At 40.8% G+C, this 267,020-nt stretch overlaps 18 protein-coding genes across 37 annotated transcripts; 8 read left to right on the forward strand and 10 right to left on the reverse strand.

Moving 5' to 3' along the window:
* The first annotated feature begins 6,580 nt into the window (after window positions 1–6,580).
* Window positions 6,581–26,363, forward strand: slc38a10 (solute carrier family 38 member 10). Of its 4 annotated transcripts, none has more exons than XM_086303128.1 (18): window positions 6,581–6,780; window positions 6,968–7,217; window positions 8,368–8,485; window positions 8,909–8,954; window positions 9,144–9,237; window positions 9,383–9,526; window positions 11,582–11,706; window positions 16,280–16,382; window positions 17,252–17,434; window positions 17,780–17,891; window positions 19,066–19,172; window positions 19,266–19,419; window positions 21,154–21,327; window positions 21,404–21,865; window positions 21,957–22,064; window positions 23,450–23,470; window positions 23,879–24,019; window positions 24,164–26,363. In XM_086303128.1, exons 2-18 carry the CDS (start codon window positions 7,128–7,130, stop codon window positions 25,432–25,434), a joined length of 3,453 nt encoding a protein of 1,150 aa, XP_086159254.1. In that variant the 5' UTR covers window positions 6,581–6,780; window positions 6,968–7,127; the 3' UTR covers window positions 25,435–26,363. The 4 variants fall into 4 exon arrangements, with proteins under 4 accessions (XP_086159254.1, XP_086159252.1, XP_086159255.1 ...); XM_086303126.1 differs by lacking the exon at window positions 11,582–11,706 and adding an exon at window positions 12,445–12,569; XM_086303129.1 differs by lacking the exons at window positions 11,582–11,706; window positions 23,450–23,470 and adding an exon at window positions 12,445–12,569.
* ndufaf8 (NADH:ubiquinone oxidoreductase complex assembly factor 8) lies at window positions 26,334–27,581 on the reverse strand. Its single transcript, XM_086303148.1, has 3 exons — window positions 27,275–27,581; window positions 26,642–26,752; window positions 26,334–26,555 (listed from the first exon to the last, which is right to left on the reverse strand). The coding sequence occupies exons 1-3, from the start codon at window positions 27,353–27,355 to the stop codon at window positions 26,535–26,537; spliced, it is 213 nt and encodes a 70-aa protein (XP_086159274.1). The 5' UTR covers window positions 27,356–27,581; the 3' UTR covers window positions 26,334–26,534.
* A 95-nt stretch (window positions 27,582–27,676) lies between these two features.
* Window positions 27,677–33,807, forward strand: tepsin (TEPSIN adaptor related protein complex 4 accessory protein). 4 transcript variants are annotated; one of them, XM_086303132.1, is made up of 13 exons: window positions 27,677–27,825; window positions 28,122–28,194; window positions 28,483–28,574; window positions 28,683–28,776; window positions 28,870–28,937; window positions 29,045–29,126; window positions 29,477–29,548; window positions 29,629–29,817; window positions 29,948–30,131; window positions 30,574–30,687; window positions 31,031–31,109; window positions 31,192–31,326; window positions 31,446–33,807. In XM_086303132.1, exons 1-13 carry the CDS (start codon window positions 27,787–27,789, stop codon window positions 32,061–32,063), a joined length of 1,839 nt encoding a protein of 612 aa, XP_086159258.1. In that variant the 5' UTR covers window positions 27,677–27,786; the 3' UTR covers window positions 32,064–33,807. The 4 variants fall into 4 exon arrangements, with proteins under 4 accessions (XP_086159258.1, XP_086159257.1, XP_086159259.1 ...); XM_086303131.1 differs by having other exon boundaries at window positions 29,626–29,817; window positions 31,446–33,806; XM_086303133.1 differs by having other exon boundaries at window positions 27,738–27,825; window positions 28,067–28,194; window positions 29,626–29,817; window positions 31,446–33,806.
* LOC147323041 (protein VCF1) lies at window positions 33,608–36,682 on the reverse strand. 2 transcript variants are annotated; one of them, XM_086303147.1, is made up of 3 exons: window positions 36,048–36,682; window positions 35,562–35,667; window positions 33,614–35,336 (listed from the first exon to the last, which is right to left on the reverse strand). In XM_086303147.1, the coding sequence occupies exons 1-3, from the start codon at window positions 36,062–36,064 to the stop codon at window positions 35,079–35,081; spliced, it is 381 nt and encodes a 126-aa protein (XP_086159273.1). In that variant the 5' UTR covers window positions 36,065–36,682; the 3' UTR covers window positions 33,614–35,078. The 2 variants fall into 2 exon arrangements, with proteins under 2 accessions (XP_086159272.1, XP_086159273.1); XM_086303146.1 differs by lacking the exon at window positions 36,048–36,682 and having other exon boundaries at window positions 33,608–35,336; window positions 35,562–36,041.
* On the forward strand, window positions 36,523–40,869 carry LOC147323042 (archaemetzincin-2). 3 transcript variants are annotated; one of them, XM_086303143.1, is made up of 7 exons: window positions 36,524–36,727; window positions 37,462–37,750; window positions 38,048–38,221; window positions 38,363–38,491; window positions 38,702–38,865; window positions 39,047–39,223; window positions 39,961–40,869. In XM_086303143.1, the coding sequence occupies exons 2-7, from the start codon at window positions 37,462–37,464 to the stop codon at window positions 40,114–40,116; spliced, it is 1,089 nt and encodes a 362-aa protein (XP_086159269.1). In that variant the 5' UTR covers window positions 36,524–36,727; the 3' UTR covers window positions 40,117–40,869. The 3 variants fall into 3 exon arrangements, with proteins under 3 accessions (XP_086159270.1, XP_086159269.1, XP_086159271.1); XM_086303145.1 differs by having other exon boundaries at window positions 37,462–37,540; XM_086303144.1 differs by having other exon boundaries at window positions 36,523–37,540.
* LOC147323043 (monocarboxylate transporter 7-like) lies at window positions 40,860–46,369 on the reverse strand. Of its 5 annotated transcripts, none has more exons than XM_086303137.1 (6): window positions 46,156–46,369; window positions 43,830–44,055; window positions 43,583–43,726; window positions 43,351–43,479; window positions 42,128–43,129; window positions 40,860–41,772 (listed from the first exon to the last, which is right to left on the reverse strand). In XM_086303137.1, the coding sequence occupies exons 2-6, from the start codon at window positions 44,050–44,052 to the stop codon at window positions 41,582–41,584; spliced, it is 1,689 nt and encodes a 562-aa protein (XP_086159263.1). In that variant the 5' UTR covers window positions 44,053–44,055; window positions 46,156–46,369; the 3' UTR covers window positions 40,860–41,581. The 5 variants fall into 5 exon arrangements, with proteins under 5 accessions (XP_086159263.1, XP_086159265.1, XP_086159264.1 ...); XM_086303139.1 differs by lacking the exon at window positions 46,156–46,369 and adding an exon at window positions 45,068–45,202; XM_086303138.1 differs by lacking the exon at window positions 46,156–46,369 and adding an exon at window positions 44,507–44,809.
* arsg (arylsulfatase G) lies at window positions 44,271–59,793 on the forward strand. The gene is made up of 12 exons (XM_086303140.1): window positions 44,271–44,601; window positions 45,054–45,139; window positions 48,919–49,158; window positions 53,245–53,480; window positions 54,884–54,998; window positions 55,202–55,348; window positions 56,676–56,887; window positions 56,975–57,055; window positions 57,144–57,252; window positions 57,490–57,610; window positions 58,502–58,592; window positions 59,034–59,793. The coding sequence occupies exons 3-12, from the start codon at window positions 48,932–48,934 to the stop codon at window positions 59,312–59,314; spliced, it is 1,620 nt and encodes a 539-aa protein (XP_086159266.1). The 5' UTR covers window positions 44,271–44,601; window positions 45,054–45,139; window positions 48,919–48,931; the 3' UTR covers window positions 59,315–59,793.
* wipi1 (WD repeat domain, phosphoinositide interacting 1) lies at window positions 59,669–75,284 on the reverse strand. The gene is made up of 12 exons (XM_086303142.1): window positions 74,793–75,284; window positions 73,661–73,743; window positions 69,672–69,841; window positions 69,480–69,576; window positions 68,197–68,294; window positions 68,002–68,094; window positions 67,852–67,922; window positions 67,201–67,308; window positions 65,357–65,521; window positions 65,144–65,251; window positions 63,239–63,378; window positions 59,669–63,012 (listed from the first exon to the last, which is right to left on the reverse strand). The coding sequence occupies exons 1-12, from the start codon at window positions 74,867–74,869 to the stop codon at window positions 62,891–62,893; spliced, it is 1,332 nt and encodes a 443-aa protein (XP_086159268.1). The 5' UTR covers window positions 74,870–75,284; the 3' UTR covers window positions 59,669–62,890.
* A 1,946-nt stretch (window positions 75,285–77,230) lies between these two features.
* LOC147323046 (cAMP-dependent protein kinase type I-alpha regulatory subunit) lies at window positions 77,231–88,465 on the forward strand. Its single transcript, XM_086303149.1, has 11 exons — window positions 77,231–77,389; window positions 78,956–79,171; window positions 81,218–81,388; window positions 81,478–81,569; window positions 81,667–81,728; window positions 81,828–81,874; window positions 81,979–82,137; window positions 82,393–82,453; window positions 82,694–82,815; window positions 84,678–84,759; window positions 85,959–88,465. The coding sequence occupies exons 2-11, from the start codon at window positions 78,998–79,000 to the stop codon at window positions 86,129–86,131; spliced, it is 1,143 nt and encodes a 380-aa protein (XP_086159275.1). The 5' UTR covers window positions 77,231–77,389; window positions 78,956–78,997; the 3' UTR covers window positions 86,132–88,465.
* A 1,075-nt stretch (window positions 88,466–89,540) lies between these two features.
* fam20a (FAM20A golgi associated secretory pathway pseudokinase) lies at window positions 89,541–100,794 on the reverse strand. The gene is made up of 11 exons (XM_086303156.1): window positions 100,421–100,794; window positions 98,860–99,053; window positions 98,385–98,435; window positions 97,090–97,168; window positions 96,704–96,796; window positions 93,954–94,069; window positions 93,387–93,567; window positions 91,649–91,758; window positions 91,448–91,529; window positions 91,306–91,365; window positions 89,541–91,164 (listed from the first exon to the last, which is right to left on the reverse strand). Exons 1-11 carry the CDS (start codon window positions 100,792–100,794, stop codon window positions 90,894–90,896), a joined length of 1,611 nt encoding a protein of 536 aa, XP_086159282.1. The 3' UTR covers window positions 89,541–90,893.
* Window positions 100,795–101,239: 445 nt separating this feature from the next.
* Window positions 101,240–124,686, reverse strand: LOC147323048 (cilia- and flagella-associated protein 337). 5 transcript variants are annotated; one of them, XM_086303151.1, is made up of 19 exons: window positions 124,584–124,685; window positions 123,433–123,670; window positions 123,099–123,245; window positions 119,874–119,996; window positions 119,624–119,795; window positions 119,494–119,540; window positions 119,255–119,407; window positions 118,920–119,108; window positions 117,782–117,973; window positions 117,196–117,663; window positions 116,929–117,090; window positions 114,131–114,315; window positions 113,466–113,605; window positions 112,613–112,761; window positions 112,321–112,535; window positions 108,905–109,035; window positions 108,303–108,355; window positions 108,042–108,172; window positions 105,178–105,316 (listed from the first exon to the last, which is right to left on the reverse strand). In XM_086303151.1, the coding sequence occupies exons 1-18, from the start codon at window positions 124,652–124,654 to the stop codon at window positions 108,083–108,085; spliced, it is 2,925 nt and encodes a 974-aa protein (XP_086159277.1). In that variant the 5' UTR covers window positions 124,655–124,685; the 3' UTR covers window positions 105,178–105,316; window positions 108,042–108,082. The 5 variants fall into 5 exon arrangements, with proteins under 5 accessions (XP_086159279.1, XP_086159280.1, XP_086159277.1 ...); XM_086303150.1 differs by lacking the exon at window positions 105,178–105,316 and having other exon boundaries at window positions 107,667–108,172; window positions 124,584–124,686; XM_086303152.1 differs by lacking the exon at window positions 105,178–105,316 and having other exon boundaries at window positions 107,667–108,172; window positions 116,941–117,090; window positions 124,584–124,682.
* Window positions 124,687–126,546: 1,860 nt separating this feature from the next.
* Window positions 126,547–154,459, forward strand: LOC147323049 (myoferlin-like). The gene is made up of 54 exons (XM_086303157.1): window positions 126,547–126,921; window positions 127,495–127,550; window positions 127,828–127,919; window positions 132,662–132,770; window positions 132,867–132,960; window positions 133,083–133,246; window positions 133,583–133,711; window positions 133,911–133,973; window positions 134,051–134,101; window positions 134,191–134,221; window positions 134,674–134,789; window positions 134,926–135,052; window positions 136,727–136,830; window positions 136,945–137,013; window positions 137,158–137,201; window positions 137,834–137,916; window positions 138,134–138,172; window positions 138,466–138,590; window positions 138,699–138,812; window positions 139,313–139,490; window positions 139,578–139,702; window positions 139,859–139,968; window positions 141,061–141,253; window positions 141,505–141,660; window positions 141,769–141,900; window positions 142,018–142,181; window positions 142,811–142,925; window positions 143,102–143,204; window positions 143,282–143,424; window positions 143,671–143,841; window positions 144,061–144,154; window positions 144,253–144,330; window positions 144,471–144,652; window positions 145,003–145,161; window positions 145,515–145,613; window positions 145,711–145,872; window positions 146,562–146,727; window positions 147,495–147,571; window positions 149,434–149,445; window positions 149,549–149,647; window positions 149,780–149,908; window positions 150,035–150,190; window positions 150,277–150,368; window positions 150,460–150,630; window positions 150,723–150,871; window positions 151,568–151,707; window positions 151,795–151,883; window positions 151,964–152,059; window positions 152,210–152,351; window positions 152,493–152,592; window positions 152,671–152,861; window positions 153,157–153,266; window positions 153,359–153,506; window positions 153,639–154,459. Exons 1-54 carry the CDS (start codon window positions 126,834–126,836, stop codon window positions 153,675–153,677), a joined length of 6,168 nt encoding a protein of 2,055 aa, XP_086159283.1. The 5' UTR covers window positions 126,547–126,833; the 3' UTR covers window positions 153,678–154,459.
* Window positions 154,460–154,474: 15 nt separating this feature from the next.
* On the reverse strand, window positions 154,475–157,645 carry aarsd1 (alanyl-tRNA synthetase domain containing 1). Its single transcript, XM_086303158.1, has 12 exons — window positions 157,501–157,645; window positions 156,831–156,959; window positions 156,520–156,679; window positions 156,370–156,427; window positions 156,134–156,290; window positions 155,932–156,048; window positions 155,716–155,846; window positions 155,562–155,628; window positions 155,302–155,390; window positions 155,089–155,143; window positions 154,914–155,008; window positions 154,475–154,831 (listed from the first exon to the last, which is right to left on the reverse strand). The coding sequence occupies exons 1-12, from the start codon at window positions 157,537–157,539 to the stop codon at window positions 154,693–154,695; spliced, it is 1,236 nt and encodes a 411-aa protein (XP_086159284.1). The 5' UTR covers window positions 157,540–157,645; the 3' UTR covers window positions 154,475–154,692.
* Window positions 157,646–158,219: 574 nt separating this feature from the next.
* On the reverse strand, window positions 158,220–160,069 carry ptges3l (prostaglandin E synthase 3 like). Its single transcript, XM_086303159.1, has 7 exons — window positions 159,872–160,069; window positions 159,649–159,762; window positions 159,480–159,546; window positions 159,296–159,394; window positions 158,818–158,907; window positions 158,632–158,694; window positions 158,220–158,456 (listed from the first exon to the last, which is right to left on the reverse strand). The coding sequence occupies exons 1-7, from the start codon at window positions 159,904–159,906 to the stop codon at window positions 158,448–158,450; spliced, it is 477 nt and encodes a 158-aa protein (XP_086159285.1). The 5' UTR covers window positions 159,907–160,069; the 3' UTR covers window positions 158,220–158,447.
* A 1,692-nt stretch (window positions 160,070–161,761) lies between these two features.
* Window positions 161,762–168,094, forward strand: kat7b (K(lysine) acetyltransferase 7b). Of its 2 annotated transcripts, none has more exons than XM_086303160.1 (14): window positions 161,762–161,959; window positions 162,894–163,044; window positions 163,143–163,391; window positions 163,502–163,584; window positions 163,975–164,058; window positions 164,191–164,289; window positions 164,390–164,500; window positions 164,764–164,955; window positions 165,175–165,264; window positions 165,367–165,507; window positions 165,613–165,706; window positions 165,846–165,992; window positions 166,565–166,671; window positions 166,919–168,094. In XM_086303160.1, the coding sequence occupies exons 1-14, from the start codon at window positions 161,942–161,944 to the stop codon at window positions 167,018–167,020; spliced, it is 1,668 nt and encodes a 555-aa protein (XP_086159286.1). In that variant the 5' UTR covers window positions 161,762–161,941; the 3' UTR covers window positions 167,021–168,094. The 2 variants fall into 2 exon arrangements, with proteins under 2 accessions (XP_086159286.1, XP_086159287.1); XM_086303161.1 differs by lacking the exon at window positions 161,762–161,959 and adding an exon at window positions 162,366–162,457.
* On the reverse strand, window positions 167,113–169,091 carry LOC147323053 (uncharacterized). 2 transcript variants are annotated; one of them, XM_086303162.1, is made up of 5 exons: window positions 168,872–169,091; window positions 168,316–168,412; window positions 168,167–168,196; window positions 167,989–168,042; window positions 167,113–167,821 (listed from the first exon to the last, which is right to left on the reverse strand). In XM_086303162.1, exons 1-5 carry the CDS (start codon window positions 168,983–168,985, stop codon window positions 167,730–167,732), a joined length of 387 nt encoding a protein of 128 aa, XP_086159288.1. In that variant the 5' UTR covers window positions 168,986–169,091; the 3' UTR covers window positions 167,113–167,729. The 2 variants fall into 2 exon arrangements, with proteins under 2 accessions (XP_086159288.1, XP_086159289.1); XM_086303163.1 differs by lacking the exon at window positions 167,113–167,821 and having other exon boundaries at window positions 167,918–168,042.
* Window positions 169,092–238,411: 69,320 nt separating this feature from the next.
* On the forward strand, window positions 238,412–241,951 carry dlx4b (distal-less homeobox 4b). Its single transcript, XM_086303164.1, has 3 exons — window positions 238,412–238,990; window positions 239,895–240,088; window positions 241,488–241,951. Exons 1-3 carry the CDS (start codon window positions 238,669–238,671, stop codon window positions 241,743–241,745), a joined length of 774 nt encoding a protein of 257 aa, XP_086159290.1. The 5' UTR covers window positions 238,412–238,668; the 3' UTR covers window positions 241,746–241,951.
* A 5,309-nt stretch (window positions 241,952–247,260) lies between these two features.
* dlx3b (distal-less homeobox 3b) lies at window positions 247,261–250,074 on the reverse strand. Its single transcript, XM_086303165.1, has 3 exons — window positions 249,551–250,074; window positions 248,524–248,708; window positions 247,261–248,242 (listed from the first exon to the last, which is right to left on the reverse strand). The coding sequence occupies exons 1-3, from the start codon at window positions 249,891–249,893 to the stop codon at window positions 247,925–247,927; spliced, it is 846 nt and encodes a 281-aa protein (XP_086159291.1). The 5' UTR covers window positions 249,894–250,074; the 3' UTR covers window positions 247,261–247,924.
* Between the last annotated feature and the right edge of the window lie 16,946 nt (window positions 250,075–267,020).

Consider the following 267,020-nt stretch of genomic DNA (forward strand, 5'->3'; position numbering starts at 1 on the left):
CAGCTGTTAGTTAAGATTTGCATCATCAGTCACTCTTTTTCCATCCTGGCGTGATGTTATTGGGGATGTTAACACATATCTGGAGTTGTGAGTTTGACTGTGACCTACGATCTTTGCTCAGATTTTTCATATTAAGGCCTCAGCACCCTAGAAGGAGAACTGCAAAGGGGCTGGAAGCAATCCCAGCTGTCATAGAGTGAGAGGTGGGACAGATCCTGGACTGGTCCCATTAACAGGGCTAACACACGCGCACAGAGACGGACAACCAAACCGATCTGAACTAAACCAAACCAAAACAGACTAACAACCACACTTAACAACCATTTAGAACAGCTTGTTGTTATATAAGTTTTAGATATGAAGGTAAAAGTAAACGGCGTGCCTAATGAATTGCTCCTACAAGAAATATTACCTCCAGTTTAACTTTTAAAATCACCCAGAGACAGCAATTTTTTAATTCCCTTTTAAAAAACATTCCTTTTCATGCATTCCTAATGTGTATTTATTTAATTATTAGTTTAATCTTTATTTAATCTTTTTTCCCCCTTGTCATGTGCTAGTAAGAAGAAGGTGACTTTTTGGTGGAAGGGTTTGCTGTTGTGAATTTTAGTGCAGTAATCAGGGATCTGAGATTGTCTGCATTTATCGAAATAAAAGCAAAAAATGCAAAAATAAATAAATCAAATACAATAAATAAACAAAACCAGAAATAAAGCTTCTAAAGGAATCATCCCTGAATATTTTCCATGATTGCCACCCCCCAGTGAGCCTACTATATTCTGCAGTGAATAGTCCTTTGTACGATTTATAAATGGTCAACAGAGTTGAAAGCAGTGATGATAAACTCTTCAACCATTAAATTGATAGTGGTTTCACATACATATTTGTTAACAAGCAAAGTTTTTAGTCTGGATCCTATCATAAAAGCTGTTTACTAGATTTGTTGAGGCCATTCAGACTCCTGTCTATTCTATCGCTGTCCGTAATAAATCAGTAAAGCACTTAAAAAAAAAGAAAGAAAAAAAAAGCAGAAAATAATCCTCATATTCGTGGGTAAGGACCTGGCTGCTCATGTGATAAGTACCCTCCTAAAATCCTAATGATGCCGCTGGCACCAGAGAGCCACATAAAGGAGCGTTTCAAATGAAAAGCTTGTTTCTGCCGAGCAAGCCGCAAGCAGCCAGAGAGAAAGGAGGAGTGGAGGAACCTGAAGAGAACCTGGGGTAACACCATCTCTCCTGGCTCTGAACTCTGCACTCGGCTTAAATGCCGTCAATTACTGGGAGATATACGGGCCGGCCTGTTTCAACCACTTTGCTGAGTCCCCTTTAGTTGCAGCCCACTCGGACTGTAAATTATCACCCCCCTCTATCCGAGGTTTGGAGCAGTTTGGAGTCACCAGTGAGACCCTCCTCTGTTTCGGTCCGAATCTAAAGGAATTCCCTCCCTCTGTGTGCCAAACCCCAAACCATTGCAAACGGAGTCTGTGAAGCATGCAGCTGCACGCCCATGTGGACACGCTCACTCGCAAACATTGATTTAAACACACACAAATGCACACAAATGTTCGTATATGCTATATAAAATCCCCCGGAGCCATAGATCATTGGGAACAGGTAGAGAGTTTAGCATGCGCACACAGGCTGTAGATCACTGAGGTGGGCAGGGACGTCAGCACTCTCATACACAGTGAGCCTTATTGCAGAGTTTAATAGAGGAAACCCAGCATGAATCCCCACAGTCATTCTGTTCCAGTCAAACACACCATTCACAACACACTGGGCCAGTGTGTGCATGTTAATAGACACACATACAGGAGTGAACATACTGCACATTATGCGCTTCACTATGCACTGTGAGTGTGTGGGGGGCTGGTTGGATATATATACAGTGTTCGTATATGAATCTGACTGAAGGTGTTTTCATGCAAATGTGACTGTGTGGGTGTACTTAAGCTGTATGTGTGGACGTTAACCGTGCAAGTGACATCTTAGCGTGTGTGTGTGTGTGTGTGTGTGTGTGTGTGCAACGAGGTGGGGGGTAATATTGACCCATCAGTGCTGCTCTGTCACCCCTTCTCTTTATGAGTCTGGCCTTTTAAAAACACACTGGATTTATGGCAGGTTTGGGCACTATCTCAGAGACGGTGTGTGGGGCTCAAGTAGAGAATTTGTCTCGTTTGCTGTCAAGAGAAGTGAATTTAACAACATAAACATTTAAAGTGGCGAGATCATTAGCAGCGCCACGTGTTACTTCAACACCACAGCGTGTTTCACTGAGGGGGGAAAAAGGAGTAAAGAGATGTTTTGTGTTGGATTTTTTAAATATAAAAGTTGCAAAGCTATAATTATTTTGTGCAATATTTAATTTATTGTGTAGTTCTTTCAAAAACAGCTGAAGCTTTAATTTCGTTTTACTGTTTATTTCTTAATGTTGCTTTATAAATGCTCTGGTTTTTATTTCTATCTTGAAAGGGACTATATGAATACATTTACTTGCCATTTGTGCTTACATCCTTCTCTTATTAGAATATTATATTTTCTTGCAATATAGATCACAATTTGAAGTTTCTCTGGTTTAGTAAAATGATTATTAGACGATGCAACTGGATGCTTGTTTAACTGCTCTCTCATTTATGCAAAATCAGGAAAAATAGTAACTCGATCTTAAAAAAACAACATATTAAACAGCAAAAAGGGGATAAGAACAAAAGAGTACAAGAGAAGCACTAAAATGATTTAATGCCATACACCAACAAGTTTCCCCATGAAATTACAGTAAAGTAAAAGTAGCAGCATAAAACTGTTAATTTACAATGTGCCCATACCACAACAGTTTATTGCTGTAAAAAATTATAATAGGCCCCAGTAACACTGCCAGCTTTATCTTCATAGATGGTTTCATACTGTAAAATGTCTTAAATCCTGTAGATCTGAATCTTTAAAACCTTGCATCGGTTTTCAACATCTTTTACCCACCCTGAGGATGAATGCTGGCTCTGATTAAGAGGCTCCAGGAGTCTTGGTCATGGTGGCCAATTACTGTCTGAACCTATTGTTCTTGCCTGCACAAACACTGAAAACCACATCACACATCCCCAACAATCACATAACCATCACGGTACTACTAAATGAACTATCTGTATCTAACATTTACACTCTCATAAGTTTTTTGAATGTGCCAGCACAAAGCTGCCCATAATTAGAGGGAGACTCTCCTCAGGTTGCTGCAGTGTTGTACACCTGCATGGTAATGAGGTATAGTGCAACGTGATGCAACACGATTGTGCTCATATATGAGCAGATCCTGGCAACAGACCGAGACTCAAGTCAAGTACAGTGACTTGCTGTTTATCAGTATTAATGCGTAGATATTTAATTTGCATTGCTATCCAGACTTTCTCCATTAATTCTACAGTAGCCTCGCACAGTGGACAGTAACATGTTTAATGTAGGCTGCAAACTGTCTGAGTTGTGATGTTTACAGGCGCCGACCAAGAATTCTTACCGCATGTAAACACAGTGATTAAAGTCGATATTAACACGTAAACACGCATCACGCATGCAAACAGAGCTGAGCGGTGCAGATGGTGACTTGGCATCTTCCTCTCTGCAACACAAAATCCCCTATCATCTTAAAAAAAAAATTGTTCTGCTTTCAAATTGATTTCACAGTGCAGGACGCCCCCGCACCCCACCCCTCCCCTCCTCCTGGAGATTAACAAAGTAAATTCCACTTCTTGTGTCTGAAAGAAGCACCCACAGATTTTTGCTTAAACCTCAGATAAGCAGACATGGAGAATTTTCTTGAGACTATGTGTTCTTTATCTGCGATTTTAGGTGCTACGTAATTGTGGATGAAGTCTAATGTGTGGTCCATTTGCTTCATTAATGGGGCAGACGCTAGTCGTTCAGCCAAGAAAACGCCTATTGTTCCCTTTACCTTCCCGTTTTTTTAATGTGTAGCATTAGTCGTGCAGTTGTTAGTGCTAGAGCATGGTGCTTTGATGATGGTCAAATGACAAAGTCTTAATAGAATATAGTAGGACGGGCAGGACAAAGGTGGGCAATGTTCAGCTGGATGCAGCCAATTTCTGTGTGAGAGGCCTGCCTAAAAACCCTATTCATAGGCTGTCTAATGCTGGTGCGTAATTAAATGTGATTACTGGAGCAGAGGGCTTCTCTCTCCCTCTCTGAGGGCCACACACAGGACTGGAGGCTGCGTGCATGCGCTCAATAAGGAGGCGCTAACAGATGTACACGAGCAACAACCACAGGCGTACCTAAAAATTCTCAGCCATCTCTCACTCTGACACAAACTCAAATACAAGTAAAATATCACTTAACTCTAAAATTTCAACCATCCGGCTACTAAGAAAAGCACCATTGGATTTAACAGGGAATAAGCCCAAAGGATTAATTGGCTGAGAAACTGAAAATGTTTCTTTTAACCAAATGATCCTTCAGCTGAAACTTAAAACATGAAGTTTAGTTGAGTTGTGTTATTACAAATGCACAAAAACAAACACATACCACAGCATGCAAAGGTAAATAATTTTTACATTTTTTTCATAAGAAATCAGCATTAACTATGACCTTCACTGGTGATAATCGTAAGGCAAACAAGCAGAAATATAAACACAAATCAATTATGGTTTCCATGCACACACGCACACACCTTTTTCTGGCTCACTTTCTGGTCCAGTTTCCTGGGCAGACACAGTCCCCCTGGTGCTCATGGGAAATAGTGAGCATGCCAGGCCCCACAAAGGCGTCCTTTCAGCCGCCTGCATGCTTGACCTGTGCAGGGTCAGTGCTCTGCTTTGTGCCCCGTGACCCTTAAGTGACCTGGGGTCATGCTGAGGGCCTGAGGTCAAATTCAGAGGCCTGCGTCTAATTTTACCCCAACCGGGTTATCCGTCCAAATCTGCCCTAAAATTTGCCCCCCTTCTCCCTCTAAAACCCACTACTGCCTCCACACATAACTGCGCCCTACTGAAATACATAAGCACTCTGCAGCCTAATTGGGCTACTGTGAAGTAGTCCCCACACTCAAGCTCTCTATCTCCTACACGCTCGCACACACACACACACACACACACACACACACACACACACACACACAGGACCGACCTGCTGTAACTGCACTAATACTCCATCCCATGGCCTTTGGTCTATCTAGAGGGATTAGGTGCAGAAAGACACATATACGAGCAGAGATATTGCCACGCACACATGCACAGCACACACACACACAGCACACACAAGCGCAGGAGGCCTGGCTGAGGGTCTACCTTGAGGGATTATGTGCAGAGAGACAGGACCCTCCAGCCAATCAGCCGGTCTGTCACATTGATTTTGAGGGGTCACTGGCGCACAATGGCCAGGGTTTTCCTGTCTTAACCTCTCTGATCATACACATATGCACACACACACACACACATAAACACACAAGCACGCACTCATCCACATGTATACATAATAAACATTAGACCGTCTAAATTTTAAAAAATGAACGGCAAATATACAAAGTGCTGAAAAAATAGACAAATAAGTACAATTAAAGGAGAATGGAGAAATATAATCAAATAAAAGTGTGTTTTCAGATGAAGGTGATACTGAAAGGCTGGAAATTCCTCTCTCTCTCTCTCTTTCTCTCTCTCTCTCACACACACACACACACACACACACACACACACACACACACACACACACACACACACACACACACACACACATACCTCTCTACAATTCAAAATTCCCCTCCTGCGCCTCTTAAAGCTTCATCACATCCCTGCTGCTGAAAATCCCTTGTCCCCGGGGGGAAGCACACCCGAATTTGGTGAGTGGGGGGGAAGCGCTCTTAGGTCAAACCCCCACCTCTCCCCCCGTCCAACCTGGGGCTCCTTCTTCTCTTTCCTGGTCATACAACACAATAGTCATCTATCAGAGAGGGCACCAGGCAGGCACTAAAGCTAACGGAAATAAACCGCCCATACTGCCAGCAATGTTTCAGGTGCAAGGCTGAATATTTTCTCCAACGTCATTCAAGTTTGGTCTATTCTCTTTTAGGCTTTTGTTGCTTGCTTCCCTTTCCTGACGGGAATATCTGAGGGCTCTGGAAAAACAGGATTCAAGCGTGTCTGTTGTTGGCACTGTTGTGGTTACAGAGCTCATCAGTGACGGAAGAACTATTTAGGTTCTTTAGTTAAGTAAAAGTGCAAATACAACAATGCCAAAATACTCAGGGGAAAAGAAACAAAAATAGTATTGAAAGCACTCTGGAAAAATGTATCATAGGACTATATGATAGGATATATAAATATATATACATATATATATATATATATATAGATAGATAGATAGATAGATAGATAGATAGATAGATAGATAGATAGATAGATAGATAGATAGATAGATAGATAGATAGATAGATAGATAGATAGATAGATAGATAGATATCTATCTATCCATCCATTAAGGAAAAAATAAAGAAAAAATAAAATAACAAAGTGACCACTAGTGGGCGCCCAAGCATTTCCACAGTACTGAAACTAGCAGGCTGACTTGTCTTCACTCACCTCCTCGAGTCGGCTGCCATCTGTACTTCCTGGAAACGCGTTTAGAAAAACAGCCTTGGTGGACTTACTGCCTTTTTTAATCAACTCGCAGGTTATATACACAAAAAGACGACAGTTGACCTTTAATGTCACAAAATTACCAATGATAACATAAACAGGACAGCGAGGCGGAGGGCGAGGAACAGAAGTGGAAGAGAAAGGTGAGCTAATGAGACTACAGTGGTGCCACTACTAACGGGTCAACCTGTGACTTAAAATACTTTTATCCGGTCGCATTGTAAACATTGAGCTCGGCGGTGTGAATCGGTTTTACTGTAACATTTGAAAGGAAGACAGACTGGAAGTGTGTCGCGGGTTAAGCTCTGTTGTTTCCGTGTTTCCTCTCAGAGCGCCACGTCATTAATCGGCGGATGAGTTTGGTTCCAGCTGTGCGCTGCCGTTTCTGCCATCACTCCTATAACTCCGTTCGCCTGCAGCTTGCTGCTGTCCGGCTTTGCTTGACATTTTCTTACCGAAGGAGCAAGAAGCGTCGCTTAGGAGATTAAAGATGACTGCGTCCAACTCGGGTCTCATCATGAACGTGGTGAACAGCATCGTTGGAGTCAGTGTGCTCACCATGCCCTTCTGCTTCAAACAGGTGAGTCTGCTGCTGCGACGCTTACCTTGCGGGACTTGTCCTTAAGTCTCTCCGAAAATCCCCACTCTCTGTTAAAATATTTGCAGGATCAGAGGGAATGCTCAAATCCCTTTCTCCTCTTTTTGTCATATTAGGTCATAATCTTGTTTCACAAAGTTTTAGTAAGGTACAACAGGTAAACAGGTGTTACTAAGCACCTGAAGTGAACAATGCCTTTATTAATATCATTAGTAACATTAGTAACTTATACATCTTTCATAAGAAAGGGACTGCTGGGAAAAAGATCTGCTGTTACTGCATTCATCTTCTAATTTTTAAAAGGAAAACTCATTTTAACATATTAACAGTGTTATTCACTGTCAGGTAGCTTCATTTTTACCAGTACAAATATAATATATATCAATGTCAAAGGGTTATGTGATTGAATAAGAAGTACATTATTTGCCTCTTAAAGGTAGTAGAGTAGAAGAATAACAACAAAATGAGATATAAAAGTGAATAAGCATGACGGGATATTAATGAGTGACTGTGAGAATCACCAGCTTCCTCAGAATGTCAGTGAGCACTTGGTAAGCAGCATCTCCATCCATCAGCAGCACTTTTCATAGAGAGATGAATTTATATCATCACTATCACTATATGAAATTAGGAGGTGTTTTCATGTGAAGGATTTCACCCTCTGGGGAGCTCAGTGGTGCTCGGTTTCATCAGTGCTCTCCGGGTACTCTGGTTTCCTCGAATGTTAGGTTCTCAGCCTATGACAGCAGGGATGGAGCAGATTTAGCAGATTTATCTTGGAGGATATCTCCACTTTCTATGAACATGTAATGCCTTCACATCGCATTCAGTGCTTTATTACATGATTTTTCTTTTTAGTCAACGAAGCTATTCCCAAATTTTTAACTTTGTCATGCCTTTTTAGCACAACTACATGTTTGGAGCTTGTATTTGTTTTGGCTGTTCCTTTCTGTAGGCCTAGCATCAGAATCTTTTCCAGGGTATACTTGTTTTCCAGCTGGCTGAAGGTTTCCTCCCCCGTATTGTGCTTCTAAGTAGTTTGAAGGAAGAAATATTGTTTAAAGTTTAAGAACGATCTCATTTGAATTGGCTTGAGGACACGCCTGCTAACTTTCCATCTGTCTTCTCACAGTGTGGGATAGTGCTGGGAACTATCCTGCTGTTCTTCTGTTCATGGATGACCCACAAGTCTTGTATGTTTCTGGTCCACACGGCCAGCAGCACCAAACGAAGGACCTATGCTGGACTGGGTGAGCTAAAGTGGCAAACAAGAGAAATATTTACTTGTATTTATTTTGTTCTGTTATGTAATGTTTTCAGTCGCCAGTATGTTTGTGGAAAAGCCTGAATGGTGCCCATTTTAAGTAACAGCTGATTCCTGGTTAAAGTGGCGAAAGAAGTTGTTACTTGTCACTAGTTCTGCGAACAGTTAATAACTGTTTGCAGAACGTTATTTGCTTATAACAATGTTAGATGACATCAAGTGCAGAAGTGTCAATAACAGTAAAGTAAACAAATCTCTGCCCACAAGGACAATATTTAAGCTGCTTCCATATGTGTTACAAACGATGAATGAGGACATTTAATCTTGTTTGATTGTTAGTTTTATCAGGACGGAATATTTTTAGTGCACTGCATGTTGCTCACACTGATGGCACTTTTATTCTTCGCAGCCTTCCACGCTTACGGGAAACCAGGAAAAGCACTGGTGGAAACGAGGCAAGTTCATTGACAAATTTTAGTTTCTGCCTATCAGTAATACAGTTGTTGGATCACTGGAACATTTTAGATGTTCAGTGGAAACAATGGATCCATTACAATGGATATTTAGATTATGCATTGTAGGTCATGTTTAAAAACACATTTTCACAAGGTTTCTCTTGTCTCTCTCTTTTTGTGTCCCTGCAGCATGATCGGTTTGATGTTGGGGACCTGTATTGCCTTCTATGTTGTCATTGCTGATTTGGGCTCAAATTTCTTTGCTCAGCTGTTGGGTTTACAGGTTTGATATCATGATTTTGTTGCTACTCGCTTCTACTTTTTCATAATTTTAGGCTTTTGCGACCAACACTTGTAAAGATGTTGTGAAAACAGGAAAAATACTGAAACTAAGCAAGTGTGTTGTTTTGTCACTCTGTTGTGTATAGGTGACCGGCAGTTTTCGCGTGCTGTTGCTGATTATAGTGTCGCTGTTCATCGTACTCCCTCTGAGTCTGCAGAGGAACATGATGGCCACTCTGCAGTCCTTCTCAGCTATGGCGCTGATGTTCTACACCCTCTTCATGTTCACGGTTAGCCCACTGACACACACACACACATACATCTAAACTTTACACAGTGCATGTGAATAGGCTGTAGCAGAAATTCTTTTTAGTTGCAGATCTTGAGAAGCAAATAGTTGAAGCATAATTATCAGTAAAAAAGATTAAAAAAGATTGTTTTTGTTGCCTGTCTGTTAGTACAGCAAGTAAAGTACAAATAGATTTAAAGCATGTGTAAGTTGCAGCACAGCTTATTAGCCATGGTTGCTTATTTGATTTTCAAAATGTTATTTGGCCAAGTGGTCGTTTTGTTGTCTTCCCTGTTAATTCTTTCTTACGCGCACCATTGTACAGAGCTGTGACATCCTTGTGCAATGCCATATTGTCTTGCTCCTATTTTTAAAGAGAAAATCTGCATGAAATCATTTGAGACAGAGAACAGTTGCTGCGCTGCTCGTTATAGACTGAAAAAAGGCTCTGCCCTGGGAAGGCACTACTTGGAAATGGCCACAGGAGACATTAAAAGTTGTGTTAATGGAAAGTAAGTGGAGAATAAATGGTCAGTTGCAATAAACATCAAACTCAACTGTAGAACAGAAACTCCCACATATGTCCGATTTATTTTACATATATCAAACTTAAACTTTTGGCTGTTTATGCAGCATGTAAAATGCTTTTTTTTCTTTAAAGACAAAACAGTGTGTGTGCATATCTTTCTGGAGCAGCTAGTCAGCACTGATTGACAGCACCACCACATCAGCTGGCTGCGGTAGTAACTACTGGGACATAGTTTCCTTTAAGAAATCAAAATATAACCTTCAAGTTTGTGAAGTTACATAAATTACAACTTTTGCTCTGTGGCCAAGCCCAATGTTTAAATCAAACTTCACTTCTGGCCACAGTAACTGCATGTCATGCATGTGAAGTTCAGTCTAAATAGGCGTCAGTGCAGCACGGAGCACATTTCTTGCAACAGATTTCAGAATTTTGAACAGTTTCTAAAAGAAGTGCAGTTGTATGCCACGAAGGCGAAATTCAGCAGGAAGAGCGCGTTCACAGTCCGCTGGCAGGGCGGAGATGGCCTGTTGGCCTGCAGGGAGCTATGCACGTTTTCTCCTTTTAACAACAGAGAATGTGGTACAACCGGTCTGTGGGCCAGTCTTGCTTGTGTTGTTGTTGGTCTATCAGGCCAACTCAGAGAAAAGCAAAGTTCTTGCATACAACAAGCCAAACTGTTAAAAACAATGAAAAGTGTCCATTTGAGACACTATCTGTGCTTTGCATACTTTATTTTTTGATCTTTGAAGTTATTTCATGTTTCTCCCATTCGCGATAACCTCCGCTGTTGCTCGCGCCACTATTTTGGCCCACACAACAACACACGGAAGCACGTGTGGTCCGTAAAAACCTCTCTGCACCCCATCCAAGCAAAAACGTGTATGCAAACATGCACTCTGGTGGGACCAGAAATGATGCTTTATGCAGCACGTTCTGATAGAACCGCAGGAGCACGCTGCCATTTGCATTTGCACACAGCCCCCTGCACAAGATGCATTTAGTCTGAAGTGTGGTCAGAGGTGAAAAGTTTGAGTGTAGAAACCATCCAGCAGCAGTTTTCTGGCTCATGTGATTCAACTCATTTACTCTTTAAATATGCACACACAGTTGGTGCGTGCATGTGTGGGTAGCTCTGTTTTACTGACCTGCAGTACTGGTTCCACAGACTTCAAAATGCTGTTTGTACTATTTCTGTGTGATGTGAGTTCTAGCTCTGTGGCATGTCGATAAGGTGGAACAGTGGTGTGGTGTGTGTCCGGCTTTAGATCCAGGCCCGGCCTGGCCCAGACCCCTAACCATCTAACAGTGATGTACCTGCTTCCCTCCCTTTTTCATCCTACCATTAATTGTCCCCCTCTTTCATTTCTCTCCATTGTACTACTTTACTTCTTTCTTTCCCGTCTTGTCTCTCTCGTCCTTCTGCCCACCATCACTCTTTCACTCCACTCTCCTCATCTTTCCGCACCCTTTGTTTGCTCCCTCCCACCCCCTCCTTTTCCACTGCTGTTTCTGCTTCTGGTGCTGTAGATAGTGTTGTCGTCTCTGCGCTACGGCATAATCTCGGGCTCCTGGGTGGAGCGAGTTCACCTGTGGCGCTTCAAGGGGGTCATTCAGTGCCTGCCTATTATCGCCACAACCTTCTGCTGTCACCCGTAAGTAAACCATAGAATCCACCCCCCTCCCCCTCCCCAAAAATATAACATACCACTGTAAGGCGGTGGGGACGGAGAGGGGGTGAGTGAAGGAAGCGCGATGTTTCCCCCGCAGTGTGACACTCCTTACTCCCTCCTCCGACCTACCTGAGCCTTCTTCCTCCTTCTTTCAATCATCCACAATCTCACCTTTGATTGTGATCTGGTCTGAGCCATTTGAGCTCTGTGTGTTTGTGTGTGTGTTTTTGGTGGCAGTAGTAATAAGGCAGAGAACATAGGGAAGTGACAGGCTCATTTTTGCTGCCCTCCACCTTCAGTCCTGGTCTGTGTGGGTGTGGCAGGTTTTCCTTTGGGATCTTATCAGGTGCTGTGAGGAGCAAGACAGAGCACATGCTGATGAAAACCTATGAATTAGTGTTTGTCTACATATTCCTTTCATATGCCTCTTATTTCTTGCAAATTTATGATTTTTGCTTTTATTCATTTTGTATCATCTTCATTACTCCAGTTTTTCCACTACAGCAGGTTTTGTTCAGTGTGGGATTTCCTGTCACGTCTCTTTGTTATTTCCAGCTCTTCATTTTCTCTGGTTTTTCTCTCCCCATTTATTACTTTCATTATCTGTCTGTGAGCCATAAGCGAGGGTATTGTTCCCATTCTTCTTTTCACTCTTTCCCCAACTTTTCTCCATTTGGTTTGGGCTGTAACTCCCCCTTCCCCCCGCCTCCTTCCCCTCAGATGGTGCTGTCCTCGTTCAAACATGGGCTGCTCAGCGGCTGGTGGCTAGGGCACATCAATATGGTGCGCTGGGAGGGTGTGTTTCGCTGTCTCCCCATCTGTGGGATGGCCTTCGCCTGCCAGTCGTAAGTACTCCTCCACCTGTGCAGGATCACATGATGAAAGTAATGTCAACCACGACTAAATAGAATTCTGACGTTGGAAGCTCAGTGACCTATAGTGAACGTTCGATATTAGTCTTATAAATATGTGCAGTGTAACTCCCAAAACGTGGGCTTTTCCGCTCTTCCACACAGGGAACTAAATGTTTTATCGCTGCATGTAGAGAAAATTTCACAATTGGTGCATGAATACTCACAGCATTTTTTTTTAAAGCCACAGTGGAGGATTTGGGGTAAAAAGAAACAGATTTGTGGTGGAGGTGGTTGATAAGGCATCGCTATTTGTAAAAAGAAGCTGCTTTTGTTGCTTAGATGTGCTTTCTTTAGTTTTAACCATCTGCGCTTACTTTTCGCTTTGTGTTTTCTAATTCAGTCAGAAAATGACGGAATCTGACACAGAAGATGAGCGGACACTTATAAGAAAAAATAAAATCAAGTGGATGGTTTAGATTTGCAAAAGCTGCAAAGTACTGGATGCTTTTTGAGAGGGAAGGCATGTTGGATTTTTGAAGCTGACTATGCATTAGCTGCTGTCTATAAATATGCACCAGAGGTGTTGAAATATATGGCTATTGATGATAATCATGACATACAGAAGAAGCAATTGATAATATATGTGAGCAATCCATCACTAGCTTCTTCTTGCCTACACATATTATGCATTTTTAAAGTGAGGTGGTCACCTTACTTTAATAATCCATGAATTTTTCTGTAGCTGTGATAACGTCTCTCTTACACGCAGAGAGAGATTCACGTTCCACAACAATCCCACTAAATCAAACTGCGATGCTCACACAGGGAGAGTTAAGCTGTTGAGGAATTAATTCTTAATTTAGCTTCCGCGTTGTTGCCTTCTTGTGCCGCTGCTCCTCCTCTCTCCTCTGCATTCGTCAGCTAACACTAACGCCACACGAGACTCCGTTATTGTGCTTTAAGTCGCAGGTTTCTTCAGTTTGTTACTCACCTGATCGAGTCACAGCAGTCTGGTGCTCTAGTTAAAGTGCACTTTAAATAAAGTACCCCGCCTCTTAGCAAATGACAGCTGGAGTAGACTCGGGGAGCCCCAGTGATCCGGAATTGGATAAGTGGTTAAGGATAAAAGTGAATTCTTTTGGCCTTGATATTCATGTGGTGAACATCTGATATCAACCCTAATATTAGCGAAAGTGAAAAATGATGGGGGAAAATGAGGTGTTCTTTTCACTTCCCAGCAATGTTTTATTAAGAAACGTGTTAGTGTAAAGACCCTGTTTGACTCCAGACCGCTGTGTGCCCAGCTGTGATGCTATACCACTACATGTAATGGTAATAATGTATTTATTAGGTCAAAAGAGCTAGCAAAGTTTGAGCGTCCTATCGGTTGGGCTCTTATATATAATGAATGCTGTGCTGCAGTCTTTACTAACAGTAAATAATAGGAAGGTTTCCAACACAGCGTTTGCATGCTGTTCACAATGCTCACTGGTTTATTTTCACTGATCACAGCTTCTTCTTCTTTACTGCCTCCATTTTCACTCATTTGCATGCTTTGTCACTGCCTCTTTTTGTCCTGTCCTCTACGCTTCAGTGCCCACTCTGGGCGTGCAGTGAGCTGAGCGGGTGGTTCAGCTCACTGCACCAGTATCCTGTTAGACATGAATGTCTAACAGGAGCAAGTTAATCTTTGGTGCTGGAGAGGGCTGTAGGGTGTTACGGTGAGGTCATCAGGGGCCAGATGTTTGGGTGGTGGCAGTGTATGGTTTTGTTTTGTGCGAGAAAGAGTGAGGTAAGTGATAGAAGTGGGCGACTGTAGCCTTGGGAGTGAAACAGGACTTTTTAATTAATGTAATCACACAAAGCTAACATAACATTATGGTATGGCAGACAGGCGTGATCATTAGCAAGCGAGGTGTGCATGTGATCCAACAAGAAGAAAGTATGAGCTTGTATGTGTTTATGTGTGCTTCCTCCGTCGTCCCACTAGTAGTGCTGAGTGATATTTGGCATGGCGATTTCTTGGCCTGTGGTAAGGCTGAGCGAGGCAAGCGCTCCGTTAGGCGGCAGGCAGCTTAAGCCAAACCACTAATCAACACATTGGACTGCCGCCATCTCACAGACACACTGATGTATTCACAGGCTGATTAAACAGCTCTCAGCACATTGGATTTTTATTACATTCATGAAATGTGTTTACTTTCAGTTAAAACATTACTTAACATCACCATTATGATGGGATGGGAGCTGGCCCTGTTGTTTTTTGGCTGAGCGTCTGAACAGCGAGGAGCAGTTAGCTCATAATAGAGGGACATAAGAAAAACATGTATGGCAGAAACATCTTTCTATGATGCTACTGCTGGTGTGTTTTCCAGTCCCATTTAATGACACTGTCTTCCACACACTCACTTCTCCCACAGTCAGTCTGCATCATATTTGAGATTTCATTGTGTTTAAGGACTAGCCTCCGAGTCAGGTCTATTGAGCAACCATTAGATGCTTTTGCACTGCGCTTGCAGTATAACGTTTTATTTAACATTGGTTATAACATTAACTGGTTTCCACATTAAACAAGCACAAGGAATGGCATCATGCTAGCTAATAAAACCGAGTGTGTGAACAGAGAGTCAGGCAAAGGGAGAACAAAGGCCAGTGAAAGTTATGGTTTCTCTCTCTCTTCTGTCTTTCGCCTCTCACACGTATAAGAGAAAGGGAGGGAGAGAGAAAAAGGAGGCGAGTAAAAAGAGTCTGCCAGGAAAGTTTATAATGCTCTAAAACCTGTCCAGCCACTTGCAGTTATATATAAAGCCTGTAAATTCACTGGTTAATGTGCCGATGGTCCCCTCCACACTCCCACACTCGCCTTAAAGCACAGGACAGGAAATGATGAAAGGAGGTCGACACCTGTGTTAATAGACGAGCATTTCAGCCTCAGCCGGCCTTCACTACTGTCACCCATACTGTGTCTCTCACACACACAAACACATATGCAGTGGTATCTAGACAAACACTTGTGCATACCGTACATCACTACCACTCCCATTACATTACTTTCATCTACTGCCATCGTGAGAAATGACTGCAATAAAAAAATAAAACTTTAAGCATGAATTGATATTAATATGAATTAAGATTCATATTCTCAATATGAAGATTCCAATTGTTGAAAAACCTTCATTTATATGATGTTGTATGATTGATTGAGTCGAATGACTTTTTAAAGTAGTTTGATTATATCTAAGTAGAAGATTGAAGTATTAATTTCAAATGTTTATTGATAATTGCATTGCATTCATATTTTTTTAATGGGCTAAACAAAGAAGATGAAATCGTGTAGATTAAACCATCCAGTGTTAGTTGGATATTGACAAGGACATGAGGGAAGAGATGCATCATTTGATTACTGAGCATCGCAAATGGACCCCCATATGGCTGCTTAATAAAGGAACGCTACAGAGCGGTTTCTAAATTTGAAGTAAGTGGCCGTGAAGACTGTCATATTGCCAGCTGTTTGGGGGGACAAAAATCAAATGAAACATCTGTAGGACTACGTTCCTCGATCTCCCTGCTAGAACTGTTGCATTGTAGAATTTGTATGTCTGATAATTCAGACAGTATAAGATCACATTGCAACAATAGTGTTGTGCCATGCAGTATACAGGGTGTTTTTGTTTTGTTTTTTGGCTTACTATCTCTTACAGGCAAGTGCTACCAACCTACGACAGCCTCGATGAGCCGTCTGTTAAGCGCATGAGCACCATTTTCACTTCATCTCTCAACGTTGTTACCATCTTCTACATCACAGTGAGTGGAACCACTCTTTCTCAGTTGTGTTCACATCACTCCTATTTTGTAATATTAAAGAGTATCTGAGTTTACTTATCTTAAAATTTTAACAGGTCACTGCCAAAAAAGCTAATGACATGAGTTCACTTTTTTTAATGTCTTTTAATGGGATTAGATTACACAATATCAGACTAATCTGGATGGTGTAAGGCATTGATTTGAATCTGGAGCTTGCAAATCAGTCAGTTATTCATAGACTGTATATAAAAGATGCAAACAGCTACCTTAACTTCACTCACTAGTTACCAAAGACCCGCTGAGTTTTAGCCATTGCTCTCTTGCTGTTTTTAAAACCGGATGTGACAAAAAAAATTAGGTCTTGAGGCACTTCCACACCGGCTTCATGTTTCAGACACTGAGGCTACATCAGTCTTGTACATACTGCCTCTGGTCTTTATGGACAAAACTTGCACTGTATCTTGTCCTGAGAGAAAGACTAGCATGTTAGATTTTTGCAGTCTTTCATGATGGTTTTGTCACTTCTGTGAGGGAAACATGATGAAGAGAAAGAGCAGTGACATTGTCCTGCATGTAAGTTGGTAAGCGTGATTAATCAGAGAGCAACATTTAGTCTGTCATAGGTCTCACTCATGAAACAACAAGATTTTATGACCTCATTATAAACAACAACAATGTGTATTCTGAGCTTCGCATCCTACAGTACACACTCTTGATGGAGTTTCTGGTATTTTATATTATTTATGGCAGAAATGTGTCTTTATCCTGATATTAAAACAGTCTTGATGGCTGATATTGGCATCAGAAACTATAAAAATTCCTCCTTCTTTTTGCTTTTCCCCAAACACCATGTTTGGTTCTGTCTCCAGGTGGGTTTCTTTGGGTACGTCAGCTTTACAGAGAACATCGCAGGGAACGTGCTGATGAACTTTCCATCCAACCTGGTGACAGAGATGATACGCGTTGGTTTTATGATGTCTGTAGCTGTTGGATTTCCCATGATGATCCTGCCCTGCCGCCAGGCCATCAACACTATGCTTTTTGAGCAGCAAGTGAGTTCAGATATACTCAGACGCTCCCTTTGTCCTCTACATTTTAAAAAAGAAAGTCTTAATGCTTGTTTGCTTGATGGTTTTCTCACTTTACTGAATTGTTAATAGTAGAGGGATGAGAATTTGGATACAAATTAGATTGTGAAAGAGGACCTCCCATTCTTTCTTTCATGCAGTTTGAAGATGCATTTAGAAGTTTTTCGTGTAAACACAAACAGCAGGTGTTTCCCTGTAACACCCATAAATGTATTGAATCTGTAATCAGTTTGTAAATGTGAGATTTGTTACATCACTAAATCCCCTCTTTAGCTCTTTTTTTTCTATCTTACCATTTTTGTCTTACAGCAGAAGGATGGGACATTTGCCGCTGGGGGTTACATGCCTCCTCTGCGCTTCAAGATGATCACCCTGTGCATTGTGTTTGGCACTATGCTGGGGGGCATTCTCATCCCCAACGGTACGTCCTTTTTGTGTGTGTGTGTGTGTGTGTGTGTGTGTGTGTGTGTGTGTGTGTGTGTGTGTGTGTGTGTGAGTGAGAAAAATTGGTTGTGGATTGCATGGACTAAAATAAAATGGTGTGTGTATGTGTGCTGCTCGCTGGAGGTCTTAAGGTGCATGTGTTCCTTTATGTGGGCGTAGCTGGGGAGCTTTACGATGTGTGTGAATGTGACTTTACGAGTCAGTGACTGTCACACTCTAACACAGTCCTTAAATCAGGGCCCTTACTTTTATCTCCTTTTAGATGGGCAGACAGGAAGATAGGGCTATTATTCTCCCGGACTCTTTCTCACACACTCGCACACAAACAAACGTCCAGTACACACCAGTATTGGCTCTCCGTCAGCTTCCTTAAGTCCTTGTCTCTCTCACAAAACGCTCCAAAATTGCATAGATGTAAAGGTTAGCATTATTTTGTGTTTTGTCCACCCACTGTTTGTTAAAGTTTTGATTGGGTGAACACGGAGACACACACAGAGCCGGTCAGATTGGCTCTTTGTGTATTTAATCAGGCTAATAGACTGCGGAGAAAGGAGGTAAGGACCCTGGGGGGAATGGGCACTAAATCTGAGGGAAACAATATGGTGTCCGTCCTCTAGATGAACGATGGGTTTCCGGGCTTGACGCCCAGTAGGCCCATTCGTTGTGACTTGGGTGTGGCCACGGCTCGCTGCTGCCAGCAGCAGTGTGCCACGGATGGCGTCTGTGAGGGGCCGTTATGAATCCAGTTTGTAATGAGGAGCCCAGATCTGGGACTCTAGCAGTCTTTTTTCACCCAGTCTTTTTTTGGCACAAAGAAACAGAACCAGTGCACTGAAACAGACAGAAACGCTTCAGCTCTGGTAACGTTGGTGTCATGTTGATTTAACAGTGTTTAGGTTGGTTTAATTAAGTTTTCATTGTACTGCAACATCTGGGGAGGCACACCTTGGATCTCCAGATCATTTTCCTGTTAGTTTAGTTGTTGTACCACTTGTCGAGCTAACTTTTGTCCAGTTTGTTATAACCATTTCAGACATTTAAGCTAACTCTTTCAGCACTCTATCCATTAACATTTGGTGAGCACCTCTGTTTTGGAACTAGTGCACTACAGGCCCGCAGATTTTTTATTAAACCGGTTTTCCTGTCTTTAGTGGAAACTATTCTGGGTCTGACTGGAGCCACCATGGGCAGCCTCATCTGCTTCATTTGTCCTGCTCTCATCTACAGAAAGATCCAAAAGAACAGCATCATTGCTCAGGTTAGAAGCTTTGAATCTGCACTTTTCCAGTATATTTATTTGGAGAAAATATTTTGTCTGACAATTTGTTGTTCTCCACTTCCTGTCCTGTAGCTGGTGCTTTTTGTTGGTCTGGGCATCCTGCTGATCAGCACCTTTACCACTCTCTCAATTTCGGCCAGTAGCCCTGGTCCAAGGATCCAACCTCCTCCTCCTGCACCTGGCAAGAACAGCCAGCAAGAACTACCAGACATCCCTGAACTGCACGGTAAAGATCGCGAGTTTCTGTAATGGCTGGCAATCACTTAGGAACTAGATGGGCTGTAAATGAAAGTGGTTTACTAATGAGCCATGGAAACATTTACCTCAGTGGGCCAGAGCCGGAGCTGTCTGTAGCATCTGAGATTGGACAGCAGAGTTGCATGTAATTATTTCCTTTAAAATGCACCAGCAGTACAAGAGACATGTTTGTTTCTTGTCTTATTTTTAAAGTCACAGACTGCTCGCAGCACCTTGAAGGCGCATTGTAAAGAGAATGTGAACCAGTAGCAAAGGGCCAGTGAGACTAAAACAAAAGCACAAAGCCACGGCAGAAGAAAGGCTTTCTTTTATCTCTCGGAGAAGAAAAGATGGAGACAGACAGAGTGACTGGTAGACAGACAGGCAGGGTGAGGAGATAACCTCTTGATAATATCTGAAAGCAGTGTTGAGTGCTTGACACTGATGAAGCGAGATTGATGCCCTTCAAACTCCAGCAATTTCTCTCCACCCCTCTACCTCTGTTCATTTCTCCTGCCACCCCCCTCCAAACCTCTTCCCCCCCCAAAATACATTGTCTACACCCCCTTTCTCCCCGCATATCTCACATGGCAGCTATAAAATGCCTGCAAGCGCTGGCTGTATAAAAGGAAATGGGGTGTGGGGTGATGATGATATGGGTTTGGGGATAAATAAAAAAAAATGGAGACGAGACCCAGAGGAAACCTTCTGAGCTGATGTTTCCAGTTTTAGGGTGAAAGAAGAAGAGCATGGAGGGAGTCCTGACAGTTAATCATCCTCAGCTCTCGTGGTCTTTTCTTACTGTGCAGTTCCTTCTTGTTCACTCCCATCCAGAAACTCTCATTTGTGGATTTTTGTTTTTCCCTCCCAGCTTTGCTTCACACTAAACTCACAAGAGCCAGGATAAAAACTTGTTTTCTTTCTGCCACACTCTGATATCATTTCTCTCTCCCGTCACCCTCATTAATTCGACACATCACTGATGCCAGTCTTGCCATTTTCAGTATTTGCTGCCCCCTAGTGGCTGTACACGTCCAAAACCAAAAATGTCCATATTTTCAGATGGCATTTGGTATGAGAATTATAGCACCAAGAAATGAAGTCTAAGATTAACTGTTTTAATCTTAGACTTTTAATCAACTAAATGTCATAAGACTATAGTGGGCTAAAATCTAAAGTTGATTCGGTCGACTAAAAGATAAAGTGTAAAGTTTGTCATGTTTTTACCGGTGATGGTTGCTCCACACAGTTTACAAAGCAGCTTATTTTTCTTATTTTTGAAATCTGGCTATGTGTCGTGTTTTCTTTTCCTCCCAAGTGAATATAATCAGGGAAATAAACAAAAGAACCTGTACTGTTACCTGGGGGCAGATCAAATTTTTGTTTAGCCTTGTTCCAAAAAGAGAACTTCTAATTGGATCACTAAACTCATCCCAGCCTTATTCGCAACTTAATTAGTTCTGATTTGATCTCGTCTCTCCAGAAAATTTTCAACTCATTTTTAATCATTGACGAAAGTGTCAATACATTCGATCACAGATTTTGTCCTCATATATTTGTCTGCATAAATTTTTGTTTACCTATCGTCTTGTTTGTGTCAGAAAACTGTGATGAAAATATGGGGATATCTTGGGATGATATCTGGCATTAGATTAGCTGACCATAGTGAAACAGTAGAACAGTAGCATTAATGAGACGTTCCATTTTTTGCACCTACATGCAGACAACCCTGCAAACAAGAAGCCAGTGGAGATAGAAAAGCCTGACAATCATCTGCCTGTGGAGGTGGTGCAGCCTGTGGAGCGGGACCCAGGTGAGCCCCCCCAGATTAAAGGACCAGTTGATCTATCGAAGGAGAAGAAGGACGAGGAGGTGCAGTTGGATCGTCCTGATGCGGGTAAGGAAACTGAACCAAAATCGGAACATTAACTGGATGTCGAACTTGTAAGGATTACCATTTCTTATTTATCCAGGTGTGGCAGTGCCAGAGGGAGAGGCCCATCGTCATGAACCACCCATTCCTCATGACAAAGTAATGGTAGACAGAAGAAAGAACATTGCAGAGCTGAAAGATGAAAACAAACAACCTGTTGCTGCAGAAGGTGTTGAAGAAAACCCTCTAAGAGGCAACGAGCAAGATTTCGAGAATGCTTTGAAAGTGGAAAACAAAGATGACAAGGTTGATGAAAAACCTGCAAAAGAAGAGGATCTGGGTGGAGGTGAAGTCTTGTCGAACGAGCTGGTTGATAAGCCTGTTGCAGAAGCAGGCAAAAAGTTGGAAGTTGCCCCATTAAAGGAGGGTGAGAATCTCAACGCTGTTAAAGAGCCCCTTGCAGATAATGCAGGTGTAGTGGCCAATCAGGCTGCAGAAGCCAATCAGGATGCAGCAGCCCAAGTCCATAAAGTGGGGAAAGCTGCAGATGCTGCAGAGAAAGGTGAGCATTTCAAGCTGTTTAACTGTTGGTTAAGCAAAATGATGAAAAAGGCGTTCTAAGAGAGTGTTTGTGATATGTAATGACCTTTAAGCTCCACCTGCTGAAGGAGAGCATCGCCCTGCTGAAGGAGAGCATCGCCCTGCTGGAGAAGAGGCTCCAGCTGCTGAAGGCAAAGATGCAGCAGATGACAAGATGGAAGGTAAGTGGAGTAGACATGTTCAATAAAATTCAAAGTTAAATTCATTTATTTAGTAGCTGCCAATTTTTTCAGCATGTTGTGAAAAACCTTAATCACGTCCACATTTAAAAATCAGCCTAAATCAATTTGCACTCGCATTTATAGTGGCTGATAGTTTTTTTTGTAAACCATGACCTGCTCTCGGTCGGGGGAATGGCCCTCACATTTGTGCAGACACAGACTTGGGTTTTTATTTTATATTAATAGTTTGCTAAAATGTGGTCCAGGCTTTCCTTATCTGTGTCACTGTGTAACACTGACATACTAAGTTTGTAGCAGAGCTTGCTAAGCATGGAAAGAGCTGCTGCCTGAATGGAATCCAGATGCACCCTAATTGTCCCACTAGAGCCACTTCCGCCAACTCTGACTTTAAATTGCTTCCGCTATGAGAAACACATACGAGACGTTCTCTTGTTTCCAGCAAGACTCAATACAAGAGTCTCCATGCATTCACTGCATCTGACAAGCTGAAGACCTAGTGAATCACCTTTATGGCCACAACATTGTCCCAACATTAATGGGAAAATCCCAGTACATTTATCTTTATATTTATATTCTTCTAATTTTCAAATATCAAATATTTTCTTACAAAATCACTTTGCTGAAGTTAAGACGTGTTTAAGGCAGCAGGTGTGTTGGTGTTGGTTATATTTAGAAGACGATTTGTTGTTTTTAGCAGTTTCCAGCTCTTAGAGAGCTGTACTGGATGTATGTAGCCAATGTTGATTCGCTAATGTGGTATCAACTGACCAATCAGAGCAGACTGAGCTTTCCAGAGGCAGGATTTGAAGAGACTGGAGGTAAAACGTTGTTTCAGAGTTCCTGCTGCAGGAAAATCAGCATGTGAAAAAATGTGTTTTTGAACATTAAAAATGTCAAACTGGTAAAATTGTGAAACTTTAACTAAGTGATATATGAGGACTTTATTTAAAAATGAAATGCTGGACTTTAAAAAAAAATCCAAATATGAAGTCAGGTTACAGGAAAGGCTCAATAAATAAATAAATAAATAACAAACACTTAATTTAACCTCTTTGTTTTCTGGGTGGGAGAGTGCAGTATTCCTCTTATTGGCTAATTTAGACTGCTATGTAGCCCACTTCCTCTTTCTTTTCTCCTGCTTCGCTTGTTTTATCTTAATGATCCCTTCTTGCCTATTATTCCCTGTTTGATGGTGTTAAAAAAGAAAAAGAAGTACAGATGTTTCCTCTCACTTCTTGACTTAGCTCGATCCTCTTTTTTGGCTTTTGTTGACTTTCTCATTCTGTTATTCTGTTGTTTACTTTTGCCTTCTCTTCCTTTTTTCTCCATCTTTTCTTTCTGTCTCTGCTGGACTCCTGTCGCAGTGATAAAAAAGCTGGTTGCAGGTATGAACTCCCTCTTGCCTCTTCTTCAGGTTATCTCAATCTGTCTGTCACTCAAATTTTTAAACATTTACAAAATGGCTCATCTTTTTTTTTTTTAAATTATTGCTTATACAGTTGTGTGTGTTTTATGTTTGTGTGTGTTTATATTTAAACTTAATACTAGTAAACTAAAAGCACCCACTCACATTGCCTGTTAACATAATCTGTGTCCACACCTGCCTGTTTAAGGCTACAGTCTAGAAGAGCGTGTTAACTGGAAGTAGTAGATTATTAACTGTTTCCTGTCTGCCCCCCTCACCCCCAGAGTCTGGCCCTAGTTTTATTAAGCCTCCTAACTAATGCCCTGTTCTCTGAACAGGTCGTTACTTATTTTAATTAAATGTTTTTGAATGGTTTGTTTCCATGTAGAGGGTCAGCTGGACCACGCGGTGCTTCTGCAGGTCATTAAGGAGCAACAAGAACAACAGAAAAGGCTTCTGGACCAACAGGAAAAACTATTGGCTGTCATAGAAGAACAACACAAGGAAATCCACCAGAAACAACCTGCTGGTGTGTATATACCTTCTTTTTTTTTTTTTTTTTGTAGTCATGACAACTTGTAAAGAAAACACAACTTAAATGTGGCCCATTTAAGTTAAGGGCCACATTTAAGTGGTGGCCCTTAACTTAAATGTAATGTTTTTGCATTTAAAGGGGGCGCTGCTGAAGGCGATGGTGAGAAAGGCATCCAAGGACAACCAGAGATGATGGAAGGTGGAGCAGCAAAACCTAAGGAGTCTGGACTGGAGCAGCCCAAGGAGGGAGCTGGAGCTCCACAGGCTGGAGGAAATGAGGCTCATGCTCTGGCCCAGAATCAAGCTCAGGTTGAAGATAAAGGTGCTGAAGCTAACCCTGCAAAAGTAGCCGTACCAGCAGCTTACAAGGAGGATGCAAATGTTGCGCTCGCAGGAGAATCACATAAGGAAAGTGAGGTCGGGGCGAGGGGAGTGCCATTGGGGAAGCAAAAACTTGAACCTGTAGCTCAGAATGATCAGTTACCAGAAGAAGAGGCAATTGAAAAACTTAAGAAAGAAATGGTAGGCAAAGAAGATCAGGCAAAACAAGGAAAAGAACGGCTGGAGAGGGAAATGAAGGAGAAGCTAGCCAGGGAAGAGGAGTTAGAGAGGGAAAGATCAGAGAGAGAAAGGATAGAGAAAGAAGTTCAGGCACGATTAGAAAAAGAACGGCTAGAAATGGAGAGAAAAGAAAAGGAAAGGCTAGAGGAAGAAAGGATAGAAAAGGAAAGACAGGAAGTGGTGGCCAAACAAGAGTTGGAGAGGGAAAAGATAGAGAAAGAAGTTCGAGAAAGGCTGGAAAAAGAACGACTGGAAAGGGAAATAAAAGAGAATCTGATCAGAGAGCAAGAGCTTGAGAAAGAAAAAGCATTAAAAGAGAAACTTGCACGCGACAAAGCTGCAAAAGAGCGATATGAGCAGGAGCTGCAGAAAGCGGACAATGAAATACTTGATAAAGCAAAGAAAGAGGAGGCATTGCAGGAGGCTCAGGAGAGGCTGCTTCAGCTGCAGCAGGCCATAGAAGCTCAAAATGCTGGAAAAGCTGCACAGGGGGGCAAGATAGATGATGGTGAGGCTTTGAAGAAAGGAGGACGAGACCTCAAAGAGAAAGCTGCTGCTCAGCCAGAACCCGGAGAAGGGGAGGAAGATGGCGAGGTTCACCCCCAGGGCTCCCACGAGAAAGTTAGGAAGCAGGGAGAGATAGATCTGAAGCGGAGGCGTAGGTCACTTGGAGAGGCTAGAGGGCCCCTGGAGGACACTGAGGCGTCCAGGGGGGTTCCAGGGTTGGAGCCCCTGCTGGAGCTGGGGGGGCAAGATCTGCACGCAGCCCTGGAGGGGCAGCTACTGGCTGGGGCAAGGCTACACACACGGCAGATTAAACAGGCCTCAGAGGATGAAGAAGCTAAATAACACACACACATTCTTATTTAGCGGTCAAACACATACTGTAGACCTGCAGAACCTCTAATACTGTGGACCGTGATATTGCTGCCTTACATTCTCTTTTGCCTTTGGAGTTGTTAAGAAGTGGACTGTGTTGTTTTTCTTGATACTGTGTAATCTGCCAGGAAGCCAAAGTCTTTATCAAAGAGCAAAAGTGAATGTAAATATTAACTTATTTTTGTTTCCAGAGAAAATTTTGAAGAGGTCATTGTTTAAAGTGTACATACATCTATGCAATTACCTTTCTGTGGAGTGTTTTTGAAAAGGACGCTATTCGTATTTGAGTCACATGTACTCCTTTTGTTATTCAGTTGTTCCTTGGTCTTTGTAAATGTTGTAAATGCTTTTAAATGTGATCCATGTATTTTCTTATAGAACCCAGTTACCCCAAATTTAATGTACTGTGGCTTCAGGCCCTTTGATAGTGTTTTTGCTTCATGCTTTCAAAATGAGGTATTTAACTACACGCTGGAGTTTTGAGATATAGAGTAGCCTTACTATTTCCATAAACTGTGGACAGCAGAGCAGCTCGAACCAGACAACCTGGATCAATACCTGTAGTTTCTAATCATTCCATCTTTATTCCTAGTATTTCTTCCAGGTTGATTTATTAGTGCCTTTCACTTAACATACTACAGCGTATATTTTATTCAAACAAAATGTGTTTTTTTCCCCTCAATATCTGGTCTTTTTCTTCCACTAAATGATCTTATTTGAAGATATAATAATGGAAGGTATTTTGGACTTCTGTATTGTCTTTCATTGCCTAGCACTTCAACATATTGGACCTTTGCTTTATAAAAGAGGCTATTTTTGTGACTATTTTTCTACATGCATGTTATTTCTGTACATTTTGCTGATAAAAATTAATAAAGATCATATATCGAAACATCAAAGTCAGGGTTTTATTTATTTACACACAGACACGCACAGGTTTTCACGTTAAAGACTACGGCAGTTCTTAATGGCTTATCTCAACCACACCAACGTGAAAAACTTCTTAGCATCAAAAGTCAGTCAACTTGGTCTTCTTGAGATTGGTCCAGATAAGCCTGGATGATTTCCATTCATCTGGCTCTTTTTTTGGCCTGTAATAAAATCAAATATATAAATAGGTAAATGGATAACATTAAACAGAACTTTCAGTGTGACAGTTGCTGACACTGGCACTTACTGCATTGGTAAAGCAGATCTTCAGTGCTTCAAACTCTTTGACACACAGATCCTTCCTCAGCTCCTGTGTGCCTGTTGTGGTAGCAGCTACACACTTTCCATACACTGCTGCCTGAATAACACACAAATTAAAACGTCACATGAAGCACATTTGTTAATGTAATAAATAACTGCATTACTTGGACCAATGTTTTATTAACAAATGTACCCATTTTTATTAACTTAATTTCTACTGTTTGTTTATTAAGAATTGGCACATTAACTTTATTGCCAAAAATTCACCAGAAGCTAAACCATGCTCTAAAATGTTAACTAGGTAAATCTAGTAATAAAAAATAATAATACAATACAAACAAGTGCTTATGTGTGCTTTAAAGAATAATTAACTGGTAGGTCTTTTTGTAAACTACATCTTGAGATAATAAAGTACATGGCAGCACGTGTATATTGTTAAAAGCTTAAATGAGGAAATATTTTGGATGTCCCCTACTGGGAGCTGCTGTAGAGATGGCAGCTGGCTTTGATGGGAGAGGCAGCTAAGTTTATTCATATCTAATGAGAAGAAGAGAGGTTCCAGAGTTGAACCCGTTCAAAGGATAATCTACCAAGCAGTATTTTTCCACCATGTACTTACCTCGTTCGCACACTGTGCAAAAAGTTCCGGGAAAAGTCTCATTTTCTCCCTAGTGCGACTCCAGACATTTGACCCAGACATGCTGTTCAGGCGTAAATAGATTTGTTTTAATATCTGGTAAATTTTTTAAGTCAACGATTTAAAAAAAAACGAAGCAGCAATATTTTCGTGTCAAATAGTTTCTTAAAACCTCTGACAACTCAAAAGAACCGAAATTATTTTTATCATACAACTAACAGACGGAGCTCCGGTGAAAACCCTGGGCAGCGCCATGTTGACGACTGTTTACGCCCATAAAAAAATCTGAACTATGATTCGTTCATTTCCTTGTCAGAAAAAACATTTCTGAAGGTTGATTCGTCATGTTCCAACTCCTGGTTTAACCAGAACGCCAATAGAGTCGAGGATTGCTGCTTAGTGTTTTGTTATTGGCTAGCGGTCACCTCAAGCCCCGCCTTTCCATCGTACACCTCGAAGGAAGATGAGTAACCCGCAGCTGGGACTGCTAAATCATGGCAACATTTATGGAACGATTAGCCTTTCTTCAGAAAGTAAGTAATATCGACAGTCGTTATTTTAAAAAAAAGAACACAGAGAAGCCGAAACGAACATGTTAAATGTCACGTAACGTTGACGTACTTATTTAAATCTATTAGCTTTTGCGAAACCATAGCTTTCTTTTAGCCTGCTAGCTAACATCCTTAACCAACATCTTTTGGCTTTTTACTTTCTGTTTTTCACTGGACGTGTCAGGTTGTTTCGTTAAAACTTAATGCTGCACACTGGTTTAAGGGTCAGTTTGCGGTCAACCGAAGTGGTAAACCACAATTTCGTCTAACTATCCAAGGTGCCCACCCTGATGAAGGCTACAGCAGATGATGAAAACCCCTGTCCTGGCTACCTTTTCCAGGAGATTGGAAGTATCCTTTAGCTGCTTCTGCTGTTGACTGCAAAAAGTTCCTACTCCTGCTGGCCTCTTTTGCATCTTAGAGCTGTATAAGTAGGCTGTGGCCATGACTCTACATAATCACTGATGGGTACATACCTTGAGCATGGCTAGGATAGGATAGGTTAAAATTATATTTTTTGTGTGTGTGAAGAAAAGGTCTCACGTGGGTTATCAGTCAAATGTTTATACCAGCTAAACCATGGGAGTAGTAATATCTGTGTGATGAAGTGTTATATCCTTAATTCTAAGCACACTGTAGAAATCTCCCATGAGTCTTCAGGTTGTGGTCAGTGTTTGTTGGAATACCTCCTGGAGAGGCTACAAGTGGAGTCCTGTCATGTCAAACTGAAGGTGAGAGAATTGCTTTTGCTACTGTTTCTGTCTCTTTAAAGGACCTGTACATTGCTGATTGCAGTTTACGAGTAAGTGTGGGTTCTGTTCTTGCTTCTGGTGTATCAGGTGCTGAAGATTTTTGTCCACCTCTGTGGTCATGGGTCCAACCATTTCCTCACAGAACTCAGAAGGAACTCCACCTTCATCCAGCAAGCATCCGGTTAGATTTTTCTCATTTGTGCGTTCAACTTTCATTATTTTGCTGCTGCCATCGTTCATACATATTCACTTTGGGTAATTTTTATTTGATAAGTTTACAGCGGCCCTCCTGATCCCATCCATGGCACAGCATTATATGAGAAAGTGAGGAATACAGCACAGGTACGACATGGGTTGTTTTGTATTTTCATCTCAATATAGTTAGTTACACAGAAAGGGAAGGTGGCTTGAATAAGAACTTTTATTCTTTGCCGTTCATCCATTTACAGGAAGTGGCCCGCTTACTTTTCACAGATGTCATTCCCTCCAAAAACAGTATCACTTCAACTAACCTTGCCCCCCCTACAATGGGTAAGTGCTAACACACATTGATTATGACCATAAACGGCACTCATCTTTCAAAGATGGGCAGGCGGGCGGGTGACGTGGACACCAAAGTTTGTGAAAGTGATAACTCAAAAATGAATTAGAAAGTATAATTTTCCTGATGAAAGATATAAGCTTTAAAGACTTAAAGACCCAAATATATGTACTACGTCCTGTATGCCAAACTATTGTACATCACTTTGCTATCAGGTTTGACTTTAGCGCCATGTAATAAACAAGTAATAGAAGAGAATGGGTATCTGTAGATGGGATGAAAGAAGTAGTCATTAAATTGCATTGTGTGTACAATAGTTAATTTGTTTCATTCTCTTTAGGTATGGGATCGGCCACTTCCCACAGATCAGGAATGCAGGGTTTTGGATACAGTCCAAGAAAGCAGGGGACAGGTGAGGGAAGCCGAGCTGCACAGTACATACAAATCAAACTTACTGTGTGTGTAAATTTCTGGACCTGTGCCTTGCAGCAGGCAGCGACTCACTTCTGGATAAGATTCAGAAAGCAGCTGAGGTGGTGGCGAGCGCTGTCCTTCCCCCTACTGAGCATCAGGGGATCCGTCTCCATGACAACCATTACCGGGCCGTGGTGGCGCCTTCTGCACCCATAGAGGTGGCCGTGCCAGCGTGTGCCTATAATCTGCCTGCTTGTAGACCGAAAGGTCAGAAATGAAGCTGGCACAATTACGCATTTTATTGAGGCAAGATTGAGGAAAAAGTATCAACTGAAGCCTTAGTAGCGAACAGATGTTTATAAATTAAGGTTTTCCTCATGTGTCTTCACTTCACCAGTGACTAAGTGGTGTCCGGGGCAGGTAGGAGGTGGCTGGGAAGAGACGGACAGTGGCAACAGCTCCTCTCACAACTCCTCTCAGGACATCGCTGCCAATAGCAGGGCGTCGGTGGGCAGCAAGTCAGCTGGCACAGGAAGCCAATCAGGGGCCAGCAGAGAGAGCAGTGGGGACCTATCAGATCGGTCAGTGTCAAAAAAGTTTAACCTTTTTAACACATCATGCCCTCGAGCCTTTTTTTTTTTCTTTTTAATGCATTAGCTGAGAGCAAGTACTGGATTTTAAACAGACTTTACCCAATGCCTGTACAGTGACAGTGCATTTAATCTCCTGTTGTGTGACACACGAGAAAAGGAAACATCAGAAAATTGTTCATGTTTGAAGAGGGCTTGTAGTTTGTTAAACCAGCTGTTTTTATTCCAGTGCAGTCACATTTAGGAGCTTGTAGCATAATCTCCAAATGTTCTGTGTGCAGTTTGTACAATTTACTGTTTACTGGTCACCTAAGAATAAACCTTTTGCCAGGATTGTCAGTTTTTCTATGCAGTAAGCCATGTTCCTGAGCATTATAAGCCTGTGTTTTCTTTAAGTTTGTTACTTTCCTCTCATACTTTGTGTGGTTTCCAGGGTGGAGGCCTTGCAGCTAGGGGATTGTGGTCAGGAGATGGCACTCATCAATAAACTGACTGAAGGCTCCAAAGTTTTCCTTTCCAGAGAGGAGAGCCAACACTTCATCAAAGAGTCAGTGCACCAAAATCCCATTGAAAACACAACAGCCTGGGCTGGTTCTTTTCTACAAGCTGGTTTCTCATTTTTAATTAGTTTTTTAGTAAACTCCTGATTGTATTCAGTTGCCTTTTTTAATATTATTAATTGAGCTATTTTCATCTTATTATACATTTTTGTGCTCCTGCTTTTGTGTTATTTTTATTTAATTCAACTATTTTACTCTATTCTATTTTAAGCTTTTTTATTGGTTGTTTTGGTTTCTGTGATGCAGTAAATTGTTGGGACTTGTGGCACGATTTCAGTCTCTCTTTTTTTTTTTCTTTTTTTTTTCTTTTTTTTTTTTTAACTCTGTCAGGTGCTCCATTCTTAACTGTGAGGTTGTGGTGGAGTTGCTGTCTTGCAAGCTTCAAGATCCTTCCTACACCATTAAGATGGTAACAATGAGAAGACATCGAAAATCAGAATTCTTTGTTTCAACTTTACTCTGATTATAGTGTTGTTTGTCTACTCTTGCAGCGGGCGCTGTGTGCTGTCGCATCCCTGATGACCTCTGACCTCCTCTCTCTGGAACAAATGTTTGGAGCCACACAGCACAGACTTCGCCAGCTGAGCGAGGGCCCTCCAGGACCGGTGGCAAATAAAGCCACCAAGGTAAACGAAGCAGAGGGAGACTACTTTACTACTTAAGGACAAGTAGTAAACCCAATAATACTTATTTGTGCTTTTTTTTCTTTTTCTTTTTTTTTAATCTGCATATCTCCTCTGACTAGATCTTGCGACAGTTTGAGGCTTTGATGGGCGGATCTCTGCATGCTACCAGGCAGGATGCAGTGAACAGCCATCAGGCAACAGTGAATCAGCTTCACACCTCTAGCAGCAATTTACTGCCAACACACTTGTTTGACAGTTTCAAACTTCAACAGCCGGACACTTCATCTGCAGGTGTCATTCAACCACCAAAGCACCCATCTCCCCCTCCTAGTCAGGATCTGGCTCAGAGCCACGAATTAGCAGAAGATCAGGTCCAACCAGTAAGGACAGGCGAGGTGAGACTGCATGCTGAAGATTCCGAGACTGTTCAAGATAAAAGCACCCTTGCTTCATGTGAACCTCAGAGTAAGCCACACCCCCAGAGCAGACTGTCTCTGTTCAGTGGCATGGAGCTGGTGACCAAAGGAAAGCCGCTGTGTAACAGTGAAACATCACATGAAGAGGTGGAGGACAAAATAGGCGACAGGATAAAGGAGATGGACGCTGTGCATAAGTCCGATTGTTCAGTGAACTCATCTATCACCAGTAAAACCAGTGAGGATGTTCCCTCAGTTTGCAGTTCCTCTGCATCTAATTGCAGCCAGTCAGTATCAGCTTTCTCCTTTCTCAACTTTTGATTGCAGGCAACCGTTTAGAGCTGTTCTACTTTAAACCAATGATGTCATCATGCGTTGATCCTTTTGGAAACCTGTTTAATGTTCCAAACCAAGATCCAACCAGTTAAGTTGTAAGTGGATAGCAGATTCTAATTCAGTTTCTTTTCTTATCTGTGTGCCTCTTCAGAAACTGTTTTTAAACAGCAAATTGGGCCAAGAGTGAGATTTGGGACTCATAAATAGAGCCTGCAGATCATGTCCATCTATGGATGGTTTGTCTTCTTAAAGACAGGTCTTTGTCTGCTGCAGTGTATTTTAAAAGTATTTAATGACTGAAGTTGTCTTGGATAAGAGGTCTTTACTCTGCCTTACAAAGTTACAGGACAATAACTGCAGAAAACATGAAATGAGAGATCTTTGTAACATTTACTTTAGAAAACTTAAGCTGTTTTTCCACCTCCGTATCTTTAATCCAAGACTCTTGTGCAGCTGTGCATGACATTACAGTTCAAAATCACATTTATTTATGTCATACTGGGCCTCAGTGCAGCTCATCAGTTCATCCTCACCGTCAGAAACGAGCTGTCTTTTACTCTTCTGTGCTCATGGCCAGATCTGTGTACCTGAGGTGGTCTCATTAGGGGTATCTGCTCTCACTGATGTCATACAGAGACGGGTAGGAAAAAAATGTTTCGATCAATCTGAAGCCTGAGCTTTTAGTTTACAAGAATTACTTGAGCAAACACTGACCTCATTATTTGAAACTTCCATCTGTTTAAGCAAATAAAAAACATAATGGGTCCCCTTTCTACATAGTGCAAGGAAAGCACAGCTTTGACATGTGTTATGAGGGGGAAAAAGAACTAATGAATAAATACTTCTTTAAAAAAAAAAAATCATGGTTTATGAAAAGGCTTATTCAATATCTGGAAGGCTGATCAAATAAAAGTCCAAACCAAAGTCTAAGCGAGGCTAGTCTTCAGCAGCACCAGTTTTAGTTCCTGCATCATTTGCAAACAAAAATGCTCCAACCTGCTACTTTTCCATTTTCCCTAAAAATGACACTTCTGTGAAATCATAATGTTTAAATAGTAAAATGACAGATGTAGGCCTAAATTTAAATCTAATAAAGTACGCAGTTACTGTGTTTTGGCTTTGCGGGGCACACTGGTGGTTGCTTTTTCTCAGGATTTCTTTTATGTAACAACTTCCACCTCTGCAGCACGGCCTGAACCTCTGAGGGGGAGAACCTCTGTTTGAAATTTGCACTACAGTCGCTTTTCTTATGAACTCAAATCAAAAGAGAGTTGTCTTCCATTATTTTTGGTACTAAGCTATTAAGTCATTGTAAATGTTCCAAGTGTAAATTTAGAAATTTATTTATTATGTCTGCTCTGTTGACTAAAATGAGACTTGTAGAGTGCATGATTTAAAAAAAAAAAAACTTGGGGGAATTAATATTTTTGGGTTATTGTGTGTGCATAACTAATGTCTCGACTGTTTGATCATATGTAAGCAGTCATAAAGGATTTCTCATTTCAGCAAAGGTTTGCCTTCATTGTTTCAGTTACATATTTATTGCAGTGGAATGTAGTTCAAACTACACGCCTAAATCGTAATTCAGCGTAATTGTACTATAATGAACGCCACTGATGTGTTTCAGTTCAGTGAACACAAGCCAAGCTGTTCAACATGCAGGACAATAAAGCATGCTGTATTTTTGTCACAGCACTAACCACTACGCAGTCTTGATGTGATTTGTTTTGTTTTTTTTATCCGACATGTTTGCACACATCACTTTTGGCAACACTTTATTTCAAATGATTCAGGGAAATTACATATGAATCACTTTTACATTTCATTTTATTCCAAACACAGTGTACTGGTCATATTAAACCACCCATAAACAAGTATGGCTGACCGGCTTATGACACACAGATACACAATGTGGAAAATGTGGAACAAGTAAACACTGGGTTCTAAATTATTTTAAAGAGTCTGTTTTTGTTAGAAGCGCTGTGCCGAGCGGAGTGCTGCCTGACCTGCACTTTCCACAGTGCCTTCTTAAGGACCTATAATTAGCCAGGGTTTAATCTAAGGTTGGATTTCAGCCAAAAAGTCTATGAGGATCTCTGTTCCATCCTCTTAAACCCACTGACCAACCACACCTAGACATTTTAGATTCATTTAGCCAGTGACTGCAAAAAGTAGAATGCTCTAACTTTATAGCTTTGGTTAGAGAAAACAAAGCCTAAAATATTCTTTAATGGATTGTATTGATCGTGCTCCTTAGGAGTGAATCCATTGGCCTTCTCCATATGGGATCACAATAACTCCCACTTCTCTGATGGAAACAAGCGACCGACTGTCCCAGTCAAGAGTAAACAGAAAGACTTCCAGAGTAAAGTGCTTAGCTTTATTTAGTTCTGCAAGCACTTTGGATCATCATCATCATCACACTTTTCTTGTGATTAGCACCAATGAAAATGTCCACGCATCGACGCACGCATGTAAAGAGAAGGAGACCTCTTCATAAAGTGCACGGGGTGCATGCATACACACACACATACACACAAATCCACACGTACACATCGATACTGCACAGAAAACCACAGTGGCTGGGCCATGGAAAGGCGGATGTGCTTATGATCTTGACAAATGGTACATGTCGAGGTGGGGATGAGCCCAGGATCCATAAACCTCCCCAGTGGGGTTGCAGCTGTATGCTGTTTTCATAATATGTCGTGTGCGATGGTACGACAACTGAAAGTTATCATGCCACATACATTTCAATCAATAAAAAAGTTGTTATTAATAATAATAATGATAAGAACTTTGTAATACCATAATATTTTCAGAGACAGTGAAAATCTCATACTGTTGCAACCCTATTCCCTACACATCATCGCCTTACACCTGACCCCATGGTGTTATTGAGGCTTTCTGGGAGGCACCATCATGCCAGCAGTGTTGACACTGATGGGTGAGGGACAAAATGGTCAGGAGGCAAGGTCGGGCGAGGGCCGGAGGTCACGGTCATGTCGACCCTGGTCGTCCTCTGGTCTGCAGACTGCTGAAGTGCGCCTCCCTCAGGACTCTGTTGATGTAGTCATATGAGACACTTCTTCCGTCACCATGGAAACCGTGCTGCAAGGAGCTGGCAGAGACTTCGGGCTTTGGGCTGACGGGGTCCTGGGTCCTGCAGCTGTTTTGGCTGTGTATGCATGGTCTGGTGGTGGCCACTATTGCTCTCTCTGGACTGCTGATCCCATTGCTGCTGTCACTGCTGGAAGACTGCAAACACAGAACAGAGTTGGAGTCTGAACAGCAGCTTCACAGATGGATGCACAGCCTGTGAATAAAGACGGTCTAAGCTCTTTCTGACAGCGGCGCACTGTATGTGATCCCAAGACATGTGCTCTATCTGCAAAAATGCAGCAAGATTTACATTATAAGGTAAAAGACGTCAACTTTTATAGACAATCAGGAGCAAATCCACAATCTATGTATGTGTCTCACCTCTGAGTCCAAATCTGATACAAGCAACGAGGGACCCCCTCCTGACCTCTTGGCCTGAGGCCTCAGCTGTTGGTCTTCCTCGCTGTCGCAGCTATGGTGCCTTTTCCTGTACAAAACAGCAATGCAAGGAACAGAGAGATTGTGTGACAGAAATGATGCAGGGAGGGGGAGACAGATTGGGCGGAGGAAGCCAAGAGTATCAGAAAGAGAGTACATGACGAGGAACCAAAAATAGCAACACAGGCTGAAGCAGTTATATGAACAGGCATGTGGCACTGGTACTATGAGACCATACAGACTTACACAGCTTTACTGGGGTCTGTATGAAGCTATATTATATGACTAGAACTTGGATGCCTGAAAAATGTGACTTAGTCATAACATTGAATTACAATGACATAATAACTCAGTGTATTTTTCCATATGGTGATGATCCTATAATAAATAATTGTGAAATATTGTGAAAATGTATGTTCTCGTCTTTACCTGCTGTCAGTCAGCATTTCTCCACTCTTATCGGATGCTTATTTTTGGCAAACAGAAAGGTTGACACTCCTTGTCAGCCGGGTTAAGATGTCTTATTTAAATGCTTTGGCAATGCTGCTCTCTCTCATCTCACTGGGAAGTCCAGGGTGTGTAAAACGAGCTATCTTCAGCCGGCTGAAGAAGCACCGGTAGCCACAGGAAAGCAAAAAATCTCCGCTCTGCCAGCGTCTCGGCGGGGCCACAAATTTAGCCGAACGAATAAAAGCTAACAAGCAAGTTGCTAGGTATTCTCGTTTACGCTGTGAAATCTCGAGGAGCCCCGGTCATGACAGCAAAGAAGCAAGCTAGCCCGCTAGCTGCTACCTGCTACCGTTTGAGTAGCCACTTATCTAGCTAACTTTAGCTGCACTAACCGAAAGTTCTTCCGCTTTCGTATGACGTCTACTTGCCAATAAGCGTGTTGAATTGTTCTCTTTAGTTTGCAACAGTCCGCTACGAGAAACCAGACCGGCAAGTTTACGATAAATCTGATTTTAATGTCTGCACTACAATACGTGATACTCCGAAGTCTTTTGGAAGACAATCGCGACTGCGAGCTTTCTTTTTTCTTTAACCCCGCCCCTCTGTTTACATGACGTAAATATAGCTTCCGGTGTGAACAAATAGAAGTGTCGGTTAAGGTATTTTCTCATTATTGTATCCTTCCCTATTGACCCATTTGCCTTATTTGTACTTTTAAGTGTTTTAAGTGTTTTTTTATTGTGTGTCGAACAAAAGTGCAAAAACGCGTTTGCTAACTATTCTTTAGAAAATATCATATAGCATTAAGCTAGCTTGTGAGTTTATATTTACTGTAATGTAATGTAGCTGCTATTAATGTGTGATAATGGTTTTTCTCTTCTTCCAGTCTCCGCTATTTAGCTGCTGACAGAACTGGACTGACCTGATATAATTAGCCTACAATTAGTGCATACGTATTTAGCTTTTATATTGAAGGGGTTTGACAAAAGAGTTAGAATAACTGTTCAGGAAGTACAGCCATTTTACACACAGTACCTCCCTTCAGAGAATCCAAAGTAGTCGGACCGTAATTGTAATTGTTTTGGCCAGGTGCAGTCACTCCCTTTTAATTTTAGTTTAGCTTACTTTGATCTCTTGGTGGCTTAATGTTTATCACAAAACACTAGAGTGGATCAGTCCTCCTATCTAACTCTCGGCAAGAAAGCAAAAACATTTACAAATACATTTCTCAAAATGTCAAACTTTTCCTTGCCACATGCATCCAAAGAGAGCAAGACATCCATGTAAAAGGAGTAAAAAGAATCAATTTATGTGATGGGGGGATAAAAGATGGGAAAAAACATTGTCTTGTCTGCAGGGTAATTCAAGTTAATGCAATGCATTTCTCCTGCAGATGAAGGTGATCCAGTACACTCCAGAGAAACTCCATACAGCTTTGGTCTCCAATTCTCAGTATTTAACTAAGGTTTATAGTAAGTACACAAAAGAAGAAAAGCGCCTTCTGGAGGAAGGATTCCACGCTGGGCAGCCGGGTTCCCTTTTCCAACTCCTCACCGTGCACTCTGACTCTGACTGGATCCTCGCTCACCCCGAGGAGCCCGAAGACTTTGAGGCCTTTTACAGAAAGCCTTATCGCAAGACCCCAAATGAAAGCCAGAGTACTATTTATATTCAAACCATAGGTGTGCATATCTGCATATCATGTACTCAGAATCTCTATTTCTCTCAGTTCTAGCGGAGTATGTGTGGGGAGTTGTGAAATGTTTCTTACAGGATTCAGTAGCTTTCAGTTGATGCCCTTAGCAGTGGACATAGAGAGCATGAGAAGAAAAAATGAGAAAGAAAAAACTATAGTCAGTTAATTTTGGGCATTACAAATGGGTAAAGTATGTCTAGTGTGTGCAACAAAAGGGTGTGGTCTCCAAATTCAGCATGCCACTTGGTTGCTTAGGCTTAATTCTGCACTTTGTTTGTTGTAGGTTCTTTTGGAGAAGTTGCTGCCCAGACAGACCAGTATATGGAGTGGCTGCGAGATTACTGCCAAGCCTTCTTCTACGGGCTTTCTGTGAAGTTGCTTCCAGCAGTTGCAGTGTCTGAAACAAAGTGCTCTTTCAGGGTCAACAGTAACTCTTACAACCTTCAAATCCTTACTGGTAATGACTTAAAAATAAAAACAAAAAACGTACATTTAACATTTTTCCATATCAGTTAGTGACTTTGGACATTTTCCTTGCAGTGTCAATCTGGGTTGGTGCAATTTTCTTTGTCAGTACTGTTTTTCTCTTTAACTAAAGGCGATCTGCTACAATTTCTGAAGAAGAGGAAACCAAAAGATGCTTTTTGTATTGTTGGAATCACAATGATTGACCTCTACCCCAAAGATTCATGGAACTTTGTCTTTGGACAAGCTTCTCTGACAGAGGGTGAGGTTTCTAAAAGCAAAGCACTAGGTTATTCAAACACAAATCCGTCTTGATGCAATTTGTTCCATGAGCATTGGGGAGGAGATGCTTAGTTTTTTTGTGTGTGATGCAATGTGACTGAGTAGCCACTAGATAGTGCTAAAGTGAAATACATTAGAGGGGAGATAGCTTCCTGTTTCCTTTCCTCAAATTTTTCCTAAATGTGTACAGGAATGGGCGTTTTCAGTTTTGCCAGATATGATGACAACTTCTATAAGAGAAGTTATGCTGGAAGGCTGAAGAAGCATCTTCAGCCAAGGCAGAAGGATTATTCTGTGTTTGACGGCTATTACACTCCACCGATCACTAGCTCTCTGCTGCTTCGATCCTGCAAGGTTACTAAGAAACATCTCAGTTTATTTAATGTATTTAGTTATTGTTGGTTTGCCAGTGGTCATGATCTGCCCACTTGTATCAACATGTCTTATCAAAGCACTTATTTCCATAGACCCTTGTAAACCTTCACTCTTGTGTCTGTTTTTAGTCTTCATTGTAACTTTAGTGTTTCTGCTCCAGACAATGACTCACGAGATCGGCCACATGTTTGGAATCTCACATTGCCAGTGGTTGAGCTGTGTCATGCAAGGCTCCAACCACCTCGATGAGTCTGATCGAAGGCCCTTGGACTTTTGTCCCATCTGCCTTCGCAAACTGCAGTTCGCAATCGGCTTCAATATAGCTGAAAGATACAAGGTAATGACACATTGATTGCTGAAGACAAGGAGATAATTACAATATTAATCCCTTTACTCTCTTTACTATTTGGTTATTGAATAAATACAGCACCAGCAAGACATTAATTGGAGTTTATCAGACCATTGTTATTTTAACAAAGATATAGTCTTTGTATACTCTGTGCTGGAATAGTGAGAGTTCATCTGAGTACTTATTTGATGTGGGGTCATGGGTTAAAAATATTGATTATTTCAGATTTCTAGCTAAATCTATGCGCTGCACTGTGTCCTCAGCCTACCTGACATGCTTGAGTTCACAGTGGGCCTTTAAATCAGACTGAATTTTGACCCCAATGCGCTGAGCAAGTAGATAGTAAAAAACATATTTCACACAGGCTGCTTCACAGTGCCGGCTTGATTTTTAACTTGGCGTTTTTTTTCTCGTACTTTATTTTGTTTTCCACGTTTTGTGGAAATGTCATCACACTGCACTTATTTGTTGTTTATGAAGCATCTGGTAACAGTCACTGTCAAAGCAAGAATGCAAGAATCTCCCACACAGTATTGAAAATGCATATAAAAATAAAAAATGGAAAGATACACAGAAATACATCAAATAAAAATCAGAAAAAATAAATAATATTTATTTTTAATATTTATAATATTTTTATAATATTTATATTTTGAATAATATAAAATAATATAATAAACATCAGTTAACCTTTTTTTTTTTTTTTTTTTTTTACTGTTTATCAGGCCTTACTTCACTGGATGGACGAGGATCAGACTCAAACATCAGTGAAGGCATCAGCCAGTCATACCACACCTCACTTTACAAAACCCACCGAAGCCTTTAATGCATCCAAACTTTGGGTCTGCAGGTGTTTGGAAATACTGGAAAAGGATCAATAATAGTTCTTTTTTACTCTATTTGAGCACTTTATAAATTGCATTCATCCACTCAGTCATACAAGCACTTTTTACAATCCCAAAAATGTTTATTCTTCAGGTCTAACACTACTGGAGTAATAGAAAGCCGTACCTCCTCCGTCATTTGGTGTTTTGATGAAGGTACTTGAGAGTGCTTTCTTACACCCTCCATCCAATTTTTTTCTGTTCTTAACATTTGTGTTGCTGTTTGATTATCAAAGTAGATTTTATGTATCAAAAGTCCAAGTATTGGCTAGCCACTGTAAACAGTCTACTGAACTGTGCTGATTAAAGCCCAAAACCATATGTAATGGGCATCTTGCGTGGTTGAGTGGGTCATCTACTGATCAGAAGGTCAGTGGTTTATTTTTCAGCTCCTTCAATCTGAAAAATATTGCCCCCAGTGCAATGTGATGCTTAGAAAGCACTTAAAATCATAGACTAAAACACTAAACAACTCTATTTTACTTAATGACGTGATGGTAGCACTTTGGAAACCTGTGTTTGCACAATGTAAATTCAATTAAACATGTAGTATGTATATAAGATTTATCATATAATGTTAGCATTTATAGGTTTACAGGTTTTGGAAGACTAAGCCAGCAAATTTCTTTTCTGTCAGTGTATCTGTGCATTCTGGGATTCATTTGCATGTTTTCAAATAAATGTTGTGTTCAGTGAATGAACATGTTGTCAGTTTGTCTGCTGGGTTTTAGAGAATAAACCATGTTCACCTGTCTGTTTCACAGTGTTGCTTTATTACGAACAAACACGTTTTTGATACAAAAATTGTTTGCGGGTTGACATCCCGTATTAAATAGCAGTGCACCGTTAACTAAGTGACAGTTTGATTTGATTGCAAGTAAAACACATATAATCAAATTGTCCTGAGCTTCAGGTATTTCCCATAACAAGTGTAACAAAGATCTGTGCAACTGATTGTTCTTGCTGCAACATTAGCATCACATTTTGTCTGGCTATTGTTATTGAACTGATCACTGAGGTAATTATTGAGCGTCAGTGTTAAAGTCTCCTGTCAAACTAAGACACCTCCCTTAACGCTTAATCACTCTGAGTGTACCCTTTGTCACTGCCATCCATTAAGTGCAAGACTAAATGAAGCTTCTTCAAAGATAATTTAAAGGTACTGACACTGTTAAAAACACTGTTTGGTATATCAGGTAATTAAGGCACAATTATTACTTAGATACTGTGGTCTAAAAATTTTTGAGATTGCTCTCAGAAACCAGACCTACAAAGGCAGATTTTAAGCACTTAGTAAGCATCTTTCTCTTCAGTGTATTCATGCTGTTACAGTTTATCAGCATTAGCCTTTAACTACCGTTCTATGGCTTGAACCCTTTATTACTCTCATTTTACATCAGCTTAAAAGGTAAAACACCCTCTACATCACTTAGTGTCAAAGTCAGAGAAATCATTTGGATCTCTAGTTCTCCTCAGTTTGCTCTTCACTCTCCTCCTTGTGGGCTGCATTGCTTTCAGAGCGTCTTCTCCTCATACAGGAAAATCCTCTCTTAGCAGGCTTCACCAAACCCAGGAACAAAGCACTCAGAGCCATGCCAGCTGCACAAGAGTAGAAGGCTGATCCATAGTTATGGGTCATGTCCACCAGCATGCCTGAGGAGCAAAGGAGAATAGAGGTAGAAGTAAGAACTAAAAAGCCAGCTTGTCAAAAGGTCTATGTACTCATCTTAAACAAAGGCTGGAAGCAATTGCATTGTGTCTTGTCATGTTCTGCAGGGACTGAATCAAATATCCTGATCTAGATGATCCAGCCAAACTTTATACTTTTGGTTTGTGTGTATTTTGCAAGATTATGAGTTGTAACTACAAGTATAAGATTCCCATAAATCCCATAAATGAACATGTGTGTTTTTCACTACTAAAATATATATTGTTTTAAGATATAGTATCATTTGTAGTAAAGTTGATCCTGGAGGTTATGTCCAGTAAATATGTCATTCCTCAGTACCTCCAAGTGGTGGTCCTGCCAGCCCAGCAAAGCTCTGGATGAAAACATAGACGCCAGCAGCTGAAGTCATCCTCTCTATGCCCACCACATCATCCTCAGCCAGCAGAGGAATGTGGGTGCACACCACAGTTCCCAGGAAGAACCCGTAGAGAGCACAGCACACAGCTAGGCCGTAAAACTCTGTGACCAAAGTAAATCCCACCAGCACCACAGTCAGTGTAATCACACAGGCTAAAAGCACCAAAAGCTTCTTCTTCCTAAACTGCCTCCGTGTGAGGATCCATCCAATAGAGAATCGGCCTAAGATTTCAGCCACGGCTATGGTGGAGAGCATGTAAGTCGCGTGGTCCTTTTCGACTCCTCGACTCTCACTCAGCTGGATGATGTAGAGCTGTGGAGCGAAAAAGCCCAGAGTGGCAAACAGTCCAAAGAGAGAATAGAAAATGAAGCTGCACTCTTTGAGGATGGAGAAGTCCAAGAGTTTGGAATTGTTTTCAGATAACTTTTTGTCAGCTGCATTGTTTAGTTCCTCTTTCATCGCTTGTTTTTCTGCATCTCTGCTTGTTTTTTCCTCTTTTTCAGATGTTTTTATTTCTCCCTTGCTTTCTTCCAGTTGTTCCCGTTCAATCTCCACCTTTGCTTCTTTGTGAGGTAAAGATGTCTCCTGTTGCTTGCCGCTGTCAGTGTCACTTAGAGACTGAACACCAGAGTCTGCAGTGCTCACAGAGCCTGTAGTTAGCTCGTTAGTCAAACTGCAGAAGGTATTTTGATCAGAGAATGCCTTGTTTGTCACAGAGACCCCTGAAGTTGTGCCCTCTGTACAGTCATTATGTTTGCTCAGATCTTTAAAGGTTAAGGTGTCAGCCTCTGGTTTCAGCGTCTCATTGGGTTTAATAATTATCGGCCGAAGCAATGCGCCACAGATGATGATGACGCTTTGCAAAGCTCCTAATACTGCCATGGTATTTCTCCAGCCAATATGGTCCCTTAATGCTGCAAAGGCTAAGAGGGAAGAAGAGGCATTCCATGAGTGTCCACAAACAAATCTGCATGAGTATTAAGTATGTAATGTTCAAGATCTGGCTTATGAAATGAAAATGTGATGTTGAAACTGTTGCAAACTGTAATCTTTTCTTGATATTATTTGGGAATATTAATCACGTTTTTTCTAACCCCTGTCACTCACACTTGTCTTTAAAGCGTCTTTATAAAAAACATCCCACCTGGTGCCAAAGCAAACATTGACAGGGACTCTCCAGTAGAAGCGACAGCAGTGGCCAGAGATCGCCGATGGTTGAAATACTGAGAAAGGATGGTCACCGTGGGGAGGAAGGTCAGACAGTAACCCATGCCTGAACAGTTGAATAAATATGTACAAGAAATTCAAAGAATAACAGCATTGTGTGCAAAGTTTTTTGAAGTGGAAAAGTAGTGAAAAAGTGACTAAATGAATACCTGCAACTAATCCGTAGGTGATGTAGATTTGGTTTATGGAGCTGGTAAAGATGGTGGCGATGGTGCCAGAAGTAATAAGCAGTCCTCCAGTCATGACAACAAGTTGAAAGCCAAAGCGGTTGGTCATCATGGAAGCAAAAGGTGCTAAGTGGTACAGCGATTCTCATTATTTCAATGTTATTTTTGTACGCATGTAATGTTAAGTTTTTTAAAGCTGCAGCCACATAGCAACAACACATGTGCTTACCATTGAATGCCATGACAAACACACTAATGGAAACAATCCAGGAGACTCGACTGTTGGTCTCTCCAAACTCATCTATCAAGTTCTGGAGGAAGATGCCAAAGCTTTTGATGGTGCCATAGGTGAACACCTCCACCAAGAAAAATGCCACAGCCACCACCCATCCCCAGCCACCGTCGGGGACCTCCGAGTACACATTGGGCCCCAAGAAACCACTCAATCCCATGCCCTGGAAAGAAAAACAGCGGATTAGCATAACTGCAAAGTAATCAATTTAAAAAAAGTAATAATAATAATAAATCAAATGTGCGTACTTTGAATGGATGATCGAATTAAGACAAAAACACAAAGTAGGGTGGCAACAAATGCTGGACTGTTACTGTAGAGGCGCTCTGACGCGTCAACACGAGCGGAACGAGAATGCGCCCATAGCCGCAGGACACTGGCCGGGACTCGCTGTAAGTAATTACAGATCAAACCCACAATTCCGTTTCGCTCACACAAACCGGCAGGAATACTTTAATGACGCATTCGGGGAAAATTCATCTTAAACTGGAAATTGCTCTCGTTCGGCAGCCTGAGCGGTAAATGTAAGGAGAAGCGAGTTGCCTTTTTTTTTCTTCTAGCAATAAACGATCCAGCATCAGGGGGCGCACGCGCTGCTGTGGTGCTGTAGGTACCTGCCGCACAAAAGCCAGCTTCAGCTCTGTGAGGACTGAGTCACAGCTTTTTGAAGTGTTCCTCTTCTGATCACAGACAGTCTGAGTAAGAGGTGGTAAGCCTGATCCTTGTCAAATTACTCAAATCCGCTGACTTGATAACTGGCTGGTGTTTCCAGTAGAAGTTCATATAGTGTTACACCCTCTTTTATATCGGTCTTTCTTTAGCTGCTTGCCTCTTAAATAAAGTCTCTCTGTACATTCTTACGGACATCTGTTTAATGTACAAACACTGGCAGTGCTGCAACAAAAGATGGTCAGGAGGGGGAAAGGCAACAGCCGCTGAAGTTCAGTCTCTCCATTCTCCCTGATCAATTATTAATGAAGCTGAGCAAATATGTTTTTATTTTTGTAAGAACGGGAGAAAAAAGTGAAGCAATAATGACAGATTAAATCCTAAATCCTTAAATGTACCACCAGGTGATAAAGAAATACAGCTCCTTTGTGAAATTATGTGCAGGAATTATACATTTTCCATGCATCTGAGTATTTTTTATGGGATTCCCAGGTCTCCCAACCTACCTGTGTTTGGATTTATAATCTCCAGCGTGGTTTGTTTGACCTCATAACTCTCCAGAGCTGCAAACCTGTTGTGTAAGTATCCCCCTCCTACCAGATTTTGTAAAATTTCTGAACCTAGCCTTCATAAGCTGTGCTGGTATGTTAAGCATAGTGTAAATCCTGTTTTTGATATACAGGCTTCTCATATTACATGTCATATATTGTTGAAAAACAAACAAACAAACAACTATGGCATTCTGTACACCTGCTGTAAATTTTCAGTTAACCCTTGTATGGTGTTCGGGTCTGTGAGACCCGTGTTCAGTTTTTTTCAAAAGAAAAATTAAACAATTAATTTTTTTTTCACGTGTAAATGTGTTGTGTCTTTCCACTCACTCCACTTGATTATAACTGATTTATTTATAACATTTTATATAAAAGAAAAACGAGAAGCACATTAATTCATAAATGTGATCTAACAAAGGTAAAGGGAAAAAATTAACCATGTTTGCTGTTCATATGTCTTGTAATTGGGATGAAGTAAACATCTGTTGAGTAATTTAACATAAAATTGTTTGATAGTGTTAATTTGGAAAGCCAAAACTCTAGCGGGTCCACCAGACCCATGAACACTGGCTGAGTAACAAAAATACGAACACCACACAAGGGTTAAATGGTAAATGGCTAGTTACTATTACTAGTCCCTAAGGACCCCAAAGCGCTTTACACATCCAGTCATCCACCCATTCACACCCATAAAATTAAATAACATAAAATAGAACGGTTTAATTACAGCCGGAAATTGACCACTGAACAATATTTAGCTGTAAAGAAATAACTTTAAATTAAGAGCCAGAGACGCGGGTGGTAATGTTAACCTTTGGGTGCCCCACCCCAACGGTCCGTTCTCGTGCGACTGACGCAATCCGGTCCGTCTGCGGGGGCGCGTGATACCCTTGGGCAATAACGTCTAAATAAGTGCTCACAAATAGTTTGTAAGTATTTGTGCGTCGCGTGTTGGCCGGATAATTATTTGAAGTAGCTAATTAAAAGCGAACGTATTCGTTTGTAATGACATGGCTGTAATAAGTCGGAGTGAGCTGTCTCACCTGTAAGAAGCTACTTTCAGAGGGTCCTGTCTTCGCTCGTTGCTATAGTCCCGTAAGTGGCGCGCGAGCGACGTCAATAAACTTTCAAACTTAAGCTAACTTATGGTGCACATATTTCCACAGGCGTTTTTTTTCTCTCACAAGGACACACACGTGTACACAGACACCCACACTGACATATATTACATATATGTAAGCACGTGTACAAGCATGCTGTATCAGATAAAAGCTGACATTCATGAACGAGAACGGGCTGGGGGGTGGAAGAAGGGGTTAAAGAGATCTGGTTGCAGCCAGTTCTTCATAGTACCCCGGCAAACTAAACACACATACACACACAAAGTTCTTTAACTTGGGGTGTTGTTTGAGCGGTGCTCTGAGTTAATAGCTGGCCAGAGAGAGAGAGACAGACTGGGAGTTTGTGCCCAACCTCAGGCTTGAATATTTGAAAAACGTTTTGTCAAATCAGAAAAGTACAGATTTGTTGTTTGTTTGTTTTTTAAATCCCTAAACTTTGTTTGGTTAAAAAGTGATGACTGCCATTTACCTGAATTAAGGATTGCACTTTTTAGGGTATCCTTCTACAGTTACATTGTCCATTCATACATAATGTAATACTTGTTTTTTTCTTAAGGATTCTTTAAAAAACAAATACTGTCCAAGGAACTAACTCTGCTGCTCTATGCCAAAAGATTTTACTCACTGACATCTGACCCAGTGGGCTTACTGACGACTCTTTTGATGCACCTATAAAATTTCAGCTTTTTTGTTGATTAATTCTTAACCACAAATGCTGACACCATCTTAAAACTGTTAGGAACTAGACAAACATCACACGTGCTGGTGTGATGAAGCAGAAAGTTGAGCACGGGTCGTGATCAGAGGCTAACTGATTTGCCCTCAACAAACTAGGCTGCTTTGATAAAAAGTGGGTTGCAACAGGAACACTACCTGCATGATTAGAGAGATCGCGTCTCTTATTACAGGATATGTAACAGGTTTTGAAATGATTTAAGGTAATTTGGATCGACTGATCTCTTTATTCTGTGTAAGCTTACTCTGCAAAATCTTGAAATGTAGTTAGTAATTTTCCATAGAAGCTTAAACATAGCGGCATCTTGGTCCATGCTAGTTTATAATACTCTGATCCTAGACTGCACAACAGTCACAAACACTCAGATTTAAAACTAGTAGCACTGGTCAATGCCTGATAGTTAATAAAGCTGTATTATTGATGTGCTGTGTTGATACACAGGGATGTCTAGCATTTTCACCATTCTGTAGCATCAAGTCTTCTTTTAACAACAGCTCATAATCTGAGGAGACCAGCTGCTGGACATTTGAGAGAGAAATATGGTCACATTGTACTGGGTCGTTTTTGTCACATTTTTCCTGTCATGGTGTGCCAGATGTTTTCAGCTGGTGAAAGGTCTTCACTTCAGCACCTGATCTCTTCTCCTATGAAGTCATGCTGCTGTAATCGTTGCAGTGCGTGGTTTATCTTCATCGTGCTCAAATATACAAAGACTTCACTGAAAAAAATGTCATCTGGATGTTGCTCTAAAACTTGTATATACCCTTCAGCAGTGATGCTGCTTTTTAAAGTGTGTAAGCTGACAATTCCATAAGAACTGATGCATCCATGTACCATCAGAGTTGCAGGTTTTTGAACCAAGCACTGATAACAAGCCAGATAGTCCTTTGTTTGATGTCCATGTCTTCCAAAAAAAATTTCAAATTTTGATTTGTCTGACCAAAGAACAGTTTTTCACTTTGCCTGAGTCCATTTTAATTTCACTTTTGCCCAGAGCAGACAGCAGCGTTTCTGGATCATGTGCAAACACTGGTTCTACTTTGTACAGTAGAGCTTTAACCTGCATATGCAGATTTTAATGCACTTCCTCCTGAGGCTGTCACGATTTGGCAGTGTGGTGGGAAGTATGTGGACCAAAATGTAGGACTCTTGATAGAAAATAAGCTCCAGAGGCAGGTTTATTATGGAACTATTACATCAAAAGCTGAGCTAATAATCAACAACCGATAATCACTAGTGGACGTGGAACAAGGACAACACACTACCAAGTGGGAAAGAAATGACAAGAAACAAGGGGACATTCAGACGACGACAAAGAAGAGGAAACAGGTGGGAGCATAGTTGGGACCAATCACGGAAACAAGACTTGGGAAAGTAAAGCCGAAAGCTAAACACCTGGGACAAAGTTTACCAAAATAAAACAGGAAGTAACTAAAACGGGAGAACACTGAACGCAGAAAAGGAGACTTCTCTGTGTTAGGTGTCAGGAAATGCAGAGGGAGACATAACAAAAAGGAAGAGAACGTAAACAAACTAAAACCAAGAACTAAACTACAGCCTAAGGATAAAAACAAAGCAGCACACCATTGATATCTACAATCCATGGATAAAAAAATTAGAACTAATAACTCAGAATACTAAACAATATAAATCTTAGTCCATAACTGAAAATGCTGAGTGAAAAGATCCACGACCATGACGGAGGAGCTATCACGAGCATATTGATTTTCAGTCTTGTTCCTTCCTTTTCAGTCTCTGTGTTGCTGCCATACAATTCAAAGTGAACAAACAGTCTTTGTGAAATATTTCTATGTTTTCTTTGCTCTATTTTTTCTATTGTGATTAGAATATGGGCTTTTAGATTTGTAGATCATTGCTTTCTGTTTTTATTATTACAAAGCATCCCTTTTTGGGGAATTAAGGTTATAATTGCAAGTAATCTTTTGCAGGTTTTGATTCAAAATGGCGGAGGGCACACCCCAGCTTCCTCCTGCTGCAATGCTGCTATTCGGGCTGCTGCTCCACACAGTGTCCCAGCATGGACCCACAGCTGATAAACCCAAAGAAAAACCCAATTTCATCATCATACTGGCAGATGACATTGGCTGGGGTGATCTGGATGCTAATCAGCTCGAAGAGAGGGCAAACAACACACCTTACCTCAACCTGATGGCCCTGCAAGGACTACGGTACAGAATTTGATTCAGATCTATGAACCTTTTCTTATTTTATATTCATTATGTATCAGACGGATGTTTCTACCCTTGGGTGTTTTTGATGTCAGTATTTCAATACTATTATCTGAGGCACAGTACACCAGCATATACAGTGGGGCAAAAAAGTATTTAGTCAGCCACCGATTGTGCAAGTTCCCCCACCTAAAATGATGACAGAGGTCAGTAATTTGCACCAGAGGTACACTTCAACTGTGAGAGACAGAATGTGAAAAAAAAATCCATGAATTCACATGGTAGGATTTGTAAAGAATTTATTCGTAAATCAGGGTGGCAAATAAGTATTTGGTCAATAACAAAAATACAACTCAATACTTTGTAACATAACCTTTGTTGGCAATAACAGAGGTCAAACGTTTACTATAGGTCTTTACCAGGTTTGCACACACAGTAGCTGGTATTTTGGCCCATTCCTCCATGCAGATCTTCTCGAGAGCAGTGATGTTTTGGGGCTGTCGCCGAGCAACACGGACTTTCAACTCCCGCCACAGATTTTCTATGGGGTTGAGGTCTGGAGACTGGCTAGGCCACTCCAGGACTTTCAAATGCTTCTTACGGAGCCACTCCTTTGTTGCCCGGGCGGTGTGTCTTGGATCATTGTCATGTTGGAAGACCCAGCCTCGTTTCATCTTCAAAGTTCTCACTGATGGAAGGAGGTTTTGGCTCAAAATCTCACGATACATGGCCCCATTCATTCTGTCCTTAACACGGATCAGTCGTCCTGTCCCCTTGGCAGAAAAACAGCCCCATAGCATGATGTTTCCACCCCCATGCTTCACAGTAGGTATGGTGTTCTTGGGATGCAACTCAGTATTCTTCTTCCTCCAAACACGACGAGTTGAGTTTATACCAAAAAGTTCTACTTTGGTTTCATCTGACCACATGACATTCTCCCAATCCTCTGCTGTATCATCCATGTGCTCTCTGGCAAACTTCAGACGGGCCTGGACATGCACTGGCTTCAGCAGCGGAACACGTCTGGCACTGCGGGATTTGATTCCCTGCCGTTGTAGTGTGTTACTGATGGTGACCTTTGTTACTTTGGTCCCAGCTCTCTGCAGGTCATTCACCAGGTCCCCCTGTGTGGTTCTGGGATCTTTGCTCACCGTTCTCATGATCATTTTGACCCCACGGGATGAGATCTTGCGTGGAGCCCCAGATCGAGGGAGATTATCAGTGGTCTTGTATGTCTTCTATTTTCTGATGATTGCTCCCACAGTTGATTTTTTCACACCAAGCTGCTTGCCTATTGTAGATTCACTCTTCCTAGTCTGGTGCAGGTCTACAATACTTTTCCTGGTGTCCTTCGAAAGCTCTTTGGTCTTGGCCATGGCGGAGTTTGGAGTCTGACTGTTTGAGGCTGTGGACAGGTGTCTTTTATACAGATGATGAGTTCAAACAGGTGCCATTCATACAGGTAACGAGTGGGGACAGAAAAGCTTCTTACAGAAGACGTTACAGGTCTGTGAGAGCCAGAGATTTTCCATGTTTGAGGTGACCAAATACTTATTTTCCACCCCAATTTACGGATAAATTCTTTACAAATCCTACCATGTGAATTCATGGATTTTTTTTTCACATTCTGTCTCTCACAGTTGAAGTGTACCTCTGGTGCAAATTACTGACCTCTGTCATCATTTTAAGTGGGGGAACTTGCACAATCGGTGGCTGACTAAATACTTTTTTGCCCCACTGTATAGTTCAGTACTAGTAAACTCAGTGATGGAGAATACTGCTGCTTTGACAGTCATTAAGGCTAAAAAGGCTTGGTGTTCACAGGGTACTGTATCAAAGAATATTAATGGAAGGTGGACTGGAGGGGACAATTCAATTAAGTAAGCGCTTTGGCAACAGTGGGATGGAAAAATGCTCTTTTAACAGGAAGAAACTTCTAGCAGAGCTAGGCTCATGGAGGGGCAGCCATCTGTCACGGCCGGTTGGGTTTGAGGTGAGCAACACAGGATGAAGGCATGCTCTGGAACTGAGCTAGAGATTAATAATAAGTAATTATTATTAACCACACTACCACAATTAGTTAATAATTAGTGTCACAGGAAAAGATGTACAAGCAACAGGGATGGTTCCAACCTCCAGAGCATTACAAGGAGTGGAGTGAAGATTTTGTCAGTGCATCAAGAGGTAGCACACATTGCTGTCTTCTGAAAAAGAGCTGTGACCTTTGCATTTCTAATTAAGTCTAATCTTATCTGAGCTCAGGGGAAAAGTAAGCGGACTGTTGTTCAGTGGCCCAAAATTCTCTTTTTAGACAAAAGTCAATATTGTGTTTAGAAATCGAGGACCTGCACTCTAGAGGAACACCAGAGAGATTAAGAATACAAGTCCGGTGGGAGTCTGTGATTTTGAGTGCCATACTATCTTCTCATATTGGTGGCGGATGGTTCAGTGTGTTTGATGAAATCCACAATCAGCTTAGTCATTTTTGAGCCCTCCATCTATTGACATTCTTTATGGAGATGCTGATTTCCTTTTCCAACAAGGCATAGCACATGGCAACTGTGATGGACCAAGTTGAAAAAGCAGGAGGACTCAAAGGAATGAATAGAAAATAGGGTTTCCATTTATTTAACCCCAAAAATCATATTTACAAAAATACCAAATGTTGAGCTCATAAAAGAGATCAAAGAAACAAATCGAAGCTCAGGCAAAGACTGCAAATTTAACAAACCAAGCAACTGCCCAAACAAACATAACTGACCTAACAGGAAATGACACACAAGGGTATATATAATGGCTGATCAGACCACTATGACACACGAGGGGTAACTAGACAAAACACAATTATAAACCACGAAAATGATGCAGTACTGCGTGGTTTGTTTATAAACTAAACACCAAAGAAGAAAATCAAAACCACTGAACCCTAAACTCAAATATCTAATCAAATACAAAAGCTTTTTTTAAATTAAAGAAAATACACATTCTCCCCTTCAGCAGGAAGTGGTGGTGCGGTCCAATTATCGCTCTTTGTATTTAGTGGTTTCAAACCATGTCCACCCCCTTTTGTCCGGCAACTCCCAGGGATGATGGCAGGTAAGTAGTTAGTCAGAAGTCAAACAAAATAATGAACTGGTATGAATACATAACCTAAATGTGCGCGCTTGCAAATGGAACAAATGTATCCAAACCAATCAATAAACTTATTGGAAACTAAAATGTGTTATTGTGTTCAAATGAAGAAATGAAAATACACAAGCGTTACCGACTTTAGAGTGTGGCCATGGATTTGGCCGTCACAGCAGCAATGCCAAAACTACTACCAAATAAATTGTTGACCATGTTATTACTGTTTGATTAGCAAGCCAGTTTGCTTGACCTGAAGTCCATAGAGAAAATATATGGGATATTATGTTAGAGGAAGACTTTGAGGCAGGAAGTTAAGTTACAAGTGGAGCCTTTATTTGTGAGTCCTTTTAAAGACAAAGTTCTCACACAGACCATGGGAAAAGGAACAAAAGTGGAAGCACAACAACAAGAAAGCATGACAGAAGGCATCAGGCAACACCGGAACAAACAGAAATCCAGAAAACGTGAAACACAGGACATAAAAGCATCTTGATCATGTATTTACACAGATAACACAGAGCAGAACACACAAGGAAACGGTTCATAACAAGAGGAGTCAGTATGAGAGATGCATACAGTCACAAAGCCATGCAGGATAGCTAGAACTAGACACTAAAAAGAACTCTCCATTGTAAACCTGCCAACAACCAAAAGTCAGATAATATTGAGACAAGAAGACTCCTGCACATTAACCAAGATGAAAGAGACAATGAAAGTTATGAAGCACAGATACATAAACAAAACAGGGAACACAGTCTGGGAAATAGAATAATAAAATCAGAAGTCAGTGATTTTGCAAGAAAATTTCACTAAAATGACAGTGAAATAAAGAAAAAGTGAAGCTTGATGTGGTTAGAATAATAATGAAAACTAAACAGAAACTTAAAAAATTCAAGAATAACACAAAACCACAAGATGGTATGACGATAAAATATTTTTATGTTTTTAATTCTCTAGAATGACCGACTTCCACTCCCCAGCCTCGACATGCTCTCCGTCCCGTGCTGCTATCCTGACAGGTCGTTATGGCCTAAGAAACGGGGTGACTCACAACTTCGGGGTGAACTCTCTAGCTGGCCTGCCTCTGTCTGAAGTTACCTTACCCCAGCTACTACACAAGGCAGGATATCACACTGCCATGATTGGGAAATGGCATCTTGGACACAATGGACTATACAGTCCAACTAACAGAGGTATGTGGGACATTTAAGCAAAGTGTCTGTCAACTTCATGTAGTGGAAAAAATAGCAGTTAGTTTTAGATAAGAACTATTTAAGTGCAAAATATAAGCATAATAATATAATATAATAAAATAATATAATGATATATTACACTGTGTCATTATTCATTTAACAAAAACTGAGCCAAAATGTGGAAGCAGTGTTTAAAAAATAAGTGTAGTCCATGGTTTAATAGCTTATAGAATCACCTTTAGCAGCAATAATTTTAAATATTCATTTTCTGTGTGACTTTGTCCCCCATGTTGTCTTCCCTCGCTTTCAAAGGTTGCTGAGGTTTATGCACAGCTCTTTTAATGCCCCAACATAGTATTTTAGTCAGGTTGAGGTCTGGAATTTGACTGGGCCATTATAACATCTTGATTTTGTCTTTGTCAGTCATTCTGATGTGGATATGCTGCTACATGTGGGATCACTATAATGTGTTGGACAAGCTGTCAGACAGATGGCCTCACATTTCACTCTGCAATACTTTGGTACATCAATGCAGAAGTCTTTGTTCACATTTAACATCACAAAACTAAACCATTCTACCTTTAAAACCTTTGAAACGACACACACTGTGCTTTCTTTTACCATGACAGTATATTAGACTTTTGCTTTTGTCACTTCAATATGTAAACCTTTGATACACAATTTGATACGCAATTTTATTTAAATGTACTGATAAGGTTTCAAAAACTCTGTTCTAAATCACAGTAAATTGTATGTTTCAACTGGAAACCACAAGCTATTCTATACTTTGAGAATTTATAGAAGTATAAGAGTGTATAGTCAGCTGCTAAGAGCTGCTAAGAGTTAGCAAAACGGCAGCAGTACAGCCAGAAGAAATGCTGAAAAAATTAATGTGCAGGAATTTATCTAGCAGTTGAGCATTCGATACTTTTTGTGTGTTTCACATAAAACAGTGATCAGTGGGTTAATGTAGACAGTTTTCCTGTTGCACAATGCTGTATCTTTCCACTTAAGTTTTGTTGTTTGGTATCTGTGAAACATTTCCCAACCTCACTGCAGGGAGCAGACTGCACAGGGTCACTAATCACGTCCTCCAACCAGCTGTGTCTAGTGAGACAACATATTTGCACCTGACAACACACAGGACAGACTTACAACTGCCCCTGTCCCATCCCCTTCCCTGCACCACAACCACAAAAGTTTCACATCAGCATCTTTAAAGCACTGACTAGCCTTGTGCTCAGGCAGGTATAAACAGGTAGTGCAGGGAAAAATACCTGACTACTCTAGTTACCATAAGGACATGTGTAGAGAGTTGAGAGATAAGACCTTTTTTATGGTAAGGTGATAACATGCTGATACTTTGATCAATATTTGCAATATTTTCTATATCTCTTGTGCAGGTTTTGACTACTACTTAGGTATTCCCTTCAGTAATGACATGGGATGTACTGATATCCCAGGATATAACCTGCCCCAGTGCCTCCCCTGTGACTCACATGGACCACAAGTGATCAGGTGTAGTACTGTGACAGTGTCACACAATAATGAAAGTATAGGTTGCACAGTGACTAGCAATACTTTGCAAGTAGCTATTTATTTATTAGAAGTATTTTTTTTTTACTATACTATAACAACCATGAATGGATGCCAGTTCTTTCTTCCAAGGCCTCACCAAGCGAAATGTAGTTTTATTACAATCTATTGCTTTTGTGCTCTAGATTGAAGAGGAACATACATGGAGGTTGTTATTCCAGAATCGGCCTTCCTCTGATTGAAAATAGCACTATTGTGGAGCAGCCGCTTGACCTGTGGACACTAACAGAGCAATACAAGTCTGCTGCACTCCAGATTATACACAATGCAAGGTACAATGAGGTTGCACTAATTTACACAGACCTTACACCTTCCTAGTACTGGGTTGAACCCAGTACAGAACTGTATGAGCTAAAAACATATTTGCACCTCCTGAGTTACCTGTGTTAAGTTTAGAAAGGTTACTGTAGTGCAAATATGCTGTAAAAAAATGTACATTAAAGCAGCACAGCGTTTCCTGAGCCTTATTTTGCAACCATGTGTCAGAGCCAAAAATGCCCTAGTTCCCTACAGCCAGGTATGTTACATCTTTCTTTAGACAATATGCGTGTGTGTGAAAGTTAAGAAGTGAAATCTGATGTGATTTAGAGTTTCACGCATTACTTCCACAACAATAGAAACTGTTGTCTGTTACTATGTCTGTGCATATGATTCTCTTTGAATGATTCCACGTGAGGCTTTTATCATCGGCTTGATCTGAACAGTGTTTCAAAATGCTGCTTTATTGCCTGAGGATATGCATGTACTGTGGATCCTCTGTCGACACATGGTGGGGGGGTGAAACCAGGTAGCTCTTGCAGACATCTGTAGTTGATTGCCTTGGATGACAAAAGGAGAAACTGCTGCAGTCTACACAGTTGTCTATGTTTATCGTAATGAAAGAACATTACCACAATGTTTTAGTATGGCTCTGTGGTGTGCATTATGACTTCTGAACCATTCCTGATGGAAATTGTTAATAACAGAATATAGCCTGCTAACAGAGCAGTAGAGTATATATTTTTGAAATATGCTATATTAAATTTACAAACATAACAAAAAACATGCCTTTATGTTACATGACTGCATCATTTGAACGAGTGTAGCTGTGATTGTAAGTAATGAGCTGTAAAGACATAGAAGGGTTTTTTTGTTTGTTTGTTTTTTATCAGTGAAGCTCTTTTAAGTTGATAATGCTGTGTTTTGGATGGAAAAATTTAATTGCAAGCACAGAACTGCTTGTTTTTTGACAGACATGGTTTTGTTTCAGTTTAAGCATGAGTAAAAATGGGTAATTCTGATGTAGAAGCTGGTTTGGAGCTTTTGAATGAAGCACAATACAGCACAATAGCATGGCAGATATCCTGAGGCATCATCAGCAGGAAATACACCGCTGATGGCTGCTCTCCAAGTACCCCATAACTGTGTTTGTCCAGGATTACTGTTATGTTGCTGTGACAAGTGTCTGAAATAGTATTTGGCAGTCAGTGAATGAAGAGTTTGTCAGGTCATTTACCTTTAATACAAATCTGCTTGTAAGCCAATAGTTTATTTTTTCAATGCAGCATCCGCCAGCCTTATTTTTTTGACACAGTTTCCTTTTATTAATTGTATTTTCAGTGAGCGAGGACAACCTTATCTGCTCTACATAGCACTTGCTCATATGCACGTCCCCTTGGCCCCTCCACTATCTCCAGATGCCCCTACCACTGATAATCACCCAAATAGTGGAGTGTATGCTGCCAGTCTGCGAGAGCTGGATAGTCTGGTTGGGGCAATAAAGAATGCTTCTGAGGCCACAGACAGAGACAATACACTCATCTGGTTCACTGGTTGGTCACCTGGATTCATGTCTGATATTCTGACAAAGCCTGTAATACTGTCTTGAATGTCTTGCCTTGTGTGCACACTCTTTACAGGTGACAACGGTCCATGGGAACAGAAATGCCAGTATGCAGGAAGCGTAGGGCCCTTCAGAGGCAAATGGCAGACCAGCAAAGGTAAATAAAATAAGCTTCCTGAGCAGTATAACGTCCACTTTATTGCTTTGCATCATCATATTTACATTTTTTTCTGCCTGTGTACTAGGTGGCGGTTCAGCTAAGCAGACTACGTGGGAGGGTGGTCACAGAGTGCCTACAGTGGCTTATTGGCCTGGAAGGATTCCTGCAAATACCACCAGCTCGTCCCTGCTCAGGTGCACCACTTTAGTAGCGTGCACAGGCTAGTTTATATCATTTAAATAGGTATACAGTATGCATACAATATATTTGTGAATATAGATGAGCAATTTTATAGATCCTATAAAATATATGACTACCCTACACGGTCATAAAGCCAAAGAGTACAGAAGAACCTTGTTTACTGACTCACCCAACAGTCTTTTACCAGCCATTAAAAACAGTGCTTACTCACTCCTTATCTCTTTGTGCAGTGGTATGGACATCTTCCCAACTGTTCTGTCTCTGGCGGGGGTAACACTCCCTTCTGACAGACGTTATGATGGCATTGATGCCACAAATATCCTCCTACATGGTGAACAGTTGGGCCATGAGGTGAAAAAAAAATTCACTTTGAATTTATATTTAGCTGTATACACTTGCTGGCCACTTTGCTACGTACACCTGTTCAGCAGTTGTTAGTGCCAGTCAGGCTGGTCTGAGTATTTAAGAAACAGCTGATCTGCTGGGATTTTCCTGCACAACCATCTCTAGGGTTTGCAAAGAATGGTCCAGGAAAAGGAGATAATATCCAGTGAGCGACAGTTCTTTGGTCAACACTGCTTTGTCGATGACATAGGTCAAAGAAGAATGACCAGCTGATGGGAAGATAACAGTAACTCAAATAACCACTCATTACAACCGGGGTTATCAGAAGAGCATCTCTAAATGTGGGGTCAGAATTTGGCTTGAATAGAATAAAAGCATTGAACGATCCTGGCTTGTGTCCATGGTTCAGTCTGCTGCTGGTAGTGTAATAGTGTGAGGGATGCTTTCTTATATTCTCTGAGAACTAATTGAGTACCAGTCGTTTAAATGCCAAAACCTGAGTATTGTTGCTAACTATATCCATGCTTTTATGACCACATGTACCCATGTTCTGATAGCTCATTCAAGTAGGATAAAATGCCATGTCGCAAACCTCACAATCTCTTACACCTTTTGGATGTGGTGAAACAAGCAGTTTGCATCATGGGCATGCAGATGACAAATCTGGGCCACTATTTGACACTATCGTGTCGACGTGGACCAAAATCTCTGAGAGTTTTGACAACTTATTGAATGCTTTGATTATTTATACCGTGAAGATTTAGGGCAGTTCTGAATCCCAAAGAGGGTTTAGCCTGGTATTAGCAAGTTGTATTACCAAGTGGCCTGCGAGTGTACTTTTCACAGTGATGTTGTATTTTTGAGTTGCCTGCAGACATCAATCCTTCTTTTCTGTAGTTTCTCTTCCACCCTAACAGTGGTGCTGCAGGGAGGTTTGGTGACCTTCAGACAGTTCGCAGTGGGAGACACAAAGCTTTCTACATCACAGGTACTGGTCAAATGGAGGGCACGCGTGCCCACCATCCACAATCCATTACACTACAGTCGGGCATGATGTCATGTTATTAAAACAGCTTGAGAAACAAACTTCTCTAATGCTGATGACGTGTTTATTCACATATGTTTGCAGTGCTGCTTGTTATGCCCTACCACTGTGGTGGATGGTTTACATAATGTCATCATGGTGGTACCAGACTGGTGACCCTGCTCTGCAGACAGATGTTTAAAAGAGAAAAACAACCCTAAAGGCTACATTGTAGCAGATTCATTCTCATCCTGAAGCATCATCTTGCAAAAATCTTTGCATTTATTTAAATAATTCTAAACCCTGAACTAAAGTAGTAACTCAGCAGCGTTTCAGAACATTCTTCAATTTAATGTAGGCGAAAAGGGGCTTATGGGGAATGCATGTATTCCTGTTTCTTTATAGGTGCAGCAGAAGCATGCGGTGGAGAAACAGGAAAGCAGCAGGTCCACGATCCTCCACTAATATTTGATCTTGAGCGTGATGAGGCTGAGGAAACACCTTTGGATGTCAAGACAACTGAATACCAGGTGGTAGCGGAGAGGATCGCTCGGAGGAGGGAGAAGCTATTATGGGACATCGCCACTGACAAGTCAGTGTCCATCGCAGATTACAGGACAGACGAGTCAGCAGCACCGTGCTGTGACCTGACACAGACTGTTTGTCGTTGCCCCAGGCTGGGTTGAGGGTGGGATTCACATGTAAACACTCACACAAGAGGCTGATAAGACAGGCTCACAGCTGGAGAAACAAGTCTCACTCTTTAAAAAAATGTGATTAGCACTTTGTTTGTAGAAGAAGCCATTAGTGAAGGGGTTCAATGGCCAGAGGCTACAGGACATGTACAAACAAGATGAGAGGGCAAAGAGAAGTAGGTGGATGAACTTTGGCCTGTTAGTAAAACAGTGGCTGGAGTAATTCTCAGTAATTTTAGAAAAATAACACATCTTATATCAGATCATAAGACATACTAAATTTAGTGGATAGGATTGGGCTTAGGGCAGAGACTTTTGTTGCGACAATCAAATTTTGGAGACCAAACATCTGAAAATAGATCCTTATTGTTATCTTGTTGAATATTTGATGGCTTTTATTATAATATTCAAACATTTATAATATAATTACAAATAAAAAACAAACAAAACAAAACTTGTTGCAGAGGTCAAATCATTTCTAAGATTTAATGAGTCTCTGGTGTAAATGTCCAGTATTGAACAGCTCAATGCAGCTCACAGGTGCCCTAACAGCGCCACCTTCTGGCAAGTCATATTACTATGTTACTTATTACAACAGTACTATAAAGAAATGTTATATACACATTATACACTGTAAAAACCCATTAACATATATTTTACGAATGTTAAGTCTATGTGTTGATGTGTAACACATTACACAAAAAGGATACTTAATGCATTAATGTAAAAATAACTTGACGTATATGTTAACATATTCAGAATTATTAAGTAAATAACACGTTTTTTAGGCTTGCACTGAAAACAATGGACCTGTAGCTTTGTCGTGTACAGCTCGTCCCAGGATTTGCATTTAGCTGTCGACTGCTGCACCTACAGAGCAAAATATTTCATCAGGTTACATTTGTGACTCTGCAGGATTTTTCAGTCTCGTGTATTGCTACCATAATTAGTATCACAGCTGCATCGGCAAGTCATATGATACTTATGGCATGTATCGTGATTTAAATAGTGTATTGTATAATATCTATGTATAATTTCTTTCTGAGTGAACTACTGCTTGTCTCTCCTGAGGTATCATACATTTTTATGACCACTGATTGAAATGTTCTGGAGCCCCATACACAGGAATGGCCCTGATAAATGTCCTAAGACTTAACATTGCACTTGGCTTGTTAAGAAGTAAAATCTTAGGTGAGTTTTAAGCATACCTCCCAGGGACCAGTCACACTAGGGAAAACAGCGGTCGGAGACTGCTGTGCGGAAAAAAAAAATTATGCCTGTATGCAATTAACTTGCAGTGGTATTGCCTTTGAAATGGTCTCTTCAAAGACAGATCATTTTGAAGCAATGCTCAGCTGCTGTCTTTAAACCAACTTTGGTGCGTTAATTTGGCAATAAAACTGGGATAAAACGGTAATAAGACGAAGTCAGTCTGCTATAAATTTTTGATTAAACAGGGTTAAGTTGGCACTTAAGCGCTGTATGCAATAATACCCTAATTGAAATCTGTTGCCGTCTACCTCAGTCCTCAGTCAGTCCTACCAGAGCCAAGGGTGGACTCAGCACAAGTGGACTGGGAAAACTTTATAAATTTATAAACAAACAGCTGCAGCTAATTCATTCCATCAATGACCAACATTATATCAAGAGCAACGTAACTGTGTGGCTCAAAAATGAGGATACCAGAAATGTAATAACAACACGATACAGTTTGAATTCAGGTTTCAGGGACGTTCTGCTCTGAAAACAGTGGGACAGTTGAGAAAAGTGAGAGAAGGCGGAAGGAGAATCAACATGTTTATGCTACAACACATTAACTTCTAGTGTGTCAAACTTGATACATGAGTTTTAGAGAATCTTACATCATCAGTGTGATTTCTTTCCCCCCTGAAAAAATTGCAAAACACATTTTTTAAGAAATAAATTGCAAAGAAAAACACAGATGTGGTAAGCATGATACAAGTTAAAACTCATATATCAAAATTAATATTTAATTAATTTTAAAGCGTTAGAAGGGTCAATAAACACTCAATTTTCTGTCTTAATTTCATTGCTCAGACTTTAAAAGGATAACGGTGATCTCTTATTTTGTTATGAATAACTGGGGACTGTGTGGCCCTGAGAACTGAGGTTCAGGCGGAGCCCAGGTTTTATCCAGAGATTTACTTCACTGCAAACACTTCCTTCATATACCTGAAATCTATGTACACTTTGTGAACCTGAATTGGAGTTATGCACCAGGGCTGCTGTCTCACATCCCACAGTTAGAAAACCTTGAATTAAGGCATCTGTTAAGCATAAAATATTAATTTAACTAATCCTAACATACTATAACATTCAGACACTGCTATAATACACTAGCACAGTCCCACTGATAGCTCAATTTTGAAAGACACATGTAATGTATGTATTAGTGTCTGTCGAGGGAAAGAAAGAAAGAGAAAGAAAGAAAAATGAATCTTGCTCTGTGTGCACGCTGCTGAGAAAAGGCAACGCTGAAATGTGATTAAACACTGTAACTCACTGTAAAAAGGATGACAAGCTATATACTCATATGTGGTTCTCCTACAGCCTTCTGAAAGTCTGAACATAAGACATGCTTTGCAGCATTGAATTCAGTGCAGCTTGCAGTGAGTTGCCCACCACAAATCTTTGTAACTGACACTGACGCGATTCATTGTATCCTCACTTGGAGAAATAAACATGATGGTGCAGACGAGATCCTCATCCACGCAGACTGACTCCGGGTTGCAGCAACTTACTGCAACATTTTGGCGTTCTATTTGCATTTATAAATAAGCTGGCAATTATTTGGAAATCTGAAATAACTGAAATAATTTGGAGGCAGGTTGCTTCCCCCCAGATGACCTGTGCAAATGCCTTGCAATCAAAAGCAATCGCTCAGAGGTTGGGGGCACTGTACACTCAACCTCCGGGTGACCAGTTGGTCAACAATTTGTATTTGGTCCCAAAAAAAACTTGCCAATTGCCAATTTTTTCCTAGTGTGACTGAGGCCATAGGAGCACTTTTGTTATTTTAACCCCTGGATATTATTGAGCTTAAGTATTGTCGGTCAGCTCATACTACTTACCTGCTCTTTAGGTTGCTACCATAGTAATGATTTGTCGTTGGACAATACATATATTCAACAGTAGTATAAAAGTCAGAATTTCTAGCTGTGCACAGTGATTATTTCAACATGTTTAACACTGTTGTTAGTGGTAGTATATGGGAGTTAACATTAGGATGGTTCAGACAGCCTTTGACTTAAAGAACAAATGTTCTGTTGATGTTTTTTTCTTTAGAATGAGTGGACCTTCTGCTCTGTTTTAGTGTTTTTTTCTATATCCTTTACAAATAACAATGGGTGCACAAAATACAGAAATACAAGAAGGTAATATCCTTCCAAGATTTAACTTTAGGTGTGCAGGGTAACTTGTGAGAGGGTTGGGAAGCCACAATGTCGCAACACATTAGGAATATTTTGTCCAACCTTCCTACTAGAAACAGGTAAGTCTGGTTTGTGTGCAGGGGCAGGGGCAGGGAGGGTACCCTGGGGAATTTGGTCAGTTATTCTGGTTTCCAACCGGAGGGAACTCATTCTCATCATCCAGACAAACGGGGCCCTCAGCAAATTCGTGCTCAGGGATGACTTCACCCTTCTGGGCTCCACCGTCTTCGGAGTAGCCTGGAAAGAAGCAAAGAAAGAGCATTTTAAAATTTCAAATATTTCTGATCATATTTGGATGGCTAGGGTTTTAACTATAAAGAAACAAGCTTCATTTAAACAGGAGTCGCTTGACAACAATACTAAGAGTTGAACATACACACACTATTTACAGCTGTGTTTAATAGCCATTAAACATAAAGTATACTGACTATGCTCATTTTAAAGTGTCAGCCTTAAATCTTACCCATTAGAGTGGTGGAGGAGGGTGCGGTCGTGGGGAGAGCCACAGTGGCAGCATATGTTTGGCTAGGTGGTTGTGGAGGGACATTCTCGGGGTTCTCCTCTTCCTTCTGGTCCACCTGCTCCTCATTGGACTCAAAGAGCCTGAGGAAGCATGGAAGAAATGGGCTGAATAGGATTTAACACCTAAGATAATGCGACAACAGGAATGCACAACAATGTGAGATTTCTAAACAGCAACAAAAGATGGAAAAGTATGGAAGTAAGGAAATGGACAACTGTTTAAATGCATACAGATACAAAAAAATAGCATTCAAGCGTTTTCAGCTCCTACATGTGATTATAGTGCACATGATTACTAGAGATGGCACGATACGACTTTTTTATGTCCGATACCGATACCGATATCATAAATTTGGATATCTGCCGATACCGATATGAATCCGATATAGTGTTTTTTAATCAACAAAACTGTTTTTTTAAATATCTTGCTGCATTTTGTATAAGTTCATACTCAAGTTTAAAACAACAACTACACTAAAGCTATTCTGTTATACCTGTATGCAAAAAAAAAAAAAATTTCATAGTTCAGCAATACTGATCAATCTAATAAACTTAAACCTACACCATCCTCCCTATTCTGGTATTTTAAAGAGTACTTAGCGTAAATATTAAGCAACCTAACTAATAGGGTTCCAACTCCCAGCAACAACAAAAATAAATAAATAAAAAATAGGGAACCACCCCTCACGCTCCACCTCATGATGCTTAATCGACGTAATCAACCTTAATTTGATGCAGTGTGAAAAAAAAATGCACAGAAATCAATTATTTTTCAAGAAATATTAAATAGATTCAACATCTTTCTTCAACAAAATTGCAGACTGCACAGATGGTACCTTCCCAAAGGAAAAAGTACTATAGCTTACTAGGGTATATATATTAGACTTAATAGTTACTATATACAGTAATTGACTTCTATTCATTTTACATCAAATTAAAACTTTGCGTGTCAGATAATTATTTATTAAAAGCTAGACATTTTAAATGAGAATAAGAAAGAAAAGTATGTCTTTGTGCCCCCTTTTCCCTGTTAATGCCCTATCGGCCCCCCTGGCTAAACTTTGCTAGATCCGCCCCTGCTCAGTTACCAGCGTCAGCTACGTAAAAAAAGATCCTGGTGTAGAAAGTAATATTAAATACATTCTAACAACAGCTTATCAAGCTTAAACGTGCTGCTGTTGTTTATCCACTGGTTTCCTCTTTCTGGTGCAAAGTGGGCTAAAAACAAACCAGAGAGACGGAATTGCGACAGAAAAGCCGATCAGCTGATCATTAAGCAGTTTCATGATTGAAGTAGCAGCAAGAAGAGGCAGTTGCTCCATATATCGTTTGTTAAGCTTAACGCAGGAATGCTTTACAAACATTCAGAGATGGACTTACACACTTGCTTTACTGCTCTCGGGGATAACTTTGTCGGAGATGAAATGCCAGGTTGCTAGCGAAGCTCCAAATGCTATCCAGAGCACCGACAGGTCCCGCATGCCACAGCCGCTCTATCACGTGATGCATACTGCTCCGACGTGCTAACGTTCTGAGGCGAGTTACGGCGTGTTGCAAGTTTTGTGAGGTGCTTTCGTGATATTTAATGGATCGGATTACATTTTTTATTTTTCTCCGATATCCGATCCAGTAATTTAGGTCAGTATCGGACCGATACCGATACGTAATATCGGATCGGTCCATCTCTAATGATTACATCTTCATCTTCACCTTTCTATCTGCCTCAAGATGTCTAACTTTTCAGTTAGAGTAAGTCAAGGGGAACCAAAATAAGTATACATTTTAATTTAGAATGAGGATTTCCTGCCATATTTATAACCTGTACATCCCACTAAGATATACACACCTGTGCTTTTGAACAAGGACACACTCGCCTCCATCCTGTGGATCCACATTATAGATGTAAAGAAACCCATCTGAAGATGCCACAAGCAGGCGAGGAAGCTTCTGAATCCTGACAACAACATCAACAAAAACAACACACACACAATATAAATGAACCTGCACAGATACAGACTTGTGTTTTTTCAATATACCTGTATAGTTGTAGTTCTCTTACGTAGCGAGGGCACAAATGTTCTTCAGACCGAACATGTTGAGTCGCACTGTGGCAAAGGCTCTGTCCTGATTCATCATGTCAGATACCTGAGTGGGTAAGTAGGTACTGGCTGCTGTGAACATTTTCCCCACATATGCTGACCATGTAGGGGACTCTTCCTCTTGGCTGGAATCAAACAAGATGCTTTGTAGTTAAAGAGAAAGAAAACATTTAACATGAATAAAAGACTACTAAAGATAACAGTTTTATAATATAATGGAGCAATGAGAGTTAGAAAAAAGTGCTGTTTTTAATAATAACACAGCAGAGAGGCCGAGGCATTCATTTACTCTGGTTAGGAAGAGCAACGTTTGAGACAAAAGCATCTCAACTGTCAGTGAGTCCCCCGTGCAAAATAAAATAATAGTAATGGTGAAGCAGGATAATACTCATCTAAATAATGGTTTATTATCAGTTATCACCAGCCACTTTATTAGGTACACCAGTTCTACTAAAGTTCAAACCGAGCATCAGAGGAAAAAAGATGATTTAAGTGACTTTGAATGAGGCTTGGTTGTTGGTGCCAGATGGGCATCTCAGAAACTGCTGATCTGCTGTGATTTTCTCGCACTACCATCTCTAGAATTTCCAGAAAATCTGAAAAAGAGAAAATGTCCAGTAAGCAGCAGTTCTCTGGGTGAAAATGACTTGTTGATGTCAGAAGGTCAGGAGAAAATTACTAAACTGCTTCAAGCTGACAGGACGAAAAAAACCAACTCGAATAACCCCTTGTTACAACCAAGGTGGGCAGAAGAGCATCTCTGAACACAAAACACATCAAACCATGAAGCAGGAGGAGACCACGCTAGGTGCCACTTCCTTCAGCTAAGAACACGAAACTGAGGCTACATTTCAAAACTGGACAATAGAAGATTGTATAATCTGACGTGTCTCAATTTCTGCTGAAATATTTGGATGGTAAGGTCAGAATTTGGCATAAACAACATGAAAAAATTGATTCCTCCTACCTTTTATCAATGGTTTAGGCAAAGTTGGCCAAATACTCCTCCACACATGTAATGGTGTGGAGGAGTATTTTGTTGGCTAGCTTTGGGTCCCTTAGAAACAACAGAGCATCATCTAAATGCTACTCAGCCTACCAAAGTATTGTTACTGAGCATGCACATCCCTATACACGGTGCACCATTGTCTAATAACACCCTATATCTCAAAGCTCAAGCCATCCCTTTCTTGATCATGACAGGGAGTCTGCTATATTCAAATGGCCTCCAGCCTCACACGTTTTGGGATCTGATGAACAGGAGATTTACAGCTGACCAGCAGGCAGATCTGCAGCAGCTGTGTGATACTATTATGTCAATATGCTCCAAAAGACCTAAGGAATATTTTCAGCATCCATCCATTATCTTCTGGTTATCCAATACAAGGCTGCAGCTGTTAGGGCAAGAGACAGGGTCCCCAGTCTAACACTTAGAGACAGAAAACCATTTGCATTCACAATTTAGAATCACCAATTAACCACTAACTGCATGTCTTTGGACTGTGGGATTAAGACAGAGTGTCTGAAGAGAACCCACGCAAACACAGGGAGAACATGCAAACCCCACACAGAAACACCTTGTTGAAATTCTGCCATTAAGAATTAATGCTGAAGAGAAAAAGTGGGTCCAATCCAGTGCCAACTACTTTTATAGATGCACCTAATAAGTGACTGTGAATATTTACATTAATTAACATATGACTTTATATAATAGGATTAATATTATTCTCAACACAATTTTCTTTTCAAAATTAGATAGTGAGTAACTGAAAAAAGAAGCTTGAAAAAGGAAGAGAGAGTCAACCTTGGGCTGTGCTGCTCCAGTTTAAAGATATGGACCGTCTCAGTGTTGCTGGAGGCACACAGGAACTGTGCATCTGCACTGAAGGACAGCGAACTGATACTAACATATCTGGAACACACACAGGAAATAGAAAGAGAAACAAAACAGTGAGATTTAATTTCTTTTAAGTAATCCAAAACTAACATTACAGTGATGTATTATTAAAGCCCGTGCACGACTTTGCCTTTAAGGATTTTTGTCTGAGATAAGAAATGACTCTGCAAACCTTTGGACACAGTCCGGTCACAGCAGTGTGAGTGTTGAAACGCTGTGTATGACAGCCTCCATGCTATCTTACAGTGTAATGTTTCCATGACCCCACCACTCACATTACTGTTAGTCAGTCACTGACACTGGAACCTGCTCAGCACATTCACAGCCATGTATCATTGGCTGTTGAGCGGAAGAGCAGTAAAGTATCTTACTCACCAAAACATGTAAGTGGTGAATATTACCAGATTTATTTGCACTGCTCACCTTCATGTCACGAGAAATTTATTAAACCTCTTTCCTACATTATGAATCATGTTTGTTCAATGATTTTTTTTCTTTTCAATTCTGACTGCTGGTCAGTACTTAATGCCTAAACTACGTGAAAAGAATAATAATAACCTTTTCATGCCTCTGCGAAATTCAAACAGCTTCTGTCCTTCAGGGATGCTGAAAACTCTGATGACAGTACCCTGTGGAGGATAGCGTGGTCAGGAGGGACTGATGTGTAATAAAAGAGAAGGAAGGTGAAAAAGGAAATCAAACCCTCACCTTCTCCGAAGCACTAGCCAGCTTTGTGCCGGAGGCGTTGAATGTGAGAGCTGCCAGGGGACTGTCATGGGCCTGGATCAGCGTCACAGTGCTCTAAAGGGGCAACAATGCTCTTTAACACAAGGCTGCTCTTTTCCCCCATGGGGTTTCCAGGTGAAATGAAAACAGCTGCATTTCTTTCCTTTGTTGCCTCACCAGATTGTTGGCATCATAGACTGTGATCTCTCCCATGGTGGCGCTACCAGGATACGCCAGGAAGGAGTTGCCATGGTTGATGGAGAGTGCACAGAGACCTATAAAGGAGACAAGAGGATTATTTACTATTTTATCTTTTTTTTTTCTTTTCATAATCACTGATTTGGCTTTTTTGCCTATTGGAGTTAACATGCATTATCTAATCTGACTTATTACTTATAAAGAATAATGTGTTAGGCCTGTGAATACATTGGATCAAGCAACTGTTGCATGCTTTTTTAAACACAGTGCTTTGGAAAGCCTATGAAATGCAAAATTCTTATCACTGTTACAGGAACTGAAGCGCCTTGTCACATTTAATCAGTATTGATATAGCAGAGTCCATTTGCTGACTTTATGATTGCTGTCTGCTTGTTTTGTAAATTGAAAATGTATCCACAGTGGCTTCCAGTCAAAAAAGTAATGTAAATTCCACTTGCATGATTAAATACACAGCTAACACACATGTATATGATACTACTTTTCCTTACAGTCCCCCAAATATTCCCATATATTATTCAAGTGTCACAAAATGCATAAATTTCATTGCATTGGATAGCATAATGTCAAATCAAATTGTAGCTGCATTTATTTTCTCTGCACACAGTAACTTCTAACTCTCTCTTTAATCACTTAATCACCTTTAAAGCCAACTGGAATCTCCGGCAGGCTACGTAAAAGACATGCTGATCCCATCTGAACTGTATGCAGCCCTCATAAACAGTATGGCAACCTTAAAATCTCAGCTGAGCCCTTTCTGGCTGTTCTAAGGTGACCATGTGTCTGCCATCAGGGCCTCTCGGCTATTGTGGCTCGCAGCTTCATTGACTTCCCTTAGATCTTTTCTGAAAACATGTTTTTATAGACCAGGTTTTATGCGATGTGTCTGTTTGTCTTTTTGATATTACTTTGCTTTTTGTTCTTTTTCTACTGACATTTTGCATTCAGTTCTATGCCCCTTTTCCTTGTATCAATTATATCTTATTTTTTTTAATCTATTATTGTTTGCGATTGCAGACTGGCTTTACCTTCTAAGCATCCTTCTTTTGCCTTCATTAAAAAACTTTCTAAAGAGATTTTAAAGGTGCTGTACTATTATTAATGCTTCAGTGTCTTCTAGCCCACAGAACAACTTGGCAACATCTGGGCATCAGGCTGTCTCTCTAACAGTTGGGAGTTTTGGGGTTTTTTTTGTCATGTTTCAGCAGGCAAAGCTTTAATTTCTTCCAAAAGCTGTAGTCTACCTGAGGGGTTGGTGGGTGTGTTGAGCAGCGTCTTAAGGAGCTTCATGTCTTTGATATTGTGGATGTAGATCGACTCTTCGAGACACACCACGAGCCGCTGATGTTGAAAGAGACACGAGCACAAGAACATGTAATTATCAGCACAAACTGGGATGATAAAGGGGTATGCAAAGCTGTCACTCTTGTCTTTACCTGTCTGTTGAGCCTGACAGAGAGGATGTTGTTGGAGTAGCTGTAGTTACAAATTTCCGTGCCTTTCTTAAAGTGATAGACGTTCATTCGTCGTGGCATGGACAGACTGACCACAACCACTAGGCTGCTGGAAAACAGTCGCTCCACTATATAGACATCTGGACACTCCACTGGGGAAAGAAAAACAGATGAATCTCTTGAATACTTGCTTACAGGGAGTGCAGAATTATAAGGCAAGTTGTATTTTTGAGGAATAATTTTATTATTGAACCATGTTCTCAATGAACCCAAAAAACTCATTAATATCAAAGCTGAATGTTTTTGGAAGTAGTTTTTAGTTTGTTTTTAGTTTTAGCTATTTTAGGGGGATATCTGTGTGTGCAGGTGACTATTACTGTGCAGAATTATTAGGCAACTTAACAAAAAACAAATATATACCCATTTCAATTATTTATTTTTACCAGTGAAACCAATATAACATCTCCACATTCACAAATATACATTTCTGACATTTAAAAACAAAACAAAAACAAATCAGCGACCAATATAGCCACCTTTCTTTGCAAGGACACTCAAAAGCCTGCCATCCATGGATTCTGTCAGTGTTTTGATCTGTTCACCATCAACATGGCCTGTATTTATATAGTGCTTTACTAGTCCCTAAGGACCCCAAAGCGCTTTACATATCCAGTCATCCACCCATTCACACACACATTCACACACTGGTGATGGCAAGCTACATTGTAGCCACAGCCACCCTGGGGCGCACTGACAGAGGCGAGGCTGCCGAACACTGGCACCACCGGGCCCTCTGACCACCACCAGTAGGCAACGGGTGAAGTGTCTTGCCCAAGGACACAACGACTGAGACTGTCCAAGCCGGGGCTCGAACCGGCAACCTTCAGATTACAAGGCGAACTCCCAACTCTTGAGCCACGATCGCCCATTGCGTGCAGCAGCAACCACAGCCTCCCAGACACTGTTCAGAGAGGTGTACTGTTTTCCCTCCTTGTAAATCTCACATTTGATGATGGACCACAGGTTCTCAATGGGGTTCAGATCAGGTGAACAAGGAGGCCATGTCATTAGTTTTTCTTCTTTTATACCCTTTCTTGCCAGCCACGCTGTGGAGTACTTGGACGCGTGTGATGGAGCATTGTCCTGCATGAAAATCATGTTTTTCTTGAAGGATGCAGACTTCTTCCTGTACCACTGCTTGAAGAAGGTGTCTTCCAGAAACTGGCAGTAGGACTGGGAGTTGAGCTTGACTCCATCCTCAACCCGAAAAGGCCCCACAAGCTCATCTTTGATGATACCAGCCCAAACCAGTACTCCACCTCCACCTTGCTGGCGTCTGAGTCGGACTGGAGCTCTCCGCCCTTTACCAATCCAGCCACGGGCCCATCCATCTGGCCCATCAAGACTCACTCTCATTTCATCAGTCCATAAAACCTTAGAAAAACCAGTCTTGAGATATTTCAAATCGTCCAAATCGTTCCACAGACGATGCCATCTCTCATCTCCTCCACACATCACTCACTCACTTGGACACTAGAAGGGGGAATTATGTTAAAATGCTCTTCATAGACTACAGCTCTGCATTTAACACCATAATTCCCTCCACACTCACCACCAAGCTGGAGCATCTGGGACTCAGCTCATCTATGTGTCAGTGGATCTCCAACTTCCTAACTGGCAGACCACAGGCAGTAAGGATGGGCGGACATGTCTCAGCCTCCACCACTCTCAGCACTGGAGCCCCCCAGGGGTGTGTTCTGAGCCCCCTGCTGTACTCTTTGTACACATATGACTGTGTGGCCACTACCAGCTCCACCACCATCATCAAGTTTGCTGACGACACCGTCGTGGTGGGCCTGATCTCTGATAACAACGAGACGGCCTACCTGAAGGAGATTAGGAATCTGGAGAACTGGTGCCAGAGGAACAACCTCCTTCTAAACGTCAGTAAGACAAAGGAGCTGATAGTGGACTTCAGCACTAAGCAGGAGAGGAACTACCAGACCCCCGTCATCAACGAGTGCCCAGTGGAGAGAGTGGACAGCTTCAAATACCTCGGAGTTCACATCACGCAGGACCTGTCATGGTCCTGTCACATCAACACCGTGGTGAAAAAGGCCCGACAGCGTCTCTACCACCTCAGACGCTTGAGAGACTTCCAACTGCCCTCCAAGGTGCTCAGGAACTTTTACTCGTGCACCATAGAGAGCATCCTGGCGGGAAACATCTTAACCTGGTTCGGGAACAGCACCATGCAGGACAGACGAGCTCTACAGAGGGTTGTGCGGTCAGCTGAGCGCACCATCCGCTCCGAGCTCCCTGACCTGCACTCAATCTACAGCAGGCGGTGCTGGACCAAGGCCAGGAAGATCGTGAAGGACCTCAGCCATCCCAACAACAGACTGTTCTCTCTGCTGAGGTCAGGAAAGCGATTCCGCTCCCTGAAGACCAACACAGAGAGACTGAGGAGGAGCTTCTTCCCGCAGGCGATACGGTCTCTCAATCACACCACCACACAGTACTGACCCACACATACAGTTCTTACACACACACTGGACTTTCTGGACTTTGGTTTTGCACAACACTGGTCACTATATTCTTCATTTCCGGTTAATACTTGTACAGCTGCTGTTATTGTGTATATATTTATTTATATTTAGATTTCTTCATACATTCTTATATAGTTCTATATTGTGTATTTTGTTGTACAGTTATTTTATTTTCAACTTTAATTTATATATTTTATCTTATTCTTCCCAGTTAAATTTACCCTTCATTCTAATTTGTGTTGTACAGTTATTTCATTTTTAACCTTAATTTATATTTTATTCCTTCCTAGTTAAATTTACCCTTTTTAATTTTTCATATTTATTTCCTATCTTATTCATAGCCTTTTCCTTTTTTGTTTTCTTTAGGTCACGAGCAGTTGTCCAAGCATTTCACTACATATCGTACTGTGTATGACTGTGTACGTGACAAATAAAAATTTGAATTTGAATTTGAATTTCTTGGCCCAGTCTTGATGTTTCAGCTTGTGTGTCTTGTTCAGTGGTGGTCGTCTTTCAGCCTTTCTTACCTTGGCCATGTCTCTGAGTATTGCACACCTTGTGCTTTTGGGCATTCCAGTGATGTTGCAGCTCTGAAATATGGCCAAACTGGTGCCAAGTGGCATCTTGGCAGCTGCACGCTTGACTTTTCTCAGTTCATGGACAGTTATTTTGCTCCTTGGTTTTTCCACACGCTTCTTGCGACCCTGTTGGCTATCTTGAATGAAACGCTTGATTGTTTGATGATCACGCTTCAGAAGCTCTGCAATTTTGAGACTGCTGCATCCCTCTGCAAGATATCTCACTATTTTTGACTTTTCTGAGCCTGTCAAGTCTTTCTTTTGACCCGTTTTGCCAAAGGAAAGGAAGTTGCCTAATAATTATGCACACCTGATATAGGGTGTTGATGTCATTAGACCACACCCCTTCTCATTACAGAGATGCACATCACCTAATATGCTTAATTGGTAGTAGGCTTTCGAGCCTATACAGCTTGGAGTAAGACAACATGCATGAAGAGGATGATGTGGACAAAATACTCATTTGCCTAATAATTCTGCACTCCCTGTACTTCTACTCAGAGAAGTTATGGAAAGTACCTCATGTCAAAATTCATTCATAGTACATTCACAGTATCCCATCTATTTGTGAGCTGTGAGAATGGTTTGACCTGTAGCAGACTTGCTGCCAGTCTTCGCAGCAGCCTTTTGGTACAAAAAAAAAGAAGTGCCTCCGTCTGCGTTTACCTACCTTGCACATCAGACTAAACATGACTTGAACAGCCTAAATTAAGTTGAACATGACCACAGCTCAAACTATGCTGTGCAGACCTCTGTCACTGTGTACTCGTGTCATATTTAGGGGGCAGAATGCAGGTTGGTTTGTTTGCTGATTAAAGAGAGTGAAGAACAGTGTCACTCCTACCCCCTTCATGGATGCAGTCCAGTTTGTCCACAGCTGTGACTGAGAAGAGCCGGTAGCCGGTCTTAGTGCCCACTGATAGAGAGCTACAATGGAAGCACACCCAAATACTTTTTTTAGTAACACTGTAGTTACATAGTATACCATCGGCCTTTAATTTAAGTTGGATACATTGGAATACCTTAAAAAAATAATGTCTTTAGTATTATACACCAACACACACATATGGTCACTAGTATAATACTGTAAACCATTGCGAATGGTTATAATGGATCATAGATACCAATGCTGTAATAGCTACTTTCTAAGCAAGAAAATAATACACTGTGGCCTCAGTTGACTTCCTTACAGCTCTACTGATAACTAACCCATCATTGTCCATGATGCAATAGTAGCATGACCATAACTGACAACAGGGTTAGGACATGGTTATCAGATCACAGAACTACTTTGTTAGGCTTAGGGCAGCTTAAGCCTGCCACAAAGAATTTCAGGCAAACATCTGTTTATGTGCATAAGTCTTTGGCACCTGAGTCATTATCATGCTTAGGCAACAAAGCCTTAAAGCAATTACCATTAAAAGCGGTTAATTTCCATAAAGATGCCTGCCTTCCTAGCTCAGCTGGAGATGAGAGGAGCATTGTGGTCAGCAGGCTTATTTGGCTGTTTAGCCTGAAGCATACCCAAAGGAGTTGTTTGTTTAAGGAGACACACATTAAAATCAAGAGTTTGTGAATTCTTGGTTCAGTATGAGATACTGTAAAGCAGATTTTTCTTAAAGCTCCTTTATTTTCATTATTAACAAATAGCACTGCACGTTGACTGGGAGTGTAAACAAGAGACTGTCAAGAGACTGTTAAACTGTGTTACTACAAGTTTGGTTATAATACTAAAAGACTACTCAAAAGTGCAATAGGCCACACAGTGGCCTACTTCATATCCAGCTCTATGGGACTCTCGTCTAGAAGTTTAAATGGTGCACACAAAAAGGTTACTTCATTTTGCATGCGCTCACTTTGCAGGTCCCATCAGAAAATAAACCACATTATAGAAATGCAGCTGAAAATAATTATGCAACGGTCAGGTGTATCAAGGAGATTGAGTTCATGCAGGGCCCAGCTCGCAGGTCGCTTACGTGGTGTCCTGGTTAAACGAGGCACAGATGAAACCTCGATGCACTCCGGGGTCGTCGGATAAGTCCGGTGACTCCATCCCAGCAGCTGAATTCCCCCTCCTCTAGAGGTCGGAGGCCTTGGGCCCGGGTCGATCACCGCCGGAACCCGCTTCCCCTTTTGCTGCTCCCCGACTGTAAGCGCCACGCTCACACTCTTCGGGGACAGGAATGTCCGGGCAGGCTGGCTCAGATGGTGCACATCGTAAACAGGAGCGTGAGCTGCTATGGCTAACCGGAACGGGAGCAAAGATAAACAGGAACAGCTCACTGACGACCGTTTTACTTCGGAGAGGCTACACTCCCGTTGTTATTATTGTGTTATTAACTTCCAGTGTCCACACAGGAAAACAAAAACAGCTGATGGGAGGATGCGTCACCCTGAGGTACATCGTGATTGGCTTTCCAACCATACGTCTGCACGCCTCTCTGGCTTTTCTATTGGTCAAGTTGATAAAATCCAAGAATGGTTTTAGCAAACAGCTATCAATCAACCGAGCGGCTTGTTTAAGAGGAAAAACTGGTGATTGGCCAGTTTTGCTTTCAGTCTTGTCATGAGGAATTGTTTTGATGATTTGATTGGATGAAAACCCAGTGACACGCAAACAGCTTAAATTACAGTACGCAATTTTTGGTAATAGTTTACTTTTTTTTTTAAACAAAGTAATATGAAATTAAATATACTACTATAATATCTATGTAAAAATATTTTTATGTAAGAACATTTTTAATTTATTCGTATACGAAAATATTTCTATTTCAAAGTTTCGGTTTAAAGCACTGACGTGAATTCAGGTTTTTAAAACAACTAATTAACCATAAAAACAAACAAAAGATTAAGTAGTTTAAAGCTTTTACTATTAAGCTAAAACTGTGACCCAAAGAAAGTCTTTCCTCTTTCAGTTCGTACTTGCGGTGGCTGTTCATCTATGTCGTGTCTATGTTCGTTTGTCATGCTTACAAAAATAAAAATGTAAATTAAAAACTTGGATGTGCAATACATTACTGAGTCATTATTGTTGGCTCTGTGAGCCACGTCTAGATGAAGTTGAAGTGCAGACTTCCTGCTTTAATTTAATATATGATAATAAGGGATTTTTTTTCTTTTTGACAGCAATAGCTTTCAAATTCAGTGGCACACTTGGCATCAGTTTCAGACTTTTAAATACTTAACTGATGTTGAAATAGTGAATAAATAGCCCAGTCTTGCAAAAGAAACAGCAACAGAGTTTAGAAACAGGAAGCCTATTAATTAATACATTTCTTATTTTTAAAAAAAACCGCATTAAAGTGACACACGGTTCCATTGAAATAAGGGTTATATCCACAATGCATTGCGTGACCTCAACTCCAAAGCCCTATATACAAATGTGACCTGAAAGTGATGTCAGTACCCAAACATGTATGAACATTTCACTGATTTTATTTCAGGGCAATGTATTCATGCAGTAATCTTGTTAAATAAATAATAAATAAAATAAATTTCCCTCCATTGTACCTTATCCCTAGCGTCCTGTCACACCAACCCTGTGTATGCTCTCCTTCACTGCATCCATGAACCTCCTCTGAAGTCTTTTCCTTTTCTTCCTGCCCAGCAGCACCTCCATGTTCAGCATATAATAGCATTTAATTTAGGTTATCTTGGTCACTCCCACTGAAAATCTTCACCTTTGCCACATCAAGCTCAGTCTCATGTCTTTTTTGTCACTGTCACCATCTCAAAATCATGCATCATAGCAGGTTTCACTGAAATCTTGTAACCTTCCCTTTCACTCTTGCTCCTTCTGTCACAAATCATCCCTGACACTCATCTCCACCCACCCCACCCTGCCCTTCTTCTCTCTTGTGCACTGTCCTTTGCCTTGGATCGTTGACCCCAGCTATTTAAACTCACTCTACCTTCACTATCTCTGCTCCTTGCAGCTTCACTGTTACACCTGTCCTCTTATTCACTGACTTTCATTCCCCTTTCCTCCAGATTATATGGTCACCTCTCCGTGCTCTTTTCCACCTGCTCCCTAATCTCACCATAGATCACTATCACAATATCATCTGTGGATACATGCAGTATTACTGAATTACCCAATAAGGTATAACACTATATCTGTAAAAAATAACGAATAACATTCATATGAGACATTTTTCTCCCTAATGAGTAGCTGCTTCAGCTTCTGATACTACTTCTTTAAAGTTGTTTACCGTTACAAGTTAAATGAAAGACTTGTTCTTGTAGTTGGGGTTCGTAGTGTTGTTGCTTTTGCCACCACGACCACTTTTTGAAATCAAATATTAATCAATTTCTTTGCCTTTTCCTTGACGTCACGATTTCCGTGCGGTCTCCTTTAAGGTTGCCACGGGTTACCGGCTCACATGTCAGAACGAAGAGAATTGACGTCAGTGACGGCTGTTGATTGGTTCTCAGCCGTATCCGGTGGGGCAGCGGTCCAGGGCTCGGGGAAAAAAATCGAAAAGAGGAGGAAGATCTGGTAACGGTGCGCTTTGAGAAATATCTTACATTCCGAGTCACCGTTTAAAGGCTCGGCAGGATTTTACCGTTTCTTGTGAGTATTCGTGTTGTTTTGGTTCGCGGAACATATGACCTCTGTATAGGTGAAATTTGTTTCCTCCGTCTCTCGTTTGTTTATGCTAGAACTCAAGATGGCGTCATTGGAGGAGCGCTTTGCCTTTGCACGGAGCTAGCGAGCTAGGCATCAAACCTGACATACATAAACTAGGCCGAAGGTAGTTTAGCAATCCTCTGATACGCGTGTTGCTCATTTGAGGAGTTTTCTGCTGCTTCTTCATATGTCGGGTTGCTCGTTTTATTAGCATTAATCTGCTCGTGTAAGTTACTTGACTGCAGCCGTCAGCTTTCTCGCGAAGCCTTCCTGACCTAGACAGTGTTACAGACAGGGCATCTGCTTCATATTTACTCTAACGGTGGTAGTATTTCACCACTTTTTAAACCATTAAATGCGTTATTACAATCCATCATCAGCTATGCTCATTTGTCTGCTGTTTAGCAAGGTCATTGTGCCTCGCTGTTGTTTTGTTTAATTGCATAGTTAGTTTTAGGCGATGCTGCAGGATAGTAGCTGATTCAAAGAATCGACATTTAAATATAAATAACTATTTTACGACATTTCAAATAAAGTAAGACTTTCTTATTGCATAAGACAGGAGAGCTTTCCTAGTAGAGGTTGCCGTAGCTCTTAATTTATACCACCTGGTCCGAAAACAGTATCGTTTACCACATAGTTATTCCTGTGCTGGGTTTAGATTAAAGCAAGCCTGCCAAGTTTCCACTACAAGCGTAGTTAGTTGTGCATAACGGCTGTGCGAGCTTCATCTTTGATAACATGGCTAGTAATCTCCCCTGGGCCTTGTCAGATTAGAAATTATCCGAATCCTATTATACTGATGCACATGCACGATACACTTGCAGGCACAGAATAGATTGTACTCTCACTCCGCAGGACTTGTTTACTCATTTACCCTTCTAAATGGCTGAGATGGGTTACATCAGGACTTTAGAGGCCTTCCTGATTTAGACTACATAGCCAGATCAAGCTCAGAGCTGTCTGAAGAAACTTATATCACAGAGGCTGATCAGATGATCTAAGGAGCTGTCAGGCTGTCTTGCTCAGCACCAGTATTGTGGCGTGAAATGTTGAAACCTCAATCATGTGCGCTTGCTTTTGGCCTGTTTCACATTTCACCATTCGTCTAAATTTAGGCCTTGTCTATGATAATGTTTCAGCCCTAGCCAGCTGCTCTGTCATTGATAGAGGGCTTAATTCAGTCTGGGGGAAAAAAACTTGAACTGTTTTGTGTAAATAAAACCAAGAAAAACGGTGTGCTTGTTTTAGTTTTGTTGTGTCTGCCTGTGTGTGATCACATCATATGACCATTTTTCGCTCCAGACAATTAGGAGCACTCGGGTTCCATAGTGACAAAAACAACATGCTGTGCTTTCTCACTCCGGCTCCATTTTTCTCACATTCTCACATTTTTCTGTGTGTCCAGTTCACATTGAGACGCTCAGGCTCTTTTACCCCGTGTCACTCTCTGTCCTCAGTGTTGTGCGCTGATGATCTGACACTATGCTTCTTTTCCTTTCCTCTCAGCACAAAGGTTAGAGGTCACAGAGCAGGGTTGCGGCTGTCGTCATGGCATCTGGAAGTACGAGCAGCGAGGAGGAGCGGAGCCTGAGGGAGTGTGAGCAGTACGTGCAGAAACACAACATTCAACAGCTGCTGAAGGACTGCATTGTCCAGCTGTGCACCTCCAGGCCAGATAGGCCCATGGCTTTCCTCAGGGAGTACTTTGAGAGGCTGGAGAAGGTTTGTGTGCTAATGTATGTTTGTGTCTTGGACAAATGCAAGCCATTTGTCAGTGATGGGTGGGCATCTTATACCCTTGTATTGGACTGTACTACTGCCAGTTACTGTAACCTACCTTCTGATTTGTGTCACTTACAGTGACGCCAAAATTCATAGCACTTTAAAGCAGAATGATTAGCTATTGGTCCAGCAGGCTGACAGCACTTAACCTCCCACATTGACCTTTTTCTATTTACAGTTGGTTCTTGATTTTTAATTTTTTCAGCATGCAATGGGGGAAAACAGACAAGCCCTATATTATACATTTTTCCCCTTTCTTTTCTTTCTTTCTTTTTTTCAAAGCACATCTTGTGGAAAAATATTTAGACCCATCAAATGTGCGTGCACACTTGGAGAACAGACTTCCAGAAAACTCTTTGAGAAGTGGATGCTATAGTTTACTCTAAATATTAGTAAAATATTGCCAGCCAGAGTCAGCAATAGCTCATATGAAGGAACAGAGAATAAGTAAAACAATTAATTAGTAGTCTGGTTACTGTCAGATCTTTTGCAGATTTTTATCTTCCAGAGACAGGAAAATGAAATAATACCTTAGCTACTATTTTGTTTATCTTATATTATTATTTTCTTCAACTGTAGTCATGATCATACATAGATGGACAGTTTCAGAGTTTTTTCTTCTTCAGGTTTGCAGTTATTTACGTTCAACATTCAGAACATTTGAGGCTTTCGTCCATCTTTTTATCTATTTTCTTTCGCTTATCCAAATCACCATGGCAGTGTGGCTGTGGACTATTTCAGCTGCCACAGGGTGGGAGGCAGCGTGCACCCTGGACAGGTCGCCAGTCTGTCACATGAGGCTTTTGTCAATATTGAATTATAAAAGGTTAAAAAGTAATCGGACGCTTGGCTCCAAAGTGTTTCTTGAGCCGTGTCATTTCATTGTTTTCATTGCTGAAAAGAGCTCAGGAGTAGCCCAGAGGTGATTTAGAGATGATTTATTCGACCTAGAATGAGTTTAATTGTCTTGGCAATATGAAGAGTAACAAAATAATGATAGCCAAATGCAAATAAACTATTAGATCTAAAAGAGAAACTGTTGATGTAATTTGCATGGGAAAGACGACTCTTTTTAGTTTATTTTTTCAAATAACTCCATGGCTAGTCTAGATTTCTGTCCAGCACATGATTAAAATAAGACCAGACAACACAATTTCATAAAATAGTTACAATATTAATTACTTTTGTTGGTTTTCTAAACTCAATTTGTTTGTCTGGTTTTTTTTGTGTGTTTCTATACACTAGGGGCCTCAGCTTTGGGCAATACAAATACTTAGTGTTTGTTATAAAAAGAATGTGGTTTCATGAATTCCTTCTGAAGAGTCTCAGCAGCATGCATGGTGCAAACAGGAAACATACTTCCTATTGAAATGCATATGTTTCAAAGTTGTACTGCCTGTAACAAAAAACGTTAAAAATCTTGTTACGTACACAGGAACAACTGGATAATGGGCTGCACCAAAACCTCTCAGGATTTATTAAAATTTTCAGACCCAGTGAAATCATCACAACATAAAGGCTACAGTCCAGATTACAAAAACAAAAGGGCGAGAGTGGAACTCATAGATTTCACAGTGTTATATGGAGTGATGAAGCAAAAATCGACCTCAGAACGATGGAAAGGGGAAAGTGTGGCTTGTGCACATGTGACTGCCAGTGGAACTGGGACAATAAAACGTATTGATCATTTCACTGCTCATAGAAACAACAGGATGAGTGTAGGGGTACACAGTGGCTTTTTGTGTGCTCAGATTCAACCAAATGCAACAAACTGATTTCACCTCATGTGAACTGCTGTCCAAATAAATTGCATATAAATCAAAAGTGTAGTGTCTGCAATAGAGGAACACACCCATCTGATGCATGCTGGAGGAAAACATTACCATGAGTCCTGAGTGTAGGATGCGTTGCTTTCTATCATACAATTAGTTGTGACTGTATAAATCTTGTTTCCCTGACTGACTCAGTCCTGTCCCTCCTATTTAGGAGGAGGCCAAGCAGATTCAGAACCAGCAGAAGGCCAGCAGTTCCCGTTCAGACTCTCGTGATGAAGAGGTGTCTCCGCCCATGAACCCCGTGGTAAAGGGCCGCCGGCGGAGAGGCGCCTTCAGCGCAGAGGTTTACACAGAGGAGGATGCCGCCTCATATGTCAGAAAGGTAAATGCATACAGCAGATACGACGCTATGGCACATATGATTTCTATTTGTGCCAGCATCCTGACATTGCTTTCTTTTTGATTCCTAAGGTCATTCCAAAAGACTACAAAACAATGGCTGCCTTGGCCAAAGCTATTGAAAAGAATGTTCTCTTCTCACACCTGGATGACAATGAGCGGAGGTACCAGACTTAATATTTTTTTATAATTTTCAAAAAGTATATTCGTGGGGATGATTTGGATGACTGGCTCACCTCTCTGTTTCTTTTCTTTATTTAGTGACATATTTGATGCAATGTTTCCAGTCACCTACATTGCTGGGGAAACAGTTATTCTGCAGGGTATGATTACAGCTTGTCAGCATTGATCACAAAAAAGCATTAACCAAAATCATAGCACTGCTTTCTGTCATGCTAACTGACTCGGCTTTATGCCCTCAGGTGACGAAGGTGACAATTTCTACGTCATCGACCAAGGAGAGATGGATGTGAGTGTTTGGATTGTCAAGTAGCTCTGTTAAATGACTCATTTAAAATCACATTTAACATTTGCAAGTATTTATTTTGGTTTGTCCCTTTTCCAATCCGGTAGGTGTATGTGAACAATGAATGGGTGACCAGCATAGGGGAAGGTGGCAGCTTTGGAGAGCTGGCACTGATCTACGGCACCCCAAGAGCGGCTACTGTCAGAGCCAAGACCAACGTTAAACTGTGGGGCATCGACAGAGACAGCTACAGGAGAATACTTATGGTGAGGAGATGTGCGGCTGCAGACCAGCGTTTCTAAAGCTTGAAGTTGAAATGTTTTTGATCTATTCTTGTACTGTAGATTCACTGTTTGCTCTTTTTTTCTGTTGCTGTTGTATTGAGCTAATTTCTTCTTATAGGTGTGCCATCGTTCTCATGTTCACACTTCTAAGCCACCAGCATATTCTTGACACTATGTTTGTTTGTTTTTTTTTCTTTTTAAGCATTTACACTTTTAAAAAATGTCCTTCTCTTTTAGGGAAGCACTTTGAGAAAGAGGAAGATGTATGAGGAATTCCTCAGAAAAGTCTCCATTTTAGGTGGGTTACTTGTTTTTAAATTAACCATATCAGAAATTAAAGCAGAGGAAGGGAAGCACATTACCTGTGTCTGTTGCTGAGATTAAAATAACCTGAAAAGAACTTTAAAAATATCTCACTTTTAAAAGAAAAACAGTAACAGGTTCAGGCCTTCAGAAGATTTTTTTCTTTTTTGGTTTGTTTTTTATTCTGTCATCATTATGTCTCATTATTAAACTTTGCTCTGCTCTCCTTCCTCAGAGTCGCTTGACAAATGGGAGCGTCTGACAGTCGCCGATGCCTTGGAGCCTGTCCAGTTTGAGGATGGACAAAAGATTGTTGTGCAAGGAGAGCCCGGAGATGAGTTCTTCATCATCTTAGAGGTATCCACTTGATTCATTCGTCTCCTTTTACACACATTAAAGGTCTCGTGTTGTACTGCTTTATGACATATTAGTATTAGTCTCACTTGTCTCCAGAATATTTCAAGTTTCAAAGTGTCATTTTGTTTTTTGAGCCACACGTTTGTATATCTGTGGTTTGGCGCTCATTCAGTTCAGTGAGGTCAGAGTGCACGGCTGCTGACACTCATGCACGAGACACTCTGTGGCTTCTTTCTTTGTGTGTGGATATTTCACTTTTGAATAGAGCTAAATTCTCAGCACAGTGTTTGTGAATGCAGAGTTTGTTCGACTACCTCGCAGCTATAAAAATCTAAATTTCAGCAGTGCAGTGCATTACTATGTTAGCAGTTTCCCCTTGTAGTTAGTGTCTTTAAACTCAATATTTTCTGATCACAATGTTTTCTGGAAACGGAAACAGATAAATATGTACATGAGTGTGAAGTGCAGGACAGGAGAAGACACACTCAGCTGGATTTCTGTTCAGCATTTGAATGTAACGGAAACACGTAAAATGACATGAACACGCACTTCTCTACTTCTCTGTTGGTTATGAATCAGCCCTTTTTCTACACTCTGTGGTTGTCTCTCATCGTTATGTTGCCCCCAGACCTCTGACCTGTGCGTGTACTAATTAGGTCACATGAGCCCTCCCTAGGAAACAACAGGATTTCCTTTTCCTATGGTGACATGATTGGCTAATGTAATTCACTGAGCTTTCAGTTGTTAAGGTGACAGGAATACATGAAAGTGTTAGTTTGGTTAGTTGTGGGCTGTATTTTCAACGCTTTGCTTGGTGTCACGCAGACTTTTTTCATATTTTCTTTATTTTAAGCAACCAGATTCCAGAAATGACCCAAACTAACTTTGGCAAACACTGGCTTCCTGTGCAGCTCTGATGTTTAACAGCTTTTAGTGCGATACTCAATAATTGTGCTCATATCTTAAAGTCACACAAACAAACTTCAGCAGCTTTGTGTTCAGCAGTGTTAAATTACTGCTTTCTTTTTCATCAAAGTCTGACGACTTTAAGAGAGATGGAGGCTTCAGTTCCTCTTCAGAAAGAGCTGTGTGACAGCAGCGTACGCCCAGACAACACTTTAAATATATCCAGCAGTTGAAATCTTTTTTTCTTTTCTTTTTTTTTTTTTTTTGGCCAAAGTATGTCTTGCTGCTGGTAGTGCACACCAGTATGTTTAGCATTAGTGTTAGCAGCATGCCAGCAGCGAGAGGGTAGGATCATAGGTGAATTTTTGCTCAGCTTCCTTTGGTTACCTGGTTTCTATATCTTGTAATGCTGGCAGCAAGCAATATTTTACATGGCTACTTTATCAAACATTTGTCAATGAGTTGAATGACCTTGTCTGCTCCTGCTTTTCCTGGTTTTCTGCCATATTTACATAAACTAATGAGCCGCACAAAGCTACAAAATAACATAAATATGACTAATTTTAAACTGAATCATGCAAAGCTGCTCTACAGTTGTTGACCTCTGTTTTCCACACACTCCCTCTTGTGGTCATGCATGTGATTGACAGATGATCGGTTAGTGTCAGAAAGTTAATTCACAGGAAAAAATGGAATAATCCCACACTGTGGAATATTTCAGTTCCAGCTTAGTTTTTCTTTATCTGCATTATTCCAACATGAACATATTTAGCTTTAAGGTTGTTATGAAGTTGTTACAACGTTTTTGTTTTTTCTTTACTGTAGTTTTTATAAAAATGTACCACTGAACAAAATAAGCATTGGTTTAAACAACTGAAACCCTCATTAGTCGCAGTCTTGATTCATCAATGTATTAAAAGCACTTTTATGATAAGCTGATGTTTGTGTGTTTTCAGGGCTCTGCAGCTGTGTTGCAGCGTCGCTCAGAGAATGAGGAGTTTGTGGAAGTTGGGAGATTAGGACCATCAGACTACTTTGGTAAGAACTAAAGTGTTACATAGGAGTCTTTTACATATATATGCATGTAGGGCTGCTCAATTAATCGAATTTTAATCTCGATTACGATCTGGGCTTTCAACGATCATTAAAAATGACTGAGCCGATTATTAGCCCCTCCCTCGTGCTTTACTCTCGCGCTGCTCCGTGTGGCAAATCGAGCGCACCTCTCTGCATTTCGAACACGTGTCACAACAATTAAGAGCAGCGGCCCCCAACCTGTTTTGCGCCACGGACCGGTTTATGCCCGACAATATTTTCATGGACCAGCCTTTAAGATGTCGCGGATAAATACAACAAAATAAAATTAGTACAGGTACCGAAAAAAAGAAAATTTATGCATAACACAAGTGAAAAGACCAAGGAAAACCGAGTAAACGATAAAAACAATAACAAAATAACGCTGAAAACCGATAAAAACCCTGAAAACTATACATTTCACACCTGAGCCTCAACTCTCGCGTCCCAGTACCAAACGACTCACGGACCGGTACTAGTCCGAGGCCCGGGGGTTGGGGACAGCTGATTAAGAGGACCCGAGGGAAGCTCGGAAAGCTAAGCAGAAGTTATTTGGAGAGGAAAGTGACTGCTGCTGGTTAAAAAGAGAGGTAAAAAAAAACTTCAGTGGTGTGGAAACATTATGGGTTCGCGGAGTCAGTCGTGGATCAAGTAGACATAGTGTGTAAACTTTGCTACAGTGTCGTAGCTGCACCACAGAGCAACACTGCAAAGTTCACTAAACATAGATCTTTACATTTTTCATTTATTTTTTATACTGCAAACATTTGCACTGTTATCAGTATTTGCACACTATTTTATATTATTTTTTGACAATTTTTAAAGTCATTATTCAATACATTGTTATTGTTAAATAAATATCGTCAAATAATCGAGATCTCAATTTCAGTGAAAATAATCGTGATTATCATTTTTGCCATAATCGAGCAGCCCCATATGCATGTATGTAAGTATGTGTCATGCCATTAACTCAGTAGTTTTTTATTTTAAGTAACAAAAAAAAGATAGGGAGCATTAAAAATGGTGGAAAAACAGATCTTTGTGACTATGACCAACACTATTTCTGTATACATGTCTCTGTGTGTGACACTGAAGGATGTTTTCATGAATTTTGAATTTTAAGTCTGTGACACTTGTTTTTTTTTTTTTTTTTTTCTCCCCAGGTGAGATTGCTCTGCTGATGAACCGCCCCCGCGCCGCCACCGTGGTTGCCCGCGGCCCCCTGAAGTGCGTCAAGCTCGATCGGCCTCGCTTTGAGCGTGTCCTGGGTCCCTGCTCAGACATCCTCAAACGCAACATCCAACAGTACAACAGCTTTGTGTCGCTGTCTGTCTGAGGGAGCATTTCTCCTCACACTCACTTCTCCGCCCCCCGCCGCACCCTCTCCACCTCTTCTTCTCTCCTTTCAGACCCAGGGGTCCACCAGTGCTTTTCTTTTTTTGTTAGTTTTTTTTTTTTTTTTTTTTGCTTTCTGTCACCTTCTTCTGATTTCAGTTCCCCCATTCCCACTCTTAATTTCACACACAAATCATTTTATTGTTCCCACCGGTCACGCTGCTGTGACTGTTTTTGTTTTTTTGTTGTTTTTTTTTAAGCCATTCACCAGCGCTTGTACCAGCTGCTGTACGCTACCTTGTAGGCACAGTTACACCACATGTAACTTATGTTATATATATATATTTGCTGATTAAGCTTCTTTTTTTTTTTCGATACGAAGCGGGAGATCTGAAAGGTTCTCAGACTGATGAGACAGACAATCAGACTTTACATTGCGCTTTCAGTAAAATTATTATTTTTTTGTTGCAGACTGAAGTGAAGAAAAGTTTCCTTTGTTGTCGGGCTTTTTTTTTTTTTTTTTTTTTTGGACATCAATTAGCTTGACTACACAGAGAGAGAGCAGAACTGAGAAACTGTAGAGGGCGTGAAGATCTAATGCTCGACTTTGGTTACCGTTTGATTGGTACGACGAGAAAACAATGTCTCTTTTAGTTCGAGAGAGCTTGTACAACAAATATTTTTTATTGTGCAGCTACCAGGCTAGTGCCAAATGTTGATTACTGTCATTCAATGCAAAGATGCATAGCCGTGGGAATGCAATGCGTGCTCTGTTCCAAACAGGAAGTAGTTATCACCCTGTAGTCATCTTAATCAATAGGACGACCATACAAGAACTGCCTTGACTACTCTGAGGAAAATAAATAAATAAATAAAAAGAAAGGAAGACAAAAAAAAGAGTATTAAGTGTATTTCAGTATTCAGTTTCTTTAGTATATACCAAATAACTTGGTCACTCTTCTGCTATGGTTTGTAATCAAAATGTTATAGTATAGTTAAAATGATCCTAGTTATATTATTATCATTGACTAAATGATAAACTTATGGTTTGGAGTGATGGTGATTGTTTAAAAAAAAATATGTTGAACTTTGTCTTTTTGTAAACACTTATTTTTCCATAAATTCTATTTTAGGTGTCCAGTGCCACAAAGTAAAAATAAATGCTTCTTCTTGTCAACTGATGAAACAGTATGTAATTGTATTGTGTAAAATGTCATGGGTAAAAACTTTTTTAAATAGATCAAAGGGATAATTAAAGGTTTATCGAAGCGGGGAGTACAAAGCGGTTTTAAAGGACTTTTCAGGACATCTGAAGTATTTCTGTTTCACAGCTCGGCACAGGCGAGTTGACAGGCAGAGCGAGCGGATATTTATTTAAAACTAGTGTCATTGCTTATTGCCTATTTGAAAAGGTGGCTGTCTTTTCATCAGAGTAGCTTGTGACCTGTTCTCTATGCTTACCTGGCATGATGTTTTAGGCATCCAGTGATCTGGTATGAATGGAAGTGTGTATTTAAAAAAAAAAAAAGAAAGGAAAAAAAGTCCTGCAGACGCAGGAACCCTGTCGAATATTTGGTTTGTTACTCCTTAGCTGAACTGCTTCACAACTATTTAGATGCCATAATAAAATGAAATATTTCTTTTTAAAAAAAACAAACAAACGGACAAAAAAAAAAAACCTTTACCAAATCACATGATGTTGACTTCTGGACTCTACATTCCTGCATCACTGTCTGTTAGCAGAGATGACCTGTAATCATGTTTCTTTTGGTTCTCATTCAGAGCGTTTGTACTCGCTTACAGCTGAGATGTGTGTTTGGTTTTATGTGCCGATTGCAGGGTAGTCAGGTTGGTGAGAAGACCTCATGGATGTGAGTGTATGTTTCTTCACGCTTAAATCTGATCATCATGCCCCTAACCCTCAGGTTAAACCTTGCGGATGTGGCTTACCTGTGGATTTGTGTCCACTGACAACACATCTGGGAAATGGCTCCGTTAGGGGTGAGGGTTTCACCTTTCTGTCAGAATATTGTTTTCGTGTAAATAGCTGCATCATTGGTTTGAGTCCAAAACGTTTTTAGCCACACTGCAGTCGTCCCAGTTTGCCTTAGCTTACCTAACCTGGGCTTACAGTAGAAGTCAGTCACTCCTGCTAGCCCGACCTTCAGTGAGTTTGTTAGGCCTGCAGCACAGAGAGCTGCAGATTATAAGAGGACCATTCTTTTTCTATTCTGTCCTGTATTTAGTTTGACCTCCTGTATGTGCAAAGATGTTTATCCTTTTGGTATAGATTGTTCCAGATGGCAGTTTAAGCAATAAAATAGTAAAAAAGAAACTCTGCTTTGTCTCAGACTTCTTCCTTTGCAGACTTTCAATACTGTGCAGGGTTCTTCTTGGCTGCTTGATCACTCATTTCCAGTCCAGTCCTCATACCTGACCATTTTCAGAAGAGTGGTTTTGTTTAAGCCACTTAACATGGACCTATGAAACTAAAAGGATTGGCCAGTGTCGTGTCTACACAACATAACATAACTTTCAAAATCTTGTAGATTCTGGGCATTTTGTTACGAGCAGCCTGTTTTTGTTTGTTTTTAATCTGTTCTCATTTCTTTAGTTCACTGAATGAAAAATGTCCAAGATAAAACACAGTTTGACGGGTGTACAATAGTATTTTTGCACCAACAAGCTGAGCTTTTACCCAGAAACTTGCTATATCTCAGCATGGTGTCAAATGTGTTTAAAACATTGAGGAAACTCGACAAATAGAGGACAGAAGAAGGCATTGCTGACTCAAAAGCTACCTACGGCAGATGAACAGTATCTGAACGTCACGTGTCCTAATAAGAAATAGGAAGAAAAATATGTATCTCATACTGTTCACTGAAGCCTCATCAGAAATGGTCTCAGTGGAAGTGTGGCTGTCAAGAAGGTGTTCTTAAGAAAGAGAGAAAAAGCCGAGGCATCCCAAACTACACAAGTGCTGCACTAAAATCAGTGACAATAGCTCTGATGTGAGTGATGAATCCAACTTTAAAATTTTTGGTTCAAATTATCTCAAAGGTGTTGGAAGTAGTCAGGAGAGAGGTACTACAGTGAGTGTCTACAGCCATCGCAGTGGAGGCTGTCATGGTTTGTGGCTGCATTATCAGCCAGTGGTGTGGGAGATCCTATCCAAACTGATGGAATTATGACCTTAGAAAAGTACTGTCAGATTTTGATCCACCATTCAATATCAGAATCTGATAGCCAGTGGTTTAATTTTTAAACATACGATGCTGGGAAAACGTACCAAACACACAGTGCAGCACTATCAGTCATGGACCGGCCTCCTTCAAGCATGGGTTGCAACATTTTTGAAGCAGTGTGGGATCATGTTGACACAGAGAACAGAACAAAAGCCAGTCAAAGAAGAGCTTTGAATGTCCTTTATTTCATAAAATACCCAACCAGCAGTTCAACACCTCGAAATATCTAATAGTAAAGTTTAAGAAAAGCACCTGCCCGCCATGTCCCTGTATTTTCAAAAAGATGTAATATCAAATTTGCACACTAGGTGGAGGTATTGCACAGAAAAATAAACAACATTGATTTGCTCAACAAGAAAAAGCCTAAATTAAACAATTTAAACAACAGATACAATTCTTCATTCCTCATTTGAGAATTTTGTCCAGTTTATAATAAATTTGTTTTTTTCTCAAGCTTTTTAAAATTCCGTCTTTAGCAGATATTATTCAACTGAGCACATTTAAAGTTAGATTGTTGTATTTGGCACTATGACCCAACATTTATATTTCTCTAAACTTTAGCTACTGGTTATTTGCAAATCCTCTCTGTGCTTTCCTTTGGTAAATCTTTTATTTTAGACATTCATTCACTGAAAGCTTTTAGAGAAGGCGTATTGTAAAAATGCTTCGGTATGAAGGGATTTACCTGTGCTCGAGGGCCTGTTTTAAGTAAAGGATCCTTATCAGCCACTCTTTCTGCTTTGTCAAGCTCAAGTCTGACTCCACTTGGCTCTAAAGTCTCTTAAAAATAGTTGTGGTTATTTATCTTACTCTACATCACAGAGCAACGCAGACTATCAGGTTAGTTGGAGGAGAACAAAGGGAATGAACGGGTCAAAGCTCTGACATGTTCAGACGAAAACCTCACACAAGTCCGCTTGGGTGAGAGTTATTACTGTGGTGCAACGAAATGCATATTTGCTAATTGTTTTGGGTTTGCTGTTTCTGTATCCTTGCCTGGCGGAGCTGACGGTGACGTTGTGAAGCTGTTTAAACACTCTGATGAGACGGAGGATTACAAGTCTGGAAAACAGGGTGGAGTAAACTAAGTGGCTGTTTAATAGGTAGCACTTTTCTCACAAACATATGGCTGAGCGCGCACACACACAGTCTGCCGCTCTAAGGTGATAACTTCTCCTCAGAACTTGCAGAATCATCACATAAAGACTTTATTTTCTGATTATATGTCACGGACACGCAGAGCTCTCTTTCCACATCCACAGTGTAAACCAACAATCATTAAAAAAAAAAAGCTGATCCAGTGGTGGCTCTACATATCAGATGCTGTAAGTTTCCACTCACAAAGCTTCATTTTATTTCATTAAAAAAAAAACAAAACAGGGTCTTTATTTAAAAATGTGAAGGTGTCAGAGATTCCTTCCTTCTGTGATGAAGACTCACGGCTTTTTCCTAAAAATTTATCGAGTCTTATTTATACGAGTCTCTTCCCGAGCAGCCAGAAGCCGAGCGCATCCTCTGTTACCTTTGCATCGTCCCGTCTGTGGCAGCCTCGGGAGTCACTGTGGATTTAAAAAAGTCCTCAGTGATCACTTCGTCTTTGCCCAGCCTCCGGACGCACCGGTGGACCACTCGGAGGACCTTGTGCAACCTGCGGTCCAGGGCCAACAGGTGGGGCTCTGTCAGGATGGGCCTTAAAGAGTCTTCCTGCAGGGACTCCCTCATCACATCACTGAGCCTGAACTCTGATTGGGCCAGGAGCTGCAGCCTTAGTAGTGTGGATTGCTTTATCCTGGGGGTAAGAGGACAGGGCAGAACACACGATCAACAGGAGAAGAGAAATTAGTTTCCTTAATTCCTTCACAGATTTTATTAATTTTTTTTTTACTTATGCCCTTATGTACACAACTTCCATAGACTGAGTCATACTCACATGCAGCACTGGGACAGTGGAGACAGGATGGACATCTCATCTTTAGCGTGCTTCCCAAACCTGGTGCATAAACAACACACGTTAAACCCCGACAGCGAACAAAAGCAGCATCATTTAGTGCTCAGCAGCGGTTCTGTCTCACCCTCTGGCATTGTCCAAGTGAAGAAGGAAGCCTTCATCCCCAAACTTGGTAAAAATCTCATAGTGGTGTCTGTCCATGTTCCCTGTAACGAAGGCGTGACTTTAACGAGGGGAACAAATCTCTACACGTGTAGCTAGATTTCCGCAATATAAAATATCTGACGCTACATGAACAGTTTATAATGCAGAGGTAATGAAATACCTATGAGAAAGTCGAAGATGGACATGTCTATGATGTTTAGGAGCCTGTTTCCTGAGTTATAGGGGTACTGCTGCTTTATTGTGTCGCAGTAGAAAGGATTCACTTCCCACCTTTTGAAAGAAGCATAAACGAGAGGAAATTAAAAGGAGCCGATGGAGAATATTCTTTGGAAAATGAAGCAATTAAAATAAATTAGCCACAACTTTTTATTGCTCACTTTCAATGTGATGCTCCAGCAAAACAAAGGGGTTGATGTGTAACACTGTGTTACCTCCCTCATTTCTTAACACTCTGCAAGCATTCAGAACTGAGTAGACAGATGCTGTATTTTATTTTATTTACATCTTAACAGTTTAGTGCTTGCTTTGCCACATTTTTTAATTTCACAAGGCCCCAAATGTAATTAACTGGTAATAACTCTACAGACCTGTGGTAATTGCAGAATCTGGTTAGTCTTGCAAAAATAAGCAAAATCTTCCCTTTAAAAGGCATCAACTGGATGTAGGATGCTCTAAAATGCATTATACAGTACAATGTTAATATGTTATTACAATGATGTAACCAGATAACAGAGTCAGGAGGCCTCTCATTTATTTTGTGTGACAAAGTCACTGAGGTGTTTTAATGATATAAAACAGGAAGTGGTTTTCATTTGACTTGTGCAATCTGACTTTGGAGGCCTTAAAAATAATGGATGCTATAGTAAATAAAAGAGTCTTTGAAATCTTGCACTCTGATTTATGGAAAATGACACTCATGTTTTAGTAGCAAGAAATATCCATTAAATTAACTGCATATACACAGCAGAAATATTGTTGTCTTATTATTATTATATTTTCCTGAATTCCACCGCCACTACTTATTTCTGTTTAAAGTGAACAAAACTATAATATTCTATATCAGAATTAAAAACTTAAATGGTTAGTTTTATAAAGAATTGTGATCGGAGTCACAGAACAGTAACCACAGCAGCAATTAGTAGCAAAATACAGAAAATTATTATTGTTCCAGTTTTCAAAAACCGGCAGGATGTGATGGACACCACTTTCTTGGAATGACTTGAGGACATCTGATCCTGCAGGATGGAGCCTTAATTTTGTCCTCAGTGAGCTTCCACAGATTCTCGACTGCATTAAGATAAAGACTCTGAGACAAGCGTCTCATTATTTTAACGTTATCAGGTTGAAGGGAGCGGTTTTAGCTGCTTTGCAGTGTGACAGAGTACATCATCGTCCATAAAAATTGCTGACTGATTGGAATCTAGGCAGGACAGGAAGAGTGTGTTGGTTAAGGAGCTTCTGATAAATGTGGAATTTATTGCTTCCTGTCTGGATAAACTAAATGAAACTGACTCTCATAACTAAAGTGATGTTTGGACCGGTTCTCTGTTGGCAAGATTTGGCCTAACCTAAGTTGATGACAGGCTTGGTCACTGGAAAACAGACTTTAAGTCTAAAATCTTGCAGGCAACAGTGGACTGTGTGCCAAGAATGAACTTGAATGCACTGTTTACCAGTGAATTTACAAGCATTCTGCATAATAACTGGTGTCAGTAAAGCTGAAATCATTTAAGAATTTGGCTCGTGCATCAACCAGCTTGTCTTGAAACTGCTGAAAAATTCATCCCTTCAGCCTCAAGCTGAACAACTGCCATCAACAACCGCCAGCTCACCATTTTGCAGAATGCTTGCTGGCAGTTAAACAGTTTTGTGCTGCATTAAAAAAAACGAGGTCTTACTCCTCCCGTCCAGTGAAGGTGTAGGAACGGATCCACGGGCTGGGGATGGAGATGCGGGGAGCAATGCTGAGTCCCGGCAGGTAGGCGGACAGGGAGCCCTCCAGCAGGTCGGGGCTCCCGCACGCTGCATATTCTGTCTTGCACACATACAGGCACTTGGCAAAGAAACAAGTGTTGTTTGCTGTTTGGGAAGCAGAACAAAAACGGAAGAATGCAAAATGAGTTTTTCTGTTCACTTCCGATTACATGCTTTCCAATCAGCTCTGCCTTTCCCTCTAGCTGGATGCCATATCAACAGCAAGGAAAAACACAAACAAACATCAAACTGAGTAAAAAATAACTCGCGGATCATCTTAGCTTCACGCAGACATGCTTGTTTGCAAAGATATGCAAAGGGCAGAGATAAACAAGCTCCCAATCAGATGCACAGCTACTGAGAAACACTATTCATGTGTCAATCAAGTATTTGAACTATTGTAAAGGAGTTTATATTTAACATACAGGCATAACCGTTGAGTCTAATCTAAAGGTATTACTTTGAGGAACTGATGTGGGTTTTTTTTTTACCCGGGGAGGTGAAGAACACAGCTCGTAGGTCTTCATTCTGGGTTACTTTTAGGACTTCACTAGTGATGTTCACCAGCCTGCCAACCACTGGAGGAACTCTCCGGAAGTCTAGGATCCTAGAAAATATATTGATGTGATTCAGAGGAAAACCTTTTACTCGTGTAGGGAGACAGCTCGTGCTGGCATAAATATTAATGCAGTGTAAACCTTCCAAAGGTGATGGTAGTCTTATCTAACTTTAAATCCTCATCTCACAGGAGCCCACGCTCCACTTTCACTGATTTTACTGATTCTTATCAGTGAATGAGTCCGCTTGACAGCCGCCGTGCTGTGTAATCCAGCTGGCTGCGTTCATATAAACTATCGAGAGCTTGTACTCCCCAGAGGCAGAGTTTTAGTCATGTCTCGCAAATAGTAATCAAACAACAATCAGCGTGTCATGCCGAATTGCTGTTTCTAAAATGGTTGGCATTCCCCAGCCCCTGATTGCGAGTGATAATGATGAGGGCTTCTGGCAAGTGAGACACAACGAAGAGAGAGAGGCAACACACTGCCACAGATTACACACATAGCAAATTAAAATTTAAAAAAAGAAAACAGGAACAGGAGTTGTACAACATTCTCACTTTTTAAAGAATAACTGATAAAGTATGAGCAGATAAGGAGAAAAGGCACTGTTTGAGAGTAATTACAATAATTGTTCGAGCTGTTGACGTGGTGCTGGAGTTGTTTTCTGTCTGTGACTTAACACTGTGTGTGTGTGGGTCTGTTAATGATACCGTCTAGTTCAGATGAGTGAATCACCTCGCCTCAGCTAATGTGTAATTGCATAAAGATAAGTGGGTCCTCATCTGTGTCCAAACACTGTGGTTCGAACTGATCAGCAAGTTGGGAAATCTGAGGGTGTGCCAAAATGTTGCAATCTTTTTCGAGGCTCCATGATACATTCGTTCGCACAGGGGGACCTGTTTTTTTAGACTTAATTGTTGGAGACGGTTTGGGATTTTAAGGATGTTTTTGAATCTCGCTATTACAAGAATGCTGCCACATCGTCTCTGAGGATTCTTTAATTTCATCACTTTCTCTCTAAGACATAATGGATGGATCCATAAATCTAAAAATGGATTATTATTATAGGGTCTTGACCTTACAAAATCATAAGGGCCTTTAGATGACTGTTGTAGTGATTTGGCGCTATAGAAAAAAACTGAATTAAATTGGATTCATTTTTGGTCAATTTTAGGATTTTTGTTTTATACATTTTAGAAAGAGTTTCACAAAGTTTAGACCCGATCCTAACATCAGGATGTAAACTTCAGCATGGAAATGGAAAAATCTAAAATAAGAATTTTGTGAAAGGTCACTTGGGGCAAATTCTTTAATTTTCATCTGCATGTCTGCAATTTGGGTCCGCAAAACTGCCAGCCACAAATTGATACATGACACTTTGATGTTAACACCGGCAGTTGTAGTTGCTAGACACATCTGCCAAGTGCTTCTTAGCTTATTCAAGTAACTAAAATGTATCTCTCGACCATGTTTGCAGTACCTTTTGGAGCATTTTTAATGCAAGTAGGCTATTTATTAATTAGCACTAATTAGCAAACATTTGTGTATGTGGATGCAGCTTGCTAGCCTAGCTAGCTAGCATTTGGGATAACTAAGAATTTTGTCACCTCCCTCAAATGCAATTTTTTTCTGGCTTCATAATAACAAAATTGAGCCTTTAGAATAGAAGTTAAAAAATGTGATGTCATGCATCCATCTTTTATATACAGTCTATCGTTGAGTGTCCAAATACTGTCATCTAACCATGCGGATTTTAAGCTTGTTTGTTTACTATATTCACATTCTTAGTGTAACCAATCACAAACCAAGGTGGAGCTTACCCCAGCTGTCTTAAGGTAAGAGGTGGGGTACATCCTGGCCAACACAGACACTCACATTTACACCTATGGGCAATTTAGAACCACAAATTAACCTAACCCCACTAATAGCATGTTCTTTGGACTGTGGAAGGAAGCTGAAGTACCCACACAGACATGGTGAGAATGTGGAAAGTCCACACAAAAAAGGCCATGGCCAGATGGTGGATTAAAACCCAGGAACTTCTTGGTGTGGGGCAACAGTGCAAATCATCGCACCACCATGCTGCCTGCTGTGATGACATCAGTCACTGAAGTTATTTAGAGGCACAGAGGTGGCAGAGCCTAGCTGGCATACAGCTAGAGGCAGGGTACACCACAGACAGATAGCCAGTCTATTGCAGTGTATTGGCACTGCAATAGACTGGCTATCTGTCCACAGCTGTCACTCACATTCATACCTTCTGGCTATTTAGACTCACTAATTAACCTAACATGCAAGTCTTCTGACTGTGGGAGGAAGCTGGGGCTGGCTTTTCGTCATTTTTATGGATTATAATGAAATCTGGATCAGATGTTATCGTTCCCCTCAAGAAATGAATTGGATAATTGACTAAGAAAAAAAGAAAATGAATCAAAGTGATAAATAAGCTTTTTTTCCTCCCATTTGGTCGCATTCGTCCTCCCTCCAAAAACAGTCATAGTACCTTTATATATACAAGGACGTAACTGAGATCAATAAAATAACATGTGTGCAATCAACACTAAAATTACCCCCAGCAAGCCAAGCAGTCATATAACCACAGTGAGAGGACACTAAAATTACCCAGTCTAACAGCAATGACCGAGAAGACGTGAAAACAGTGAGGGATAATGAGGCTGCACCTGTCCAGATGAAAAGCAGCAATCTCTGCATTGTGTCTCTGGAGGTCAACGAAATAGAAGACGTCTTCTGGAGTCTCCTCGTCCCTCTGCTGCCTGACACACACACACACACACACACACACACACACACACACACACACACACACACACACACACACAAACACACACACACAGAGCGATCAAACTGTCAGTTCCAACACTCTGCAATATATAATCAAGACATTACAGGTGGCCAACTCGAGGCTTTTGACTGACATAAATTCACACAGAACATGACATAGCATGCTATTACAGTACACAGTCTATGTTACCTAACTCAGCATTTCATGTTTTTGTGTGATTTCATTGATTTCACCAACTGAAAATAACCAACTAGATTTCCTCACCTCATTGGTTTAAACATGGCTTTAGCTAGGTTGCGCATTTTCAGGGCCAGTTTCAGGTGATGTCCGCTGGGCTTCACCACTGTGGGAAGACACACAGAAACATGATGTGTGGTGCGAGATCGAGACGTTTTTGTGTACCACAACATTTGCCCTACATGACTTCCACTCCACACTTATCTCAATGTTTTTGGCCAGGGAAAAGCAAACAGTGAGCAGCATGCAAACTGACTCATTATTTTAAGATTTTAGATTTGCAAAATGTGAATCATTGTCTGGCCTCGCCCGAGTAATAAGGTAATTGGATGCACCCTGCGCTTTTTCTGACTGGCTCCATATTGTGTCACAGCAGTAGTCCAGATCAGCACATACAAGCACCCCCCTCCCCACAGTGCTCAGTGAAACTCCAGGTTCTTAATAGTTAACAATCAAGCAAGGTTTATAATATAAAACCATTTCTGGAAATGACTCAACGCGAATCCAACTGGCACAAACAGCTTCTGTGGCCGATGAATTACGTCGCTCTTTGGTGACTGAAATAATGAGAAGGTAAAATTTAAACTGTGGGGGGTAGCGATTGTTTTGTTGCTTGTTTCTTCTTGGCAGTGAGTGATGTTTGTGTGGCCATGCACTTCACTGCGCAGGGATGCTGACAAAGCACAGACGAGACAGGTCAGACAAGTCAGCGTGGAAGAAGAAGAAACGTAGCTGGGAGAAAAATTTAACATATAAAACCAATAATGAGCTATTTGTCCTCCTTAATGTTTACATTTCTACCTGCGACACTTTTACAGCACTTACTTAGTGAACAGCTCAGTAGCATCTATTGTTTGGCACGTCACTAACTTTCAATTATCCATCCGTAGCTTTGGTTTGCGTGCTGCTCAGAAGTAAAGTAGGAGATGGCAGCGTAGGTGGTAAGAAACGCTGGCTTCCCTCGGCGCGTGCAGACATCAAACGCTTAATTAGGAGCTCTGCCTTTGAACGCAGACTAATTCCTGGGTTTTATTTGCCCCCAGAGCAAAGTATACAGAAAGACAAATCTGGATTTTGGTGCCAATAGAAAAACCAAAAATCCTCACTATCACAAAGGCAACAGTGTGTTTGTCTCTCATGGTACTGCCAAGCAGAAAAGGCAGAGTGAGAGAGAGGCAGACAAACAAAAAGAGAAACAAAGAGGCTAGTGAGAAATCAGACTCATGCGGTTGCACAACATGAGATATGAGGTAAAGAAAATAAAAGCCCAAATCCCCGAATGGATAAAAGGCTCATTACAGGTGGCGATGACGTTGTCATACCTTGGGTGCAATCACACGCTCCTTTTAGGGCTTTCTCATCTTGAGTGTAATCTGTAAGACAATGAACTTGTTAGGTAATAAATTAGCACACTTAGTGCAGGGAATGTACCTGTCTAATTCCAGAAAAGTAATGGGTGCTAGATTTGCCATCTGCATAAAACGCTAGCTGAACAGTCCTTACTGTAAAAAACATTAGAGTCCTGTGCTGTAAAGGAGCTTTACAATACAATACAATCAGCTGTTTGGTTGCTCTTGTACTGATATTATATTATATCTTTCCTACATCTGTCCTATATTAACAGAAGCGTTTTTCATTGCATATTTATTCAATTATACTGCACTACATGTAAAATTCCACCCAGTTCACAAAATTAGACCCCATGAGGGATATGACAGTACAGCATAAACACAGGAAGCCGATAATCTTTCCCTGACATCATCGAGCTAGACGCTCCAAATCCCATCTGACCTTCACCTGCACTGATGACTGTCATGCTCTGCATGTCCTTGATAAGTTGAAGGACAGTAGGGTCATCACGGGAGTACAGAGCATAGCGGTTTATTCCCAGGTGGAACTTCAGCCAGCTGGTATCAGGGTCGTAGGTCACCTCATGATTAGTCACAGTGATGTTAGCCAGAGCCGCTGCCAGACTGTAGAGCTTCATATGTCTGAGGAAGACGAATAACACATAGGACAGATGTTAGCTGTGGGATACAGGATGCTGTCAACTCCCTATTATCAGAGCCCTAAATAAATGGTTAACATATGTAAACACATCAATTTTCTGTAAAGCCATTGTTAATCCTATGTTATTTAAAACAACAGAGTAGCTGATTTAAAGAGATGCTTACACTGAACCTAAGATGACATGCTTAAAGCAAAGGAAAGAAAAACATGTTGTGTTATAAAGTACTTGTTCTATTTACCACTTTACTCCTGCCTCCATTAGTCATTTATAGTCAGCCAAGTTTTATTAGTCTCTTATATACAGGCTTTTTACTGTTTCTAAATTGAGTTTTAACAAATCTAAACTGCCCAGCCCCCTTTCCCCTCCAAGTAGGAATAAGAATAAACTGATACCAAAAGAAATACTGTCTGTGGTAAGAGGGGCACCACATGACAAGGGCTGACCACAGTGAGTGGGATTGCCATTTCTCCACCCAAACAAACTCCATCACAGACCGGATAACAAAATGAGATAATGGAGCAAAGCGCTAAGAATAGAAGTTTGTTTTTCTGTCATTCCTACCACCTCATTCATTTAATTTGACGTGACACAGAGTAATCAGGCCGCTGGACAAGTGCAGAGCGTGTATCCAAACACACACTGTGGGAAACAGATAAGTCACGAATGCACACAACGAATGCAGTAGATGTGATGTTTAGACGCTGTTGCAATATTTTGCAATAACAAGCCTGTGAGCTGCCTTTTTTTTAGTGCACATTTGTAAGGCAGCACAGCGGGGAGATCCATTGCTCATAATTCTTCTTATTTTCCACTGTGAGAGCCCAATATCTATATCTCTCTGAGGGAGACAGACAGACAGCCTCACAAGCCAAGACGGCTACAACTCCCAAAGATTGAGATGGGCCCCGGCAGTTTTAAAAATCCTTGTTTACCTTAAAGAAACCGTTCCAGATGCTGGCTCTCAGAAGTGACGTGTTTGTCAGGGTTTTCTGACCCAGCCCACATGACACTGGAGTTTTTATGACGCACAGAATTGTCTACAGATCCGGATGTCTGTCTGTGGGTGTATGCCTGTCACCACGAACAAAGTGCATCCAAGTTCATGGATATGTGTTTGTGTGTGTGCCTCGGGTGGGTTTGGCCCCAGTGTCACTGACCCTGCCTCCTGACCACAGTCAAGCCTCAACACGTGCTACCACAGTGGGAACTCTGAGCCAAAACGAACACGCAATTTAACAATAAAGTGAAGTAACTCCGTCAAGTCACGCATTGCAAAATCAGTGGCATTATTGTCACAACAAACATTATCTTAATTTAGAATGATGAAACATGACACCAGAAACTGACCTTTCCCAGTGCGACACTTTCCTCCTATAGTAGTCAATCAGCTGTTCCACCTGCAGCAGTCTCTCTTCTGGCCCCAGAGCCGGAGTCTGGATGTTGTATAGAGGGTGAGAGAAAAGCCTCACCAGTTTTGAGCCTCCGTACGCAGGCTCAGACGTGGTGCCGTCCAGGAGTGGTGCAGAAGTCCAGTTGGAGAGCTGCGGCGTGGCCAGACCCCCCTGGCTGGGGGGGAGGGTGAGTTTGTTGGGGCCACATGAGCAGGAGTGTCCCGATGTCAGGCCCTTGCTCCGCATCTTTGGCAAGAGGATGAAGTAGAGGTCGGCGGAGAAGACGGCCGTGAGGGTCACAGCTAATAAGATGCGATCTCTTCTCATCATTGAAACAGAAGGAGGGGGGTATAGGGGGGGCAAAGAAAGCTGAGCAAAGTCCTGGCTATGTGCTGCTCGGGACTGTGTGAGGCATCACTTGTAGTCTCCCTCCAGTCTCGCACACACACACACACACACACACACACACACACACACACACACACACACACACACACACACACACACACACACAGTCAGCCGGGCAGAGGCAAGCAGTCACAGGTTGGTCCAAGTCTCTCTCTCTCTCTCTTTCTGTTCTCTATCTGTGTTTCAGTCTGCTTCTTCCAGCCTCACTTTTCCTCCTCCTCCTCCTCCTCTCTTGGCAGCTACTGAAGAAAGTGCCGAGCTGAGAGCGAGCATGTGCTAGCAGCAGTCAGTGACAGTCTGGCTGCTTCCAGGGACCTGCTGCTCAGAGGAAGAGCGAGAGAGAGCGTGTGCAAGTGTACATATAAGCAAGAGCGAGAGAGAGAGAGAGAGAGAGAGAGAGAGAGTAGAGCGTGTGGGTGTGCATGTGCAGGTATGTACACAAACATCAAATTACAGGTTAGCAGAGGGAGAGAGTGGCGAGTGCAGATGGGGGTGCAGAAAGCACAACTCTCACACACTGTTGGAGAGCAAAGTCCTCGGAAGCAACACAACGCACTTCTGCTTATTACAACAGATTTGAATAAAACCCCGTCCAGCTGGCGTGGCGGGTCTAAGGCAGTGCCAGCGCTTGTGTGCAGGTCCAGGTCCGGTTTTCATTATCGTGTGTTTAAGCTGGCCGCCTTCCTGCGTGATTTCTGACAGGAAGATTTAAATCTACATGTTTAAAATGCACAGGTGTAGAAATGAGTTAAGGTGGCGTGACTGTGCTATTTGCCTTGCCATCCTTTCTTTTTCTTTTTTTCCCCCAAGAGGGGTGTGGAGGAAAGTTTCCCTTCCCTATCTTATCTTCTTGTCTCCACCCTACTCCTCCTCATGAAGTCCACTTTCACTTCTTGTCAAAGCTCATTACGTCCTCTCATCTTCTCTTCATCGTCTGCGCTCCTTGCTCGTTTCTTTCTCTCTCCTTTTCTTCTTTATGTTGCCTCTATTTTTGCCTCCTTTTATGCTACAGACCTCCAGTCTGTCTCGCTCCAGGCAAAAACTCCCAGCTGCGCTTTCCTTCCTGCTGTAGTTCCCACACACGACTCCTTCACCTCTCTTGCCCTGAACCACACTGATACAAACGTTCATAAAAGGCAGCGCAGGAGGGAAAAAAGAAGTTGTTGCACAACTTGAAATGAGGAAATGAAAAGAAATCAAATACCTCACTGTGTTAGGACACTTTTCCTTATTCTTTGTCTTCCTGATTCCTGACTCACAAAGTCTGCTTGTCGCTCACGTCAACCGTAAAAGCCCTAGGCAGCTTTATAGTGAAGCAATGTAAACCTCACAGGGCTTTTCCCAGCCTGCATCGGCACTGTTGTGGTATTTTGGAACATCTGTCGTCTGCTTGGCTGTATGTGTTTGTGTGTGTGTGGAATTCTGGCAAAGTGATGTGTTGATGTCTGGGAGCAGCTCTCCAGGGTGTTTTACCCTCTCAGAAGAGAAAGCAGGGCGAGAGAAGCTGTTGCTGATGTTGGAAATCAGTGACAGGAAGCTTTAACCTGCCAATTAGCCAGACTGTAGATGAGCTTTGCCACTACAACCACAGTTTCCTTTTTTTTTTGGTCTTTTTTACGAGTCAAAGAAAAGGGGATGCTGTTGTCTAAAAGCAGACACAATACTATGCAAAAGTTTTGTGCCACCATTTCTAGAACCACTCATTCCTTTATGTTTTGCAAGGAAAATGAGAAATAGGTGCAACACAAACTTGCATGGGAATACAATATCTAAGGGAAAAATATAGTTTGTACAATTCTAACATTGAAAGCCAAGATTTGGCATGACTACATTTATTCTTCAACACAGCCTAAAGTCTCTCAGGCAAGCGTTCTTGTATTTTATGTCATGTTTCTTTTCTTTTCTTCACTGGTGATGTGCTTGGCATCATTGTCATGCTGAAAAACGAAGCCATTGCCAGTCAAATGGTATTGCATGGTGGATCAAAATCTGATGGTACTTTTCCGATTCTATAATTCCATCAATTTTAACATCTCCACCACTGCCTGAGATAGAGCCCCAAACCACAACAGAGCCTCCGTCGTGTCTTAGAGATGGCTGCAGACACTCTGTTCTTGTGTAATTTGGCATCCCTCAGCCTTTTCTCCCCGTTTTCCTTCCTTAAAAATGGCTTCTTGACAGCCACCCTTCCACTGAGACCATTTCTGCTGAGTCTTCAATGAACAGTAGATGGATCAGCTGAAGGACCAGATGCATCTCTCAGGGCCTGTGTCAGGCATTTGCTGGATTTGTTTTTCTATTTTTTAAGAACATGACTTTCAGATACTGTTAATCTGTAGTAGATGTATGCAGTATGTAGTATGCAGAATTACAAGAAACATGAACTTGTGCTGCCAGAACAGCCCTGACCCAGGAAAGCATGGACTCCATAAGACAAATGATTCTGGGTTTATTTGTATTCATACCACAGAAACTGCCCTGAAAACTCAACATTTGTGTTTTCTGCCACTACTTCTTTTGCCCTCCATTTCTCCAGTCTCCTCAAATTTTTTAAGAACACACTTCACACCATGCTTTAAATCATCTTGTTGGTGTAATAATATTATTTTATACTGATCAAACTCTTTTTATCTTTGACAATTTTTACAGAGTCAGGAAAAAAAAAGTTTTTTTTATGTTACTCTGAAGATGGTCAGGTACTAGGACTCAACTGAAAATGAGTGAAAAAGCAGTCAATGTCCAAATAAAACCTTCAAAAGACTTTCAGAACATTTGGAGAACTATTGCTAAAAGCAACACCTCCTAAACAAATGAGAGTGGCTCAAGACTTTTGCACAGTATTGTATTTTTACATTACGTATTTGCGTAAAGAGTACAAGGAGAGGTCACATTTTTCATAACTGAATAAATCATCTATTTAAGTTTCTCCTGGTTGTACTTAACTTTTAAGGCAACAGTCTTATTGGAAGCTTTCAAGGCAACAAAACGAAATTCAAGCCATATTTATGCTTTTATGCCAACGCATAAAAAAGACAGGAACGTTAAGTTGTAATGACTTAAAATCAAACCATCCGTGTTCATGAGCAGGCTGGAGATATTTCTGACAACACATTTGGTGGAGTTCACTCATGCACTGTTGACTTGAAGATGCTGGAGGGGGCAAAATGCTCTGCGGATGACTTGCCCTGTTTGTCCAAGCTGTGTCTGTTCGCATTTATCCCCGGGAAGCACACTAGGGAAGAAGCTCTGAGCATGCCTCCACCCCCGCTTGAACATCCATACCGGTACTTAAACTAACCCAGTTCTTCAATAACAGGAAAAGTGCGTGCAAAGATGTTTCAAAATCGAATGTATGAAGAAAACACATGAAAATAGGACATTGAGTCTTGTGTCACCAATTTCTGCAATTTAGCCAAACTGTGATGATAAGTACAGGGTGGCTTTTGTTGAGATAAAGCGATGCGATGGCTCTGATGTTTTCCTGTCTAGATGACTGTTTGGATGACCTAGAAGTATCATATCAGGAAGCTTCAAATTATCTGCAAAGAGCTGCAACAAGTCAGACAGCTAGACTTCATTTAAAACTACTTCAGCTCTCTGTCCTTCCATAGTTATATATCATTCTTTTTGCTATAGCTTAGCATAAAGTGGGGAATTACAGCGAAACAGCTCAGCTTTTTCCAAAGGTAACAAAATGCTAAGCATCCCACTATACTGTACAAAAGCGCATAATTTCTTTATATTTTGCTAGGAAAATGGGAAATAGATACAAACACAAATGGAAATAGAGTATAGTCATTTCCTGGGAGGACGACTCTAAGTTGCACCCACTCAAAAAACAAAAACAAGAATAGCACAGAGAACAATCCCACCCCAACCTCCATAAAGTTATTTCTCATTGTTACACATTGTGAGCTTTTAGAGGTGCTGATTAGGCAAATTTCAATACTGTTGCACAGAGCCAGGCAATCCATTTACATAATTTACACTCTACAATGCTAGGCTAGCACACCACCATCACAGTGTTGATATTTCCCAATGTGTATTTTTTTCTTTTTGCATATAAAAGAAGTATATTATGAATAAATGGGCCAAACAACAGACATTAGTTTGCAAACATTAAAGTGGAATAAGACGAAAGCTGAAAGCGAGGGACAAAGGGCAAAAAAAATAATACAGCATATGAAATGCAGAAGAGACAGTGCAGTGACACTGAAAATCCTTCCAGCACAGTGAGTTCATCGCATATTCAAAAGGACATATTCAATTTGCTGTTTCAAAATAACTTCATAAAAGGAACACAAAGGAACAATGTTCACGTTTGAATCTCTTTCTACATCTGACTCACTTTTTTCTTTCAGACGCTGCACGCTGAGCTTTGAGCTGCCAGTCAAATTTTGATAAAACACACAGCCGATTGTGGGCAAATCTTCAATAAAGCCTCCTGGAGAAGGAATGAGTGAAAGAAAAGAAGAAAAAATCAAAACCAGACTTTTCAATATCAGAAAACACAAATATAAGACTTCACAGATCGATATCGGGAAGACATTTTTCAGCATTCTTAATTCAGATCACAAATAGATTAATCAGTGCAGGGCTCCTTCTTCTTGACCTCTCAGTGGTCAGTCCACATGAACTGAACTGGCAGCTACAGGAAAAAACATCCTCCATGTCTAGGCCACAAATGCACAATGTGGTAGTTTTATGAAAGGGACAGGGCTGGCAGAAGAAGAAGAGGGCGAGAGAGGATGAAGAAGATCAACAGAGGGAGAAAAGCAAGAAAATCAGAAAAGACAAATTTCTCACCAGATGCATCCTAAACAGAGTAGCAGAACTCATTTCTTGCTTCTGTTTCCGTCCCATTTTACTTTCCCATCAATCAAGCTCTTTTGGAAAACTTTAGACTGACTTCGGTTAAAAAGGAGGTGAAACCGAGCTGTCGCATTCCTGCAAAATTGATCGAGTCTTTTATAGCTGCATGTGCTGACCAATGCTGACCAGTATATCTGTGTTGTCCAGAAACCTAGACTACAAAGCTACAGTAGCTGTGATCTATAATATACCCCATTTTATTGTCTGTTTTGCTCTACATGGAACCATAATTTACACATCGTGTTCAATGCAACTTGAAACTAGCAAATGAAAGCACAACATAATTAGAGAAACATGAACAGTGGGTGCATTTTTTCATAAACTTCAAGACAATTAGAAAGAAGAGGAGTCGCCCCCTGCTGGACAACAAATGCACGTTTATGCCACTTCCACTTTGGCCTTACTTTTCAGATCTGGAAGCCTTGTCTGTTCACCTGCTGTAATATAAATTAATACAAATATCTAGTCATCACATGACAGCAACTTTTTGCATTTACGCATGTAGACATGGTCAAGACAACATACTGAAATTCAAACCGAGCATCAGACTGGAGAGGAAAGGTGATTTAAGTGAATATAAACGTGGCATGGTTGTGTGTGCCAGACAGGCTGCTCTGAGTGTTTCAGAAACTACTGATCTACTGGGAGTTTCCAACACAACCATCTCTCAGGTTTACAGAGGATGCTTCAAGAAAGAGAAAATATCCATTTAGCGACACTTGATGTCCTGTTGATGCAGGATCAGAGGACAATAGCCAGACTTCTTCAAGCTGATAGGACAGCAACAGTAACTCAAAAAAACACTTGTTACAACCAAGGTAAGAAGAGCGTCCCTGAATACACGACATAATGAGCTACAGCAGCAGAAGACTACACCAAATATCACTGATGTTACCACAGAAGAGGAAGCTGAGACTCTGATGAGTCTTGATTTCTGCTGTGACATTCAGATGGTGGGGTCAGAACTTCATCCTGCCTCGTATCAATATTTTCCTGGCAAATTTTTGGCCCCTCTTGGTCCAATATCCTCCATATTGTTGCTGAACACGGTCATCTCTTTATGATCACAGAGTAGCCATCTTCTCCAGGCTGTTTCCAGCAGGATAACATGTCATGTCAGTTCACATCATCTCAAACTGGTTTCTTGAATGTGACAGTCAGTTCCCTGTACTTAAATGGCTTCCACACTTACCAGATCCAGTCCAACAGAGCACCTTTAGGATGTGGTGGAACAGGAGTTTTACATCAAAGATATTTAGCTAAGAAATCTGCAGCACCTTCATGATGCTGTCATGTTGATATGGACAAAAATCTCAGAGGAATGTTTCCAGCACCCTGTTGAATTACAGCAGTTCTGAAGGCAAAACGGGTCCAACCCAGTACTAGCAAGGTGTATTTAATAAAATGCCCTATGAGTGTATATTCTCATTTTCCAAAAAGCAAGCCACACGTGACATGGGCGAGGGTGGTGGTCATATTGCCATGACAACAAGAAGCAACAGCCAGGCGTGATTAGTGATTAGTGAATGGTCAAATAATTGTAAAATATAGGAACCCAGGGTTTGAACATATTTTATATCTGTATTTTGAACATCGTCCCATTTAAAAACAAAAACAAATGCAGTACTATGAATGTTTTCCAGGTGAGAGTGTTTAAAAATTTCCAGCATTTAAACTATATCACGTATTCTTTCTTGTTTATGACTGCTGCCTTTCACCACACCATGAGGTTTGGCTGCTTTGAAGAACTACAGACTTTGACATGGTTGGACAGGGCATCATTTGTCCTCATTCTAGTCTAGTATACCAAACTATTTTTACCATAAAGACTGGAAAAAAACAAACAAACCCTCAAACAAAACACCAGCAGTTTTCTAGTAATTCCCCAACCAAGGTACAGATCACCAAGCTGATGTGTTAAGTAGTGAGCATTATTGGTTCATTGAGCACATTTTGTTACCTTTGGAGAGAGCTTCCAAATTCACACAGCTTTTATGAAAAGTTCAGCTATTTGGTTGCTGTAGCTTAATATTTTTAGAATAGCAATGGACAATATTAATCTTCTCATGGAACATTTGGCAACAATGAATTTCCAAAAATGTGGAACTATTCTTGTAAGTTCGATTTGCAGAATTTTTGGCATTTGTCTGGGACAGAGTGGATAGAAAAAGGATGAAAAAGATGAGTTATTTCTTACTGCAGACACAAGACACCAACAGAACATAAAATAAGGTATTCATGAAGCTAGCAGGAGCAGAAGAGAGGGGATAAGATCAAGTAATCAGCACAAATCTCACCAGCAGGACCACCTGAGTCTGAAGAGACAAGAAACAGCCAATCAGCAGCGATTGCTGTGGTCGATGTCCTCAAAGAGTCCTCTCCTCTCGTAACACAAAGCTGCTGTCTGGCAGAGGTCCTCACATGAATACTGAGACACGCATAGACAGGTACAGATGGAGGATGAAAAACTGTGTTTGCATGAGGGAGGGGTAGCTAAACAATAGAGCTAAATATGACAAATGCACTCAGCAGCAGCTGATGTTGTCCTCCCAGGTTACCATAGGTTGCTGAGGTTGCTCGTGGTCATTCACTCCTGCTTGGGTGGATGAAGCTGAAAGAGGATGGATGACAAAAGACAAAGAAAAGTGGGTAAAAGCATACATGTGTATGTCTGCCTGGGTGTGTGTGCAGAAAAAGCACAGCTAATCGCTTATTTTGGCAAGTCCTGAGCAATGGCAGACTGTGAGAGGAAAGTGTAGGAAACGTCTCGCAGATACACACCCTCACACACCAACCTTGAGTATTTGTGGTTTTTTTTTAAAGAAAAAACATTCTGGCCTGTGTGTCTAAAGGAGAACATTGCCCAAATGTTCCAGAGCCGAGCTCCAAACTTTGCAGGAGGAGAATGTGAAGAATGCTCTGACTCTTCTCTTCATAATGTGCAGAAATTGGACATGATAGAATCTGAGTATCAGGTTAGATTAGCTTAGAAGGTCATCCTGACCTGCACTGTTTAACCCCTTTTTATGAACATTGTCAGCAGCAGCTGTGCAAACTCACATATGTGTGCAGAAGGTTATCTGATGAAATGGCTAATTACTGGAAGGGGTAGCCAAATGTTACTGGAAACGGCCTTGATTGTATGTGTGTGTGTGTTTACCTTCAGAACACCATTCTTCCTGTGAAGTCTGATCACGGCTAGTAGGGTCAGGTACTTGATTTTGGACGTCACTGCCTTCCATATTTTCATCTTCAGTCCTCCTCTCTTCTCTCAGATTGTTCCGTGTATTCCTGAGAGTGTCAGAGCAAAACAATACCAGTGTTTACTTGAGATATGGGTTTGCCAATTTCATGCACGTCAAGCTCCTGATAGACAAGACATGGGTCAGTGATCCTATTGGATGAAGATTTGTCACAGAGGCCGATATCTGTGAGGATGTTTGTTGTTAGATTTGATTCAAACCAGAGCTGTTACTGCTCTCGATCTCTGTGGTGAAGCATTTGAGTACTCTGTGTGCTCCTTCTGTGTGTGTGTGTGTCTGTGTGTGCGTTTGTGCGTGCGCTGCTTTAGTGGATGAGTTAAAACTGACATAATGACTTCAACATATGCAAGATTTCAACTTCACAACTTTACAAGCTAATAAGTGCCGGCAGAGCATTTTTATTGTGATAAGCAGTTGACATTAGTGGTAAAATGAGGCTAAAGATACTTTAAAAGTTAATTGGTACCATCTGTGACGCAGTTACATACATGAAAAACTGCTATATTGTGAAGTTACGATGTTTACACTTGCTGTGTCAGATATAAAAGATGAATTCTCAAAGTTACAATAACTGAGTGACAATTTAGGGAGCCAGTGTTTGATTTATGGCTGCACAGTAAAAATGCCCTAAAGAGTTGTTTTGAATTCGGTTGTTCAAAGGATGGTGCCTTATGTCAGTAGTTGTCACTTCTGTACATGTTTATAATCATTGCTGAGGTGGGAACTACATTTTAAAAATCCAACTCTATTAATTAGGGCTATAAAGGTTTAGTCAGCTAGGATGACTCGAATGGAAGAAAACTGTTTCCTAGGTCTCAGTCTGTGCAGCTATATGCATAGTATGACCTGCACTGTGGTTGAATGAGGTATGGTGTGTTACATTACTTCCTCGTTGAGCTTGCTGGGCTGGAATAATGGAAAAATCCTGGTCATACTGCTGGGTTAAAACCTGGTAAGCAAACATGTAAGCTGCTTTGTGAACCTGCCCTTACAACCAGAGTATGCTAAAGGACACTTGCGTGTTGTCTAGTGCTCTGTGGGTTGCTGATTAAACCACCCACAGAATTTGAAGCCAAAGTGGCAGCAGCAGAGAGTGGTGAAGTGCCATCCATATAAAGAGTATAACTGACAAGAAGCTGCTTGAATGAGTGCTAAAACTCAGAACTGAGTTATTATTTTCCACTTCAAGTTCTGTTGTATCAAAGTTAATGGGGTTTTATTATTATTATTATTATTAATTTCTCTGTCTGAAATAAGGTCTGTCTTTAATAAAAATGTAGGAGATTTTCCAATTTTGTTCTATAATATAAAATCTATAAAAACAAAACAAACACAATTTTAAATCTTTTACACTTCCCAAACCTGTAGTTTGCTAAAAAAGAAAAAAAAGAAAAAAAAAGAAGTGGCTAAATGAGGTTATGGATGTTATTAGGCCTATTAAACATCATCACAGTCATTGACTATATATAAAAGATGGCCTCATGGTAAGTTATTACTTAATGTTATAGTAGCAAGCTGCTACAAAAATTTCACAATGCACATACGCAAATAATTATTAGTAATTACTGCTATAATGAGCATTTCCTCTGTCACCGTGTTGGTTTTCTACATGTGATTAGAAAGGGCGGGTGTAACTGTGGAACTCCACGCTCATTGGCCCTGGTATATGTGTCTGTGCATGCTTTGTAAACACAGTACCATTTTCTCGCTTGTCAATCACAACGATTGACAGGCAAGAAGCTAGTACTGTGTTTACAAAGCAAGTTTTTTTGGTTTTGTTTTGTTTTTTTATTCAATGTGACCCAAAATTAGTGACTGAACCTTTCTAGAAAATTGTCCAAAATAGTCCATTTTCCCATTGATTCTGTTTTTTGCAACCACATCTAATAGTTGGTCTTCAGACAGACCTGGAAGTTACATCCAGGTTTTATATTGTCGGTGGTCACTACTTATCACTAAAAGTGGCCTCACTCCTAACCCCCCCACCCCCACCCCTTGGATCTTATGAAGGTGGGAAAAAAGGCTGTGAGCTTGTTTGTTTCTACTATTGGAGCAACTGCAAGTTTTACTGCATCCAAGATTTTTTATCTCCAGATGTGCTTATTTATAGCCTAATATTGGTGATAATTCATAAAGATGATCTTGTTGTAAATGTCACAAACTTCACATAAAGCTTATTCTAAATTTAAAAACCTACAAAAAAGTCTCCTTTTTTATATGAAACAATGACTAATGAAAAAAACATCATCCCTGCAGCACTCTATTTACACTTTGGCTCTGTCACTCTCTTCCTCACACAGACATTAAATGTACACTCTCCATAAGTTAAACAATACTGTTGTCATGATTTTGCTCCTCGTGAGGTTTATGCAGACATTTATTTATATTTCTAAGCATGTGCTGACTCTGTCTTTAACTTTAACTGTGCTTTTTCCATCCCCTGAAATTAAATTATTCCTGACAGCTCTCTCCTTCATGGTCCATGTTACCCAGCATGTGACAGAAATACAGAGAGCAAAGATGTGAGCCAAGCCAGAGTTTACGACCTTTAACCAAAATGAAGTTTTTATTAAAGACTCAAATGTTTGTGGAACAGTGAGGGAAGTTTATTTTGGAGAACATGTTCAATCATGACGTACATTTCTTACATTTCATACTTATATTAGATTTGGTACAAACCCTGCACTGTTGATATTATCACTTATTGGACTTGTCTTCTGTTTGATACTGGCAGCTTTAATTTGCCACTCTTCTAGTTGTTGATACTCTTGAATGATCTAATCTCAAAAGACTGCCATGTTTGCAAGCCTCATCTTGAAACTTGGCATGTATAATAAAAATTGTGCTTCAAATTATTATGTGTGCAATCACTTTTAGCATTTATTGCCTCTAATGAACAAGGAGTGACGTTTTGGCTCAATTTTATTTTCTCTCTACTGACCTCTTACCCTGTGTGTATTAAACACATTTCTGTCAAGACCACTAGTCACAATAAAAATGTTATTTCCATCTACAGCTGTTTATATCTGGATGTACGGCCCTCTGCTGGGACCTTCCACCATACCATGCACAAGCATGGAAAGATGCAGAAATGAGCAGGGGCATGGGAATGCACGGTAGACCTGACATTGATTAAGTTGGATACAGCATGAACAGCATGAAATGGAGGAGGTGGGTTGCAAGGTAGATTGCAGAGGATGCAAGCCAAAATAACTCAAATAGCAGATCCAGAACCATCATCCAAAAATGCTCTCTGTAATTCTTTATGTGTTTTTTTTTAATAATTAATGAAGACACAAGCCAGTTTACCTACCTATGATAAGTTCCTGGGTCAGCGATATTCCACGTCACCTCTTGCCCAAAAAACCCCACATGATTGCCGTCCTCTGTCCATAGTCCAGCAGAACCATCAACTGATGCTGTCAGGACAAACAGTCTGTCAAACACTTCAAGGACTTCCACACATATCAAAGCCCTTTTGTGAGCCCTCCAAGATTGCAGCAGCAGTGGAGGTTGTTCACAAGTTGCCTGTATGAAGAAAAATATGTCAAGTATATGGGGATATGAGGTGCAGTGCACCAGGTGCAATCTTATTCCCAGCACACCTCAGGTTGGATGTCCACTGCAAAGGAAGAAATGTCCCAAATCTGAAGTGAGCCTGTTGTGTCACCTGAGACCAGAAAGGTGTTTTTAGACTGATCTGAGTTCAGGCTAAGCACACGCTCACCTGGCTGCTCTGGAGCGTAGAAATGACCTGGAGGGAAAAAACACAGAAAAAATAGACTTGTGCTCATAAACTCATCCAAGCATAAAGTACTAAGTACAATCTAAAAGAAATTTTCTTGTAACAATAGGCTTGGATATATCTTTATAGGCAGTTAAAAAGTCTGCTGGTTCACTCAAAAGTGCATGCAAGCAAATCTATTTATATTCTGCTTTTGTACCATTTTCAAGAATTCTTTCTTCACTTCAATAACAAAAGTACTTCTGAGACAAACTGCAAACTCTTCAACAGATTTTAGTTGTCACCTGCATTCCTCTTATGTCATGATTTCAAATCCCCCTCTCTGCTGGAAGCATGCACAGACACATAGATACATATATAAATCTATACAGACATACAGTTCACTCAAATGCACTCATGCAAGCCTGTACCCATATGCAGTGGTTACAGTGCATGAATCCCACACCACTAAACACAGATGGGATCTGGAAAGAGACATAGTTGTGGGCTGCCAGGAATGGTACCGGCTGGCAGCCAAGTCGACAGTTCAGCCTAACTGTCACTGCTTGCAAGGGCTGTTTGTAAATCCTTCTTATGGGAGGAGGAGAATTAGAAGTGACGGATGATTAAGAGTTTTTATCTTAGATTAATGTTTTCTACTGCAGCATCTTTTTTTTTTTAAAGGACCTCACATCAATCTCTTCTTTAAGCTTTTTCTTGTGCATCCCACTCACCATAACTGTGATTGTCATCAGTGATGCTCCAAAAGCACAGCCAACCACCCTGGGATGACACTAGGACACCCTTGTTTCTTAATTGTTTCCTGCCAGCTCGATGCTGAAGGAACAAGATGCTATCCACGGGGAGAGCTGACCTGGACGCACACAAGCAGAAAGAAAACCACAATCATGAATATGTCACTATCAGCTAAGGATGCAAGATACTTGACTTCATTTATTCATCATTTAATTAACTGTCAGGAAAATTTATGAGAAATTAGTTTGATTATGTCTTCGTTACTTTAATTACTTATTCTTTTATACCTTTATCATTCATGCATGATGATAAAAGGAATACCTTTTTTGAGTTCTGACATTTTACATCTATTTGATATTTCAATAATAATCTGCATGTTATTTAAACATTTGTTAATCTAAGCTTTTATTGTGTGTTATCGTCAATAAAGACTGCAGAGAGCCAAAGATAAATAATTTTTTACCACGCCAGCAACAAAATTTGATCTGGGATACAAGAAACACGATGTAAATTAGTAGATAAATCATTAGTAAACTGATCCATGCTGATTTGTTTTGTGTCAAAACCTGCAAGTCATACACATCAAGTTTAATAGTAAACCCTCACTGACTGCAAGACAGCACTCGGAGCTGCATCTCCTTACCGTGCCTGCGTCCCTCTCTGCAGGTGGAGCATCGGTCCTTGTGTCTCCATGCTCCAGATCACTACCTCTCCATCATAACTGGCTGTAGCAACAACGCTCAGAGCGGAGCACTGACACACAGCCAAGATGTCTGATTTGTGGACACCGCTGGACTTCCAGGACATGTCTGCTCTCACCTTCAAGTCCTTCAGTGCACGAGTAAAAGAAAAATAAAGCACAGCTTAGTGCACAAGCATTTTGGTTGAAATGATGATAACTATATACCTATATACCTCATTTATAAACACAGTTTATAAATGAGGTGAAATAACCTGTCTCTTCTGTAGAAGCTCTACTTACTTCCCCAGGTTGCTCATAAAAAAGTGTACCATGTTGCAGTAGACTTTTTTAAACAAATTATGGCTGTGTGAAGAATTTGAACTTACCAGGGGCGTATATAACGTATGCATATATATAAGTGCAATTTACTGATTTGTGATTGCCCCTCTAGGTTTTGGAAATGAAAAAAATATATAACGAAACAGACAAGCTAAGTTCTGCTTAAGCGAGGGACTTTACAGTGAGAAACATTATGTAACTGGGCAGAGGAAAGGAAAAAAGCAGCATTAAGAATCTGCTGCAGAAGCATAAATACTCAGTGCTACTACTGTTCGCTTTAACAGATGACTCCAGCCACAGAGCAGATGGCAGCTGAAGGTTGAAAGGTAAAATGTAACACAAGAATTTGAAGCTTGAGAATAATGTGCAAATGCAGACTGTTATATATTTATACACTGAGACCTGTGCAGCAGCATGCATAGCTGTAGGTGGATGTGGGTTTGTATTTATGCGCTGAAAAGACTTTAGAGACTTTCTTCACTACTGACAGGAAAACACAAGACTTCTGAATTATTATACTGAATATGATGGGACAAGTTAGTGTTACTATTGGAGGAAATATTTTCTGAGCCTAATTTGGACCACAGTCTTCTTAAGGCCAAGTTGTTGTTGGCATTCTTAAAAAAAACACTTAAATGTTTTCTGAGTCTGTACTAGATTAGTCACTATGGTGACAGCTGTTTGTGTAGGACTCATCACGCTGCTTTAAACATCTGGGAAAGAACTTGTAGCAAGAAAAAAAAATATGTCAAGGCTAAAACTCTGTGAGACTAATTTTATAGCATCTTAATATATCTGAGCTTCTTGGGTGGACTGCATTACCCAGAATCCCCTGTCAATCAAAAGTTTATGTAATGCATTTAATACTTTGTTATGTTGTTCTTTCTTGACCCACAGCTAATGAATTTTTTTCACTGCCTTTCCAATCTGAGAACCAGCAGCTACTGTCAGATGACTAAGAGTGTGGAGATGAAGGTCAGTGTTACAAATGCAGGTAAATTTAAAAAGCAAATATAAAAGTTAATCATTATCAAGTTACAGCAAAATAGTTCTGAGAACACATTTTAGCGTGTCTTTTGCTGCCTATGGAGGTTCTCAGTCATCCAGATCACAGTAGTTTTGAGAGCTTGAAAAGCCCTCACGTGCTTCAACTATTTTTCTTTTGTCCCTAGCTGGCGGTCGGCAGGGAAGGTCGTCCACCAAGCCAATACGTCGCTGTGGGTGCCGCAGGGTTCTCATCTTTGTCAGCGATGCACTTCCAAGACTTGCGATCTGGCCTTGACCTTTTCTTGCTTGAGGATTAGACGTCATTGTTGAAGATCGTCTTCAGTTTGCTTGATCCAAGTCTTCTTGGGAGCGTCATGCTTGATTCCCTAGTGTGTGGCCAAACCATTGCAGTCGTCGCTTCTGGATCAGCTCTTCCATCTAGGGCTGATGGTGACATTGACTACGCATTGTGCTGTTGCTGAGACGGTCACGGGGGGACACCCGGATAATCTGATGCAAACAGCGCACGTGGAAGACCTCAAGCTTGTTGAGGTCATGCTTGAGGATGACCCAGGTCTCGGATCCATAGAGAAGAATGGGCAATACTAGTGCGCGGTACAGTTGAATTTTGGTGATGAGGGTGACGTTTGTCTTACGTGCTTCATCTACCACACCTTACCTATGTTTCTATATATTCATACAAGCAGCATAAGATATAGGACATTCTGCCTTCTTCTTTCAAACTCTCAGTGCTTGTTGTTCTTTACAGGACTGTTTATCTGCACCTAACCAATGCCTGATCAAACCTGATTGGTCAATACTGCAAGCCACAACAGAAAAGTTCCAGTAGCTCACATTCTGCTGTTTGCCTACAAATTCAGCGTGTTCCTGTGACGATTAGACATTACTGCTTTTGGAAAACTTACAGTTATCCCTGTCAAAACCACAGGCCAGCTGGTTTCTTGCTGTGTTGAATATACACGTTACATATAAGTTACGTTGAATATAATAATTTTAGGTGCATTTGTGAATGCTTGTCTCTCTTTGCCGTTTGCCTTGTGATTGATTGGTGACCTGTCCAAGGTGTACCTGGCCTCTCTCATCCTATGACACCTGAGATAGGCTCTTTGACCCTGAAACAGTAAAGAAAATGGATGGATGGATGGATGGATGGGTGTTGACTGTATAAATGGCATCCATGGAGCTTTTTTTTAGATAAAAGACAGAGCCGAAAAGGATAGTAAAACCCAGAGTACCAAGTCAATCTTAATTTTAGGATATTTTAGGATGGAAAGATAAACTATAATCCTCCCTGAAAATACGTTTTCTTTCTTCTCTGCAAAACTAGAGCGGGAAGAAAAACATTGTTTTCCAGCCTGGTGTTCAGTAACCCTTAAAACTGTATTTATGTGTGGATTATAACTTTAACGCACCCTTGATTTTACCTTGTCTCCTGCAATGCTGTACTGAGTGATGCACTGGTTCCACCCCACAGCCAGTAAATGGTTGTCATGGAGGCAGGTCAACCCAGTGACTTCAGAGTTGGTGACGGGCTCCAGCTTGTGTAAGTTTAGGCCATTTAGTAGATTCCACACCTGCTTGGGGAGTGGCCAACACTCTGATTTAAGTATTTTACACATTGATGCATTACAGCCAAATTTCTTTCTCTATATAATAATAAGTAATAAGATGTATTGAACCTTAATAGTGCCATTACGAGCTCCCGTGATTAGTCTTCTGTGAGAGGAGTCCAGTGCCATAGAGGAGAGCACCTCTTCTCCATGAGCATTTAAAATGTAAAGCCGCCTCCTTCCTGTCTCTACATCCCACAGAAAGACTGATGAGTCAGCATGTCCAGTCACCACCTGCCTCAGGGTGGGGTTGTACAAGGCGCAGGAGAGGTATGGACCCTGTTTAAATTCTGTCCTGAATTCCTCATCAGTCAACCAACCACCTCCTCCTCTTCTCTTTTCTGACAGATTGAGCACTGCCAGGTAATCTTTGCAGGCCACCACTAAATGAGGTTGCATCTCATCAGGAAGAGGAGGGCTAAGCAACAGGAAGGGGAAATTTCCATGTTCTGGGATGCGACCTGGTTGCAGACAGGGAAACTGCAGACGGAGAACTTTCAAACACTGATGGGTAGAAATGTCCCAAACTCTCAGTTCCTGGCAAAAGAAGACAAATGCATCATCATTAATTCGAACATAAACAAGCTCTACTAGCATATATTCACATAAAATATACAATTATGTATGCATTTATGGTAAATCCTAATTCACTCACAGCATCTCTAGAGTAGCTGAAGATCTGCCCGACATGTTGGTAAATTGCAACATCTAGTACCGTGGTGTGGTGACCCGGCAGTGTAGCCACAGGACTTGAAGTCACATATTGTGACCACAGTCTGACTTTTCGGTCAGAGCCTCCTGTAACCATCAACTGTAGGGACGCGTTGTAGTCGAAACACTTGGCTCCCTGACATGAGGCAAAAGCATTAATATCGTATAGTATACAGAAGATGGTGTTTTATGCAGGGGAAAATATAAATGAAGTGGTGGTAAATGCTTCTTTCCTTTCAAAGATACATGACTGAGATTTTTGTTTTACAATGTTCAGACAGTTATTTGGAGAGTAAACCTTGGGTTTCAAAAAAACAAACAAAAAACAAACAAACCCATTGTGAGTGACAGGAAGCATCACCACCCAGTTTTACTCCTTTCACAGCAGCCGGTGACACTGTCTGTTTCTGCATACTGCTGTGTTTGCTCTTCTAGATAAAACTGGCCAGTTATAACAGCATTTACTACACTGTAACACTGTCACACTAGGACATTTAATACTATATAAAACTCTTTCTCTCTTAAACAGAGTTTATTTTCACATGTCAACCTGCCCTCGTAGGTCTGTGTCACCCAGTCCCCAGTGCTGTGACACACAGGTCTGACTGACATTGATCCAGATCAGAAGTGGATAACTATGAAAATCACAACAAAGTCTAAAAGCCACAACATGAGAAGTTGATTTGAAGTCAGTGATGTTACCAGATCTTATAAATAAAACAATTCAACTAAAATGTAGAAGGCAAAGGGGAGGATAAGAACACATTTGATTTAATTTCTTCAGGTAAAATAAATGTATTCAAAATAAAACAGGTAATGTTAATGAGCTTATCTCCTGACATCAACGGAGTTGACCCTGGCTTGGCTCACTCTAGCATGTAGAGGCCACATTAAAATGAAAGCTATAGCAACTGTTTTCACTGCAGATGACATATTACATGTTCAGTACTACAATAATTATGAAATATTATAAATAAATAATGCTCACAAAAGTGGTCCAACCTGGTGCTGGAAAAATGTATTTTTGAAGTGGCCAATGAGTGTATTATCAATCAAACTGACCTTGTTACCTTGTTAATTACCTGGTTAAATTTCCAAATGTAAGGCTCCTGCTTCAATGACACATTCATAAAGACCACAGATGTGGTGTTACTTTCTGACGATGTCATGATGACATTGGCACTGGGTTCAAACATTACTCTGGTAATTGGTTCCTGGTGGATGCTGGGGATGTGTTGATAGGACACCATGTCGCTGTGTTCACCAAGATCCTGTGAGGAACGAGGGTGAAACAAGAAAAAACAGTGAGTCCAAATGATGTTTAAGGAAAAGTTGTAGTGTAAGCAGCAACACTTCAAAGCTTCTTGCTTCCATGCTTCTGTAACAGAATTCAGTAAATAGAGGAGGGAAAACCTACTTGGAAAAAGATCCTTTGTGGACCTTTGTCTCTCTTTGATGGTTTCTTAAAAAGTCCCTTGGATGAGTTTAGGAACCACATCAGGTGGACTCCTCCTTTTTCATCCCCCAGTAGCAGCAGAGGAGGCTGTTCTAGACTCTTGGAGTGAAAACCCTTTAGATTGAAGTGATGCATTTAGTGCTTTCCAAATGGAGACATCCAGCTAAAACAGTAACATCTCACACAAACAGTTGTCCTACCTGCACATCATACCAGTAACACAGACAAGTCGGCACACTGCGAAACCCTGGGAGCAATTATAGGACAAAGAGTTAACAATATTTCCGGGCTTCACGTGGTTTAGTTGGTTTTTGTTAGGAATAAAAGTACCATATAAGTGAATTTCCTCCAACAAACAGTTTGAAGAAATAGTAACAAAGCGCAAGTCCCTGCAGTCAGTTGCTATGGCAATCTTGTGGACGTTGCCCATGTACACCGCATCGGTGGTCCAACCCCTGAATCTCCTTGTGTTTGCCACTTCCTCTGTTGGGTCTCCAGCAAGCTGGTTTAAATAGAAAAACGTGAGTGAGTGTGCTGTAATTCCACGTGGATATTAAAGTAGCAACATGATGTCACTCACCCCTAAAGTTTTGAGGGTGTGTAGGCTGCTGTTCCAGGCGGTGATCTGACCCCCCTTACTGACGCTAATATAGCGGAGGGGAGGAGGATGGGAAAGAGCAACCACACGAACTGTTGGCTCCCGCTGCAGAGCAATAAGTATGAGACAAGTGTAATCAATTAGAGAAAGGTTACAGGAGGAAAAAAGTAATGGTTGTCGAAAATAACATATAACTCAGGGCAGAAAAATTAAGATGCTTCATCTTTCATCTATTATAGTAATGGAACACTTTATTCATTATAATTTATAGGAGCAGCTGAGTGCACTCTTTTATACTTACATTGGTTAGATTTAACAGACCCTGATGAACCCTAGAGTTATTAAAAAGGTTTGGCAAACTGCCCTGCTTAACTCCTGCAGGGTGAAATCCAAAAGTAGCGAATGATACTATAATAATATATGAGAATATCTTCACAGGCCAGGTGAAAATAATTAAAATAATGAGTTCCAAGGTCTGTTTAGCTTCTTTAGCCATTTAGTGCAGCACGGTTAGCCTGTAACCATTATGGCTGAGGCAAGAAAGTCATCACAAATCATGTGTTTCACTACTGTAACCAGTCAAAATGTCTCAAAGGCTACATTCACACTGCAGGTCTTAAAGCTCAATTCCCATTTTTTGATCAAATCCGATTTTTTTGTCTGCTTGTTCACACTACAAATAAAATGTGACAGCAAACGCGCTCTAGTGTGAACCCACTGTTAGGGTCCCTGGGTCGTTGACCCAGTGTTTTGTGTTTTTGGTTCTTTGATTTTGTTATTTCATTATATTCTAGCTTTGCTTTATGGGTTTTAGGATCATTCTTAGTTTAGGTTCTCTGGGTGGGGTTGGTTAGAGTTTTAGTGTTCTGGTTTTCTGTCTGTGTTCCATAGTTGCTGTCTTCCCTGTCTGCTGTATCCCCACATCCAGTCAGTGTTTGTGTCTGCCCTGGTCCCACGTCTCTGTTCCCTCTGTAGTGCCTGCATGTGAGTCTGTGTTATGTGTTTCCTGTTTTACTTTGAAGGTCTCTGTTTCCCTCCTGTTACTCATTCCCTGATTGCTCCCGCTGTGTATTTAAGCCCTGTGTTTCTCTGTGTCGCGATCTACCGTTTATTTTGCTGTGTGTTTTGCCAGTCCACCGGTGTTAGTTTATTTTCAGTTTTTCCCAGTTATGTTATGTTTGCGTTCAGCATTAAAGCTGTTTTGGTTTAAGTTTGTCTCCGGAGTCTGCATCTTGGGTCCTATTCCTGTTTGCACACAGCCGTCACCTAACACCCACAAAGCGGCCCGCATGCGCAAAAGAAGGCGTCACACACAACGTGCTCTGTTTAGACCCAGACCAAACAATATTGTTTGACTGATGGCCCTTAATATAAAGACTTGTTTCAGACTTTACTTTTCCCAATTTTGCTTTAAGTTATAAAGTTATTTTGTTATTTACAAATGGCCTAATAATTATCCTTATTGCGGTTTTAGAGAGGAGCGGTGCTTCACAGGATAGCTGCAGATTTCTGTCAGAATCTGCAGATTATACAGTACAAATAAAATGTTCACGTTTCTCCAACGTTGTCTTCCCAACAGTTTCACTAACATCTACGTTTGCAATGTCTTCTCCGGCGCTGATAATAACAAGACATCTGTCTTGTGTCGGTGACGTAAAAGACGGATTTAATGCGACATGACCGTTCAAACAGCAGTGGCTTTCTAAAACATCAGATATGTATCAGATTCAGTACCACATACGAAAGTGACCCAGATCACTTTTAAAAATATCGGATTTGTGCTTTTCACACTGTCATACCATGATCGGATATGGGTCGCATAGGGTCAAAAAAGTCAGATTTGATGTACTTTCGCCTGCAGTGTGAACGTAGCCAAAGAGAGCCCTAAGACACAATTTTTGGCCACAGAAGAACTCTTTAAGCTAGGCTAACAAGCTAAATAACCTATAAAAAATATGACCACCTAATACTTTTCTCTGAAGTCAGGTAATAAATTAATACAGTCCAACATTATTATATTCTCTTACCTTTGTTGGTCATCTTCCATGAACAATGGCTCTGTCTTTTTTCGTTGCTAACTCTACAGTTGCTAACTCTATAGTTGCTAACTTTATCTTTGTGCCATTGTTATTTTTACTAGAGACTGTTAGCTTAGCTGAAATGAAGAAAAAGTTTACACAGTTGTCAAGGGACATAAAACCTTTTTTAAAAAAACAAAACAAAAAACCCCAACAAGCTTTAAATAGACAAAGGCTTTGTAGTGCTGCAGTGTTGATTTTTTTTATTTATATGCGTGATAATCTTTATATTGAAAGTAGTAATTTAATTCATCAAATAAATTTTGCCTAAACTAGTTAAACTAGCTTAAAGTAAGTAAAAGTGACTTGCTGTATTGGATTTTCTTGTAAAGAAGCTTGTATATTCATCTCCTACAAATACACAGCATGCCAAAATATTTTGATACATTTTCTACTTTATTTACATGAAAGTATAAACAACCTATTAGAAAGCATCAAACGTTTAGGAAATAAATATAGCATTAACATTAGAAAAAGTAGCCTATATTAATAATAGTAGTATATTTGGTATCATATCTATTAATGTATATGTGTATGCCGCTTTTAAATTACATTTTCAAAAATAAATCTTTTAAAAAAATCTTACTTCTAATTAATTGAAAAATGTTTTCAAAAGAGACTTTTATTGAGTGCTTGTAAGTTGTCATTGATTTTAATATATTTATACTGTACAAATCATTTATTAATGGTTAATTCCATTTCCTCTGTATTTCTTTTTACTGGGTAGTAAAATATAAATGTTCCATTTTGTAATATACCATTAAACTCTTAAAAAGTGATTACATATTGTTTTAAGTTTTATGTCCTTTTCCAAATACTAACTTGGAGTCACTGACCATTTACTCTCTATAACTGTTTCTCCTTTAGAGATACAAAATACTCTAATCCATTTGAGTTTCTTTTCCCCAAGTTTGTTTAAGTCATATTATAATGTTGTTCATTTTAGTATTTGGATAGCAATTTTGCTTTGAGACAGTTTTTTTTTCTGCTGCACTCAGCTTTTGGGAGGTTTTTGAAACTTGAATTCTCTAAATGTTAATTTTGACTAGGTAGTTGCCTAATTCTGGTAAGTAATTAAAAAAAAACTGTCTAAAAATCAGACCATCTGACCACGATGCACCAGAGTTACCTTGTTATGAGAGCAGTGTCTAATCTGAGGCTGGGCCTCCAGCAGAGCAGCTGTGGGATTGGAGGCCCGCTGTCGCTCAGTGTACTCCAAAAGCAAGTAGGAACACAGCTGCTGCCATTTTATTTGTCCAGTGCAGCTGATATCTACCTAGACATGAAGAATGTAAGAGTCAAGTCAGCAATACACCACTGTTGTCTTTTAATAGGACAGTCACTTCAAACCAGTAATAGACTGACAGGATGCTGTTTTATAAACTTTTTTTTAAATCGTGGATTACAATATAACCCGCATCCAGTTTTGTCAAGACTTATAAAAAAACTTTATTACTTTTTACCTCATAAAAGAATCTCTTGCACCACGTGTCCTCAATATTTGGGCCGATGACAGACTTCAGAACATCCCAAAACTCCTCAAACGTCAATCCACGTTCTTCACTTGTACCTCTATTGCTTCCCTTCAGCTTGTGTTCCTGTGTCTCAAGTCCAGCCTTTGAACAGGTAAAAGCATTTCTCAGAAGCTGTAGGTGCTCTGGGCTCAGTTTCTCTGCAGGACTGACACCGTAGGCCGGATCACTGCAGAAAGCAGCACATCAATGATCAGTGAAACGAAAGAGCAGAAGTAGAATAAAATGTGGAGGACATTGCCAATAAGGCAGCACCCCAGCTTAACTGAGCATAAAAACATGATCATTTCTTAAGCATTAAAGAACTGTTAAGTTCAGTGTCTAACCCCTATTTTATTTTTTATTTCTGATTCTTTATTGAAGCCATTACATCACTGACAGCTAGTAAAAAGCTCACTGCAGAATGAGTGCAGCACTCCCATGTGGTAGTTTTGATATAACACACTTTTTTTTTTCAAATAAAGGGAATAAGTAATGAAAGAATATGTAAAGTTAGGGGGATGTGTTTTTAAGAAAAGCGCTCCCTGCCACCAGCACCTCCGGTGTGGGCCTGTTGCTAAGGGAAACTAACAATAAGTCACATGTCTTACCATTGTGAGGTATTTTCCTGGTCCATTGGGGCATGCATGAGTGGTCCTTTACATCATACACATTACTTACAATCAGCAAATGGAACAATAAAATAATTAAGTAATAAAGAAGCTGTTGTCTCTGAGTTTAAACTGTGTGGAGTGGATGGAAGAGAAATGAATGGAGAAATGTGTGAATTTAAGAAGTTATTTGAACGTTTGATACCAGTGTTCAGCTTCTATTGACTTTTCATGAATTGTTTAAGGTGGAAAAATGGAATGAAGTACAAATAATGAAAGTTAAAATGGTTTTTTTTTTTTTTTTTTTAGCTTATTAGAAAATATAGGACAGAATCAGATATAAGAATGTGTTAGCAGGCACTACTATCCAGAGGTGACAAAAATCTATATCAATGTGCAAAGTTTATAAAACAGATTTTCTACATAAAGCAATCCCTAATTAAAAATAATATTTTATGTTTGCCAAGACCAAACAAGGGGAAAAAAACTTACCAAAACCTGCTGTGTGGCACCTCTTTCTCATAAAGTGTCCACAAATTTTTTTTGTTTCTAAAAGTATCCATAGTGATAGCCCGATTCTACCTTTATCACAGTCTGAACTCCTCCTTAAACTCTTCTTTTATGGTGAGCATGAAAAAAGAAATGAAGAGAGAAGCCAAGACTTCTGTATAAATGAGTTGAGTCGACTCCGCGATCCTGGCTGTGCCTTGAGCCTAACCATGCACAGCCGTTGTTTCTGTCCACTCCTCTCGCTTTTCATGCAGTCCTCAAACAAAGCCTGTTGTCTTCAGACAGGGAAGGAATGTCCACATCCACAGAAGCTATCGGTCGCAAATGTTTGACCACACCGACAAAAGATAGTCAACACATCTCTGAAGAGACTGCCAAGGAGACCTGAGAATTTCCAAAGTCTATTTGGGGCAACAGAGCCACAAACCCCACAGACCTCTGTGGGTTAATCATTTAAAGAAGCAAAGTTATTCACCACCAAGAAAAGGCTGAGCTTTCTGAGCTTTATCAAGAATCTATGTATATGGGATATAGTTTCTACCATAAGTAGGACTGTCCAGAAATCCTAGATATTAAATCAGGAACATCTATATTCAAAATTAAGAGAGGGTAAAAGCGAAAAGTCATGATATGGTGGCATATTTTCAGCTATTCTTACCGTTCTTCAACTGATGTAGTTTAATCATTGCCAGGCAACCAGCAGCAGTTTTCTTCCTTATAATGAGCTATCAAAAGTGCTGTCTTACTATGTTTAATGAATATACTCAAGTCCCAGTGTTTCACAGTCTGCTGAGCAAGTCCTTGAACTTGATCTCCTTTTAGGCTTGCAATGTCATTTAAAGCAACCTTCTTTTATCCATCTGATAAAAGAGTCAATAACAGTCAAGAAGTCAATAATAATGAATAAGCTCAAACTGACCCACTGAGTGTTTTATAATGCACGTAAAAAGTAAAAATAAAAAGGGACAAGTGGAAATGATAACACATATGTTAATAATTATATTATTAAGTACCCCCATAGCAATTTAGACCTCAAAAACACAAATATTGTCAGGTTTCAGTTAACGGACTCAGGCGCAGACCGGGACTCCTTACAGGATTTACAGATTTTATTCACACAACGACACCAGGTGATGCTATTTACAAAGTGCTGGAGGGAGGGGAGGGGGGTCCAGGGTTCCGGGGTATGTGAGGGAAAAGACGGGGATCTGACGTCCTCCAAAGGCTCTCTCTCTTCACTCCCCACACTGGGGAAACACCATCCACTCACTCGTCCACGGGATGACAGGCAGGCAGGGAAAGGTCCGGGATAGATCTGTACACAGAGATAATAGTTAGAGGCGAACAGACGGAACGAACTCACAGATCCTTATTTGCAATCTACTGAGCGACTGACGCTGATAACTCAACGATCCAGCGACGAGTGACACAGTGCTGCTGTCTTAAATCGGCCTTGTGATTATCCCGATCGGCAGCAGGTGCGTGGGCCAGGGGCGGGAGCCCGTAATGAGCATCGCCCCGGCAGGAGAGAGAGAGAGAGAAAACATGTTGCCTAATACAGAATCAGCTGGTGAGGCACAGGGACCATGACAAATATGGTAGTTAAAGCCATAATTTGAAAAAAAAAAAAAACGATGGACTGACCTATGAAAACTACTCACGTATTCACACGTTTGATCCCGATTTTTTTTCAGTTAGGTTAAAATCCATAAATGCATGAAAATTCGTGTCCAATAGACATTTCGTGACTATTTCAGGGACTGCTGAGAGACCAGGTCGTGCATCCGGGTACTGCCACCAGATGGAGCCAACCACGGTTGCAATGATGATCTTGGCTATAAGAGCTGGATTTTTTTATTTTATTTTATTTTTTAAAAGACACTTGCGAAACGTTTTTAAAGATTTATTTTTTAAGTTATTATCCGTTTCTTTTTCAGGAATGTGAATACACTTTTGTAGCCTATGAAACAACTATTTCCCAGTGAACCGTTTTCCAGCTGAAGTTTTCTCTTTTCCACTCACACCAACAGAAGGCAGCAATAGTTAAGGCTGTTGCTCAGCATAATTATAGACCCGTGATCCGCCCTTGTTCCTGAATCCTGGAGCTAGACTTTGTCAGCCCTGCCCTGACAGCTTCTGTGATGGGGCCGTGAGGATGTCGGTCTTGCGTGGACATTTCTTCTTTTAAACTGATTAGTTTAGTTTTCTTTTCATTTAAACTCATTTGGTGTCATGTTGCGGGTTGTAGTAGAGTCGGCTAAGGGTCTACCTAAAAAGACCCTTGGAGTTCCTGATCCAATTACCACTGTGATTTTTAGAGGTAGGTCTCTTTTCTCTACACGTAAAACAGTTTGGGTGTGTTCTTGTCTTCAGTAAAAAGTAAATGTTGCCTAATAATTTGTAATAGTGATTGTTGCAGGGCTTGAAGTTTTTTAGGCATCTAATTTAATATTCTTTCATCTGGTTTGTGGTAGCTGAGGTACAGAGGTGCTGCTGAGCTCATCAGATGAACTGGCCAGATTACAAATGTTAAAAAACAAAAGTGCTTTTTTTTTTTTTTTAATCCAAGAATAATTTAATTTCCTGACGCATAGCTGGGGAGTGACTTGTTTGCATGTGTGTGATACAGTGAAATGAACTCGGGCAAAGAAGTGAACAGACAAGTTTGAGTCTGTACTCAAAGTTGGCTTCAGCCACAGAATTAAAATCATATATGACAGTTCTGCACAAGACAGAGCAGACACAGTACTGACTTACAGTACTGATCCTAGCATTGCTGTTGCTATAAAGGTACCGTGTCATTTGATTTAAAACAATAAGATGTGAATGTTACTTTTCTTAACTTTTCAATAAAAAGGGAGCATTAAGGAAAAAAAATGTGTTCCCCTTTCAGATGACAAGAAGAAAACAAAATCGATTGACAAAGAGTTGAATCCAGTGTGGAATGAGGTAAATCACACAGACAAAGAAACACTCTGCAATACTTCACTCCCTTTTACCTGTTTTTATTATTTTTTAAGATGAATTGCCAGGAATGTAGCAATACTTAATGCAAACTTTCCATACTGCAATTGCAGTCCCACACACCACATGGCTAACATACACACATATATGATTATCTGTAATATATATGTTGTTCCTTGATAAAATGTGCTTATTTAAGACATGACAGCAGTTTAGGTTCTGTATCTGATGGCATGCTTTTCTCACATTTGTTCGCTTGTAGTTGGTTGAATTTGATCTAAAAGGCAAGGCACTGGACTCCAGCTCCTTCATCGATGTGATTGTGAAAGACTATGAAACTATTGGGAAAGATAAGTAAGTACACTGCATGCCTGGAAACTGAGATCCCCTCTCAGCTTTGTGCAACAAGTCATGAAAAGCTTTGCCTCACCTTACTGAATTACAATACAAGCTTAGTATTGTCTGAAACAGGAGCTTGTAAGAATTGAGCCTGTTTAGTCAGGTAGCAGATTAGTCAACACAGGTAGAGGTGTGTGTCCCGTTTTCTTTTATGTTGCTTTTAAGAAACTGATTATTCGCTTACTGCAGAGCCATCATAGCTTGAGCTGTGCATGGGCTACCTGCTATTTGCACATGTCACAGGCTGCTACTACCAGTTGCTTAGAAGCAGGATCAGAACAACATAACAGCATCAACATATTGTGTGTGCGTGTGTGTGTGTGTCAGAACAAGGACACACCAATATAAACAAAAAGAAGTTTGATGTGTTCATAATAACTCAATATTGCAGCTATGTAGTTCGTTTTTTCCAACCCCCTCGGCCTGCTACACCCTTCTTGCCATGCTGAGACTTGCAGAGCTGTGTGGGATGCCTTCTTGTGCAACAATGGATGTCTTTTTTCCCCCGTCTTTGAGATTTGTGTAGCACAGTGTGATAGAGAACAAAGCAAATTCTCAAAGCTAATGTGGAGTTGTTGTAGTAGATGTAGTGGTATGAGCTATTGTAATACTGTCTGAGTGAGATGTGCTGTAATGCCAAAAAAAGCCTGAACCTGCTCCAAAAATACGCTAAAAGGTTTTCACTTCCAGCTAAAGCCAGAATCCCATATGGGACTGATTCAGGCCAACCACAAGGAATGTTTCCCCAACATCACTAATTATCACGATCAAGGTCTTTTTTATGCTAAGAAAACCGATGATGCTAAAAGTTCTTGTTTTGTATGAAACATGTCAGTCCTGAGATGGATTTCCTGTGGATTTATGCACACATATGTGCTAAACTGAGTAAAAGTTTCCCTTGTGCATGGGACAGTCATAACTGAAGGAGGGGCTTTGCAAATGTGTCTCCATACAGAGTAAAGTTTTCCACTGAGCTGGCCGTCTGACACACTCTCTAAAGAGCTACAGAGTGGAAGCAGAGGAGGATTTGTCCTTCTCAGATAGCTTTGCAGATACTGTTATGGGTATTCCCTGTCGCTGTAGCAACAGGAGGGAGGAAAATACGCATTCTTCCTGACTAATTTGATTTTGTGAGGAATCAGAAGATTGTGGGATAAAGTCTCCCAGTGCAAACAGTGATGCAGTCTTTAACATGAAACTGAAGAAAAAAAGAGTCCAAGTATCAACAGCCATCATAGTTCATACCCTGCAGACAATGAATATCTACAGCATATTTCGTTGTAACTGCGACACTGTTTTCCACAGCTTCTGGTTAATAACTTACCTTTGAAGTCCATTTGAAAGCTTGTGGTCTTAACTATCCTCCCTTTACCTGCTTTGCATCCATCCCTGATAGAACTTTTCATTTCCCCTGTTATGCAGTTGAGGCTCAAATAGAGCTGTAGGCTTTTAGAAATCACTGAATGGTTCATGACTCGACAATAAAAAAATTAAAATGTAAGCATATAAAATTTGACTGTATATTTGAAATGCAGAGATTTCCAGTTTGTCACAGTTTTTGGCTGAGGGAATTCTTTCATATCAAACGCTTAAGTAGTCTCATTTCCTGTTGGTCTGTGCAAATATTTCAAACCACTTTTCACTTGCCGATGAAAGATATTTCTGGGCTTTTAAGCTTTTTAAGTGCAACATGGGTGATTTTCACACTCTTGTCACAAATGTATCTCAGATGAGCCGCAATATTTCAAAGCCGAGCAGTCGTGCAAAGGGAAATGAATGTTGACAGAGGGTGGGTGGCAGACATTCAAGGTTATTTGTACTGTAAGTCACTCATTCCCGTTAACACATAGTTAATTATAGTGATTGAACTGATATAAGTGAGAACGTCATTGTGTCAGAGGCACCCTTGTATATTTGTATTCTTAGAAAAATTTAACATCCTGACAAAGTGGAAAAAAACCCTGAGTTATTACAATAATAACTCAGTATGAGTTCAGATTTTATCTTGCATGTAGGCGAGAGCAATATTTTGAACATGACATCACCAAGCCTCGACAATGGTCACAAAGTCTGCTGGTTGTTATTTGTTTAAATGGGAAGTTGGCACGCCAGGTATAATTTCCCTACTCTGCACTTACACCAGGGCTCTAATGATTTTCCCACTGCTCAGTGAGGACGCTAACACAGTTAGTACGGCACTACTTAGTATTTGAATGTTCTAAAAACAGCAGATATGCAAAGTCATGTGCTGAACCATGTCAAACTCTCCGCTGAATGGCCTTCATTTGTCGAGAGATTTTGGTCAGGCTATGCAAGGAAAAGCTCTAACACAGGCTCTTCCTGCTTGGAAACACTATTTGATAGAGCTTTAAATTCTGTTGTGTAATAAAATACACAAAAAGGGCTGGTTTAATATGAGGTTAAATGCCAGTTTCATGAGTCACTGAATGTCTAGGGAGTACCAGTGTTGGTCTCCTTCCTCATGTGGAATAATGACTGGATCTCCTCCCCACAATAAATTCTGTCCAAGTATTTGTACAGTGTCCTAAAGTCATCTCGACAAGTTAAGTTACTGCTCATCGTATCACCATGTCACACTCACTGCTGAGGTTTTTTGAGTACACTATTATAGTGCATGGATAGTAGTATATTTAAATCTCTTTCACACGAGATGTTTAAATGCTGTAGCCTTTGGTGTCAGATGTAGGTCAGCAGCAAGTTTATGTTGCAGGAATTCCTCCGCCAGGAATGCTGCCAAAATAAAATGAGTGTCCACCCAAAGAGAGACAACTTACACGGTGTTCATAACACTCCATTGGGTTAGCTGTATTCCTTTTGGACACAGTAATGTTTTCTCTGTCTATATCAGGAGGAGAAAACATGGGTTTGAAATTCTGGCCTTTTATACGTTTAGTTGCAAGTTTTGCAGTTTTAGTAGTTGCTGTCAAATTTCTTGTAATTGTGGGGGAAAAGGAGGAAAGGATGGGGGATATAAGTAATAAAAAAATAAGAATTAGACTAGTGGTTATTATGGTGGAGGTGAGGTGCATAGCTGCTACTTGGATTTGCACCAAGAGTTTTTGGTTCCTAAGACCAACGGATGAGCTGTTATCCTTTAGAAGCGGGGCGAGTGAGCTTAGGAGTCTAACCTAAGAGGCAAAAATTAGCAGTCTTTGTTGTTGTCAACCTCTCTCGGTGAATAAGGGGGTTTTAACCTCTGTTTTTAGAATCACAATCTAATGTTTTTGTTAAACTATATCTACAGGCGGTTCACCCTCAAATTAATTCGGGTTTGGTGATTAGAAGAATTAGGGGTAGGAGATGAAGGGCTAGGAGAAGATGTTCTCGGGAATGTGTTGGGTCGAGGGATATAATATGTGCTGGTAGGGGCCCCCGTTGTGTCATAAGAAATATATACAGGGAGTAGCCTGCAGTAATTAGGGTTCCAGCTCCCGTGAGTGCAATTGTTCATCAGGATCAGTGGAGCAGGGAGGTAATGATTATGAGTTCTCCTATTAGATTTGGTAGAGGGGGGAGGGCAAGGTTTGCAAGGCTGGCGATGAATCATCATGCGGTTATTAGAGGTAAAACCATTTGGAGTCCTCGGGCTAATACTATGGTTCGGCTGTGGGTTCGTTCGTAGTTTGTGTTAGCTAGGCAAAAGAGGGCGGAGGAAGTTAGACCGTGTGCGATTATTAGAATAAGGGCGCCTGTGAAACCTCAGGGAGTTTGGATTAGAATACCTGCTGCTACGAGCCCCATATGACTTACTGAGGAATAGGCAATTAGGGACTTTAAGTCTGTTTGGCGGAGGCAGATTGAGCCAGTTAAACAGGAAACAGTGTAGTTTTTGACTGCGCGCCAAGGCAGACACAGACACAATAAGCAATGAAAGGACAATGCTGGAAATGCTGAGATACACTGTGTGACACTGGTGTTTTGGGCATAGCTCACATAGCTCACAGCTCACATAGTTTCATTTGATTTGTTTTCTTTAAAACATTAAAGGACACGTTAACTGAGGAAAACAATTCTGTTTTTCCCAAGGAACATTAATCGGGTTAATAATTACTTGACTTTGGAGATGAAATAATTGGGTAATGCTGTAAGTAATATTACTTTTAGTAGATGTTTGATGCCTTCAAAGACGCATGAGATTTATCAGAAAACCTGTTTTATTCGATCATTGCATGATACATATGGCAGTGGTGTTTTGCACATTTTAATACTGTAGAGTTGTATTGTGTTATTCATTTATTATTATTTGGAAGTTTAAACTTTATCACTCCCACTTTTTAAAGGTCTCCCAAATAGGAAGCGTTAATTCATTTCCGTCTTCGGTGCAGAAAGTTGTTGCTGTTTAAAACAGAGGCTGGTAGTATTGAGTGTGTGGTAGCTCATAGTGTTGTGTTTGTGCATCTGAACAAGTATGGTTTGTTAGCTCTGGGTGGTGACCTTCTCCATGGCTTTTTGTGTGAATGTAGACTTCACTGTGCACACATGCAGCTTTTAATTTTTGTGTAATCTGTGTAATCTGATTACTGGTAAATTTGCCGACTAAAATGGTAGCACATGTTTTGCCCGATTCAATCAGGACATTGAAACAGAATGGTCACCCGGCAAAGTCCTCCAAGTTGTGTGTGTGTTGTATGTATTGAAAAGTATGCTGTCTGACACTGTTTGTTTTTTTCCAATAGATTCCTCGGGTCTGCTAAAATCTATTTGAAAGACCTCGCTTCAGGTCAAGCGAGATCACTGCCGTGTAAAAATGTTCCCCTGGTCAGTGAAAGTGGACAGAATATTGGAGTAAGTTTTCATCCTTTGATATGAACTCAAATATTCTCATAATTTCATAAAAAATATATATTTAAAATAGAAGACTAGCCAATAATTTCCTTTCAGGCAACAATCAATCTTTTGGTCGGCTATGATGCTCCAGCAAACGCTGTACCAAACCCCAATGATCCTCAGTCAGGAGAAACTACAGTGGATGCTGGTATGTTTATGTAATTTCCAGTAATACTGCACAATAGAGCATGTGTCTACTGAGAGTATTACATTTTTTTAGAGGTTTGTCAGGTATTTGACCTGTGATCGCCCTGTCTTTGTGCTTTTTAGGAGGTGGTGGTGGCGGCGAGGAGGGCAATGGAACTCTTCCAGATGGGAGCCAAAGCGGCCCTGCAGGGACGTCCCCATCCGGTGGTCAGTCGGTTAATCTTCGTCGGGGTGTGGCCAGGGCACAGAGTCGATATCGACTTGCAAATAAACCTCAGGACTTTCAGGTCAGTTTGATTATCAATAAAGATCAATAACTGCAGAAAAAAACTTTGGATGTGCTGGTGAGGATCAGAACACGAGGATCGTGAACTTTAAATTAAGCCCTTCATGAGTGAGATGTTACTAAAATATTTATGTAGTTGGTGGTGTACAAATTTGTACAGTGCATTGATTCTATGTTCATGGGAGAAGATTGTTTATAGACAAGATATATATTCCTCAGACAAAAATCTGTGAGGAATATTTTCAGCACCTTGTTAAATCTGTACCACGAAGAATTAAGGCAGGTCTGAAGTCAAAAGGCTTCTTGTAAATTTATCCTCCCTCATTCTGTCTCTCAGATTCGAGTCCGGATCATCGAGGCCCGTCAGTTGCCTGGCAACAACATCAAACCAGTAGTCAAGGTTTACGTTTGTGGGCACACCCACAGGACCAGGATTAAGAGGGGAAACAACCCCTTCTTCGATGAGGTACTGCCATTTATTTGCACAGAGTGACTACACAAAACTCAGATATGGATAAAAATATTTTTCTTATTCTATCAATCTCATTATAACTAATTAAAGTCGAGTCTATCCAAACATGCCACACCAGATTCTACAGAGATGTGAAATGTTTTGCTTTGTTTGAACCTTGTATGATGTTTTTTTCCTTTTTCCTTTTTTGCAGATATTCTTCTACAATGTCCACATGTTACCGTCCGATCTGTTTGATGAGAACATTAGTTTTCGGGTTAGTATTAATAGGAAATGTTGAAGTCCTCTGTTAGCATTTATACCACCTGCTGATGGTTGCACTCTTCTCTGCAGGTGTATAACTCCTGTTCACTGAGGGCTGACAGTCTTATGGGAGAATTCAAGGTACCCGGTCTACTCTCCTCCATACAAAATGCTGAAACATCTAAAATGACAAACAAGTCTGGCTAATCTCATCTTATTCTCTCAAACAGGTGGACGTTGGTTATGTTTATGATGAGCCAGGTAAGCTGGTTCAACCACAGATTTGAGTGTCATTTGCATCCACACAGACGGTACTTTAGTTTATTTTGTGGAGATCATAATGCAGTGGGCTGCTGTCAGTGTCGCATGGTGCATGGTGGAGGAGAAAATCTTAGACAAAGTGACCAGTTTAAAGGTCAAAATCAAGACAAAAAACTAAGACCAATTACAACTTTGTAGGCAAAATGTCAGTATTGTGTTACTGGTGCCAACAAGGGGCCAAAAAGCTTGTGCCAGATTTAGTAACCACTATGTTATTTAATGTCTCCACATCTAAAATGCTGAAAACTAATTTTCTTTTACTTTTTCTGAGATTTTTTCAAAGTTACAAAGTCTGAAGTGCTTTTTAACTTCTCCACACACTCTCCCTGATGGTGCCCTAGTAAAGTCTGTTTATCCTATGTGGTATTTTTATGTGTGTGGTCCTTTTACAGCCCATTGTGTCATGAGGAAGTGGATCCTTTTGAATGACCTAGATGACTCCAGCTCTGGGGCTAAAGGCTACCTGAAAGTCAGCCTCTTTGTTGTCGGGACTGGCGATGATCCTCCGGTATGACCGATGAGCTGCAGCTCTCAGAGGACTTTGACTGCAGCTCTTTGCTTCCTCCTCCACAATGTAAATAGGCTGCTTACACGATTCGCTTTCTCTCATGCATTCTTTCTTTGTTCTGCCTCAAACGCTGCAGGTGGAAAAGAGAGAGTCCAATGATGACCATGATGACATAGAGAGTAATCTGCTGCTTCCAGCGGGCGTGACTCTTAGATGGGCCACGCTGTCACTGAAGGTGTTCAGAGCTGAGGACATTCCCCAGAGTAAGAGCAGATCTAGATCAGCATTCACTCTGCATTTATACCAAACCGACTGGTCATTTAAATCATAATAAAATGAAGTTTAGTTCTCCTTGTTAACCCTATTAAACTGATGTTTTTATTGTCTTAAATAAATTAAGACTGATTCTTTCTTGCACTGTGTTAAAAACGGTTCTTTTGATTCTTAGGGCCAAAAAGACACAGCTCAAAAGTGGTCTTTTACTTTAAAAAATGATCTTTATTTACATATCCCGGGATATGGAGACTGAGCACACACAGAAACGCCTGCTCACATCAGCCAGTCTCAAACAGAAAACAGGAAGCCAGGTTATTTATGTACCTCTCGACGTCACATACGTCACACACAGTTTCATTACCAGTGTTGGTCAAGTTACTTGAAAAAAGTAATCAGTAACTAATTACTGATTACTTCCCCAAAAAAGTAATCCCGTTACTTTACTGATTCCTTATTTTCAAAAGTAATTAATCACTTAGTTACTTAGTTACTTTTTAAAAACACGATTTACAACCTGAATAGGTGATAAAGCGATAGATCTCTCAGCCCAATTCTACTTTTTCTACATAATCCATCATACAAAATGTAATCAAATGGAAAAGTCCCTTTTTAAAACTTGTTTTATTAGTTTTAATCTTTTAACTTTATGCATCAAGTAAAAATTTAATTATATGCAACATTCTCTGACTGGAAGAAATTTGTTTAATATTTAAACCTATTTTCTGCACATTCCAGCACATAAAAAGTGTTTACACTCAGTCTTTCAAATAGATGCAAGTAAAACACAGCAGAGAATAAATAAAATCAAAGACTAGCGGTCCTTTTGCTCTATTTTCACCTGTAAAGCAGGAGTGAGGTAGGCGGAGATTTACCCTGGTGCAGGTGTGCCGCAGCGGTCAGTGGAAGAATCCGCGAGTTTCTCTGTGAATTTCCCATTACGTCGTAGCGCACTCGGTGCTTGCTTGGAAGTTTAGGGGTTTTTTTTCGCTGTAAAAATAAGTTTTCTTCCCACGCACAATGGACACTAATGTTTTTGTCACTTTTTATGGAATCAAACTTAAAGTAAGGTCAGTACTTCCACGCTTTAAACGCTGCACGCTCATACTCTCTCCCGCACTTGATATATGATCCATTGTTGATCTGCAGACAGCTGTTGTCACGAACATCGCACTTGCTTACGTCACTGTCATGAGACATTCTCGCAAAAAAAATCACGGTTTTAGTAACGCAGTAATGCAGCGTTCCTAATTACCGTTTTTGCAATAGTAATCCCTTACTTTACTCGTTACCTGAAAAAAGTAATCAGATTACAGTAACGCGTTACTGCCCATCTCTGTTCATTACACACAACACTTCTTCTATTCAGTTCCTCTTTTCTGTGTCTGATTTTATTGATATGCCTGTGCACTAAAACTTCCTGTGCAGCTTGCAATAACCTCCTCTTTCTAAAGTCTGTTGAGAGGGCAACCTGTCACCCTTCTGTCTGAACTTAGTTTCACTCTGTCTGGAGCTCATATTCTACAAAAACATGCAGTTTCTGGTCAGCCTGTAACCTAGTTTTACACTGAAGTCTGGGTCTCTCTCATATAAACCAATAATAATCAGCATATAAGCATTTAAGATTATATATTTATTACCTAACAACTGTTTTCTTGCTACAGTGGATGATGCATTTGTCCAGAATTTGAAAGAACTTTTTGGAGGAGAAGCAAACAAGAAAAACCTGGTGGATCCCTTTTTGGAGGCTAGCTTTGCTGGCAGAAAGGTTCTCGATTTTCCTCCTTTTTTTGGGGCTATAATGTTAGATTAAGAAAATTAGATTTTTTATTCTTATCCTATAGAGAAAAAAATGCTGATGTGTGTTATTCTGCCTCTCCAGTTGTGCACACAAATCATTGAGACGAATGCCAACCCAGAGTGGAACGAAGTACTGAACCTTCAAGTCAAGGTAGTGCTCCTTAAGATAAAAGCTAAATAGCAGAAAGTAACAGAGAAATTACTGTGTTTAAGCTTTTTGTGTGTGTGTGTGTGTGTGTGTGTGTGTGTGTGTGTGTGTGTGTGTGTGTGTGTGTGTGTGTGCGTGTGTCTCTAGTTCCCCTCCATGTGTGAGCGTGTCAAACTAACGGTGTTTGATTGGTAAGTTAAATGCAATTACGGTTTAACTGTAATGTTCTGTTCTTCTTCTTTTTTTATATTATTACTAAAGAAAATATGAGGCACTTGCTTTTGGCTGAAACAGTATTGCACAAAGTTTGTGTAGTGTGGTCAGTGTGTGTGTGCACGCAGGTGTGTGCATATCCTTGTCCTAATACTAGCTTTAAGAGAATAATGCTGTGCTAGCCACACCCTTCCCTGAATAACATGCTCGGCTGGCACTGACTCTCGGGTCATCATTGTGTGTTTCTGAGAAAAGCAACTGTCAGATAACTCGGCTCCAGGAAGGCTGGATAGAAAAAAAGTGCCAGAGGAAAAGGTTAGAAAAAAGTCTGTTAGGTGTTGAAAATATACTGAGAGGGCCATAAAGTCCACTGTGAAAAAAAGAAAGAAAAAACAGAAAACATCCCAAAACTTCCAACAAAAAGCAATAAAACGTGAGCCATTGTTCAATGTCCTACTTCATAGTGGTAGTGGACAAAGCAGAGCGTAGCACCGCAGATACACTGTGACATTTGCATGTCATTTTACAGTTAATCGCACGAGTGCGGGCTATGTGTCTATGTGTGCATGTTTGTGTGGACTGGGCCTGAAGTTATTATGTGTGACTGCAGGGATCGTTTGACAGGAAATGATGCCATCGGCACCACGTACCTGAATCTGGCCAACATAGCCTCCTCTGGTGGAGAGATAGAAGGTAATCATTTATTTATGTCTACTTTATCCCAGAAAACAGAACCAAGACGTAACATTTTAGCTTTAAATTAAAACGTCAGCAGAGAAGTTGATTTTTTCTTCATCTCACATATCTAGATGTTGTTGTATGAGTGTATGAAAAATGCATTATACCAATGTGCCTCATTGTGTTCCCTTCTAAATGGTACTCGACTTGTCCTTTTCTTCTCCTGGAATAGAGGAACATCCAGAATATGGGGCAACGGCGTCTTATGAAGGTTTCTCTTTTTGCTCTGTGTTGCATGGGTCATAGCGCATGACGCTCGTGCTACAATGTTGATTATGTCTAACTTTCTTTGTTCCCTGTTGCCAATATAACTGTGCGTTGCTCTGTTTTCATATTGAATGTTTTGCTGTCACAGTCTCTGCACCTGCTTGCCCCACCATTCACTGCCTCCAGCCGCCACCTCCAATAGTCACCTAGTAACACCTAGTGGCATCAAACCTTTCGCTTTAGCTTGACTTTGCTTCACTATATCAGCTTGACTGTTTTGCCATTTTCTCTCTCCAGGTAACTCAGGGGAGTCTGAGGTGGGCTTCCTGCCTGCGTTTGGGCCCTGTTATATCAACTTGTATGGCAGCCCCAGAGAGTTCACTGGCTTCCCAGACCCCTATGAGGATCTCAATTTTGGCAAGGTAGTGGAGAAGACACGATAACTGCTATCTTATGAATTTCTCTTTCATGCTTTTTCTTCAATCGCCTTTGTTGGGTTTTTAAGATTTCATTATGTTGTCCTTGTAAAGGGAGAAGGCGTGGCGTACAGAGGCAGGATTCTGGTCGAGCTGTCCACTAAGCTAGAGGGGAAAGCAGACAAAGCAGTAGACAAAATCCACAGTGATGACGTCCTGGTGGTACAGGTATTGGCTGTCGTGTGGCTGGTTTCAATTTTCACTTTTCCTGTTACTTTTTTCATAGGTCAAAACCATAGACTGTATATAAAAGATGGATGCATATTTGGATATCACCCTTATATGAGTGACTTGTCAATCTTGGCTTAAGGCGTACCCTGCTTTATCTTCCATGTTATTCTGAATGAGCCCATAAGTTAGAAAATAAACAACAAGATTATAAGCTAGTTATTGAAATCATAAGATCTTTAGAAAAAAGTTTAATGAGCCAATGAATCGTGTGGAAGGCTGACTAATTTGGTCAGAGACTTCTCATGGACATAGAATTGGGTTTCTTTTTGGAACCAATAGTCACCCCCTGCTTTCCATTAGGAAGAATGCATTTTTAAGGCACCTTTAGCGCTGGGTTCAGTTTTTAAGACCAGAAGCTATGGCCATCTTTTATATACAGCCTATAGTCAACAACTTTCTACCTCTCTTTCTCTGTTCTGCGTCTCCTCCTTAATCAGAAATACCAGAGGAGGAGAAAATACTGCCTCTGTGCAGTCTTCCACAGCGCCTCAATGATTCAGGAACCTGGAGAACCAATCCAGTTTGAGGTCAGCATCGGTAATTATGGCAACAAACTGGACACCACCTGCAAACCGCTGGCCTCCACCACACAATATAGTTGTGCTATATTTGATGGTGAGTGGTGAAATCTGCACTGAATACATGATGTTCTCAAGCACTGAATGACCACATGATTTTTAATGGCATGTAATGTTTCTCCAGGTAATCATTATTACTACCTGCCCTGGGCAAACACTAAGCCAGTGGTTGTGGTTACCTCATACTGGGAGGACATCAGCCACCGTCTGGACTCCGTCAACATCATCCTGTACATTAATCACCACTTGGTAATACTGCAATGAATGCTTTCAGTTGAGTTTAGGATTCATGGCCTGTACAGAGCCTGCTTTGAAACGGCTCTGCTAATGTTTGACATGTGTTTGTAACTCCGTGAGGTGGGAGCATAATCCAACATAATCCTCACCACTGTTTTGTTGTTGCAGCAATCAAACTTGGAGGAATTTAAAACGGCAATCTTGGCAAAAGTCTCAGACAACCAGCTAGCTGAGGTGTGGCTGAAGTTACTCAATCAGCTGATTGAAGACCTAGAAAGGTAAATGGAGCACGTTGTGAGAAATACAAATAAATGAAGCACAAGTACATCCTGGTGATTCACGGGATGGATCCCTTGAATAGAAATAAATAAATAAATAAATAAATAAATATATATATATATATATATATATATATATATATATATATATATATATATATAAAAACACCCAGCACGCCCATGCGGGCGGTTTATCCTTCAAGCTCGGGTCCTCTACCAGAGGCCTGGGAGCTTGAGGGTCCTGCGCAATATCTTAGCTGTTCCCAGGACTGTGCTCTTCTGGACAGAGATCTCCGATGTTGTTCCCGGGATCTGCTGGAGCCACTGGCCTAGCTTGGGAGTCACCGCACCTAGTGCTCCGATTACCACGGGGACCACCGTTACCTTCACCCTCCCTATATATATATATATATACATATATATATATATATATATATATATATATATATATATATATATATATGTGTGTGTGTATAAAATCCATTTATCAAAGGACCTGTGACTTATCTCACCTGTTTTGAATTGCATTTTTTAGTTCAAGTCTTATTTATCCTCTACTATAGCCACTCTTAGATATGTGGTAGTACTGGTCATAAGACATAAGCATGGAGGGTTGTTCAAAAAAATTGTAACATTTTATGGATACATACACTTGAAAAGTTTCCCTTTAGACTCACTAGCTTAGATTAATTTGTGAATGAATTCTCTGTGTCATATCTCTAATGTGTAGCAACTGTTTAGAGATCATGGTCCTTTTTTAACTCTAGAGTGACCTACTGCCTAAGAAACATGCAGTGTATAATGACTACTCGGCCTGATTCCTACATGAAGTACACAAACTATTGAGAGTACATGATTTATATATTAGGTAAAAATGGGGGGGAAAAAGGATTTTACATAAAACACTGTCTTAATTTGACAGCAATTCATAACAGTTGAGATATGCCACATATTTGCTTGAGAGGATTTTGAGTATATAAGATCATAGTAGGCTGAGAAAGAACCGGCTTCAGTTATGAAGAGTTAACTGCTTAATTATTTAACTTTTTTGGCCGCGCTGAAATGAGTAAGATTGTGTCTGCTTTCCTTGAGTTTCCCAACACCTGAGCTCGAGGGCCACTCCAACCTGACAACTCTGGACATCCAAATCAAGAAGCTGCGAGACAGGGCTTTGACCAGCATCAAAGATGGAGCCAGACGCATGAGAGAGGAGGCCGGAGAGATCCGTGACACTTTGTCCGATTTGGAGTCCTGGGTAGAAAAGCTCAAAACGCTGGCTGAAGAGGTATAAACACAGCAAAAATGCTTCTTTGATTTAAAAAAAAATTGCATTAGTAGGAAAAATAGTATTTGTAGGAATCTGTACAGCATTGATTATATACACTGTGTCATGCAAAAGCCTCGTGATGCAGTAACATGTCAAAAGAATGCAAGACATTCATCCTAATTATTGGACAAATCTGTGTGCTAAGGCATGATACACAGTCTTTCCATAAGCACTGCATAAGTTCACATGGTTTTTCTAACTGTGTCCAGCCCCAGATCAGCATGCCTGATGTGATCATCTGGATGCTACGGGGTGAGAAAAGAGTGGCCTGCAGTCGCATCCCAGCTCATCAGATCCTCTACTCTACATTCAGTGAGCAGGCCTGTGGGCAGCATTGCGGCAAGACACAGACTGTGTATTTACAGGTACACATGAACTGTCAAAAACAGACAAAATAAATAAATAAAAGAAATGTTTGAATGTTATGTAGTAATCAGCTGCTTTTCTATGCTTTTTATTCTCCATCTCCACAGTACCCCATGGACAAGAACAAGGGCTTAAAGGTGCCAGTTCAGATTAGAGTTAACATGTGGCTGGGTCTGTCTGCACATGAGAAAAAGTTCAGCTCATACTCCGAGGGAAGCTTCAGTGTGTTTGCCGAACTGGTATGTTTCTCCCACACATACCTGGGATTCACACACAAGTATTACATTGTAATACATGTGTCTTATTACAAGTGTTCTCAGCTCCTAAAACCAAGCCCGTCTTCCTGTGTATTACAGTACGAAAATCAGGCTCAGGTGTTCGGGAAGTGGGGGACTACGGGACTGGTGGGGCGCCATAAGTTTTCTGATGTAACCGGCAAACTAAAGCTAAAAAAGGAGTACTTCATTCCACCCAAAGGATGGGAGTGGGAGTCTGAGTGGTTCATTGATCCAGAGAAAGCGTGAGTGTAATTGGAATTGGTCATCTAAGCAGGATTTGTTTGATGTTTTCACCACTACCTTACCTTGGTAAACACTGAGTGGTGCAGTGTGAAGGAAATAAGCCACATGGACTCTCTCATGTTTACATTCTCCTCATGCCACAGAGCAGTCAATTAATGGAAATGTATCAAACTGACGGAAGTCATTCACGTAATCTTTTTAACCTATCTGTAAACTCAGAGGCGAACTCATTCTGCACTCCAAGTGTTACCAGCCGATTTTTGCCTCTCACTGTATACCCAAACTTCTAGCTGTCAAAAAAAGCAGAGTAAAGTGGAAAAACAGAACTCCCAAACATTGTTTGATGGAGGGTGTCAGACGTGAGTCTAACAGTAATAATATGGAGCACATACTTTCAGTAAGATGAGCACAGGGTTTGTTAGGCTAACTTATCGGTTAGGAAACTCCCAACATGTAAACACTGCTTGACAAACTATGTAAACGCTTCCTTGTGTTTCACACCGCACGCACACACGCTACAGTGCACTGATGTTGCCGCATGTTTTGTGTTTTTGATACTGACGTTTGCAACGGTAGATATTCTCATTGTTGAATTCTCTTTTCATATTTAGTCTTATTTCATATTCAGTCTGCTAACAGAAGCTGATGCAGGACACACTGAATTCATGGATGAGGTTTTCCAGAATGAGACCCGCTTCCCAGGTGGAGACTGGAAGGCTGCTTCTGAACCCTTCACTGATGTGGTGAGAACACAGTTTTCTTTTCTTCTTGATAAACAAATATCGAGGCATTAATGTAACCATACACGTTAACTGCTGACTCACCCAAATGCCTGGAATAGATAATAATCCCACACTCTTAATATAGATACATTTATAAGCATATATATACCACTAAGTGACTCTTTTTGGTTGTGCAGAATGGAGAGAAAAGTCGCAACCCTACAGAGTTTGATTGTCCCCCAGGTTGGAACTGGGAGGATGAGTGGACTGTGGATATCAACAGAGCTGTGGATGATCAAGGTGCAGACACTCACCTCACAGCATAATTAAAAAAATTTTTTAAACCATATAACTAAGGACATTTTTGGTGTTTAAAGGCTGGGAATATGGAGTCACCATTCCTCCAGATGACAAGCCTCGGTCCTGGGTTCCTGCAGAGAAGATGTACCACGTTCACCGCAGAAGAAGGCTGATTCGACCCCGCAAGAGGAGTAAAGTCCCCGGAGGAGCAGCTGTGGAGGTCAGCACTGCACAGTAGGGCAGGACTATGTACTGCTTTGCCATTTCTTTTATAATTGATTCTAATTTTGTAAAATACAGTTGCAACTTCCATGCGTATTGACACATACATGAGATAATTTGCCAGGGCTGTGGCTGTGTTTGACTTGGTGGCCTGCCTGAACTAATGCTATGCTCAATTTAGTTCTTAGATCCAGGTAGAACAAATGTTTCTACCTGTTAACTACAAGTCCCTTTTTGCACGCAGAGACGGGATCAAGGCAACCCTGAGGGCTGGGAATTCTCTTCTCTGATTGGCTGGAAATTCCACAGAAATGAGAGGTCATCAGATACGTTTCGGCGAAGGCGCTGGAGGAGAAAAATGGCACCGGAAAGTCGCCTCGGAGCAGCTGCCATCTTCCAGCTGGAGGGAGCATTGGTGAGAATGAGAAAATGGCATAGTAGTAATAGTGCGAGAATAAGCCAGAGAGGATGGGATGTTATACAAAGCTGGAAGTCAACCTGATCTTGCTGAGTCACCAAATATTTGCTTATGAATTAACCCCATCTACAGAGCTGTCATGTGTGTGTGTGTTTTCTTTGTTCCTGGGAGCGTGTGAAATATGAATGTGTAATAACTCTCTGGTTTTCTTGGCAGGGTATTGACACAGAGGAGAACGAGAAAGATTCCAAGGGTGACGCTACCAAGCTATTTGGTGCCAACACGCCTACTGTGTCCTGCTCCTTTGACAGTGAGTGATGCACATACAAGTGAACATATGAATGCATTTCGCATTTGCATAGAAGGATTTTTGACTGTCCGCTTCATTCATGTTGTGTTCCTCTTTAGGGTCATATATGTACCATCTCCGTGTCTACGTCCATCAGGCACGCAACATGACCTCCATGGACAAAGATAGTTTCTCTGGTAAGATTAAATCAAGAATGAAATTTAATGCATATAAAACCTAAGACTTCGAGTGGATTTAGATTTGAACTTAAATAAGTATCACTGCAAAAGCCCTTTGTTAAATAAAATGGTAAAACTACTTTTTTTTTCCACCACAGATCCATATGCACATGTCTCCTTCCTGCATGTCAGTAAGACAACAGAGAAGCTAAGAGCAACTCTGAACCCAACCTGGGACCAGACTCTGATTTTTAATGATGTAGAGATTTACGGAGACCCCCAGAAGATTGCTTACCGCCCTCCCAATGTTGTCCTGGAGTTCTACGATAGTGACCAAGTGGTACGCTGAGGGATATAGAGCGTATATAGAGAAGTCTTCTGCACAATTAATCTGTTTGTTCAGTGCTTACAGTGTTGTAAGATCCCTGATTGATGATTTTGTGCAGATACTTACAGTAAAACTGTATTTTGAAATCACACTGAAGTTGACTTCAGTGAAACTTTTTACTTTTCCAGCTTAAATTATAAGAAAAAACATTTGACATCTTCCTTTACACAGTTTTAATTGTCTTTAAAGCAATATACATCATTCATCTGTTACTCTTACAACATCCTCTGTAAAACTCATGTTTATTTAATTATGCACACATATCAGAATATGCATGGTAATCTTGGAAGTTTCTGTTTCAGGGGAAGGACGAAATGCTGGGCCGCAGTATTTGCACCCCAATAGTAAAACTGAATTCTGCTATGGATCAGACACCAAAACTGTTGTGGCATCCCATCATCCAGAAGGGGAAGGTGGCCGGGGAGGCTCTTGTGGCTGCTGAACTCATTCTTAAAAACAAGGTTTGAAAAGAAAGTAGTGGACAATAGTCTGTTTTATAGCATTGTTTAAAAATTGTTCTCTGGGCCTTCAGGTCTGTGAGACGTCCTCAAAACTGTGTTACCTCCGTCGCACGCAGTCTGTCATACATACATACTGAGTAATAAATCCTTAACTTAAACAATGTTTTCATCTTTTCGTCTCCTTTTATCATGTCCATGTAGTTTTGGTGATTACTGTTGACATTTCTTATATGAAATGTAAGGTGTAATGTTGTTTTCGTCATTCCTTTATAACTCCCATGGAACCAAGTGTAATCTTGTAGGAAAAATAACAAGAAAAAAATAAAGCCTAATGAATGCCTCTGTCTCTGTAGTCAGGAGACTCAGATCTTCCACTAGTTCCCCCAAAGAGAGAGAACATCTACATGGTACCTCAGGGCATTCGGCCTGTGGTGCAGCTGACTGCTGTGGAGGTAAAATACAGCTTTATATATAACTTTCCCTTCTAAAGTGATGGACACGCATGGAATTTGACCTCATTAAAACTCCCCAATCTATAATTGATTTCAGATTCTTGCATGGGGCCTGAGGAAAATGAAGCCATACCAACTGGCAGCAATATCGTCACCCAGCCTCGTGGTGGAATGTGGGGGGCAGAGGGTAGAGTCGGCCGTCATCAAGAACATGAAGAAGAATCCAAACTTCCCGAGCTCTGTCCTCTTCATCAAAGTGGTAATGGCAGTACTACACAAGCTCTATGTTATGCATAAGAATTAGGAAAATAAGTGTCTGAAAGAAAGAATAATTTAACTAAATTAACTTTTAATTTTGAAACTTTTTTCGATTCATTTCAGTTTAGTTTTGTTTATATAGCCCAAAAGCACAACAGTTTCTTCAAAACACTTTATATTTTAATGTAAAGACCCTACAATAAAATAGAAAAAACAGAGAAAACCCCAACGATAAGAAGACCCGCTATTAGTAAGCACTTTTCCAACCGTGAGAGGGAAAACTCCCTTTTAACAGGAAGAAACCTGGGGCAGAACCAGGCACATCTGCTATTATGTGTCGTGGGTGAGGTGAGGAAGACAAAACAAAGACATACTATGGCAGAGAGCCAGAGATTAAAAGTAAATAATGATTAAATGCAGAGTTGTGTATAAACACTCAGTGAGTGAAGAAGAAAACCAGTGCATCATGGGTAGCCCGTAGCAGCCTAGACCTCTTGCAGTGTAACTAAGGGAGGTCACCCGATCAAGCACCAACTATACGCTTTGTCAAAAAAAGGAAACTTTACTTTTGCTCTGAAAAAGTCTAAAAAAACACCAACACCCGAATCATTCAACTTAATATTCAATTATTATTTATTATTGATTTAAACCCTGATTATTTATTCCATTTCCTCATTACTCTCCATCCAGCTTCTTCCGAAGGAAGAGATGTACACGCCTCCAATTGTGCTGAAGGTAATAGACCACCGTCCATTTGGCAGGAAGCCCGTGGTAGGCCAGTGCACTATCAGTTCTTTGGAGCAGTTCAGATGTGATCCATATGTCATCACCGCCGAAGGAGCAATGTCATCTAAAAGTAAGAGCAGATCATAGACTGCAGCAACCTGCAATGAACGTCATGTTGAAAAACTAGCAGTTAACTTTTGCTTTGCGACCAGAGGAATTGGTCCCTACGGCCATTAGAAGGAATTTAAGTTTAAGGCACTTAAGCTGGGACACTGTGCAACCATGTAATAGAAAAATAATGTGATGATTTCAAAATCTCATCACAACAGAAAATAGAAAACTTATCAAGTGTTTATCAGAAAAAAATTACTTTTGATGGCAGCAACTTTCTGCAGCTATAACAACAGCATGGATTCCTAGGAGAAGAATCTGGGGTCTGGATGTGGCCTGCCTGCAGTCCAGACGTTAAAAACATTTGACACATCATGAAATGAAAAATTCCACACAGAAGATTGAGAACTGTTGATCAACTAGAATCTAACATCAGACAAGAGTGGGACCACATTCCCCTCCCAAAAGTTCAGCAACTGGTCTCCTTAGTTCCCAGATGTTTACAATCTGTTTGTTAAAAGAAGATGGGATGCTATACAGTGGTGAACAGTGCTGCCACCAAATTCAAAAGGAACTAATTTTCTTTCTTAAATTATACCATTTGATATGTTTTATTGGGCTTATGAGATTTCTGAATCTTTATTTATCCTTTTTTATTCCCGGCATCCCATCTTTTTTGAATTAGGGTTGTTTATACAGCCTGTAGTATGTTAATAGAGAAACGCTAGGTACAAACTCTGATACAGTTTATGCACAGAGATAAAAGTAACTGCTCAATGTTAACAGTGGCTCTGATGATGGCGTCGCCTCACAAACATGTCTCTATCACCATGGAGGAGACAAGGCCACTGCTAGAAGCTCAGGTACGCCCCACCACCTTTCCTAACACTCAGACGTTTCCTCTGTTCACCTAAGAGCAGAATTTGACTATCAAGTCAAATCTGACAAACTTACTCTGATTACTCTGGCTTACAGTTTATGTACAGCATGTCAGCTGCTGTCGACAAAATGGCATCCCCTACCTCCCATTTTGTATGTATGGTTACTTATTATGGCTTTCTAATTCATAAGGCGGGGCTCCAATGATGCTGAATGGCTGACAATCACAGAGCTAAAGAAAGCTGAACAAAAATCCTATCACAAAGCCATGAATCTACAGGGGAGTTGCCACAGTAACTGCAGTCTTATCTGGCATATTTTATTGAGCACATTGTTATTGTAGCATCGATTGTAGCATAGATGTTCAGGCATCTAAACTTAGAAGCTAGTGCTGCTACTGAAACCTCAAAAAGAACATGCCTACAAGTTTCCTACTTAAAGAAAGTTTGATACTTTGGGAAATACCCTTATTTTTCCTATATTTTCCTGCATGGAGTTTAAAAATGAAACTGCTCTAAATGCTAAATGTGATGCTACTGCTAGTACTCAAGTTCAGACTCAAATTAGGTAGAAAAAGCTAGTCTGGGATTGTCCGTGGGTACAGTCTAAGTGCTATTATTAATTCATTCAACAGTTCAAACAGTAGCCAGTATTAAATCTGTAAAAAAATACTACTAACAACAGCAGTCTTTATGCAGAGATAACTGGGTGGTGGCAGTAGACTCAAATTTAGCACATAGACGTGTGTGGAATCATAATGATTGTTTGCATCTAAATCGTGTGACTCAAGAAAATAAAGGTACAGTATTGTGCAAAAGCCACCTCTCATTCATATATGAGGCTGTTGCTGATTCAGTGCTTTCCACATGCTATTTTATATGGGAGCAAAATCAGAAGCTATATTTCTGCATTTATAATTCCATCAGTTTTGACAGGATGCTCAACCTGACTGGCTTAAATGCAGCTCCAAACCATGTTTTACAGATGGCTGTAGACAGCCACTGTTGTACCTCTCTCTTGTTTGTGGTGACAAAGATTTGAACCAAATGTTTTCTCCCTGTTTCCCTTCCTTAAGAATGGCTTCTTGACAGCCATCCTTACATCGAGACCATTTCTAATGAGGCTTCGGATACTAGAAGAGGCATTGCACCTAGTTTTGTTTTGTATTCCACTCGTCCAGTGTCCTTAAATTTCTTTAAGGACACAGCGCAGACAATTATCCTTGGAAGTAAAATATGCAGAAATGAGGGGTGGCTCAAGACATTTAGACAATACTGTATTTCCCAAAATGTCTTTTTTTTAGTTGACCAATAAATAAATAGTTGTTCTGACCACAAAAGAAACTTAGTGAAAAATGAAATCTATGAATGACGTGAAAATTTAGTCCTTTGATTTATTTAAAAACAGATGTCAGTCACCACCAGAGCCACGCTACCTGCTATTAACACCCTTTTCACAGCAGACATTTTAAACTGGCATAGCATGAAGGGCATATATGAAAAATAAAATCAATATTGATTCAGTAAGTTAACACAAGATATTAAAACAGCAATGTCGAATATTAAGGTATACACTAAATGAAATGAATCATTTAGATCTCAGTTTGATATGTCAAAATGTCTGCTGTGTTAAAAGCTCATTGTTGTTGCTACACCCTTTCACAGAATCACTGTCAGTCATCAAACTGTGGCTGAAAGCACTTTATCAACTTCTTTGCATTTCGATTTTCTGATATCTTTTCAGTTTTGTTCCATTTAATGTTTGTCTTCTTACTTTTTTTGTTACTGTTATAAATATTTTTGACTTGTTTTTATTTTTGTTTTTGGTGCATCTTCAATCGCCAAAGGTTGCTGAGAAGGTAAGACTTATTAGTAGTTGATGAAATAAGATTTAATAGCAGACAAATCAACTTCTTTTCCCAAATGCAGTGAGATTAAAATGCAGGACAATTCCATCTTTAGGAAAAAGAGACAGTTGATTGGTGGAGTAAATTCTACGTCTCGCTAGGAGACCAGGAGAAATGTGGTCCTTACCTCAAGAAAGGATACGATACCCTCAAAGTAAGCCAGCTCCATTTCCTCACACAACACTCATAAACTAATCATTCATCTTGGTCTATGTATTTCAAATAGTACGTACGCTCCTCTTTGGTTGTTACAGACAACTTGAATGTGAGTGTTGTTCATTTTCAGATCTATGACTGCGAACTGGAAGATGTCCCAGAATTCAAAGGGCTTACTGATTTCTGCGACACCTTCAAACTCCAGCAAGGCAAGAACGACAATGGCGATGATGATCCCACTGTGGTTGGAGAGTTTAAGGTTGTCTAACATCATTTAGAACAATAATATTTGGAGATAGAGAAAAACGTTAATTAACTACAACGGGGGGACTACAGTGAACTTGATTTCTTTGTTTGAGTGTGGGGTTTACTCTTGTACCTGCAGGGTTCGTTCAAAGTGTACCCCTTGCCAGATGACCCAGGTGTAGCTCCTCCACCGCGTCAGTTCAGAGAACTCCCAGATAGCGGACCTCAGGAGTGTCTGGTTAGGATTTATGTGGTTCGGGGCATGGACCTCCAGCCCAAAGACAATAATGGCAGTGTGAGTGTTAATCTGCATTACCTACAGTAATACAAATCTTGTCAAACATAGTACGGTCAGTACCGTTTCTTGTCTTTTCTGCTCAGTGCGATCCATACATAAAGATATCACTGGGAAAAAACACGATCGATGACAGAGACCACTACCTACCCAACACCCTCAACCCTGTGTTTGGAAGGTAAACCTTATGTGTCAATGGATTCAAACAGGTATAAATAGAAAATTTATTACATCTTAAGATTTCTATAACTGTCCTTTTTGTTGTTTAGGATGTTTGAGATGACGTGTTTCCTGCCCCAGGACAAGGACCTGAAGATCTCTGTTTATGACTATGATCTGCTTACTCGTGACGAGAAGGTCGGCGAGACAGTGATCGACCTGGAGAACCGCTTCCTGTCTCGATATAATTCATACTGCGGCTTGCCTCAAAGCTACTGCATGTAAGGAAGCAGATGGGAAACCTTTTAATATTTTTTGGAAAACATGGAGTCAGAGCTGAGGAAATATTAATTCCAACTGTCCTGTCATCTAGTTCTGGCATCAACCAGTGGCGGGACCAGCTGAAGCCATCTCAGATTCTTGAGAATCTGGCTCGTCTTAAAGGACTTTCCAAGCCCAGGACGGAAGATAATGGAAATTCACTCACCTTCAATGGAAAAGAATACACACTGGCTCAGTTTGGTAAGGGGTTAGAAGTATAATAGTATAAATGAGTGATTTAGATGTTTTGTGTTGAAAAATGAGCAACAATTAAGCCCTATTATGCCCGTCTACATGCCCTCATTGTTTGGCAAAGATTAACAGTACGTTTTGTCTTTAGCACATTTCACATTGCTACATATTGTTATAGTTTAATTCCCTAAAACATCTAATACTACCGTATATGTTTTATTAATTGAACAAAATTTATTTGAATGCAGCTAAAACAGCAGAATTGTTTTGAAATTCAGATGTGTCTCCAACTTTCAGATTTCAAGAAGATGAATCAGTTCATTTGAATCTCTTACTGTTTAAATGATAAATGACTGATCATCATACAGCACATTAGTATCCTACTTCAGCTACCAAAGTGCTTTGTACAGCATGTCTCATTCATCCAATCACATACACATTCACACAAGCACTTTATTCTACATTTAAGGGCTTTATATCGAACTTTCACACTCCGATGAATGTACTGGGAGGAAATTGGGGTTCATCATCTTGCCCAAGAATAATTTGCCATGCAACTGCAGGCATCGAACCACCAACCTTCTGATTAGTAGATGCGTAGGTCGCAACAACAATACAATATTGTTGTGACTGAACTGTTTTGCCCCTATAACACCAGATTGTTTTAATACCAATCTAGTGATCGATTTCTTTTTCTACATTAAGAGAGCAACAAGGAAATTCATCAGCACTTGGGTCCACCTTATGAACGCCTCTGTCTGCACGTGCTCAGAACACAGGGTCTCGTCCCTGAACATGTGGAAACTAGGACGCTTTACAGCACCTTTCAGCCCAACCTCTCTCAGGTTAGACATCTCATACTGTACCTGTTTCTGGCTGCAATGACTCAGGCTCAGTTATTTTTGTAAAATGTATATATTGCATTGGTTTAGGGACAACTTCAGATGTGGGTGGATGTTTTTCCCAAAAGCTTAGGCCTCCCCGAGCCTCCCTTTGACATCACACCACGCAAACCAAAGAAGTAAGTGCTGTGTTTCTCTTCAGTACTTCATCGCTGCGGATGTCACTGAGAGCTAACAATGACTGTGTTCAAATATTCAGGTATTTCCTGCGTGCTGTCATCTGGAACACCACAGATGTGACTCTGGATGAGACCAGTATCACTGGAGAGCGCATGAGCGACATCTATGTGAAAGGGTGTGTTAATTCTGCATCAAAGCCCTTGTTTGTCCAAATCTATTGTTGTTTACTTTCTCCAAAATCTTCCTTTAGGAGGTAGCAGCACTTTGTGTTAGAGGGTTACTGTTAAAGGCCAATGATTATTCATGCTTGTTGTTTATGTGCTAGCTGGATGCCAGGAATGGAGGAGGACAAGCAGAAGACCGATGTCCACTACAGGTCTCTGGATGGCGATGGTAACTTTAACTGGCGATTCGTCTTTGGGCTTGACTACCTGCCAGCTGAACAACTCTGCCTTGTATCCAAGAAGGTGAGGCTTGTTGCCAGTTGGTTTATCATACTGTAGATCAAAGATTATTTTAATACCATTTTTAAAAAAAATAACACAGGTATTGTTGGAATTAAGTTAAAGCATGTTTGAATGTCTTCTTCTTCTTCTTTTTTATAACAGGAACACTTTTGGAGTCTTGATAAAACAGAGTTCCGGATTCCTCCCAAACTGATTGTTCAGATTTGGGATAATGACAAATTCTCACTGGATGATTACCTAGGTAAGAAACTTTCAAGTCCAACCTGTGTGTCTATGCCTAACCTTTATAAAACCTGAGTACAATGTGCTGTGATCCCAGGTACTGTGGAGCTGGATTTGCGTAACCTGGTTGCTCCTGCGAAGACCCCAGAGAAATGCTCTCTGGATATGATGGATAATGTGGAAATAGGTCCACACAAGGCAGAGCAGAACAAGTCTCTGTTTGCTCAGCAGTCAGTCAGAGGCTGGTGGCCTTGCTCTATTGAACAAGACGGGAAGAAGGTCCTGGGTGTAAGTATGAATAGAAACTTCAGTTTTCATTTGATAAGATGGAACCACAAGACATTTGGAAATGTAGAGTTAAAATACAATATTCCCAAAGTACCATGAAGAGAAAAGATTAAGAGCTTTGGACAACAACATTATACTTCTACTTTATTTTCTATTGACTAGTCCTAAATTCCTAAATTGGAAATGTGTTACCTGCAGAAGATTGTCAGATAAATTGGTCTTAATTTAGTTGAAGTATTCCAAAAATATCACAGGTCCTTGTCGTCTTGTCACTCTGTTTGTGTTGGGTTTTCAGGGCAAAGTGGAGATGACACTGGAGATTGTGAGTGAAGTGGATGCAGACGAGCGACCTGCAGGAAAAGGTCGGGATGAACCCAACATGAATCCAAAACTGGACCTTCCAAAGTAAGAGCCTGCTTTACAAAATTAGCTGGGCTGAATTTTGAAAGGTATACAGGCTATGATGTCTACTAAATACATTTTCTGTCAACTACTAGTCGCCCAGAAACATCCTTCTTCTGGTTCACCAACCCATGTAAGACCATGAAGTTCATTGTGTGGAGAAGGTTCAAGTGGGTCTTTATTGGACTTATCATCCTCATCATAGTGGTCCTCTTCATTGCCATCCTGTTGTATTCTTTACCGGTAAGGACAGACAAAAGCGAACCACTGGACACCAAAGTTTTCTCATATTATAAAATTGTTCAGTCTTATCATCTTTGTACTTATAGGAAACTTGTGAATGTGTGATTGATTGTTCTTTCTTGCATTTTACAGAACTACATCTCAATGAAGATCGTGAAACCCTTAAGTTAGCAATAAGGACCACCAGGAGCAACGAACTCCACACAGATACTGCCAGATTATCTCAACTTGTACCTTTTTTTAACTTTAGTTTTTTTCAACAAATGGGAAGGGGAGCTTGCACATTTGCACTATTTCAACATATGAACACATTTTCTACACCACCGAACTGTGACAATACAGTCCATTACAGTCTAGTTTTGAAAGGGTTTTGTTTAAGACACTATATGGAAAAGGTGTTTCCCATTAGCCCAGTTTGGGTGATATTTAGGGATTACTTTTATTAAACAGAATATTCCTTTTTATTAAAATGTTTCCATATTTGTGGATATTATATATAAATGGGATCACAATTAATAGCTCAAAGTTTCTTAAAGTGTATTTGTATTACTTGACTGCTCAAAAATTGCAAAATTGCAATGTGGAAAATTCCATCTTTCTCATCTCGCAATGGAGACCTGATCCTTAGGGCGTAGTGTGTTTTGGGTTTTAAAAGCCACAGAGATGCTGTGTTTTGAGAAAATGTGTCTTAGATGTTCTGATACTCCTCACACTTGAGGACTCACTACAGATTTTACTAAGGCAGCAGTTGTTCTTTTTTCCCCTCCTGGATCGCCTGGAGCATTCTTTAGGTACCTTCCAAGCTTTGACAATTGTCCAGCTGGAAGTCACTTGAACAAGTGATGAAACGTTTCTCCCACTGAAAATGCTACAACCACAAAGACAGAAACAACTTTCTGAGATTTCCTTCCTGGATAAAAGATGGGATTAAAAAAATAAATTGTTCAAAAATTTGGATTTTGACTGAATAAAGCCAGCACTTTACATTTAATATTGAAATATGTACAGCACATGTTGTACAGAAGTTGAATTATATACATTTTCACAAAATGGTCACTTTCTCATGATGTGTAACCCAACACATCATTTAGTGATTACCACAGATTATGGGTGTATAAAACAGCCATGTAAGCCAACCTTAATGTTCCCCTTTTGGAAGTATAAAACGTTTCTTTCTAATGAAAATTTATTCTTCCTGTGAGCTGCGTTGATTGCAGCGCTGCTTCAGTAAAGCCTCCACCTCTCCTCTCCGTGCCAGGCTGTTGGCTTTGCCTTGGAATCGCCCGTTCTTCCCTGCTCCCTTCCCTTGGAGCAATTCTAACACTCTGGAAAGTAAACACACAGATACAGTGCCAACCTACATTAAGATTTTAACAGTAGAAGCTACATAAATATGAAAACTCTTACTGTGGTCCCATCTCAGTGACTAGTTCACTGGGTCCAGCCAGCAGAAACAAACCAGGTCCCTTTTCCTCTCCAACAGTCAGGAAAACCAGTGTTTCCTATAACCAGAGTAGGGATTGAAAATAAATATAATGACGTGGTAATGCCTAGCAGTAAAGCAGTGAAATTGTGATCTTACCTCAGTGTTTATTTCATTGGCAATGATATTCATAAACTCATTGTCTCCCTCTTTTCTACAAGAAGAACAAGAACACCGTTTTGTTATTGACATACTCACCTTGATGCCAAAACGTCACCAGGTTGTAAAGAATGGATCATTTCTGAGGGTTTTTTTTAAATGGTTAACTGGTTAGTGCAGTGTGCCATGATATCTCTAAGCAGAACCTCTTACTTGTGGAAGGTGAAGAAGTCTTTGTGAGGATCATTCTTAAAGCTCTGAGCAATGAGAACCGCCATATCACGAAGCAGGCCCAGGTTAGTCTGCCAAAGACAGTTTTGTAGTAGTTGAGGAGCCTTATATGCAATATCTTAAGCTGAAGCATATTTACCCTGTAAAAAAAATCTAATTCTACTATTATTAATTTATTATTACCATACCATTTTTTTTTACCAAATCTGTCAAACAGTAATCTAGAAAGAAACTGTTCTTACTTTCTGTAGCAGCTTAACAGACTTCTGCAACTTGTCGACTGCCTCAACGTGCTCATCTGGTCCCGTTCTGATGATAAATGACCAAAAGGAGTTTTCACTTCAAATTTCTGAATGATTCAAAGTTAAATTTTGACTATTCAGATTTAGAACTTACTTTAGAAGTGACACCAGTGAACGCTCTGTGTTGTAGCTTTTCTCTGCATACTTTAGTACCCTTTTTCCTGCCAGGAAAATTAGGTTGGTTTTGTTTTTCTTTCCTTTCTCAGTTCCCAGCAGCTTTATTACCTTAAATTTGAATACAAAGAAATTAGATACACAACGGTTAATGGCACAAACACTAAATATAATTGTGAAAGTGTCAATGTTGTACCTGTAAGTGACCGAGGTTGGAGACGTGGGTTCCACAGCACATGTTGGCATCTATGCCCTCTATATCAATGATCCGAATGGGTCCTGCGTGGTCCTCTGGCAGCCCTCGACTTCTCACCTGATTTGTACAAATACATATTGTGTAATACACTTAACACAGGGCAACAGGTCTCTTTTACAACCAGTAAGTGCAATATCTGTACCTTCTCCACAGCTGGGTCATCTATAGAGAGAAGCTGAACCATGACAGGAATGTGAGCTCTGATCTTCTCATTTACACATTCTTCCAGTTCCTGAAGCTGGCCAGGTTTCACACAGGGAGTGTCCAGCTCAATGGTGCTTCTTTGACGACCCAGTTCCCTGATAAAAACCCAGAAAATCTGTAATCCTACAAGGCTTAGTGGCTACATGGAAAAGAACATATGCAGTGGTAAAGTACCAGGATGTGGTCTTGTATCCAAACATTGTGTCTGCCAAAGCTGTAATCAAATGCTGACCTAAGAGTCAAGAAGAAAACAATTACTGCTTAGGCAACAGGTAAAACAAAATGCGCGATGGCGTTTTTTCCTGTCTCTGTGGTGATTATTACCCGAGTGCTGCTGCATATGATCAAATCTCCTTTCCCAGTCTACCTTCACTTGAACCTCCTGACCCACCTCCAGAGGTGAGGCCACAAAATGCAGGGCGTCCGGTCCCTGCCTTGTCACTCTCAAAACTGGGACATCTCCAAGGAATCCATGGTCATCTGGCTGCAGGAGGACAACGTAAAGCATGCAAATTTTGCAAGTGACATTGTACAGTCTCGCATTTGCATAAACATTTGCAATGAAGGAACATGTGACGTACACATTTAAATAATGGAGTAAGAACTTGAAAGAAAAAGAAAATGAACATGCTTACCTGGCCACCTCCCTCAGGAAACAAGATGGTATCTTGTAGCTTGATGTGGAATCCTTTAATAGTTTCTTTCTTTCCATTTACTTCTTGTTTTAGTTCCGCCGGGCAGCAGGAGACTACAGAGGCAACAAACTGGAAGGGGACCAGAGAAATAACGATAATAATCGTGTCATATAAAATTTACAACCAGAAACATTACATGCTTCTTAAAGGACTGCAGTTGTTTAAGTGTGTGCAAGATTTCAGTCTCATACAAGACTTTATAAAGGTCTGGCTTTGTAAAGGACAATTTATGTGACAGCAAGTACAAAGACTGAAGACTTAAAAAAGGAGACAGTATCCTAAATTCTCTAAATGCATAGCATTTAAGGTGATTTATTACTTTTAAGCGGCGTTTTAAAGGAGAAAAATGATACGATCTGAAATATAGAGTGTGGAAATTACACAATTACAACCTCTAACAAAGTAAAACTGAATAAATCTAAGGTTATGTAAGATAAAAGTGCGACTCGTAGACTATATATAAACGACCTATAAATCAGTTGCCAGCCCTTGCTCTGGTTACAAAGGTAGCTAGCAGGTGCATCAGTTAGCAGGCATGCTAATCACTTCTGCACCGAACTGCTGATAAATTTCCGGGAGGTCTTTTCGGATGCTTTTAAAAGCTTCGCACCTCTTTCATATAGCAGTCTCGCTGACACTGAAAAGCCATTTTGTCCTGTTTTTGAAAGGAAAACTGCGCCAGCCGGTAGCACGAGCACGGGGAGGTGAAGCCTACAGCTGTCAGCTGACGCCTACGGGTACCATAATAGCCCAAACTTAATGACTTCGACTTTCGCTTCATAACTTTTTTAACTTAAGCGAAAAAGATTAATTAAGCCACTATTATTTAATCATCTTTTAAGTGCACTTTTTTTTAACAGGAGGAAGAGAAAACCTTAGGATGTGCTCTATAAAATCGAATAAATTGCAACCCGAATTGTAAAATGTAAATAAAACCAGAATGCAATGATTTTTTAAATCTGATACAGCTATAAATGATTCTCAGTAGAACGCAGACAACATACCAAACGTTGAAAGTGATGAAATGAACCGATTTAAGAGGAAATGGGGTAATTTCAAATTAGACAGCATTTCAACAAAAGGCTGGAAACGTTTTTTTTTTTACAACTAGTTATGTTAACCGGCAACAGGTCACTAATATGACTACGTATAAAAAGCGAGGCTGTGTTTTTAGTGCATTACTACGAGTGTAAACTAAATTTGGGCTACTGATTGAGACTTTTAAATTTACTGCAACGTTACTGCCATCTTCTGGAGTTACCGACACAATCATGTTCTATATCCCCCAGTTCATTCAGCTAGTGTTATTACCTCAAGCAACATAATGCAATTTTGTGTTTAATAAAACTTTTATTATCAATCACATGCCGGTGTACAGTAAATAATTACAGAGCAATAAATAATCTCACATAAAATATCATCATACATTTAAAAACAGCATTTTGGACAATAGCACATCCATTTTTAGCATATAATACAGCTTTCAGTAAACAAACTGTTGTCCTCAGTATCCTGAGTTATACATTTACAGCAGGCTTCACCAGAGAGGATAAAGTATCAGTCAGACTGTTGAAAGGGAAAAAAATGGATGAATGGTCAGTCTCCGCAATAAAATGATCAATATAAGTTACAGATTTTCAGTCGGCATTGATTGTAGAATACTTAAATATAGACTATTGCAGAAGCAATTCCCAATTTTACATTGTACACTCCTCACTTATATGGAGAACACTTCACTTACATCACTAAGATCCCCCATATCTGGAGCTTCTCCTTTGTCACTGTTAGCCATCTCTCGGATCATCTGTAAAAGGAAAGCCATTTAAACAAAAAAATAATGGAAGGTATTGCATATTACATGCACTGGGATCAGAAGCAATATTGGAATTTGATTGATCTTATTACTAAGAAGACTGAATTCACTCACATCCACATAACGGTCATATTCCTCCTTTCCCTCATCGTCTTCGTGCTCCCAGTCCCTCCAGTTATCAAAGTCAACTGATATCCAACTGGCCTGTGGAATGAAGACATAACAGCACCATTTTAGGTATTATTTACTAAAAGTAAAGTTGCAAGAATTACAGAACATCCTACTTAGTTAGTTGTAATATCCTCAGGCACTCTATTAATACTTATATAAAGCTTCTCTTTGCTTATATAATGCATTTTTATGAGACGGAAACAGTGAGCTAAGACTTTTTCAACTTAGGGTTTGTGATTGAAACTGGTAAATGAATAGTGAGAAAGTATCATTGGTAAAAAAAAAAATTCTTCAGCCTCATAAAAACAGTCTTAACATGAGCCATGCTATTTTTATGAACCTGAGTAAATACCAGATGAGAAGAATAGAATACCTTGATACTGATCGGTTTAAGGACACAGACACAAACACGTGTGCTTACCTTAGCTGGATCTTTCTGAAGACGAGGCCAAGCACAATCAGGTTTCATCTTCCTTAGCAAGACATTGATGGTGCGGTCATAGACCCTTTCTCTGGAGTCCTTTCAAGTGATGACAAGTTAAAGGAGCGTTTAACAGCCTGCTTTCTGTACATTGAAGAATACAGAATATAATGCGGATGCTTACGTGGATCTGGACTTTGTCATAGAAGTGCAGCTCGTTGTAGTACACATCATCTGTTTCGTTTTTGCAGCTGTTGCAGAGAGGCAATGGGGTTGTCAAAGAAACCATTTTAGACATTTTCTAAACTGAATCACATGTGACTTCAAGAGAGGGAACGTCTTTAAAAACTCACCACAGAATCAGTTTGTCTGGCTGGATATCAACTTGGACATCTTTAGGTTTCTGAACCATGAAGTTGATGGTGACGTATTTCTTCCTGTCAAACCACAGCGCATGTGCTGGCTTGCTGTTAAAACACCAAGAAACTGCTTAGGAATCAAACCTGAAACCTTTTCATAATGAAAGATTTAGGAAAAAAACATGCTTTATTGCTCAGTGAGTTTGGCAGCACTTACCTTTCCTCTGGTCTGACAATTTTAGGTTTGTTCATTCTTGTTGTTGTTTTTAAATAAAAGAGAAGTTGCTATACAATTCCTTTTTACCAAGAGAAAGCTAACTCACACGTGTCCAGCTGAGTTAGTAGTGTGCCCTGATGCAGCGGCCAGGCCCTAAAAGCTATATATAGACCATCTGGTATCAGCTGCTAGGAGACTTGCCTGCCACAGCCCCTTCCGTGCCCTTTATAGCCTGACTGTGGAACACTCGGGAAAACAGATGCATTTTCTGGGTTCTCAAAGTGGTTCAGCCACCTTTAATTGATTGTTTAAGAGGATGGAGGTGGGGGCAGGAAGAATCCAACAAGAAAATTACCTAATGGGACCCACTTCAACACTTGGGAGGTTGTTGACCAACATTGCCTGAGGGATGCAATGGAACTTTAAGAATTTTGGACAAAATCTTGACACATTGATAATTTTAAAATTGATTTTGCTGAATTTATGAATCATTTACCAACATACACATACATGAATAATCAAGTGAATTTCATTTGACAGCGTTTCATTAAGTTTAAATCTTAGTTATGCAACAAAATTAAATTACTTAAAATCAGTATTTTGGCCATCAATATTGTTTAAAGAGTAGAATTGTAAATGTAAACTTTATATATAGGAAGGTAGATATAATAAAGATAAAATACTTTATTTATTTTCCAAAAGTTAAAAAAAATCCTGTGGTAGACCAGCCAGAACATCCACTACACACACACACACACACACACACATATATATATATATATATATATATATATATATATATATATATATATATATAAGTTTAAATAAAGTAGAATATTTCAATAAAGTATGTGTCAAATACACAATAACTTAATAAAGTAAGAAAAAAAAAAAAAAGGAAAAATACAGTCAAATGAAATAACAGGGCTCAATAAGTAAACATGTTGATAAAATACAATATATGATAATAACGATATGACCAAATTGAAGTTAACCAAACAAAATATGAATATACAAGAACGTGGCTCTTCTGAGTGAAACAGCTCAGTAAAATCAGTAAATTCGACAAAGCAAAATTTAATAGATACAATTTAAAAGTCTTGAGTCAGCCTTTTTTTTATATTTTGGTAAGGAAATTGGAACTATGTGCAGGAACTGACTGGAGCATGTGTAAACATAGATAGGCCAAAAACAGAGTTGGTAAAAATCCAACAAGTTTAAAAGGCAGCTTGGATAATTTTTACGAGTTTGAAAGTCAATATTTGGTATGGCCATCTTTATTCTCCAACACAGCCTGAACTCTCCTAGTCAAGCTACTGTATCTTGTAACTTCTTAAAGTAACCTTCAGGATGAGTTCTCCGGGGTTTTTAAAGGCTTCTTCTTTGGATAAAGGCTGTTATCCAATACTATTCCTTAAGAATAACTTCTTGACAGCCACCACAGCACTAAAGCAATTTCTGAGGCCAACAGTAAATGGATCCGCTGAAGTAACAGATATATCAGGTCTTGTGTCAGGTCCTTGATGGATCCCCCCCCCCCCCCCCTTTTTCTTAAGCACATGATTTTTCAGATACTGTTCATCTGCTGTAAATCTCAATTTTCAGTGATTTAACAAACAAAAAAGCATTCCTCTGAAAATGGTCAGGTACAAGGACTGAACTGAAAATGTCCCAGAGAAAGCCTTGGGATCTATTGAACAAGAGCACTTTTTTCAAAATGGCAAGAAAGATTGGCTCCTTGGGAGTCATATTTTTATTAAAGAAAAAAAAGACACGATACTACGACAGTGCATTTCAAATTAACCCCCACCCAGCCCACTTCAGATTTTAGACAGGCATTAGTAATACATTTATTTTATCCGGAAGTCGCCCCCTGCTGGTCTACTGGTTACCGGAAATTCATTTCTTCGCTCTGTCTGAGCGAGGAATGCAGCTCGAGCTACTAAACGCTGTGTACATATAAACTAATAAAGTAAAAAATCTATAAATCATTAAACAGTTTATTTTTTAAACGTAACGTTTACATTTGCTGCTTTAGACCATCGTGAAGTAGTAGCCATCAAGAAGAACATGCCTCGTAGAAGACAGGTAAGAGTGCATGTAGGTCGCACAAGAGGGTAACGTTAGCTAAGTTAGCGCTAATGGTTAACCAGGAGGTTCCACCATATTCCATTCAATATTCTGACAGTGTAACGCGCTAAAACACGGTGTTAGCATCAGCTGATAAATCTGCACAGAATAATTTAAACATACTGACTTTAACTGCATTGCCACATTCAGCTTGTGTCGGTATTGTTCGAGCTCATTAAACACCCAGTGTACAGTTAAAAGCAGCTAAAAGAAGCTAAAACTTTTACTTCACGTTTGGTGAAATGTAACGGCGCTTTGCGGTTCATGTATATGTAGGCTTTGCCCTAAGACTAAAACAAGACCAGTCCTGCTTAAATTGCTGTTTGTGAATACAGTGTTGTGCCACATTGGCTGGGAAAAAAACAAATACTAAAAACCAAGAGCAGAGCTAACCGTTAACGCTAAGCTAACAACAATAACAGTTGACGTGCTAAGCAGACTGGTTACTTTGTCGTGGTAATTACTACACGTGTGACAGTATTTGGCCAGTTTTTAACACTAGTTTGGCGGAATATATTGCTTTGGTATTAGTAAGGGGTAGATGGTGTTAAGACCTGTTTATGCTGATAATAATAATTAAACAGCTAATGGAGAGCTATCATTTGATTGTAGCCAGTCAGAAATCGAAAAGAAAAATGTCCACAAACAGCACTTTTACAGTGTTACCTCAGCTACGCTTTTAATTTGGTGGATTTATGACTCAACAATGAATAGATATACTGTGAATGCTGAATTAACTGCTCTGTAAAACTGTAGTTGCTATCGCCAGAACAACTCTGTCTTTTTGGCTTGTGGACACCATCAGTGTTATCCATGCTTGTTTTTTTCCGCACCTCTATTTGACATTATTTAGTAAAAGGTGCCTTTCATTTACCGTTTGTTCCCCTGACAGAGACACATGGCTGGGAGTGGTTCAGATGGAACTGAAGACTCTGACTCCTCTGCTGAAAGAGAACAGACCAATAGCTCAGAAAGTGAAGGGACTGTGCCCAAGAGACAGCGCCTCACCAGAGCCTCTACTCGCCTTAGCCAAAGCTCTCAGGGTTGGCAACATAGCCTATACATATGCACACACACACACATATGTATATATATACTTTTACAGTGATTTGAAGATTACTTTTATTTTATTTTCCCTTAGATACTCAGGAATTAAAGCGAGCTGTGGATCACGATGAATCTCCACCACTGACGCCCACTGGAAATGCACCCTCCTCTGAATCAGAGTTGGACATCTCCAGTCCCAATGCCTCACATGATGAGAGCCAGGCCAAGGACCAAGCCAACAGAGATTCGGATAAAGATCTCTCCCACCGACCTAAACGCCGCCGCTGTCACGAAACCTATAATTTCAACATGAAATGTCCAACCCCGGGGTGCAATTCCCTTGGTAAAATATATTACTTTTTTTGCCAAACGTCAAAAGTGTTATTAAAAATTTGAACATTGGAAATATGGCATATCAGCAAACATTGTCCTTATTTTTCTCTTTTTTCTTAGGTCACCTCACAGGAAAGCATGAACGTCATTTTGCTGTGTCAGGCTGTCCTCTTTACCACAATCTTTCTGCTGATGAATGCAAGGTGATTATTATAAATCATGTTCAGAATACTTTACAATATTATGTGAATTTACTTTATCTATACAGTTATTAACCTGAAACACTGGCAGTGGCTGGACTGTACAACTTTCTTTGGGACATAACTGATACTCCAAAGGTTGAGTGTAGTAAATGACAATTTCAGCTGTAGTACAAGTACACAATGTCTTTTGCTATCAGTAAAAACAGCCACAAGTAACACTTCATCACTTAAACAGGGATGTTCCCAGCAAATGTTATTAATGTTGTAGGTTGAAGTGGCTGGTATGAGTATTTGGCTGCCTGAGCCGTATCAGAGAGAAATGAGAGACCAAGAAGAGATATAATCCATGCTTTATTTATTTATCTATTTATTTATTTATTTATTTGTCAGGTAAAAGCCATTAGCCGTGAGAAACAAGAGGAGGAGGTAAAGGCACAGGAGGACAGCAACTCGCGCCATGCAACTCGTCACCAGGTAGGTCTGCTTTAGAAATGAGAGCATGACATTGAATTTTACACTTTGCTTAATTATCTGTTTATTATTTTAACTACTGTCAGTAATTTCTCATACCAGGAAAGTGAATTGGTTATTTATCCTTATTTGTAGACACCAACACCGAAACAGATTCGATACAAGGAGCAAGTGGCTGAGATAAGGAAGGGTCGAAACTCTGGCCTGCAGAAGGAGCAGAAAGAAAAGCATGTGGTACATCACCAGTACTTTTGTTTTGCTATTTCTAAGCTTATTCCACCTCATAGCTGGCGTGTTACTTCATTTCCTGCTTGCCTTTTCTCGTGGCCCACAGGAGCATCGGCAAACACACGGCAACACCAGAGAGCCTCTGCTGGAGAACATCACCAGTGAATATGACCTGGAGCTGTTCAGGAAAGCACAGGCCCGAGCATCTGAAGACCTGGTAATGATGGGGTTTCACATCTCCATAAGTACTTTCTTTTTAGCATTTTAGAATAAGATAAAAGGAAATGAAGCTAGAACTGGTGCCTTTCATTGTTCCAGGTACATTATTTTTCTTTAAAAACTGAGTTGTCACTATTTTGTTTTATTTATTTATTTATTTATTTATTTTTTAAACTGTCAGTATGTTAGCATTCTAGTTTTTTGATTGATAACCTCATCACACACATTGGACATTAATGTTTCCCATCTTCATGCCTGCAGGAGAAGCTGCGCATCCAGGGTCAGATCACCGAGGGCAGTAACATGATCAAGACTATCTTGTTTGGTCGCTACGAGCTGGACACCTGGTACCACTCGCCCTATCCTGAGGAGTATGCGCGTCTGGGTCGTCTGTACGTCTGTGAATTCTGCCTCAAATACATGAAGAGCCAGACCATCCTCAGGCGACACATGGTGAGAGAGACTAATCCCAAGTCATTGGAGTCGTGCTACACTTAGAAATGATTTTTATAAAAACATTCTAAACATTCATTTTTTAAAGTTCAGTTTTGGCAAACAGCCGTTGCTCTTATTACATTATATATTTTTACTGCACGGTGGCCTTTAAATAAGAATAATTTATCTTTATGAACTCACTGGTTTGGAAGTACTGTAGATTATTTGTCTTTTCAGGCCAAATGTGTGTGGAAGCATCCTCCAGGAGATGAGGTGTACAGAAAGGGGTCTATATCTGTGTTTGAAGTCGATGGCAAAAAGAATAAGGTAAGAGTCTTACTTAGTGAACACTGGCATTTCTTTTCTTTTTAAATTGTAATCAAATATATAAGCCACTTTTAAAGTAATCAAGGGCCATATCATCCCCAGATCTACTGTCAGAACTTGTGTTTACTTGCCAAGCTTTTCCTGGACCACAAAACACTTTACTATGACGTGGAGCCTTTTCTCTTCTATGTCATGACTGAAGCTGACAACACTGGCTGCCATTTAGTAGGCTATTTTTCAAAGGTAAAGAAGAACAAGGTTATTGTTTTTACCCACACAATGATTGAATTTATGTTCCAGAACAGAAATGTCTAAAAAGTGTTTTTTCCTTCTATTTATTTCTTTAAGGAGAAAAATTCCTTCCTGAACTACAATGTATCCTGTATCCTGACAATGCCACAGTACATGAGACAAGGCTTTGGAAAGATGCTCATTGACTTTAGTATGTATATATGTTAATTTATTCTATTCTCAATGTAATCATTAAATTGCATTTTAGTCTTTTTGCATAATGAAATACAGATAATTCTCTCTTCCTTCTTCTGAAAGCGTTCATTCTGACTGTCCTGTGCTTTATTTAGGTTATCTGTTGTCAAAAGTTGAGGAGAAGGTGGGCTCGCCAGAGAGACCTCTCTCTGATCTGGGCCTCATCAGTTACAGGAGTTACTGGAAGGAGGTATTACTCAGATACATGTACAACTTTCAAGGCAAGGAGATCTCCATCAAAGGTAAGTGAAAGCACAAACCCTATAATTTGGCAGCTTAAATTATATGTTTACAAAAAAAGCTGAAAGTGGCTCTGTACTTTGTTACCAGTTACCAATTACCAGTTTAAAATAATCTTAATTTTAGCTTATATTGGCCTTGGTGAAGTCCCAAAGTCCATCTTCTGACTAGTAACAAGACAGTTTAGCTTCTTTCCCTCTTAGCTCACCTCTTAAGCTATGTTTTTTTCTGTTTGGCTGTCCCTTGCAAGTAAAAGATTTGCGCAGCAGCAGCTGGGTGGGAGTGCTGCGCTCAAAGTCTGAGCTGTGTGCCTCAGATAACCATATTAAAGAAAATCCCTCTCATTGACAGTCAAGAGCAGGAAAAAATGCCTAAACCAGAGTGTTTAGAGAAGTCTGAAGCTTGAGCTTTAGGCCCTTAAAGATTACTTGTACATACACTGATCTCAGAATATGTATATCGATGATAGATAAAAGGAAGAGCATAATGAATCCGCACAAGAAGATTCATGCATTTAATAAACAAGACAAATGCATACAATTAATATTTGTTTTAATATTTGCGTGCTGCACAGAGATCAGTCAGGAAACTGCTGTCAACCCGGTGGACATTGTGAGCACCCTGCAGTCTCTTCAGATGCTGAAGTATTGGAAGGGAAAGCACTTAGTACTGAAGCGTCAGGTAAGCTGGCTCCTCTCCATTTTATTTATGCTTGTATTTATTTATTGAAATAATTGCTTTTGTATCAAATTATTTGGGTTACTGAGATCATTTACTTGTCTATTTCTAATATTTTGATTAATTTTGGAAGTAAAATTTTACGTTAATGCTGTAAAACACGTTTTATACCAGGCCCTTCTTTCTATTTCTATCTTACTGGAAAAATTAGATGTGATAACCTAGCTCGTTACCCTGTTTCTCATCCCAGGACCTGATTGATGAGTGGAAAGCAAAGGAGATCAAGCGAGGCAATAGCAACAAAACCATCGACCCAAGCTCGCTAAAATGGACCCCTCCCAAAGGGACATAAACACTGAGAAGCTCAGGCTACTGAAAACACTCGCCTCTAGCCTCACCAGCCACAAGTAGCCTAGACCTATGAACTGTCAATAAAGATCAGTGTTTTTTTTTCTTTCATCCCTTTGACCCTGTTTATTTCTTCTTGTCTGTAATGTGAATTTTTTAAACACCTTTTTATATTTTACTGTCATTTCTAGCCAAACCAGCATACGTTCCAAGTCAAATGCTTTTTGTCAGCATTGTGAAAAATGAGTGTCGAGGATTTGCTTTAAAACTGCCTTTGTGTGCTGAATGTTAAATGATGAACGGTCCAATGTGATGGATAACATTAATGTTAGAATAGCTACATTTGAGTGCATTTAGAGGTTATTTTTATTTACTATGAGAAATGTGCTTTTTGACAATGGTGGTTATTCTTTTTGAGCGTTAATACAGTAACTGTTAGCATGAATCGAAACATGAAATTGAGCAGGGTGTACTTTTAATGAGTATGATTTATGGCAACACGCCTTTGGTTGGTATAAAATTGTATAGATCTTCGTCATAATGTCTTTTTTTTTTTTTTTTTCTAATTCCATCAATACAGGATTCTGATCCATTCCTTTGCTGAACCTGCCAATGATGAGGGGAAAGAGGAGATTTTTAATTTGCTGAGGATATAAAATACAAATGTAACACCACTATATGAATGCACATAGAAACAAAACAGCCTCAGGTTTTTATACTGGTACAATCGTACCTTGCTTGTATGGGTTCTCTGAATCATGGATCGCAGTGGTCTTTGCAGAACGATTTACTTTGGGTAGAGATTCTGTAATAAACAGGAAACGTTTGACTAGGATGGTTTTCGGCTTGTACTTTGAATCATAGCTGTGTAATGTGTATTAGCACTTTGATATTTTTAATATCAATAAAGCTGCCTTGATATTTTGAAATATCTACAATTTACATGCGGTCTATTGATGATTTTATGCTTACCACCACTGGAGATGCTTCTTCCCATCAGGCCCACAAACATTTCTCCTTTATTTCCTATAAGAATAAGAAATATGCAATGATGCTGTGATTAAATATTAGATTCCAATTTCTGGAACTACTAGTTTTCAAAACCGTTAGTATGATAAGAGTTCTGCTTCAATAAGGTCAAGCCACTCACGTCTTTTTACTTGGTAGGGTTTTTTTGCATCTGTGAAGAGATAAATTTATTGTCATGCAACAGGCTTTAATACTTATTATGAGACATAAAAATGGTGATAAGCACAAAAATGAGACATTATGTTATGCATGGATATGTTTCAAGGTTACCTGAGCGTTTCCCCATGAGTCCGTAGAATCGAAGGGCTTTGGATCTTTTTATTACACTGGACATTGGACTGGTCAGGCTTGTCTGCAGTGATTCATCCTGCAAGAAACATTTCACTATTTTATTTAAAGTAAACCAGTTTTTATATTTAAAAAGTATATCTACAAGAGTCTACAAGCAAACGCATTGTTAATGCAATGGTCGTCTAACATTTTGAGTTTTCTTTCTGTATCTTCTTTCAAATTAGTAAAAAAAAAAAGAAATACAGATTTATTTGCAAAAATGTTAAAAATACTTATGCACCATTATAATATGTGTTACTTACAGAACTTTGCCTCTTGTAAAAAACAAAAACAAATGCAGAATTTTAAAACACACAGCTTTCAGACTTCTTTGAAAGTATATTTTTTTCTTGTATATAAGCAAGAAATCTCAACAATCATCTAAGATTTTCTCCTCTTCACCTAAGCTTGAACAGAATAAGTGAATGAACTCAATGCTTTGATATTTAAATTTGTCCATTGCTCAACCCATTATAAAAACAATAGTGCTTCTCACCTTCCACTCTTTCAGAAGTCCTCTCTGCTCTTCTGCACTGCACGAGAATCTCTGATAGGTTTGCACCAAAGCACAAAAAGTCACAATAACCAGCTGGATCTTCCAGTTATCCATTGCTATCTCAAAGAGAAAAGCTCTGCTTCTACTTCTTTTTAATCAAATATATTTTTTATCCCAGCAAAAGCTAATAATACATTACAGATGATGTTGGCAGGATGGGTTTTCGTATTATTCAGTCTGTGCGAACTGCATCCATGGCGCCTTTATACCTCTAAACCCCTGCTACTAGACCCCTCCCCTCTAAACAGGACTATTCACTTGCCACAATTCAATTTATTACAACTCCCTAATTTATTGTATTGGAGTATTTGTAAAAGATCAAGCTTTTAAATTCTTTCCCTCATACTTTGTAGTCATTAAATGGGAGAAAATGTGATTGAATTAACAATTAAACTTTTTTTTTTTTTTAAATAGTTGGACCTATAAGACGTCATCTAAAAACTTACAGGCAGGGGTCAATTCTAAGAAAAAAAACCCCCACCTCTTCAATATCAAATATTTACATTTGAGAAGGTCGCCTTTCATTTCCATCTTTATTAGACGTCTAGATTGTGGTTGGTCTAAAAATATTCTCCTCTTGCTCATTTGTGACCTTGTGATGTTCACATGCTTCTTTGATATTACAGAGGAAGAGGGCAGGTGTGTCGGGTCTTTGAGTGATGCTTTGTAAATATACCCGTCTACTTTGAAGGTTTTATTGGGTTGCCAGTTGACTTGGTGAATGTTTAGCTGGGAATTTATTAAGCAGGAGAGCACAGCGGTGACCTCAAAGGTCAAGTAGACTGAAGTAAAAGTGCGTTGACTTATTACGATTTAACACATGTGGAAGCGCTGAAGGTTGTGTAGTGCACCTGATGGTCAGAAGTCATACACGACAAGGTGATGGATGAAATCTCAAAAACGCAGATGAAATTCAAGCGCAATGAAGACTGTATGAATTGTGTTACATGACATTTGTGACCTCAGATGTGTGGAAAATGCTGACAATGTCAATATTTGTAACTTTTCCATTAAGCGATATGTCAGCAGGGTGATTTATTTTCCATCTCCTGAGATAATTACACTGTTATTAAACCTTTTGATACTCTTTACTTACTTAGCCATTTAAATGCTCTGTTTTAATGAAAGCTGACCCCCCCCCCCCCCCCCCGCACACACACACACTCTGGTCATAGAAATTTCTGGAGGGGCAATTACTTGACAATCTGTGTGCTCCAAAGACACCCACTCGAAACAAAGCTGACACACACATCAAATGCTTTGATCCACACACAGGTGCTTCTGTAGGAAGACGAGCCCAGGACAATTATCCCTGAAAGGCAATTACACCTGAAAAGCCCTCGTGTGCACGTAGTCTAAGCCACGGCTAACGTGGAGAGGCGAATCAAAAGAAATCAGAGGCACGGCATTTGCATATGAAATGGTTGAGTCACAAAGAGCTCCCGTAATGACAGAACGCTGCATGTGACGCAGTGGTAGAGGCCTTTTCAGGATCTGCGCTGCTCTGACAGTGATTCACTGCGGGGCGCTGAGTTTGAACTTCACCTGTGATCCATTTCACCTTTAAATAAGTGAAATATGGGTTAGGACTGTTCTCATTGTTCTTATCTTTTCATTATATTAAAAGAGACATACAACTACAACTTACACACACACTGTTGTTAGTACTACACAGCCTCTGAAAACCATTTTTAATGTCTTCTGTGTCTCTGGTGGGAGCTTTCTACAGCAAGTAACCATGCTGATGTCATGTTTACCCAGGCCTCTAACTGTGCATTCAGCATTTCCCAGTAAATCCTCTTCATCTACTTCTTTATCCGCATTACAAAGACTGCTAGAACTTTCCTCACATGTGTAAACATTGTTCAATAATCAAAAAAGTTCAAGCAGTAATCAGAGGGGGCTATTCCTTATATTAGCACTGAAACACATCCACTGTATTACACTAATCAACATCAGGCAGGGAAATTATGCATGACAGAAACCAATATGCTGTGTCTGTGGATAATTTATCAGTGGTCTGAACTAATGCAAACCATACTCTTTTGTATTGTTGAGTCCATTACATAACTGGTTTCATATGGTGTTCACATGTCACCACGCTCTTCTTTTAATAGGGATGGTACTTTCTGAGACAGCTCAGATAGACTTTAAAGTGGCTTTAAAAGGCTATAGGCACATACCTAAATGCCAATACATGAAACAAGGTGGTGCAACCTGACAACACCAGTTACGGATCTCTCATTAGAGCTGGGGGTCATAATATCCTGCTGACAGACACTGTATTGTAAGATGTCTCGCTGTGGTAACTTTAGTCATCAGGACTGATACTATCTCTTCCTGCCTTGGGGTGGTTTTATGGTTGTCACAGTTCTTATCTTCATATCTTAATCTGTCTTAATACTAACAAGTTGGTCCATTCATTTGGAACTAAGTGGGTTTTGTTGAACTGAATGAACCAGTGAATGCATTTTTAAAAAATGTGGCAAAGCATGGTCACTGTGCTGGAATAAAATAGTGTATAATATGTGTAGGAGCTACAATAGTGTGCAAAAGTCTTTGGCTGCCCCTCATTTCAGACTTCTCCAAAGGTACTCTCTCTCTTTCTTTGGACTTTGGCTGCTTTTTCACTTATTTTCAGTCCAGTTCTTGCATTGATCATTTCCAAAGGAATGATTTGTGCTTGTTTGTTAAGCCATTTAACACTGATCTATGATTCATTCAAGTATAAAAAGGCACTTAACTCAAGGGGCAGTTATTGTTTTAAATGTGCTATATAAATAAATTGGACTTTCATGAATGTTTGCATATTTCAATAAATCATTTCACCTATTTCTAATTTTTTGCACAGTACTGCACATCACAATGTATTTTTTTTCATGAAGCATGTAGCTCCATAAAAAAGTGATGTAATTAAACTGAATTCATTGAATTAAGATGGTTAGTTTATTACAAACTACCTCCTACAAAATGATCATGATCATACATTAGGACTCGGAACAATTTGACTAGAAAGCAGAAGTATGAATTTGAAGAAGTCATGTTATGTCTATATAAACGTATGTGTACCTGTATACAGTGAACATCTTATCCAGCAGGTGTCAGTGTTGTCTAACACATAAATTCAAAGCACCAGAACCTCACTGGAGAGACCAGGCTTGATGAGTATATTTTCCTCCCCATGGGCTTGTTTTTGTCTATTTATATGACATAGTCAAAAATGAAAGAATGTGATTGTATTGTTTTGGTCAGGGGCATCATCACACATGTTATGATTTGTCTTTAATTTTTGTGGTTCTTTTTTGTCTTTTTTTGTGTCTTTTTTCCTTTTTCCTTTTTTAATGAAAACAATATTTTACCACTACAAAGACATCTGCTTGTGCGTTGTTGTACACTGTGAAGTGGCATTAAACCACATCCATTAAAACATGAAACTTTTGCTGCTGCGAAAGTACCCATTTTGCATAAATAAATGCTTGAGACTTTGTGTGATGGCATCTGCTCAGGCCGCAGTGTCGATAAATGTGAAACACATTTCAACACTTTCCGAGTCAGAAAGTTTCAAAACTGGCACCGGTAGGAAATTATGTAATAATGCTAATTATTCTATATATTTCGCTCAGATTCTGAGCACACTAAGGCACAACTAAAAGCAAAAACACAAGTGCATATAAAAATATTGTTAAGATATAAGAGAGATCAGGTTTTGTCAGTAACTCCCACACAGACCTGATGCCCATCATTTTCATGAATCACACAGGAACAACCTTTGTGTGAAAGAGTCCACTCATACGTTAGGCATTACAAAGCAGTATACACGTAACTATAAATAATATTAAACATTTCACTATTTCACTTAGTCTGAACGCCTCTCTTAACTCTCTTGTTCCCCAAGTTGTTTTTCTCGTTTGGTGCCCTGTGGCACTTTACTGTGGTTTCTCTAGAGAGGCATAAATTTGGCTCTTCAAGGCTCTCTGAGAATGAAATACCACTGTCTGCCTTTGCATGTTCAGACTGGGGGCTTCAGGCTGATCGTGGTGGCTCTAGCTTTCTCCAGTAGTGTGAGACAGCCTGGTGTCATGGGATTGAACCAAAAGAAGCATAAGATGTGTTTGATTCTACCACACCAGCTGCTCCAGCACTGTCATCTCAACTTTCTTTTGAAAAAATTGGAAAAAAATAAAAGTACAGATACCTTTGCCATGATTGATGGCAGCATTTCACACAACTTAAAAAGTAAGCAGTCTTCAATGTAAACAGATTATAAAGAGCCGTTTCCTGTTTGATAGATGATAAAGGCATTCCACTGCCTCACACATACATCTTATCGCAGTGGTCACGCTTTTTTGGAAGTGATGTCAGGTGGAGAAATTTTGTCAAAGACAGAAACATGTTCTCTCTGAGAGGCGTGTGCTGGAAGCAGCTGATTGTTTACTTTGGAGCTCCTCAAAATCACAACTAGAGGTGTTTCAGTGTTACCGCATAAAATCATCAAAAAAGAAATCATCATTCCCTTAGTATTATGAAAATCCTCACATTTTAAAAAAATTATTTTCCTTTGCATAGCTTGAACATAGCCGTTGTCTTACCGGTTTAGACCAGTTCCACCCCTAACTTCTGTGGGCCATGTTAGCTGATTTTGACATTCCACAACTGGGTTATTCTGATCATTATAATGATTAACCTTTGTTGGAAACAAAGTGTTCTTAATACTAGTTTTCAGATGTGTCCCATATGGAAAAGATATATATAAATCTTATAAAGTTTGTATCTGTCTTTTGTGAAACTTGTATGAAAAGCATACAAGAGTGAAAACAGATATAAGATCCCTTGAAAAATTATATAAATCAAACTTGTATGTTTTGGATACTTTACTAAAACAATATATGAAAGCAATGAGAAAGTGGCCACTTTCATGAGTAAATCATATAAGCCTTATATGATTCACTATATGAAGTAGGCCACATCTTATGCAAGTCTCTTACAAGTTTTTACTATTTCTTTTCCATATGAGGTAGGTCAAATCATTTAGATTCCATTCAAAATCGGTTTGTTTTACTCTGTTCACTGGATTTAACTACACATCCTTTGCCTTAAGGGATAAGCTAACATTTTGTCAATTGTGCCCTGTGAAGAGAGGATAAATGTCACACTCATCTGTATGCTTATTGTGAAAGTACAGATACTTCATTGATTTTAATTGATAATACATTTTATGTCACTTGGACTCAAGCTGACCTTATTGGAATTGCAGATGTGGAAAGTATAATTTAGCTCTTAGTTAAACACAAGGGAACCAGTTTACTTGGTTCTGTTTATCTACAACAGAGGGATGTTGCTAACATAAACACACTTCATTAGGAAGATAAACCCAGGTATGCAGATACCTTCTAATTCACACTGAAAAGCTATCTAAACAGCTCTTTAGAAAAACATTAACCTCTGAAGAGTTTTTATGAAGTTTTCTTGTGAGCCATAGATTTGGTGACAGCTTTGCACCAGGCTATGTATATAGCATTTTAACTTTTTAATACTGTAAAACTTGAACATGAGAGTCTATGAGATTTGTCTTCTCTTGACACCAGCCCCAAGTGGCCACACAATGAACTGCAGTTTTAGCATTTGGGTTGGTATCTATTAGCCTAATTTTTGAGCCTCAGCTCTGCTCGGTCCGAGACAACTAAATCTACATGTTAGAACCTCTAAAATTGATGTTTTTCATGTTTTACTCATATAAACAAAGAGGTGTGCTCATGATATAGCTCTGGCTTGAAGCATGCTAGCTGTTTCCCCATTCACCAGTGGGGAGAACTGGAAATTATGCTAACTCTGACATGAACTGGATGCAGAATAGCTTCATTTTTAGTATTAAGGCTTTAGACTTGTACTGAACTTGTCTGTGTCATTTATATGTTGGATTCCTCTGTCTCAGTGTGATTATTTGTTGTCTTTTCCCAGCCTCTCTTTAGCATTCTCCAACATCAGTTGGTCGATCAGTGCCCACTGGTCTCCAGAGGCCCATAATAAACAACGTTACTGGTCTTCTTGTTTGCTGGGCTCTTGTGGCTTCTTTGACACTCTCAGCCTATGGCAAGGCCTCTTTTGGTCAGATCTGCTTACTTTGTCGGGGAGCCAATCACCAATTCATTCCCAAAGCCTCAGAGGTTCAAAAGCCAAGTGCATAATTGCTCCTTAAATCAATCTGCAAATTTCGTGGTATCCGAGCGGCAAGTTGGCCTGGAATCGTTTATTCACAAGGAACAGCTGTTCATAGTATGCATTTAGAGTCGCAGAAAATATTACAGCGTCCTGGAGGAAATTACATGTGAATTGGGGATGATACATTCAATTATAAGCCTGTGGTTTCCATGCATTTCATATTAGCCTTAGTACAATTCATCCTTTTTGTTAACCTTTAAGGGCATCATTGTGTTTTTGCGGTTCTGATAGTGGGAGAGACCACACAGCTAGAAAAGTGTCCCAGCTCTGTGTCTGACAGGTTTCCCACCACATAGTTTGAGATGTGTCCCTAAATCCCTCTTCATAAACTTCACTCTGTTTGTGTGCGAGACAGAAGATGCAGCCAGCACGGTTGTCACAGTGTCACTTTAAAAAACAAAGAACAGACAGGACTCATGTCAGTCTTTCCACCTTAATAACAGCTCCTCTTCACACACACACTTTGATGCCCACGGCTTTATGAGTCCTGCTTAATTCACACTGTCCTGCTTGCTGCCTCAGTCTCTCTCTCTCTCTTTAGCTTTCTGTCTCCATCTCCTTCTTCCTCTTTCCCTCCCTCCTTCTGTCTTTCTCTGTCTCTTCACTCCTCCCACTCCTCCTCCTCTCCCTGCTGTATTTGCAGTCAGCTTTAGTGCCAGACACCCTGAGGCAGCGGTAGCGCCAGCGAGTCTTCCCACCTCTGTTTTTGTGGTGGGAGATGACATGTCGAAGCTTTGAAGGGCAGAGGAAGGGAGGGAGAGGGGGAGGGAACGGGAAGGGAAGGAGCACATCACTCGGCGCGGAGGAAAAGCAAGGGACCCAGAGAGAATGTCATGTGGCCTGCAGTCCGCCCAGATATTCTCTTTCTCTCCCTCTCTCTCTCCTTCTCGGGCTGTCTATGTGGGCAGGCAGGAATGGCGACAGGAAGCAACCCCTCCTCCTTCCTCCCTTCATCCTCTCCTACCCTCCTTTAGCTCTCCGCTCACTCCTCATGTCTTCCCCGCTTCGCCACCCCTTTTTCCTCTTTCCTATTCCACCTCCCTCTCTGCACCTCTTCTCTCCCTTCTCAGGGCCAAGTTTCTGTTCGTAAACTGTCTTTTTTTTCCTTTTCATCCCCTTCTTTCGCTTTGTCTGTCTTCCTCACCCACAGGCGTGCCTGTGCATCATAACTCACTTGGTGTTGAAGTGTGCTGAGGTGTGTTGAGGTGTGTTGAGGTGTAAACTGTCAGTGACTAGCAGACAAAACATGTTTGATTTTGGTATTACTCATCTTTCCTTTAAAAAAATCTAGGTGTATTTTTTTCCATGAATACATAGCTACCATACATGCCTTACACTGCATTTTAATACGCTATGTTTCACAAAGCCGGTGCCATTAAAATAACTGTAAAATTCCCACAGAGCAAGGCTAATAAAACAAAATCCTAATAAAATACCAGCAAATGTGATCTGGGCTTTCAGGTATTTAACTGTTTATATTCCCACTGGAGGAATGTGGGGTTTGTGTACTAATATGTGTATCGGAGCAATGGGATTAGCACTGAGGTAGACAGGATGGGGCCGCACACAAATGATCAAACATCCTGTCAGATATGCTCTGGTGAATGAAAGAGGTAGTCTTGCCTTTGTTTGTTTCACAGAGAAAACAGAAGACGCTCACAGTGACTCTCCAAATCAAGCTAATAAAATGATGAAAGGAAGACAGAAGTCTTCACCGTGGCATTAAAAAAATCCCACTAACTTTGATATGTGCTTCTAACAACCACACCACCACTCTTGTGGCTGCCTTCTCACCTGTGCTCTTTCAAAGCAGTGACATATCAGTTACACATGTAAAGCACACATGAAAACACAGACAGAGTTTTAAAATGTCTGAGCTGTGATCAAAGATTTACTGGTTAGTGCCCAAAGAGACACTGACATGCTTTTAAATTTATCCAAAATTACTGAGTGTTTTGGTTGAGCCTCAGTGTACTCACTAGTATGTTTGTATTTTTAAGTGTAGCTCTTACTACATTTAGCCCTAGCTGACTCTATTATGCTTTGATAAATTATAATGCAGACAGCTACAGTGGCTTCATTTTTGGCTCTCATCATTCATAAAATTAAGCATCATCTTTATCTATTTTGTCAGGTCTAAAATCATGCTGCATTTCCTTTGTGGTGACTCACAGTCTGTTTTTCTGCAGACCATATGCAACACCATATATTATGCCAAGCAGCAAAACTGTATTTCCGCCAGTGGCCACTTGAGGCTTACAAAATCCATATTGACTATTGTGTTAAAATATCTAACGTCAGCATTGAACTAAACCACCTAGCACAAAAAATGTATAAATAAATTGTTTTCTCCCTAGTTAGAGCTGATAAGTGTACCTGGCAACTCTTTTGGTGAGTGAATTTTTAGTTTTTTTAGCATTAGCCCACAGTTCTATGGATGTAGCTTGCTAACCAAGCTAGCTAATGCAGCCTGATAACAATTCATCTGATCTAAATGAGCTCCAAAGAAAGAAAATGGCTTCAAAATGCTGGCATGTGCACACAAATTTGGCAACCTTGTTAACAGAACGTATTATTAGTATTATCTCAAAAAACAAATACAAATACATTGTTTCCCTACATTTTCCATTTGCATATCTTAAAAGTGAGTTGAGATAACCAACTGAGATATACTGGATCTAAGATTGAAATTTGGTTTTATTCTTTTGAAGTGAAGTGCTTTTAATGCAGATTCTTTAGTCAACATGCAAATCTGAGTACATGCTTTTATACATACTGAAATAAAATAAAAAACAGATAACTACTGAGAGTTAGATTACGACAATAACACTCCCGAGGATACAAAACAAAATAGGCGTCACTTGTTGACCAAAATATGTGGCCTTCTCTCATCAGATGAGCTCACTTGCTGCTAAAACACTCACATGTATGTGTGTGTGTGCGTGTGTGTTTATATCATTGAATGACATACTATTTGTGTTTACATGCATTTGTATGGATTGTTTCACTGCAGGCCAGTTTGATATTTCAAGCCATTGCGAGCGTCAGAAAGGGAAGAGATTACAGGGTAGAGCAGCAATAACACACACTATTAGCAAGACAAGGTGTTATTATGCCTCTGGTGTCAGGTGAGATGTCAGAGCAGCGGCTGTGTGTCATGCTTACAATTGCTAGATCAGCAGACTTACGAGTAACGAGTCAACCTGCTCTCTGAAATACATTAACAAAGAGGCAAATATATAAATCTTTTCTAAATGAAAAGTAATGTTTTGTTTTCATAGCTTGATTAGTTGATATTTTCTGGAGAAAATATGGTTGGTTTTGGAATAAAACATTCAAAGATAAATCAAAATTCATACAAAATGACATTTTGAAATGCCTAGTTATGAAACCTGTCATCGCATTGCAGCATATACAGAGTCTCTTGATTGTTTGGATAAAGTCACAAACCAGCCTGCTGTTACAGTGCACTTTTATTCTTTCACTTTCAGATTTGAAATTTCCTCTGTGAGCTTTTCTCTTTACAGTAAGTGTGTTAAAAGCATTAAGAAAATGCCCGTGGCCGCAAATGTGAATGAGCACATAAATTTTGCCGGCCTCTTTTTTTCTCTCCTTCTTTCTTGTTGCGTCTAAATTTTCCATGCCTGGCCTCCCTACTGCTGAGAGTGCTGTTCCTCGAAGCCGCAGTGTATTTTGAAGCAAGGTCGGGAGAGAGCCAGAGGCTCCAAAATCAGTCACAAGACTCCCAGTGTTCCACTGTTCGGCTTGGTCTTGGCATCGACTCCTGACCAGAGAGGTCTAGCTAGCCGCAGCCACTGTGTGTGTATGTGTGTGTGTTTGTGTGTGAACATATATACCCTTTCCCCCTTCCAGCTTCTAAGACTATATAGAAATAGCTACGGTTGCCTCGTTTATGGGCTCTCCCACATAGACACAGTACCCAGGTGTGAGTCAGAGAGGCTCGAGTAAAGTTTCTTTTGGAAGAATTTTCAGTTTTTGTTATAACCCCCAATCCATACACACAGTCTCCGCAATAGTAAAGTATGCATGTAACTTAAGTGGAAGTGAGCCCAGATGTACTGGAGTTTGACAAATATGAACACAGGCAATTCAGGGGAGCTCCTCTAAATTGCTTCCATACAGGCTGACAGTGATGAGGTCATCCCTCACAGAAAAAAAAGAGCCAGTGATTCTGACAATGCTCAAATTTCATACTTTTTGCAGTGCTGTTATTATAGACCATCATACAGCAAGAGGATAGTCTGTCGTCAGCCATAAGCTTGTCTTAAAGATAGACCTACAGCATTCTGTTTAGAAAAAAAAAGGATGGCATTGGTGGATGAGGGTGGACCACACATCAAATGCTCACACTCGATTAACACATATGGATCTGACATTAATCCTCAAGGTTCCTTTAAGTATGTCAATGGAAAGCTATCCATCTGTCTTCGTCTTCAGACGGAATATCCACCCGGGGTCTGGAAGTCTAGGACGCAGCACGCAAAACCACAGTGAATATAAATAAATGGCTGTATTTCTCTCTCTGCTTTTGTCTGGTCAGGACACTCCATGGAGAGCCTGCCAAGTTGAGCATCTACATTTGGGTTTGGCTGTTCCCCTCTACCGACAGCTCAGCCCAGGCCAAACCACAGGAAAAGGAAGCAAAAAGGTTCTCTCTGAAGGGCTTATAAAATATTGTCCCGGGTAAAAATGGCCGAGGTGAATGGCAACATTCAGTTTCTCCACTACAAACAAAGGGGTTTTTGAAGTACAGACACTGGGTAGTCATTGTTATTTTTTCTTCCTTTGCTGCTCAGGCGCTTATGTTTTGCTTTTCTCATAGTTCATTTTATGTTGTTAGTAAGTGCTCTGTGCTTTCTTGCAGAGATATTGTGCATGATATGGTTTAATAACCCCAAAGAATAGTACTTCTAACTGTTTAGTATCACCTCCGTATAGTAATGATTTCAAATTATTGGAAATATCATCACTTATAAAATTTGGTCTGTGAAATCCACGTAATTGCTTTTTTTAAACAGTTTTATATCAGTTGGAAATATAGTAAAAGTATATGATAAAACCCAGACTATTTGCATAACAGCCAAATGTGTTTGGGAAAAATTAATGATGTAGCTTCGTGGTGCTCCTTTAGCCAAGCTTTTCAGGTGTTAAATGCTAATGATCAAACTCAAAAAAGTATTACATATTATTTACCAGTATCATTGTGTCAGGGCAAGCAAAGTCAGCTGTGCTTGTCCAGTGAAATCTAAAAGGCATCAAATTAAAACCTATTAAAACCTAAGTAAAAATGATCTCCTTTCTTAGAGCTCAAACATGATCTGGTCATAAAAGTTCTAGTTTCATTATTTGAACTACTGCCATTTTTTGTATCACTGTAGTTGGCTAATGTTTGTGGAACTGAGCTTGACTCTGACACACTAAAATCTATCATATTTGTCATTTGATGGGTTACCAAAGAGACACAAGTTTTTGTGGATAAGCCTCTGGTCTTTCACGTGAAATTCATGGGAGACTAGCGTGCTAGACAAGCTGCTGCTGGCACAGCTTTCACCACTCTGAGATCAGTTACAATACAATCTGCACATTGTGTGGAAACTGGCCCAGCATTAGGCGGTAAATGAGTACTCTGTGACAAAGATTTTTCTATTTTGTTTTTTACAGAAAGGCAGACATTGTCTCTATTTGCCTTTCTGTAAAGTTACCACTAATATTTTCCATAAAAACAGGACACAAGTATTTGTCTTCTCTTATAGAGAGATATTGCAATTTAGTAGCATCCATAATGGAGGGTAAAACAATTCATGACTATCTTTCATCCCTCAGAAACACCACTGGAACCTGTGCCTAATCAAAACTGTTTGTGTTAAGCAGTGTTTATGGTTTGATTTTACGTTACAGTGATTTATTATAGGATTACTTACCTGTAGGAGGAAATCAAGGCTTCCTTCTGCTGCCTTTCTTTTCAAATGGGTGAATAGTTGTTCAATAAGATACATTTATAAGCCAAACCGTTTATTTACAAGTATTACATTATATGCAGGAATGCTGTTATACTAGCATAAATCTCTCCTTCTCCAGAGAATCCCAGTTTGTTAATGGTGAGTCATACTTACATAAGAAATAAGTATTATCATATCCTATTATTATAGGAGTAGGTCATATTGGCATCTTGTCACTACTACCCCAAGCACTCTGAATGACAAATGGATGAACATTTGATAACTAGCTATGCTTAACTAATTAGCTTTTACATTATTGACACATCCTGACAGAAAATATGCATGACTGTTTGTACTTTGCTTTTATCTTAGTGACAGTGTAAGAAGTGGGATTCTTCACTCCTCTGGCAGTAAATTTGTTTTTAGCTATGGAAATGCTTTGGAAGAGCCAGTATGTGGATTATAAATACTTAAATGTTGCTCTTCTTTCAAGACGTGGTCTAAATATGCTTGTTTGAAACTGCTGGAAAAATTACTATCCAGCATTGGCCAGTTAGCTGTAATGGTGTTTTTGCTTTTCAGGGTCATGTAAATGCAAACTATGAAGTCCCTCCAGTGGGCGTAAACAAATCAAAGCTTAGTGCTCAAAGTAGCAGTGTAAATGAAACATATGAAACCAGAAAAAATTGAAAACATTGTCAGACTTTAAAAAGTTAAAGTGCCAGTAATGAGTTGAGTTACCAGTTTTACCAGTGTTCAGCATACCTGCAATGTGAACATATAACTGTAAAGTTGAAGCAATCTGTGGTGGTGGTGGAAAGAACCTCTTCCATTCCAATGTTTTTCCATCTCTCCTCTGTGGAGATTTACCCTCACAACAAACACACATATATAATACAAACCAATGTCAAAAATAGTTAGAGTCAAAAAGTAAAGCAAACTAATCACCTCCTACACTCACAGATACAAACCAAACACACAAACATGCACCACATGCATCCTCCCATCTTCCCACCCACTGTTTCCTTGACAGTGTCTTAGACAGAATGTAGTTGCATATCTTTTGTGCATGGATCTCTGTTGCATGTCCCACATATTTCCCAGTAAGCTTAACAACAGATCAGAATTAATGAGTGTTTAAAGACTTGAAGACATGAAGGTGCATGAGTGCATGGCTAAAAGCACCGGAGCATGGAGCGTATGCACGCATGAGGTGTGTTTGAGGGCTCAGGCCGCCTTTGTCATGTGATGTGCATGGAGGGCCATCTGGTCACCCATGCCATGCCGTGGTCCCTGTGAAGTGCTGTCAGCGTGGCTGTTGTGGTCTCCCGTGGCGACTGGAGGCTTGCTGCACAGCACTTCCAGCCCAGGCAGCCGACCTCAGAAAAGGAAATTTGGGTCGCTGAAATGGAGGGGTTGCTCCCGAGCTATTTACAGAGCCCTCTACCGGTCCAGCACCACCCACGATATTCCATATGAGAATCAGTGTGTGTGTGGTGACTTGTGGTACATGTGAGTGTTGGGGGTTGAGGAATAGAAGGGGGTGGTGGGGCAAGTTTGTATGTGCCTGTGTGTGTGAATACTTTTATGAGGAAATGCTAGCTTTACACTTATATGTGCCGGCATGTGTGGCGTGGCTTAGCATTCAAAAGCATTTATATTTAAAGCGTTGTTAAAAAACAATGCTATTCTATAATCAGAAACTTTACACCTTGTCTACGTTGCACTTTAATTATACCCTGAAACAAACAAAACAGTAACCTTCACTTATTCATGTGGCACATGCTACGCAATATATAGGAGCTACAAGTTGGTATTTTGTGAATGACAAATCATCAGTCCCTCTCAAATTTATGGATACTGTATATAAAGAGACAATACTGGAGCTGCAATCGAGCCAATCCTTTTCTAACCTTTCCTGCATAAACATCTGGGGGCGTCATGGTTGCTGAGCATGGAAATACGATGAGGATATGGAGAAGAGCGGAGCCTCAGATTAATGAGAAACCTGCCTGTAGGAAACTTTGGTTCAAGTGAGATCATGGGCATTCTCTTTTGATGCCCATCACTTTGGTTTAGTGGTTTTCTGGTTGAGACTCGGGAAATAATGCTGAAACGGAGCCTTGGAGCCATTCACCGAGATGCAGAGAATGCGATATACTGTATTCGCAGTAAATCACATCACGCCTACTTCTTTCAAACATGACTTGTACTGAGAAGTGGGAAAGTCATTTGATTTTTGTAATAAATCAGTAGTTCAAATGAGTACCTTGCCTTTGTGCTTTTGATGTATCTGAGATAGGTAAGCAAGTAAACAATCTCTTGACGCCCACAGGACGAGGACAGTGCACTGCCACCCAAGGGGAGACCTCCAGCATCACTCAAAGTCTTCTTATGTTGTGAATATTAGGTTAAGGTTATTTTAGGCCGACCCGCTCCAGCAGCAAATTACAGTGCAAGAAAGGGGGTGAAAAACCAAGTGGGCTGTCTAGTGTGTAATTTTCCTGTTTCTTTTTCAAAGGATGAGGTATTCCTCGAGGAAGCCCTGTTAAATTTACAAGCCATGACCCCACATCAGCGGGAAGGAGACTCCTCTGACAGGGAAGAGGAGGCATGGATGGAGGTTTATGACTTGATGTCTAGCGCTTGATGGAGCTAGCTTGTTGCTTTTCAAAAATCTTTACTGTCTATTAATCAGATTCAGAGCAAGTAATCAAAGTACTGAGTTTGGCTCTGAGTTCAAAAGAAAAAAAAAGCGATAAATCAGACACGTCAAGCACCTCTGTCACGGTTTAGCGCAAATGTTCGTACATACCAAACTTGGCTGGTATGAGATTCGTGAATAAAACCCTGATTTAAAGAAACCTCACCCTGAATAAAGGTCTTTCCTGCCTGAACAAGAGATCAGCCTTTAGAAGAATGAAGATGATCACTGCTTACTCTTTAAGTGCAACTCCAGACGTCTCAGTCATAATTATGCCAGTCTAGGAGAATTACAGGCACCCTGGCATTACCTCTAATACACGCTAAGATACACACACACTTGCTTCTTCTGTATCAAAAGGTTCTACACTCTTGTTTTCTCATGATTCCAGTTGGTAAACTCTTCAGAAAACCATTTAGCTTTGCGACTTTGATCTCTGCCAAGATTGCTGGCTATAATTATGAGTTAAGCAGCAGAGGCTAAATTACAACCAGGGAATTTGTGACACCCGAAGGCAAATGACTGAGACTGTTGCCGTGTAAGGATGTTAATACACATATATATGCATTATGGATACCTCCACTTCTTCTCCCCTTCTTGCAGTATGAGTCCATATAGTCTTCCTCTGATTTTCCAAGGGGCCCTTGGCTTACTAGTGTGGGGAGGGGGCGGGGATATGCTCTGCAGTGCGGCTTGCTGGTTAATTATGGGTCGCGAGCTGCTGCTCGGCTGGCCTGGGCGGGTGTTGGAGCCAGTGGGTCTGGCACAGGGAGGTCTGGCCACAGACCCCGGCGGTGACGGCATGAAGTCTGGGACGAGTCAGAACACCAGCCCGGGGTTTGGAGCATTCCTCACATTCCCTCCTCCCATGGCTGCCTGCCTGCCTGTATGTGTATGTGTGGATATGAATAAGACAGAGAGCAAGGGAAGGAGATGTGTGAAAGATCCAATATGTTTGCATGTTCATAAACATATGTACACAGGATGTGTGCATGTTTTACATCTTTTGCTGAGTGGATAGTGCAGCAAAGGCAAAAACAGGGCCAGATCAGTGACAACAAGCAGTAACTGTGGTGATATCTGAGGCTGAGAAGGAGAAGACCAACTTGATTAAATAGCCACTGTACAGACAAACATCTTTAGAAAACTTACATGAGTTGCTCTTGAATGTTTTTGACTAGACCAAGCAGTCTATTATTGTGCAACTTATTTAAAGCAAAGCAGTTTAGTTTCACTCTTAGTGGATGAAAAACTGTGCTAAAGACAGAAGTCAGAAAACATGAATTTGTAGCATCACGAATCCTCTGAAACATGGGCTTTAATTTAGCAGATTTAACATTTAACAGACTAAGACACATTGTTAAATCTGGAAAGCCCCTTTCACATAATGCTGCTGCCACCATGCCTATATGTTTGTTTTAAATTGCAGTTTTAATATAAAATCTTAGATAAGTAAATGAACAGGAAAGGCTGTTGTTTGAAATACTTTTCAGAATTGTCCTCATCTTTCCCCCTACTTTTTAAAATCGTTTGTAAATAACATATAATTTATATTTTAACTGTCCTTGGTGATAGCATTTTGGCTTTATTTTATGATATAGCTTAAGATTAAGGCACTGAATGGAAATATAAATATAATATGAGTATCAGCAAATCATTTAAATCACTGGAAATAATATTAAGGGCCAAATGAATATACATTTGTAGTTTTTGGCATAGCTGCCATACAGATGTTGCCTTTCCAGGTGAAGCCTTGCTTGTTTGGAAAAAAAAGAAAAGAAAAAAGCCAAAACCACATTCTGTATGTCTTCCAACAGCATGGCTCATAGTAGTACTCAACTGGGTACTAAACTTGCCTTCCTGCAGTCCAGACCTTGCTTTCAATCAAAATGGAATAAAAAATATGAGAATAGAGGCTTTAAGAGTAGAAGTCCTAGATTGTGCAAGAACGCCCAACATTTGATGTCCTCAGTTGTTGAATGCTTACAGAGTGCTGTTAAAAGAGAAGGTGATGCAACAGATGTTAAATATGGCACAGTTGCAGCTTTTCCGAGATGTGTTGCTGGCATAAAATTCTAAATTCTTTTTTATTGGCACAATTTTATATCATTTATACAACGATACATTTTTTTTGTTTGCTGTTTTATTTACTACTTAGCATCCCACTTTTTTCCAGAAGTGTAACGAGTGCAGCTGAAATATAAAGTACGTTGATATTTGACATATTATAAACTGTAATTGTGATTAGCATCAATTTTACAGCTTTTTTTTTTAAACATTTTCAGTTTCTATCATTTTAATCAAAGTGTGTGAGTTTGTATTACAGAAGGAAGAAAGTGCTTAAAATCTATCAAGGCCTACTTTAACCATTTAACATCAACCTGTCTGCATTTAAGTGCTAAGTTAACAGGTTTCCATACTGAGCTGGCAGGTCATGCAGTGTAGACAATGCCTTGTTAGTGTAACATGCAATTTTCTGATCTTAATCTGAACCCTGCTGCTTGTGACAGACAGTGACTGCAAGTTTGCGCCCCACTTGCTTTACAGCAGAAGTTAAACAATGTGGTTTTAGTTCTGAGACACCTGGTCTGAGACTACATTGGACAGGTTTCTTGGAGAAGTTTTGGTTTTGAGAGAGTGTTTGGAAGAGACGAGACCTGCTGTAGACACAGACAGGTGAGTGGGCTGGAAAGACAATGAGGAAGTCTCGGCACACTGAAAACGTAGATCAAAGCTGGCTGCACATCAACAGGCTGCACTGTGTACATAGTTCAGGCCTTGGCTTACAAATCACTGTATTTCTTTCTTTGTCACTGTGTCAAAGGATTTATACCTTTTTTTCATAAACCTGTCACATCAGCTCACCTGTGTGTTGTCCCACAAGCACCATGACACGTACTCTGAACTGCCTGTGTCAACATATTTACATGCAGTCACCTTTCTCGTGCAGCTGTTAAAATTTCTCGACTGCAAGAGAGGGACGCAATTTTATTTTTAGCTCTTTTGATGCTGAGCTATGCTTTAAAAATACTCACACACGGAAGGAACCTCCTCACTTTTGTCTTCAAGCATCATATTCAATCTGTGCAGCTTCACCCAAAGGTAAAGAGTTAGTTTACTCAAAATAGCTCCAAAGTGGGGGAGAGGGCCACCAAAAAAGCCCTATTTCTTTCTCCCCACATAACCTTTATTTTGACAAGGCTGGGAGAATAGAGTATTTATATATGGGGCTGTGTGCTGTGGTTTCCCCACAATTACAGAGTGGCAGTGCTTAGACTGAGAGGCGTGCTGGAGGTTTATAGAGGGGGACATGGAGGAGCGGGGACGTGAGGTAACCAGCCCTCCTGAGGCTCTTACAACCTGATGTATATAGTCTTAAATGTCACGCTTTGGTGCAGAAATATGACATATACCCAAAGACTTTTTTAATATTTTCCAACAAATTTCTCAAAAACTTTAAACTTAAAAATGTGTGTCTTAATATTTTTACGCATTTAAAAGTATGAACAGAATTTGTGCAAGGGTGAGCCAAACCTCCATAGCCCCAAACCTTTGCATTGCAATGAGGCTCAATTTCAGTGTTTAAAAGGTGGTCAGTAATGTTTTGAGTGGTTCTGGCGTGGGCCGGAGTTTCTCTTTGTAGATCTACTGTTTTATGGTTGAGATATAAACAAGGATTTTCTACCAAACGTCTTGCACAACCGCTGCAAGCCACGTAGAGGAGAACAGTGGGAGTTTGTGTTTGTTTCGTGGATGCTGTGTTGAATCTGGCAGCGGCCTCTGCAGGGGTGAGCAGAGAGGGGGGAAGCGGGCTTTGCGGTTCTGCCGGGAGCCTGGAAGTCAGTTAGGGCGGTGGCTGAACCACCTTCCCTCCGCAATCCAGCCCACTCCCCAAACACACGTACGAGTGAGCGCATTTCACAGAAAAGCACATGAGTACACACACACTTGCACAAATTCACCAACTTCATCTCCTCCTCTCTTCTTACAAGTTCCTCAGCACAGTGGATGCAGAAAGATGGCGTGCCAGCCAGGCAGCAGCAAATACAAGCCAGCCTTATTTACAAGGATAGCACGTGATGGCAGCAGCTACACGCACCAGAGAGGCCGATGCCACAAGAGAGTAAATTTAATTAAACACTTCACATTCAAAGAAGAATAAGTTGTTTGATGATATCCACTTTTAATCAAATTTTCCCCCCTTGCTCACCACTGAATTTCATTTTGCTTCAGACTTGCTCTTGCCTGCCTATATGTCAAGCCTGGCTTTGAAATGCAATACTTCGCCAGGGGTGTGAACAAGCTTGTTGTGTCTCTAGTGCTAGAATGACAGATACCTGCAAGGGGCTAACCAACAAGTAGAGCTGGTGCTGATAGGAACACATACAGGACAGTGTGTGCTGTGAAATAGGCATTTCTCTCTTTGGCATAATGTGCCAGGCATATTCTGCAGTGTGTGATGATAACAGTCTGATCCTGTGTTTTTTATATAATGCCAAACTGATCACCTGAGTCTCCCTGTTCCTGTTTCCATGCTTGTTCATGTTCCCTCCTACGCCTAGATTCTGTCACTATGGCGGCAAAACAAATACTCGCATTAGAGGTAGCATTTCAGTCACAAAAGCGGCGTCTTTTACCCACATTAAAGGATGTTATGGTTTGCGAGCGGAGACAATAGTGCATTAAGGTGTACAGAATGCATTGTGGCACTGCTTGCATTTGTGGTTGTTGGACTTAGAGTGCATTGTGCTGTACACAGTGCGGTTTCAAGCACAACTGACGATAAATGGGAGAATTTTGTGATGTCACGGCCACGGTGAAATGTTAAGATGCTGCTGGCAGAGTTGGTTAAATGACTTTCTGAAACGTGAGCTGACTAGAAGTACCCACACGTCTGGCTACGAGGAAATATAATTGTTAGATCAGTTTTCAACCTTGTAAGTGTTTATGTCCAGTCAGTCATTGTACTGGTGTATTCAAAATGCAACTGGAGATAAACAGCAAAATGAATAAATGCACTCATGTTGAAAGACCAAGTTCTGGGTTATATTTTAGGTATGTTATTATATATTACAACTGTTCCATTGTTCCATGTAAGCAGACTTTTTTGTTGTACGGGATCAGAGCGGTCATAATGGAACATTCATAGGGTAATGTAATCTGTAGGAAGATTTTAGAATAACAAAGATAGCACATAAATTGTCACATTTTTATCTGTAGGTCATTTATATATCTATATATTTACATATTTAAAAGTATAATATGTAAATGAATGTACTTGGGTTTTTTTGTTTTGTTTTTTTTCCTCCACTAATGACTTAATGCCAGGATACAGACGTGTGGTGGTGAGTAATGCTTAGAGCAAGAAGGTTCTGGGTTTTAGGTTCAGCTGGTTCAGGCCTTTCTGTGGACGTTTTGCATGTTCTCCCTGCGCCTGCATGGTTCTTTCCAGCCACTCTGGTGTTCTTCCACAGGCCGAAGACATGCTCGTTAGGTTAATTGGTGATTCTAAAATTGGCCATGAGTTTGAATGATTGTCTTCCTCACTGTTTTCACCCTGAAAAACTGGCTTCTGGTGCAGGGTGTACTCTGCCTCTTGCTTTATGACAGCTCGGGTAGACTCGAAGCCTCGACCCTGAATTGGATAAGCAGAAGACAATGGATGCACGGATATAATTTTTAATATAAAATAGCAGAGAAAAAAACAAAACAAAATTGAAACATCTCACACTTAGCATGAATTGGATATAATTGGAGATTATGTATCAAAATTTCAGTAGCGGGGCCACGCCTCCAAACCAGGCCCGGGAACCGTCGCCAGTCCCTTTTGAGGCCTTCCCCAAACCGCAGCTCAATGCATGTCCAAGCATTCACCTTTCCCTACTAAGACGCTGTCAAAACTAAAATGAGGACGTGAGGCCAGCTAGTGAAAAACAACTTTGGGGAGAGGCTGGGTCTTTTAAAACTGAAGACAAAAATGGGAAAATATCTTGTTTAACTCATTCCGGGCCATCTACATTGCATAATACGATGAAAAGATTCATGGAATCCAGAGAATTAGACAGCATATGTCACATCACACGTCGAAGACATCTGAAAAATAAATGCTTGTTCTGAATCTGATGCCAGAGTGGCACAGCATGGGCGGGCACATTAATGGTGCAACTCTTTGAAGGCCCCGCTAAAGTTGACTGATATATATACGCGTCCCAACAGGTTCTAATAAACATGCTCCTCTTTCAACTATTTTGTTTTTTTCGAGTATGCAACTGGAATCAGTTTCAAAAGGACGTGACATTTTCCGAGAACAAGTGCTACGTATTTTCAAACACACAGAGGCTTTTTAAATGATCTGCAAATCACTGCGCTGTGTTTTTCTTAATATTTTATACAGCAGCCCAATTTTTGGGGGGGGGAAAAACTGGGTTCTATTTCACATGTCATATCAGCTTTCATCGACAACTACTGAAGATCAACATGCTACCACCCAACAGGTTTGTCATTAGATTTGCATGCAGGCCAGCTTTATTTTCTCTGCCTCTTCCTCTTCTCTCTGCACTCGGTGGCAGATCAAATAGGAGTCGGTCCCGTCACCTGTCAGAGGAATGTGCCAGCACTCCCATCCATCAGCAGCTCAACTAGATCAGGCAGAGCCGTGGCTCGCTGTAGGCCCCAGAGAGCCTTCGGGGCAGCAGCACCTTACCTGGTTAATCAGCTAGAATGCTCATGCGCAAGTGTGTGTGTGTGTGTGTTTGTCGTGCAGGTAAAGATCAGCACACAAGTCTACACTCATGCATGTTTACAAGGCATCGACGCAGGCAGCGGTTCCATCACGTGACCCGACATGTCCTGCCCTGCTTTAGCGGCCTATGTGATGTCTGCGGTTTAGACAGGGCGTTCCAGCGCGTTCACCACCAAGCTGGGAGAAAGAGGGGGATTTGGCATGTGTCAACAGGCATACCTGTAACCAGGGAGATGTGCCCTGCAGGCACCTAGTGATTTTCTCATGATTGTGATGGCCAGACGCAGACGACAGGGCTTGCAAAAGTAGACTCCTCAGCAGGACTGAGGTGGCTTAGCGTGGCGTCAGACGCACACACCACTACATTCCACTGGGATGCTTTTTTTGCCCAAAGGGAGGGGTGGTACACCGAGTGTGTTTGTGTACATGCGCGCTACTGTGCCTGTTTGTGTGACTTTATCACAATTACTGTTTGTGTTTGTGGGCATTGAGGGCCAGTGTCATGATAGCACTCAGGGAACAGAACACAGGTCCAACCCTGAGAACCTGAGGAACCTGAGTAGACGTCAGGGGACTATTGGAGTCTAAGGGGCTTAGCCTTGCCCGACACAAACACTTACTTACTGTGTCTGCTGTCTCCATCACTGTGTATTGTAAAACAAGAGCTTTAGTGGAGACAGTGGATCTGACAGGTAGCCCTGGTCTCCTACCTGGGCCTGAGCTTTTCGTTACATATCTCGTGTTTATTTTTGGTTTTGCTCATGTTGAAACGACAACTCCATCACTCACAATATTCCTCTTGTATTTTCTCTCTCCCATATCATCCCCCAGACTTTTCTGTGAAGCGTTCCCAAAGCCAAGCCACAACAACAACAAGGCCTCAAATGTGTGGAAAAAGGTGGGTGAAGAATATTAATCTAACTTGGCAGTTGAGAGGAAAGGCCCGTCCTGCGTGAGAATTTGCGGGGTCTTTAAGTAATAGCTGGCAAATAAAAGTGAATGATTGCCATCAGCTGTCACGAGGTACAAGAAGAAACACTTGCTCAAGAGAGAGATGCCAGAGCAACTCCTACAGTTGCACTTCTAGGACAGCCACACCTAAACGCTGCCTTCTTTGTGATCTCAGTTGTCACTTTTTGGCTTCATGAACAGCAGCGAAAGTGTTCTTTACTTTCAGTGTTACACACTTTTATTCAAGAGTTTCTCTGGCAGTGAGAAGGTGATTAAACAGTGAAAATAACATAAAAAACAAAAATATATAGTCCATTAAACAAGTTACGTACACTGATTACGCCTAGACTAACTTAATGTAATGTATCCCCATATCCAGTCTCTTGCCAGTTAAAATTAGATAAGTGTTTCACACATTTGCAACCTCATTTACCTCGTAATAGCACTCATTATGCTGTAATGGCCCCACATCCTTTTGTCAATAATTTACATTTGGCTAACAGGAAAGCTGATATGATAATTAGCACGAACTAGTAACAGACCCTGAGGTAAGTCTTTCCTAGCTGACTTGTGTAATAATAATAATAACAGGGTTCCTCCATGACCAGTGATAGTTGAAGCAGGGGGAATCTCTAATTGCTCCAATTATCAAGGGAAACCTGCATTCCAGCAGGTGCAGCGTGAGCCTGGATCTGCCGACTGTTATGACTGCACTTATTAGATTACCCTGAAAAACAATTTAAATAAGTGCCTCTCGCTTTTTCTAGAGCAAAAAAAAGAGTTTCTAATAGTCGATTTTACATGAGAAAGTTATTTAATATTTAAGATGTTTGTTTAGGGTGTGTTGAGGGTGTTAGTAGAAGAACAGGGTGGCACTCTGGATTAAAACGAATGCACCGATGAATGTAATCAGCTATTCACCTCAGACGAACTCGTGAGTTTACAGAGCGCTCAGGGCACAATTCCAGTGACAGTCTTCTCCTTTGTTGTGCTGCCAGCTTGTTACTACAGATGGACTCAGTCCATGTTGAAAATGAGATTTGTGATTTCATCTATTATGCTTTCTTTTTCTTTCTGCTTATTCTGGAACAAGGTGCACATACGCATGCACTTCCAAGGCCAAGTGGCGCCAGAGCGCAGGACATTGTCAGCGGCTGTCACGGCTAAGCCTGGGCCATCTCGTGTCAAGAGCTTTGGATTAGTCACACTCTTAGGTATGCTGTGTGAATTATTTATTAGCGAGCATCACCACATGCGCACTGTCAGTGACAGCTAGGATTTATATCTCCGGTGTCCATGGCAGGAGCAAGAAGCGCACATTAATTAGGGAAATGGAGACAAAGTGTAGCTGGACAGCATGGCACTTGATTTATACTTGCCATCACCAGTGTGTGAATGTGTGTGTGAATGGGTGGATGACTGGATATGTAAAGCGCTTTGGGGTCCTTAGGGACTAGTAAAGCGCTATATAAATACAGGCCATTTACCATTTACCATATACTGCCGTTCTACCCCCCATTGTGCATGTTTAATTGGAAATATCATTGAAAATGTGCATTGCAAGATCACACAGCTGATGAGTGGGACCCAGAGTTGCAAGCAACAGCTGATATTAGTCACTCTAAATGTAAAGCCGTGGGAAGACACACTCAAAAGTTACAAAGTAGTGTTAGGCCAGAGGTCTTAGAGGAACTAATGGATGGAGGTGAAGGGGTTTCAGAGTTGTCATGAATTATTAAATAGGATCAGGTTTCCGGTGCTCTTGTATACATACAAATCCTCCAGTGCATGGGGAGTAGGACCTTGGTTCTTCTTGCACAGTGGAAAGAAAACCAACACCTGTAATCCCTACAAGGTGTCGAGCAGGAGGAGGATGACGCCGCTCTGAATTTCATGTGTTTTTAAATGTTCAAAACATGCAAACATTCAGTATCTGTGCATGCAGGCCTGTAGATTTGGTGTATATTGCATATGGAAATTGCGGAAAAAGGTTGATAGTTAAAAAAAAAAAGTAAAAATAACAAAGAAAAACTCAACAAAATAATTGCAAAGTTATATATTCACAATTTCTTCTATTTCGCCAAGTCATTTGTGTGAATTATTATGGATTTATTTTCTAATCCAAAAAGGCTCTTTACAGGATAGTGTAGGTCAGGGGTGCTCACACTTTTTCCTCATGTGAGCTACTTATAAAATGACCAAGTCAAAATGATCTACCCACTACAAAAATCCAAAACATATACTTATTTATAAATATATTGAGGATTCTTTATATCTACAATGTATATACATGCATAACCGCAATATCCAATATTTCACAACACAATTAACTATGTAAATTTTTTGTCATTACCTGAGTTTACTCTGATGACTTGCACTGAATTGAATCAGCCAGGGATGCATAGTCCGGACAGTAGCTGCTGACGGCCAGGTTTAAGAGAAAAAACCGAGAGCTAAAAATTGGAGTTAACTCGCTGACTAGCTTGTCAGTTTTACTACACTTCGCGCCGCTGTTTGCGCATGCGCAGCGACCTAAGCGTCAGAAAAAATCTGCTGTCATCTGACTGGCTTCCCTGTATCAATCAAGTGACGGGATGGATGATAGGCTGGCATCTATTTTTTTAATGCCATGCGATCTACCAATACTACCTTTGCGATCGACTGGTCGATCGCGATCGACGTATTGAGCACCCCTGGTGTAGGTGTATGAAAATAAAACTCACAGCGAGAAAGCGACAGGTAGGTTTTTGAATTCAACCTTCCCACTACCGATAACAACAATGACAGCTGTCCCAATGGTATTCAGAATAGTTTATGACTTTGTATGTCGCCATTGTTAATAAAGTGTATAACTTACTGTTCAGTCAAGTTCTTTAACGTGTGAATGTTAGAACACCCATCTATTTGTGCATGCACGTTTCTGACCTGCATGCTTGAGTCCCCATTCATCGACTAACAAGTTAGGCAGGGGTATGGGGAGCAGCAGCTTTATTGCTGTACTTTGAATTATTTAAACATCTTTACAGACACTGCCGCTGATCTCCGGGAAGTACGATGCCCCCCGTCAGCTCCTGTTTCCACAGCACTAATTACATCTACATTTTCATGGTATACCTTGTCTTCTCAGAGGAACCACTATTGAAAGGCTCCCTGTTAGGATAATAGCAGAAGATGATAATCTAAAGCACTTTGGGTATGGGGACAGTTTGTTAATGCCTCGCAAATTACTTTACTGGCCTGTTTAAAAGTGAAGATTGCCTGTTATTACCTTTCAGTGTGGAGTAACATCTTAGCATGTTATATATTTAATTTTAATGACAACCTTTCATCCACATCATCGTGATTTAGTTGTATGTCTACTTCGGAGGGAACAGTCACTTGCACAGTCATCCCTGAGATATGACCTATTTTCCTGGAGTGGTTTGTTTGTATACATGACAGATGTAAATATATGTTTCGTGCCATTCAACCTTCTGGTGCTGGCGCCACTGATGCACTTTTTTGTTGCATATCACACTTGGCACAGACACACAAACCTTCCACTGCGCCTTGGAATAAATCTGAAAGCAGCGTAAGGAGATGTCTACCTTGATTTTGGCTTTTGTGATGAAAGGTTTTTTTTGTTTTTTAAAGACTGATAGAAGGACGGGAAAGAAAATCAGAGCAGCTTCAAGACAAAAAGCAGCTCTGTGGTGTAAATCACATTTTCAGACCTTCATAGGTGTCTGCTGCAGACTTTTCTGGCTGTGTCAACCACTTCTCTGCGTTAGCTCATCATTTGAGGATTGAGAGGGGTCTGAGCATACTCCCTTCAGGGTGAAATGGAAAATCCCAATCTGTCCTGTCCTCTGTATTTCCCTGACAGTGAGGTCATGTTGTCTGCCTAACCACAGACCTTGGAACTGAAGCCCGCTGGTTTGGATCACTGGGTGGCAGTGTTGAGCCAAAATGGAGGGAAAGATGGAGGAGGGAAAAGATGAGAGGAGGACTGTGGCTCCATGCACATACAGCACATACAGTACAGTATGTTCTCAAAAGGCGAGATGTGAATGTTGACAAGCAACAATAAGTTCATTAAAACAACTCTACGGGGAGAAATTGTTTTAGATTTCCTATTTTTCTTTTTTCTGTTTTCATTAAATGATTTCTCAGCCGTAGTTCACCTGTTCATTTTCAGGTGTAAGGACAGGCCACCCTACTCACAAAACTTTTTTATTCCTAAGTGACCCAGTTGTTTCCTCGGGGGCTGCAAGAGACTGAAGGCATTGTGAGTGCTGGGTCTGAGGGACTTGCCTGTCACCAGCTATAGCCCTAAGAAGAGGGCCTCTGTCTCTAATTTGTTATAACAGTGACACGAGGACAAGGAGATACTTCCAAGGGAACCTTGTTTTAGAGATCGGTTGATGATGAAGTGTCCTGCTCTGGATTCACAAGTGTTGATGGCAGCTGTCAGCACTTCTTTGATGGGTGTCCCTCAAAAATGCCAGTAAACTGATAAATATTACAAACAAGACAGGAGGCTTTTCTGCATGGCATTTCCTTTTCTCTGCATGACTGTTTTGTAATCTTAAAAAAGTAAATTCCAAAATGTCTTTAACCTGCCTTTCTGAAGCCTTGACCCTTTGAATGCTCTCCACAAACCTCTCTGTTTCAGTCATTTTGGAGTGGAGACATACCCAGCGCTCCTTAATGGCCCTTTGTTCAACCTACAGGCTTACAGGTCAGGGGTCAACTGCACCTGAGGCCGATTCCCACAAACAAAAGCTCTGTGTTTACTGGCACCAAGTGACCACTTCCCTGTCTACCCCAGGGGGAACACACAGAAATATAACAGACAGAATAACAGAGAAGCACGTAGCTGTGGTTATTTGTCATAATGCCATTTGGATGTTTGCTTATAATTGCTGTATCTACTAAGAGCAATTAAAGTAAAACAGTCATTGTATCATGGTACTGCTAAAACAACTAAAGGGAAAAGCAACCTTCGAAAGGCATGAGAACCTAGAAGTCAGGATGTTTTCTTATCATCAAGGACTATCCCAGAGTTTCTTTGTGAGAAGATGAAAGTTTTTCATAGGATGACATATAAAAAGCAGCTCCACCAGGGTGGCATTTAAGAGCAAACGTGAAACTGTGTCCAAAACCTCTCCACAACCACCCAAAACCAAACCATATCAAGTTTAATCTAACTTCAACCCCAGGGACATTAATCCAAACTGAAGGGTTGGGTCCGCATTTTCAGACCTTCACTCTCTTAAAAAAATAAAATAAAAAATGATGTGGAGACAGAATAGACAAAACATTAAAACCATCTGTCTAATATGTCCCCGTTGTGCTGCTGAAACAGCTCAGACCCATTGTGGCATGGACACAGGACCTCTGGGGCACATCCTTTTTTAGATGTCTGGCACCAGGAAGATCCTTTGGGTGCTGTGGTGGATGAGGCTTATTCCTGTGCATCTCATGGACCTGGGCAGTTTGGATGCTGGGTCATGGGTTTGGGCTCTTTTTTAAGTTTCAAGTTCCTCAAAGCCATTTCTGTGTAGTTTTGGTAATGCGGCTATGTGTGCTTGCAACATTGTTTAAAGGCTTCTTATTGTAACAAAAATGATAAGTGTTATTGACTTTGTCAGGTTTTAATGTCTCAATACATTCATCACAGACACATCAGATATTCCAAGCATCTTGATTTTTTGTTTTTCATCATCCTGCTGTATTAATGTCCTGAAATCCTTGCTGACCCTGTGTAAGAAAACAATTCCCTGTACCTCCTGCAACAGAGACAGCCAATTCCCAGCTCCTCTGGCACAGCGTCAAGGACAGCAGATGGGAATCCTTAAGCTGCCATCTACATGCCTCAGAACATCTGCCCACGAACCAGAACATAAGGGGGGGCTTTGCTGACCAAACTGAACCCTGAGAAGAAATAAAAGAAACTGTGGGGTCTGGCAGTAGTTGAGCTGGGGGTGGGGTCTTTGGCAGAAAGGGGATCTTACCTGTCAGGACACGAGCAGAACAGGTAAGAGCCCCCCCTCCTCGTCCCTAAGGCCCTGCCTGCTCTTGTTTTGTTGCATTCAAACACACACAGCTCCACCTGTCACTCTGTCACTTGGACTAAGAACCAGCAGGGTGCTTCCCTCCACCCTTTCCACCCTCTATTACATACTCCATCTCTGTTACACCCACCCATTCTCATATAAGGCCAACTGCTTCGCTGCGCTGCAATTTTTATTTTTATTTTTTACCATAAATTGTTATTTGTTCTTCTGCAGGCTTTTAATTTAATAGTAAATTTTATAGTTTACTGCTGCCTTCCAGACATCCAGCTTTAGAGCTTTCTGAAGGTGCCCAGAGTTTTCTTTCTGCTGTTGAAAACTGTCCACGGTCTGCTCAGCAAGTATACCATTTTCCTTCCTTTTTCCAGAAGCAGCAGCAGTGTTTTGATCTGTGCAGTTAGCGTGAGCAGCAACATCTGCCACTTTTGGACAGACAAATAAAAGAAACACAAACAACATTAACAGCAAATCCCAAAAAGACACCGCAGTCCTGCCCACAGCCTTTGATTAGCAAGTGATCTCTGAGTAACTGCAGTACACAAACACTACAGCTACTTAGTGCAACAGGGGCTAAAATGTGGTAGTATTAATTGCAGGGAGGTGCGGGTTTGTGTATGTGTCGAGGTGCTGGTGGTGGTGTGTGGGGGGTTGTTTGGCAAGGCTTGGGTCCATTATTTCTCTGCAAACTTTAGGGCTGGTGTATGGAGCTACTGCAGTTTAGATGTGGATGACCAGGGGATCAGGAGAATAAGTGGAATGAATAAATAAACAAAGAAGGTGGTTGCTGGTCATCTTGGACCTTTTTTTCTCGTTATATTATTTACTTTTTAAAAAGTAAATTGTGGGGCATGAATTCTTTTGCTTTCTGAAGTGGGGCCAGAAAGAAACCACTGGCTTGGTGGGAACGGCTACTGCAAATGAAAATAACCTTTCCCAATGGTGAAATATTCCTAACCTGATGGGAGTAGTCCTTTCTAGGATGCCAGTGACATCATCTGAAGGGCATTAGGTGTCATCAAATAGTACAATATGAAAATTGTATGAATCATAATGCATGGTCTTCGCAGTCTACACCCAGTTTTGGAAACTTCAAGATTCAAGATTCTTTATTCTTTATAACACGCAGTGAAATGTATCCTGACACGCTCCTCGAATGTGCAAAAGGGGAGAGAAGAACATTATGTACATTAAGTGAATATACATGGGGGACACTATGTGCAGTAAGTGGCATTGTGTGCAGCAAGTGGATGAATTATGGATGAATTATGCTTTTGGGTTGAACTGCATTCGCTACCATACACACCAAATGCAAAACTGTCATTTGGACGAAGGGTGTTAGATCTCACCAATAGAGTTCCAGAAACTTGGAGACTCATTACCAAGAAGTACTGAAGCTGTTCCTTAGCACAGAGTGACCAAACATGCTACTGAAACGCTCTATATCGTTTTTTCCTCATCTTTAAAACTCATTTCTACATTATTTCTATAACAAAACCAACTCTTTCCTATATTGTTGGGTATAGATTATCCAGCCAGCTCTGGTAGATGGATGCTACCTTTCAGCATCAGCTAAAGGTCACATAGCGAGCGGCCTGAGGGTATGAATATTACATAATTTGAATAAGGAAAAGTGAACATGCTTGGTTAATTTTCATTAAGTAACTACTATTTTTAAAAGGAAATAAATGTTTTGGTGGAGAAATGACAAGCAGTGAGTCACCGTGAACAGCATGACTCTGACTCACGGCCGCGGTGCCAAGCAGCTGAGAGCTGCTGAAACCTGTTATTGAAAAGTACGGAGCTGCACGCAACGCTTTAAATCTGTAAAAGTTTACTTGCAGAATTGCAGGATTTTAACAGAGTTTTTAAGACTATAAACTGAAGAACAATACTGCCGTTACACTTACGTGACATGGTGGCTCAAAGGCTTTGTGGGTAGTGTTCTGTAGTGTTCACGCATGTTAACATTATGGTAATGCATGTGTGTGCAGCTACCTGAGGGGCTCGCTGTTTTACATGGCCTTTTAAAAGTTCCTGTGGGATTAAATGAGGTTAGATGCACACAACACACTGCTATTTCCCTTAGGCAGAAGAGGAACCTTTCCACTCTCTGCTCACACTCCCTCACTAGTCACGCAAGCCCTGTCAGAGATAGGTGCATGCACGCACACTTGCACAGTCACAGGAAAGCTCGCAGACGAAAACCTCACACTTAAATGAAATGAGTCAAAGGAGTACCTCAGAATGGTAGTTTTACATGCTGTGTAAGGCCATATTTGTGGCTTGTGTGGTTATGCGGAATTCTTGGAAATTCTCGTATTCTCTGTGGCCGTGATTTTTGTATTTCTGAACTTCTTGGCTGTCTCAGCCTCAGAGAAGAAGTGAGAACTGTGTGGGGATAATTAGGATTTGTGTATTTGCATGAGCAGTTGAGTTCACACATCTACTGGAAGTACTGTAACAACGACACACTGCTACTGTGATTTCCCTTGTGGAGCGTCGCTGAGCGTGCTGCATAGTTTCAGTAAATGTGTGAGAAGCACAAAGTGTGAGAGAGGAGGGACTGTTCTAGCAGGATACATGCTTCAGAACAGGCTGCAGGGCATTGCTGAATGACTGATAGGAGACACATTTAAAACAAAGCTCCAAACACACACTCACTCTCTAACACAGACACAGTTTACACGGACACACCCGCTCATCTGCACAAACATAAATACATACACTGCCACATGCTATCCAAAATAAATAAGAGCAAAATCCTTACAAATCTTCACCTCAGTTCAACCTTGTTTGGTGTCGGCTCGTCTTGCGATGACAATTATTTGTTCACAGCATTTCATGACACATGCAGTCTGCCATGGCAACACACAATACACAGCGGTCACGACTTGACAAAGGCTTTCGTGCCTTGTCTCTCAGCGGTGCATCCACCCACTGGCAATTGCCAACCAACTGGCAACTGCCATAGCAGGCAATGGGTGCTGTTCAACCTGTCACAAACTAATGTTTTCTTTTTCTGCCCTACCCAGCTTAAGTCAGACATGAAGCTGTGGCTTTTGAAGAGGTCAGGAAGGTGTTATTTAAGTCTGAATGTCCTTGGTTGCAGATCCTAATTTTAGTTGCCAGGTGTGGGGTTTAGACCCTCTGAATTCCTAAGCTGTATAAATGCTCTCAGATGCTTGGGGGTTAAAATGGGCAGGGGGTTGGATGTGCTGCACAGGGTCCTGTGAGACAGCAAGAGACAGAGATGGAAAGCAAAATCCAGGCCACTAGTCTGTACATGAGAGAACGTCTGAGTTGTTCCTCATGCGATTGGTGGCATTGGCTTGGAGACTTTCATAACACAGGCAGAGATTTTGGATTATAATTGCCACAGACTGTCACCACCAGTCAAACCACACGGTTTGGTAGATGCAAATAAGGGCCTCGTAAGTCTCAAGCACGGCAGAATTACTGTAACTCTTCATGGTTGCTCTTCCTGGAACTCCCACAGAGTGCTGTTACATGTTAAAAGACAATTGTGCAGCTCTGGACTTTGATATATTTTGTTCTTAGTGGTCTATAAAGCAACACAGAGAAATATTTCACTCTTTTAACTATTTTGCTGTCAGACATTTTTCTTTGTTTGCTATTTTCACTGCATGCTAACATGTACAACTACACGAGGTATTCTACAAGAGGAACACTATACACTTCTTGCCCTCTAAACAGAGCTATCTTTGCGACATGGGCGAAAAAGAGGATGATTCATCCTCAGCACCGATGATGATGCCAATGCTTCACTATATAGAAAATTGGGCCACACCTCTTCATCTTTGAATTCAGGTGTTTGCACTCCCAAACACCTGAATTCCAATAATAAAATTGGACACTGTGCAACAAAGTCTACCAATAGAAACATTTGTGAACAGATGAGTTGAAAGAGCTCATGGAATTTGAATTCAACAAGTGTCTTCTAAAATTTCCTGATCAACTGTAACTGTTATTACTGCAAAATGAAAGTATTTAGCCCAGTAACTCAGCCACAAAGTTAAAGAGCCACTGAGTTCTGAGGCGCCTAGCTAGCTAGTAAAAGCCACCAACACTTTGCTTAGTCAATAAATGTAGAATTACAAACCTCCTCTGGCATTAACATCAGCGCAAACACTGTGCTAGAAGCTTCATGCCATGGCCAAGCAGCTCGTCTAGGTGTACTTTTATCAAGCTAGCAAACATCCGGAGATTTATTTTCAGGCTTTGCAGATAAAACTATAGACTATATTAGTTGTGGGATTTCTTTTAGTATTTACAAGGGTTTAAATCTTATCTTTGCCACAGAATAGTTGAGTGTTATGTGTGGTCCAACCTCACATAATACTCAATTTCCAAATGTTCACAAAGCTGCTGCACAAAATTAGCAACTAGGGACAGGCCCAGTCAAAAATTGTGCAAAACTGAAGTCTAATTTGAGACAACACTGCCGTTACACTTACGTGACTGTTGAAATTCATTCACTATGTAAGGAAGTACATTGTGTACATAGTGTGCTGCATGAAAATTAACATATTAAACAAAGTATACAAGTGAGTGTGGAGAATATCCAAAAATCCTCCACTTCCTGTCACTGGTGGCTGTTTAGTTCATATACAGTGTGCAGGAAGTGATTAACAGTAAAAGATCAAAGGAGGTGGACAGGATAAACATTCTTCCCTAGGACCCTACTCCTCCAGGGTATACAGCACCACTTCCTCTTTTTGCAGACTGGCTGCTGCCTCCACCACCACAGCATAGTGCACACATTGTCACCACATGAGGTACTGCCCCGCAATTCAGATAGTGTGTGTTTGTGTGTGTGTGTGTGTGTGTGTGTGTGTGTGTGTGTGTGTGTGTGTGTGTGTGTGTGTGTGTGTGAGAGAGAGAGAGATGGAGAGATAGAGAGAAAGGAGGGGTGTTGTGTTTATATGTTGTGTGGGTGCATGCATGACGACAGCTGAGGCAACATTCAGGCTGCGCTTGGAGTTTGAAAATTATTATGTTGTGCAGATGCACAGATGATCTTAGACGCTCAACTTATGCTAATTTCCCACAGTGGTGCACAGCTGTTCTGCTACAGGACTGCCATTGGGAGTTGATTATGTGACCCGAGCAGCTGCAGGTGTAAGAGAAAAGGCAGGAAGAGCAGGAAACCCTCTCTGATGTCAGCAGTCCTGGACATGGAATGTAAATTTTAACTGACTGCTATGCAGAGCATGTTCAGCTTGGGGAAGGAGTAGAAAGGAAGTAGTTTGTATGTGTGTGCAAGCATATGGCTGTGTCTGAGCAACAATAAAACAAACAGAATATAAAAAGGAAGAAAACTAAAACCTCAATAAAACGTGCATTTTACTAAGTACCGGTGACTTTCAACCTGAATAATTCCATGAATCACCCTCTTCTGAAGATCGTGTGCAATGTTTGGATCATCAGTCCCAGATGTTAACTTTTCTCTTAACATTCCAGGTTTGCCATATTGGTGTTGACTCTGCTTTCTTAATAATATCAAGGCATTCCTGTTTGAATTTGAAATCACTGCCTTCCAATAGCACCCTGTCCAACCTGAGGTGAAACATAACCCCCTTTTGGGCTGAATGGATGGCTGATCACAGGCGCTCAAGATCTAAAGGACACAATTATCCTCAATTGAAGGCTGACAAGGAAGAACAAACTCCTCATAAAGGGGGAGGGGCAGCTAATCTACTGACAGAGGACCATGAGAGTGACTGGGTCACCACATCTTCAGGTAAAGAACCCCAAATCCTACTCCCTCATAATAGCGCAATGAGTGAGAGACGAGAGGTCTGCGTCTGTGTACATGGAAAATCAATGTGAGGTCCAGTTGGCCCTACAGCGCGGCCCAGAACCAACAATTAAAACTACAGTGTTTGACCTTGCTGATCCTTTGAAGCTCCAGCCTCAGGGACAATGTTTTCGTCTTGGGTTCAATGATGGCTCCAGCAGCCTTTGCTGTGGTAGGAACTGAGCGCCAAGTCCAAATGTGGGTTTAAAAATAGAGAGGCCTGTGATGTGTGGCTTGCTCTCACTGTTTCTCTTAGCAGATTGAGGTCAGAGCATATTACCCATAATCCGCTTCATATGCAAAGCTGCATAATATGATTCCGTGTCACTACAGCCTGCCAGTTATTCTCACAGTCAATCAAATCTGAGAACATGCAGATGAGGCAGCAATATTGACCAAAGGAAATAAATTGTTACATTGCTGTTTTTGTGTGCTGTCCCCTTCTGAGTTAACAAACAAGAAATTTTCCTCTGCATGTCTGCCAGAACTTAGCCTTTCATTCACATATTGGTTACAAATGAGCCTCATTTTGAATGATAACCCGAGAAATGCACATATGGCTTCAAGTGAAAGACCCACGTTTGGCCTCTCTGTCTGCCATTAAAAAACATTTAATCTGATAGAATCATTTGTCTTTGTGTCTGGAGCCGGCAAATCCAAGGGCAGGTTCCAGCATCTAATTGGTCGAGAGGATCATTGACATCACAAGAGGTGAAAGGTCAATCTGGGACAACCTTGTATGTTCTCTGGTGCCAAGTTTTGCCTGAGAGTTGCCATGTGTGAGAAGCTTTTCTTGTTGTTCTTGGGCCTTTATGAACATCTGCGTCGGACTACTAGCCAGTGCAGAGAATAAGAGTCACGCTGAAGCTCGAGACTTTGAAATCCCCTTAAACACACAGTAATTTTGAGAAAATACACTTATGGGTGGAGAAATGGCTAGGGAATTAAACCTCTTTGCATTTCTTCGCTAAAGTACTTTTTGACACTTTCACATAATGCAGTCTTCACAGGCATCGAATAAACTACATAGAGATGCCCTTTGGTGAGCTACAGGAGTTTGTGTCCTCCAGTGGCATTAGATAAATGACTGGTTAATTGTGATGGGTACAGTGTGACGATCTGCTGTCAGCTTTATACTGTCCACGCCTATCCTGAAAGGATATAACCATAATGATACAATTTCAATTCAATTCAATTTTATTTATATAACGCCAAATCACAACAAAAGTCGCCTCAAGGCGCTTCATAGATACAGAGAAAAACCCAACAATCATATGACCCCCTATGAGCAAGCACTTTGGCAACAGTGGGATGGAAAAACTCCCTTTTAACAGGAAGAAACCTCCGGCAGAACCAGGCTCAGGGAGGGGCGGCCATCTGCTGCGACCGGTTGGGGTGAGAGAAGGAAGACAGGATAAAGACATGCTGTGGAAGAGAGACAGAGGTTAATAACAGATATGATTCAATGCAGAGAGGTCTATTAATACATAGTGAGTGAGAAAGGTGACTGGAAAGGAAAAACTCAATGCATCATGGGAATCCCCCGGCAGCCTACGTCTATTGCAGCATAACTAAGGGAGGATTCAGGGTCACCTGGTCCAGCCCTAACTATATGCTTTAGCAAAAAGGAAAGTTTGAAGCCTAATCTTAAAAGTAGAGATAGTGTCTGTCTCCCGAATCCAAACTGGAAGCTGGTTCCACAGAAGAGGGGCCTGAAAACTGAAGGCTCTCCCTCCCATTCTACTTTTAAATACTCTAGGAACAACAAGTAGGCCTGCAGAGTGAGAGCGAAGTGCTATAATAGGGTGATATGGTACTACAAGGTCATTAAGATAAGATGGGGCCTGATTATTTAAGACCTTGTATGTGAGGAGCAGGATTTTGAATTCAATTCTGGATTTAACAGGAAGCCAATGAAAGGAAGCCAAAACAGGAGAAATATGCTCTCTCTTTCTAGTCCCTGTCAGGACTCTTGCTGCAGCATTTTGGATTAGCTGAAGGCTTTTCAGCGAGTTTTTTGGACATCCTGATAATAATGAATTACAGTAGTCCAGCCTGGAAGTAATAAATGCATGAACTAGTTTTTCAGCGTCACTCTGAGACAGGATATTTCTCATTTTAGAGATGTTGCGCAAATGGAAGAAAGCAGTCTTACATATTTGCTTAATATGTGCGTTGAAGGACATGTCCTGGTCAAAAATGACTCCAAGGTTCCTCACAGCGTTACTGGAGGCCAAGGTAATGCCATCCAGAGTAAGAATCTGGTTAGATACCATATTTCTAAGATTTTCAGGGCCGAGTACAATAACCTCAGTTTTATCTGAATTAAGAAGCAGAAAGTTAGCGGCCATCCAGGTCTTTATGTCTTTAAGACATTCCTGCAGTTTAACTAATTGGTGTGTGTTATCTGGCTTCATGGACAGATAGAGCTGGGTGTCATCAGCATAGCAGTGAAAATGTATGCTATGTCTTCTAATGATGCTGCCTATGGGAAGCATGTATAATGTAAACAGAATTGGTCCTAGCATTGAACCCCGTGGAACTCCATAATTAACCTCAGTGTGTGAAGAGGACTCTCCATTTACATGCACGAATTGGAGTCTATTAGATAGATATGATACAAACCACTGCAGTGCAGTACCTGTAACACCTACAGCATGTTCTAATCGCTCTAATAGAATATTATGGTCAACAGTATCGAATGCTGCGCTAAGGTCTAGCAGGACAAGCACAGAGATGAGTCCACTGTCAGAGGCCATACACACTAAAGCAAATACTAAGGCCCAAATGAGAAAAGTGTTTCACTCGTTAGATCTTTAATCTGACAAGTAAAAATATCAAATATGAAAATCTAATATTTGATTTAATGTTTAAAAACATTTACCTACTGCAGTAATACTTGCACAGCAACCAACTTCATGGTTTTTAACAGCCGATACTAGGAGCTGTGGATGTTGGCTGATATTTTCCTAATTTTCTGTCTCATTGTTCTAACCGAGGATATCTGTTTTAAAGTTCTTTTGCCGGACTGCCAAGCTGTTTTCACACATGCTCTGCAGCCCTGACCTTTCCCAGAAGTTTCCCTCCTTTCATGTGAAAATGCAAATGTCTGATGCAGGAGGTCTGGACACAAGACGCTCATTACCTTGCCAGCTCCAGAGTACAAATGTAATATCTGATTGAGTCCACATGAGAACGGGGCACATATGTGTCTTCTGAATTCAAAGTGTGCAAGCAGGCGTCGTGCTTGCTGCCTCCTGTACGTCCCATCCAGGAAGCACCGCTGCTCAAACCAAGCTGAGTAGTTCCAGAAGTGTGAATGCACCTGACTCACATTTGCCATTGCCTGTTGTGTGCTGCATTTAAGAAAAGGCAACTTCTGGCAATGTCATGACCTGATTCTCTGAACAGTTTCTGGAATTCATATGTGAAACTAGTTCAAATGTCTGGACATGTCCTGAGCTGGAAAGGAAGAAGGAGATATAGTTGGTTGTTAAAGAATTGTATTCTGTTGATTATTGGACCCAAGCCCAACACCCTCTTCATGCATATTCTCTTACTTGCAGGGATGTTTCATAGCCTATGAACTGAGCCTGGATTCATTCACATTCTGTGTCACTTTATAAGAGAAACCAAGTCTAGGACACATGACAGTCAAACGTGTGGCCTCAAACAGGCAAAGAGCACACAGGGTGAATAAAAGCATCACATAAAAGGATACAATATGTGCAGTTACATTACAAAACTTCTAACTAAACTCCAAACTAATAACTTACTTAACTGTAACTTTAAACCTATTTTGCAAAACAAGGTACAGGTTTATGTATGCAAAATTCTGCAAAGGCTGGTGTTCATTGAGTTAGTACTACTTGCATTGACGAGAACACATTGAATTTTTATAACAGATCTTTATGTAATGGCTAGTGGTAATGTTTTTGTTGTTTTTTATTTTAATACAGTGAAATATCCTCTAGCAATAGGGTCCACAGTCCGGTCAGAAGTGTTGACCACGCCCTCTTACTGTTGGGTCACAAGCAATCTAACATTAACTGTGTTATGTGGTTCAGATGGCTGTGCAGCAGTTACACCTGTGTGCATGTGACAAATAATTAATGCATGGCATAGTTTAATTTAATAATTCATATATCTTCACTTAGTAAACAACTTGGACAAGTTCGAACTTGCAGACAGCTGGTGCAACTGTTGCATCTTGGATCCTAAGCACAACAAGGCTTTATAGATTCCTCATATGATATAAATAGACAGTATTTACTCACACGTCTAGTTTACCCAACAAAGGCCTACCTCTGTGTCTGACCCTTAACATAAACACTACAGGGCTCCTTTCCCCAGTGACCCAAGGGGATGCAGGTGGTCCACATGGACACCTCTATATGGGTTCTGACCCAGGTTCAAAGGTCAGACCCTCAAATGACGGCCTTCCTTGCCGCCTCTAATTGCCCTGTTTATTTTTAGTCCACAGTGGGCCATGTTGAGCTATTAAAAGAAACATGAACATGAGGCCGTGTGCTAATTACTGTTGGGCCGGCAGACCCTCACTTTCTCTGATTGCTACCATATGTTAACCCACTCAGAGAGGAGAATCTCATCTGTCACCTTCACTGTCTCTCTGTTTTTTTCTGTTTATGCAGCACTGCATGGTGTAACTATGTGCAAGCGTGTTCTAAAATATCTTCAGTGAGGATTTAAATAGAAAGTTTTGTGGAAAATGGAATCTTATAAACATTATAAAGAATGTAGAACCTCTGAGTTACTGTGTGAGAGATTAATACATCCGGCATCTCAAAGATGTGCACAAGTGTCCGTCTATGTTGGTGGCCTAACACAATATCCCCATGCTTAAATGCAGTTAAAGTCCATTTGCAGAGAGGACAGTAGAGTAAGTCTAGAGTACGTTTTTTTCAACTAAGCTACCTTGGTTCAGTTTCCAGTTTGAGAGTTTATTTGGTTGGTGTTTAGTTATATTTGGGGTGTAGGTAACAAAAACAAATTGGTTAAGTTTAAAAAAAGGTTGTGGTCTGGAATTTGACAAACCCATTCACAATAGTATGTTCAAAAATTAGGCTTGTTCAACACATTTTAATGTGACCCTTGACAAGTGAGGTGTAGGATAGATGCCAAAGGAGACATGGCTGGTTTTGTGACAAAGGCATATAGATTAAACATGTAAGATTACGGCAAGTAAGTGCATACATTTAAGCATTTAAGGAAGCAGTAAGTAATTGGGTTGATTTAGACCTATTTGTGGTCACAGAGAGGTTGAGATAAAACAGCAGAGGACACCAACTTGCTTAAGTTGTAAAGTTTACAAAGGATTGATTGCAGTAGGATCCTGTGGATTAGCAGCGCCTGGATAAAGAGGCAGTGAGAGCTGTTGCAAACATTTTAAATTACAATTAGTAATCATAATAGTAAGTCATTAAATTAGCATTTTAATAAACTGCTCTCAACCAGTTTTATTAAATAGCTTTATGATAAAACACATTATGAGAGGCTGGGATAGTTATATATACCCTCTTTGTTTCAATTTCTAAATTAACAATTTAGCTATTAATTTGTTTTAGCTATAATAAAGCAGAGTAAGATAATGGTCAGTCCTGATTTATGATGGTTTCTTGGTGCCCTTGTTTCCCTCAGTGTCTGCTGTTAGTAACACATGTGTCAGCTGTGAATCCAGATTTGTCAGGAAGGAGTCTGGACTATGTCACACAGCACAGGCCCACCGGCCTCACCCTGCCCTGATGGATTGGGTTTCCGTTTCACCTAGATGCAAACAAACTTGCTATGTCCTGCTGAGATTAATCATTTACTGGGAGAAAATAGATATCCACTCGAGAGCAATGCATTACACTACTTAAACTTTTTAAGGTAGCTATTATGATGTTAAGTTTCCTAAGCCAAAACCCGTCTTGTGTTCATGGTCAATATCTGAAAAGAGACGTCTAAATGGATAAGATCTGGCAACTTTAGGAGTTATTGATTTTGACTGGCAATTCATTTGCATGATGAGCTTTACACTGTGGAATCACTAATCTGTTTACGCAGCAAGTATGGTATAATCATTTGTGGCGAAAACAATTAAAAACCTTTATTGATTGTTTGGGTTTTCTAACTAATTGGTCTTAAAATTGTATCCCTTGGATATGATTTATTGGCACACAGGTTATGAATGCATCACTTTAATAGACTTAAAGTCTATTACAGTCTATTACCGTACAGTGAAGCTTTGAGTCTAAGTACTTTTTCATGCTTGTAAATCTAGCTGCACCTTACTGGAATTTAGCATGGACATTTATGACACATTTTATTAATGATCAGACAAGTTGAAACACAATTAATCTTGAAAGAGGCAATAAAATTGATGCTTTTATTGTAAAATAAGTATATGATGTTCCAGCTATTTACCTCATTTTTAAATGTATAATTATGCACATACAGCCTTCAAATGAGTGAAATTGAATCTCACTGCTTTATGTTCTATATTATAATGTATGCTGTTCAGTGGCTCACTTGTAGGAGTGCAAGATTATATCTCAGCTTAAAAAAGATTCCTTAAATCTTCCTACAGTTCACAGAAAGATTGAGAAAAGTGCAGACTATTGCACAATTACTAGTCAGAGCTTCTCCCTTGATCACTGAAATGTACTTAGTGTTATTATTATATAGCTGAAATGTATTCATGTGAAGCTATGCTTAGGAAACACCAGAACCCAGTTTCATATTCAGATCAAACTGCTACCAACTGAATAACACTCAGTTGCTGAGGAAAGTGTGAGATGAAAAAACTTAAAGTGCAAAGATGTGAGAACAGATGATCACATTGTCTGGTCTGGTAACACTTTTGCTATCGGGAGCGAAGGATGTGGATTACTTTTTTATCTCAGCGCTGGAATTTCAGACATTGCAGTTTAATTGTGGAAAACTCTGAAGTTTGGCTCCTTGGTTTGGTTTGCTGAGGTAACACCCAGCTGTAGCAGCGATCTTAAAATCTGGAGTTCGCTCAGTTCGCTTTTCTTGCCACTATTGCTGTTGTTTGTCTTTTCGCCAGTGTGTAACATGGTGAGACTTTATATGGTTGAGGTAATCCTTAAATGTGCCATGCAGATGTAAGCAGATTTCCTTACAGCACTTTTCCCCCCTTTGCTCTTTTAACATTAAGGCATTTTGTTTTTAACATTTTTTCGACAAACTAGAATTTTTACTTTACTAGTCAATGACATCCAGTAGAGCATTTTGAAATTTATAGTCACAAGGAAGGAAATATAAGTAGGTTTTAAAGTTAATAAGAATTAAACACCCACGCACTCTCACACACTGACTTTCCTGTACATGCTGTCCATACACGCTGTGTGTGTGTGTGTTCTCATTTCATGCTCAGCACACAGTCTGCGGGGGCTGAGGATATGCTGTCATGCTCCCTGTGTAACCAGCAGTGCTCATGTAATGTCAGCAGTTGGTGGCCCTGTGTTGCCACCCACACAGCTGTTGTGGAGCCTCAGGCCACCTGATGAGTGCCTCAGCACGGTGAACACACCTGATGGTGCTCCCTGTGGTTCTTTTCTCCTGGGAGTCTGGCAGACGGCTGGAACGTTGGTTTTGAGCAACGCTCCAACGCCAACACGGAAGTCAAGGGAAACCAAATTTGAAAGCAAAGCCCATAAAATCAGCAATCACACTTTTATGTTTGCTAACAGTCTGCTACCACTGAGGACAAGCCCCTTTAATGAGGCTGTGTTCAGTTATTCATAATGGAAAGCTCAGTAATAGAAAACTGCTGTGTTGCAGTTGCGTTGGTTTCGCATTTTTGAATGGTCGCCAAACCAGTGAAGCGGAAAAAAGCCTACAAGGTTGTTGCAATACAGCATGAAATTCAAGACCTGAGAATTCCAGACTTGGTCCTTCTCCAAAAGGTTCTCTAAGTGGGAACAACAGCAAGCTTCACTGGGACACTCCCAGTTCCTCTACCACCTCCTAATCTTCCTGAGAAACCCAGGTGGGACTCCTGGGGGAAAGGGCTGCTGTCCCTCAACATTCCTGACCTGGCAGGGGGGCAAGGATTGGGTTGAAATGGCGGGGCAGGGTGAAGCATTGAGGCAAGTATGGGCATTGTATATGTAGGGGCGGTGACTAAGTCGCATCTGGCCCTTTGGCTTTTGTGATTGTTGTTTTTTTGGTCATTGTTGGCCAGTCTTACTCCAACATTCCTCCTGGCTCTGGAGTCAGTGTGCACTAGAGAACAGTAGCAGGAAAGGACAAAGATGACAAAACAACAGGATTTTAAATCTAATGGGAAACAATTGAAGGTGACCTCCCTTGGGGACTTTGTGGCCTTCAGGACTTCAAACACAAAAAATAGATTTAAAAAAGTAAACAGGGAAAAAGGCTGCCTAAAAATGATTTACTAAATATGATATTTCTCTCTGAAATCAACAGTTAATTATTTCACTGTTTAGCTGCAGTGTCATTATTTATATTAACAGTTTAACATCACACTTTTCATATTTGCTCATCTTAAACACACACTCCCCTTTGAAAATGTCCATCTGTGCATCAAAAAAGGTTGATTTGCCTTTAGCAAATGAAAATGGCACCCTGCCAAAGACACTCAATAAATGGGACGCACACTGTAAACAAAAAAAATCAAAGCAACTGGCTTAAAGTGACAAACTTAAGAATTTAAACATTTTGCGTACATGTCATATGTCCTATTTGAGTACAGCCGAATCACGTAAGCACATAGTTTCAGTTCGTAAAGCGAAGCCTTTGAGCTAATTCAGGAAGTCAAATCAAGCGTCATACAACAGGAACATACCTCCCTCTCCCCACGTCATTTAAGCTGACATGTCAGTGCTGCTGCTCGCGTGCATACCTGCCGGCTCTTTCAACCCTTCACTAGCCCAGCATCCCAGTGGGGAGTGATCTCAGAATGCAGACGTCAAACTCCAGTTATATTCTGCTGCTGCTGTAAATATTCTGCGTAAACCAAGCTGTTGTTGTTGTGTTTAATTACCTTACATTACGTAGCTATAAGTAACATAATTGCTACTCAAATCAATTAATTATTAAATTTTTACAATATTTACAATATTTCCATAAAAGAATTTTTCATATTTTACTTACTGAGCAATAACCGAGTTTGTATCAACTTCCATAAGACATCTTACCTCAAATACACAGCAAATTCAAAAGTGTTAAATGTTTTGGTGTTAGTAGTCTTCTTGCAAAAGTAGAGTTCATTTTACTCTAAGTAGAGTCACATTCTTTTAATGTAACTCTGAGGTGTAAAATGATAGTAGTTAAAATCGAGTGTTAAAAATGAGTGTTTCTATGTCAAATCTGGAGGTGTTACAATGGAAACATTAACTCTTGACCTCTTAACTCTGAACTCCTACAGAGTAAATTCACAGACTCCGCCCCCAGCACCATAGGCTCCAATCGAAGCTGTAGTGAAGCCGTTTCAGAACATTTTGCACTACATATTTGAGTTGTTTGCCATGCTTGGTAAGTCATTTTTTCAAAGATTGTTTCAATTATTATTATTAGCTTTTACTTCTGTGGCTCTTTCGAGTCGAGACAAAGCTGTGTGAAAGGCATTAGCCATGTTGCTCGGTGATAGCATAATATTCTGTTTTAGCTAGCTGAAAAGTATTGTTTGCGGGCAAATACCACAGCCTTGAAAAAAAGCTTGCATGTGAATTTTCAGTCAAACTTTTGGTCAAATACACCTAAAACAATGTCTAGAATGTGAAATGTTGGTATAATGGTGCTGCTTGAAGCCTGAAGACGATCTCCCATAAAAAAAAAACGAGCAAACAGCAGTAGCAGGCGTCCTGACTGGATTCTACGTTAGCATAGATCCCTCCAGAGTTTTGTGCACACGGTTTAGGTAAAAATTAAAAAGGTTGAGGTTTGCATTTAGTTCAGTATTACCTGTTGCCTGTGTCCTTGTCTTTTGGAAAAATACTTTACACAAGTAATGGCTCAAAGAGGATTCCTTTTTTTTTTTACTGTGCTGCAATTGTTTACTGGATTATTTGTGCCATTAATTAGTGTCAACTAATTTTTATTCAATCTCCGCACAGGATATGCTTGTGAAGATGGAATATGGGGGAGAGCAGAAGTGCGTTGAAGTTCCACAAAGGGATGAATGAAGGACATGCATATTGTATTGAAGAAATAAGTGATGAGAATGCTGTTATTTGCATTTACCAGCTCAGCTATGTCAGACTATTTGATAAACAAAATTCTAATGAAAGTGAGAACATGTATACTGTTACATCTTTCAGAAAATGTTTTGAAATTGTGGTGCACAGTTCAGAATAAATGTTTTTCAAAAACCATTGCGTCTTTTTAGTAAATGTTTATTTCCAAAAGAAATTTCTAGAAGTTCAGAACAGTAAAATTCCCGCTTTTTAGACTGAATTAGAAGATAACTCTTACGTAGTTAAACTAAAATACTCTTTGAGAGTTAATATATAAACTCTTAACACCAAGTGTTAAATTATCAACTCCAGACAGATTTGGTGTTTAACACTAAATCAGAGTTAACGTACCAACCCTCCAAAAAGAGTTAAATTAACACTCTGGTGTGGACCCATATAGACACTTTAATAGTGTTGAAATCAAATCTGACAGTGTTAATTTGGACATGCTGGATTTGCTGTGTATCTTACCTTTTTTTGGCACACTTTATGAATCTTTTCAAACACACTAATAGTAATCTACCTAGCAACTCATTTCACACATGGCGTCAAAACCTATTCCAATATGATGGCAGATAAAACACAAGCTGAGCAGCTGAACTCTAACTGTAAATGAAAAAAATATAATAATTATGTGTAGCAAAGCTAAGATTTGTTAATGCTAATCCCACTCTCTATGTGTTACAGTACAGCGGTCCCCAACCTTTTTTGCGCCACGGACCGGTTTATGCCCGACAATATTTTCACGGACCGGCCTTTAAGGTGTCGCGGATAAATACAACAAAATAAAACTAGTACCGGTACCGAAAAAAAGAAGATTTATTCATAACACACTTGAAAAGACCCAGGAAAACCGAGTTAACGATAAAAACGATAACAAAATAACGCTGAAAACCGATAGAAACCTTGAAAACCATACATTTCACACCTGAGCCTCAACTCTCGCGGCCCGGTACCAAACGACTCACGGACCGGTACCAGTCCGAGGCCCGGGGGTTGGGGACCGCTGTTACAGTATTAATGAACTATGTGCAGACTATAGTGCATAGATGGGCGAGATACTGTACAGGCAAAGAAAACAGACCAAAAAAATTAATAGGGCGCTGCAATATGCCAAGAATCTCCAGGCAAAACACTGCAATGAATCAATACTGCTATTTAATGCAATTCCAAAGGAATGTGTTTCATCAGTGACCTACACTGTAAAAATAGAAGAAAGAAAACTCAAAATATCAAGGCAACTAATTCAACAACTTTTGAGTTTTCTCAGCTTTTGACTGTTGTTGCTGACTTTATTAAGATTTAGTTCTGACAATTTGAACTTTAATTAATTATTCAGGTTTGGTACCAGCAGTGGTATCAAGTAATCTCAAATGATCAGTGATCTCGGGACCTCTCATGTGTTATGTAAACTTTTTAACCCCTACAATATTCCACCCATCCATCTTCATCCGCTTTATCCGAGGCCGGGTCGCGGGGGCAGCAGCCTAAGACCTCCCTCTCCCCAGCCACCTCCTCCAGCTTATCCGGGGGAATACCAAGGCGTTCCCAGGCCAGCCGAGAGATATAATCTCTCCAGCGTGTCCTGGGTCTGCCCCGGGGCCTCCTCCCGGTGGGACATGCCTGGAACACCTCACCCAGCAGGCGCCCAGGGGGCATCCTTGTCAGATGCCCGAACCACCTCAGCTGGCTCCTTTCGATGTGGAGCAGCAGCTGCTCTACTCTGAGCCCCTCCCGGATGGCCGAACTTCTCACCCTATCTCTAAGGGAGAGGCCAGCCACCCTTCGGAGGAAGCTCATTTCTGCCGCTTGTATCCGCGATCTCGTTCTTTCGGTCACTACCCACAGCTCGTGGCCATAGGTGAGGGTAGGGACGTAGATCGACCGGTAAATTGAGAGCTTCGCTTTTACACTCAGCTCCCTCTTCAACACGACGGACCGGTGCAGCGTCCGCATTACTGCAGCTGCAGCCCCAATCCGTCTGTCGATCTCCGGCTCCCTTCTCCCATCACTCGCGAACAAGACCCCGAGATACTTGAACTCCTCCACTTGGGGCAGGAACTCATCCCCGACCCGGAGTGGGCACTCCACCCTTTTCCGGCTGAGAACCATGGCCTCAGATTTGGAGGTGCTGATCCTCATTCCCGCTGCTTCACACTCGGCTGCGAACCGTTCCAGTGCGAGCTGGAGGCCCTCACCCGATGAAGCCAACAGAACCACATCATCCACAAAAATCAGAGATGAGATTCTGAGGCCACCAAAGCGAAAGCCCTCCGCCACTTGGCTGCACCTAGAAATCCTGTCCATAAAAATTATGAACAGAACCGGAGACAAAGGGCAGCCCTGGCGGAGCCCATCACCCACCGGGAACGAGTCCGACTTATTGCCGGCAATGCGAGCCAAGCTCTTGCAACGGTTGTATAGGGATCGAATGGCCCGTAGCAATGGGCCAGACACCCCATACTCACGCAACACCTCCCACAGGACACCCCGAGGGACATGGTCGAATGCCTTCTCCAAGTCCACAAAACACATGTAGACTGGTTGGGCAAACTCCCATGAACCCTCAAGTATCCTGGAGAGGATAAAGAGCTGGTCCAGTGTTCCGCGACCAGGACGAAAACCGCATTGTTCCTCCTGTATCCGAGGTTCGACTAGCGGACGAACTCTCCTTTCCAGCACCCTGGCATAGACTTTCCCAGGGAGGCTGAGGAGTGTGATCCCCCTGTAGTTGGAACACACCCTCCGGTCCCCCTTCTTAAAGATGGGGACCACCACCCCGGTCTGCCAGTCCACAGGTACTGCCCCTGATCTCCACGCAACATTGCAGAGGCGTGTCAACCAGGACATCCCTACAACGTCCAGAGCCTTCAGGAACTCGGGGCGGACCTCATCAACACCAGGGGCTCTGCCACCAAGGAGTTGTTTAACTGCCTCAGTGACCTCGCCCCCGGAAATTGGCGGGTCATTCCCCTCATCCCCAGACTCTGCTTCCTCCTCGGAAGACGTGTCAGTGGGATTAAGGAGGTCCTCGAAGTATTCCTTCCACCACCTGACAATTTTCTCAGTCGACGTCAGCAGCGCTCCACCAGCACTATACACAGTGCAGGTAGAGCACCGCTTTCCCCTCCTGAGATGCCTGACGGTTTGCCAGAATCTCTTCGAGGCAGTCCGAAAGTCTTTTTCCATGGCCTCTCCGAACTCCTCCCACACCCGAGTTTTTGCTTCAGCCACTGCCCGAGCCGCATTCCGCTTGGCCTGTCGATACCTGTCGGCTGCCTCCGGAGTCCCACAGGCTAACCAAGCCCGATAGGACTCCTTCTTCAGCCTGGTGGCTCCCTTCACCTCTGGTGTCCACCATTTGGTTCGGGGATTACCACCACGGCAGGCACCAACCACCTTGCGGCCGCAGCTCAATGCAGCAGCTTCGGCAATGGAGATGCTGAACATGGTCCATTCGGACTCAATGTCCCCAGTCTCCCTCAGAATGCTGTTGAAGCGCTGCCGGAGGTGTGCGTTGAAGATCTCGCAGACTGGTGCCTCTGCTAGACGTTCCCAGCACACCCTCACTACGCGTTTAGGTGCACCAGGTCTGTCCAGCGTCCTCCCCCGCCACCTGATCCAACTCACCACCAGGTGGTGATCAGTTGACAGCTCAGCCCCTCTCTTTACCCGAGTGTCCAGAACATATGGTCGCAGGTCTGGTGATACGATTACAAAATCGATCATCGACCTACGGCCTAGAGCGTCCTGGTGCCACGTGCACTTATGGACAATCTTATGTTCGAACAGGGTGTTCGTTATGGCCAAACTGTGATTAGCACAGAAGTCCAATAACAAAGCACCACTCTGGTTCAGATCAGGGAGGCCGTTCCTCCCAATCACGCCCCTCCAGGTCTCGCTGTCGTTACCCACGTGAGCATTGAAGTCTCCCAGCAGGACAACAGAGTCTCCAGGTGCTCAGAAGGTGCTCCCCAACCTTCTGACCACAAGGCGAACTGCTAACTCTTGAGCCATGATCGCCTTAAATAGCGATGATAATAATACTTATGTGATGTAACGCAAGCTTATAGGACTCATGTTATATACTTTTCCATAGCATTACATTTGAATTCAACAGTTCAATCTTTCAAATAACTTACAGATATTTGTGAAATCATGATACATTTGTGAATGTATTTTAACAATCTAAATATGCATACGTACAGACAAATACATTTAATAATCATGAAAATTGTGTTTTATTACATTGCAGTGATTTAACGTTAATTTACATTTGAAATGTGAAGTCAAAGTCTATTTACGTAACTTTAATGATATTCTAGAAGAACAGAACAAAACTGTGAAATGCACAGTAAAATACTTTTATATTAGGATTTTCCTACAGTGCAGCCATACCCGCGACCTTGTGGTTGTTAGTTCACATTCATTGGCCGATGCTTAGCATCATGTTATTATGTGTCCCAACATCTAATGGCATGTCACATTGTTTTCATGGCCACACCCTCACCCCAGGTGCAGAGGCCTATTTCTGTTCAGGAATGTTGTGAATACTTTTGTTGTGTATTTTGGGTTATAACAGGATCCGTAGTGGGCTTGCCCCGATGCATTATGGGAAATGATGCTTTTCGGCTGTTGCTCGGGCTAGCTCCATGTTAAGTTGCTCCGTTATAATAAATACCGCAAGTTACGTCGTGGTCCGAGTATCATTGTTATACTAGTAACCCGGAGTGAAGATATAACAAAAGTGGCGACGAGGACGTCTGGACCGACGCTGCAGTCCGCTTTGGAGTTTTACATTTTTTTTCCTGCTGATGCCTTGCGCTAACCTGGTGTTAGACGGCGCCGGAGGTAGGACGACGCTACCGGTGTGCGAAGGTGGATGCCGTTTTTTTTTTTTTCTCAGCGAAACGGGGAGGAATGTACAGCGGACAGGACGACGAAGGCAGACTCCGTAAGTGACGTTAACCAAAACATAAACGGATAAAAGAGACGTTACGAAAAGGAACAGTTGTGAGGGGAAGAGTGCCATTCAACCAGGAGCCGAGTAATGGCTGGAGTTACTGGCCCTATTGGTCCCTTCGACGAAAGCACGGAGCAATGGAGCTCATATACGGAGCGTTTTGGATATTTCGTTGCGGCTAACGACATACAGGATGCTAAACTGGTGCCCATTTTTTTGAGTGTGATAGGCCCAAAGACTTTTACCCTGCTAAGGAGCCTGCTACAGCCAGCAAAGCCAGGCAGTAAAAGTTTCACAGAGATCGTGGACACACTGACCAAACACTTCTCGCCCAAGCCCCTCGTGATCGCTGAACGGTTCAAGTTTCACAAGCGAAACCAAGAAGAGGGTGAGTCTGTCACAATGTTCGTTGCATCGTTACGCAAATTAGCTGAACACTGTGAGTTTAAAGATGTTTTAAATGACACATTAAGAGACAGACTCGTGTGTGGTTTAAGAAATGAAGCTGCACAGAAGAAATTGCTCACGGAAAGTGATTTGACTCTTGAGAAGGCAATTAATATCAGTGTGACCATGGAAATGGCATCAAAAGAAGCCCATGCGCTACATGCTACAGACAGAGTACACAAACTAGACAATGGTAAAGCAAATGCACAGGGACCATGCTTCCGCTGTGGCAAGTTAGGACACCTTGCTAGTGATTGCTGGTGCAAAGAAATGGATTGCAACAACTGTGGAAAAAAAGGTCATGTAGCACGGGCATGCAGGAACAAAAGGTGCAAGGATAAGGGCTCAAAGCCTGGGAATAAAAGAGGCACTGCAAGATTCAAAAAAGAAAGACATGTTCACACAGTTAAGCTTCATGAGGATAGAGCAAATGACTCCTCAGATGAAGAAGTGTTGTCTGCAATAAATACTGTGCGAATACTGAAGGTGGACGAAACCTCAGACGGCTTTTGGGTCACGCCCAAACTGGAGGGACATGTTGTAAAAATGCAGATTGACACTGGGTCAAAAGCATCACTAGTGTCATATAATGTCTATAGGACATGTCTGAAGCACCTTCCACTCAAACCCTCCGACACAGTATTTAAAGGATATACTGGACATCGAGTGCCTATGAAAGGAATGGCAGAGGTGACTGTTCAATACAATGGCCAAACTGCTAAGCTGCCTGTGTATGTTACGCAGAAGAACTGCCCTGCTATAATGGGACGTGTGTGGCTCAAAACAATCAGACTCAACTGGCAAAAGGTGAGAAAGCTGTCGCATGGTTCCTCTCAGCTACAGGCCATACTGGGAAAACACCAGGAGGTTTTTCGTGAGGAGCTGGGCAGCATGAAAAAAATTACAGTGAAGCTGCATCTCAAGCCTGACTCCAAGCCAGTCTTTATGAAGGCTAGACCTGTGCCGTACGCCATTCGGCCCAAGGTGGAGTCTAATTTAGACGCATTGGTCAAGAATGGTGTTCTGGAGCCGGTTACGACCAGCGAGTGGGCCACGCCCATCGTTCCAGTTCCCAAAAGGGACGGCAGAATCCGGATCTGCGGAGACTTCAAGGTATCCGTGAATCCTGTATTAACAGCAGAGCAGTATCCCCTTCCACTGATTGATGACTTATTTGCTGGTCTGAGTGGAGGACAAAAGTTCAGCAAAATAGATCTCAACCAAGCTTACCTGCAAATGCACGTTGAAGAGCAGTCACGTGACATGTTGACTATTAACACACATAAGGGACTTTTCAGATTTTGCAGGTTGCCTTTTGGCATCACATCAGCTCCAGCATTGTTTCAACGAGCGATTGATCAAATCCTGAGCGGACTACCTGGTGTGCAATGCTATCTGGATGATATCCTGTGTACAGGAGCAGATGATGAAGAGCATCTGCGCAACTTGGATGCGACCCTTCAGAGGCTGAAGGAATACGGATTGAGAGTCCGTAAGGAGAAATGTGACTTTTTCCAGTCATCTGTGGAATATCTAGGGCACGTGATTGATGCAAATGGACTTCACACTGCACCTTCGAAGATCACAGCAATCGTGGATGCACCCCCACCACGAAATGTCAGTCAGTTAAAGTCTTTCTTAGGGCTGTTGAACTACTACGGACGGTTCATACCCAACTTGGCATCACTCCTGAAACCACTGCACAACCTGCTACGCAAGGAAGAAGCATGGGAGTGGACAGCAAGCTGCCAAGACGCCTTTCAAAAGGCAAAGGATTCACTGACTGCATCTGAGGTGCTAACCCACTTCAATCCCAAGTTCCCAATTCAGCTTGCTTGTGATGCTTCTCCCTATGGGGTGGGGGCAGTGATTTCCCACATTCTCCCAAATGGCGAAGAAAGGCCAATTGCATTCGCATCAAGGACATTAAACACAGCAGAGTCCAACTATGCTCAGCTGGAACGAGAGGCGCTGAGCATTGTATTCGGTGTTCGGAAATTCCACCAGTACCTGTACGGTAGGAAGTTTACACTGTTTACTGACCATAGGCCTCTCACAACCATCCTGGGACCCTATACAGGGATTCCATCTCTTGCTGCTTCACGTCTCCAGAGGTGGGCGTTGATATTGTCAGGACATTCTTATGACATCAAGTATCGCAAATCGGAGTCTCATTGCAATGCAGATGGGTTGTCCAGGTTACCCCTTCCTGTTAAAAAACCCGTCTCTGACACAGTTGAGATCCTCTACTTCAGGGAGGTAGAGACAGCACCTGTTTCGGCTGTGCAGGTGAAAAAGGCGTCCAGAAATGACCCTGTGTTGGCAGCAGTGCTGGACTGGATCATTAAGGGTCTGCCTGCAAGTAAGGGTGTAGACCTGAAGGCTTTCCTGGGAAAGCGGGCGGAGCTTTCTGTTCAGGCGGGATGTTTGCTGTGGGGGAGGAGAGTCATCATTCCCATGTCACTGCGACCAAAACTGTTGAAGCAACTGCATGCAGGACATAGTGGAATAGTGAGAATGAAGGAAATAGCGAGAAGCTATTTTTGGTGGCCAAATATGGACAAACAGATCGAGGAGATTGCTAAGAACTGCTCTTCGTGTCAGATGGTCCGGAACAACCCACCACTTGCTCCTCTTCATCCCTGGGAGTTCCCACAGGAGCCATGGCATCGGGTACACATTGACTTTGCAGGTCCATACGAGGACAAAATGTTTCTTGTAGCTGTTGATGCACACAGTAAATGGCCTGAAGTGACCATCATGAAATCAGCCACCACTGAAAAGACCATAGAAGCTCTAGGAGAAATGTGCAGTAGGTTTGGATCTCCTACTCAGATAGTCTCTGACAATGGACCTCAACTGGTTTCACAGGAAATGGAGGCTTTCCTACAGGCTAATGGAGTGCAGCACATTACGTCAGCTCCATACCATCCTGCAACGAATGGTCTTGCAGAAAGGTTTGTTCAGACAATGAAACATGTACTGAAAACATCACAAGGCCAAGGAACACTGCATCAGAGACTGCACAAGTTTCTGCTTAACTACCGGAATAGTCCACATGCGACCACAAGGACATCTCCTGCCAACGCAATGTTCAAAAGAGATCTGCGCACTACCTTTGATCTTTTGAAACCCTCAACTGTGAAGGACACTGTACAAAAACAACAAGAGAAACAAATCATGTACAGGGGTCAAAAGGTCAAGGGCAGAGTCTTCAGCACCGGCGAGTCAGTGCAGGCCAGGAACTACCGAGGAGTACACAAGTGGGTTCCTGCAACTGTCATTGCTCAAACTGGTCCAGTTTCATATACAGTTCAGGTGGCCGATGGAGTCTGGAGAAGACACGTGGATCAGCTACTCCGGTCCGCACCAGTGTCTGCAGAAGGGTCTTGCGGAGATCTTGAAAATGCACTCATCGACTCGTCAGCCCCTTCACACACACAAGTAGAGAACTCCACCACATCAGGAACAGTGGTTCCACCTGTAAAGGAGACTGTAAGAGAGACTGAGACATCTTCGGTGTCAGGAACAAAGGCTCCACAAGAGAGCACACAGACTGACGTTACCACAGACCGCCGATACCCCAATAGAGAGCGGCGGCCTCCTGTTCGTCTGAGTTATTAGATGGCACCTGACCCAAATGAACGGGGCAGAATAATCCCCATGGGTCATGGGGGAGGTTGAGGTAGTCCACCCTCACTCCCGAAGATAGCAATTAAAAGAGTTGGTGTTGTAACCTTACAGTTAATAAGAGGTGAAATGTTTGTGAGGCTATTACTGTCATGTGCCAGTGAAGACTGAAGTTTGTGAGTAGATCACCTGTTTATTTCATAGTACATCCTTTGTAAGAGGGGAGGAGATGTTGTGTATTTTGGGTTATAACAGGATCCGTAGTGGGCTTGCCCCGATGCATTATGGGAAATGATGCTTTTCGGCTGTTGCTCGGGCTAGCTCCATGTTAAGTTGCTCCGTTATAATAAATACCGCAAGTTACGTCGTGGTCCGAGTATCATTGTTATACTAGTAACCTGGAGTGAAGATATAACAACTTTCAGATTTATATTAATTGCGATTCCTACCTCTACATTTATTTTTAATATATATAATTAGCACAACGTGGCCATGCAATGTTTTATATGTTTTTTTTTAGTTTTTATTCCTATTAATTATATTTTCACTTGTTACCTCTGAATTATTGAATCAGACCTAGATGACATGAAATCTTCAGCAAAATTATAATTCAGATACTCCTTTAATTATTGATTATTCTCATTAATTTTCGATCATTTTATATATTTTCCCATAGTATTACATTTGAATTTAACAGATCATTCTCTCACATAACAGACAAATATTTGTGAAATTATGATACATTTCTGAATGTATTTTTACAATCTAAATATGCATATGTACAGAAAAACATTTAAAAAACAAGTAAATTGTGTTTTACTATATTTACAGTGATGTTATGTTATTTTACCTTTGACATGTAAAATCACAGTCTACTTATGTAAATTTAATGATATTCTAGAAAGACAGTACAAAACTGTAAAATATACAGTAAGATACTTTGACATTACTATTTTTTGGAACAGCCTGTAATCATGTTTCAGTTCAATAAACATACGTGTGGAATGTGTCATTTTATGTGGTGCTTAATTCACAAACCAAAACTAATAACTCTTAAGTAGAGAAATTCTACAAGAAACTATCAATTTTAAGATAGCAACATTTTTAAGGTGTAATAATATAAATTTATTTAGGTTACTTGGAGCATTTGGTTTTAGGGTACATTAAAAAAAGATTCCCTGGGCCTAATGGGATCAAAGTCGTGATGCAGTTTTAAAACGCACATCTCCTCAGACAACCTCCCGGGGCTCTCCTTGTGGGCTGTATTTATAACAGGTACATACATCTAATTGGGTTGTTTTAGCCTAAAGCTTGCTGTCACTGAAATATGGATGTGTTTGATATCATGCTAGTCTCTACACAGCCAACGAAGAGCTTACATGTTTGGGTATGAGCAGGATCAGCGACTCTGCTGCTGTTATCACTACATCATGTCTGCTGAGTTCCCCGGCCAGAGATTACTATCCTCAGGTCACTGCTTGTTTCTCGGCTTCTGTCCCTGCATTTTAAAAATGGTTACCATTTTAGGTGTAGCCACAAAAAAATATATACTAACATTATTTTTGATGTTTTTCTTTCAATCACTCGACTGCACAGCTATGTATCCACACATTCAGATTTTCAGAAGTGGCTGTATCTGTTATCTGAAGTTCAGCTCTTGGAGAAAGCGTTTCCTTTCCGCCTCATTCGAACAGGAAAACTGCCAAAGCTCCATCCATCAGATAAAAGATTTTGCTTCTTTCGTCTCTGGGTCAGTCACATGAGAGGAACGTTTTGCTCGGAGCATTTCTATGCAGTTGCCAGGCAGGCAGAGGTTTTTCAAGGCGGGCCCTGGGGACCAGATTATGACTAATGAGGTCCAAGTTAATGTGACCGGAGGAGGCAGCTGGTGAGAAACAGGCCCCATTTAAAATCTTTATCATAGGATCTCTCCACAGGCTAGACGGAGGGACAAACCAACGGGAAGTACATCACTGCCGACGCCAATCACGTCTACCACAAATGAGCTTATAAGGAAATCTTGGGGAAAAAATGCTGAAATGTTCCGCAGTTGTGCGTACATGGTAAGGGTTATTTCTCTCGGCACACCTATCCTGCAAGAGGGGGATAGAGGATTGAGGCAGATGGTATTGTGGTTTCATTTACCTGATGAAGCTGCATACAGTACATCCAGGACACCTGTTCCCTGGTCCTTTGTGTCCCATTTTGTATGTGCACTTGTCTTTTAGCCAGATGATCCACAAGGGATGATGTTTTTATATTCACAAACATGTAGAGACATGTTTGGCTCATTGTGTCATTGTAGTGAAACTTTTATGCTCGCTGTTAGATATGGTAAAATGGTAAATGGCCTGTATTCGTATAGCGCTTTACTAGTACCTAAGGACCCCAAAGCGCTTTACACAACCAGTCATGCACCCATTCACACACACATTCACACACTGGTGATGGCAAGCTACATTGTAGCCACAGCCACCCTGGGGTACACTGACAGAGGCGAGGCTGCCGGACACTGGTGCCACCGGGCCAGATATATAAAATTAATGTCAAAAAAAAAAATCTAATCATAGCTTTGAATTAAATATTCTTGCAATTATAGTTTTCCAGTGTGACTTTGATCCCCTGTGTACAGCTTTAGTGTGCCCCTTCCTGCTGCTTTATTGAAACCCCTTGTTTGTCGTGGCTGGCAAAACATAAATCAGTGATCAGTAATTGTTTTGTGGTTCTGTGGCCAAAAATCAATTAAAACACCTCCCCAGCAATAATTTCCTCCGCTGACTTAAACACAAGCTCCCTCTAGGTTAGTCATCAGGCCTAATTGAGACCTGGGGAACTCCACTGAAGGATGATTTCATTTTTAGCTGCTTTGGAGTTGTTTTACAGTAAATTTCCTGTCTGGTGACTAAGATGTCATTCATGCATTAGCCCAAACTGAAAAGAGTTGACATATTCCTTTAGTCAGATACTATTTGTCCAGTTAGTGATTATTACAACTTTCACTTGAAGCACCAGGCTGCTTTTCTACTCCTTGAATGAGATCTTCACAGTGCCCAGGTGAGAGCAGCAGGTGTGGGGAATAATCGGAGACCCACCCAGTATGCCACGGGCCCTATTCTCACTGAGCCTAAGCTGTCGTCCATTGTTTCAGGCTTGCTGAAGAGGAGCAGAGAAACAGGACAATTATGACATTATGGCTGGGTGGCTGAGCAGCAGTCCCAGCTGGTGGGAAACAGAAGGGAGGAATGGGCAACCAGAGAGCAACTGTTCCCACAGGAAAGCAATCCACCACATGGAAAGACTATGTTCTTCATTTGTGGGTGATGATGGATGCTTGACTAGAGCTGTAATGATCTGATCCAATTCAGCTCAAGATTCGAACGCAGACGAACTTGTTTTGTGTGTGTGGGGTTTTTTTTTTTTTATATTCACAACCATTAACTATAACTTACACAAATAAATATCAGGCACGGTGTCAGCACTCGTCATCGGGGCTCATCCTCAGTACGTATATTTTTGCAGTTAATGGATGACATTTATTAAACTCTTATTTGCTGACAGATGACTAAGTATGCTCATGCCTCAGCCAATTTAGGACTGTAGTCTCATTTAGCTGTTGGGTTTGACTTCTGTCAACCAATGGAGACTGACATAAGTGAGCAACATATAAAACAAAGGCAAAAAAATAAGGATGGATAAACTGGATGGATGGATGGACAGAAAACCAAAAATATTAAGGCAACATAATTCAATAGATTTTTGAGCTTCTGAACTTTTTACTGTTTTTATTGACTTGAGTTACAGTAAGCCCTGTGCAGTTAACAATGAAATATTTGGTTTGGCAAAGATTTTTAATACCAGACATTCTTCTTGATTGAGGCTCTCATTTATATGGGCTTTGGAGGGGCACTGAAAACACACTAGCTGAAAATGAAGGGGACACAGCTGAAAGTTGTAAAGGCAAATTTGTATGTTAATTTTTAAAGACTGTGAGAATTTCTGTGTTTGCTGAGGCTATTGAAGCTAGAATTTTATTGTTAGTCCCACAGGAATACTGTTAGCTGAATAAGAAAAATAAAGCAAAGTCCACAACAGCAATCACGTGTTTGGTTTTCTCCATGTTTCGGTTCTTTGTTTTTTTTTGTTTTAAGGGTGTGGGATAATTTTAGTGAAACACAGTTGCATCATACAACAATGCATGATGATCATTCCAGTACTGCAATAATCAAAGCTCACATTGTTGCAATGAAACTGATATAATAAAATGATTTACCGGTATGTGGTTTTTTTAGTAACTTTTTCTAGAACCTTAAATTATGAAAATGATTTGTGTGCTTATAGTAGGCCTACAAGGTCCCTAATTGGTTGTTCCATATCCACTTGAGAAGTAAAAGATTAACTAAATTAGGGTCAATCTCTTTCTAAATGTAGTACACATGTTGCCCCAAATAAAAATGGCAAGGACTGATTCCGTTTTTATTCTGCTTATATTCTTATTATACAGCAATTAATACACAATTTGATTTAATTAAAAGTAGGATTGACACATAATTACACATAAATTCTGTTAAATGTGTGTTAAAATGTGTTACAAGTGCGACAGTGCATTTATTTTTAGGTTATTGTTAATATATTTCTTCTAAGAGTGCTCCATCATCTTATAAAGACCTTTACATGTACTGCTGCTTCAGAGATGGCATAATATGAAATATGAAATATGCTTTACCTTTGCTGGAAATTATGCACTTGTTGATCACTGTAGGCTCTCTCATTAGAGACACATACAAATGACCATCGCGCTGTCTACGTTTTTAACCAATCAAGAGCTTTTGCCTATTTAGTAATAAGCTCATTTATGCCTTTTGACTGTTAATCATTTTTGTGTAACATTAACATTAACATTAACATTAACATTGATTTAAACAGTCTAATTTCTTTTAGTGTACTACTTTTTAAAAATAGTTTAGATTTATTGATGGCACCCGCTCATGTAATATCTAAGCTGCATTCCTGTTTAGTTACGCTACTTCCAGGTGCTTTTGTCTCTCGCATCATTGCCCTATCCCCTAAACCTGACCACTTTTGACTTCAAAGCAAAGGTGTGTTGTTCCCTCTCCACACTAAGGAGAGTGTCATGGGAGAATGACCCGGCGAGAGGCTGATCAAGCCCCAGGACAATGTGGAGTCACCTGAGAGGAGAGGTCATACCATTCCACTGTAAAGGCTGAGTGGCCCTACGATGCTAAGACAAGAAGTCATCATATGCCTGAGAGAAAGAACCTGTTTCACAGTCTCAGCTACAGACCTTGCAGCACACAACATACCACGAGAACAAATCCGGTGACTCTTTCCTGACTATAAAAAAACGATTTAACCAGTGAAATCTTCTTCACTAGACGTCGACTTACAGTTCTGCATAAAATGTAAGCTTTAAAATATAATAATGGTCACTTGGTGCCATTATACTGTTATTATAGTATTCCTACTTTAATCTCTGCATTTCACTTGGGCTGCAATAACAATCTTTTATCCTAAACATTTACGTCAGGGTGCTTGCGGTCCTTTTTAAGGGTCAGCATGTCTGCCCTCTGTGCTGTCCAGTTGCATACCTGAACTCACACAGTCAGTAATAAAGTAAGACCTCCTTTGATCTGATGTCCCACCCAGAGGCTTCTCCCTCCACGTAGACAATACTCTAATTCATTACTGAACCTGCCTCTTCAAAGCTGAACCACTCTGCACTGGGAAACCTTAAACTTAGGCCCCCAGATAGGCTCCTGAAACCCCCCCAGGTAGTGAGGTGGTGGCTGGGCGAGTCCACGTAAGTCACGGCAGCCTGCACATATCTCCTCAGCCCTGCAGCACCACACCTATCCCCCTCAGGTGATGGGTGGATTATTGGGCATTGGTATTTCAGCATTTTTTGGTCCAGCTACAAACACGCCCACCGAGCGTGGGAAAATGTCACCATCATTTTTATGCGAATTCCTGTCAGATTGTTTCAGTTAAGCGAGTTTTATATTTCTGGAACGCGATTACATAAGATTTGAACTATGCTTCACTTTTGATCTCAGGACAGGATATTTGAAAAACAAAATAGTGTAAGATGACCTGTACAAAACATTAAAACGTGATGGTACAGGAAGAAGTTTGCATTCTTTACTGTTTTATCATATGTCTTGAAACTATCAGCTTACACTGAGACAGGTTTGTTGTTGCTGTGTAATCCCTTGTTGTGGGTTCAAATGGATGGCTGCTTGGGCACTTAGAAGCTCATTTAGCCACTTGAGGAAAACAGAAGTAGTTTGACTTGTTCATTAGGGTGACAGTTATGTTTGTGTTTCTCTCTGATCTGCAAAAAATTCCTATTCCCCAGGAATTTTTGGGGTGGTTTTTTCCTTTATTTGATCCAACAGTGAAGATTTTTCAGACAGGGAGACAGAGTGGGGCAAGACATGCAGGAAAAGGACCCTGGCCCAGTCTACTGTATTGAGCCTTGTGGCATATGGTCACCTGTCCAACAAGGTGAGCTAAACATAATATAAGCGAATCATAAAACATCAAAGCTTTAAAACTAAATGTGGAAAAGTATGCCAAGTTGAATTCAGAAATATAGGGATACGCTTACACTACTACTAAAGTTAAACACAGTATTATTTAATTACATGGTCTTACATAACTTGATATGGTAAAGAGGAGATTTCCCCTTGGGTGCTAAGAAGTTGAAAGTGTCAGAAAAACCTGCGGCATCTCATTTTTCTTCTTCTCTGCCCCTGTTTACCCACTAACTTGCCAAGTCTGATGTCAGCCTTCTGCACACAGGGTCCCCAGGTGAGTGTACAGTTTCTGTTTTGACACCTGTTCCTAATTACACATGTAAATGATTGATCACCTGGACTCGGCGTGGGCCGCACTGATGGAAGTCCCTGTTGCACGATGGCTCTGCAATTCTTTTTGTCAGCGTTCAGGACAGTCTCTTTTGCTGGGAGCAGTGGAAACAGATACCTGCAACTGCCCGCGAGAGCTGGGAGATTAAGTTCTGAGCAAGCCACCATTTGGACCAAATCGTCTCCCTGTTAACGGTCCTTGAGGAGCAAGTTGCACAGGTGCGGCTGGATATCGATGGCTCTTTGTTTGGTCTAATCCCACACAACTTAAACCAAGATTTGTCGCCTGCCCCTTTAAGCTGACTCCGTGACACCTGAGGGGCCTGGCCACTGAAAGCAGAGCTCAGCTACTTTTGTGATATGTGATTTGGCTAATTGATTTTGGAGTGGCCAGTCTGAGTGCCCAGAGGGAGGGGGGGGCACAAAGATGTACTGTGATAGAAGCAGAGGCTGCTTCCTTTATGTGTAACAGGTGGTGAAATTAACCTGTGTCTACATTAGCTCTCTCCTTTCAATTGCAAGATGCTAAATACAAAATGCAGATGCTTGAACTCATATCATTAAGAAAATAAACAGTGGACCGAAGCCAGAAAGCGTGTAATGCTTTTACAGATGCGGTGAGAGCCTCTTGCTTCCCTCCTCTGCCCGGCAACAGCTGTGGATTTGTCTGGTGCTTTGACTCAGGTATGGAGCCAATCTGAGGGCCAGGAGGGTTTTAACCCCAATCTTCTCCTCCCTCGTCTCACAGCCTGGCACACATGGGCCTTGCAGCTGCACTTCCCATTGATCTACCAGGGGATGCTGGGATAGCTGGCTGGAGGGAGATAGATTGGAGGGGAAATGGCTTAATTGTCCTCACTCTCTCTGCTGGAATGCAAATAGCCCTCGAAACTGGCCTCCACTGCGAGGTGAGCCGAAAGTGGAGAAACCAAGGTCCCGCTTATTGTGGCGAGTCGGTAAAAACACATAATAAAAGCCAAAAATCACATCCAGGCTACTTTCAGTCCTGGCTGTCAGAGCTGCATCAGACAGTAGATTTCCATTCTCCAAACTTTATGCTGTCTCCCCTTTGTTTTTGTCCAATACAGCAACATTTCATAATCACTTCAATGCCACTGCCGCTCGTCACACAGAGCCCAAACAGACAGGCAGGTGAAGGGTCACGATGAGTCACAGAGAATCGGTGAGGGATGAAAAGAGTTAAATGCTGGGGCGTATGTATCCTGTCTGTCTTTGATCTCTGCCTCAGGTAGCTCTTTCACAGCCATCACTCTTAGCCAGGAGCTGATGGAAGGCTGCTCCCTGTGAGGACGGACTTGCTCAGACTGAGACTGTCTCCTTGCCGTGACAGAGGAATGGCATGACATGTCAGGCATCTACACAAAAACTACACGCAAACAAAACCCTCAGTGGATTTCTGTGTTTATCTTTCTACTTGATTTGATTGTGTTCTCCTTTTTAGAACTTTTTTCCCTTTTTTTTTTTAATTATCAAATTAAACCGGTGGTATAAGGATGCAGTGAGGGAGGGAGCGGAGAAGGCGTGTTTTGGTGAGGTTCAAAGATAAAACGAGACAGTCTCGAAGGCTTTGATGTTTCTTGGCAGGCTTTAGGCGGCCACTGACAATCTGATGATCTGGGAGCGCAGGCCTTTTTTTTTTTTTTGAGACCGTGCCCCATCCTGGCCCCAGTCGTCTAGCCCTGCAGTTACAAACGCTTTAATGTGACAAGGTTAAACACCTGAAGTACTGCAGCAAAATGTCACAATGAAACCAAGGTCAGGGGAGCAACTTTAATCTTGGGATAGCTTTCTAGTTGAACAGTCTGCTCATTTATTTATGACAGTTTAAAGCATAAAGAGTCCTCTTCATTCGTCAATTTATTCTCAAGGAAAATCATCAGTGTCAAATCTGCTTTAATCAATATCTTCATATTGAGACTTGATCATCACAGGACTACTGAACTGAACTGAAGGGTGCTGCCTGCTTGTTGTGACAACCCTACGGAGAATTATCTCCAGATGTCGCTCTCAGCTCTGTTAAGATTTATAACCTTCTTAAACTCACTTTGTTGGTTTTCAGGAACAAAATTTATTGTTTTGGTTCACTCCCACTGTTGTAGTCTGTATGCATGTCAAGGATTTAGCAGCTACAGAATCAGGCACAGGAGCTGGTAGTTGAAAACAGAATTAAAAGTATGGATAATTTATATGTTTATATATTTCTGTATACTTTATGTAGGATATCATTCTTACATGCTGTGCTGTATAATTATAGATTTGTTTCTGAGCTTTATCACAGTTGTTGTTTCATAATAACCTAAACAGGAGGAAAGAGAATTTGTCATTGTCCAGCTTATACTGGTTTCTGTCATAGTGGCACCTTGGCATAATATATTTGTCATGTGACCAACATTTTTTTCCTTATTGGTAGAAGTTTGTACTCGACATCCTTTTGCAAAAAATAAGTACCCCCCATGATTCGTTAGCTTGTAGCAGCACCTTTAGCAGCAATAACTTGGTAACTTGAAGCCATTGTTTTCCATATGACTTTATGACTCCCTCGCATTGCTGTGGAGGAATTTTGGAGGAAGTCTTTCTGTAATCGTACCGTCACAAACTTTAACATCTAACACGCTAACTGAGCCCTGTAGAGTCTGACATGTAGCTCTTGAGGGATCAGAACTATCAAAGCCTCTGCTTTTATAAAGGTGCTAATAAAGTGCATTTGATTAGCAGCACCCACCTGCTCCTTAACCTCTAAATTCCTATGAAAGCAGTAAAGGTACAGGATAGAATCTGTACTGTACACATCATTGTTCCTATTTTATATGTACACTGTACTGATTTTTTTTCTTTTATTTTCTTTTTAAATTTAAAAAGGAGCACATGATACTTCCAAGGTGCATTTCTTAATATCAATTTGCCAAGCTTTTCTCCGAGAGATGTTGTCATTTGATAGGCAGCCCAGTAGAGGCAGGGTGCTGCAGGGGCATTGTGTCTTGTTGTAGGTCACAATGGAACTTAACACTTGACAGAGCCAGGGCTTGTTGTCAGGAGCTAAACTTGATCCAGTCAAGTTGTTCCCAGTGAAGAGGTATAAAGAAAGGACTTTGACCTCACGGCTGTGAAAGATCTATATGGGGCCAAATATTAATTCCCTTATTAAAGGATAGTCATACATAATAGGCGATCTGCTGTAGGTGTTTCTGCTTTACTGGAAACTTGTTTTGACACTTAGTTTACATGTTCCTTGTCAGAAATTCTCACAAGATCCTCGTCGATGGGAGATAAAGGTTACAGCCGTGTCTCTCAACCTGGAGCCGCTGCCCGTGTGATCCATTCTGCTGCTCAGACAGGCGTCCCATCCTCCACGGTTTGTCATCCCCGTCACCTCTGGCATTTCAAACCGATGCTTGTCTTGCACACAGTTGCCCTGCAGACCACAAAAGGAGTTCAAGTTACCAGAGGGGCAGGTAATTTCAGATGGATAATCCTTGGACCTGGTAAACCGGTCTTTAACAGGACCTAGTGTCTAAACCTGGCAACCCTGAGCCCTGTGTCATTGTATGTTGATCGGGTATGCATCTGTGATTCCCCCTAGGGAAATCATCGCCCAGTGTTTTTATCATTTCTACCTCCCATCACCTCATCTGCTCTGGACTGAGAGAAAAGGTGTTTTGCTTTTTTTATTGTGATGCTGTGCACATTTTAATTTCTTACTTGTCTAAACATATGCAGCTTGTTAAACCTGTGGGCCTTTGTAGTGACTTAATGAGTGCTGTGAATCTTTTTATTGTTTAAGAAGGAGATTTATGGCCTGAAGATGTTCTCTGTCAAAATCAGTGTTGATAAAAAATATTAATTAAAAATACTGCTTGAATCTAGCATCACGTGTCTTCAGAAATGTTGTAAAGGCCTGTGATGCCATCCCATCAGCCGTTTCTGACCTCAGTTAAACTCATGTGCCATGTCAGCCACCCAGCCACGCAGGATTTTCTCTCTTTCTCTGGAGCCGCTGCCACCCTCCTGTCGCCTCCACTGATCCATGCCAGCTTCAAGCTTTTGTTGTTCTGCCTGCCTCCCTTGGTACTGGGGGCAAGATTTACAGTGGAAAAATATAGCATTTTTTTTCCCCCATGTTGAGCTGGTGAGTCTGGAATGTGTGTTTGGGCAAGATTTTGCGAGGAGTGTGAAAAAACAACAGAGCTGTAAACACCGAGGGTAGACCCAGACTGGCTTCTTTGTTCCAGATGTGGAGCAGGCCTGGAGATGTACCTCTATACACTCCCACTGCCTGTCCATCAGCTGGGCTCTCACTGTATCCATGCGGACAGGTTAGTGCCTGCTGACACAGTGGCATTTTCATGGAGAGATAAGTGCGTGCACTGGTCACGGTGTGCGCCCACAGTCAGAATAATACCAACTGGGTATTTGGAGCCGCCACTAAACCAGAGAAGAAGGCTGGAAGAAAGAAAAAAAAATCAGCAATGCATAATTTACCCATATGCCAAATGCAAATGAAGCCATTTAAATCAGATGCCCCCGTGTGCCATCAAGCTCAGGCTGCACTAGAATGGTTCATCCTGCATATTGCGGCTAACGGTTTCCTGAAGGATTTTTATTTATATCTTTTTCTTTTTTCTTTTCTTTCTTTTTTGTACAGAGTTGCCTAGACATCTGTATTTAACCAGTCAGTTTTAAGTTTAAGTTTAACCGTGAGCGGCAGTGGGCGATGCTGCTGTCATCTGCTGTCTGGCAACAATTATGCCAATGATGAATTTAGTGCTTAAGATTGGAAAACCAGGCACATTCCGGCATTTCCCACGCAACAATATTCACTTCGAGTCACTTTAGCTTTTAGATTTAATTGTACGTGTGTCTTTTTCCTCTGAGCTATTCAGGCTATCTACCCATTTTCTCTATGTCCTGTGTCCCCTTTTCTCGTTTCGTCTTTATTTTGGTGCCGAATTTTGACAGATAGCTCAATAAATGGGTCGGATTAAAATCTAAAAAACAATTTAAATTTTGTAATTGCACAAAAATGCGTCATAAGAACTATAACTGGTATAATAATGTATATTTGGACCTTGGGCTATTTTAGTCTGAATATTTCGCAAAGAATTCATCAAGAAAAAGATCGTTTCTCCCTGCATTTTAATTATTTGAAGATGCTGAATAGTCATATTAGCATTTTTCTTTTTCCATTTTATTGATTGCTAGCACACTGGCATCTTTAATTATTTATTTATTTATTGGCTCCAAAACTTTTTTTAGTAAAAAAAAATAAAATAAAATGTGAAAACAGAATAGAATTAATTTAATTAAATTGCAAATAATAATAGCTAGACTGCAGACACGAACTTTTTCACAAAACTACCTTATTAAACAAAACTTATTGAAAATTATATATTTACGAACGAAAACATGTTGAATTTAAGGAGGAAAGAAATATTTGTATTTGAATTTAAAACAAAAAAACCTTAGTTTTATTATTCGAAAATGAGGAGATTATTAAAAAAAAGTATCATGAACTTGAAGTGGTGAGTGGTGAGCTGTTCTGTTGTGAAATTATAAATAACATTTAAATTAATGAGCGGTGGGGGAAACATGAAACCGCAGTCCGTCTTCTCTGTGGTTCGACTGGCAAAAACAAATTTCATGAGGAAATTGCGTGATGAAAAAAATAATCCAATGAGCAGGTGTTTTATTTTTAGTCAGAGGAACCAGTGAGTACACATTAGATCTGTGTGTACCCGGCACTGGAATGATGCTGATCATGTGACACAGCTGAACTCTGTGGGCCCTCACAGGCTGCCAGCAAAGGCACGGCACTTAAGGAATGAGGATCCGGCCGGTGCAGATATGAGTGTTTCTGTGTGATGACTTCGCCTGGAGGTGAGATTAAGGCTGTTCATCCTCAGCTCCACTCTGGAACCTTCTCTCTTCTCTACTTCTTTCGTTATTTTCTTTTTTCCTGGGGCAAAGAACAGTCAGAAAAATGTCAGGCCTATTGTCTGCACAGATGAAACACAGCCGCCTCGTTCGGACACATTCTTATTTTTTATTTTTTTATTTTTTACCGGCAAACTAGGAAGCTTTCTTCAATCTTAACACCTAAAATACGAAAGCATGCACATATGCGACATAGATATTCCTCAATCTCACAAAATAATTTAAGAAAATCCTGGGATGTTGTTTCTGATCCATTCCTAGTTGGATAATTGTGTCAAAGCACGCCTCGGCTTCAGAGCCATCAGGCTGTGCCGCTTAAATTGGACATGTGGGTCTTTATTCGGGTCTATTATGTGCTGGGTTGAGCCTGTGATAATAAATGCTTGCATCCACTTCTCGGGGTGTGCGGGGGTCATGGACTGTCATCCTGTATCTGGGCCTCGGCTCAGCTCCAGCAGCACAGGGTTACTTGTAGAACAAGACGTGCCACAGTGGGGAAGATCACAGTGGCGGGAGTTGCCTGGGAGTGTGTGTTTTTTCTGGTGTGTACACAAAGAACACTGTCACTCTGCATTAGAGATGGACAAACTCGATCGGTTTGCGTGCTTGTGTGTGTTTAAGAGAGAGAGAGAGAGAGAGAGAGAGAGAGAGAGAGAGAGAGAGAGAGAACACCTATGTCAAACACACCTCTGCAGATTTGACGCTCATGCGCATTGTGCAGCACAGTAAGACGCCAGTAAGTCTGGGCTGCATTCAGGAGTGTGACTATTTCTAACATCATCCCTGTGCGTGTATTAATAGAGCAACGTCCATCCCTGCCCTATGACTGCAGGGCCCGCCTTTGTTCTTTACCGGTAATACAGGCATAATTACAAACCTTAAAGAGCCTCCTCACCTTGCTTCCTCCCTTCCCTTAGCTCTGACACACATCCAGGAAGTGCCTAAGACCAGAGCTGTGTCTGTATACAGGCCATGCCTTCAAAGAATTAAACTGAGGCCGTGCGTTGTGCGGTGCGCAATGGTGTTTTAAGCCGTGAAAGCAACACCTGTTCCAAAAGTCACATCAGTTCCCTCCAACTCCAATCTCCACGCTGCAGTAACACAATAATGTTGCAGTAAAACGCCAATGGACGTAACACCTCTAATTTCCCAGAGACCATTTCCATTTACAACTCTTATGTGTGAAGCCAGTGTCGCCCACAATATGAAACTGGCCTCACTGCCGATTTTTTTCTTCTTCGTTTATTGTGACTGAAATTTGACTGTGATAATAATTTGTGGCTTTGTTCTGGCTGGCTGCATGGTTGAGGCCTGTGGGGAGATTTGGGAAGCAGTCCAGCCCCCAGCAGGCCCTTTAATGCCGCTGGATTCCCAGTAGTTTCAGGCAGGGTAGGGACATGACCAAAATGACGGGGTTGGACAGCAGCGCAGCACCACACTCAACCCACCAAACACTCTGTTTATAATTTCGCTGCAGCTTATATGTGATTTATCTGAGATCTGTATCAAACTGTGTTGTAAAACGTGGTTTTATTGAAAGCAAAAGCCTCGGTAGCCGCAGTAGCTTTCTCGTAGTAGTCGATTGAGACTGCAGCTCCAGACTGAAACAGGCATGCCTGAAAATATAGAAACAGTTATTACTACTTTGGGCCTCTTGCCACAGTTGTCTCTCCATCTGCATCCACGAGCACCTTCTAGATTTTGCTGACCACGCAGTTGCAATTCTGCCCTCTTTTGGCAAGTTTCCCTTGTTTTATAAACCTTATCGTGTGGTGACAATATGAGTGACGTGTGGGCTGACCTTTTTTTCCCTTAGTTTCACAGAACAAAATAAATAAATACCGGACTTTGTTATTCTTTGTCTTCTATTTCTCCCTCTGGTTTCCAGGGTATGGAAATATGTCTGGAAATATTTGTCACATTCACACATCTGCAGTAGCCAGAACCTTCTAAGACTAATAAATGACACATACTTTAAAAAAAAATGTGTGTCACTGAATCTCTGTGTATTATTGCCCGCATTTCCCTGCGTTTAAATTGACTGTAGAAGCATTACACAAGCTAAAATAATGAAAATATGATATTTTAATGAGCATTAAATGAACAAAAACATTTCCTGTTACACTTTAATAAATAAATAAAGCATGCTTTGTAAGCAGTTGTATATGTACTTGCATTTATTAAGATTTTTTAAGTGTTTGTTGCAATATCAAAGAAGTGAATTTCCAAATACTGGAAAATGTCTCTCGACGATTTTAGGGTTAGTTCAGGGGTTATTCGCAGTAAACTACTATATTTTTTTTAATTCTTTTTTTTCTGGCAGCACAGTGCAGGAATGTCGTTGAGTACACTGCTGAAATTTAGAAATTAAACTTTTTGTCGCAGATTTGATGCAGGAAGAATTTATTAGAAACTTCGTTTGCCTTAATTTCGATTATTAAAACCAGAAGAAAAACATTGGAGCTTTGGAAAAAAACAGCGTTCACAATCCCGACCTTAATCGTGATCATTAACGCCACATAAGAATGAGCAAAATTAGCATGATGTTTTTCTGCTGGTTACTAAATTGCTTACACCCCCGAATGAGTCCGATTCGTTCTGTAAAAGAGCGTCGGGCACATGGAAACACACAAACACATATTATTCAGTAAATAAAGTCAAATAAATTTAGTTTGGCTCGTTTTTCCTCTCTTTTTCAAATTCTCAAAATGAGATTATTGTCCTGGGAGTTGTTGTTTATATTGCTTAATGGAGAAAGGAATAAATAGTAATTATATTTATTTGCTAATCTATGGAAGGAGGTGCCTCTGGGCTGCAGAGCTGCATCCTGTATAGGTCTATCATATGTTAATGAAGTTAATGGCGGAGCTTCAGTGACAGCTGGCTGCCGAAGACCAATCAGAGCGCTCGTAGATGGAAGCCAGTGTGAGTTTGAGGTTCTGCAGGCAGGAGGTGTTTGAAGAACCATGTGAGCTCTGTTCGTGATGTAAAGACGGATCCTTTCGCTTTTATTTGATTTTTTTTGACTCCCCGACAGTTATGAGCATGCACCCCACAACTTGTAACCACTGGGGGCTCTTTTCTCGCTGATGATGCGTTGGAGTTACGCGTGGATTTCTTCCAGGCTGTCCGACAGAACTCATGAAACCCTCTTCAGAGCGACGGTTTGTGGACTTGCGCATTAGCTAATGATGTCTGTGGGTTTTATCCCTGACAGTCTGAATGGCTCAGATCCCTCCAAGTCGGCCTTTCTAGAATTCGGACACGGACACTCGACGCACCAGCAGCACTCCTCCGGACTCTCTCACGTTTATCCGGTTCACGGCTTGCAAGCTGCTGGCCATTCCCAGCACGAAAGCCCCTTTCCTGGTACCGCGTCCTATGGCCGCTCTTTGGGCTACGCCTACCCCGGCACGGTGAACACTCATCCCCCGTCCGCTTACATGCCCTACCAACACAGCAATCACAGCAACAGCAACAGTGTGACCCACAGCAGATTAGAGCACACAGGTACGTGAGAAAGTCACTGAACTGTTGTATATCATTAACGGCCATAAACTGATATGCCTTAAGTCTATTTGCGCACATGGCAAGGGAGAGGGGGGGAAAGCGCGTTTAGATGTGTAGTGAGTTGATTATATATATATATATATATATATATATATATATATATATATATATATATATATATATATATATATATTTTTTTTTTTTTTTTTTTTTTTTTTTTTTTTTTTTCATTGCAAAGATTTACTAAAAAAATAATTTTAGTGGAGGTACGTTCACATTGGGGTATTTTTATTATTATTAATGCAGAAATAATAAAGGATTAAGTCTCGGTAGGGTGTTCTTTCTTTGCCTTGTTATATAAGAAAGATATGCAGTCGCATTAAATATTAATTATTATATTAATAATATTCTCTGAGTATGGTCTGGGCCTACCACAGGTACCCCTATTGTTAATGCACATTAACCCAGTGGTGTCGGAATAAAACCGTCCTTTCATCCTTGTGTGTGTGATCATTTGCTGCGTGTGTTGTTGGCATTACGGCCTTCTGATCCAGAAAGCTTAGAAGTGTAAACATTGCCACGTGAAGCTCGCACTAAAATGTTCCGTCCAGATTAAGGTAGAATTTGGGAGCATTAGATTAATATCTGATGCGCAAATGTAATTCGTTTCAGGCCCTGGCGTTTTGTGTTGTATCCGGAGACTACAATTTGTATGCATTAAGGCTGTAAAACCGAACTACTCCTCTGGTCTTCGTGTTGGTTGCAACTGTAGGTTTTGCTCAGAGACCACGTTCAAAGCTTGTCCAATGGGACTTTTACGCTTTGGTTTGACGGATATGATGAAAACTCATAAATCGGACGTCTTGTTCTGCTCAAACTCTGTGCTCTGTGTTTCATCTTCAAGACCACGACAAGTCCTCTGTGATTGAAGGCAGAGACATTCGTCTAAATGGAAAAGGGAAGAAAATTCGCAAGCCTCGGACCATCTACTCCAGTCTGCAGCTGCAGGCTCTGCACCAGCGCTTCCAGCAGACACAGTATCTGGCCTTACCGGAGCGCGCAGACCTTGCGGCAAAGCTGGGGCTCACACAAACTCAGGTAGGCCTTAAACGCATCACTTTGCGAGGCTCTCTATCGTTTATGCACTATATTAACTAATAAACAGATTATTTAGGAGGATGTAGTGAAAGCTAGAAATAGTTATGGTTAAAATGACTCCCTTGCAACATTTCCACTCCTTGTATAGACTAATAATTTATATACAACAATTTTGAATCAGTGTGACTCATGGTAGACTGAATAAAATATATGTATTAGTGAAAGAGGATAGTGTTGGATATGATTGAAAAGAAATACTTGCAGCATTATCGAGGATCACAGCAATTTCATACCCCTATCCCTTAATGCATTCCTTATTTACTGGCTGTATCGCTTTTGTCATTTGCGGTCCTTGAAGAGTTTTTGTGATCAGTGGCTGCAGTAGGAACAAAATTACCAAAAGGAGGAAAAAATATATGCAAAAGCAGTGGTTGGCAGATGTTTTTCAGTAGTTTATTATAGAGTATTAAACCAGCCCCTAACAATGGGATATGCTTGTATTTATTCGTTTTTACGTACTTTTTTACGGTGTAGTTGTAAGTCTTTTAGTACCTATAGGCCACACAAGCACACATGCACACGCACTATAATAATTACACGCGTTTCCAAGACAAACAGGTGCACGTGTCAACTGACCCCCCTCGGATGGGACAAAAATGAGACCTTTGGATCACTTTTTTTTGTTTCAGTTGAGTTCTAAAGTTAAACGATTAAGTCGTCAGAGTTTTAAAATAGAAGATAAACAATATTATGAAATCCACCCTGTCATCTCAGCCGCCTCCTGCACTTTATTCTTAATCCCTGAACACTTCTCCCGACAATTATCTCCCAGTTGTTCTGCCATTCGTGTGGTTGTTGGTGCTGTTGTTGTTGCCTAGATATCCAGCGGGCTCTTTGGTGCTTTCTTTTTTTAAAAATGAATATTCACACCATTGTTCTCGGGTATAAAAATAGCCACCATGAACTGAACCCACAAACATTTTCGCTGACCTATCACGGCGCGTTTGGAGCCGCTTTTATTTCACAATTCTTTCAGTCCCGGCTTGTTGCTGTCACACTCATGCATCACTAGACTTATAAAACAGCGAACAATAAAAGGGCTTAGCTTTAATGGGTAACAAGTGGCACTCATCTGCAAGGCTGAATAGCTAACTGTGCGCCAAGATTAGGCCTGGGACTTGCAAAAACAACCCCAAAAGATGAGTTATTATGAGTTTTACTTTCTTTATTGCTCACAGTGTTCCCTTCGGGGTAGTTTATGATGAAAAGAGCACCGAGTTTAATGCGGGGGAAATATGCTAATAAAAAGAAAACGACAATGAGATTTCTTTTATATTGCTGCTGATTGTTAACTGCAGTGACAATTATGCCCATTTTCTCTTTTGTTCTCCCACTTTAGGTGAAAATATGGTTTCAAAATAAGCGCTCCAAGTACAAAAAGATCATGAAGCATGGCAGCGGATCAGAGGGAGAACATCTCCACGGCACCAGCTCCATCTCTCCCTGCTCGCCCGCATTGCCCCAGCTATGGGAGGTCTCTATGGCGAACAAAGGAGCCCCGGTCCATCCGAGCAGTTACATGAACACTTTCGGTCATTGGTATCCGAATCATCACCCTCATCATCAGGACGCGATGCACAGGCCTCAGATGATGTGAGTGGACAGTTTTTGGACACTTGAGTCCATCGGGCTGCACTGAACTTGCTGGTGCCTCCAGAGGTCTCCTCTCAGAACTGAGAGTTTAGGAGACCTTGTTTATATTCACTGTATTCTGTGTGTGTTTTGAATTTTAAAATTCTCACTACAAGAACTATTCAGGCATCAAAGAAAAAAAAGGGGGGGGGGCGTTATATCACTGCAAGCTCTTGTTGCAGGGTCTGACATCAGTGAAACGTGGGTTTGTGTGTGCAGTTTAAAAGACATTCTGGATAAAATAACTTTTTTCAAATATACTGTGTCCGTGCGTCTGCTTTATTAGCCAGCAGTTAACCAGCTGTCACTTTATTGTCACTAAATGTCTTTGCTTAGGTTTCTTTATCTTCCCCTCACTTTCAGGTAATTTCAAAAGAAAGATGGAATTGCCGGTTCCTTAAAAAAGCCTGGATTAATAACAACCGGTGCTATGAGACACTGACAAACACAAGCTTAAACTCTTCAGAGCTTTCTGAGCACTGCACAGCTCGGCCTGTGATAATGCCGTGCGAGAATAAAAGCTGTCTTTTGTCCATCAACACTCCTGAACTGCGATCCACAAAAACCTGCGACCCTGCTTGAATTTCGACAGCCATTGTCAAAACACCTGGGGATTGATTTCTGTTAGACAAAAAGCAAATATCGGCCCTGGTATCTTTTTTCGGTTTCGTAGGCTGTTTTGGTTTTACCGTTTGAGTATGACTGGGTTCGATATAAATCGAAAGGAAGGCTGTTGCCTTACAGGAAAGCAGTTGTTTCCAGCTGAGACAAAAAAGAGAGGGTGGCCACCTTTACGCACCGTGGCTGAGTTTTAACGTAACATTTCTGCACAGGATAAAAACTCTAAGACACGTGCTGTTAAAATGCTTTTATCTGAAAGCCAGTATTACAGCTAAAAATACCTTTAATATTATTCAAAAATAACATTTCACTGCATTTTTATTGTTTGTTTTGGGTGTTGGTTATAAAATGTGTTTAGTCTAAAAACACACAGTTGTATGCGTTTAAAGACGTTGAAGAGAATATCCACCATCCATCTTTTTTCATCATCAAAGTGGAGAGCGGAGATGACGTGCAAGAAAGCATTTTTACAATATTTCCCTTATTTTCCAGTGAGATCAAAAAGCAAACTCGCCCTATCATAATCAGATGATAAATGGCTGCTCTGTCCCGACAATAAACCTCGCCTGGTTTATAGTCTTTTGAAATGATTTGCTAATTCTAGTGCTTAGACTGTTTAAACACGGAGAATTAGCTATTTATACCTTTGCAAACAATCGGGGCTGATGCTCTTGATTAAATGGAGAGTTGATTTCTGCTTAATGAAGCTTAGAGAAACAGCCAGTGACTTCTTTTTGTCTTTTTCATTCATCACTCTGCTGCTTCAAACTGTCTGGCAAGCATTAGTTATCTTTTTTTCCTGATGTCACACTCAGGGTTTAAAAAAATAAAGTGAAGCCTTTTGGAAATATTTATCCTAAACTTGTGTTGCTATAAAGTACATTGCTGAAAATTCTGCATATTTTAGTTGTGTGGTGAAAGGATTTTCATGCCTCATGCTGAAGTAGAGAAGTTCCCAGAAAATGCATTCATAATAATCCAGACAGCCACCTTTCATAATTCTAAACAAAAGCTAAGTGAACTTCTAGCGGAGCACCTGGTAAAAACAAGCTTTAGTTGCAAAACAGCCTCTTTAGATACAAAAACATAAAATAACACCCATTTCTAGCTGCATGTCCACACCAAGTCACCAGAACACTCATGCAATCAGCCCTGCCTTACCTAGTCAGAGAAGTGGTACCTTGTTCGGGAGCTCTAAAGCCTTCTGTGGTGCTCCTGTGAAGAACAAAGCCACACCATAGCCCCGTGTTTTCGCTCCTCCGAGCTGATTTTCTCACATAACGACAAGCATTGTGTTACATTAACATCTCCTTCTTTATATATATATACACCCTCGTGCCCTTTTCCTCATTCCTGATGATTATGTGCCTTGTTAAACATGCGGACCCAGGGAAGAAGAAGCGAGCATTGCTGAAGCAAGTGACGGGGCATCAGGGAAAATTATAGGCAATTTCACATCTCCAGATTAGAATAATGGGCTTGTGGAGTTGGACAGAGAAGAGTAGGACCTTTCAAACGGGGGGGCAATTATCATGCAGGCGGATTGAAGAGAAAGTGAAAAGACTCCTGGTGTAATAGACAGGCTAAAGAGGAGGGGGGTGGAAGCTGGGGTGGTGGGTTGAAGGGTAATGATAAAGCCAAGTCTGACTGTATCAGTGATGTGGATGGTCTGGGTTATCAGATACGAACTGTCTGATGGGTTTTAATTGCAGGATAGCAATAAGAGGGAAAATAGCTTGTTATTAAATCCCACTTGCTTTGAATGGGTGAATGGCATAGCAGGTCTCTGGGGTGATTATTGTTATTAACTTGAGTGATCTGACATCTCGGGTAATTGTGAGCAGCTTCCCTGTTAGAGAGAGTGAATGCATGATTTGGTTTCGTCTGAAGGAAGGCCTGGCTTACTCTGTGGCATGATGCACACAGAGTCTGGAGGGATTACAAACACAATGCAGGCAGAAAGGTATGTACACATAATTCAGTGAATTCAATTCGAGCATGCCTGTGTTATCATAAATGAAAGTGTGGGAAAATATAGTTTCCTTTTCTCCTTTTCAGCATTTGACAGTCTTTAAATCCTGAGCTTTAATTTATAGGCCAAGGTAAGATGCACAAAGGTCTCCTCGTGGCTTCATCGGGTTGTGACGACTGGCTGTGAAGCATCAACACACAGCCCGGCCCAGCCATGGCCTGAGGTCAGGCAGGGTTCACAAGTCCACAGCTGTCAAGAATGCCTTTCTCCCATCATTTCGTCCAAGTTTGCAGCAAAATGGAGAGCATGAGTGATCCTAATGCAGCCAAGGCCCAGCCCATGCAGGGACTCAGTGCAGGACAGCTGCTGAGAGTCTTTCCATGGATACATTTGAGTTGCCGACCTCCGCATCAACCCGTTTTGCTGCACCCTGGGGACAAGTGCTGACACCACACTGTTGATTGTTGCAGTGGGAAAAAGGAGAAGAAGGGTTACAGGGGCCTGAGCAACAGCTCTATTTAGGGTGCTGTGATGTCGTGCCATGCAGGATCACATTCAAGTTCAACAGTTCACCTCCACCTCCGTGGCTACTTACACTTGTTGATGTTTAGGCATGACATACATCGACATGTCCTACAGCCCACACACACAAGTGCACAAATGTTTCCCCTGACAGCTACGGCCGAGGCCCACACACGCTGAGGGAGCCGCTGAAGGGAGGACACATGTGTTCTTGATGAGATTTCATTGATATTAAAAGGCAATAGTAATCATATTGCTTTTGTCAAATCAGCACAGGGCATCGACATGATGACTGAAGCCATAGGCAACTGGTGTTGGGTTCAGAGAAATAAGCCAAGAAGACATTAGGGAAACAGAACTGGGAGCTGTGATACATTTCACTGTTTACAGCAGAATTATGAGAGAATGTGTGTGAAGTCTGGCAGAAACTTTGAGGATAAACGTAATCTCTAAACACACTACAAAGGGTGTGGAAAAACACTTGGTTTTTATTACAGCTTAATGACAAAAACGTGGGAAATATATCCAATATTTTAAAGTATAAACTATTTTTCTACAGCCCAATACTTATTATTATAGCTGCCATTATATTTCTTAATATCCCTCAGATTTGCATTATGTGAGTCAATATAGCTGTGTATTTTTTATTCTTTTTTAATTAAAAATTAAATGTAAAATAATTAAACAATTTGAAAACATAGTTTATATCGAACAACAACAACAACAACAAAAACAATATAATAATAATAATAATAATTATTATTATTATTGTTTTATCCCTACAAGTTTTTCTGATTACTGATTTATAATAATATTAATAATAATAATGATTATTATTATTTTAGTTTAAAGCTCTTTTCTTATTGTAATTTGCGTTAATGTACTCTTTTCCAATATTGCACTTTGAGGTTTACGTTTGGCTAATATAGCTAAATTATCCAAGGTTTAATTTCCTAACATAAAACTATTTATTAATTAGAAACGAGAATTATTTTTTTAAAGCTGATATCAATATTAAGCCTTATTGAAATATTTTTTTTATTCCTGTCTCAGGTAAATTGAGAAATCAGCGAAATTATTTAGGGAAACCCGACATCATGTTGCAGTGAAGTTTCATACATTAACAGCTCCACTCATGGGGGCATACCATTCTTGTTACTAGAAGCAGTATAAAAGGTTATAAACCTCTCACACCCTTAGCCCCTGCCCCACCCTACGTTTTCGCTCAGTGCGTAATGGCGCTTTGGTGGTCCATGTGGATAAGCTCGCCATTAGCGGCTCTCCATCATGTCAGTTTTGGGCTGCATATTTAATAACGCAAGGTTTATGTGGCCAAACCGAGGTTATTGTCCACTGTCATTATTTATTAGCTGACGCGAGGGTCGAGGCTGGGGAAGGGGGTGGTGTGTAGCGGGGAAAGCTGTTTTTTCTTCTTCTTCTTCTTCTTCTTCTTCTTCTTCTTCTTCTTCTTCTTCTTCTTCTTCTTCTTTTCCTGTGACAGCCTTATTGTAGCTGTCACAACAGTCGCTGTCGTGTTTATGAAGCGTCTCTCAGGTGATTCATATAGGTGTTTTCCCCCAGCTTTTGTGAGCGCACACACAGCCTGTTTTATGTTATCACCTGGGAAAGCCCTTTTGTGAGATTAAAAAAAAGTGTCTTTTATATCACTGTGTGAATGACGGTAGCGAAGGCGAGGAAAATTAGTCTGCCAACGCAAAGGGAATGAATAAACCTTTAAACGGGTGCGCGCTCTCCCACACACACACAAACGCGCTTGTGTTTTGTCGTACCTTCAATATTTGGCACTGTTTTCTTCCATTCTTATGCGCGTTCATACGTGCGTGGGAGATTCCCCTCGGAACAGTCTTGCTTCACCTAACCACCCCGCTCCCTCCCCTACTAACACACATACACACTGAACTCTTTCTTGTTATCTGGCAGCAGAATCGTAATAAAACTGAGTGACTCCAATGTGTCTACACGTCAGCGCGCCACTAAATCCCAAAAAAGCCGCACTGTACCTGCGCCTGTAACAGCAGACGCCTCTCGGCACAGATGTTGGCACTGGCCAGTTTAGAAGTTGAAATAAAGTTACGTAAAATATATATAGTAAATATATTAAATATACATTTAAAGCATAGGCTACCGCTTGCATATTTGTTGTTCTTTACAAATGTCCGTATAAGCTGTAATTATAATGTCTGCTTCCAGTGCAAATAAATCTTCCACAGTTCAATCCAGTTCAAACTGGTTTGAAAATGCGTCGCAGTTTAAGGTGACATAAACTGAAAACACTGAGATGTGTGCACGGTTTTCCAGTGCGTCTCTCGACAGGCTCTTTATGAAAGGGGCTTCACACACCACGTACAATTAACACCTTTATTCAATTGACAGGAAGGCAACAAGTGGACTAATTACATGAATATAAAAAAAACAAAAAACAAAGAAGGTTTTTGAAAGCACCACAGTGCAGTCGTTCCGTTTGAACAAATATGATCATAGTGGTTCTGCATATAAACACATATTTACAGCCTTCGACATTTTGTACAAATCCATATAAATATGACCTGAGTTGTTTTGAGCGCTCTCTACAAACCCACAAGATTTGATGTAGCATGGATCAACCGCACAGTTTTGTTTTTTGTTTTGTTTTTCTGTTTTTCTTTTTGCTATTATTCGGTTTGTGTATAGGCATCTTATTTATTTAAAAAAAACTTGCATATTTACCATTTATTCATTTACAAAAGAAGGTAAGGAAAAAACTGAAGCGATAAATAATTTAAAAACACGCCAGATGTCCGTTAAATATGCTGCCACAAGTGATCAGAAATCCCTTATGTGCTTTTGTGAATGGAAACCCAGTTCTGAAACATTCTTGATCATCTAAAAAAAAAACAAAAAAAAAAACCACAGCAATGTTTCATCTCAGGTTTGTCTCCCGGTCCAGTCATCGTTTTCTCTGCAGAGTCATTGTGGAGAGACCTCGCTTGAAATAAAACCGAAGACAGAAATCTGCTCTTGAGTCAGTGTTAATAAACAGCTCCCACGCTTTGCTGCGGGACTGGGTGGTGCACGGCTCCCGGGTGTTGTAGGTGTGATCCCTGCTGGTACCAGTGGTTATTATAATCCTCCAGGTACGGCGGCGATGAACTGTGCGTCGGCTGCGGCACCTGAGGTCTGCTGATCGGGGTGTTCTGAGGGGTGCTGCTGTTGTCCCAGACAGCGGGAGATGGCGGGGAGTTGCAGGCCATGGAGTCGCTGGCATTGGGGCTGTGCTCCAAGGGAACCTCGCCGTTTTTGTACAGCTTCTTGAACTTGGATCTCCGGTTCTGGAACCAGATCTTGACCTACGAATCAGAGGATCAGCATTAACTGTTATGTTAAAATGTTTGTGATTCTAGTTTATTCAAAGAGTGTTTAACTTCAGGATAGCAGCGCATTTAATTTTTAATCGTTTACCTAAATTAGGGATATCCAGTGCAGACACAAAAAGCATATATGCTGTGCGTAATTACGCACCAGGGTGTTATTAAAGGTTACATTATTGGCCATACTGGGGAAACCCTAATTCACGTGACTTTAAAGCGCTGATCATTTGGAAAATGTGAGGTGTTTACAGGTGGCTTACCTGCGTCTGAGTGAGGCCAAGCTGAGCCGCCAGCTCCGCTCTTTCAGGCAGGGCGAGGTATTGTGCCTTCTGGAAGCGTCTCTGCAGAGCAGCAAGCTGGTAGCTAGAGTAGATCGTCCTCGGCTTGCGAATCTTTTTCGGCTTTCCATTTACCATACGAACCTCCGGCTCTGGCTCCTCTTTCACTGCAAATAAATAAATATATACACACATAAATAAATAAATATTGATCACTGAATAGAACTTCGAACGGCCTCAAAGGCTTAAACATGAAACACCAGGAAAATAAAATTTAAAAAACAAACAAAACGGTAGCAGTCTCACGGTAGTAAGACATTTGGCGATATGGGAATTTAGCCAGGGAGGGGGAAAAACAACAACTGAGAATAATTTTCCTAAATCAAAATAATAATAATAAAAATCTCCTCAGTTGAAAACACAAGTATGGCACTTTAGTAAGAACATCGGAGGCAAAGAAGGAAACCAAACTGTTCACGGTTCAAAAAAATATTTTTGTCTAAACTTGCATTTCACTTCAAAGGTTAAACGTTGGTAACATTAAAATTTATGAAGTGAATATATTACCATCTAACCCATACCAGTTTATGCATACCTATTAATTGCTGTTTCAGTCCAGGGTAGGCAATTATAACACTACAGTAGCATAAAACGGCACACTACCACTGGACAAATGTTATCTTTTACGCATGACTGCACAAGAAATAAAATAATCAGTGAGCACCACGTTGCTTTTATATTTGTAATACTTTTATGTTTGGATTACTTGGATATCTACCAATTGTTATCAAATCAAAATGACAAAATGTGCGCCAAGTTGGCATTCAAATAGGAAATAAAGTTTATAATGAAATGTAACTTGCTATGAGGGATACCTCTTTTTAAAAAATGTCCAACCAGATCATGCAAGAGGGAAACAAGTGATTAGATTTAAAGTTGGCGTAGATCACATTATGCACACTGGAGATATACAAAACAAAACACAGCCTGTGATTATCTCTTCATTTACCTGAGCCCGGAGGTGAAGCTTGCAGGTGATCTCTGTTGTAATGTCCGTACTGTCTGTAGCCATTCGTGTATGGGTATTCAGATTTGGTGGCGTACGCTCCAGCAGCTCCCATTCCGTTCAGATTAAACTGGTGATGGTAAGAGTTCATGGGCTGCCCGTACGGCTGACTCTGATAATATTCATGATGGCCGTGGGCCGTCTGTCCACTGTAGTAGCCCATGTCCGTCACGGACGACTCGGGCAGAGTAGGGGAGTCCTTGGAGTTCGGATGGCAACTCATAGATCCTGGGAGATCGGTCAAAATACTCGCAATCTTCTTCTCGTACGTCTGTCCGGCGCTCATTCTGAAAGCAGTCCCCCCCCAGAATAAAGAAAGTCCACTGGTGGATCCTTTCTTCTGCGGATTGTGCAAAGCAAATTCGCGACGCAGAACTGCTGTGTGCGCGCTCTTTGAACGCACGACTGTGACGAGCCTATAGTCCACTGAAACTCTTCCAGCTGCAGAAACTTGGTTGTGGCATTGCTCTGCCCCTGTGACACAGTTTTAAAGAACTGAGCTAGTGCTGGCTTCCTATTGGTTCCACTGCCCCCTCTCCTCCTCCTCCTTTGCGCTCCGGGCGAAGCCTTGGCGAAAGCCAGCCTTTAGCTAAGAGCGCATATGTGCACACATAGCCCATTGCCCCGAGTTTTTTCGTTCCCTTTACATTTGAATTTACTTGTTCACGTGTGAAACGTGAAGTATTGCATTTAGAGACTGTGTTCAAACTTAAACCAAAGGCCCAGTTTTCTCCCCAATTGCTCTACAGGCTGCATAGTGGGGTCGTGGTGCTTCAACACAAAAGTAGCCCAGAGCTTTTCTAAAGACTAATCCTTCAGCCAGGTCGTCTCCTCAATGTTTTATGCAATGTTTTCGTAACAGTACCAAGAGATCAGACATTGCTCAGCATGTTGAAAAGCTGCATACCCGTCTCCCACAGACTCCTATTGTCATTTAAAGGTGTTGGCGGACGGCGGACTTTACGTGAAAGAGATGCAGCAAATAGATAAAAGACTCGTTCAACTGATAATGCCTACGGCTGAATTCCTCCACACTGTCCGTGTTTTGCTTTTTGTAAATGCAAATTCCACCAACACTGTTTAAGATGACGGTTAAGAACTGCGCTGTACCAGTTCATAACAGTCTTTAGATAATATTAGAGGTAAAACTGTAGTTTTATTATATAATGTTTTTTATTCTAATATTATCAATGATTAAAATCCGTCCCTTCTCACTTATACAACTTTTCATTATAATTTTCATTGTGTTTCCTTGGCTTAGGTCCCTCCTGATGAAATCACAGTGCACAGCGCCCCCTGCTGTGCGAGATTGCAAATGTATCTTTCATTTTCTTCCTGCAAGAAGGAAAACCTGGAGCTTCATACAGTTAAAGGTGTACGAAGATTGTTTTTCTATCTACAGCTTAAAATTAAAATTTTGAACGACCAACTTTCATAGACTCACTATTAAAGATTATTTAAAAACTTTTCAAGTGAAGCTTCTGATTTGCTTTTATGCAACTCTCTAGATTCTCATGTGTTGTGAACTGCCGCCCTCTTTAGGTAAATTCCTGCAGCGCCGCTCTGTAGTTTCAAAAGTTCTGTTCACGAAATTTTAAATAAGACAAATTTAAAGGAGATACCCGGTTGGTGCTAAAATCTGATCCCGTGTTAGAACCAAAGTTAAAAGAACTCTAAAAGAAGAGGTCTAAATGTTTAAATGGCAATGACACAATTGATTTATTTAATTTGCACTAATGGGAGTGTAATGTTTGGTAAACCCTTTTTAATAATTATTTATGACAAGTGAGAAAAAAGGCTGACTAATATTTGCCTACATTTGTGGAAGCCTATAACCTGATATTGTAATTTCAGAGACATTAAAATAACACCAACCCTTTCGATAAACATAAATCAGTCATGAAGCGTAACATCTGCTCAGAACCTCGGTATCATCTTTAACCAGTATCTGGATTTTGTATCTCACATCTCAAAGCCCATCCAGTCTTTTTTTCCCTTCACCTTATAAATATTGCAAATTGCAAAAAATCAAATCTTTACTGTAATTTATCCGAAACTTTTAGTACACGCTTTAATTTTCTCCCTTCATGAAAGATGAAGAGACCTTTCATCTTTGCATCTCTCACATATCACGCCTATTCTCGCATCTCTTCACTGGCTTCCCGTGAAAATCAGAATCCACTTTAAATCATTTGAACATATAAAGCACTGCATGGACAGCACCTGCTATATAGCATGTCATGATGTGCCAGATGTTTTCAATTGGTGCAAAGTCTAGGCTGCAGGCAGACCAGTTCAGCACCCAAACTCCTCCCACTAAGCTGTGCTGTTGTTATAGATGCAGTGTGGAGTTTAACATCATCTTGCTCAAATACTCAAAGCCTTCTCTGATAAAAATCTTACAGGGATGGAGAATATATTGCTGTAAAACCTGAATATGCCTTTCAGCAGTAACGGTACCCTTCCAGATGTGCAAGCTGCCAACTCCATAGGCAGCTCCATACTGTCAGAGATGCTTTTGAACTGGGCAGTGATAACAAGCTACAGAGTCTCTCTTCTCTTTAGTCCAGCAGACACAGCATCTGTGTTTTCCAAAAAGAATTTCAAATTTCAATTTTTGTCTGATCACAGAATAGTTTTCTACTTTGCCTCTGTTCATTTGAAATAACTGGAACATGCTCACATGTGGCTTCTTCTTTGTATGATAGAGCTTTAACCTGTATTGGTATGGCACAAAGAGCTTTGCCCAGAAGACAGTCATTTCTGGAAGTGTTCCTGAGCTCATTCACTGACTTCCACGGCATTTTAATCCTGTGTCACCCGATGGTCTCAAGACCATGAGCATCAAATATTGATTTAGAATAGAATGGAATAATCCTTCAATTGTCCCACTGGCGGAAATTTGGTTGTAACAGCAGCAAAAAAATACAAACAGAAACAGAAACAGAACAGGACATAGAACAGAAGCACACAATTTTTTTTACATATTTACATCATGGACAATAGTTACCAAAACAGTACTGTACAGTTATTAAAATTCAAGTACAGATAAGTGTCAAAACCGAGTTGTAGTGTGCAAACAGAGCAGGATACTGAAATATGTTTAAACAGTTAAGAATATTTAGAATAAGTACAGATTGTGTATTGTTTTGGTTATTAAAAAGTAGACATGTAACTTCCAATGAGTTAGTATATATTAACTAAGAAACGTAATGTGCAATTTATAACAGTAGTAGGTGTTCGGTTGATTAGTGCAAATTACAGCGCTTATGTAAACATCTATGTTTGTTGGGAGCAGTTTTGACAGTCTGACAGCTGCAAGGAGGAAGGACCTGTGGAAACATTCCTTCATGCATCTAGGATGCAGCAGTCTGTCACTGAAGGAGCTCTGCAGTTCAGCAACATTTACATGCATGGGGTGGGAGACTCTGTCCATCAGAGATGTTATTTTGTCCAGAGTCCTTCTGTCTCCCACCACCTGCACTGGATCCAGGGTGCATCCCAGAACAGAGCTGGCCTTCCTAATGAGTTTATCCAACCTCTTCCTCTCAACTGCCAATAAACTGCTGCTCCAACATACGACAGTGTAAAAAATGACGGATGCCACCACAGAGTCATAGAATGTCTCTAGAAGCGCTCCCTGGACTCCAAATGACCTCAACCGCCTCAGCAGGTAGTCTGCTCTGACCCTTCCTGTAAAGAGCATTAGTGTTGTGGTTCCAGTTCAGTGTATTATTCAGGTGAACACCCAGATACCTATAAGAGTCCACTATCTCAATGTCCACTCTCTGGATGTTCACCGGTGTCAGTGTGGTGGGTCTGCATCTCCGGAAGTCCACCACCAACTCCTTGGTTTTCCTGGCGTTGATCAGCAGGTGTTTCTGCTGGGACCAGTCCACAAAGTCCACAGTCCACTATCTATATCTGAGTCGTCCTCACCTGTGATGAGGCCAACTATGGCAGAGTCGTCAGAGAACTTCTGTAGGTGGCAGCGTGGGGAGTTGATGGAGAAGTCTGCAGTGTAGAGAGTGAAGAAGAACAGTGCCAACAGACCAGCATATCAGAGACACAGCCCTGTGTCCTCATGTACTGTGGGCATCCTGTGAGGTAGTCCAGTATTCACTGGGACATGTGGTGGTCCACTCCTGATAGCTCCAGCTTGGCCCTCAGAAATCGAGGGTGGATGGTGTTGAAAGCACTGGAGAAATCAAAGAACATGATCCTCACAGTGCTGCCAGGCTTCTCCGGGTGAGTCAGAGCTCGGTGCAGGAGGCTGATGATGGCGTCCTCCACCCTGATGCCAGGCTGGTAAGCAAACTGCAGTGGATCCAATGAAGACTTCACCAGGGGGCGCAGATGGCTTAGAACCAACCTCTCGAGGGTCTTCATCAGATGTGATGTCAGGGCTACCGGCCTGTAGCTGCTGAGGTCTTTGGGATGGAGGTCTTTGGTACCAGTACATTACAGCATTCAGTATGGCGTACATGCATGTACTATGCAACCACCAACTTACTTTATTAAGACTCATTTTCTGTCCTTGCCCTTTCAGACCTCACACGTTGTCTGTTTATATTTTTCACCTACTGATTTGCATTATTTATGCTCACCGGTCACAACTCATCTTTGAGTAGATGAGTCCATCTGTGGTCCATCACATACCTCAGGTGTCTTACTGGCTTGAGATCTGGTGACAGTGGTGCCCATTTGAGTACAGTGAACTAACTCTCATTTTCAAGAAGCCAGTTTGAGATGACCTGAGAGTTGTCACATTCCACATTACGCTGCTGGAAACAGCTGTCAGAAGATGGGTACTCTGTGGTCATAAAGTGATCCACATGGCTGTGTTGCAGGTGTTGTCTATGCCAAATTGTGACCCTGTAAATGTTGCAGCAGAAATCATCAGTCCAGGACACATTTTCCCAATGTTCTGTTTGGTGAGCCAAGCCAAAGTGTAGCCTCAGTTTTCTTTTCGCAGCTGGCAGGAGTGGTCAACCAGTGTGTTCCTCTGCTGCTGTAACCCATCTTCTTTAATGTGATGTGTGTTCATAGATGCTCTTATCCATACCTTGCTTGTAACAAGTGACTCTACGAGTTTTACCTTGAGAAAAATGTCATTTGTTTGCCTTTCGAAAGCAAAGAAATAGAATGAAATTAATAAGCGACAACATTTGACATATGGAAGTTCCAGTGTTGTTGTGAAACAGATGTTGTAATACTACAGAGTTACCAGTAGATGGTGCAAATGTTGTAAAAGTCATTAAAGCTAGTTTCTTTATCTCAGGGCACATGCACGTTTGAATATACAATCATTTGTCAGAGTACTATGTATAACCAGCTAACACTGTCCTCCAATAAATCCCATTTTTCATGAATTCAAATATATGGTATTTTTGGAGAATAACCAGCGACGCCAAATTGTTTTGCACTCGTCAGAAGGGTGCTTTAACAATTTAGCCTGTATTCACCATTCACCTGTATTTACATTATTTGAATGGACAAAACACTAAAAGTCAGTTTGGGTTTTTCCCCTCATATTTCAACAGCAAAATGGCCACACAGTTGAATTAATACACATCTTAAAACAAAGTTGGTTAATAAAACAGTCAAAATACTGTTTTATTAAAGTCCCATTAGACTCCATTAATTTGAACTGGATTTATCTTTTAAAGTTTAAGCTAAGCTCTCTGTCATATCAGACATGGGACCTTCTAATATTAGTGGAAAAAAGGGCTTCAGGCTGAGTGCAGAACAACTGATGCTGGACTGTTAAAAGCCATTTGTGTTTTGAATGTGATACTGACTTTACTGTTACTTGATAGTGCTGATCCCCCACATACCAAGAACTCCTACATTTCTCATTTTGCATGTCCAGTTCCACATATTGCTGCAGAAGCCAGTCATAAATGCGTGTAAGAGTCTGTGTCTCGAATAACTTTAAAAGGAAACGTGCAATATAGGCGATAATCTTTTGGTCAAATGAACTTCTCAGCAAGTAAGCTGATCAAACCCTCACAACACGGTAACATGAGACAGCATTCAGGGTCCTGTTTTGTACTTTTCTAATGCAGTGTGTAAAAGTGGAACAACTGGCTTTGGGCCAACACAGGACAAAAGCTCAGACCTTTCAGGGAGAAAACCCTGCAATTATCGACTGGGTTCAGCCTGATTGTTGTCGACCTTTAAAAAAAAGTACCTTTTGTACTGTACCTTACAAATGAAGCAATTTTCCCCCAGAGAAAGCAATTTTTCCCATTTTAAACTTTTAAAACAGAGTCATCAGTGTGATTAAAGGACAAATACTACAGACAGTGACCCTCGCATATGACACATGAAGCGGGGATCAGAGGTAGTTGACCTTTTTTTTTCTCAGCACCTAGATAAGATAAAGATTGCTGTACTGCACTTATCAAAGTTTAATTCCAAGTATAAGCATTCCTTGTGTGTCTTGTCCCACCTCTTCTCTGGTTTTTGATTTTCAAAACACCACCTTCGCACTCCAGAGTGAAATGAGTGTCCCTCAAAACTAGGAAGCCCTCGGGACAAATGTTTTACATTCCTTCTTTCTTTGACATTTCAGAAAGAATAACAGAACGGCACTTTTCACGCAGAAATGGCACATTTATGCATGCGCTTACTACCAACTCTTACAGCAACTCTGAGTGTCATATTTACAGCCTACACACATAAATTAAACAAAGGGACCCCCCATCAGTAATGTGCACGTGGTCCTACGTACACACACCTACATCGAGGAGGATGTTTAGACCTTAATTACGCCGAGTCTGTGTCGCCAGAGAAACAAGCTTATTGCTTCCTACGCCCCCACAACAATCAGCGCAATTTTATCTGCCTTTGAAAACTTCAAGGCAGCAGCGCAGAGCTCCCGGAGATAACGAAGTGCCCGGTTTGTGCTGATCTGACTGAATGGCCAGCTCTCTCAGGGAGTCAGAGCACTCTCATGAGTGGGAGACGTGGAAGTCTATTAAATGCTATCTCATTCGCGTATCTTCTTTTAGTTCTGATTAGAGATAAAAAGGAAAGTCAAGGACTTTCTGACATCTACATGATGTAGGGCTGTGCACACAGGCAGAGAAAATCACCTGAATCTTTAAACTTCAACTTCTCTTTGTGATTAAACGGTTGCCAGCGTTTTCCCTAAGTTCTTCTAGGTAACTATACATAGTCTGCAATATGCATTACCCGGGCAAGACTTAGTATAAATGCTCAAAGGGAAACTCAAGGTCATCGGAAAGCTACTACAATCATTGGCTTCCCCTGAAACTGGCAGACAGTTTCAGGGCTCCCATCCCTGAGCTTAAAATACTTGACTTGATCTGGGACCTTTTTTGGAACAAATGATCGCTCCAGCTTCCCAGTGGTGTTGTGAGTTGGCTTGGTTACACGGAACTGAAGCTGTTCTCAGGCTTCCTCACACCACAGCAGCGTGCTATGTGCAAAGATTTGTGTACACGTGTGTGCTGTATACTGAAGTGGACCAGAGGAAAGAGCCCAGGTATGTGTTCCCAGGGGTCCACAGCTGCCCGTTGAGCTAATGGAAGACATATGTGGCCAGAAGTTAAAGGGCATACTCCGTTTCTCTAAATACACACACACACGTCAACATATCCAAAACACCTACTAAAGTTAAATGCTCCTCCGCAGGATGTCTTCCACCCACACTGGGTTCTTCCTGTGGGCTAAAAGTCAGAATTGATCCACAGCTATTGGCCATCTGCTTGTTTTAATGGAGCACTAATGACACTTGTCTCTCTGCCGTCACGCTAAGGAGGAAACCCACTTCCTTTGAACATCTGTCTTTGTTCTTCTAGCATCATCTCCTATTCTGCATTGTTACATATTGTTAATTTATGTTTTTTATTGTTATTTTACTTGTCACTGTTATTGTGCTGATATATAATCAAACTGTGCTAATGGATAATTTTGAGCAAAAGATAATGGGCCAAAAATAAGTACTAATGTTTTTTTGTTTTTGTTTTTGTTTTTTTGTTTTTCAGTAAAAAAGTTCTGAGCTCTTAAAATCCATGTGATAACCTCTGGGGCTGAAAAATGAAGCCAGCATTAAAATGCCAAATGGTTTACTGAGTGGACCTCTGAGACTGACTCTGTCCCCACAGAGTACCACGTTAAAAGGCCAAACTTTAGAGCAGGAATAGACATGTTTATAGCCTAGTACCAAAATAGCTTTATTTTCTGAAGCTAAATTCCCCCATTTCATATCAGCAGGAAAAAACACAGCACACAATCCAAAACTGAATGCCATCCATCATATTTTCTGAAGTTGTCCACTGGGTCGGTTTAGAGTCTTTGCCAGGCCGATTCTTGTTACCATGGACTTATGTTTGACATCCCTGGTTTAAGTGCAACAGAGGGGCAGGACTGTTTTGAATGATAGTTGGGGGTAGAATAAGTTGTCTGCCAACCTTCACTAAACTGGACAAAAATCGGCCGAATTAGTTGGATGACCTGTTGTAGCGTCTAAGAATAATTCAGTTTGAATAATCAGAGATTTCAATATAATCCACCCCTTTTAGGGTGGAGCTAAGTTAGTTATCAAACCCCAGGCAAAGGCTCAGACATTAAAGTAAAATAAATATTTGTGGCAAAGCAGGTAAGTAAGAGAAACATTATTTTAGTCTCTTAACCGCATAGATGCAGTCCAGCAAATCATCAATCACTTAACGTAGCATTTTTCAATTCAATTCAATTTTATTTATATAGCACCAAAACACAACAACAGTCGCCTTAAGGCGCTTTATTTTGTAAGGTAGACCCTACAATAATACATACAGAGAAAAACCCAACAATCAAATGTACAGTGTCAGGACAGTGTCTGTACACAATTTCAGTACTGACACTGGAAAATCACCCTGTCACTCCACAGACCTGTACACAAAACAAACTAATAATAAAGTTTTATATTAAAGTTTTTTTTTTAAATTCATGCAAACCCTCCCTTTATTATGCAGACTCAGCACAGACCATGATGTACCCCAGCAGATTTGCAGTCATCACATCAATGTAGTGTCAGCCATGTTCAGAGTGGTATAAATCCTGTAAAATGCGATCATTCATATCAATATGCTCTTTTTAGAATCTATTTTGAGTGTGCTGCTGGAAAGCATGCAAAAATATCCATGAAACTTGTGAAAAACTACTTTGTGAAAAATAACAATTGTTTTTCCAGCTAGCTTCACAATTTGCTTTCTTGTTCTTCCTGTTTTTATCCTATCTGTCCTCTCTCCAACCATCTAGAATTGTATTTGTTATAAAATATCAAAAATATAATCTTATAGTAATTATGATAAGAGTACAGCACACTACTTAGTTATGTGAAATCAACATCAATGAGTGTGGGTAAAACAGAAGCTACAGCTGTATGATTTGGGGTGAATTTGACTACATGTCCACTCTTATATGTTACTCTGTCCTCCTCTCTCAGTCTTTGCACCATCACCCAAAAGTTAAATCTTACAGAGAATGAAAGTCAAACTGATTCATATAGCAATATAAATATAGCATATATAGCAATAATATATAGCAATATTCAAACTAAATACAGGCTGCTGCATATATATCAGCTCCTTTGCTGGCAGATATACCAGCAGACTAGTGGATCAGAAGGTTAAAATTAGCTAAGCGAATGTTTTTGGTGCTAATTTTTGATCAAATAAAAATAAGCAGACACTTTATAAGTCATAGCAATATCCCCACATTATCAGAACAGTTTGAACTTTTGTTTTTCAGTTAAAGTGTGTTTTAAATCTGCATCACTGATTTGCGTCATTAAATTCCCTCTGCATTCTCCTTCTGCTGAGGCAACGGAAGTCTTATTAGGCTATTGATGACAAGCCACAGCAACAGCGCCTCTGCGTCAGTGCAGTGCAACATCATGACATCAACACAGGTTACAAAACCTGTTTTCATTATATTCTCTACTGTCGTCAGTAGACAAGTTAGGAATATATAACATTTAGAAAGCAATGTCAGAAAATAATACTAAATATGCTATTATTATTACTAGTAATAAAGTTATTTTTAGGAGTGCTGTGATGAAATTTTGGGGTGCTTGAGCAGCTGCTGTATCCTAAAGGTCTCTTGCAGTCTATAAGACTGTTTTGGTGACTAGAAATACAGTGATACTTTCTGTTAGAAATAATTATTATCTGTGTCTGTCAGATGCACCTACATATGCAAGTGCATGAATTATTTTGGCTTCCCATAAAACCTTACTAACCACTGTTACTAATTTGAGCAAATGACTGTATAAAAGACTCAAGCCAGTAACTCAGAGTTCAAATATGTGCCTAAAGACAATAACTGAAGTACCATAAGTAATAAAAAAAACCCTGTGAAGTAGTTAAAATGTTGAAAAGGCTAAAGGTGACTGATAAACAGTTTAAATATGTTTCTAAAAATAAACTGGTCAAATGAGTGGATAGCTAAATAGATAAAATAGCCAGTAGTAATAGAAAGTGGTGCTTATATGCATATTAAAAAAACATCACTGGTTATTTTCATTTTAATCATACCAAGCTGTCCAGTATGACTCCACTGTAATCAGACCTCCCACTGTGATGACACACTACTTCAACAAGTATCCACTATTTAACAGTTTGAAAGCAGGCACATAAACAAACAGCCTCCTGGATAGAGACAACAGGCCTATGACCTGTATAGCATTCCATGTCAGTCAGTATTTGAAACACTGCACTGCACTAATTGAGTGGTGTGCGAGAGCAGAGCCAACTCCATTGAGCTGAACAATAGGCAGCCTAACAACGCACTGTTTGTGTGTTCTTTTCATACACAGGGAAAAAAAGGTGTCCACATCAATATCCTGTCCATCCTCTGGCCACTTCCTCTTTGCTAACCTTTTTTGTTTGTTTGTTTATTTTTAATTTAAATTTTTTTAGCTGTATTACATCTTTTTGTGTTCCTCACATGGTCTGTCCACTCCATCGATTCAGCTGGCACCGAAACCAGAAGCTGCACAGATGCATCCGTACAAGTGTCCCCATCTTGGCAGCCCCAGCTTCCCTGACAAGAATGCGCCTATTCTCTGGCTCCACTTTGCCAAGAGTGGATGAGTAAGAGCGGTCCGCAGAAACAGCTGTTCAGGGAGTGATCAAAAGAGAGAGACTTCTTTGATTACCACCCCTTTGTTCACCTACCACTCAAACTTTTCCATTCATTGAGGCCACTCTCTAAATGGGCCATGAGCCAAGTGGATTCACAAGGCTAGACTTGCCATGATTTGTAATTTAAAGCTATCTGCTTCTTCAGCCAGCTGCCATCCAGAACCTCCCACTAAACTTTAATTTAAACTATGTGTAATATTTGCAAATGTCTCTGTCTCTCATGACTCTCGGTACCAATTTTTGACAGTCCATCTTGACCCTTCACCCCTTTTGTCATAGTCTCTTCTAGCACTGATCCCTGGAGAGTGAATATACAACACTCTCCTGAGTCTATGGGTTGAGATGCCCTCTCCCAGGATTTCAGCAGGAAGCCCCACCCAAATCCAGACATGTTTATTCGGGCTTAGTCTGAAACATACAAATTAGATGAAAGTGCTTCCTTGGAAGCAGCCTATCTATAAGAAATCTGCAGTCAGTGTGACACCACTTTTTCCCATAAACACTATCAAATGTATTGGCATTTCTGCTTCTGATCTGACCTCACACATTAACAGTAATTCACTTCTAGTTGTGGCGTAACTGTTAATAATAAAATGCTAAATTCCGAAGAGTTTCACATTTTAAGGCACATAAAATCAGCTAGTGTTCAGCACCTTTCTGTGGCCTAAAATTGCTCCCACCGACTACCTCTGACTGGAAAATGAATGCTTGAAAGAAAAATCACAGAAAGGTCTTGTGTAAGACATCCACCTACTTATCTGGTGGGCTTGTTAACACAGCATAGATTTTCGTAGGCATGTCTAAGCATGGCGAAAGTCGGGAGTTCCCATTCCAGCACATTTCTCTTTCAAACTCTGTGTGTTCTCATCTCCGTGTTTTTGAATTCATGTCCCTTGAATTAAATGTTGCACATCTGAGACAATCAGGTGCTAAAGCCAGCCTGGGAGCGTTAGTGTGAAAGTATATGCAGAAATATTTTGCTGCAGGGGTTGAGTATCCTACCACCACTCCCTCCTGTATTGGCGGGTTTTCTTTTTTCCCCTTTCCTTTTTTTCAGGATTTGGTGTCCCCAGGAGAGAAGTAAAAACACCAAGTCTAGACCAGAAAAACAGAAGCACTTGTTCCTCAGGGGGTACATTTACTTGCTACAGATACAGATTTTAGAGTAGATTAGCTAATTAACTTTATCTGAATCTGAACTTTTAAATATAGCTATATCTCTCTCTCTATCTATCTCTCTCTCTCTATCTATCTATCTATCTATCTATCTATCTATCTATCTATCTATCTCTCTCTCTCTCTCTCTCTCTATATATATATATATATATATATATATATATATATATATATATATATATGGCTACATACTGAGTCGGTGGGCATTTTTGAGTGGTATTGCCACCCATCCTCTTCCAGGCCACATTGTGAAGTGCGGTGCCCCTCAGACAGGCCTCTCTGTATTTGCCTTGCTGCTGAGTTCCTCCCAGTGTCCCTCACAAATGAATGGATATTTAATGATCTGAGAGGGTCATTCAATTGAGTGGAAAATGCGCATGGCAGCTCTGCATTCACACACACAGAGTTAAAGAGGGACAGAGTGGATTAGCGCACAGGCACAGTGTTTTGTATCAAGAGTGGTACGCACAAGGTTTTAAGAATATTTTCACAATTTACCAGTACGGAAAGTCTTTCAGATGTAAATCTTTGTAGCTCCAGTTGCCTTAACTGTGCAGTCAGTTTATGAAACCTTCCTGCAGTTTTATTACAAATCCAATCTTGACCATCTGCCAATCTCAACACGTGGAGAACCAAGAGCCGCTCGTCAAAAACCAACACATGTTTCCAATCAAAAAACACATCTTTTTATGCCCCAACGTTTACTTGCAGGTCGTGCAAGATATAAACAAAACGGCACCATGTGGTCACGGAGCATCCACAGCAAACAGCCGATCAAAAGAGGGCGAGTGTTTATAGGAAGTCGAAGGGATAACCAGTGAAGCTGGGGTCAGGAAACCAGACAGCCTACAGTATATGCTGCACAGACAGGAAGGAGGCTTTATAAAGCAGCACTGTAAATCACAGCAACTCATTTCACCACAGCACAGAGATAGAAGGAGCAATGGGCCACCACACTGTTCAGATTTACTGCGTTTGCCCTCCAGATTGTCTCATCACTCAATGGTCTGTCCACGGAATAAAATTACGCCCAGTCACAGCAACATGCATCAGATTTACTGCCCTGTATATCTACCTATTATCCAGGGTGACGAATATTGAGGTTGTTAACAATTGGATTAGGTGAATCTAAATGGGAATATCATTTTGGGGGTTTGTCGAGGCTACTTTCAGAGACAATTGCATGCCAGCTCCCCATCTTTTCATGATGCCTCATCTCCAGCGATTACACTGTTGCAGCACACAATGTTGCCCCGTGTACCCATAAACATAATGTTGCCCTCTGTGACAGAAAGGGGATTGTTTAAGTCTCTGTGATAGATAGCTGCTCCTTTAGTAAACATTGCAGCCAAGTGACGGTGTGGGCTTCATAGGGTTGTTAAGTATCAAGTTCTAAGTTAATGAGTCCCCATGGGTGGAGGAAGAAGGGTGAGATATTTTCCTGAGCTTTCTCACACACATACAAAAGCTATTCCTAATGACTGGTGTGGTCAGAGGGAGTTTTGTTATGACTGATTTCTGACTAAAGGTCAAGCTGGTATCACTCCCCAGAGAAATAGCTCCTTTACTCTGCCACTCCTTTGAAGATCTAACTGTCATATATAACTAAGTTGCACTGGGTGAATAATAACTGTATTGTTTTGGACATTTTTCTTGTGGTTATTCGTTCTCTATCTTTCAGACTGAGAATTCATGCCCAAGGTTATCGGCCCTCTGGGCATTAAGCCAAATCAAACCCAGCCTCCCCTCGGGCATTTCTTTATGTAGACCTACCTATGACTCCTCAGCACTGAATTGTTCTTTCAAACAAAAGTTTCTCTACGAGCAGAGAAAGGAATGCTGCATCCAGTCGCTCCGTTTTAATGATTAAACCCTGCTGAGAGGGTGTCAGTGCTTTAATTTCATTTTTGCTCCTCAATCGTTAACTTACATTTCTCTTACTTTTAACGCAATGTTTCATGACAGTTTAGAATTGATTAATATTTGTTATTTTATTTTCGTGTCAGCAAATCGCACTAAGTGCATTTCTAGCAGGTTATATAGTCCATTAAGAACATTCCTGTCACCCCCAGCATTTGCAAAAACAATCTCAGTTGTTAGTTCTTCCTGAGATTACAGTGATTGGTTCAAGCCAAATAACCTCTTAAAGGTGCCTTTTTGCACCTTTAAGAGGTTATTTGGAGGCTCAGCGTTTCTCTCTCGTAGCTGTGTAGTACACTATAGCAAGCAGCCAGTGAGCTTCCCCTCTCTGAGGGGAACAAAAATCCGTCTGTGCCGACACTTTTAAAGGTCACTGGGTACTATGTTATTTATTTGTCTTGTTAGAGTCTTTGTCACCTTGAGGTTGCCAGGAAGTTACTGTTCACTCCTCAGAAATAACCTGGCACTCCCTGTTAAAGCTCAAATCATTAATTTCTTTCTTTTCTTTTTTTTTAGTTTGGCTTTTCTACAGCTTACAGAACTGGCTAAAGGAGAAATTAACCAATAACTGGTTGGTTTTGGGCAGGTAAAATTATGTTTTCCTTTTTTCAGTTTTAATGTAAAAGATATGAAATTGCTATCAATCCCTAAGTCAACTCTCCAAATGCAAAACTACTGTTTTTAAAGAAGTTTAAAGATAAAATGTGTTCGGTATCTGGGGACTGAGTTAGAAATGAGTGTGTGAATTGTGGAATTGAAGCAGCTGTCATGCAGTCATTACATCCCACTGTTTCCCAGCTCTCTATCTGAAAGCTAAGCTGAAAAACAGGTGCTTCTGGACAGTAGGGAGAGTGTTCAGGGCCACGCCTTCTTCTTCAGGCTATACATTCCTATGCTACAGCACCAGAGGACCACCCTACACCCCCCACCCCAGACATGCGCGGGTCCTAAACCCCTGCTGCATTTCCTTCCCGTTACACACACAAACCAAACACAGACATGTGAATCCTGACATAAATCCCCCCACGCTCATATGAACAAATGTGAGCATATACTCTCAAATATTTACACCTACACAGACACATACCATGAACACATTTGTATACGGCACAGATGCATGGAAAACTTCAAACGCCACACTCCCACTCCCAAATGAGGATTCGGCAAAACCGCAGAAACAAGGAAGATGGAAATCTCAGGCAAACTGTTCCATATATAATCATAATGTGTGTGGTGGCCCTTAAGGGGGTTCCATCCTTTGCTTCCTCAATCTCAAGCTAAAGATCTGTCTAATAATGAGATTTCAGTTGATAAAATGGGTAAAATTCTTGCCTTCATACCAAACTGTCAGTTGTTTCTTACTGTTGTGAACATTTGTTGGGAGATATAATGGGGCGATGTGACTATGACCTCTTTATGGACTGCCCTACAGTGGTGCTGTGCTGCCTGCAACTTTTTTCTTTAAAAACTAGCTACAATATTCACGCTTATGAGAATAAATGTCATATTATTAGATTACGCTCATGTTTTATTCATATTTTGTTATAAAAATAGATTACCCTGGGGCCAGACAGCTCAAGTCACACAACAGGGAAAAAATGGAGTTTGTTGTCTTTTATCTCCTGCTGGTTGGACAAAAGTTCACTTTATATAGGTACACTAAGAGTGCAGAAGAAGTTGTGTCCACACTGCTATAAAGAACACATTATTTGTGTGCTTTGTGCATAAATACTCTTTGGTTTCCTGAATAGATTGTGTTCTGTCCTGCGAAAGGTCATTTGAGCCCAGCAAGAGGACTTGCTGGAGTTTAAACAGACCACAGTGTCCTCGACAGACATTACCGCCGCTCGGAACATACTGCCTTCATAGCAACTCTCAGCTCCATGGCAACAAGCAGCTCAGCCGTCACCGGGCAGCCAGGGCTCGGTGTGAGAGCGTGCTGTGTTTCATATTTAGTCAATGTTCTGCTCTGTATGTTCTGTTCTACGGTTCAGCTAATGTGGATTAATATTCATAGAAATTCAAGATGAGGATGCCATCTAGTTATGCTTTTAAAAAATCTGTGTAATTTCAGGTTTACAAGGCAGGGGAGTACAGTACAAAGTCCTGTCAGGAAGATTAATTATTATGGGACTGTTATGGAGGATAATCATGCCCTCACATTTCTGCTCTTTCCACAGCCCTCTACAATACACAAGTCCATTTCCACTATCAGGCATTCAGATCAGAACTCCACATAGCATCCACCCCATCAGCCTTCAGCATTCTGTCAATGGAGGCCTTCATAGAGCTCAGTTTGGAGTATGTAACAAAGCACAAAGCAGCAGGAAAGCTGAGCATGAAGATGCTATAAGCATATAATCCTAACCTGATGAATTAAGTGGATGTTCTAGTGCAGAAAGACAAACATTGTAGTAATTTGAATTAGGGGAAGGGTTGAATTTAGGTTTTTGAGTGGGTTATGCACTATGGTGATGGGGGATGGGATGGTGGTTGATTTGGTAGAGAAAAAACAAAACAGGAAGCCGGCAGATAAATTGCAAATTACATTCCATGTGTGTCTTGTGGGTTAACAGTTCCAGAACAGAGACTCTAGGGGAACCAAGTGTATTTTGCTCTTTTTCCCCATGGTTCACAGAGACTGGTGTTAGCTTACATGTGGGTCAGGGGAATACATATTTAAAAGTTGGAACATTTTTTTTCTTCCTGTATGTAGGGTCTTAAAGTGAACTCCTGTTTTGTGACTAATTTAGATATTTAGATATAGTTTTTGTATTTTTTAAACTCCCATTAATTCTATGAAAAGAAACAGAGTCATAAAAGTGATTTACAGCTGGCTGTCAGCGCAATTTCACATTGCTAATACATAGAGACAGGGTTTGTCATTATCTGTCAGCTTCCCAGGGGACACTTCTTAGGTGATAAAAAGGCAGGTCTAAGAGCTAAAGGGGTTAAGGATCAGATGTTCTGCAGCCCTTTTACTATGGAATGGTATGGCACAGACCAGTCTAAAGGGGGAGGTCAGGCTGCTCATCTCTTGTTCTTTTTTCGCTTTAAGTTCCTCTCAGGACATTTGTCTTCCGCTGAGTTGGAGCACGCTCGTATCTGTTTAACGTCAGCGCTGTACCAGATGAGTGCCTCGATAAGGTCACAACAGG

The sequence above is a fragment of the Aulonocara sp. 'chitande type north' Nkhata Bay genome, linkage group LG8, assembly GCF_057382095.1.
Source record: "Aulonocara sp. 'chitande type north' Nkhata Bay isolate Kocher_YH1m ecotype deep benthic linkage group LG8, A_spYH_male_GT1.1, whole genome shotgun sequence".
Taxonomy (NCBI): domain Eukaryota; kingdom Metazoa; phylum Chordata; class Actinopteri; order Cichliformes; family Cichlidae; genus Aulonocara; species Aulonocara sp. 'chitande type north' Nkhata Bay.

What these genes read in the sequence shown, in the direction of transcription:
- kat7b (XM_086303160.1), top strand. An exon ending in AGCAGAAAGAAAAGCATGTG is followed by an intron (nt 164,290 to 164,389) that starts GTACATCACCAG and finishes CGTGGCCCACAG; the next exon opens with GAGCATCGGCAAACACACGG. An exon ending in CCATCCTCAGGCGACACATG is followed by an intron (nt 164,956 to 165,174) that starts GTGAGAGAGACT and finishes TTGTCTTTTCAG; the next exon opens with GCCAAATGTGTGTGGAAGCA.
- tepsin (XM_086303131.1), top strand. Translation starts at nt 27,787, where the DNA reads ATGGCAACATTTATGGAACGATTAGCCTTTCTTCAGAAA. An exon ending in CCTTGCCCCCCCTACAATGG is followed by an intron (nt 29,127 to 29,476) that starts GTAAGTGCTAAC and finishes CATTCTCTTTAG; the next exon opens with GTATGGGATCGGCCACTTCC. An exon ending in CTTCCTACACCATTAAGATG is followed by an intron (nt 31,110 to 31,191) that starts GTAACAATGAGA and finishes CTACTCTTGCAG; the next exon opens with CGGGCGCTGTGTGCTGTCGC.
- LOC147323043 (XM_086303135.1), bottom strand. Translation starts at nt 44,082, where the DNA reads ATGCTAATCCGCTGTTTTTCTTTCCAGGGCATGGGATTGAGTGGTTTC. An exon ending in GTTTGTCATGGCATTCAATG is followed by an intron (nt 43,727 to 43,829) that starts GTAAGCACATGT and finishes TGTACCACTTAG; the next exon opens with CACCTTTTGCTTCCATGATG. An exon ending in AATGTTTGCTTTGGCACCAG is followed by an intron (nt 43,130 to 43,350) that starts GTGGGATGTTTT and finishes CTTCCCTCTTAG; the next exon opens with CCTTTGCAGCATTAAGGGAC.
- LOC147323042 (XM_086303143.1), top strand. Translation starts at nt 37,462, where the DNA reads ATGAAGGTGATCCAGTACACTCCAGAGAAACTCCATACAGCTTTGGTC. An exon ending in ACAAGCTTCTCTGACAGAGG is followed by an intron (nt 38,492 to 38,701) that starts GTGAGGTTTCTA and finishes AAATGTGTACAG; the next exon opens with GAATGGGCGTTTTCAGTTTT. An exon ending in TGCTGCTTCGATCCTGCAAG is followed by an intron (nt 38,866 to 39,046) that starts GTTACTAAGAAA and finishes TTTCTGCTCCAG; the next exon opens with ACAATGACTCACGAGATCGG.
- dlx4b (XM_086303164.1), top strand. Translation starts at nt 238,669, where the DNA reads ATGATGTCTGTGGGTTTTATCCCTGACAGTCTGAATGGCTCAGATCCC. An exon ending in CAGCAGATTAGAGCACACAG is followed by an intron (nt 238,991 to 239,894) that starts GTACGTGAGAAA and finishes TTCATCTTCAAG; the next exon opens with ACCACGACAAGTCCTCTGTG. An exon ending in TGGGGCTCACACAAACTCAG is followed by an intron (nt 240,089 to 241,487) that starts GTAGGCCTTAAA and finishes CTCCCACTTTAG; the next exon opens with GTGAAAATATGGTTTCAAAA.
- ndufaf8 (XM_086303148.1), bottom strand. Translation starts at nt 27,355, where the DNA reads ATGTCTGGGTCAAATGTCTGGAGTCGCACTAGGGAGAAAATGAGACTT. An exon ending in TTGCACAGTGTGCGAACGAG is followed by an intron (nt 26,753 to 27,274) that starts GTAAGTACATGG and finishes TGTGTTATTCAG; the next exon opens with GCAGCAGTGTATGGAAAGTG. An exon ending in AGATCTGCTTTACCAATGCA is followed by an intron (nt 26,556 to 26,641) that starts GTAAGTGCCAGT and finishes ATTTTATTACAG; the next exon opens with GCCAAAAAAAGAGCCAGATG.
- wipi1 (XM_086303142.1), bottom strand. Translation starts at nt 74,869, where the DNA reads ATGGAGTCACCGGACTTATCCGACGACCCCGGAGTGCATCGAGGTTTC. An exon ending in TCGTTTAACCAGGACACCAC is followed by an intron (nt 73,744 to 74,792) that starts GTAAGCGACCTG and finishes CTTCCATTGTAG; the next exon opens with CTCTCTATCAGTGGGCACTA. An exon ending in GTCCTTGTTCAAAAGCACAG is followed by an intron (nt 63,379 to 65,143) that starts GTGTGTATATCT and finishes ATGCTTCCTCAG; the next exon opens with GCTCTTTGAGTCCAATGAGG.
- LOC147323046 (XM_086303149.1), top strand. Translation starts at nt 78,998, where the DNA reads ATGGCATCTGGAAGTACGAGCAGCGAGGAGGAGCGGAGCCTGAGGGAG. An exon ending in CCGCCTCATATGTCAGAAAG is followed by an intron (nt 81,389 to 81,477) that starts GTAAATGCATAC and finishes TTGATTCCTAAG; the next exon opens with GTCATTCCAAAAGACTACAA. An exon ending in GGAAACAGTTATTCTGCAGG is followed by an intron (nt 81,729 to 81,827) that starts GTATGATTACAG and finishes TTATGCCCTCAG; the next exon opens with GTGACGAAGGTGACAATTTC.
- arsg (XM_086303140.1), top strand. Translation starts at nt 48,932, where the DNA reads ATGGCGGAGGGCACACCCCAGCTTCCTCCTGCTGCAATGCTGCTATTC. An exon ending in GTGAACAGTTGGGCCATGAG is followed by an intron (nt 57,611 to 58,501) that starts GTGAAAAAAAAA and finishes TCTTTTCTGTAG; the next exon opens with TTTCTCTTCCACCCTAACAG. An exon ending in CAAAGCTTTCTACATCACAG is followed by an intron (nt 58,593 to 59,033) that starts GTACTGGTCAAA and finishes GTTTCTTTATAG; the next exon opens with GTGCAGCAGAAGCATGCGGT.
- LOC147323048 (XM_086303151.1), bottom strand. Translation starts at nt 124,654, where the DNA reads ATGGATACTTTTAGAAACAAAAAAAATTTGTGGACACTTTATGAGAAA. An exon ending in ACACCCTCAAAACTTTAGGG is followed by an intron (nt 119,796 to 119,873) that starts GTGAGTGACATC and finishes TATTTAAACCAG; the next exon opens with CTTGCTGGAGACCCAACAGA. An exon ending in ACATTTGGAAATTTAACCAG is followed by an intron (nt 117,974 to 118,919) that starts GTAATTAACAAG and finishes GCCTCATGTCAG; the next exon opens with GGAGCCAAGTGTTTCGACTA.
- dlx3b (XM_086303165.1), bottom strand. Translation starts at nt 249,893, where the DNA reads ATGAGCGCCGGACAGACGTACGAGAAGAAGATTGCGAGTATTTTGACC. An exon ending in AGCTTCACCTCCGGGCTCAG is followed by an intron (nt 248,709 to 249,550) that starts GTAAATGAAGAG and finishes ATTTATTTGCAG; the next exon opens with TGAAAGAGGAGCCAGAGCCG. An exon ending in TTGGCCTCACTCAGACGCAG is followed by an intron (nt 248,243 to 248,523) that starts GTAAGCCACCTG and finishes TCTGATTCGTAG; the next exon opens with GTCAAGATCTGGTTCCAGAA.
- LOC147323041 (XM_086303146.1), bottom strand. Translation starts at nt 35,777, where the DNA reads ATGTACTCTCTTTCTGATACTCTTGGCTTCCTCCGCCCAATCTGTCTC. An exon ending in TATCAGATTTGGACTCAGAG is followed by an intron (nt 35,337 to 35,561) that starts GTGAGACACATA and finishes CTGTGTTTGCAG; the next exon opens with TCTTCCAGCAGTGACAGCAG.
- LOC147323049 (XM_086303157.1), top strand. Translation starts at nt 126,834, where the DNA reads ATGTTGCGGGTTGTAGTAGAGTCGGCTAAGGGTCTACCTAAAAAGACC. An exon ending in TGAATCCAGTGTGGAATGAG is followed by an intron (nt 127,551 to 127,827) that starts GTAAATCACACA and finishes GTTCGCTTGTAG; the next exon opens with TTGGTTGAATTTGATCTAAA. An exon ending in ACACCACGCAAACCAAAGAA is followed by an intron (nt 151,884 to 151,963) that starts GTAAGTGCTGTG and finishes TCAAATATTCAG; the next exon opens with GTATTTCCTGCGTGCTGTCA.
- LOC147323053 (XM_086303162.1), bottom strand. Translation starts at nt 168,985, where the DNA reads ATGGATAACTGGAAGATCCAGCTGGTTATTGTGACTTTTTGTGCTTTG. An exon ending in ACTCATGGGGAAACGCTCAG is followed by an intron (nt 168,197 to 168,315) that starts GTAACCTTGAAA and finishes ATCTCTTCACAG; the next exon opens with ATGCAAAAAAACCCTACCAA. An exon ending in AAGAAGCATCTCCAGTGGTG is followed by an intron (nt 167,822 to 167,988) that starts GTAAGCATAAAA and finishes TGTTTATTACAG; the next exon opens with AATCTCTACCCAAAGTAAAT.
- aarsd1 (XM_086303158.1), bottom strand. Translation starts at nt 157,539, where the DNA reads ATGGCTTTTCAGTGTCAGCGAGACTGCTATATGAAAGAG. An exon ending in GGATACAAGACCACATCCTG is followed by an intron (nt 156,291 to 156,369) that starts GTACTTTACCAC and finishes GGTTTTTATCAG; the next exon opens with GGAACTGGGTCGTCAAAGAA. An exon ending in CCAATGAAATAAACACTGAG is followed by an intron (nt 155,009 to 155,088) that starts GTAAGATCACAA and finishes CTCTGGTTATAG; the next exon opens with GAAACACTGGTTTTCCTGAC.
- fam20a (XM_086303156.1), bottom strand. Translation starts at nt 100,794, where the DNA reads ATGATGAGAAGAGATCGCATCTTATTAGCTGTGACCCTCACGGCCGTC. An exon ending in GCCATGTTTAAACCAATGAG is followed by an intron (nt 96,797 to 97,089) that starts GTGAGGAAATCT and finishes TGTGTGTGTCAG; the next exon opens with GCAGCAGAGGGACGAGGAGA. An exon ending in CACTTGGACAATGCCAGAGG is followed by an intron (nt 91,366 to 91,447) that starts GTGAGACAGAAC and finishes TTTATGCACCAG; the next exon opens with GTTTGGGAAGCACGCTAAAG.
- slc38a10 (XM_086303128.1), top strand. Translation starts at nt 7,128, where the DNA reads ATGACTGCGTCCAACTCGGGTCTCATCATGAACGTGGTGAACAGCATC. An exon ending in AGACATCCCTGAACTGCACG is followed by an intron (nt 19,420 to 21,153) that starts GTAAAGATCGCG and finishes ACCTACATGCAG; the next exon opens with ACAACCCTGCAAACAAGAAG. An exon ending in GATAAAAAAGCTGGTTGCAG is followed by an intron (nt 23,471 to 23,878) that starts GTATGAACTCCC and finishes GTTTCCATGTAG; the next exon opens with AGGGTCAGCTGGACCACGCG.
- ptges3l (XM_086303159.1), bottom strand. Translation starts at nt 159,906, where the DNA reads ATGAACAAACCTAAAATTGTCAGACCAGAGGAAAG. An exon ending in TTCAGAAAGATCCAGCTAAG is followed by an intron (nt 158,908 to 159,295) that starts GTAAGCACACGT and finishes TTCATTCCACAG; the next exon opens with GCCAGTTGGATATCAGTTGA. An exon ending in AATATGACCGTTATGTGGAT is followed by an intron (nt 158,695 to 158,817) that starts GTGAGTGAATTC and finishes TTCCTTTTACAG; the next exon opens with ATGATCCGAGAGATGGCTAA.